Raw genomic sequence first — 252,445 nt, forward strand, 5'->3', positions numbered from 1 at the left:
GTGTTGGATGTTTTTTATATTTTGATGATTAATTCAAATAGTTATTTTTCATGTAGATTTTGAAATTTAAAAAATTTTTTGGCTAGATTGAATGAATGACAAATGTTTTTCCTATTTGAAATTTTTTTAAAATCCAAACTGTTTCAACAAATCTTTGGAAAATCAAAATGAACGTTATTGCAACAGTATTTTTAAATAAATTATATTAAAATCTCTAATTAGCAAAATTTGGGGACCAAAGTCAGACATTTTGTTTTTCAGGAGATTTTTAAACACTCTCTCCATATAATTGGAATGTAATATAGTAAAAAAAACACTGATACAGTAAATCACTAATCAGTTTTTGATGAACAAGTATGTATCAATAATAGCTTGTAGAATGTTTGTCCATAAATGTCCATGCCTGCCTTTTCGAAATACTTTGCAATTGTCGACGGCTGTATCCTTCCGTGCATTGCTTGGCAGACATTCCACTTTGGGGGTGTTAAGCCAAATGGACGAAGCGGTCGACGTAACGGAAACGGACGGGTCTCCCGTACCCGTGTTTTACGGATGAAATTACGCTTTGGTCCGTAGGCCGAAGTATATGGCCACTTGGCAAATTCTTTGATTGTGCCGTCGTCTATCGGAAACAATTTTCCCTCCAATGTCTCGCCCGTGCAATTGCAATTGCATAGCTGGTTTAAGGCTAAGGCTAACATTGCAAACTGGGCATAGATTAAGAATGATAGTAATATAAAATTGCCAATTCGCTATGCGATCTCCCCTTCTGGCTTTCGGAATTTCTAGCGGTAGCAATTGCCGGCCGTTTCCTTTTCCGATCGGGTTTCCCTACCTATGCGTATCCCGAATCGATTGCCCTTACTAATGCGTAAACGTGCATCCGGTACCGTACTAATATCCGACACGGATTCCCGTTTTCCGGCGAACTCGACGCGTTAGTCTTTCCCTCTTATCCATTCTCGTGCCGACCGATCGTACGACGACGTCGAATTCGATCGGGTGCCGCACGCACGCACGCCAACGCCGAACCTTCGTTAATTGGAGAGCTCGTCCGATAGAAGAGAAACGATGCCTTTCGTTATAGGGAGGCAAAAATGCGCCGACCGGAACTTTTCGACCGACAAAATCTCACTACTACGTATTACAGACTGTATCAAGTTATTCGATAATAATTGCAAATGATAATTTTCAGTTTAGTTACTAGCAATTACAACATTTAGATTCGTAATGTGTTATCCAGATTTCTTTAATGATGGGGGAAGATGGCCAATTTCTCTGTTATTATAAAGTATATCCAAAGTTAATTATGAAGGAAGTATTATCTGTAATTTGTGGATTGTTATACCAACGTAGGTTCAACCTAATCTAAACTCCCACGATTTATTACCTAACAGTAATACGGATTGTTGTTTCCCATCTCTTCTTGTGCCAACCAACCCAGTCATTGGTAATAGATACAATTGTGACAGATTGTATAGCCTTTAATTAATTCATGGCATCATTCTTATAAACAAAATTTCCATACTAAGATGAAAGTTATATAAAAATATCAAATAAAACATTAATTCACATTATAAGCTTTCTTTTGTCACAATCATATAAAACAAAACAGATAACAGCATTTAGCAACTATTTTTTATTTTTTCATTAAACTTTTAATTGTAGCTGCCGTTGTCAAAATTTACACTCTGGTAGCACCATATACATGTATAATATATACTGTATAACAATAATTTATAAAATAGTGTTCTCATTTAAGTAAAAGAAATTTATACAATATTGTAAATAGAGAGATCAAATAGATACGACCAACATTTACATTTTACGATATGAAAAAATAATTTTTTATTTGGTGCGTCGAGATTTAATAATACAATTATGCAATGATAAAACTTAAATTATAGAATTATTTTACACATTAGAGAAACGAAAATTGTTCCAGTTTTTTCCCCAAAAAAATTTTTTAAAATATTTAGGCTAATTGCTTTATACCCAAACACGTTAGGTTCGCTCGATCAAATTATGTACATTTTAACATTTTCCTCGGCGAAACGATTCGTTTCGAGAAATTAATCTGCGGTTAATCCTTAACATTTGTTCTAGAAATGCGCGATGGCGTGGAACGTTATTTTTAAGCCGCAAACTTTTAGTAACGATCTATCGGCATTAGTTTTGTTCTCGACGACTACTAAGATTTCTAATGCATCTTAAAATGGCACGATTTTAAATTGTAAAATTTTACACGTTTATAAAAAATTAAGTAATAACAATTTAGTGAAGTGTACAGACTGTTTGTGAATTTAACATGTTGGAAGATTCATTTTTGTTTTGAAATTAAATGTTTCTTTTATGTATAAACTAGTTATAAATAAATTTAATTTCTGTACACAAATTACAGTGTTTGTACTGTACGCCGGCTTGGATACCATTTCGTTATCCGGCAATTACGGTCATTTATCGTAAATTTTATAAAAATTTTTCAAACAAATTTCTTAAAACCAATTTTTTTTATGTTTCGAATCTTTCTTTGTTTGTTCGCCCTTGGAAGAACTTTGTTTTTTATTCTTTCCTTTTGATTTTGTTTTATCTTTGTTCTTGATCTTCTTCTTTAGAGTTCCTTTCCATTTTTCTTTCATTTCCGCTAAAATTAAGAAGAAAAAAATGAAGTTTGTTGTTAAAGTTAATAATTATTAGATTTTAACACGTCGATTGCTCGAGTCTGCAACTGACGTAGAATAACAGATTATAGAACTATTTTTTATAAAATAAGATTTTTCCTGTTTACATTCATTAACCCGACGACTTTCCAAACACTAATCAAATTACTAAATCCGAGTCTCTCGCTTATCCGTGTAAAATTTGAATTTATAATTTTTGTAAAGCCGAAATATAATTAAAGTGATGGCAATAAACATATGCACAAACAAACTGGCATAAATTCCACGTGTCGGACTCGTTCGAGTGACTATTCCTTACACTCTGTCGTCGTGACTAAAAGTAGTGCAGGATAGGACGACCGACGACAAAAACACTCTCTCGAGCATCGACCGTTCGACAATTCGATTCGTTTATTCTTATGCCGGTATTAAGTGTATTCCTCTCTTCTCGGGGATGACTCGCCCATTATAAACTGTTTAAACAATATAACACGGTTACCAAGTATTAACTGAAAAATCAATACAAAAATAACAACTAGAAATTGTTACGGTGGATATTCACTCGTACGAGTGTCAAAAACTTAAAACCGACCGAAAAAATTAGTAATTAACGAGTCTTCGAATACTATAGATAAATCAAACGAAAGGATTGCCGGGCTCCCGTGGCGTCTTTGGGTGTCACAAATGAAATTTGGCCACGATTTGTAGCAAATCTCCCACGAAAATCGTTTCGTGAATTGAATAAGCATTTCTTTAACGTACAGTACATTTGAATATTACTGTGGTCTGATTTCAATAAAGCTGTTTTCACTAACTTCAAGACTTTATCTAATATTGAGTATCTATTAGGCTGCTGCTTTTTAAAATATAAATCCTTTAATATTTTAAAGAAAGGGAATCCCATAATAAGTTGCAAACAGTGCTTGCGAAGCATAATTTTGGTATTGATCAGTTAAGATAATAAAACAGCTTTCTGTGGAATAAGTTGTTGTTAACACACATTATTCAGCCTAAAGATATCCTAGAAACAATTACTGTATAATATTACAGATTTAACTGGCAAATTATAAAGTTTTTTTTACAAAGAGAGTTTAAAATTTTTCACTCTACTAGCTAAACCTATAATGCTGTTAATAAGATAGGAGATGGGATTTCACCTTTCTTACTTAACTTTTTCATCTTTGTTAAGGAAGCTACTTAATTAGCAATTTGTAATTGATCGGTCTTTATAAAAAAGATTTTTCCTTTTCTCGAGTAAGTGCCATTGCCAAAGATAATACGGTGGCACCGGCCAACAATTTTAACTATATTTCTGGCACCGACCGAGACTTAAGAGCGACAAGGAAATTGGCATCGATAAAAATTTCAACCTCCAGTTCATTTATTTTTAAACCGTAGTTCTTGGTGTGTGTCGATAACAAATTTAGTTCAGATTTGGAGAGTGGGAAACTTGTGAGGAAGAAACTCCTGCTAGAGGGCTAACAGGAATTTAGCCATGCAAGTCTGAGCTGTAATCTAGCAATTGTCTAATAAGGAAAATTTCTTTAGATATCTCTAAGTACTTTCTCTAGAAACAGAAACATTAATATTGGAAAATCATTTGATTCTAAGTAATGATTTTCCATAGAAAATCCACTTAGCAACAAATTAACTTAATGCTGAAAGATTAAAATCGTTTTGCAAATAGTTATTCAATAGTATAACTGAAAAGTAGTGCAAATTAATTTACATTTTTTTTTTCTATTTTTTTGCAAAGAAAACATTTTGTTTGGTTATTTCCTTCGATACGTACGTTGCCGTGAAAGACCGAAATCCCGCGAATGTCGGCATTCGCCCGTCGCACGTACGAAATATTTTCTAAATATCGTTATTTCTCACTTACGCGGACATTCGGCATGCACCGACGTGAACGTCGAATAAAAATATTGTTCCTAGCATTTAGTCGTAGAACAATTTTTTTTGCAATTACAGCATGTATAGCCCTCTCTTCTATTTCTCAAATTAGTTGCAGCTGCTTGTCTGAAGTACATTTTTTACCTAACCTAAACCTATACTAACATAACATAACATAAATAATATCACCAAATATTTGGTCTTTCGCCAATGGGCTGTCGTATCTGTTGACATTCTCTAATTTTGATCTTTCGCAGTAACTTATATATTTATAGAACATAAGAAATCAAACCAAATATTTAAAAATCATGATTATAGATAGAAGAATGTAGCAAAAATTCAATTAGTAAATTAAGAAAAGCCTTACTTTGTTTCTGGTCCATATGTTCTTTTATACTTTTGTCTTCTTGCAATTCCCTACTGGGCATTGGAAATAGTTTTTTGTTAATAAGAAATTATAATCTAATAATTGATGTAATTTAAAACTATAATAATTTATAATTATTATTATTTTACAAAATACAGTGGGTGATTGGTTAACGAACATAATCCGTTCCAAGACTTTGTTTGCTATCCGAATTGTTCGTTAACCGATTATCGATTTACCATAGGTTTTTATGAGAATTTGATTAATTTGTTCTGGAGATCTCAAAAATTAAAAAATATACACTTTCTTACTACATTTATTTATATGCAATAATAAAAATACATAAATACCCAGTCTGCATTTTTATTAGTTGTGTTTTTTCTGTTTGTGGGGATTAAAGAATCTGTCTAATGTCGATTGCTTTTCTCTCTTGTTCGGGATTTTTCAGAAGTAATTAATAGCATTGTCGTTAGAGAGATCCCTAAGCCTATTAACCTCACCTGGTTTGGATGCCATTCTACGACCGTCGTTCTGACATCCTCCCGCTTCTTCAAAACATCTTTAATAGCAGATATCGGCATTAATTCCTCTTTTTCGAGAAGAAAACATATCTCTCGCCAAGTTTCTTGGTGTTCTTCAGTTTTGGGTTCTATTATGAGCTCTCGGATGTGATTTTTGTTACTCCTTAAGCTCCTCGAGTCTTCTTGATTATATTGTATCTTTCTTAGATAAGATTGAACTGCAGCCTACTGTAGACCTGTTCGAGCCATACTGCCCGGCAACGTCGGACGACATCTGCCCCCTCTCTACCTTTGCCTGTTATACTCTCGCCTTTCGAAAATAAAAACCCATGCAATACTTAACGAGTGCGTGCCCGACAGTCTTGCAAATAATATAAAAGAATTGTTTCTGTCAGAAAAATTAAGGCCGGAATTAGAAGGGAGAGTTTCAAAGTTTGGAGGAATACTATCCGATCGGTATATATCGGGTCGAGCATCGACGTTGCCGTCTCCTGCATTTCGAATTGTTGCCCGAAGACGAGGGAAGACCAATCGCTATTCGTTATTTTACATTGCTTCTTCTTGTGTTTGTTCTGTGAGGCGTTTGTTGTCTAAAGATAAAAATCTTTCGCAAAAGTGTTTGTTGACTGATCACCCACTGTATATTTAATTTTTATTAAATTATTTATTTAATATTGACATTTTTCTATCACAAACAAAATACAATTCCAAGTAATTATACTGGTTTGATAAAAAGTATAGATGCATATGTACTGTATAGTAAGATCAGTGCAATAGTCTAGGCTAGGTGTGGCATGACTGCACAATTCCGGAAGTAGCTCACTTGCAGCATCAGGGCAACTGAGCTGCTCCTTCTTAGAATTGCATTCAAGCAAGTACTATTACCTCTTTCAAAACCTTCCAAGTACTGGAATTTTTATTTACTGCTGACATTGTAAGGAACTGAGTCCGAGCGTTATTTTTATTTTATTATTATTTTTCCGTTTTATTATCTTTTGTTTGGGGTTTATGTTTATTTAGGACGAAGGTTCCCCACCACTCTCTTGTTAGTAATGAAAAATGAAGATAAAACAACTCACGAAAAAATAAGTGCCGTAGGAAACATCTTGCGCACTTGCGCTGCCTGGCGGAAGTAACAGTCCGCAGAAAAAAAATGGGGGGGAGTCCCCACAATCACTAGTAGAGAAATACTTGATAAACCGTCTTAAACATCCCAGAAAATTATGATAAATATTTTGTAAACGGTTTATAAGCTTTGTCGGAAACTTAAAGCTGCAAGAAAAGAAAGTTAATGTTAGCAACTAAGTATGTAAATAAGGGGAGTAACCCAGCTCAAGTGTGACATCACCTCACAGTATAAAACCCGTACGTTAACCGAAGAAGGAGAGGTGAATTCCAAATCGAGGCGACTTTGAGAGCGAGGTAAATTCGAAAGCGAAGTATTTTCTGATAGAAGTCCAGATTGATAATTGGACGATCCAAGGTGTTAAAGAGAAGTTCGATTGACGATTTGACGATATCAAAAGGGTTGAGGAAATAGTTTCTTCGTATAGTGAGGTGACGGATAGACGTTTAATTAGTAAGAGATTTTGTTCCTAGTTTCTAAGTATTTGATTGTCGAATATTCAAAGGGGAATTACTATTAAGTTAAGCTAAGTAGCCGAGTTTATTGTCGGGTTGACTTGTTGATTTTCGTTAATAAATTTTGTTTGGATTATTGACATTTGTACGTAGTACATTCTAGTTACTAATTAAATATATTTGAACTTTTGATTTGACTTGGTATTTATCGTTATTATTACTAATTTTTTCGGTGCACGCTTAAAAGCCCAGGCCTGGCAAACTAATCTCGAATCCGCGTAAAGTACCCGTTAGGTTAACGGAAGTTTTACCGACCGCAATTATAGTCGGTTTCCTAAGATACTAAAAATAGTACTTTACAACATATTGTGGCACATTTAGTTTGTCCAGCTATTGACGTGCTTGAACCGTAGAGGAAAACATACAATCAATAACAATAGCTCCCGAAAGCCTTATTGGTAAGAGTAAAAACATGAAATGGAATAAAGCAAACCTCACTATCTATCAAGGTAATAAAATGAGTGTTTTTGGATGCAGACTGCTCAAAACTAACATTAAACCAGACAAAGGAGGAAGGAAAAATTCCTGAAAACATAGAAATGTATTATACAACACTACAAATGTTGATCAGAGAATGAATAAATATTCTATGAGAGTTGCATTGCAAAGATGGCCAATAGATGTATTTTATAACATACTTGATAATGTCTGGCAGCAAGCATTTCCTGGGTCATTCATAAAAAGTTACCAACAGAATATCCTTTGAGAATTAATGTCAAACTAATGGAAGAGCAACAGTTGATTATGTGTAAGTAAAATCTCAGCTCTAAATTACAAGCAAGAGCAGACGATGAAGGTCAAATTCTGAATACAGTGAAGTATCAAAAATCTAGATTAGGCCACCAAAAAGCACTTTCGGTGGGTAACTTCATGGTTGACATTCTAACATTCATTCCAAACTTGCAATTTTTAAATTTTGATCAGTGTATACTTTGTTTAGATAGAGCAAATATAAATTAAACTTTGAATCTTTGTAAACATATTCTTATACTCCTTGTGAAATACTGGCTTGAATTTAGAACACCTAAACTTGAATTAGTGTATTCGGAGCTTATAATAATTAATTCAGTGTTTATTTTTACTTTTCAAAATCACATTATAGCAAAATTCTGTAAGTGAGAATATATGTAATATAGGATGCCTGTACAGAGTATCTTTAAGTGACACTCATTCTGTAAAACTGACCTTTTCCTATCCATTTCAATAGTGTCTACTATTTCATTTCGTTGTTCAACCACATCCAAAAGTCTCTGGAGCAACTCTTCCTCCTTCAAAGCATCCTCTTCTCTTCTTTCATTGGCTAAATGGAGAAAATAAAGAAAATAAGTATATATATATGTATAAAGTAATCAATAAATATATTAGCATTATTTTATGTGAAGATTATTTTTATTCGTAACATGTCTGTTAGTAATTTAATCTTTGAAGACAAGTTATTCAATCAACAGAAAAATCTACAAAATGAAATTTTGCATATGTTTTCAGATGTTTAATGTCTGCTAACATTAAACATCTGATAACATAACATAAATAATCTTACAATAAAATGTCAATGTTTTAGTACTGTAATTATTGTATGTACTGTAACATACAATAATTCTGGATAGGCTTATATATGCTTAATTCATAGTTTCATATAATTACTCGAGCCACATAATTTTACCGGTCTGTGATGAGAAAAAAGTTTAAAAAGAATGGTGTAGTGTACATGACTACATAGCTTTTATTTTTACATTCATAAATCAAAAAAATATTCTGAATCAAATAATGTCTATCTGGAAGTTTAATATTAATTTAACCTTCCAATGACCAGGTGGGGTCATTTTATGACTCCAATGTCAGTTTTTGTTGATATTTAACTCAAAAATGTTTTGCACTTTCATAATTTTTTAGCCAAGTTTCATATTATTATATAATATATTCTAAGATTTTGTCCAAAAAAACATAAAATATTCCCCTAAATAAAATTATTCTTGGGTCGAGATCAGTAATTGATTCTGTATGGTCATTAATGATAAAATATGAATAGATGCATTAAACAAGTTTATAAGCTTATTACTTGAGCACATTGACTCAAGTACTGTACATATGCTAAAACATGTTGTTGTGAAGCCCGAGCGATACTCGAGCTCGTGTGTTAAAAACATCATAAAAATGTCAAATCGAGGGATCGAGCTTTGATTCCGACGCTCGTAGAAATTGGAAGAAAACCTTAAATAAAATCGGGAAATATTAAAATTATTAATCGAGAGAAAAATGTTTTTAACCTTAAAAGGAGATGCAGCGCTGATATTATGTATCGGACTTATAAGAATTCGAAACAATTGAATACGAGCAGGAGTTTCGAGTTGCGATTGATATCCCTTGATCGGATTAAAACACGGTGTCGAATTTAAACCTTTAGTGGCTCGAAATGGTCGGTCATCTGCCTAGATACAGGAAACCGACCAATCGGGAGCTGGAGATCAAGGGAAGAGAAATCTTATAAAAACCTGGATCTCAAGAGCAAAGTAGACTTTTTCCCTGCTTCCCCTAGTAAGTTAAGTGGAGAAACTTTTCTCTGCCTCCCCTTTGTGAAGACTTCTCCCAGCTTCTGTCCGCGTCGACCACTGCTCGGACTTTCCCCGGCTAAAAACGATAATCAACTGTCCAGACTTCTCCCTGCCTCTACGAGTGGACACCATCTGACTGAACTTTGGGCTTTCGCCATTCGTCACAACCTCCCACCGTCGAGCATCGACTGTCTGCCCCGGGGCCAACAACCGAACCGTCGAGAGCCACCAAAAGACAAGACACGCTAGATTGTAAGACTTAGTGTAAATAAATGGGTTTGTTTGTCACTGCAGCTATTTGCCTCATTTTCCTTCATCCCACATACGATAAGTCCTGACATTTGGATATCACGAATTTGGCAACCTCACATTGTTATGTGAACACCTGCTTCTAAACATATTAGAAATTGTCAGTGCATGTCTGTTTTGTTGCCTGTATAGCCTATTTCTTGCTTGATATGTACTTTCACTTTACAATCTGTGGTGGTTCAGTAATGTTGCATAAATATCTAACTCGGGACAAGCTTATCCTGAGTCAGATATTAGTCAATGAAGATTTTGATGACATTCCTGGTGAAGCATTATTCAAAAATGACAGTGGAATTGAAGATCATGAATTATCCAAATCATCTACTTCTAATAACAGTGAATTACACAACAATATGCTATCATGTAGTACAGTAATCAAAATAATTACGTTTAACTGAACATTTGTTAACTTAAAATGTAATCTTATTGCATTATACTGTACAGTGGAATCTTGGTTAAAGAGCTTGATCTGTTCCACGACTCTGTTCATTAAACAAAACAATTTTTCCATAGAAATTAATGCAAATACAATTTATCCATTCTAGCCTCCAGAATTTTTGTAATTTTGTTTGTAAAATGGGTTTTCTTTGATGAAAATATAGGAAAACATAGTATCTATCATTACAGCAACAAATATGTAAACTTTATTTAATAAAATAGCACTGTAAATACCTTCGTTTGTTGTAGTTGGTGGCAGAGGAGTGGATCTTAATGCTTGGAAGGGAAATCCCCCTTGTATAAAAATGTTGGGTAGCAATGCATTGGGAGATTCTTCGAGTCAAGGTCTCTTTTGACGGGAAACAAGAAAGTGGTCTAAAGTTGATTGTCGTACTCTTTTAATCAAAATTTTTCCAAGATGTGATATCGCATTGCCGTTCGTTACATTAACGGCCCTATTAGTCAACTTTCTTAGGGTGGCACTTCTCAATAAATTCCTGCACATCATTCCATTTTCTGCAAATTTCCTTGATCTCAGCACTGGTGATTTCTTTCTTAACTTTCTCATCCTCTGATGAACGCTCTTCTTGTAGGACTTTCACCTATTTTTCCTGCAAGGCAACCAGTTCTTCTGTGGTTAGTTCATTTTGATGGTCTTTCATCAACTCCTCCACGTCTACATCATCAACCTCTAATCCCAAACTCTTGCCAATGGACTCAATTTCATGCACTACATCAGGAGAGCTCTCTGCTTCAAATCCCTCAAAGTTTCACTCTGGGACACAAATTGCCCAAAGTTTCCTACAAGCCGATTGCAAAGTGTGGCGAGAGACCTCACTCCAGTCTTTGTCAATAAGGTCGATACAATGCAGGACGTTAAAATGCATTTTCCAAAAAGCTCTAAGGGTTAAACACTAGATTTGAGATGTATTCTTCACTTTTTACAAACTCTGCAAATTCATCCACAAATGCTTTTGCTGCTTTTTCATCTGAATTTGGAAGCCCCCCATGCCTTACGACAATGTGAACGCCATTTTGTCGACGAAACCTATCAAACCGTCCTCGGCTCGCTTTCAAAGTCTGCCCATCTGCACTTGTACTGGGTGTTTGAGTCAACAAGTCACTGTGTGAATTTTTAGCCTTTTCACAAATTATAGCTTTACTAACACTGTCTCCAGCAAGTTGCTTTTCATTGATCCATATTAGCAACAGTTTTTTTTCAACTTCATCTAAAACTTTAGATCTTTGTTTCAATATCACATTTACTCCTTTAGCCACTTCAGCAGCCTTAAATGCTTCTTTGTTTTTAATAATTGTACAGATAGTCAATTTTGCCACATTATATTCTTTAGTGATGTCAGAAATACAAAAGCCATTCTTGTGTTTTGCAATAATTTCTTTCCTTAATCCTGCACTAAAATGTTGTCTATTGCCACTATCACTTTTCTCTTTCTTATGTGCCATGTTGATTAAATATATAAATTACAAAACTGAAAAAAGAAGTTTAGCACAAACACTCAGAAAAGCAATGTTTACCTTGCACATGCCTAACAGCAACTAAAATTTGACACGAAAAACCATTATGTTCATTATCCAAGACAAAAACTCGTTAACTAAGGTGTTCTTTAACTCTTTAAACACGAAGTTGGCCTAAATTGGCTTAATCCGTTCGAGACAAATCAACCGAATGAAAAGTAGTTTTACTGGTTTTGTTTTACAAATTGCGTACGTTTTGTCTACTCCCTTCCCGCTCGGTCGAGTTCATTTTCGTTTAAGAGTAATATTGAATGTCAGTTAGTTATGTTTATAAAATCTTTGTTGTTTTGTATATACTGTATATTTTTTACATAAATTAATTATTATTGTATTGTTGAATGAAATGTTATTTAAACTTTTTTCTTACTTCTTTTTGTTTATCATTTTTATATTAATGTTATTTTATAACATATTATTTATGGTTATAATGCAGATTACTTTATATTGTTAATTACGTTATATTCGTTTTAGCGTATATTTTAATATTTTTTATGATATTTTTAAATGATTTACAAAACATTTTATTGAAACTTATTGTATTTAATGAAAAAATTATTTATCTATTTCTAGAAGACGAGTTACTAATATATAATTTATTTCATATATAAAGCAAAGAATGAGCATTTCTCATTATATGGAAAAGATAACATTTAAAATCATGTTAATTTTAAAAATATTGACAAAAATAGCAACAAAATATCACAAAACTTCACTAATAGAAACCCCCAATAATATATTTGAACTGTTCCACAACTGAGGAGAAACTAAACCATGTGTCCCCACTAAAGTATATCCTTAGGATAAAACTATTCGGTCTACAAATACATAGTAAAAACAAAAATTTTAGTGCTTAAAGAGTTAACCGAGGTTCCACTGTACTTTAAAAATAAAAAGTAAAACAATGTATTATGTTACAACTATATTTGATTTTGTAATGTAAGAAAATACTTTATACGTAGTTAAATGCAATTGAAGTTAATTCTTGGTTTTATTTCATATAATAAGTACGTCGGTGCTTTTACAAGTGGGATCGTTCACCGACCTTCACGTGGCCATCCATATTTCTAAATTTCACGTGGTTATAAGGTTAAAATGAATATTCTAAAGAAAATCTTACCGGGTTTATTCATCAGACACCGAATTTGGAATTCAATCTCTACCTGTTCTTCTTCCAATCTCTGAGATCTTTTTCTGAAAACAATATATTTTTAATAAGTGCTTTATTTTTACATTCTAAAAATGAGACTTTTTTCGTGTTCTGCTTTGTATTTCATAATTATATTTTATAGATGCAAGAAAATACAGTATTAATTTTTTAAATATTTTAGTTACTTCTTTTGACTTGCAAGTCAGACACAGAAAATGTTTTAAATTTTAAAACAATTTTCAGTATCTGACTTTTTCAAATCATTCTATGAGAATAAATTCACATTTTATTCATTAAAAAAAATATATTTCAAAGTTTAGTATTAAAGAGTTCAATACCGGATGTTATTCCTACAATACTTTAATATAAGATTTCTTTGAAATAATTTTATATAATGTTTATCTTATGGAACATTAAGTGATCTATTTTATCTACTATTAATTATTTCATTTTTCTTTGAAACTTCTTGAAAGTCTATCAGAAAAGAGAGAAAATTAGCAACTCTTTATAGATGTAATCTTCATCAAATGATCAAAATTTTGTACAGATGTACTGTACACTATCTTCAACTATATTAGTACAAAGAATGACAAATGGGGTACAACTTTATTACTTACTGTTTGACAATATGGTCTATTAATTAATCAATTGTAAGAACTGATAAAATAATAATGTATTTTCAGAAATATTTGAGAGGGAAGAAAATATTTATTTAGTGCATAACTATTAAAGCAATTATTTAGGACTGAATTTAATAGATACACAGAAATATTTTTTCTGTCATTAACAAATTGGAACACAAGATTTGCAACCTAAAAAAATAAAAACAAAATTCTGGAAGATATTTAAATCAATAAAATTCCTATTTTATTTTAGTCTCTCTCTCTCTCATTACATCTTTTTACTTATTATACTTGTTAAAATCTGTATAAACAAACTATTTACTTACATGTACATTAATTCAGCTTGTCTTCTAAATAAGGCATTTTTCAGATTTACTAACTCGAATAAATCTAATATGGCCTTTTCTTCTTCCATGGATATTTCGGAATCTATTAAACATATTAAAATTACTTTATTACTATTTCACAATATAACCAATTAATCATTATTTGGGTAAGCACAGTATATAACTTGGCATGCAGCATCATTCTTAACAGTTGTTGTATAGACTGTTTAGTTTGTATAAATATTTACAAATAGTATTGAGATATTTTTCTGTTTTGTATGCATTTATGTTAAAGTGAAAAACTGTTTTATAATAATGACATTTCTTATATTAGATGATAATATTTTGTCAGTTGATGATTCTACAAAATATTTGAAAGCTCAGCTGATATCACCTTGTAATAGTAGTTGTGCCATCAGTGGCACAACTAACCGAATGATCTTCTATACTTATATTTTAACTTGTCATAACAATTGTTTAACAGTGTCAAATATACATACTACATTATGGAAAAGATTAACTGTGCATCATTTCCAGTTCTCAATAATTGGGAGGGAATAGACTACAGTACACACTAAGCTAAACTAATTATTGCACAAGATTGTTCAGATTAATTGAATTTTATATTGAAGAAAAAAATGGAGGTGAAAAAGGACTAGATAAATACATCAAATACATACTTTATATATATATGAGTAGTACATATTAATTTTACAAATTTGCTGTTTTTAAAAATTAATATTCGATTCCATTTTTCTTTTTACTAAGATCTTTTATCGAGTCCATTGTGGGTTTGGCCAGGCCCACTACGGGGCAGACAAATGGCACGAGACGTGGCCCAACACGTCCAGGACAGACCACCCACCAAAAAATTCCAGAGATTTTCGGCCCGTCTGGGTTTGTTCTAGGTTCCTCAGAGCAGTAGGCCGACACCTTAATTGCTTGGCCATCTGGCCATCAATTTGTTTTTAATTGGAACACAGCTGCAAAACAAGCAAAACTGATTTTGATTAAGTGGCATTTAATTTACCACAGGTTCAGATTAACAAGTAGGGAAGTCCCAATACTGCCAATACAGAGTAATTTTTGTACTTGATACTTTTGGTCCAATATCGCTCTCTCTTCTTAATATCGAATCGGTATCGTTACATTTTTCAGACGGGTAAGATCCGACCAAAGTTGGATTTTTGCAGCCAAATCCAAAACCGGAATTGGGTTTTGAAATCAGTTTCAGTCAAAACTGAAACCAAATCTTACACTATTTTTGGTTAAATTAAACTTATATATATTAAATATTAATAACCAAAATCAATAAATTTATTACATCAAATTTCATTTTCAGAATCCACATACACTATGGTAAGAGTTCATATTACTACAAATAATTTGCCAATTAGTTGAAAAATTCAAAAATACATTAAAATGTTAAATCAACTGATATAATATTGGTAACATTTAGTTTATATTAGAAATCAGTTTTAATAATTTGATGATAATAACTGACAAACAATAAAGCACGTTATTTATGTTAAAATTAAAAGTTTCAATAAACGAGCCCCCGGACTGAACGGCGAGGGCCGGCTTGATTTCCAGTTTTGACACCCAATGCCGATACGTAGGATAGTATCAATATGTTAAGATCAATACGGATACTTTAAAATTACTCGCGATACTGGTATCGATACTTTCGTGGTATCGGGACGTCTCTATTAACAAGAATATACTGTATTTTTAAAGACAAGTTTGTCACAATTTCCTTAAAAGGAGACTATAAATTTAAGAAAAATGAGGTGGTCGAGAAACATTGCCTTTTTTTATTTTAAATTAAAGTTAAAATGGTGATCGTAAATTCTGTATTAAATTGCATACCTTCACGTTCTCTGATCAACATTTCTAATTCTCGGCCTCGCTTTTCCAACTGTTGCTGCTTCTTTTCGATGTCCAACATTTCGGCTTTAATATTTTCAATGGGGATCATCTTGATCTATTTAATAAATATTGTACTTGTATTATAAAAAGAAATTTTTTGAGTCAAATTCTTTAGTTAATTATAATTCACTTATTAAATAAACATACTGATTTTGTTAAAAATTTTTCATTTTTACACTTGCATAGTTGAATAATTATGTAACTAATTTATAGGTATATCCAAATGTTTCAAAGCACCTCGTAGACACAAAGGAAAGGCCCGGTAATGCATGGTGATGCACTTGGGTGTTATGTTATGCCTTCTGCACTTTAACAGAAAGATCAGCTGGGCATGTAATTTATGTCACAGCTTTTCTAGGTTCAACATAGAAAAGATCCTTTCTTACATGAAAAACCTTGACAATCCAGTGTTTTTATATACAACTGCTAACGTTTTCAACCCCTTCGGGGTCTTCATCAGGCACAGCACAAAGGTAGTTTCAAATGCCCGTGAATGGAACCAAGAAACCAAAGCGAGTTCTATTCCAATTTTTGAAATCAAAGAAATTGGAAGATAAAAATGGAACATTATGCACGAGCTATTATCTATTATCTACGCCTGCGTACTATTTACGTTCACCGCTCTTTAAATTTAAAACAATTAATGCAATATTAAGTTATTTGTGGGTGTGGGATTCCCTCATAGCAAAATTTCCATGCTTGCGAGATGTTGATTGCATCCTTGTAGTTGATGCACGTGTTGTGCAAACCCGCTTTATATATCTCTAGGGTCTCCAGCGTTCTGAGTTGGTCCGTGTGTTGTGACATTCTGATTATACGGGCGTTTTTGAGGTCGGCAGTGATTCCCTGCTGTGTGGCATACGTTGCCAGTGTGGTAGATAGTTTATTATTGGCAATGTCGTACCTGTGCTCTCGGAGTCGCTGATGGAGGGAGCGTTTGGTCGAACCCACGTAGACCAGACTTCTATTAAATCTGTCATCCCACAGGGGAACCTCATATACGCCCGGTGCGTGTTTCATGTCCAAATTGTCCTTCCCATTTCGAAGTAAGCTGTAAACTGATCGCGGTCTCCTGTAAGTTATTTTATTTCGGGTGCTGGATGCGATTTCTCTGTATATCGCATCTAAATGGTGGTTGTACTCAACTATTTTTCTTGCACTAATATCTGCGGATCTTACCCCGGCTTGTAGGTTGTTACGAGTATTTCCCCGTGCGTACTTGCGTGCCATGTTGTACACTATTTTTCTATCATAACCGTGTTGAGATGCCACTTCCTGGATACGGCCTAGCTCGGCCACTGTGTCTTCATACTTCGAGTTGTGCGTGAATGCGCGCTTAATTAGTGCCCTAAAAGCCGCTATCTTATACGAATATGGATCCTCCGAGGAAGCTGGGATGAACAGAGGTACATGGCATTGTTTGTAAAATACTTTATGAGTGATTTTATTATCTCTTATTTGAATGTCCAAGTCGAGGAAATGTGCGGAGGTGTTGCTTTTTTGTTCCAATTTAACGCTTAGCCCATACCCGTTGGTGTTCATTGCATTGATAAACTCATTTATGTCTGGTTCTGCCTTCCATATGATAAGGATGTCATCTACATACCTCCTGTAGAGGAGGATGTTGGTAAGGAATGACGGGATTATTTGTTGTTCAAGTCTCCTGATCACTAGCTCGCATAAGTCACCCGATAGTGGGCTACCCATGGGGACACCTCGTTTTTGTACGTATGTTTTGTTATTAAACCGGAAAAAGGATGAGTAACAGAGGATATGCGCCAATTCTAGTATCTGTTTGCGGTGTGTATAGGCGTGTGGTCGGGCGAGTAATATATCCCTGAGCTCGCAAAAGCACGGCTGTATTTTAATGGATGGGAACAGTGATACAAAATCAAGAACGGTGATACACGTTGATTCTGTAGTGGTAAGAACCCTCAATGACTCCACCAGTTCGATCGGATTCCTGATAGCCCAAGGGTACGCCCTCATTTGGTCACACACAAGTTTGTGTATGGCCGATTCTAAAGCCCTGGTGGGGGATCTGGCCTTGTCTAGGACTGGTCTGAGAGAGGGTAGGTCCTTATGAGTTTTGGCAAAGGCGAACAGCCTTGGAACGTCAGGGGACGCCACAACCGCCCTACGCAAGCCCCACTCTCCAGCTAACTTGGTTTGTGTGAAACGTTTCACCCTTGCCTGTAACCTTTGGAGGTATCCATCTTCCGCGTTTTCACAGTCAGTGTCATTGATGTATCTTTGCATCATAGCCTCGTATGTGCATCTCTTCATTAGTACCAGGGACTTGCTTTTGTCAGCTCTGAGGATAACATTGTTTTGTTGCCTTAACCATTTCCTGGATGCATGTATAAGGCTCCAGAACCCGTCATCTTGCCTCCTCTTGTTGTTTTCGCTTATCTTGCTCACCACTTTCCACCTGTAATATTCCTTTTGGACCTCCGGAGAGCCCGGTAATCAGGTGTTCCACGTCAGGCATAACTTTTTCTGGTTGTATGATATGATCCCCAGGTGCATACAGCGGTTCCGTGTTTTAGTGCACGAGTAAGGTACGTTTGGTTTCTTGGTTCCATTCACGGGCATTTGAAACTACCTTTGTGCTGTGCCTGATGAAGACCCCGAAGGGGTTGAAAACGTTAGCAGTTGTATATAAAAACACGCAGGCGTAGATAATAGATAGAAAAGATCATCTGTTTTTCATTGCTCATCTTATAAGGTAATTTAAATGTTTAAATTTAAAATCCGTTTGTTTTTATTACTGCCTGAGGATGACGTTCATAACTATGTCGGAAGCGCTTGCCAGAAAATAAAAGGTATATCCAAACTTCTATGTTACTAACAAAACTCTTACTAGAAGAAGGATATCGTGCAACTTTGTTGTATCGTGATAGAATCGAGGCAGAGCGAGAAAGAGGCAACCCTTGCCCTTGCAAAGTCTTCTGGATTTCTATCTAAATCTTTGCTTCTTTGACAAATTATATTACATTAGATTATACAACTGATATAATCTGATGCATCGATCTTGTGATAATACATGTTATATCAATAAATGTTTAATTACTTATACATGGGTATATTAAAAATTAATGTTACATAATTCCTTGCATCAATATCATGAAAAAATTAGGAGAATGTTTTTACAGTTACAAGGTTCCATGCATGTTCCAGCCACAGCATCTGATGGCAAGCTTGCACATCAGATTTCATTCACATTTTAAAAAGTACGTGCGAATGATTACCGAGTATTACTAGGCATAATTTGATTTTTTGGGCAAGGGGGACTACACCATGTGAGATTCTTTGGAAGCTGGCAATTGTGTACAAAAGTGCTGTAATAGCTGTGCAACAAGTGTAATTTTGATACTAAGAATTTGATTCAGGAAGGACACAATCGTCCATTAACTTCAGATGAGCTTATTCCATGTCAACAAAGTAGTTTGAACAAACAGGCAAATCACTTTAAACAAACTGAAGGACACATTTGGCTATTCATGTGGGACACTGTCCATGAGCATTTGGGTTTCCACAAAGTCTCCAGTTGGTGGGTCTCCAGGCAGCTTTCTACAAATCAAAAGTACCTGTGTCTTTGGAATGCTTGTACCATTGTATGAAAGAGAGGAAAGAATTTTTGAGTTTCATTGTCACTGGAAACAAAACCTGGATTCATCACATAATCTAAAACCAAGAAGGAATCCATTACATGGAAACATCCAGCACCACTTGTCGATAAAAAGTTTGGCATCAGCAAATTCTGGAAAAGCTTTGGTGACTCTCATTTGGAACATTCATGGATATCTGTACATGGATTTCTCACCAAAAGGGATGACAGTAAATGCCAATGCTTATCAGGAAATGCTTGTTTGAAGGAGGCCATTTGTCACAAGTGGCCAGGTCTTTTGTCCCATGGTGTTGTGTTTCTTCACAACAATGTGCACCCACTGCCAAAAACAATTTCATTGCTGTAAAAGTAAAAGAGAGATTTTGGCCCAGACTTCCACCTTTTCCACAATTCAAAAAGCATCTCTGAGGGAAATGTTACTGGCCAGACAAAGAAGTACAAACTAAAATCCACAAACCACTATATCAGTTATGAGGACCAGGTGTTTCCTGCACAGATATGGAACAACTGGTAGTGCACTACTATAAATGTCTCTGCAAGAATGGAACTATGTTAAAAAATAGATGACACTTTCAAAATACTTAATTGCCTATCATTTAATTGTACTATGTTTAATCAATAGCAAGGTTGAGGTGAAAGTTTTCAACGCAAAACCGTGTACGTCAGACATTCAGTGCCACTTTCCTGTAAGCCTAGAAGTTTGGCAATGGCCTTCGGAATGTCGAACATGATTCCACCGACTTTCCAAAGGCCATTGTCAAACTTCTAGGCTTAGTGCCGAACGTCCAAAGTACACATTTTCGCATTGAAAACTTCGGCCTCAACCTCACTAATGAATAAAAAAATTGGGAAAATTGACTTATGATACACTTACAATTTTAGACTATTTGTTTCCTCAGAAATTTTCCCTTTATAGTAGGAAAAATATTTTTAAAGGCCATAAATAAAAGAACAATTTAATGCTTGAATGTTTTTAATTAATTTATGTTTTCAACATTAAACAAATGTTCCCAATCAACACACTTTAAGCTTTTGTAAATGTTTTCAATATTCTCTCAAAGTTTCACAAAGTGTCAAAGCTTGGACAGAATACTGAAAAAATACTAAAAAAAATCTTTAATAATAAACAAGTAAGTACTAAATAAGTAAAAAGTGTGTAATAGTTATAAACTAACAAGGAGCAGAAAAAGCAGATGGCAGATGGCAACTGGTTTTAGAAGGATTTGTTACCAAAAGTAGACCAAGAGGAAGATGGAGGGGTAGCTGGATAGATGTCATCTAAAGATGAACAGGCAACACTTTGAGAGAGACAACCACCAAGTGCCAAGGCAGAGATGAATGGCAGCTTTATTCAAAACAAGCTGTTTGTGTCCTTCAAACCCCATGGAGTCTAATGAAAATGGACAGAGAATTCTCAATTCATCAATATAAAAAAGTGCCAGTATTTCTACTGAAGTTTTTACATTCTTAGAATTCTAGGCAAGAATCACGAGCTTAGACAAAACTAATATGCATTACCTAATAGAATAAATAATAAGAAATGAATACAATGTGAATCTACACCAAACCAACAAATAGTAAATCCACTATAACAAATTAATAGATTGTCATTTATAAATCAGAAAAATCTTTTCCTGTGTATTAACAATTGCAGAAAAAAGCTGCAGGATAGTCACAAATTCAATGAAGAAGTAAACTTAAATTTACAAAGAATTAAATATTAAATACTGTGCAGAGATCTTTGAAAAGTTTACCTCTCTTTTCCGTGGAACGGGTACCGAAGGAGCTGGTCTTTTCTTTCTCCTCCATTGTTTAGGTTTACTTGTAACAGGTTGAATGGACAATTCTACATTTTTACCTTCTTTCTCTAATTTATTTTGCACATTTTCACTTACTTCAGAATCTGTTGTGTTCTGTTTATCATCTATACTAACGGGTGGTTTGGGCGCAATCTTCTTTTGAGACAAACGAGGCGATGGTTTTATTTGCTTCATCTGAATCTTTTTATCTGTCTTAAACTCATTTCTTAAATTTTCTTTATTAAGAAGCGATTGTGGCAATGTTGGTGGTAATGGAGCTTTTCTCTTCTTTTTTATTTCATTTCTCAATTCTGAAATATTAGAGCTGCTATAATGAGAATCAAATGAGGAATGGCTATGAATATCTGAACCATTGGATTTACAATCATCATCGGACGAATAAAATGGATTGAAATTTCTATCGTACTCATCGTTATCAATGGAAACATTACACGAGTCTGTCGAAAGAATACTTGATTTATTCAAAGATAAAGTTTCGTCGTCGTCGTCTTCGTCTTCAGAAGTATCAAAAGGATTTAAATCATCTGGATAATTTTCCTTTGCCGTCATCTCAGATTCGTCGTCGTCATCTCCGAAAGGATTTAAATCTATAGGATAATCAATTTTTACACTATCTGAAAGCTCTGATGTTACTTCAGAAGTATTTGATTGCAAAACTTCGATTACTTGAGATTTTGAAATGTTAATTTTTTGTTCGTCGGTTTCATTATGTAATTTTATTGAATCGAGTTTCTCGTTATTTTCAATTGAAGTATCATTTTTTGTATCAATTTCTTCATTCTTTTCATTGCAAACTAATTTATCTTCCTCTTTAACACAAACAGAATCGACTTCTTTCTTCTCGTCTTCACAAATGATATTACTTTCGATGTCCTTTTCTGAACCACTATCTCCAATTTTGATTTTTTCGCATGGAAATTCCAAATTGCCATATTCATCGTTTGAGGAGTCGGTTTTCTTTGAAAAAGAATTTTTTAAATCGGTCAAATTTGTAAAACTTTTATTACTGTACATTTTGTGATATGTTCCTTGTTTACTCCATTTACTATGTAACACATTTTCTAATTCTTCATTTTCTTTGCCTTTTGTTGGAAATAATAAAGCTTCTGATAACCTGGAAAGCTTTGCAGTTTGTTGGATATTGTTCTCACTTGTCGTTCTCAAAAGACTTCTGCTTAAGAACGGCACATTTTCTTTGGAAGACTTGATGACGGGTAACTCCGAGATGCTTTTAATTTGATCGTTTGTTTCACATTTTTGCTCGGAGATACTTCGCTGCAGAGATTTTAAATGAATTGATTTTGTTTCTTCATTCTGGCTATAAATGAAAGGTTTATACGTATTAAAAACACTTTGATATTTCAAAGGAGAAGAAATGTCAGTTTTTGCTGTATCTTTAGACAGAAGATTATCTTCAATATTTTCTGAATTATCATTTTCTCTAGAAGAATTTGAACATTTTGAAATATGAGAAAAATCAGGTTTCTTTGCAATGGGAGGCTTTTTTAACAATGGCATTTGATTAGATATTTTCTCAGATTTATTCATTTCTAATGAAGTTTGATCTTCTGTTTCTTCTTTCTTCAAATCAAATGATCTATCTGTTTCTTTTTTCTTCAAATCAAATGATCTATCTGTTTCTTCTATTTCTCCATTATTTTTTAAATAGTTTGATTCTGGAATGTTTTCTCTCTTATGAAAACTCTCTTTATGCAACTTAATTTCAGTTTCTTTGTTTAAATTATTTTGGAGGAAGACCTTTCTTGCTTTGGTAAATGTATCGGAAACGCGTTTTGTTTGAAAACTTTCTTTTCTAGTTATATTTTCACTAGAATCTAAAGGTATGTTCGATTTTTCTTCAGATTCATTAACCGATAAATCCGCTTGTAAAGATTCGGCTTCTTCGTCCCGAGGACATATCGTGCATTCGTAAGTCCCGGGCACTTCTCCTTCATTATAAGCTCCGGGTTTCAGTAATGCTTGACAACGACAGCATTTAAAACATGTTCGATGATATAATTTACCATCAACCATGAGTCTTTCGAGAATAAATACTCTGTGTTTACACGATTGGCATGTCTCATACTTTTTTCTTGATGGGAATTCAGTTACAGTGCCACCCAACTGTAAAGAGAAATAAAAACAAATAATCAATAATTTTATATTTCTGTAATATTTTACTATTACAAGAATTAATTCTTAATAGTCTCTAAATTGCATTATGTACCACTTTCAATCTTTTTCCTTTACAGAGAAAGCAAAATATCATCAATATAAACAAAAAATAATAATGAAATTTAGTACAGTAGAGAGTCATTAATCCGAATCGCCAGTTATCCAAACAATTTTCAGTCGGACTGTGTCGTGCCGAATCGAACGTTTTTGATACTAGATTTACTTCTAAAGTATAATTTTCATGTTTTTATATTCTTCAATATATTTATTTTGTTTGTACAAAATAAAGAAATAATTTTTAACGATACAATAGCCTCGATTATTATTATAAAAATTTTTGTTTGGCTTAAAATCGACGAAAATTCAACACGAAGTGACATGCAACGGAGAAAAATTCAATACAAAGCGACACGCAACAGAGAAAAATTTCAACATCAGACAGGTTAATATATTTTTTCGTACATAATCAGTTATCCGAACAACCCCAGTCCCCAATTGATTCGAATTAACGACTCTCTTCTGTACTTACTTCAATAAATTCGTAGATAAACACTCAATTTGAAATTATTTTTACAGAGAGCAGCTGATACAAAAGGAACTATGAGCATAACAGGATCAACAGGAATGGAATGTAAATACATATTTATTTATTTTTAATTTTTATCTCTTTCTGCTTTGTAGATATTAAGTGATATTGCTATGAACATAATCAGTGTCCAAATAACAAGAACGGAGTCTGACATATTCTGGGTCGATTCACTTGGAAGTTTCTGAGCCAATATTGACCTGGATATGCTAGGCTCTGTTTTTCCTTTCCAGACTGTACTATAGCTAAATTTTTTACTTCCAAAATTTTGCCTAAATATAAAGAGAAATATACTGTATTTACTCAAATGTAAGACACGAGTTTTTTTCAGATTTTAGTACTTCTGACAATAGGATTTGTTGTTGTATGTTATCATGGATAACAACCTTATGTATCTTATTTTTCTGTCACTAATTCCATTGCACCATTTTAATGATTTTATTAGGTCAATATTAGTAATAGAAAATATACAAAGGGGTCAACTTTGCTCAATCTCATTAGTCTCTTACAGTAACATCATAAGTACTCGAATGAAAATCTCAGAGAAAGTTGTACAACACTCTTTCAAGACGTTTCGCGTTTCTGATTCTTTAAAAAGGTGCCGAGTATGATTGCATGGAAGACAGTGATTTATAACTTACTTTAATTGCAACAAATACTGAACAAACAGATGTCAGTAGAATCATTTATGTTGTCATAAATTTGTCTCAAGTTGTCTATTTGAAAATAATCCAGGGATGAGCATGTAGAGACTAAGGTTCTTTTTACATTTGAGTAAATACTGTATACCAGGCATGGGCAAATGTGGCTCTTTTGAGTTACGTGCGGCTCTTGCCGAAAGTGTTAATTTCTGTTTTTTATTATTATTTTTACAATTTTATTTTTATAATTTTGTGAAAATATGTTTATTAAAAAAATTCAATATTTGTTTTATATTATATAATAAAATCGCATGCCTTACTATACTATCCGCCACAACAGTACAGAACTGCGGCTTCCATGCATTTTGAAAAACCTACATTTCGGTTCCCACTGAACTCTTGCTTGCCCACCCCTGCTTATACAATCAAACTCTGTTATAATTAGCATGAATATAGCAGTAATGCACATTTTTTTTTTTTGGTCTGAAAATCCCTTATCCAGTTAAATACAACAAGAAAACTTTCCAACTACTTATTTATTACAAATATTTTGAAAACTTCAAAACATATTCCTTCCTTTTTTTTAAAAAAATGTCACTTGGCTTTTTAATACAATTTTTAAGTTCTGTTGCTGATAAAATTTGCCCATAATCTTCTTGTAAATGACACTATTGTAAGTTTTGACAACTGGACAAGCAGTTCACTCATATTCTCCCACTCATTTCTACTATACAAGACAAAGATTTGTTCATTATATCTGTGAAGTGAACTTGTTATATTTTCATGTAAATAATTTATGGTTATGTCTTAAATGAAAACAAAATGAAAATTTGTATGTAATAACCATGTACTCATTACAATAAAGTTTGACTGTATATAATTATATACTTTAAGTAAAAAGAAATACAGTGGTACCTCGTATAACGTACGCCTCGAATAACGGACGCTGCAAACAACGGACTTTCTGTTTGGTCGTTACGTGACTCGAGCAACGGACTGGCTGTGAACAACGGACTTTCCGGCATAATTGGTGACTGCTCCATGGGTACGTTCTTTAATAATAGTGGTCACTCTGCGTCTCCACTACTATGGGAGTGCGCTGCTGTTTGTAGGCATTTAGGAACGACGGTGAAAGAAAGAAAGATGGAGGCGCACTATCGATAGTATCGTGATGGAGGAATCTATAATTCTAAACTATGAGCTTTAAAAGGCAAAAGAAGGGTCCCAATTGTAAAATTTAACCATAAAACGGATTATTTGTTGAAAGAGCATTCAAAATAGCCTCGAAAAAAAATTTGTAAAGACACTTACATCACTGCGTGCGCTAACTCACGCTTTCAGTTTCTAAATTCTCATTCATAAAACCACATAATGGACCTGGAAACGAAACTATCTGAGCCATGGAGGACGCCATGTTGTTTTCCACCGTAAACTGCTACAAGCGGCCGTTTTTGCCGTTCGACGGTGCGCACTCCCACCGGAATTTAGGAATGCGTTCTGCAGGAATTTTTAAACGGATGTCGCTCGCGCAGAGTTACGTGGAGGAATAAAAGAACGCACCCCATGTTCATTTTTTTATGCTACAGTACGGTTATTGTATGCTGCGGAACGAATTAGATGTTTTAACATGTATTTCTATGGGAAAATGCGTTTCATATAACGGACGTTTCACTTAACGGACATGCACCTGGAACGGATTAAGTACGTTATACGAGGTACCACTGTATTAAAAAATAAGTAATGGGGCTACTATTTTGTAAAAATATTAATAATTACAAATGCCTTTAAGGAAAATTTTATCTAAACTGATAACCTTCAATATCCACACAACATGATAATACCTCCATCTGTTTTAAGATCGTAAGGAATTAAAAAATTTAGCCATATTGTAATTGATTTATTTAGCAGCACTTATGATTACCTATTTACAAATTTAATATTACTAAACATAAAGAGTACAAGCCAAAGCCCAAATCTAGTATGATTTGGGCTTTGGCTTATACTATTTGTATACCTCTATCTTCTTGTTGCTGTACGAATATAACAGCTAATTTAACACCTGTAACCATCTGATCTCAATGTGTTTGATGTATCAAAATCATATATTTAGAATGGACTGTACAAATAGTTTGTAATTTCCTGAAAATATAAGAGATCTAAAATTTCAACTTTATAACTTCTATTTATTTATATAACATATTGTTTTTATAGTAGCCAGAGGCAATACAAAAACTTAAACAAAAACTAGTTAATCAATGACTGAAAACCTTTTTATCAGTTTAATTTATTTACAATAAACTTCTATGACTTATTTTTAGAACCTTATGATGACTGATAAACACAATCAAAAACATTTATTGTCAATAAATTAAGTTACTAGAAAGGTTTCTCACTTCTTAATCACAGACAATTTCATTAAATGTCAACATGATTTTTGTAAAACATTATTTAATTAATATGTTCATTGTTTATAAAATTTATTATATATTTATACATGTTTAAAAATTGTTATGAAGAGAGTTAGTTTATTTAATTTTATTTTTTAAAGTTTCTTTTTAAAGATATAAAAGTGTTTAAAAAAAGAATAAGTAATTACACAAGAAGAAAAAGATAAAATGAATTTTGTAGTTAGTTAAACAATATGAAATTATGTTAATGTTGAAATTCTTATGAAATGTATAAATATTTAAAGCAGAGATCAACTTTTTAAAATTCTCTTTTATGTTTTTAATATTCCAGTGCCTACAAAAATTACAACTAAAACAAAAGAATAATTACATTAAAAAATTTTAGCAGATAACAAATACAAAATTGTTTCATTCTATACTCATTGCATTCGAAGCTTTTGAATACAGTGGTGCTTCGTACTTTGAATTTAATTCATTCCAGGAGGCCGTTGAAATTTTGAATCATTCAAAGTCCAAAACAATTTCTGCTATTAGAAATAATAGAAAGTGAATTAACCCATTCTCAGACTAAACAATACCCATTTCAATAAACTTAAAACTGCAAATACACATAATTTAAGGTAAAAATAACACAATTAAATTTCCTAACAATAAATCAAATATGTAAATAATATATAATAAAATGAAAATTGCATTAACTGGGACACCATTGACTTTGGCATCTTAAACATGGCTGCCAGATCCGTCACATGTATACCACTTTCATAACTTTCTGTTCAACCCAATGTCACTTTTACTTATTAGTCATGGCATCTGAGAAGTGGGTGGAAGCAACAAAGTCTAACAACAAAGAAGGCTGTAATAATGACAATTCAGATGATAAAGGAACTTACTGCAAAGCACGAAAATGGTATACATTTGGTAGATCCAGCAGCCATTTTTAAGAGCACAGTGTGTGACCAGTTAATACAATTTTTATACGCTGTTAAAAATATGCAAAAATTTGCTGTTGTTACTTAACATAGATGTGTGAATTTAATTATAACAGCTATGAAATTTAACACATTGCTAATTTGTGATGTTATTCTTTGTTCAGAAGCTTATTTTATGCTTGGAATGAATTTTTCACTGCACACCTAGTTTGAACTCTGAAGCAAATTTTTGTTGAATTTGGAGTTCAAACTCTGAAGCATTCGAAGTACGAAGTACTACTGTATTGTTAAAATTACATTCAGCATAAGAGTTTGTGTAAATTATCCTTCTGGAAATTAAAAAAAAAAATCTAAATTATTATTTTCTGTATTGAGTAAGGCTGTATTAACATAAATTAAGTAAATTTAATATACTGAATGATATTTAATCATATAACAAAAAATACAAGAAAGGATTGCACTAACCTTTTTTATTGAATCATTTTGAAAATTTTGAGTATGAAATTCTTGCTTTAAAAATTTACTTGAATCGGAAACTATAAATATTTTAGTAGTACAATTATTATTCGTCATTCATATATTTTAATTATATAATTATTTAACAATGAAAATTTAAATCTAATTTAATGAATTATAATAGCAGGGTCATTTTAAAAATCAAGAATTTGATATATTTATCATTATTCAAAGTAATTTTAACTTGTTCATTAAACTGATCAATAAAAAACCACTAAAAAGTAATGAGTTCAAACTGCAGTCAAACTTCTATATAACAAAGTCACTAAATCCTGAAAAAAAATTAGCTACAGGGAAATTTTGGTAAATAAAATATTATTTTATGTAATTTAATTTAATGTAATTTTAACTTTAAGTAAGTTTACATTTTTTGTAAAAAAAAATTTAGAATTTTTTGTTGCACTGTCCAAAAAATTTATACCTTTCAGTAATTTTCTTTCAATAAAAAGATTTAACTATAAGTTACAGTATTGTTAAGAAATAGTGCTTAATACAGTATTAAATTTATTTTACTGTACAGTACTGTAATACTGTAACTCTCAAACATTTATTAATTGTAAATCATTTAGGTCCAAATGCTCTCATTGACAGATAATAGCGAGGTCGAGGCCAAAGTTTTCGATGCAAAAACGTGTACGTCGGACGTTCGGCACCGCTTTCCCCTAAGCCCATAAGTTTGACAATGGTGTTTGGAATGTCGAATATGATTCCACCAACTTTCCAAACACCATAGTCAAACTTCTAGGCTTACGGGAAAGTGGCGCCGAACGTCCGACGTACACGTTTTTGCATCGAAAACTTTGGCCTCAACTTTGCTAATTTCTCTCTTCCTTTTTTACAATTGGTAGCCATATGGGGACAGATTACATGATGGTTTTAAAAGTTAATGACCAATATTTCTCACGCCTGGGCTGCAGTTTTACAAAGCATTTACAGATTGATACCTGAAATCAATTCTAAATTTGAACTTGACCAGATGGAGTAATTTTTACTTTTCACGATCATCGGTCCTTATAAGTTTGACTATATTATTGTGACACTGTCACAATGCCAGGCTGCAATTTTTAATCATCTTTTAATTTAAAAAAAATCATATGACTTGCAGTCCAGACTGGAAGTTTTTATATAGTTAATTGGGACTGCTGGCCACTAAGCTTTCCATATCTGGTCCTGGTTTTTATCTATTTAACTCCATTCTTGAGACAGACAGATGGACAAGTGGAAATGTATAGGTCCACAATCTGAAAATTGCAGCCTAGTTAAACATAAGTGACATTAAATTTCATTTAAAAGATTTAATATTAGAGAAAATTAGATATAATATACAGTCAAACCTGTTTTTATGCGGGAGATAGGGACCGCATTAAAAAAAACGCATAAAAAAAATCGCACGAAACTTCATGAATGGCTGTAAAAAATAGTTTTCGCAACACAATTAAAAATATATTTTTTTATGCGGTCAACAGGGACCGCATAAAAAAAGTCTCACATAGAAAATAACTCAAAACCGTACGAAATAGAATTTATTGACAACAGATGTCAGCACTTGACTGCATCGTCTGGTCTATCGTCTGTTTTACATATTTTTGTCCAGGTGGTGTTTTGTTGACTTAAAAAGTAAATTATTTCATTTTTCGCATATTCATGCAATAATATTACTATAATAAGTGCATTTATGCTATAATAAGTTTATTTAGCTATAATAAGTCAAAGTGAGACATGACGAATCGCATGAGACTAGTTGCCAACTATACCGCACAAATAAAAAATCGCACAAAAAAAACCGCACAAATTAAAAATTCGCACATAAAAAGAGCGCATAAAAACAGGTTTGACTGTATATAAAATAAATTATCTCTAAGCAGAACCATATCATTAACTTAAAAATATATTATTTCTATTTTACATTTTGATTTGAAAAAACTGAACTGTAATAATTAGCAATTAAATTTTCTACATACTGAAAGTATTTATAATGTACTTTATTTATTTATTTAAATAATGAGATACTTAAAAAATAAAAACTGAAATGGTTCTAGTATTATAAACTAGATGATAAAAATCCATATGATACTTTAATAACTTTTGAAGTAAAGTAAAAATTTTTAATGTAAAAAGTGTTTGACAAACTGAAAATTTTCAATCTTGACCAAGGTCTGCCTCAGGTCTTTACATTAATGAAATTCTAAATTGGAATGTGCAGACATTGGTCAACATCTAAAATGTTCATCAAAAGCTTATTGTTAAAAACCTTTGTTACTGGATTTTAAAAAGTGTGTTTGTGATTCGTTCCAGTATTGAGAAGAAGGTAATTTTATATGGCAGTTAAAATAATTTGCCAACATATTTCGCTATTACAGTCAAACCTCAGGTTTCGAACATAATTTGTTCCTAAACCGAAATAAATTTTCCCATAACGGATTAACGTAAGAAGTGTAGGGAGTCGACCGTCCGTCTCTCCGATCTGTGGCAGGCTCTTGCCAAGTAGCTTCGGCAACTGGTGCAATTACGAGTTTGAGATTCTGTTTTTGAACCAATTTGTTTGAAAACCAAGGTTTGAGTATATTGGAATCACAATAACAAATACATAGAAAAAATAATTTATTGGAGAATTCTGAGAGACTTCCTACAACAGTATCTAACTTAATTCTTTTACACAAAGTTTTGCCATTATATTTATCTATTTCTGAGATGTTTCAATTAAAATATTCAATTAGCTATTAATTAAAATTATTTGTTTGGTCACAGCTATAATTTTTTCATAGAATTAAGTTATATAAACAATGATATTTGAAATATAAGATGAAACAATAAGTTTTTAGGGGAGAAAATAATACTAATTTAGGAATAGAGTCCATGCCAAATTTTCATTTGAAATAACAATTTGAAATTCCTCACTCAAGCATGGAGATAAAAACCTATATTGTATGCACAGAACAATTATTGTAATAAAAATTAAATTACTAATTAAGATAATCTACTTACATCTTTTATTGCCACCACCTTCAAAATATTGATATAACTGCGAAAGATACGTAGCTATGCTCAGTCTGTCGGGTTCGATACAATTAACCATGTCTTCGGCATCTAGTAACGCAGGTATACCCAGCTGTTTTTCTGCAATGCCGAATGCCTGTATAATACGAAAAATTTTCCGAAATCAATCTTATTTTACAAAAATAAATGTAAAATTTCAAGAAAAAGATAAAAAATATTTTTTTTTTTCTGAATTTATTCCTATCTTTCATAGTTAAGGAAACAATATTCATAAAATCGTTCTATTTATATTAGAAGTCAATAACAAGTTTCACAGATTTATTGATGATATTTTCCTTAAAATTATTTTTTAAAAAATCAAGAAAATTAATGAGTATTTTAATTCTTATCACTTAAAGCGTTTTCAGATCAAATTAGAAAACAGTTCAAATGTAAAAAAAAAGAAACAGTCAAGTGTTTTATTCTGCATTCGGATGTTTCAGATTTTTTCTTTAAACTCCAAAACAACATTTTATTTATACAAATTTCGATATGTTAAATTATAAACATCATATTTTGTTATAAATTATTAAAAAATCAAAATCTTTAGGAGAAAGCCTATATTTTTTCCATCTTGGTTTTGTAATTGTTGTAGAATTATGATCAATAAAGATAGAACTATACAAAATAAAAAGATTTTAAATAGTATAGAATACTGTTACTTTTTTTTGTTTAAAGTACTATTACATTTAACAAATTATTATAAAATTTAAATTTCTTATGTTGAAGTAATCAAAATAGTACATACCAGTGAATTGTTGTGAAGAATATTTTCTTTAGAGAGCGAATTAAAATCTCTGAAAATATTTAAAAATAACTTTTTACAATTATAAAAATGATAAATTATATATTATAACAAATTGAAAATATACATAAAATGTTCCTTTTTATTTCTATTTAAGATTTTTAAGTCAAAATTATAGTAAAAAACACGTAATTAATACTGTATTTTGAAGTTTCGACTTAAATATATTTAACGATTTCAACTATTTTAAATGATTATTAGTGTTTACTTAAAAAAATTGAAGTCAATACTAAAACAAAGATAAATAACTAGTTATTTTATATTGATGTGAAAAAATATCACACTAAATTAATTAATAAAATAAATTATAAATCACTTAAAAGAAAACCGTATGAAAATTTAACTGCTGGTTATTATAATTATTAATCACTTACGTTACACAAACCGATATTAACAAGACAATCTGCCGTATTTTCGGGCTATAGTTAGGCTCGATTAACTTAGCCTAACTATAGCCCAATAATTTGGCAGGTTGTCTGGCTTTAATCGAAAGATTGGGTCGGTTGGCTGTTGTTTACATATTAATGTGACCGTTTGATCTGTTAATTTGTAGTTAAACACGTTCCGTATAAAAGAGATTCTATGATTGGTTTATAGCTACGAGAATAAACTTTTTTATAGCTGTTTATTATCTAAAGCTATTTAATGTAAAAACAGAATAATTTACAGTAAAAAAAATGTTATAATTAATTAAGCTGTTTATTAAAAGTTTAATTTATCGTTTAAACTTCGAGGAAATCGGACATAATAAATTCACGATTAAGACGGCAGAACACAAATCTAATCTAATTTGATATTATTTAACTAATACTTATACGACAGTATATGGCAAAACATTTCTGCTCCAAAACATTGCAGATTTCTTTTGTTTTTAGGGCAGAAATGCCAAATAGAAAACAAAATTCAAGTTATTGCTTACATTAAATCAGGTACAAAATGGTGAATAATAGCACAGAATGCTAAGCCGTCTCTCCACGAATGCGACATATCTTTAATACGGACGTCGTCGTATCCTTCCGTGATTCTCCGACACCATTCTTCCAACCCTTTTAGGCCTCGTTTTTCGGCCATTTGTTAAATGTACACAAATGCAGGTATCTATCAAAATTATTAAATTATTAAAAAACTATCTCATTTTATTAACAATCAATAAAATGCAGAACTATACAAAATACCTGATTTCTCTTAACAAAAAATAGATAAAATTTTTGTTTGCCTAATATAGAGAAGCAAAACTAATAATTTGAACGCCATTTTTCCAAAGACATCATTAACAAAAGCATACGAGCAATCTAGAAAAATTCAAAATTTATGTATTATTTTTAAATTAATCAAACATTTATCTTAAAGATTTTATGTAATACTTTTACATACAAATTTTAATACTTTCTCTCATCTATATTTGTTATAGTTCAGATTAAATCACGATATTTAAACAAGTAAGCAGATCCTTGACATCTTCAATTGTCGAGAATTGTTACATTTCAAAATTTTAATAGATTCTGGAATTATGGAAACATCAACAAAGATGATCTTTATAGATGTTTACATTAGAGAGTATTTATAAAATTATTTACATTAGAATATTTCTATATTCCAATTAAACTAAATTTGTCCGAAAGGAATTCGGTTAAGTTTGTTTCCATGGAAGGAAGAAAGGATAATAAACAGAATATAAGGAAGATAAAATATATGCACAGTCAAATCTTGTTATTATATTATTAGTTTATGCAAAGTATATTTTTGGTTCCATGGAACATAAAAGAAAATCAGGGGAAAGGAAAAAGGGAAATGGCTGGTGTGTGTCTTGAGAAGAGAGTGCCTGCTGAGGACAGTGCTGGATGGTAAGGTGGACACAGTAAAGAAAAGAGAAAAAAGAAAAATAAAACTGATAGATAACCTGAAAGATGGACAAAGTTATACAACTCTCAACACCAGAGCTAGTGATAGAGAGTTGGAGAAAGGCACTTCAGTGTTCCGATGCTCCCGCTCTCGAACAGAAAACTTAAGATGGCAGCCAAGGATAAGCATTTCAATGTCGATAAGCTCAGTTAATACATAATACAAAGCACGCCAGTCCCTCGAATTCAATAATAATTATGATCGTCATTTAATATAAAGTACAGTGCTTCCAGCTTTCTCAAAGTCATGTGCCGAGGTGTCGGCTCACTTCTCTAAAGACTCGGATTCAAATCCGTGTTAACAACCTCGAGAATTTTTCACGAGCGGTCCAATCCGGATACATCAAGCCCCAACCCTCACCATCCAACTGCCCCTATTGCATCAATCAACAATGGACCTGGAATAAAAACTTAATGCCCATAGGATGAAAAGAGTAAGAGAAAAAAAATGAGATTTTAATTTGTTCAATAATCTATTCTGTACAATAATATAAAATGTGCATCCTCAAATTATTAATTAATTTTGAAGTCATCTTCAAATTTAAAGCAATGATATTTTTATATTGTTACAGTTGATCAAGTAATCTATTTAATATTGATTTTTGTAAGATTCTATTAATATGGCATTAATTGAAGAAAAAAAAATTAAATTATTTGCCTTCTCTAGTTAGCAGCATTTATACTTTATACATTACTCATTCACAAAAATGTGACCTCCTTCAATAGTTAAACTTTACATTACATTAATAAAAGCTTAAAATTAGCTTAAATCAGTCTAAATGTTGTTGACCTCCACGACAGACTACACCGCAATTTCTTAAGAACAAAATAAAAAATTTACAAGAATAGTTATGAATCTTATAAATGCATTAGCTTTAGCATTTTAATTTGATTCATTTATCAGCATCAAAAATAATCGTATGTTATAAGTACAACAGAACCTCTTATTTCACAGTTCTTACTTTCATGATTAGTATAAATTTTCTACTGTAAAAAAAACTCCAAGTGAAAAATATGTTTTTGTCGGCCAACTCTGCACGTACTCTAGTTCGAGCAGTGTTTTTAAAAATCTATAATCTCGATTTATGATGCAGAGTTTTACGGGAATATGACAACACGCTTAACAATTGTAAAAATGAGAAGTTACTGTACAGAAATAATGGAAATATTGTACATTATTTATTATAGTACCAGTATTCTAAATTTATCGTCGTCATATATACAGGTACACATATTTTTCATTATATCATTAGAAATGAGTAGACAAAAGGAAAATTTACTTACAAAGCTAAATTTAGCAAATAAAATGTTCAAATTAATAAATATCAAGTAACTTAGTGTATCAAAGGTTATTTATATATTTCCTTTACATATATTTTCTATATTCTTGTTTCAGATAATAGTTTTTAGTAGTAAATATTGCATAGATCTCGATTTACAAGCTTTACTCCTGTTTATTTATATTTTATCAGTTTCATTAATTTACATGTTTAATTATTAATAATAATAGACTGAAAATGTATATATATTTTTTTGTTGATATACAGATTCATTTAAGTAAGTGTACTTTTACTCTAAGTATATCTAATTCAATTTAGAAGATCCTTTCACTTTAAACTATTATAATAGAAATTTAGATTAAAGCTTACATTATACTGGATCGATTTATGAAAAAAAAATTATATATATATATATATATATATATTATATATAAACCTTTTTTTCATGCTGGATTTAATAATTTTTTAAAAGCAAACACTTTAATAACCAATTCTAACATAACTCAATGTTTAAGTATTCAGCTTATTTGAACAATAAACAACTCCTTATTTAATTTAGATATATTTCAATTATTTATCATGCAATTATAGTGAAGAATGTAAATATTTAGTTTATAAATCACTGACTTGAAAAAAAATAATGTTTTCACCTTAATCTCTTAAATATTTTTTTATTTTATAATATACCGTATTTTACAGACTATAAGACACTAGGGACTATAAGATGCACCTTAGTTTTTAAGCAATTTTTTAAAAAAATACCTATAAGACGCATGGACTATAAGACGCACCTGAATTTTGGAGGCAATTTTTCAAAGAAAAAAGTGCGTCTTATAGTCCGTAAAATACGGTATTTATCTTCTAATTTAAATCATTTTATCTTAATATAAAATTAATTGTATTCATCAGATATCGTATAAAGCTATCATTTTAACAAAATAAATCAAATATAATCTGAAAAAAATGATAATAGCAAGATAAAAATTAGGTATTGATTATTTTCGTTAATATAAATGGCAACGTATAATTCTTTTTAGTATTAATTTAAAGAGTAAAAGTTCCTTGGAAACAAATTTTTAAATACAATATCGTAAAATGTTCGGTTCAAAAAATTATAATTTTTGCTAATCAAACTGCGAAAGAAATATTTACAATACAGTTTTTGCATTATAAAAAAATATTTAATGTCAATGTTCAAACAGTAAATTATTTGTGGATAGAGAATAAATTGTAAATAATAAATATTCAAAAAGCAAAATAACAAATTTTAATTGAATACATACACTATTTTAATGGGAATGAACAGATATAATAGTGAAAATTTTGTATTATTTCCAAATATTTCATAAATAAAACCATACTTATGCATTGAAGTAGATTAAAAGCTTAATATGAAATGGATCCCTCCATATATAATTATCATCATTTTTATCTTAACAAACCAAATCAATATTTTCATCAATGCTAAATCTTTTTGATGTGTTTGTATGGATTTAAAAATTTGCTCCAGGAACTTATTATAATAAGGAAATTCCTCGTGAAGTTTTCATCAAATTTCAGAATACAGTTTAAATTCGAAAGCTATATCTATCTGATAAGTTTCCAATGCTCGGATGACAAAACTTTTCACGAGAACATACACGGTTTGATCTGTAAGTCTTAGGACTTAATATTTTATGAGAACAGTGGTGTAGCAATATATGTGCTAATTAAATAATAGCAACTATTGTCTATGGCAAAGAAATTTAAATTCCAAAAGTCGTGCATCAAAATGATATTGATCATTTTTTTTTATTCGCAAGGCATGGTTCACAAATAATTTGTACTGGAAGAAGAGTGAATGCAGAGTTTTATAAAGTACTACTAAATCATCTCCCAAAACATATTTGGCATGTTTATCGCACCAGAATGTGGTGCGATAAACCCAAGACTTTTTCCTCTTGCATGATAGCACAGCAACTCACAAAGCTGCAAGTGCACACATCAACTTTATACCCTGGATTTGTCTCTTCCATACTATTTTCTACTTCCCAAGCGGAATTTGAAGCTTAATTTAGACACCACTTTGCAGATGTTTTCATCGTCCAAAAGGCTGCAGATGAGAAAGACAGTTGAAAGAGGAATTTTCTGCAGCACTCCAAAAATTGAAAAACTGTGCTAAAGTCTGTTTGCGATATATGCCAATGGATTGTGCTTTGAATAAAAAAATGTATGTATTATCTTTGTATCAAGTATTTCGTATTTTTGTAATTCCAGTCCTAAAATTTATGGACTACATTGTTTATAAAGAAACATTAAGAATAAGCTTAAGCCAACTCAATGATATAAAATTAGAGTATTGCATCCATGTTGCTATCCCTCAAATAAACCCCAATATTTAATCTGTAATGGCTAAACAGCAGCATCGATTTTTTCATTAAGTATTGTTTGTTGAATAAAGCAAGTAATTTAAGTTTTATATACATATATATATATATATATATATTGTCTATATAAATATATATACATATACAGGGTGGGCGGAAAGGATGGACGTTTTTGAAATGGCTACAACTTACCACTAGGTGAAGTAATGGATGTGTGGCAGGTAGCATGAAAGTAGTGAGGTCTTAGCATTGTCTTTTCGGTTGAAGTCATGGAGCATGGACGATAGAACACCGGATGTTTACGTACGACTGAGGAAACAGTCGTACGCAAAGGGGGTCGCTCGATCATATACATCCGACGAGAATACGTTTCTGCATCCTTGCACATGATGGAAATGTATTCCCATCGGACGTGTCTGGTTTCAACAGAATGGGGCGACAGCCTACATAGCTAGAGCATCAATTGACACTATTCGTCATCTTTTCCCCGACTGCCTCATTTCCAGGTTCGGTGACGTTCACCGGCCTCCTCGTTTGCCCGACCTATCCGTGTGCAATTATTTCTTGTGGGGACACCTCAAGGCATGTGTATATGAGCATAAGCCTGTTCTTTGCAAGAACCGAAGGAAGCTATTCGTGTGAAAGTTGCCGAAATCACCTCCAGAAATGCATCACCGATAATGGACACCACACGGGAGATGATGTTTTCCACACTTAATTCTGTAAAATGCTATTTCATTACGAATTCACATCTTCCAACAAATATCTTTTGTAGTAACAATTACAGATGATGTGATTTTTTTAAAAAGTCTGTCCTTTCTGCCCCACCCTGTATATTATATTAAATTTTCCAAATTCTCTCTTGTATAAAAAGGATGTGCACTATTGATTTCCATCATTTGTATACTTGGAATTTATATAAAATTATTTTAAATTTCAGCATATATACATATGTACCTGTACATGTTATATATTTATATCTAAATTAATAAATTATATACAAGTAATAAAAACATTTACTCTATTTCACAAGCAACATTTTATTATGCAAACATTGCATATGTCAAATTTCAGATGATTCATTGTTTCCTAAATTATTATTAGTCATAATATTAACAGAATTTATTTATTTTTTCACAGATCTCAAATACTATGAAATGAAAAGTAACAAATTCATTTTCATAGATTTCAAACTTAACTTACATCTATTCAGACTATTCATAATCTTCAGCAAATAAAACACAAAACTAACTACAATATTTATTATTAACTGATGCTGTTGTTTTTTGGAATTTACATCACTTACTAGTTACTACTACAAGTTTTTAAGCATTTTCTGGTTCCCATAATCTATCTTCAGAGATCATCTAACAGTAAATATTAAATACTACATAACATTCAAGAATTACACTCCCGATTTAACATGAGGATATCAGTTCATGTTACATTCTTCAGTATGCACAGTCAAGTACCTTTTCTTAAAACTCTCCATTCTTCCTGCACACTCAAAAATACACTGCTTTATTGGAGTCAAAATGGTTAAAATGTAAAAAACAAAAACTTTCCTAGTATTTTCAGACTTTGGTCAATCTTCAGGAAATATAAGCAGATTCCTGAATATAAGAACATACAGGAAATTCAAATTCATTCACACGTGACATTCAAATTTGGAATATTGTGTTCAAATGGAAGTGCTGCATACAACACACAAACAAAAAAAATTTCTAAGTTTATCTGTCCATTATAGAATAAGACAAGATAAATGCTATGTAAATAACCTAGAAATTCCATCAATAATCTAAGTGATAGAAATCCACTTCCCAACACTTCTGTGTGATGATAGTAAAAAAAAAAAATCTGTTATATGAAGAATTTTATATGAAGGCACAGAAAAAAATTTGTTTGTAGCTGTATCAGATCTCAAATGTAGCTTTATTTTTCCATTCATTTAATTATCTCAAAGCTGTACAGATGATCTGAATATCCTTGGCAACAAAGGAAATGAGAATTTATTTTTATTGAAATTCCAAAAAGGAAATAAAAGGAGCAGTTATAAAATTTATAGAAGATAGGTTACTTCATCCAAATGGATCTTTTTGAAATGAGTAAATTAAAATCAATATATTAAATTAAAAAGACTACATGAAACAAAATTGTTTATGCTTGAATAAAAATCACTAATATAAGATAAAATGATGTTACTTAACAGTACATTCTTGAAAGAATTCTTGCACGCTTTCTTTTCGTCGGAGAAATCACTTTTCCATCGTACTGTTGATACAATCACGTATGTAAACTATCCGATTACTAAGAATATTCACTTAGCACTGTGATAGGAGTGTGTATGAAGAAACGAAAGCAAATTACATAGAATTATTTTGAAAGTCGTCATAAGATGGAAAATGCCGTACGAGAAATGTCAAAGGTGCTAAAAACTACAGATCATCCATATCCAGACTGCACGTCTGCCAGCTTTATAAATGCTTTGACACCCAAATGCAATCATTTCTGGTAAAATATCACACAGTGCAGAACTTAGACTTTGAGAAAGGTGAAATTGTAGGGTCTCGTGGTACAAAAACGACACATCATATCGCAAGGATACTACAGCATCCTGACTCGTCTGTGATGTTATAAAATATCACCTGGTGGAAAAGGTGGCACATTTGCAGATCGGGACGATCAAGCAAACTGTCAGAGACCATAGTGATGCAGTTTATATATGGAAAGAGGGGGGGAAAAAATCACACACTCAATGGAAAATATCTGACATGAATTTGAAATGGCCATAGAACAACTGGCCATTTCAAATTTCACTCATGGTGATCCATTTGGCCAAAATGGGCAAAAGGATCACCATGATTGAACTGTAGATCAATTGTAATGGGTCCTGTTGAGCAATGAATCTAGGTTCATCCTTCTCCAGTTGGATGGACACGTAGATGTGGCATTTGCCCAGAGAAAAGCAGTTACTAAAGTATACAGTGTTAAATTCAATAGTACTAGTGGTACAGTATATGAGGATATTTTAACTGGTTTGCCATCAGTCCTTTAGTTGTGGTAGATGGAAAGTTAAGCAGTACTGTACCATTACATGCTTTCCAACTATGGCAGTTTTGTAGTAATAAGGATGCATACTTCCAGGACAACAATACATGCCGACATGTTTCGGCTACCATTTGCCTAGTACAATCACAGTAACATGCAGTGCATGGTCCGGCCTGCCAGACCCTTGATTTCAAACCAATAGAACACCTTGGAATGAACTGGAGAAGCAGATCCAGAGAGGACAAGCTGAAAGCCATAGCTGAACTAGTGTGGAATCTACAGTAGGAATAGAGGAATATTCCAATGTCTGTGCTGCACGGATTGCTGAAAAGTGTTTCCAGGAGAGTCCAGGTGTTGATAGCATCAAAAGGAGGGACAACAAAATGGTACTGTTAGTCACTGAAGTTTGAAGCAAGGTGTCCAAATACTTTATGGTAGTCAGTGTATTAAAAAAACAACAAAATTGTTTAATGATTTTTCATTCATTACAAGAAACTTATTTCAGATCACAGAGCAGCTGCGCTTAAATGTACAGAACACTTTTGAGATTTATTTACTTTTTAATCTAACAAGAAAATTATGCTTTTTATCATCAAATGTTTTCAAAACATCCAAGCCCATTATCACTAGTAACATTTTTATGCAAGCTGTTGCCAAGTTTGCCACATTTAGTTTTAGATCTAATATTAGACAATGTTGTTAAAGTTCTAAAACTAAAAAAATGGCTAAATTAAGAATTAAAGTTCTTACAAGGACTTACAAGGAATGTGAGCTTCATCCAACCACAAATTGTCTCAAGATCATTTGTTCACTTTTTGTCTTCATTTGACTTGTTCTATTGTTTTGTTTACAAACAAAACATACAAGTATCTTCAAGGAAAAAATCATGGAAATGAACTTAAATTGGAGATCACTTTAGAACAGGAATTTCTAAAGTGGTCAATAAGGAATTCCCCAAGAAAGGATATATACATATATATTTTAAGAAGATTTGTATTCATTATACAGTGACCTTTTTATGTCTCTTTTAATCTATTTCTCTTAATCAACTAATCCAAAGCCACAGTTCTAGGAAAATAAATTCCCCTTACCAATAAAAATAATTGTAACAATTAACAAATAGGTTATGATAAAGTGTATCAGCTATCACCTATCCATGAAAGTCAGTCATTTTATATTTAAGATTATGATTATTTGCAACAGGTATGACATTGACCTAACTTGTTAATAAGAGACACCACTAAACTACGGGCTATATTCGATCGTCCAATTTTGTCCATTACAAAAACTAGACCTTCGACGAGATCGGCCGGCACGAACACGAGGAACACCAATCTAACAATATATTACCTAAAAATTTAATTGTGCCAACAATATAAATTTGTATCGTCGAAATTATAGGGATCACAGTTTGAAACGTCTACATTTGTATCCAAGCAAAAATTACAATTCGGATCAGATTCGAGTCAAAATCCCTTGCCACGGTACACACTACGTCCATCGTCGTAGCACTATTTAGTACACGTTCTTATATTTACCATTAACTAATAACAAATATAAACAATTTAGCTAAACGGTTGCAGGCATTCACGGTAAATAAACGACACACTTTCGATACGGCGGCATGTCGTAGCATTGCGGGGCCCGGGGAAATTCGAGTCGGGGGCCCCGCGTACGGCGTCTTCGGGAACGTTTTCGGGTATTATTTTTTTTATAAAATGTCGGTTTGGAGCCCCGGGCAATCGCCCTTTTTTCCCACGGGATAACTCACCGCCGCTTCGACATCCGCAATTGTTTTAATTTGGGTTGCTTCGCCATTACAAGAGGTTGATTGGGCTGCTTTTTTCTATCAATGTAACTGCATAAATATAAAATATGTGGAAAAAACATGCTTTAATACATAAATTCCTTCAGAAGTTTAATAAAAATTAGAAATCTTAAAGAAACTTCGACAACAAGCGCCAGATGAAGTGTCAAACTGGCAATTTAACGTTAAATATATAATCAAACATACTTCAACAACTTTTCACACATAACAGGATGTTAGTTCATTAGACCATTAACATCAAAAATCTTGCAACGTTTTCAATTTTTACTAATATAAAAAAAAACATTTTTATTTTTAAAAAATACTTACCTCTGGGCGATAATTTTACATTATATCGACGTGCCTAATTTCTCTTTCTGCATAAAAACATTTCCCGTAATTTCTCCTAAAGTGAAAAAGAACGCCTCCTCCCGGAAGAATTTGCCATAACTGACAGGATGTGACGAAACTGGAGCGAATACCGGAGAACGATCATAATAAAAACTTTATTCGACGTTATTATTATTATTATTTAGAAAATATTTTTCCTAGAAAATTTTAATGTAATAATATAATTAGGATAAGACATTCTTAATTGACCTTCTGTAAATCAAATGCAATTTTAAATAGGCACCGTCCATTAATTACGTGTACTGTAGTTTTCGAAACACGTAGTTTTGGCAAACCCTTCGCCTTTAACTACACGTACTGTAAAATACCCCTGGTATTAAAAAACGGGCTATAGACTACGGCTGTCGGGGCGCTGACTCTGACCTCCAAATACAAAATATTCCTTTTTTGTTGATTTATTTTACTTAAAGTGAACTTGAACCAACGAGCTAGAATATACTACATAGTGGCTGTGACCGTAGTTACAGTACTCTTGGTATGCTATCACTTTTACACAACGAGTCGGAATATTCTAGCTCGTTGCCTTTACACAATACAATGCCACGCCCCTTCGACTAAAAGGAAAATGGTGGACGTGTATTCAATTTTCCTCAAACATGGCGTCGCTTCAACCACTCATTTAGTATATGCTAGCTCGTTAACTTTTTAACGCAATGTTTTCTGCGGAACCATAGTAAATTTGCGAAAAACTCTATTCGTGGATCGGAGGTCGTTCATTTTCCGGACACCGGCAGCAAGCTAAAATCATCAGAAAGATTTTAAACAAATTTTTCACCTAAAACTCGTTTCGAAATCTTGCAATCTCATTATCGCACATCCGGATTTTTATACACTAACGGTTCCGATTATTTTGAGACTAATAGGACCCGGAAATTGGCGCGGAATGCTGCGATTTAAAAAATGCACTGATCATTGCATTGATATAACTGAGCTTTCGTCACCCGAAGCTTCCTCGCCTGCGAGCAAACACGGCAGAAGAGCGCTCGACAGAAATAGCAATTATTTCTATACAGAAAACAGTGACGCAAAACTATCGAAATCTTTGCAACTATAAAAGCTAAATTTGTATAATTTAGTTAATGCTTGAAAATAAGTCATCGTTCATCACGAGTATATCCGAGGAGTGCTTATGGTACTGCGGTATCCCTTTTGTAATCAGAACTGTTACTTTAAAAATAAATATGATAACGCATAACATTAGTTAGGTAACTGAAGCAATTGAATAACCGAGAAATGGCAGGTGGTACGTGCTTTGGTTTCCCCCAAATCTGCCTTGAGCAGACCAAATTCTCAAAATCCGTATATGTTGTTGAGAGAATAAAATGTTTAACGTTTTAAGAGGTTAGGATTGTTTTTCAGATTAACTTTGGCCAAAGCCGCTGTTCGGTGAAAAAATGAGCACGTTCCGAAAATGTTTTCTAATAGTCACACCACTATTAAGTAGGCTTCGTGTCACTAATACCACTAAAAAAAGGCCCATGTAGACAATACCTCGGTCCCTCCCACGTAATTAATGGACGATCCCACAGAGCGTCATTGATAGATGGCGTTTATGTAAATTATTAATTTTGAAAAATCTTCAAATTCGAATACTCTCGTCGCATAGATGGGAATTCTTTTGAACACGATGACTGCTTAGTTGCTAGTTTGCTTTTTATTAGCATATTTTAGTGCCTAATATACTGGCTGTTATGGAGACTGACGATTCTCGGTAGACTTAAAGCCTACAAAGTAGAAAAAATGAGTGGCATGACAGTAGCCTATGAAATTCACTCGCTGCCCACATCTAGAAAAAGTTGATCATCAATCACCACTGATATACACAGTTAAATGCTTGAATGCCAACTTTACTGGGTTATTCTTTACAAAACTTTAGTTTTGTAATTTCCACCACCACCACCATTTTACAATTGCTTGGACGGGGATCGAAATATAAGTTGTGATTCTTATTAGAGTTGACAACACAATGCAAAGAACCGATCGCAAGGTTTATGCATTATGCACTGGATTACTTCGAACCTAATTTATTATGTCCAAATAAATTAATCCGGTGACGAAACCACCATTTCTACGTGTAGGCCTTAGGCAAATTTCGTTGGCTTCTGGTGGATCGCCTGCATTTAGTTTTGCAGGCTTTAAGCCCGTCCGGTACCGACATACTCTGTAACGGTCTGTACGCCGGGTACTGAAATATGCTAGCGATACGCAAGCTGGCAACGCGTAGTTTATTCTAGTCTTTTTCGTGACGACACGAGGCGGAAAACAGAAAATAAAATTATGTTACCAAAGCCCCGAGAGCGTACGATGAGGAACGTGACGGGCCACGGGCCGTTTGTCGCCGGATAAATCTGTTAATTCCGTGGCAATTTAAACGGAAAAGACCGTCGATTGCCGTTAACGCGTACGTCGAGGCATCTCTCTTCTTAAAATCACTTTGTTATTTCGGCAATTGTTTTAAGTATCGGTTAATGTCTTTCGACTTTTTCTTTCGCTTTAAACCCGGAACGCTATCTCCGTTACTAAAAGTTAATATTAAACTTATTCACAAATATTGTAAAGTATTAAGTGTTCAAAAGATACGTCTATTAACAAATTAGTTTTTGTTTTTCACATTAACAATTATATTTTAGCATCCTTCCAAGCATACTTTGGCATAAATTTACATCTTGAATTGTTTACTTCTTTACAAGTTTTATCATTTTTGCATATGTAAGAGTTATGTTTCATTTTCTGGATTAATTCTGTCAGTTCAAAAAATTAAAAATGTGAAGGGAATTTTCCCTCTACTTTTGAACTAATTTTCAAGAATGGTATCATTTCCTCCATAAAAATGACTTCATTTACAAATACTTTATGACAAATTATATGTACTGTACTCTAAGCAGAATTTTAAAAGCAATGGCCATTTCCTGGGGATCTTATACTTTGTTCACATTATTTTCAAACATTTCCATGACTTTAACTAAAAATAGAAAATAAAAATTTCCATAATCAAAAAATAATTACAAATATTTAAACAGTTAATATCTTCTAAAAACTTCTGGTAAAATATTCTATGAGCAATAAACTGTCCTTAGCTTAGAACAACTTGTTTAGATCACACTACATTACAGGTGAGGAACCTTTCGTAATAACGTGACGTCTTGTTTCGGAATGATCTCGTAAGGCCAGCTTATGGTATCGATATACACTTAGTAAGTATACATTCGGTATATGTGCACCAAGTCTAAAGTACCTGTATGGTATTGGCCAAATAGTCAACTGCCAAATGAGGAAAGGTGACATTGCAAGTTACAGAATGACACTGTAAACGACTTTAATGGAATCTGTATGACAGTCAGATTGAGACCAGTGAGAGTATGGAGTGTTCTACACAATATTCGTCAATGCTCGTGTTCAAAGTGTTGTCTGCACATGTGAAAAGTGGCTCGACAACTCAAAAGTGTTGTACAATACGTGATGTGAGACTTCGTGTGTTGCAGCTGCAAGAGTGACGCGTAAAATGTCGTGAAGGCGGTATCGATTCTGTCCTTCGACTCGTCGAGGGAGGAAGGCGGTGTCTGGAAGACGCGTTTCTTCAAACGGCCCCATAGGAAGAAATCCATATGAATTAGACGAGCGGGAGGGCCGTGATGATAAGCCACTGCAATCAATCCGACATCCTGAAAACATTGCATTAATTTCCCCCCAAACAGATAAGATGTGCTGTTGCACCACAGGTTTGGTTCCAGCAAGATGGTGCAACAGCACACATCCTGCTGGAACCAAAGTTCCTGTCATTGACTCGGAGGTAAGTCTTCCGGGAAATTCAGCATATTTCCACAGCGTGTTGGTTCACATTACTTTCAAAGAAGTACAGACTAACAACAGTGTTCCCCAGAATACATTACCCATATTTGGCAAGTGACTTTTTAGCCACTGTGTAAGTAAAAGTACACTTTATTAACTCACAATTTTAATTTTGCTGTTGTGAATTTTATCATTTTACTGCAGAGTACCAAATGATCAGCTGGGTTTTTTACTGGGCTATATTAAGACTAATTATGATGAAAATTGGATACAAAGTAATTCGGCAAGAGGTCGTAACTTAACCACTTACCTCTAAGCCAAATTGCTTTTGTATCTGATTATTGATTGGCCTTAATATAGCCTGATAAAGGATCAGACAGATCGTTTGGTACTACTAGTGTATTGGATTGTTGTATGTTATTACATATCATTTTATATTATCGGGCTACTACTTCCCCACCTATTCCTTGTATAATTTTAGAATTCATATTTTAAAACTTGTATATGTTACTGACTACTAATTATCAACGTAAGACACCGGTACAATAAGACTCTTACCGAACACAATTATGCCCGTTACGGCCGTATCCAACCTGCAATAGCTCGGGTACATCTGTAACGAGTGTTTAGTGATCAATTATTACAGGATAAAGCCACAAACAATACTGCCTATGGTAAATTATAATGAGTCTGGACCAAGCTCAAACTACTTATTTTTTATAAAATTAAATTATCTTTAACGGGAGAAAAAAACTAAAAAATAATTTACTTATTGAAATGATACTTATATCAAATAATATACTATTTCAATTTAATAACAATTTGATACAATTTTGTGTGTATTTGTATATAAGCTTATATATATATTGTGTAAGTGAATGGTGCTTTAAAGGTTATAAAATAAATTTTTTACAATTGTGTAAATAAATAAATTTTATCAATATTACAAGATAAAAGATATTTTTTATAACATTAGCTTTAATATTTATGAACATTTTTTCAAATTTTAATTCACTTTTATTATTTTTTTTAATTATGATGATGATCAAATATATTTTAGGATGAAATCATTTTTTTAAAACATCCATATTGAATTATGTGCAAAATTTTGCATTTGAATGATTGCAGTTCTTTAACAGTATTGTAACTTTTATCTATATTTATACAAATCTGCTTTGCTTTGCCAAAATAATAATAATGTTTTACAATTCAAGATAAAACTAATGTTCACAAAACAACAGCAGAATTCTTTAAACAAACTTTAAAAAAAAAAAAACTGTTTTAGTTCATGATTAAAAACTGTGGTAACATAGATATTAAAAGCCGTACACATTTTTTACATGTTTTCTCAATTATTTTAAAAATTACTTTTAAAGCATTATGTAAATTATTTATACTTTGGCACAACTTTGACAGAAATAGTAAAAATAATTGCAGCCGTTACGTAAGAGAGAGAGAGAGAAAAGAAGGAATTTTTTCCGTAGTTCTAAAAAACCGGGAAACGCATTCGAAAGAAAAATAATTACTTGGATATGTGTTATCTTATTTTTTTCATAATAAAATATTACATAAAGCTATATCTCTTTATTCACCCAAACTTCTTCCAATCCTACCATCGAATATAGAAGGGCCGACAGAGTTGAAAATTTTCGGAATTTCTTTCGAGCAACGTAGTAATGCCATTCTTGGTTTCTGTTGGGTGATTTTAAGATGATAATGACCTCAAATATGTTTTTTTAAAATTTTTCAATTTAATTATATTAGATAATAGTTTCGTTTAGGTCCATATATGTTGATAAATGGTATCTCACTAGTGAACCAGTTACTACACGTCTCGTGTGTGACTGAATCAGTTCGATTTTACACATCACTATAAAACATTGGTGTAAGTGCAATTGCTCGGGTTGCAAGTGATTTGATTACACCGTAATTCATTTCTTCTGATAATTTCTGTTAAAATTTTACTATATTTAGCTGCTCCTGCCCATTTTATCTAGCACACTATTTATATAACCAGAAACGTCAACAGTCTCCCTTTCCGAACGGATTATGAAAGGATGTTCCTGAAAATAAAAAAAAAAGTATATATTTAATTAAATTCAAATTATAGTTTTAAAGATTTTTTTTCTCTTTATATTTGTCATTTAATAAAGTCTAAATCAGGGATGTCCAACCCACAGTCCACTTAATATTTTTATGCACCCACTGCACCCTACATTCTTTAGGTACATTTTCATTTATCTTGGTAAAGTATGTCGTAAACTGGATACACTTTGACTGGATATACTCACAATGATGTAATTGTTACTAGAAACCTGTATTACTCGACATGCATAACATATGGTTCTGAACAATTCTTTTCGTGCATGAAAAAACATCAAAACTGCCGAAAGAAATAGCTTGAGTGATTCCCATTTAACTAACATTCTTAAAATTAAGACTAGGACCATAAATGCAGATATTGACAATATTATAAAAGAAAGGTGATGTCAAAACTCGCATTGAATTTATATCTATTTTATGTGAGTATAATTTGTTTTTACTGTCAATAATACAGTATTTTTTGTACTTATATATATTTGTTATCAAAATTAGATAGTCACATTTTGAACTTTTTAAAAGCATATATTTATATAAATTACCTTTGTGGCCCGCCGAATACCGTATTTACTCGCATATAGGATGAGGTGTGACTTTAAACATCAAAATAAAAAAAATTAGTTTTATTAATACAATTTAATTTTGTTTTGTTTAATCACAAGTAAAATATCAAATGCATGTAAATGCACACATTGTCTTGCAAAAATTACTGGCATTTTAAACTTTAAGGAAAAATCTTGTAAAATCGACAACATAATTTGTTCATGTAAAGCTGGACAATCGGGAACCTTTTATTGTCGAATCCACTCTCTGTCGATTACACTTACGAGTTTTTCCGAACAATCATCCGTTTTCACCTGGGAATGGGTTAAAACTTATACTGTGCTCCTGTGTGATTTTGGAATTTCAATCTGAAATTCAATTCCAAAGCTTTGCTTTTCCTATTGCTATTCATCTTTACTCCTGACAATACACAAGAACGATTCAAATGACCCAGATAAAATACTTCTGTTTTTAAACATAAGAGGGTAAACATCTGGTAAAAAATGTGAATACATGGTTCATAAAAATTATTTGCAAAAACGCAAACAATCCTTCACTCGCGCGTATAGGACAACCTAGGAATTTGAACATGTGATAAGTGAATAAAAACCTTGTCTTATATGCGAGTAAATACGGTATATGTAAATTTTTACTTGGTCCATTAGGAAAAAAGGTTGGACAACCCTGGTCTAAATTATATGATAAATCAGGCCAACTAACCAGACTTCCACAGGATTCTAAGGTCAGATTTTAATTTGATTATTGAAAAATTTTAAATTGAAGATAGATAATAGGAATTTTTTTAATGATTACATTAAGTGGTAACAACTGATTTAATTTAAAAATTTAAATCTCCATCTTCCTTAAAAACAATTTAGTTCAACTTTTTTTTACTTCACTAATCAGATTTAACATGGAGAATCTGGTAAATCTCTTATATTTAATATAAATAATTTTCAAAATAATACTATAAAAATCATATGAGTTCTATGTACTATAATCTGAATACTATCAACAAACAATGTTAAATTAGTATCAATTTTTGATGATTAATAATAATAATAAATGATGAATAAAAAGGCACCCAGTGCAGGAAGAATTCTTTAAGTTTGACTAATTAGTTGTGGAAAATGTTAGTCAAATTCAGACAACTTTAACCATATTTTTTTTCAAAATATGCCAAATATAAAGAAGATAATCTCAACAATTCATTGGCATAAAAATTCCATTAAACATACATTTCTATGGAAAACAACACAACTACAAAATTTATCATCTTTAATTTTATAGTTATAATGTTTAATAATGATTATTTTTATTATAAATTAACTGCAAATTTTTTCTTTTCTTATAATTATAAAATTCTTGAAAGTATTGTAGTTTTGTTTTGAGATGACATCAATTGTCAATGATTTATACTAATCTATATAAAATCGAAAAACCGGATGGTTTCTGTCACGGTATGCCAAAAATGGACACTACGGGTGCCCCTAGCTATTATTTAAATTAACAATATAAATTATTTCATATTTATTTTATATTTTTACAGTATAATTCAGTATATTTTTATTTTTATTTGTAATATAAACTTATTATTGATACAAATTTATTATTTATACCACAGAGTGACACTGCTGCTGCTACTGAAAAAATGGACAGTCTGTGTCAGCGTATCGAGCACCGGCAAAGCTAGGAATTGCCAGAGTCTGTGCGCACAGACTCTGGCAATTCTTAGCTTTCAACTGACTATAATATAACAATAGAAGATTAGAAGTACAAAATAATCTAATAATCTTAACCTTTATTGTTATTTTTTGCCTGGACAATGCCGGGCTCATCTGCTAGTTTTTTGTATTTTAAATTTGGTTCATTAAACTGGGCTTAATTTAATAATCTTGTTGAATGTATTAATTGAAACATTCATGTGAGATGGAATAAGGATGCCATTAAAGAAAATTATGGATTCTTGGTGGGATCATGTGCACAAGTTGCTGTTTCCATGAAACAACAAACTTTTTCATAATACAGTGGGTGATGGAATAATCAATTACTTCTGTAAAATCCTGAAGAGAGAAAAGCAATCAACATTTGACAGATTCTTTAATCCCCACAAATGGAAAAAACCTGACTAATAAAAATGCAAGACTGTGTATATATGCATTTTTATTATTACATATAAATAAATGTAGTAAGAAAGTATATATTTTTTATTTTTTGGAGTCTCCAGAATGAATTAATCAAATTCCCATAAAAACCTATGATAAATCGATGATCAGTCAACGAACAATTCGGACAGCAAACAAAGTCTTGGAACGGATTATGTTTGTTAACCGATCAACCGCCGTATTAAGTTAAAATATTTTTCTACTTTAAAGATGCATCTGTTACAATAGAGATTTCAAAATGAAGGAAAATCTTTATTATTAAAAAAAATAAACAATGACTTAACTATCAGGTCAGTCCATAAGTCCATGCACATTTTTATGACCTTGAGAAAAATCTTGTTTTGCTCTTAAAAATGTCAGTATAATGTGATAATTTTTACACTTAAGTGTTAAATTGGATCTCATTCATATAATACTGTTAAGAATTGTGAACATTTCAGTTTATTTTCGTTAAAATGGAAGAAACCGACAAATATAAAAGACATGTTTATACTTTTTATTTTTAAGTGGTGAGAATGCTACAAATGCAGCCAAAAAAATAAATACTGTACATAACCAAATTGTAATTAGTGCAAGGACTGCACAGAAGTGGTTTGAAAGATTTAGAAACAATGATTTTAGTGTGGAGGATAAGGCTCGTACTGGAAGACCCGTTGACTTTGATGATGATGCTCTCTCTGCATTAGTTGATGCAGAACCATCTTTAACAGTTTATAAAATTGTGGAACGTTTAAATTCATCCCACGGAACTGTTCATAAACACCTACAACAAATCAGAATAGTTTCAAAGCTAGGAAAATGGATACCACATGAGCTGTCAATAGCTAACCGACACCAACGTGTAAACATCTGCACGTCTCTTTTATCCCGTATTGCTTTAGAACCTTTTCTTGGTAGGCTGGTTACTGGAGACGAAAAATGGATCCTCTATAATAATGTGACGAGAAAAAGACAATGGATGGATCGGATGGATTGCGACAAGCAGCCAAAACCGACTGCAAAAGGTGGGTTGCATCCAAAAAAAATTCTTTTGTCTGTTTGGTGGGATATGTCAGGTGTAATTCACTTTGAGCTGTTAGAACCTAATCAAACAATTACAGCTCAAATGTATTGTGAGCAATTAGAGCGTTTAAATGAGAAATTGAGAAAAAAATCGAACTGTCGTTAGTGAACAGAAAGCAGGTTCTCTTGCAGCATAACAATGCCAGACCACACGCTGCAAAAATAACTGTACAGAAACTTGAAAGCTACAACTGGGAAATTTGATCTCATCCACCATATTTGCCAGTTATTGCTCCCAGTGATACGACGACGGGATTAAAAATGATGTATTCACCATAAAAATGATGTATTCACCATAAAAATGATGTATTCACCATCAAGATGGCAAGAAATTGTACAAAATAATGGTGAATACATTATAGATTGAAATAAAATTTAATTAAAATTTTTTGCTGCTTTTTTTATAGATAAAAATACGCATGAACTTATGGACTGACCTGATATTTATAGATTTATATAATTTATTAAAACTTTTATGAATAATGTTGTGGTTGAAATTAATGTAATAAAACGGAAAAAATAATAACTGACCAAAACTTCTTTAATTCTGCTTGGTAATAAACCAATCCAAAGCTTAACAAAAAGGACAGTGAATAATTGAGGGAGGTCAGAAATATTTTTAGAAACAATGATGTGAATTTAACATTTTGGTTTTCAGATCATAAAATTATAATTTAATAAATAATAATGCTCTTTTGAGTGCAGATTACTTTGACTAGATTCTGAGAATGTTCAAATAGGCAAACTTTTATTTATTTATTTGGTAAGTTATAATCATATAGAAGGCTTTTCTTTTTTGAAGTTTTGCTAAAATGGGAAACATTTTAAGATCAGAAAATTTCTGTCTTATATTCTTTAATTCAATGTATCTATCATTTAAGCCTGGACTCCACATTACCGGAATCCGCGACGTAATCGTAAAATGGAAAGCCAAACTGACGAAACTTTCAGTTTTGGAATGTTCAGTTGGACAGAAACAAGACTGAAAGCAGAGTTAAGCCTGGACTCCACATTACCGGAATCCGCGACGTAATCGTAAAATGGAAAGCCAAACTGACGAAACTTTCAGTTTTGGAACGTTCAGTTGGACAGAAACAAGACTGAAAGCAGAGTTAAAAATTATTTAACTTTTCCGTTTTCGTTCTGCGCTTCTGTCGTGCTGCAACCAATAAAAACGCAAGGATTTGTGACGCGTAGTCACGTGTAGTTTGTTGTCGTAATGGCGGAAAGTGTAGCGAAAAGGACGAAGAAACAAATAGATTTGGAATTATTCATCGAAGAATTTAGAAAATACAGATGTCTGCACGACAAAAAATGTAAATAATTCAAAGATTATTAACAATTTCGTTGTTGATAAATGCAGAGAAAGCATAACGAAATCCGTAGCGTCATCCATGTTCGACTCTACGACAATTACAGAACTGATCAACAGATGGCGCATTTCCACGTAAAGTTCATTTCGATGCTAGTAGCGTCAAGGTAAAACGAAAACAGAACTGAAATGAAAACGCTGTATGTTTCAGTTCCGTTTCTGAGTTTCTGTTTTCAGGTAATGTGGAGTCCAGGCTTTAGGTCTACTCAGAGGCATTAAGCTGAATTTAACTTCTGTATAGCACTCGTTACCTGTAGCAGCCTCATATGTTAAGAGTTATGAGAATAGAAGCTACTAAATATATTAGTCTTTACAATACAATATTAAGTTTATTGTCACATTCTTTTTATTTACATCAGCAGACACGAATGCTAGACTTTTCTGTTCAAATGATTACTGATTTGAACTGCACCACAATGTTGGCAGGCTAAAACCTAACAAAAACTGTAGGTAACTATCGACATCTCTAGTAGTTACTAACAAACTACTGATCATGTGAAATGACATAATTTGCACCTTAATGATGAGAGAATAATGCTCAACATACTGAAAATGAGAGGGGTGGGTGGTCATTAACACAGCTTACTGGTAAATGGGCATTTAAATTGCCACCAGCAAATGTTGCTTGGAGCTGTGGGAACTCCTTTTGCAATTTGACGAATGTATGCATGCAAACAAATAGTTTTATTTGCAAAAACAATTTGACTAGCAGTGAGAGGGAGCATCATAAATTAAAACAAAAAGATTTTAAATGTTCATATATATCAGTGTAATAATAAATATTATATTTTAGAAGAATTTAAAACAACTAAATTTTAATAATAATTTAAAACAATTGAAGCGTGCAATGCCATAAGGTTGTAAATGCCATTTTTCTCAAAATTCGTTTTATTGAAGAAATGAATTTTAAATGCAATGTTTTTTCCTACAAAAAAATATTGTGGCGATTGTGGCGCTCTAAGTGGCTATATTTTGAAGATGACGTTATGTGCAAGCCATAACGTTTTAAGCGCCAAAGCGCAAGCCACGTGACTTTTGGCGCGTAAAATGTTACGGTTTACTTTTACATCATTTTGTTATTCCAATTTGTAACGCAGTGAGTTTTTTACGAGTGAAATGAATTCCTTAAAGTATGAAATACCTAAAAGAAGAAAGAAATGTGCAGAAAAATGGAAGAAGAACATTCGAAAGAAACAAAAAAATAGTGGCTTAGAGTACATTTCTCCCATATCACAGAAAGTTAATCCGAGAAAGGATCCACCAACAGGGGTAAGTAAAAGACTTAATACTTCAAAAATATAGACGTAGATTTGAGATTTGCAAGATATGGATAGTTATTGTGTCTATGCATGGGTGAACAACTTGTATATGACTGTTTCCAACAAGTTTGTCAAACTTTTTGTTTACGTTACAGGTGACATGCAAGTGTTCCTTCGCTTGCAAAAACGTAACGTTGGCTTACCGTCAGGAACTCTTCCAACAATTTTATGAACTGGCTGACTACAATAAGCAACAGAGTTATCTTCAAAGACTTGTTCATCCCCAGATGATAAAAAGGAGACGATATGGGAAGTACCACCATCCTTCTGGAAGTAGAAGGCAACACTCTTTCAGTTATCATTTGCTTCTTCCCGGTGGAAGTGAAATAAGAGTTTGTCTTAAGACTTTGTGTAATACATTCGGGGTTACTGCAAGAAGAATTCAGTTGATTAGAGAAAAGATTTTGGAAGGAAAAATGGATGCTACTGATCAAAGAGGAGGCCAGCGAAAATGTACTGAAAAGCAGTTGTGGACGGAAAAAATAATTGAGCACATTAAGAGTTTTCCAAGTGAAGAAAGTCATTATGCTCGAGCCAAAAGTACAGATAAAATGTACTTATCACCTGATCTCAATGTTAGCAGAATGTATAGAGCCTTCCTTGAGAAATATTGTCAACAGTATGCTGGGAGCAAAGCCCCAGTTACTCGACAATGGTACAATGAAATTTTCCTGACCAAATTCAATCTGTCTTTTCAAAGACCTCGCATGGACACTTGCTCAACTTGTGACCGCCTTGATGTACGAATAAAAGCTGGTGATGCATCAGCAAAAACAGAACTGGAATTACATCATTACAGAGCTGAAGTAACCACAAAAGACATGTCTGATGACACAAAAAATGCTAAAACCTCAGATTCGTATGTTATATCTTTTGACTTGCAGCAGCAAATGTATATACCACAATTAACACACACTGAAATGTATTATGCTCAACAATTGGCATGCTACAACCTTGGAATTCACGATTCAATTAAAGAGAAAGGATGCATGTGTTTGTGGAGTGAGAATTTTGGAGGAAGAGGGTCTTTGGAAATATCATCCTGTATATACCATTATATTACTACTGAGGCTGCTATTGGTGACCGAAAGAAGCTGACTTTGTGGACAGACAATGGTGTTGGTCAAAACAAAAATCAATACGTGATAGCCATGTATCTGGTGTTATTGGCCAATAATGTATTTTCAGAAATAACACATAAATACCCTGTAAAGGGTCACACATTTCTCAGCTGCGATCGAGACTTTGCTCTAATTGAAAAACGGAGGAAAAAATGCAAAGCCTACACACTAAAGGATCTTGTGGACATCATTAAAAGTGCAGGGACCAAAAACCCTTTTACCTGCATCGTATTTGAGAAATTTCATGACTTTAAATCAATTGCCCACGCATTTTTGAATACAAAAGACCTGGGAATCTCAACAGCATCCCAAATTAGACTCTCATCAAATAACTTTGGTAAAGTTATGATTGCTAAAGATGGAGGTAAAGCAGCAAGATGGTGCACTGGGCTTAATGTGCTGAAAGATGGAGTTAGCATTGATGATTTCAAAAATCTTCCACTTCCTCTTGCTCGCTCCCATTTTGGGATTACTCAAAAGAAGAAACCTGACATTGGTAAAATGATACCATTTTTAAATCCAATAGCACAAACCTATTTCAAGGAGATGCTAGCAGAACCGGATAACTAAATGCCAGTTTATTAATAGTTAACCTGTCACTTTATTATTTGATATTTCAAAATGATATTTGGACTTCCATTAATCTTTCAAATTTGAAGTTTTTAAATACGTTTTAACTTTTATTACACTAAATTAATACCTTATTGATAAAGATTACAGCCCAGTTCAAGTCATTAATAGATTATTGTCAGTTTTTAATGTTAAAATTGATATTGAATTTGTAAATTGTGTTTAATAATTTAAATGTAAGTTTTTGGTATTCAAAACTGTTTTTCAGCTGTAGAAACATTAATTTTATGACTGCAATCGTTTTTGGCATTTACAACTTTATGCACTTGCACAATTTTGGCATTTACAACGTTATGGCTCTAACCCTGTTTTTAAACTTTTTTTGTTTCCTTACTATCATACTTAGGTGTTTGAAATTAAACCCAATGTTTTATTCCAAAGTGTAAATTGTTAAAATAATTTTTCTAGCATTTGATTAAACTTTGTTCATTAGAAAAAGTGTTTTTTCTCTCTCCTGAAAAATTTGTTTTTTGGCATTTACAACCTTATGGCATTGCACGCTTCAATTGTACTGTACTGTACATATAACAAAGAACAGTTATTCCTAGATATGTCCATTCAATAAGACAATATATCATGTATCTGTTTTAAAGAAAACAGATTTAAACATACAGAGAACATACTCAGAAAATTTAAATGGATAAGAAATATCCATTAATTCTTATATCAGATAATTTCTACTCAGAAATCTTCATTAAACAAATTTATTAAAATTTTTTCTATTTCTTTCAAAATTCAATTTCTAATGTACAGTAGCTGCTGATGTGATCAAACATATAATAAATATACTTTAATAAATCTCAAAGAATAAATGAATTCAAAATATTAAAACAATATTTATAAAGTATGTGTTTTTATTAATTTTAGCAAAAGCTCTACACCACTACACAAATAAATATGTCATTACGAAAGAAAATTCTATATATTATATTATATAATAAAAAAAATATCAATGAAAACACTGAATGAGAATATATGGTAATTATAAAACAAATGTATTGTTTTTTTCATTTCTGTAAGAAGCTAAAAATGATACAAACAAAGATTACAATAGATAAAAAGATAAAACAGGAGAAACTCTTTTCATATTACTATGATAATTGTTATATTAATATTGCAAAAAGCAACCAAATAGACAGAACAGTTAAAACAATAGCCTGTCACTCTGGGGATTTAAGGTTTTTTGACTTGCCCAGATTAAATCAAGGAATTTTTCAGATGATCAGTCCAGGATATATGATTAAAATAAAAATTAAAAGAAAGCTGAATTGTTTAATTGTAAAATTTAATGTTTCCAATAAAATGTTCTTGCAAGTGTTTTTATAGAATGCATGCATTGTATAAAAACATATCAAGATTTATGTTCATTCTTCATATGTTGATATTTTAAATCTGTCATTTCCAAACTTGTCCTGCCTATTTCTTTTTTGTACCATAAACTCATTCCCAGAACTCACTACATTAATTAACCTATAAAAATCTTTCAGAATGTTGGCTTGCACTTCACCATGAAAAAGAATTAAATTCAAAACAGCAACAATTAATTGCATACTTAATCATAATTAAATAATTAAAACTTTCATCCAAATGAAAGTTTTCATTATTTAGTCAATAAAACTTACAAATCATCAAAGATCAATCTGAAATAAGTGAAAAATGCCCTGATCCATTGCCAGTGTTCCCTGTTGCAATTTAGATAATCCCCCAGAGGCAGTGTCATCCATTATGGTAAGCATTATTTTAAATGATAAATTTTAACAATTAATATAATTACATATATTGCAAAAGCATAATGGCAATTATGAAACAGTTAAAAGATGCCAATTTTCTTTTTAATTAATATAAAATGATATAATTCTATAAATATTGTATAATGCTATATTTAAGAAACAGATTCAGAATAGGATAATTGAAATCTAAAATATACTTATAAATAAATAATAGCATAGTGTCCTTAAAATCTAAGACATTGCCTTATTCTACACAAAAAATTGAATATTTTAATTCTAAATAAAAATATTCAATGTTTGAGGATTTTTTAGCATTTAGTTTAAGCATTAACTATAAATATTTTCTGTATAAAATATTAAAAAAATAAATAAAGTAAGCATTTATCTTACCAATAGTTTTTTGTACTTAGGCCTATTCTGTTCTTCTTTGATCAAGCTATTTATAAAAATTTCATATTTATTATATACATGAGAATAACAATAAATTAACCAAATTAAATATTAATTAGCATTTACTTTAATCTAAACTAACATTAGAATTAAAAATATCAATTTACAACACATTTATTTATTCATTATTTTAAATGTTACTTGATATATTAGAATTTATTTTCAAACTGCAAAAAATTTTAAGAATTCCTAAGCTTGTTATTTCAATGAATTTAAGCTATAATATATGACAGAAAAGTTGATATATTTTTTTGGCCTTGATGGAGCAAGACAAAGTTGTAGAAGTATGAAAATTGTATTTATTCTGGCATTACTGTTAAATCTTTTTTCTCCAAAAGATTCTGTGAGACATGAACAAAAAGCTATATGCATTATACCTCTGTTATTAATTCTCATTAGTTAAAACTGTCAAAGATGAAAACTTAAATAAGCATTGAATTGAATGACTTAACAAAAACATAAGGAATGAAATCAACTATCAATGTTTATACAATAACCAAACATCTTTATTGTTGCCAAGAAACTTTATTTAAAACAAATGTTTTAAATAAACTTTCTCAGCAAATATAAGAGCAAAATAGAAGAGGCATGTAATATAGTAGAGTCCCGAAAACTTGGCACTCGATAACCCGGCAGTCCAGATAACTTGGCCACACCTCCACCACGTGTCTGGTGCATTATGTCCGATGCAGAAATTATTGCTGCTGTCACAGTTAATGAAAAAATGCCGGAAAATGATGAATATGTTGACATTGAGGACTCCACCGTACAAGCTCCTAAAGCGTCACATAGTGAGGAACTAAAGGCTGTCGAAACTGCCCTTCGGTATTTTCAACAACAAGGTGCGTCGGTAATGGACTTACTGTTCCTTCGTTGTCTTCGTGATGAAGCAGAAAAACAAAGAGTGTAGTGTGGAAGACAACAGGACATTACACATTTCTTTTTAAAAAAGTAGCCAGTTTTTGCAAAGTCGGCTGGTTAATTTTCATTATAGACAGCTTTATGCCTCATAAGTATTTTTCTGAGGTCTGTCTTATCAGATAAATTACTGTACACTGTGTATTCATTAATTTTCATTTTCATGTAGTAAAGGCTCTATGCCTTCATAAAGTATGTACTTTTCCTTTGTTTAAGGGTATTTGGGCAGTTTATTCTGTTTTATTCTCAAGCAAACAATACATACAAGTATAGTACAGTATTTTTTGAGAAAACACTTGTACTTATTCTTTTTTAACCCCATTCCCGATAACCTGGCATTTTCACAAACTCGGCCACCATTCGGTCCACATTAGGCAGAGTTTTCGGGACTCTACTGTAATAAGAGCAAAATAGAAGAGGCATGTATAAATGCGAGGGACACGGAAGGCCTTCCATCAGCCTGGAAGTATATTGTTAAGAAGTCTGCCAGGAACTCATAATTTACACGTTTATTTAACGTTCTAAGCAGTATTAGTTGATAGTTATATTTAGTATTTTTTCTGAGTTTACTTTTATTATTTGTTTTTTATTATATATATTTTTTATACATTACTTGTATGTTATTTTTTAATCTGTTGTCAGTTTTTTTGAAATTTAAATATTTGTATTCAATCTTGTGGAATGAAAATGTTCCAATTGTCCGTTTTCAACACGACAATGGTCTATGGAATAGGTCAAAAATGTTCATTTTAAATAAACTTTCTCAGCAACGATAAAGGTGTTTGGTTATCGTATAATCTTTTGCTGAGCACATTCTATTTAATATCAATGTTTATTTTGCTTATATGATAGATTTTATGCAAGGATAGTTTAGTGGAAAAAAATACCATAATTGATACTAATGAGTTCATAAATTGTTTCAAAAACATAGCATACATGATTAAAGCCTAACAATACATTAATACATAAACTATAGTTAATATGATCAACAAGAGCTAATATGAAACAACAAACTGAAATTTTAAAAACTAATAAACTTTAATAAGTAATCTCTAATATATGAAATAAATCTTACAATAAATTTAGATTTAAACATCTTTTGATTTCTGCATTTGCCAGAGAAAAAGTCTTCACCATTTTTTGAATCAAGATACTCATAACTAGAATGACTCCTATTGGTTAAACTTCAATAAAAAAATTTTTCAGTTTATAAAAAGAAACTTGCTCTATTTGATTTTGACAAACTTCAGTAAATATTGTTTTTATTTCCATCTGCATTTATGCTCTGTATTTGCATTTTGGGCCTGTCCACATCAATTTTAAAGCAGTGAGAAAAGGTTGCTCTGCTTTCCTAATGCATTGATATTTTTAACAAAACTAATATTACCAAAAATGTTGAATACTTCAATGTTAATTACCGTATTTTACGGACTATAAGACGCTACAGACTATAAGACGCACCTTAATTTTTAAGCAATTTTTTTTTTTTTTTCAAAAATACCTATAAGACGCTACGGACTATAAGACGCACCTGAATTTTGGAGGCAATTTTTCGAAGAAAAAAGTGCGTCTTATAGTCCGTAAAATATGGTATGACTAAGACAAACCCAGAGGGAGCTTGAGTGTGTCAAATTCAAGCAAGTAAACATCCAAGATGGCATCTAAAAGTCTATTCTTGGTGGGACAGAACAAAGAAATTTCACTTGGAGAATATGTATACTTTCTTTTTTCATTTGAGTATACATACATAAATGTATATTTATTTTCTGCACCCTTTTCCTTTTATTTTAAGGTCATTCAATGAATGCAGTAAATATCATGTCTAGATTGAAAATTGGTAAATAAGTACATTTACATTTTGAAGCAATAACCAGTTTCTTGTTCCAAAAGAGTACCACGTATTTCTGGCTTGGTTTTATTGTATTTATATTTAATTGCAGTCTTAAACAGTTATTTTTATTTTATCAAAGTTACAGGTTTAGCAAGTTATATTGAAAAGATTAACCTTAAAATATACATACCATGTATTAACAAAATTTACAAATTCTAAAGTGAATGAATTTCCATTGTCTTGAAGACTTAACTGTGGTGGATCACCTTGGACAACTTGTGTTAATTGTTCAAATACACTATTCCATTTAGGATAAGGAAATTTTCCTGTAGCTACTTCTATCTATAAAATAAATGAGGAAATTTTAAACACATATTAGAGTTTGTAATATGTTTAGATACTAACTATTATTGATGGTTAGATTAACTGTTGGTACAATTTATAACTGTACCAACAATTTATCTGACATTACTCATCACCTCAATCACACAACTCCAACCCAGCATCAGTGAAGTTTCATGTTTGGATCTCTGAAGGAATTTTTAATAAAAAAGAAGTTCCATAATAATAATACAATTAAGGCCATGCATGGTTAGATAGATACTCAAACAAATAATTTCTTTTAATACATTGTAATAAAAATGAAATTAACTTTTTGGAATGTTAACAGAAAGAATGCTGCAATTAAAAATTATGTTTAAAAAATAATGTAATACCAAAACAAAATAATAAAGAAAAATTTTTCTGTTTATTCCTAAATTTTCATATTGAAAATTTTACTATAACAAATATAATTTATAAGAAATAAATTTGAAGACAAAGTCTGTTTAAAATTGAATAAATGGTGGTTCCTTTTTTAAACAGACTTTGTCTTCAAATTTACTTTTTAAAAATAATTGCCATCCGACAGAATTCTACAAAATATAATTTAAATAAAAAATGCTAACTATAATTAGAAAAATAAAAAAACATCTTTAAATATTGCCATCAATTTTAAATTATAATTATGATGCCTAAACTACCATTCATCTAGAATATATTAACAAATAAATTAAAGACATTTTTCAAATATATATATACTATATATTATGATATAGCCATTATACATACCAAAGTAATTCCTAAACTCCATACATCAGATCGTACATCATATCCTCTCGCTCTACCAGGATCAATTCGTTCTGGCTAAAAAAAAATATAAATATATTTTTATTTTTTTATTTATATTTTTATATTTTTATATATATATATATATATAAATTGAAATATTACTTTATTGCTAAATGTATTCTTTTCTAAGAATTAGTAACATATAATGCCAAAACTAATTTTAATTAGTGAGAAATAATTCAGCAATTTTTTTTCTAAGTAGAAATAAAACAAATTGTAATAATAAATAAAACTCAAATCACACCTTATTACTAATAATAAAACTATTGAAGCAACCAAACGTTCTCTAATGTACAGACAAATTTAGACAAAAGAAAACAATAATACAACCATCTTTGTCTTACACTTTACAGTAATAAATGAAGTCTCTTATAAGATTAGAGAAAAAAGACCTAAAACATAAGACTCCATATTTCAAAAAAATGACAAAATATTTAACTAAAAACAATATGGCAACTTGTTAACAAAAAGACAAGATGGTTTCATTTGCAATTCCTTAAATTTTATTTACAAAATAGAACCAATTGGTAACACATGACTAATGAAGCATGAAATAAAACTTTTCTGTACATATTTTCTAAATTACTATTGAATACTTTTATAAAATTTGCAAATAATGTTCATTAAAATATTTAAAAGTTGTTTTCCTTATAGAAATACTCCTAAATATTTAATGATTATAAAAAATTTAACTGAACAAAAACATTTATTACATTTTTGATTTACATTTATAAAATTCCCAGTAATTTCTAATTATAGATTTTACTTACTGCCATATATGGACGACAACCAGCATCCCTTGTTTTCGCAATAGAATCAACTAATTGCCCACTTATTCCAAAATCACAAAGTTTAATATTCCCACGACGATCTAAAAGAATATTGCTTGGTTTAACATCTGAAAAGAAAAGAAAAAAAAATCATCTATTTACCTTTCCCATTTCATCTAAATTCACAAAATATTCTAAATAATTCATTTTGTAATTTACTGTATTATGAATACAATACCCATTTATACAACTATTATATTAAAAATATAAAGAATAATTTATCATTATGAATGAGAGCATCAGCAATAACAGCCATTTTACATTAAAGTTGCAGTTTGATATTATTGAAATGATATGTTATAATGTGTAAGATTACATAAATGTCTTTTCTTAAATGAATAAATGGAGTGTTTGTTTTCTCAAATGAATGCAAATCAATGTGGTCAACATGCACATTATGTGATATAATGTCAAATATAATTTATGGAAGTTTTTTAAATGCAAGTACAGGTATCCCTTGTATAACACGGTTTCAATCTAAAATGGTTTGAAAATTGGGGATATCCCCCATACAGCACGACTTCAAGTTTTGCTCTAACGCAGTTTTAAAAATCCTCTATACAAAATTTCACATTTTTAACTGTAATCTTCGTTTTTTTTCAAGTAAGCATGCATGTCATCTCAAATTTGCCTACGGATTTTAGAATAATGACATTTTCAAATTATTTTGTGCTTTTTTGTCAGATTTACTTCAACAAAAACTGATAGGACAAGGAAGAAAAAATTGCACTAACTTTCCTATCAACCAGGTGTCGTCATTACTTTCAGACTTTAGCCCTTAAAACTGTCACTGTATTTTATTTTTATAGATTAATCTTTGTATTTAGTAGTTTATTTAAACATTTTTAGGTAAGAGTTATTAAACTTTTTAACTGTAAGTAAGCAATCATGTGTAAAATGAATGAAATATGGCAGTATCACAGTACTCAAACAATTTGGTATTTGAACACAAATTCTAGAAAAAAGTCGCTCGGTACTCAACTGAACAAACGTGACCCGTTATAACAAATTTTCGAGTAATAACATTTTTATTTCGTCATCCATAAAAAATTTTTTATAATAAAAATGAAAAATATGAAAATGTTGCTGATACTTCTTAGATCAAGATCAAGATCAACAAAAAAAGCTCAGAAGATGACAATATTTTGTAAATGACCAGCAGCAATCTGATACCAGAGTGATGCAGATTGCTGGTAATTTTTATACTTTCACAAAATTTAATAAGTTATATGTAATCTGAATATTGCAGACATTATTATACATTTTATACCAATGCCTGCTGTATACTTCTGATTTGTTTAGGCACACTCCATAATCAACATACAGCACATTACTATACTATATTAAAATTCATTTAAAAACTTGAAAAAGTACTAATTAATGTGTTATTGTCCAGATCTTTAGCATGCCACACATTCAAATTCTAATTTGCAAAATATTAGCATGCCAGATTATCATTGGACAATTTTGAATTATTGACTACTTTCAGAGGATGCCAGATCATCAACTGCTGGATTAATGAGCAACTACTATCATGATGATAACCATCTTGGAAGAAAGTTTTTCCTAGATGGTTTATTTATAAATTTGGAGTCTTTAAATAATCAATTAGCCACAATATAGTTACTAATATTATTAAAATGTTTTATCCTGTTTTAAATAAATAAGCAAGCACAACAAGTGCGATAAGATGCCAGAGTGGTGTCAAAAAAGAAAAAAAAAAGAAAAAAATTGAAATTTAGAGTTTATTTTTTAATGTATTTATTAGTGATGGGACAATACCTAAATTTCTCCTGATTCCAATTCATTAGAATATTTTGTAAAGTTTATCTTAGTTTAGAAAAATTAACGATTTACATTAAGAGTAGGGTACATTCATTAATTAATAAAACATCAAGCTTAAGAATGGAAAATGATCGGAAAATCCAGAATCAATCTTTCAAAAGAAACATGAAAATTCTTCGTTTATATGTGGATATGCATGTTTTATTGTGTAAAATAAATTTGTAATCTTATTTTGGATAAAGTTAATATTACAATACTACCCCAAAGAAATTACAGCTAATTCAGCTTTGGAAAATACATTTTAACTGTATTTAACTAAACAAAAAATAAAGTTCTTAAGAGCCTTGACTCTTGGTTTTGGGAAGAAAAAAAAAAACCTGTTAATTTAATTATATATAAAAAAGCATTTTAAAATTAACACAGTGTTAATTTTCACATGTGACATTCAAATCAGAAATTTTGTCTATTAGATTGAGGTTTTACTGTACAGGTATACCTCGTCTTACGTCGATAATTGGTTCCAGGAGAGGCGACGTAAGTCGAATTTACTTGTGTAGTTACAACGTAAGTCGTAGTTTCGACTTACGTCATAACTAAACACCAATAATGAGCACTTAAAGACCGCTAAATAAGATGACAACACAGAAAAACAGATGTTTTCATGTTTTGTTCTCTAGGATTTATGATGATTATATTAACATTTACTGTAAATGTACATATTTTAATATGATTTTATGTGCTTTCAACGCTTTTCTAGTGATATTACAACTTCAATGTTTGTGGCGGACGGATTTAAAGTCGAATAAACTGAATTAAACTTGATTTTTACTTTTCCATATACTTTTTTGACAAACGACGTATAATCGGGAACGACATAACTCAAGGTATACCTGTACTGATTAATTCATAAAGTTACTGTAAAATTACAAAAAATATCAAACTGAAATGAAGAAAATCAGGATGATACTGTCCTCTATATTCTAACAATAGCATGACATTAGATCTATAACAGCATAGTCCCATTAAAATAATTAAAACGATAGAACAGCATCTTTCTTCTGCTTATATAGTTTCACATTTTAATACTTTTATACTTATTACTAAATTTTCATCTTAAATTATTTTTCTTATTAAATGCATTAATTACTAATAAATATTCCAAATGTTTTCATGCCTACATTATCTTTAAACATTATCAGATATTAATACATTACTAAAAAAATATCAAAATGATTTTTTTTATTTACTATATGTAATAACTATTTCTCAAAAATTCAATATAAGATTATAACAAAACTTATACATATATAACTTTTCAATAATGAATTTCTCACCTCTATGTATAATATTTAATTTTTCCTTCAAGTAATTTAAAGCTTTCACAGTCTGAAAAATACATTAATTTTATAAAATAAAATTCTTTCACACAATAAAAAGTTAAAATAATAATTAAAATATCCAAAAAATGAAAATTACCAAAATCAAGTATTATGCAATTTATACCAAGAAAACAATTTTCAATTTTTTTTTTACCATAAATAAATGATGTTTTAAAGTGAAGATAATTATTTGTTAATTTAAAAAATAACGCCACAATAATTTTCCATAATTAAAAAATTTTAATATGTGAGAATCAAGATTTATTTAATTAATTAGCATGGAAAACATATGTTTTCAAGTTGTTTACAAAAAAGGAAGACAGTGTCACTTTTAGCTAGAGAAGGAAATTAACTTCCCTTCCCACCAGACATTCTCTCCTGTTTTAACATCCATCTGTTTATTTACCCCCTCTACATGTCCCCACACATCCCGTTAGCAGTCCAAAATCAAGATTTGCTATTGATCAGAATTTGGGATAAAAAGGGCAATTTTCCCACCATTTGGGGCAGTTCATCAGAAGTTGAACTTGCCATACGCATGTCATCATATTCCGAACGAGCCATGACCTCTTGGAAGAGCCTACAGCTTTAACTTTGTGTGCTGCCAAATAAGAAGATAGTTCCTGCTAATTCATCATCCTCCTCTACGAGATCAATGCTACAGAAGAAGACTATCAACCGATCAACATTCGAGGTAATACGTTTTAATACTTGTAAACTCTTTCTCTCAAAAGTTTAACAGTGTATTCTCTATTTATCAATATATATCTCTTGGAGTAGTAATCTACTCTTGATTTAGTAATAATATACTCAAGTATAGAGGTGAAGTCAATTAAGCTCAATCATGTGAACTTGTATTTGTAACATTATATTGTATCTCATTATTGCTATATTTTATATTAGTAAACCTTTTATTGTTAAGTTGTTGAATCTTATTTGATTGATTAAGTATGGACTATTCACTCCACTACGACTTGGACACTTCGACACAACTCCTCTACTCATCATTGTAAAACCCCTCTTATTTAAACCGATATCGTAAACATGTGATAGGGCGCAAACCTCATCCCTATCTGGTGTTGGGAATCCTGACGGAAGACAACGATTTTATGATTGCCTTGTCTCTACATCTTTTGTTACATTTTAAAGCCATCCTTACAAGACCATGAGCAAATCTCACGATTCGATGACAAGAAGGTATTACCCCTTCAAACGTGATCTCACAAATAAAATGAAAACTAAAAGTAACTAATTCAAGGCAGAAGGATAAAAGTATCTTTTTTTTTACAAGTGTCTAAAATGTTTGTAAAAACTAACAATTTCATCTTATTTTGAAGATAAAAGTTGTAAACTTTGAAGTGTTTTCACTTAAATTATCTATTCTCTATTCCAACTATCAGTTATATGTTTTAACTGACTTACTCATTTAAAAAAACAAAAAAATTTTAAACTGGTTCTACATTAAACAAAGCATTTGAGTATTTTTAGAGAATACTATACCAAGTTACTTCATAATGATTCTAAAATTACACAAATATTGTGGGAGGAACAACAATCAAACAATTTTTAAGTCAGTTCTTAATAGTTAGACCTTACATCAGTAAATGAAATATGTAATCAATTGTTACAACATACTTTACTGATGTGAAATTAAAAATTATACAGAACTGCTGTTTTTCTTACATTTTTAAAAATATACATATATACAATTTTTAAAATCTATATAATTATTTTTGCATGCATATCTCAAAAATTACTAAACAATTTCTGTACTATGATTCAATGTTCAAACTACAAAACTAATCAAGTATTTAATAAAACTAATTTTGTTAATTTTAAATTACATTTTAGTATACAAATTTAGCAGAATGTGTATTGGAATAAAAAATTATTCATATGAAACAGCCAAAATTATCAAAAACTCAAAGACAAGCTTCAACATCTATTATAAATTACTATAATGAAGTAAAGGTCTAAAAATTCAGACAACTTGAGAATCTGGACTTTTTAAAATAGCAAACTTGTGTTAATTCTATGCATTGAGGTATCATACATGTGCATATAGTGAAAAAATAATTTAATTACAAAAAAATAGTTTACCAAATGCACACGAAGTTATGAAATCACAAAAATATAAAAATAATTTTTTTTCAGTTTATTCAAAAAACGTAAAAAATGTAAAAATGCATCTTTTGTGAATGGTTTCCAAAATAAATTAGTACAGGCAGTCTTCTACTTACGAACATTAAACTTACGAACTTTCGAAGTTACGAACAAAGCCGACAGATGGCAGGTTAACATGAGCGTGAGAAGCTCTTAGTTGAGTTTGGACTGTAGTCGTGTGTCGTGTCATTTGTTTACTATTAAAGTGCAGTTGGTTATTTTTTATGTACAGTCAAGTTTATTTTTGAAGTTTTACGTTAAAAACATTTACAGTACATACAGTACATATGTATATGTACTGTACACAGTATTTCTGAACCCTTGGTTGTTTAGTTTGTTAGTTTTTTGTATTTTACCTCCTAGTTTCTGTATTACCTGTAAATAGTATCGTTTATTGAACATGAGTGGAAAACGTAAAGATAGTGAGAGTGTGAAGTGCAGAGGAAAGAAGAGAAGAACAATCACTATGGAAAACAAAACACTTCCCTTTAACAATCTTAATTCAACATTATTCGAGTAGTCTAAACATTACATAATTGTAAAAACAACGTTGTATTTGAGTTTTTGCGCCAAACAGTCTTTTCAAGTTACGAACGACTGCTACGAACGGATTAAGTTCGTAAGTAGAGGACTTACTGTACTATATTATTTTACACTAAAAATAATATGCTATACATGTTTTCTTTTTCTTTATTGGGCTGCAATTTGAAAAAATTGTAGTCCTATAAATTCCCACTGTCCATTTGTCTGTCTGTCCTTCCATAATCTTGAGAACGGTGTTAGACAGATGAAAGTCAAGACCACATATGAAAAGCTTATGGTCAAAAGACCCCAAGTAACTGTAAATTGAACTTCCAGTCTAGATCAGAAGTCACATGATTTCAATTCAAAATTTTTCTCCAGAAGAGAGTTACATAAATGACCAGCGTGACACTGTTATCAGGAAAAGTATGGTGTACAGGGCAAGCCACTACTAGTTTGAGATCGAAAGCATATACAAGGTGTGTTCATAAAGTAATGCAAGTTATTTTATTGTGAAGCCGGTTCAGACCACTTGGGCTAGATGAGGATATGCTTGGCTTCACAATGCACCCAAGGTCAGTCTGCTCCAAGCAGTCATTGCATCAGTATCATTGACTTTGTGAAACTCGTCTCAAAGACCATGTCACAATGCACAATGGAACAAACGATCAAATAACGATATGCAATCATGTTCTGCACCAAACTCTGCAAAAGTTATACCAATATCAATCAATTGATCCAGAAAGCCTACAGGGACTCTGCTCTATCATCTTTGCAAATTTCAAGATGGTTGAAGATGTTTAAGGAGGGCCAGGAAAAGGTGGCCAACAACCCCCGCTCTGGACGGCCATCAACCAATCACACCGACAAAAATGTGACTCGTGTACATGATTTGTTGAACTCTGACCATTGAATAAGTGTTAGAATGATTGCACAGACACTGAACCTTCAAATAGCCACTGTGCACACCTTCATGACAAACAATCTCGACATGCAAAAGGTGTGTGCCAAGCTGGTCCCCAAACACTTTGGGGACCAGCTTGGCACAAAAGACGAGCAAAAAGCTAATTGAGTGACGATTGCGAATGAACTTTTGGAACATGTTCAAATTGAGCCTGATTTTCAATGTTATTACTGGGAATGAAACATGGGTATTTGAGTACGACCTGAAGACAAAGCACCAGAGTGCTGAATGACACACCCTAGCATCCCCAAACAAAAGAAGGCACGAATGAGCAAGTCAAAAGTGAAAACAATGCTGGTTGTCTTTTTCGACACTAAGGGTATGGTCCACAAGGAGTTTGTACCTCAAGGACAGACTGTCAACACTGCCTACTACATGGATGTTCTCAAAAGATTGAGAAAAAGGGTCCTTCGCATGCAAAAGATTACTGCTACCTGGGTGCTCCATCACGACAATGCTTTATGGCACACCACTCTGCACATCTATGAGTTCCTGGTGAAGCACAACTTGGTAACACTGCCCCGGCCTCCTTACAGTCCTGACTTGGCTCCGGCAGACTTCTTTTTGTTTCTGAAGATTAAGACTGCCCTCAAAGAACACAGTTTTGACAGCATTGAAGTGATCCAAGCCACCATGACAACAACTCTGAATGAGGTTCCCTCCGAAGATTTCCAGGGCACGTACTGTGTCTGGGAAAGTCACTGAAAAAATATGTAGATGCACGAGGCATTTGGAAGATTTTTAAACATTTGTAACTATATCTTAAATAATTTTTTTTTATGATGACACTTGCATTACTTAATGAACATACCTTGTATTTTAAATTAAACTAGTTAAGTAACGCTACATCCGCGTGTAGTCGGAACGAAGCTGCTCGCACCTTTATTTTCTAGATTATGAGGAAAAAAGAAACAAAGAATCATTCGTTCTCAACAATATATATGATTTCTATTGGATCATTTAAAGGTACAAATATAAGGTCAGAATAAGCCATTAATTAATTGCTATGCCAATGTCTCATGAAATTCTGTCTATCACTATAGGCCTTGGACTTACAGATTGACTCGTTGCGATCTTTATTGTAACTCTTTAAAAATACTATGTCAGTTATTTTTTCACTGTACTCAATGTAACATAGATAAGACCGATAGCTGTTTCTTTTTTCCCTATATCTATTTTGATTTTTGGAAGAGTTAATCCCTGTGATTTATGTATAGTCGTCAAGTATGCTAAGGTAAGGGGAAACTGTCTACGAGATGGCAATATACTGCCATCGTTCGAAGTGCATGTTATGGGGATTATTGGAAACAGATTATCATAGATGAAAGGTCCCTGATAGTTATCGAATTCCACTAAAATAAACAGAGGAAGAGCTGGAGGGCGAGCATTAAGAACATATATAATGTAGCGTATAGTTCCTAGTGAACCATTGACGAGACCTCCTTGCACCCATAAGTAGACTCTCAGAATGATTCTGGCATTAACTGAGAGATTCAAAAACTTGGAGGGACCGAGAGACCAAGAGCTTGAGTCATCTTTGGACGAAGGCAGGGCAATATCTGGAGTGTTTTCAGATGATATATAACAGGCATGGGCAAGTGCGGCTCTTTTTGAGTTACATGCGGCTCTTGCTGAAAGTGCTATCCTTTCCGGCCTTACCATACTATCCACCACGATAGTACAGAACTGCAGCTCCCATGCATTTTGCAAAACCTACATTTCGGCTCCCACTGAACTCTTGCTTGCCCACCCCTGCTGTATAAGCAAAAGGGCATCCAGTTGACTGCAAGTAGTCTTCATTGCTTTGTTTAACTTGCTCATTTGTTGGATATAGCTCTACTGCCGTTTGGAACTGATCAAGTTCATCTCTGGATTAATAGGCTCGATTTCTTGTTGTCAGAATGTTCAGATCTGTATCAGAGAAATCACCTGAAGCTAGATGTTGTAAGACATCCGTGAAGGAACTATCTGCGCTATTTTGTCTATGAGAATTACTAAGTTCAATGAACTTCTCAAAAGAATCAAATGCGAATCTACCTTGTTGGGACATTACATCGTAAAAAAACTCGAGTAGAGAGGAGTGTCTTTAACAGGAGGAAGCTGACGAAAATCACCAAACAAATAGATAAAGAATCCACCAAAAGGCTCATCTTTCTCGGGGTTTATCTCTCTCAATCTTCTCTCGATCATGTAAAGCATTCTTGCACCAATCATTGACATTTCATCGATGATGATGAATTTGAGCGACTTCATCTCAATTTGGAATCTCTGCGCAGCTTCTCCATTTAGAGATCGAAATTTCGTACTAATGATAGGAAGACGGAGAGAATGGATCGTAAAGCCATCAATATTGATCACTGCTGCTCCACGTTTTAAAAAGAAGACTTGTTTAAACTTATTATTCTATAAAGATTCTGTATATTTGTTGTGTGTCCAGTTAGCGACAACATTTACCTTTCAAAATTACGTTTTAATGCTTGTCATATTTTCCAACCACCAGATGGCGCTTCTACACCTGCGTGCAGGAAGCGACTAACACTTGACTTCATGCATTCCTTGTCAACAAAATAACTCTAGAATGAGTTGTCTGATCTTGATGAAATTTTCCACAACGACTCATCACTCAAGGATGAACTGATTAAAATTTCAACTCTCAAAAATGATCCATACTGAAGAAAAACACCTATATCCAGTTCTACAAAAACGGATCATTTTTGAAAGTTGAAATTTTAATCAGTCCATCCTTGAGTGATAATGAGTCGTCGTAGAAAATTTCATCAAGATCGGACAACTCATTCCAGAGTTATTCTGCGGACAAGGAATGCACAAAGTCAAGTATTAGTCGTCACTACGTTCCGACAATTAATTAAAAATATGATTAAAAATTGCAGCCCAGCACTGTGATGATGTCACAATAATCCCTCTTTAAATTTGAATCTTAAAGTTACCCTTATACTCTGGAAAATTCAGAAATCCAAACCATCCCATTCCCTGAGCCAGTCTACATTTTCAGACCTTTATTGTGGTTAGTTTGATTATCTATTTTACACACAAAATAAAATGTAGTTTAACTTTATATATACAGTAATACCCAGAGTTTCACGTAAGTAATATAGACCGTAGACCTTTACATAACTCAAATTTTATGCAAGTCAAATTTGTAAATTGCTTAAGTGTTTTATTGTAAATTATAAATAAATACAGTATTGAGTAATAAGTGAATACTGTATTTATTATTATATGTGTATTGTATATACATTATTTATTATTAGCGAGGTTAAGGCCAAGGTTTTAAATGCAAAAACGTGTACGTTGGATGTTCAGTGCTGCTTTCCTCTAAGCCTAGAAGTTTGACAATGGCATTTGGAATGTCAAGCATGATTCCACTGACTTTCCAAACACCATTGTCAAACTTCTAGGCTTACAGGAAAGTGGCACTGAACGTCCGATGTACACGTTTTCGCATTTAAAACTTTGGCCTCAACCTCGCTATTGTTTTGTATGAAACAATTGTTTATGAGAAAGAGTGCCTAGTACACTTGCATAGGTGCTTACAATTAGAACAAAAAGTAAAGGATTAGCAGAGCAATAAAGCAATAAATTGGTACAGTGCAAAAGAAAGAGAGAGAGAGAATGAATTACATGTTACTCTACTTAGATTTTTCTTCCAATCTTTTAGATTTATATTTTATGTAACTGTGAATTTACATAAGTCGCATGTTACATAACTCAGGGTATTACTGTAATATATAAAATTAATAAAACCAATAAAATTTATTAATACTCTAATGGTTTGCTATTTACATATATACATACAAAAATTATTATTAAATTTAAAATATTTATATACTTAGCATGCATCAATGAAAAAACATTTTTTTAAAAATTTTACAATCACATTACTTACTGCAACAGTTACTTTTCCCAAAATGCTTTCTGGTATCCTAAGCTTTTGCCTCTCATGAATAAATTTGTAAAATTTATCCAAAGAAGTATCCATCAATTCCATACAAATCCAACAATCACCCTAAAAAAAAAAAAAAAATACATACAGTATAAATATAAATGAAATTATCACTACATTTTACTACATTTTAACTACTAAGAATATTCTAAAACGTAAACAACAACTCAGTTTGATTTTAAAATAATTGCAAGAACATTGGAGACATGAAATCATTCTGTACTTTATGGTATATATTGTACTGATACAGAGGAATCTCATTTTAATGGATCGCTTGGGCTGCCAAAACTCATCCACTGTTCCAAGAATCTGTTATACAGGTACTACTCACTTTATGACCAAGTTCTGTTTCGACGACTACGTCGTTAAGCGAATTGGTCGATAAGCAAGGAGCTTGCACCGGGAATATAGGATCATTGTAAAATTATACAAATTATGTAACAAACTTCAAATTTATTCACAAAAAGACTACTATAGTATGCTACTTGCCAAAATACGATTTCATTTTCTGTCAGGAGCCTTACTGTATAAATAACAAACAGGCCTGCCTTCCATCCACCTGCACTCCGCTCAGTGGCACTACCAACTACCCCTGGCTGTGTCCATTGTCGTCAATAACAGACTATCTCTTCTCCACCACAAGGCACTAAGTACACAGTTTTCTTTGTCAGTGTCAGACAGTTACAGCAAATGGACAGAGAAGTGATCAAAAGAACTGACAAACTTTTAAGTTCCTTGCATTGGAGTTGTAGTGTGTGTTATTTATTTCTTCAAAGTTTTTTTTCTTTATTCCTGCACAGGAAATACTCTAAAGATCGAGAACTTCCCCACAATATAAATAATTACAAGAGCTTTTTGTAAAAACAAGAAAAAGAAAACAGAATTTATATATCACGTTATTACAAGATTAATTATCAAAAATACAGTTCAGCTGACCAAACAAAAGATTTACATAATTTTAAAACTGAAACTAAAGATAACTCAGTGTGATATTGTAATACAGTAAAATGATTATTTTCTGTAATATTCAACCACCTTTTCCTTTCATTTTCTTATTTTTTGCATCCAAAAAGTAAAAACAAACAACAGCATTATCATTAAACTACAAAAAATACAACAATGATTAACAAGAAACCAAATTTACTTTTTATACCGTAGCTAAAATTTCATTCAATCTCAACTGTAACAGAAATTATATTATATATATATATATTTATAACCTAACTTATTATAAGTCAGCACCAACTTCAGCCATTTGAGCTGAGGTTGGTGCTGAATCAGAGTTTGTAAGGACATTCCATTCTGGACATAGAATTTTGGGTTAATGTTACCTTAGGTTCCGAGATGGCGGCGGTGGGAATTTTTCCCATCTTGGCGACTGCGGCGGGGAAAATTTTTTTCCCTAAAGTCATGACGTCGACGCCGTTGAGAATTTCCCCCGTTTGGTTTCAACACTGAGATCGACGTTGCCGAGTATCCTGTAACCTCGAAACGGCGACGGTCGTGTGTAAATTTGCGACGGTAGAGGGAGCCTTTTCGTGACGTCGTGCGAGAGTAATATCGGCGGGAAATTCGTAGTTGTGTTACGAACGAATATGCAAATGCTCGATCTGTGACGTGATTTCTGTTCATTTCAATGCAATTTTATGCAAATCGACTAGTTTCCAGTTGGAATCGTTTACTGCAGTGTTGCGACGAATTGCGTATTGGAATATTTGCTGTTTTTTTTTCTGGTTACGATATTTCATTTTTTTTCCTCACCACCTCCCCGCGTTTAGTTTATTGCCAATTATTCGATAATGAGTAGTTTTGCCGATTTGAGTTTCAACGACGAATTTCGGTCGAGTTGCACCACACGTGATTTCTACAAGTTAATGGAAGACGACTTTTTGGAGCTAGGTTTGCCTCCCCATATCGATAACGCATTAAGATTTCCGAAATTTGCAGTAAAATTAGGCATACAGCCGACCGAGTCCGTTTGCATTCCGTGCGATTCTAAATGCAAATTATGTCATCGGAGTAATAGAGAAAGCTGTTTCTTGCGAAGTAGTAAGTGTGGAACGAAGACTTCTGCCTTTGAAGGAACATTTAAAAGTAAATTTGGTCACATTTCTTGGGGTTGCATTCTGTCGTTTATATGGCCAAGTAGTAATAAATCGAACAGAGGGAAACGCCAATCGACCAATAAAAGAGCAGCCGAATCGAAAAGAACAGGGAAGAAAAGAGCCGCACCAAGAGAAAAGGAAAGTATCCAAGCTGGCAAAACCGAAAAAAGAATGGAACGGAAAGGAAAAGAAAAGTAGGAAGAAGTAGGCAACCACCATCGAAAAGTGAGTAAATTTATTTATTTATTTATATTTTTGGTTATTTCGGTTAACGTCCGCGGAGTCTGCAGAGAAATTCAAGATGGCGGCCGGAAACGCGGCCATCTTGAATCGAGGAAAAAATTTTTTCCCCGTCGCAGTCTCCAACGTAGGGAAAAATTTCCCCCGTTGCCATCTCGGAACCTAGGGTAACATTAACCGAATTTTGTATTCTAATATCTTATAATTATATCAGAACAGAAATCAAATAATTGGGGCAATTGCAAAGCTGGGTTAATGGATAAAACCCTTGATTTATAAATGGTTAATATACTTCTATACCAATTAATTTTTTCTATTACAAAAAATACACAGATATTAAACTAATATAGTAGATTTTAATATAAGAATAAATCAGAAAAAACGGAAAATTTTGTTATTTAATAATTATTACAAGATTTCATATATTCCACATAAATAAATTAAAAAACAGAGTTTAATAATTTCTATAAACAAAACTCACAAACCTAATTGTGCTTTGCATTTAGTTGTGAAAACTGTTATGTCACTAACGTTTTCAGTCCACACAAAGGACCTTCCTCAGGTAAGTTTGCAAGATTTATTTATAGTGATTAACACTGTTGTTAGAAGATTCATATCGTCAAAATGATTAAAGTAAAGGAACGTCTAGTTGTTAAGATTGCTGAATATAAATAATAATTAAGAATACCTCTTTAAAAATTGCTCCATAAAACTGTACAATGAATGGGCAATCATTACTTTTCATCACTACTTCTAAGTCCATCAATAATTGTTTTTGTTCTTTTTCATCAACTGTTGACCGAATTCTCTATATTAAAAAAAAAAAGACGACAATACCATTAAAAATTGTTATAATATATATAATTAAATCACTAAAATTCAAAAATGTTAGTTATTATATCTTCACTTAAAAAAGTTAATGATATTTAAAATAAAATTTTTTGTTCTTTCTGAATATTTTACATAATTACTTTAAAATGAAGAACTGTTCTCATGTAAAATTATTCTTATATGTAATTAATAAAATAATTGGATTGAACTGATTAATAAGTACACTGAAATTCGCTAGTTTATAGTTATTAAAACAGTATTGCTTCAATTTCTGACAATAAAATAATTCCTTTAAATCATTTTCCAATATCAAGGGATCTCACTGTATACACATTTATTATTAGTAATACTTACTTATTATATAATTATGTTTATACCAGTATACTTTCAGTTTAAGACTATTTTATCCAATCAATAACAAATAGAAAGTATTGTGTGTACTAAACAAAAAATATAATATAATGTACATTTAATATTTAACACTAAGCATTAATTAACCAATTTTTCTATCTATAATTATTAGTGATGAATTTGTTAATAAGTGCAATAAGCATCTACTACTGAGCACATCATTCTAAAAAGTTATAACTATTTCTTAATATTCTTTTAAAAAAATTACATTTTTATCAAATATTAAACAAAACAGCCAGAGTCCTTTATTGGGCTATTAAGGCTAAATAATGAAATAATAAACAGGGCATTATTTAGCCTTGATAGTCCAATAAAGGAATTTGGCTGTTCACTTGATATTTGATGTAATTATTAATTAGTTGTATTTATTAAATTAAATTTCTGTTTTGAACAAGTTAATTAAGATGCCAAATTCATTGGTGAAAGATAATTGAAGTTCATTATCTAAATATTGTAATTGTGCAAAACATAAATGAAGATATTTACTATTTTTACTGCTTAATGGTTTACTATTGTTTTACTATTTTACTGCTTATTGTATTTTTATTTTTAAACAAACAAAATCAACACCCTATTGGTAAATTTGTCTTAATCTGCTTAATGGATCAAGTATTGAAATGTGTTACAACAATTCAAATAAAGTGTTTCAACCACAAAATATTAAAAATATTTTAAATATGAATTTATAATAAATAAGTAGCTGTAATAAATAAACACATTCCCATAACTTCATTATGGCAAACTTCCATGATAATAAGAGAGATGTGCAATCCATGGCATTCAAACAATTTCTTCCAAGCTTTCATTTATATACAGTTGAACCTATCTATCGTGAATCTCGTGGAAAAGATTAAACAATTCAAGACAATTCAAACAGATTTCGCGATATAGAGGTTCCTACACAGTAAAGAGTAATAGGTTTGATTGAAGGTATGGTATTTTATTAATACAATAGCAAGATAATAAAGGTGTGTACAATATACAATGATACATACCTGTATTAGGCATAAATAAAGCATTTTTTGACATATCTTAACAGAAATAGTTTGTCAATAGTTTCCAACGCCCGACTTTCTTCAACCAATAAGATGCAAACCCAAAGTTGTAGCCAATTAGAGAAAAGCATTAACTGCAAATATGTACTGTATTGCAAGAGATGTTTCCCAACTGCAGTTTATGCTATCAAAATGCAGATGCTGAGCTTTGAATTTGTAATTGACACTTCAGTCCATAATTTGAAATATAAAGGTTTTAGGAGAAAATTATTTGAGATAAACATGGAAAATATATATTAAACTTAGGCTGAAAATGCATAAAAAAAATAAATTTTGAGATAAACATGTCTGAGATAGACAGATTCAACTGCTTTTCATTCCTCTCCGCCATGTTTTCACGACTTTAGAATTTAACCTCTCTAATGATATTGTTAACTTCATTCCAGCATACTTCTCATCTACCTATTCTTGCAAAGGATGCTAGCACAGCATTCTTGTATCCCATGATAACATTATATGTGTAATCATGCTGGCTTTTAACCAAAGACCTACTTATATATGCAATGTAGGCCGATAATGTCTGTATCTGTATTTTGAGTCATTACAATGTATATCCGGAATTTAAGGTTATCAGGTATGGGATCATTATAATTTTTTAAGATTCAATATACATTGGAGATTGCATTAATATGCCATATCATATTCCTAGATTTGGATAATTCTTTAAAAGCTAATGTCAAACTCCTAGATATGTGAAAGTAGTGCATGTCTTATGTAAAATTTTAACAATTGGTATTGATAAGATTCAATTAATCAATAAGATAATGCATGGGATATTGTGAAGCTCAAAGAAGATATTTGATTTTGATACAGTGCATATATTATTGAATGAAATGCTGATATTTCATGCCATTCTGGATCAAAAGAGATGACGTATATAAAGGACAGAAGGCAAGCTTAATATACACTAGCATAGATTTCACCATCTGGTAGAATGAGAAGTATCCAAGTAATTGATACAATCTTTGTTCTTTTCTTCGAAACTTAACTATATGCTTGTAACAAATGACGATAATTGAAATTTGTTTCTTTTACTGTTTTATCAGCAAACAGTACCTTTAACAGTTCCATTTTTTTTTATTGGACTACAAAAACTTTATCAAAATAAGCAATAAAAAAGCAATTCATACATGTAATCCATATTAACAATATAGAAAACCAAGTTTGAATTATATTAATATCAAACAAGAAAGCTGGATTCATTATCAGACTATAACTTGACTAATTAAATATACAATATTACAAGATGGCAATGCAATCTCTTATCTTTAATCCAAATTATATAATCTAAATATTCAGTTAAATAAGTTATAGCCTGATATGAATCTGGTCTGAAAAAAATCAATTCTGGATAAATCTTTTCTTCCAGAATGTTCTAAATTATTTAATATTCTAATGACTAAATTTAACACAAGATAGGTGGATTAAGTTGCTATCTTTACTCTGAATTACATAACATTTATACATTTAATTATGTAAATTGTAATCCAATAATAAATCTGGCTTGAATACTTGATTAGAAATAAATAATGCAAATAGCAACAAATATTTAATATCAAAATACAAAATCATTAACAGTTAACTAATTATTATTATTATTATTTAAATTTGGTTAGAAAATCCTTCTTCAGAATTCTCTTAATGATTATAAAATTAGTAAAATACTAAAATGTTATCAATTAGTAAAATATATCATTTTTCTGAAACAGGTAGTAATTTACAGAAAATGTGAGATAAATGTATGAAGAAAAAACAAATACTATCACTTTAATAAATTAACAGAGTTTAATTATTTTACTTGATCATAATTGCCTTTTAAAGAAATTTATATTATATAAATTTAATATTTATATATTGTTTCAAATATTTACAACAAAGAAAAATGTAGACATAACAAAGTTTTGAATTAATGCTTTGAAAAATTGGAATTGAAAAGTCATTTATCATTTTTGTACACAGGTACTCTACATGAAATATGCCAATATTTGAATAACTTTTAATTTGAAGTACAGTATTATATTAAAAAGATATTAAATCAAAGTTTTAGTATTTATTTTTATATAGATTGAGTAAATATTTTATATGTACGACACACTACTTATAGGTATTTTTTATTAATTCTCTTCATCTGAATATTAATCTTCGTTCTTTATTCCCTGAATTATTTCAACTAGTTTTAAATATTTCTTAAATTATATTGCTGCCTACATCAGGGAAAAAAGATCCAATTCAATAAAAACAGTCTAATTTAAAATGCTGTAACTTGTTTCTATTAAACAATCTGAAAAATGCAAATAATAATCAACTTATACATAAGATTCTAAGTCATATTTTTGTAACAACATTAAATGTGCAAACCAATTTCTGCTTAAAGATCAAAATTCTAATTTAAATACATTATAGCATATATGTTATATCAGAAAAAAAACCACCTAACATCAAGAAATTTTGAAACATTCATTATAAAATTTCATCATTGACATTAGCTTGACATTATAAAGCAATTCCTGAAACTTTTCCATATATATTCAAAATTATAGTGTAAAAATATTTTTAATATCCACATTCCACATTTATGCTAGCAGCTAAAAGGTGTTACAAACTCCAAACAGTAATTACCTTTTCGTATCTTCGTGCATCGTAGTTGTGGCAGTAATCACCGGGTAAAATCTTCTGGGAAATATCAAATCTTTGTGCAGAGAACATAATGGAGAAAATATGTGGGGCAAAATAGAGTAGAGTAAATTGGAAATACTGTTTTCTTGCTCATATGTGCCATTCTTTGTTGTGTTGTCATCTGTGCTTGTGAGAGTACAGCAGCAACTTTGATCATCCTGTGGAATGAACATAATAGTTTCATGATATCAACATCTGTCATTACCATCATCATCATGATATTCTGATTTTTCTTACATGTTTTGACATTTTGTTGCAAATAGTGCTTAGAATAGTGTGTGTATGGGTATGTGTAGGTATTTGAAGCTTTAATATTAGATTGAATAAAAATACTCTTTTTTTAAATAAAAAAAATTAAAAATAAACATTCTTTCCAATTCCATTTTTTTTTCATGAACATTTGGTTTCAAACTTTGTTGCATCTATAGTTTTCTATAATTTCTAAATTATATTTATTCAAACTCTGGAAAATAATCACCATCACTTTTGTTATGAATTTTAAAACAAACAATATTAGATAAAAATGGCTAATTAATTAATTTATTAAATGAAACCTACTCTATAAATTCAATATATAAAATAGTTTTAATATTTTAAATAAAATGACAAACTTACTATTTAAAACAAGTTATAGCAAATTCCAAAAATTAAATTTATAAAGTCAATTTCTCGCATTTTGCTTTCAGTACATGGTCAAATTTTAGTTTAGTTGAAACTAATAATATAATAATCATCCTTCAAAAATATATACAATATAGCTTCTGATACAATATTTCTACTAAACACTATTTTTAAGAAAAATCACTAAATACACAGATTTATGAATAAAAATCATAATTCAATAGTGAATAGACAAGATACTTATACTCAATTTGTCAAATTCTGCCTTGCTTCAAGTTATCTTTTTAATTTATCAAATTAATATAAACATAGACTTTGATTTCAAGTGTTGTAGTCTACAGTAAACTATATTCACAAAAACTACAGTAGAACCTCGACTATCTGGATTGCTCCAAAGAAACAAAAATTTTACAAATTTGCTGATTTGCTACACTTTTAATGACGTGACGATCGGTTATTATGTACTCATTTTTAAATTACTTTATGCTAAATTGCTAAATATTCTATTATTTTTAATATAACATATTACATTAAATAGTTTATAAAGAAATAATTGAATTATTTTTAATTGGTATACGTTAGTTTAACCTGTTGTTGCATTTTGATTCGACATTATTCTCAAAACCGGAAGTTCCGCCATTATTGAAACTTATGACAAATAGAAATTTCTTATAAAAGGTAATTTTTGAAATTTTTAATTACATCGATGTAAACTTAGACATAATAATGTAAATAAAGTTGATTTAAACATGTAGTTTGCATTTTTATACATATGATAATAAATTTATTATGATAATAATAATAGACTTCGCAGATAACAACACGCGGTTATAACGTCAAAAAATTGCTGGTCCCACGGATGTCGTTATAAACGAGTTGAACTGTATTTTTCAATTATCCGGATTTTTCCTTATCCAGACTATCTTCATCCCCAATTAGTCCGGATAATTGAGGTTCTACTGTATTTAATAATTCAGGGAAATTATACAGGGTGATCAAAACATCACACGCCCAATATAATCTCTTAAGTTTAAAATACATCATTGATAGATAACAGGAACAAAAATACTATTACTAGAATAAAATATATTCTTTGCAAAAAATGACTTTTGGATATAATTATTCATAAAACAGAAAGTGCCTGTATTTGTAAAAATCGTAATATTTTAAAATCTCCATCATTTTCACAAATACAAGTACAAACACTTTCTCAGATTTGTAGGTGTAGTTTTTCTCACAGCTTTCTGCAAACTATAATAAAATAATCCAGTCTGATCAGAAAGATTCATAATCTTTTGGTTGGAGAAAGCATCATTTATTTTGTTAAGCATTTTCACACATCTGTTATTTTATAGTCACTTAAAACATAACTCTGCTTAATATGCACTCCATTTTCTGTTCCCCTAAAATGCTTTACAAGACAAGCAGTAGTTTTCTTATCAAGTAATGAAACATTCAAATATTGTTCACAAAACGATTCCAATATCTATGCATATGATCAACAAATAAAACATTGTTCAATTACATATACATGCTAGTTTTGGGAAATCAGCATGATACTCTCATAAGAAACAAAATGAATGAAGAAAGAAAAAAAAATGATAATGGTGTCAATTGAAACAATGAACACTTTCAAAAATCAAATATATTGTTGATAAATGTACATGTCAAGACAATTTGGTGTTTCAAATCTCTCAGATAAAATTAGAAATTAAATAATTTCAGTAAAAATTGCAACGGGTATGACTTTTCAGTTACCCTGTACATGGAGTTCAAGTAATAATATGTAAATACCAGGTGCTCTGTCCTTGTCCATCTTTAGCAGTCCAACCCTAGCTTTTTAGTGTTGATTCATGATGCTCTCCTATTTCTGGATGGCATTTTATAATGATTCTTTATATAAACAATATTAATTTCATATATATCAGTTAAACAATAAATAGTTAGAACAGTTATTTTCATTTGACATTTCCTGATGAAGACCAATAAAAGAGTGGCCGAAAATGTTCAAATGTTGAATTTGGGTGTTTTGCTGGAAATTTTGCATTTAGGTGAGAGTCTATATATATTGTTCCAGTTTACTGTTGTGGTTTTAATCAATTAAATAGTTGTAACTTATAAAAAAATTTAATAAAAAAAATAACCGATGGTAAAAGAAAATGTAATTTAAAATAATATAAATAAGTTTAGTAGTTATAAATGTTTCTATAAGAATTAGGTAGGTGGCACTTAAACAACTGCATGGATGTCAGGTGCTCTGATGTATTGAGGGTCAAACTTCAATACATTATAGCACTTAAAATATTTGCTCAAGATTTTGGATTTTTCTGATAATTGACTTGTCCTCTATTGATATTTTCCTGTAAGAAGTCTGCTTATATTCAAACATTTCATATCAATGGGTCTTTTTTTTTTCCTTTCAGTTTTGATCCTTTCCACTCTGTAGGCAGATTTTTTCTCATACCCATCATAGGTTTAGCTAAGCCCTAATGGGCTGCTGAATAGTGAGGAACAAGGCTCAACATATCCACCCTCGAAAAAATTCTAGGGTTCTCCACTCGGATCTGATCCAGAATCTACCATAGCAGTAGGCTGACATCTTTACTGTCCTGGCCATCCAACTGGCTCATGTCAATGGGTCAGCAATCTTCATAATATTTGATAATTATCAATTTAATGAACTATTTTCAAGATCAAAATAGATTTACAATAAAATCCATACAAAACTGGTTATTATAAACATGGTAGATAAAATAAGTCAAAAGTATCATATATGCAAATCACACCAAAATAGTAAATATTATTATTAAAGTAATAATATTTTCCTTGTTTTATGAAAAATGATTTATATAGGCAATTTTTCATAAAATAAATATAATGTAATAAATCATTACATTTCATATCATTTTGTATTAATCTATGAGCACTAAGTTTTTGGCTCTGTAGAGGGCTTATCAGACACTATTGATGTTGTCAAAGTAATCACACAGAAGTGGGTAAACACTAGGGATTGCAATCCAGCAGTGTTTTCAATCCAGCTGGATTTTTGCTGGACCAACATCATTCCAGCTGGATCCAGCGCGGATCCAGCGCAGATGTATTTTTGGTGCATATAAAGTGTTATCTATCTATTTATCCAGCAATTTATAGTTTTTTTAAAGAAATAAAACATTTTTTTTTAAATACTTAAGAAACTTTTATTATTTAGACTGATCACTATGAATCAGTAAAACGTCTTACACATTTAGGTAGTAAACTTAACTTTGGTTCGGTTTAACACTTGAGATATAGATAATTAACTTTAAATGTTTAGTTAGATTGCTATTATTTAACTTAAAGATAACATTATAACAATAAAGCTAATTCTAATAATTAATTTATATTAATATATTATAATAATGTAAGGACAGATAATCAATGGCTAAGTGGCTATCAGTCTTACAAGTTTTCTTATATAGGCTCTACATGTAAGTCTGTAGTTATTTATAACTAATTTAATTATTCGTGTTAGTAAAGTACTGAGTAAATAATTAGTAGTTAGTTATTATTATCACAATCAAGAATCACATACATTCATATCATCATATATCTAAGATACTGATACTCATTAATTTAATTAACTATTTAACTAACTAGGTAGTCTCAGTTTCTCACTAATTTTCACAATAAAATTGCATAGCCTAGTCCACTAGCCACTTATAGTATAAAAGTTAAAAACTCTTACTTAATAGAATTAGAGTAAAAGTTTTAAAATATTAGTCTTGTCTTGAATAAAGTATTTTAAAGGATTAAATAAAATTAAATCAGTCACTTCTGTTAGTTTTTCTGACTTTTCTGGACGTAGGATCTCAAGAAACAAATGGTATTGATGGTGTTGTCTCCCAACCTACTTCTTAATGAGCTGCATATATATCCCGCTGCGGAGAAGGCCCTTTCTGCCTCTATGTTAGTTGGTTTCAGGTTCATCAAATAATCATAAATCGTTCCGTCACGTGATTCATTGAAGTCGCAACCGACCGTAAATTAGAATTATTCACCAGGACTAGTAGAGTACTTATTTTATTTAGCGTGAAGACACTTTATTTAGCGAAAGCGCAAAGTCAACTGGCAATTATATAAGCAGAGGCAAAAGGGCGAGAGGTGCGGTGTAGAGAGGGGGTGTAGCCGCGTAGCATGTGTTGCACTAAACAGCAACGTCACTTTCGCCGCCGAGCGATAGCGCACGTAGAAAAGCGGCAACAGGACAACGTAGACTTTTGCGGCATTTAGAAAGTTAATTGAGTATTTGCAAATCCGCAGCGCTGGATCCAACACCTGGTGCTGGATCCAGCAGGCCAAAGAATGCGCTGGATCCAGCTGGATTGCTGGATGAGGGATCCAGCAATTGCAATCCCTAGTAAACACACAGGTCTGTAGACACACATGCAAACTGTTGTCATGATAAACAAGTGTCTACCCATTTCTGTGTGATTACTCTGACAACATCAATAATGTATGACAAGTCCTCTACAGAGCCAAAAACTTAGTGCTCATAAATTCATATTGTAACATAAGGACAAAAAGCAAATTACCAAACAAGATGATGACTTAATCACCTGTCATTGGTTCAAATTACATAATGTCTATACATATTTAATTAGCCAGGTTACAGCCCAATAACAAATGCAGTAATGTTTGATTTTTAAGCCATAAAAACTATTTCTTTGAACATATAAAAGTTACTCAGGTCAACAAATTTAATAAACCACAGTACCATATTATAACAAAAATTTTACAAGTAACCACTCATAATTCAGAAACTGTTTGCTTGTATTTATATATGGAACATTTTCGATCTTACACTTGATCAAACTCAGTATTACTTAACAACAACCCTTTAGAATAGTTAAGGTTGTTAAGTGATACTGAGAATGACCAAATGTAAAGTCGAAAATGTTTTATAAAAAACCAAGCAAGCAGTTCCTGTGTTAAGAGTTGTTACTTGTAAATGTTTTTACTTGGGACAAATTTTACAATTTCAACATTGTTTTTAATTATTTAATAGTATGACTATAACTACAATTTTTCCCATTTAATACTATTGTCATTAAAACACTTTTCAAGATATCCTCAATTTCTAACATAGTATGATTAATACTTTGTACACAAAGTAATGATTTCAGAACTTCAATCCGTATATTTTCTATACATAAAAACCACAGAATTGTGAATATCATAATTTCACTAAAAAGCTTGAATAAAAACAGTTGTTTCTGTTTCACATATACCAAACAGTGAAAGTCATCTACTCTGCACTATTTTAAAAAAAATTTTAACAATGAAATGTCTTCCCTCCATTAAATATTTCAACAACAAATATTCAATATTATTAACTCAAATTATTCTGTAGACATAAATTAATTTTCATTAAATAATGTTTCTACAAAATATGCAAATTAATTTATTATAAATTTATTTTATAAAAAAAAATATTAAATTTTTAATAATAAATTAATTGAAATCAATTTTTTAGAAATTAAATAATATCAAATTTTTTATATCATCACCAAGCATAAGTAAACAATCCTGATTTTAATTGTTAAATATCATCATTTATATATATAACAACTTACCTTATCCTTTTAACACTATAATAATGTGTTATTTTGTTACATTCTAAACACAAATAATCACTTCACTAACAACACAATATCAATCATAAATTTTATCATTTAAAAATTTATGCACCCAGTTGTGAAGTAAAGACTAAAAATTTACTTATAAAATCACAATTTATGAGATACATTTCATTAAAAAATTTTTATATAAAATTTATTAAATAACTTGCTAATTTTTAAAAGAAATGAACAATTAGTTCTTATCATAAGTATTTATTTTCAAAAAATCAAATGTATATTATTGTGACATTGTCACAATGCTACGCAGCAATTTTTAACCACCTTTTAATCTAAAAAAATCATGTGACTTCTGGTCCATTGTTAGTTTGTATATGTTATCGGCAAAACCCGATTTTACGCCAAACTAGTTTTGCCTAGGCCAAACTATCAGGTTAGTCCATAAGTCCATGCGCATTTTTATGACCTTGAGAAAAATCTTGTTTTGCTGTTAAAAATGTCAGTATAATGTGATAATTTTTACACTGAAGTGTTAAATTGGATCTCATTCATATAATACTGTCCAGAATTGGGAACATTTCAGTTTATTTTCGTTAAAATGGAAGTAACCGACGAATATAAAAGACATGTTTTATACTTTTTATTTTTAAGTGGTGAGAATGCTACAAATGCAGCCAAAAAAATAAATACTGTACATAATCAAATTGTAATTAGTGCAAGGACTGCACAGAAGTGGTTTGAAAGATTTAGAAACAATGATTTTAGTGTGGAGGATAAGGCTCGTACTGGAAGACCCGTTGACTTTGATGATGATGCTCTCTCTGCATTAGTTGATGCAGAACCATCTTTAACAGTTTATAAAATTGTGGAACGTTTAAATTCATCCCACGGAACTGTTCATAAACACCTACAACAAATCGGAAAAGTTTCAAAGCTAGGAAAATGGATACCACGTGAACTGTCAATAGCTAACCGACAACAACGTGTAAACATTTCCACGTCTCTTTTATCCCGTATTGCTTTAGAACCTTTTCTTGGTAGGCTGGTTACTGGAGATGAAAAATGGATCCTCTATAATAATGTGATGAGAAAAAGACAATAAACACATCATGACAAGCAGCCAAAAGGTGGGTTGCATTCAAAAAAAAATTTCTTTTGTCTGTTTGGTGGAATATGTCAGGTGTAATTCACTTTGAGCTGTTAGAACCTAATCAAACAATTACAGCTCAAATGTATTGTGAGCAATTAGATCATTTAAATGAAAAATTGAAAAAAAAATCCACCGTCGTTAGTGAACAGAAAGCAGGTTCTCTTGCAGCATAACAATGCCAGATCACACGCTGCAAAAATAACTGTACAGAAACTTGAAAGCTACAACTGGGAAATTTTACCTCATCCACCATATTCACCAGATATTGCTCCCAGTGACTATCATCTTTTTCGCAGTTTGCAGATTTTTTTAAAAGGGAAAACTTTTGAGGATGAGAACAATGTAAAAAAGGTTATTTCTGAATATTTTGATTCAAAATCGAAATCATTTTATGAAGACAGGATTAAAAAGCTACCATCAAGATGGCAAGAAATTGTACAAAATAATGGTGAATACATTATAGATTGAAATAAAATTTAATTAAAATTTTTTGCTGCTTTTTTGTAGATAAAAATACGCATGAACTTATGGACTGACCTGATAGTTTGGCAAAAGTGTGTCAGGCCAAACTAGTTTAGAATTATTATTCAAGTATATTAATGGTTAAATATATTAATGGTTAAAATAAAATTAAAAAGCAATCAATTACATGAACAATATTTATTCAAACATAGTCTACTTAATTATAAAAAACAGGGTTAATGTTACCCTACGTATCGAAGGTGGTGGCTCGTCTCCGATTCCAGCAATCAGAAGACAGGGAACAGTGGGGACGCACGTTCTAACCTAACCTAACCTATTCTAATAAATTACCATAATTATTAGCAACCAAATTATTAGAATAGGTTAGGTTAGGTTAGAACATGCGTCCCCACTGTTTCCTGTCTTCTGATCGCTGGAATCGGAGACAAGCCGCCATCTTCGATACTTAGGGTAACATTAACCAAAAACGGTATTGATTAGAAGTACACTTGTACAAAACTACAACACTTGTACAAAACTATAAAATAAAAATAAGCTAGTCAGTACTTATCAGTTCGTATTTTTTTTTTTTTATTAAGCCATGCACTTTTAAAGGTAATTAACTTTCAAAAATATTTTCAAAAATTCTAACGAAATAATAAAAATAACTTTTAGAGTGAAACTAAAATTAAAAATAAACTTATTTGTGTTTTATGATAAACTCAAATTAACCATTAATATACCTGAATAATAATTCTAAACTAGTTTGGCCAAAATCGGGTTTTGCCGGTAACATATATAGTTAATAAGAGCCTCCAGACCCTAAGCTTTTCATATCTAGTCTTGATTTTCATGTATCTAACTCTTGAAATTAATGAAGGACAAATGACAGCAAGAATATATATATATATATGTCTGTAATCTGAAAACTGCAGCCCAATAACTTATTAACAATAATATTTCTTCAAAATATTTTTCATTAATTCTTCCTTAGACATATTCTTCATTTTTTCAGTCATTCCTTCTTTATGAACCAACATTTGTCATGAAGCAATTTCATAATATACAACTGCAATTTTATTACATGCATCATAAAATAACACATTAAATACTCATTCATAAGACAAAATATACATTGTGTATTTCCATGTATACTGAAATAATGATATTTAACAGTGCATACTTTGTCTTTATATCATGATAATAAGTGAATTATAAAATACTCATATACAATATATTATTATGAATTAATTTTTAATAATAATAAATTTTTTTTGAAGTTTTATTATTTCTTCTCTTATAAATAATTGTTGTCAACATGAAAATAATGTTGACAACAATTATCAGATCGTGTTTATATCATATAACAGAATAAATTTATCTCTACATTTCATTTTGTAACTCCATATATTTAATAGAAACAATAATGAAGTTGCGGCCGAAGTTTTCATCTCTAAAATGTGAATGTCGAACATTGAGTGCCACTATCTTGTTCACGTTTCAGAGATGAAAACTTCAGGGGAAACCTCACTAATGATAAACATGTTATGAATTAATATACTATATATTTTATAAGTTTATTTCAAAATTACAGAACATAAGATATGATAAATACATAATATCTTGAACACTTGCATATCTTGAAGACTGTGTTCCCTATAATAGCAAGGTTTAGGCCAAAGTTTTAAATGCGAAAACATGTATGTCAAACGTTCAGTGCTGCTTTCCTGTAAGCTTAGAAGTTTGACAATGGTGTTTGGAAAGTCAGTGGAATCATGCTCGATGTTTCAAACTTCTAGGCTTACAGGAAAGCGGCGCTGAACGTCCGACATACACGTTTTTGCATTTAAAACTTAGGCCTCACCCTCACTAATAAATTCAAAACAAATGGTAATCTAAAATTAAATATATTAAAAAGATGTTTTTATAAGTTTTATGTTTAATTATCAAATACTACATTCATTTGCTTCTCTAAAATAAACATCATTTTCCTGCATGAAAAGTAGGCCTGTGTTTTTCCCTTATTGCTGATATTAATGACTGATAAAGTTATACAAAGTAACAATTTGTGTGTTTGTTTACATTAAAATAGATGAAATCTGCTATTTTTTCATTTTTTATGACAGTTTGATAGCATGTTATACCATAAATATATTATATTAAGGAATTTTATTAGCTGAACTCCTCCTACACTTCACAGTGAATTTGAACAAATTAGGTATTGATAGATAGGGATCTGAAGAAGTGCAATAAACCTTTTGTTTTTGGATCTAATTCTGGAGATTAATGGGTTTCAGGTTCTAAAATTTCTCTCTCATTTTTGTTCATGACATCAATAAGAAACTTTCTGCAACAATTCACTTTCAGATTCACCAACTACCAATCTGTATATATAGTTGAAGATATGTGTGGCCCTGATAGTTCTGACAAATTTTCTGTACTATTATACTTACAAAATAATCAGTGGACACTTGAACATCTGTCATTGTATTATGACTCCAAAGTTGTACCTTATTTATTGCTTTCTTAATCAGAAGGATTTGTGTTCTATTAGATTTATCATCTTAAACATAAAAAACAAAAAATTTTTAATTCATTTTTGTAGTTTGTGTTGAGCCCATGAATATATTGCATATAGTCAGATTAAAACTACCTTTTGATAGACATTAAATTTCAAACTTTAATTCTAAATTAACTTTTTCATACAAAAAAGTTGCCTTATGTAATGCCTTATCATACAGACTGTCTGCTAGTAATGTATAACAGTTTCTTATTATTATCAGTAATAAAGACTTAAATATACGATGGTGATTCAAAAAGTAAGGTAACAAGAGCTCTCACTGGTGTCATATTCCTCCTCTTGTTCGAATTTCCAGACCATTGAAGAAGCATCTGGGTGATAGGCAATTCCAAAGTGATATGGAAGTTCAGCAAGCCGTCATGAAGTGGCTGAAGGGACTTGACGCAGATTTTTTCTCTGCCAGCAACAATGCCTTGGTATATCGTTGGAATAAATGATTAGACAAGCATGGTGACTATGTTGAAAAATAATATGTACCAGTGCCATAATAATCTGTATCACTATATCTGCCTGTGAAATAAAATTTGTACAGGAGAGCTCTTGTTACCTTACTTTTTGAATCACCTTTGTATCTAAACAATGATCTTTTGTAAAACAAAACTGACCCTCCATTTCTACTTCATATTACCAGATTCTAAAGTTAATCTCACATTGTAATATATAATTAATTAATTTAATTAATTACAAAATTAATTTATGCATGAAAATAAATAATCAAGCTGAGAAAAAATTTTATATATAGTAAATAAATCTAATGTATCATCATCTATATCTCAAAATTTATAAAATAAAAATTGTATGATGAACAATTAAATAATAATATACTAATCTATAAAAAAAATTCTTAAACAAATTCAAAATAAAAATGAAAAAATTTTCATTATTCATGTCAATAATTTAAAGTTATTGGTTGTATTTGAATAGCAGCCATGGCTATCATTTGGATGCAATTTGAAAAAATTGTTGACCTATAAATTCCCAATGTGGTCCATCAAGGGTTCCTACTCAAATTTTTGTTTTAAATTCCATGACTTTTCCTGACCAACTTTGTACAAATTCCCTGACCCTCACATCCCTTAACCCTTTCCATGCGGTTAGGTACCGATCGGTCTGTATCACGTGACTTCTTCGTTTATCGGTGATGCAAAACGGACCGATCGATCCAAATTAAAAAATTAATCAAAAACTTTGATTGATTAATTTGCTTTATATTCGAGTTTTTCAGAGATCTTAGCTTTGATTCGCTTTTCTGTATGTCGATTGACTTTGTTTAAGCCAATAAACGTTTTGTTACCACCCCTGGGCCATAAATATTTTGGTAAATACATCCCCTACTATTCTACAGTAAATCTTCGCAGTTAACTACACAGTTGGCTAAAAACAATCAAAGGGAAACTCCTTCTACAGTTTTATTGAGTCTCTTCTGTCTTTGTTGACGTTACTTTAACTAATCACAGACTTATGAAACGAAAAAATTGCCGCGAAAAGCCCCGCCTTCAACCTTTGAAGTAAAATGTAAACAATCACTGTAAATTTGCTTTTTAAACCGATTTTTAATTCTAATTAACTAATTTAATGCACTTTGACATTAAATCAGCTAATTCGACAATATTTAAACGAGTAAATATGTTTTTAAAACTATCTAGCGATAAATATTCCCGGGAAATTCCCCTTCCTGTAGTAAGTCTATGGAAGGTGTTCGCGCTGTTAATTTGGCTTTAAAATTTTTGTCAAATGAATTCATATATATTTTGAATACATTTAATTATTTTACAAAAGTAAGAGCAAAGCTCTACGACTGACACAGTCGTACAGCTGACTAATCGGTGTCGCTTCACGATAACAATCAACTACTCTCCCAGCTAAGTAATTAGAGACATAGTGTGAATAATGGCAATAACTTCTCCCCCGCTCTAGGTAGAAAGCTGCAGTTTGTTTTGTTTAATAGAGGACAGATGTTTCTATCTAACAGATGTACAAAGTTCAGCGATTCTCTGTAAATTAATTTTTTTTTTGTTCGTAACCTTCAAATTTGTTTGTAAACTTCATATTATTTTAAATATGTATAAAACTAAAAATTATACAATCGTAAACTGTAATATGTTTTTAATCAAACACAAAAAACAGATTGAATATAGCGCGATATTGAAGCGAAATATCGCGATTTAAAAAATTACCCAAACAACGCAAAAATGCGCCGCATAACGAATTCCACCTATTTACTTAATGCTAAAGGTTTTCCGCACGGAAAGGGTTAAAGTACAGTACATTGACCAAATAAAACATCACTTGATTTACTATGCACATACACTATTGCTTCTCCAATGTTTTAACTGGTTATTTTTTTCTTATTAACAGTTATATATTTTTTATAATCAATGAATTAGTAAAATTAAAAATAAAATAAGAAAGACAGAATTAAGGCATGTCTTCTCTACATAAAACTAAAATATTTTATTAAATAAAAATAATTTATCCTGTTATTAACTCATAACTGCAAAACTTCATGGCTTTGAAAACAAGAAAAAAGCCATTAATTATTATTAAAAAATTCTGTATAATCCATGTACAAAAGTATAAATTTATTAAATTTGTCTCTCAATAAATTTTTCAAACTTTATAAAATATTAATAAACTGGGAGAAAAGTTTTGGAAATCAGAAATTGTTTTGTTATGAGATCAAAATTATTAAAATGAAAAATAATAAATAACTTAAATATTAATTCAAATGGTATTATTTATCATTTTTGGTTCTTTGTTATAACTTTTTTCATCAGTTTATTCACATCTGCCTTCAAATTGAAAGTGTAAATTGTGAAAGATAGAGAGTTAAAGTATTTCAAAAATTTTTTTATCAACGTTAGATTATTAAGAGTATTAGATTTTTCTCTCAAACTTATAATACTGCATAACTAATACAGCAGTTTTAAAATTTAAAAATCACAATTGATACTGTTGTATGCTTGTATATTTTGTGCACTATAATTTTGTGTATGTTTAGGTGAAATCATGGATCCTAAAAATATTCTGCACCCCTTTTCATAAGTTGCATTGTACCACAATAGTTCCTGCTGCCTGCAGACAGCTACACTTGGTCAGCCATACTGTCAGCAAACAAAATCAACAAGACAACCACAGAAACAAATTCCCTGACTTTTTGACAATTTTTAACAAATTCCCTAATTTTCCAGGTGAATAGGAACCCTGACCATATGACTGTCTGTCCTTCTTTAATCTCGAGAACAAAGTTAAGCTTAGTTCACACCAAGTGCAATTCACCGGCGAAAGCGAAAAACAGAGCAAATAACACAGAGCAAATTCGTTTCCAGTGAATTTCACCATTTTGCTTTGAAATTAGAACTGTCTATCTTTTTTGCTAGCAAAAAAATTTCACCACCAATCGTATTCACATGGTTGTCACATGGTTCTTGTTGTTTTCAAAATGGCTACAGAAACTTTCTTAAGCAATAGAGTAAATGTTGTAATTCAGATTTTTAATATTCCTCTCACCCAGCTTCATTTTCTTTTTGATGTATCTTTTTTCTCAATAAATAAACAAGCATGGTTATCAACAGAATATCGGAAGCAGCCATTTTGTTTTTCAAGATGATGTTTTCTCTTGCTTGCAAATGATTGGCTGCTTAAAATTCACAATCGCTTTTCGCTTTTGATTGTATGAGTCAATTTCGCTAAGCGAATAAAAATCACTTTTCGCCTTTCTCATTCACTTTCACTACTTGCTCAGTGTAAACTAAGCTTTAGACATATGAAAGCTAAGACTAGATATGGAAGATTAGGGACAGGATACCCTGATTAACTATACACAAACTTCTGATGCAAACCAGAAATCACACTATTTCAATTCCAAAATTTTCCCCTGAAAGGAGTTAGATAGATAACCCATGTGACTCTATTGCTAACAAGAAAAGTATGATGTACAGGGACAAGACATTACTAATTTGATGTGGAGAGCATATATTTTTAATTAAATAAATTTTAAAAATATGATTAAAAAATTGCAGCCAAATCACAATAAAATAATTGCCTGTTTTAAATTGCATGTTCTCTGTGCAGTTATTGTTTGAGGACAATTATAATTTCCTGCTTGATTTCTGTTATTAATAAAGTATTAAATATTTATTTATGAAAAGTTTGATTTTTAAAGCAAATTAAACTGACAATTGGTATCTTTCTTTATAATGATTACTATTTTTCATATACCATTAATAACAATTAAAAATACACCTTCTGTAGATTGTACATTTTACATATTTTCCATTAAAATTTATTTGATTTTGATATTACACAAAATGATACAATAGTATATATTTTATTTTATGTATGCCATAATACATATCATATATTAAAAAAGTCAAGGCATCTTATATATACAGTGTATAATGAAACATTCATTTTATCATATATTGAAATTGTCTGAAGGAGGTTAGTTAATAACAACTAAATGAGAATTTTTTAAACTAGCAAGTATTCTTTTCAGTAATATAATTTTAATTTATTATTCATCAATTTACTAAGTGCAGAGATTATATTATTATTCCAATTAATACAAATTTATTATTAGCTTACTGTAAGTGTAATAACTAATTAACGACTAATGTTATTTAATTTCTTTTACATTACATTATAAAAGTAAGAATAACAATGATGCCATTCTTGTTTAACTTATTCAACTTTATGAATATACTTTATTTGTAGGAGACAAATGAATGTTAATGATAGAAGGAAATGCAAAGTTGTTTAACATGGCTTTGCCTATTATTTTAATATAACTAGATAATATAAATATATTTTTTTTGAAAATTTCTAAATTTCTTTTCTTATGTATAAATATTCAGTAAAATACATTTCTGTTTAAAACATACTTTTTGAATGATTCTTTTAATAATAATAATAAATGTATACTATTTTAAAAGATTAAGCAATTTTTTAATGAATCATCTGATTTGATGACCTTGACTTATGGCAAAGGCTAATAAATGAATATTTCTATATTATTTGGAAAAAAATTTTTAACTTACTTTTACAGCCATTACTGTTGTACTTTTCTTATGAACCATCTTATTTACTGTACCAAATGCTCCTCTACCAATTTCTCCCAAATCAGTTAAATCATCAGCAGTAAAATCATAAGTCTGAAATATTAATAAAATTATACATAAACATTTAATTTTTTTTTAATAATCAAAAATACTTTTCTATTTTATTCGTGTTTCAAATATATATTATTAAACTAGTAAAAAATAATTCTGATAATTTATACAAAATATAATATTATTAAAATGTTAAGTTCATCATTACTGTCTTTACTTTTTTGGTTTATCTTAAATTTTTATAATTAAATGTCAATAAAAAATTATCATCAAACATTTTTGCAATTGGATTTCATAAAATATAAACTTTTAAAGTTTTCTGAAATTGTTTCATCTAAAAATTGTTAGAAATTAACTTGCTTATGTTGAAAAAATGATAAGAATTTAAATATCCAGAATGCTTCAAATAATTATAATCATCATCTTGTCATAAAATTTAAAATATTAAAATTAAAAAACTGTCTATAACGTTTGAAGTTCGTATAAGATTTTAAATAGCGAGGTTGAGGCCAAAATTTTAAGTGCAAAAACGTGTACGTCGGACGTTCGGCGCCGCTTTCCTGTAAGCCTAAAAGTTTGACAATGGTGTTTGGAAAGTCAGTGGAATCGTGCTCGACATTCCAAATGCCATTGCCAAACTTCTAGGCTTACAGGAAAGCAGCACTGAACGTCCGACGTACACATTTTCGCATTTAAAACTTTGGTCTCAATCTTGCTAATTTCATAGCGAAGACCTCATTATGACTAATATTCATCTTCAGTTTACAGATGTAAATTACTTAATCTGATTTTATTATTATTTTTTTTAAATTAGCCTAAAAAAGTATAAATGTGACTTCTTATTTTTCTTCTTAAATTATTATATTTTGTTGCATTTAAATAGTTTGACTCTATTTTGTTTTGTTTTTTTTAATCATCCTTAGTATGAAAAGAAAAAAGATAAGAAAGACTATAATTAGTGGAAATCTTGGTTTATTTAATTATATCACTGAATGTTATCAGTTATTAATATAGATATAAGTGAATACAGGCAAGTCTCAACTTGATTACAATGAACAGATTCTACTGTAATAGGAATATTATTACAATTCTAGATTGTGCTGGATTCTAGATTACATAAATTATCATCTTATAAAAAGTAAATATGGTGACTTTTTAAACTTATACAAGAATTATATTTCAAAATGTCTTGCACAATTTAAATTCACATAATGTAAATAATCACCAAGAATATAATAATAGGCTTATGAAAGTAACTCTCATATTTTAGCTAAGTTATCCTTAATTGAAAATAAATAAAAATAAACACCAAAATAAAAAATTATATATACTTTTTTCAATTGAATATCAATTGACAATCTTCAGCAAACCAGAATGAGAAAATGGCAATCAATTATACTGACTTATTGTGATGCTCTTCATAAACATAATTGCCACACGTTATTTTAAATTTGTGTAATATTAAAAATTCAAAAATTAAAGAAGTCATTGTATCCCAAACTGCATTTCTAATAAATAAAACAAATATTAATTTGTTATTTATTAGAATTATTAAAACATAGCAAATATGTCAAAAAACTGGTTTTGATAAAAACTACTCGTAATAAACTCTTAATATCATGCTTAATAAAAATACCAACTTATTTTGATGACTATTTTAATAAATCTAAAGAATTCTAAATAATATATTATTTATATAATAAGTTACTTACAACTTCAGGAGATATTTTTAATTTTCCAGATGACTGAATGCTTCTTGGAACTAAACCTTTCTCACTTTAAATAAATTATTTGGAATTTATTAAAACACAATTACATAATATTATAATACTCTATATATATATATTATATATATATATATAATTTTTTTTAATTAAATATTTTGTAAATGTAATTTTGATTTGTAAAACTGAGTTTATGCAGATGGGAAAAACCAAGCAAACTAAGATTGTGTGTCTACAGGAGTACTCTCTTTATTTTTGGACTGCAATTTGAAAAAATTGTAGACATATAAATTCCCACTGCCGTCTTTCCTTAATCTCAAGAATAGAGTTAGACAGATGAAAGTCGAGACCAGATATGGAAAGCTTAGGAGCAGAAGACCCCAATTAACTGTATATGCATTTCCAATGCAAACCGGAAGTCACATTATTTCAATTAAAAAATTTTTCCTTGTAAGGAGTTAGATAGATGACAGCATGACTCTGCTGCTAACAAAAAAATATGATGTACAGAGGCAAGACTCTACTAATTTGAGGTAGAGAGAATATATTTTAAATTAAATAAATTTAAAAAATATGATAAAAAATTGCAGCTTAGCATTGTGATGATGTCACAATAAATAATTGCTTGTTCCTCTAGTTACATTCTTGCAAAAGAGGGAAGAAAAAGTCTGACAAATTTTACATGTCAACTTGTAGTGCTACATCTATTGCATGGAAGCAAGGCTTTCAAACTACTCCATGTGCACCAACTCAAGAGAGAAGAGAAAAATACAAAAGAAATTTCAACAGATTGAACTTTCAAGCATGAGTGTGCATTTCTTGCAAGAACTCATTTCTCTCTTCTCCATAAACTGCATCATAAGTGCATATTCTGATTCCAAAAGTTCTCTTTTGCCTGTTTTTCCCTCTTTTCACTTCTGAATAATTGTAGCCTAATATTGAAAATGTTACTTATAATGACGACAAACACATCTTAAACAAAATAAATTCTAGTTTTTAAACTTTCAAATTTTTCTAATTAAAATATCATTTCGAACAGTTCTGCTAAGTTCTATTTCTACTAAATTAACCTGTTCAAATATTTTAGTGTAATTGTTTAAATTTAAAAATCTTTGCATTCATATAATTACCTACAGTTTTTCTAAAAATAACTGTACATTGAAATCAAATAATGGTTCACAAATTTTAGAACTTACATGGGAACAGCATAACCACAGCCTGGAAATGTTGTCTGACTTTTTCTACTGCTTGTACTATTAAATGTCAGTTTCAAATGGCCTCTTTTTTCTGCTATATTAAAACATACAAATGTATACGAATATAATGACATAAAAGAATCAAATACACTTTATTAATATTAAATTTTTTAAATAAATAAATTAATTTTTATTTAAAACATTTTTCAAATCAAATATTTTTGAAGAAAACTTTCCATAAATTACAAATTTCATATGTCAAAGTTTGATAAATAAATTTAATAAAACTTTGGCACTTTTCGGTTAGTAGGATGCCAGTCAAAAATTGCGATCAAAATTGTGAAATTTTCTAGGTTACAACTGATTAGTAGTTTTAAGTTAAAAAAGAAGAAAACTTACTGTATTTGTTATTAGAATGTAAAAATTTAAGAAAGATGATTGTTGATTTCACTCACGTTCTATCTTCACCATATAGTCAACAAAACGATTAGCATATTCATGTGCTTTTTTCACCAAACGTGTGAAAATTTGTTATATTATAATACATCATGTGTTATATTTATTTATAAGCCTTTATTACATGAATTCATCTAATTTTATAATATAATTTACACTTTTTTAATCACTTATTACAAAATTGACTATGCAAGTTCATCAATATTACATCATGAAGCGCACGTGAATATGAAAATTGATTTTGTGCATTGGTGATAATAGTGGAAATTTAACCAACTTTCATTTTGATAACCTATGTGGTGCTTGTTTGTGTGTTTTCTAGTTATGTTCATTAAAAATTCTGAAAATGGAATATATATTTTGGGACATTCCTCACGACAAAAAAGGTGCTATTGCTCTATTTCAGAAAAGTGGAATTTTGCATTCTGAAAGACTGCAGTAATAAACATCAAATGTTTTTGTATTTTTGTGCAATGGAAAGTCCAAAATGGAGATGTCACATTAGGACATGCAGAGAAAAGAAGGGAATTCAAACAGATAACTGGTTTGCAAGATCGTGCATATTGTTTTTAAATGCTATGCATTTTATATATTTATGGTTGTTGGAACTTTCTTCATGTGAACTTTGTAAAATGCAACTAGGCCTAAATAGTTATACAACCATTGATTGGAATAGTTATATGAAAGAAGTTTGTGCCCATTCCTTAGTAAGTCAATGTAATGTGAAGATAGGCGGTGTTAATAAGATTGTCGAAATTGATGAAACAATGTACGCATGCAGGGAGCATAACATTGGTCGCATCCTACCGCAACAGTGGGTGTTTAGTGGTTTATGTAGAGAGCCAGGAAAATGTTTTCTTGTTCCTGTTCCAAACTGCTCAGAAAACATTACTGAAAGAAGTAAAAAATCACATGCTTGAAGGAACAACTATATTTTCAGACTGTTGGAAAGCATACAGTACTAAAGAGTTAGAAGAAGCTGGATATTATCATCATCAGGTCAATCACAAATTTAATTTTGTCGATCCCAAAACTGGATGTCATACACAAGATATTGAGAGATTGTGGGGAATTTCTAAATGGAGAAATAAAGTACGAGGTACTTCTCATCATCGTCTACAGGCCTATCTTATCGAATTTATGTGGAGAAGACAACACTGTAAACAGAAAGCATTTTCAGCAATATTATGCGACATCTCGAATTTCATGCCACCGAAATGATGTCAGAGTCATAAAAAGTAAGACATTTTTGTTATTTTCTTAAAAGTACAAAAAAATTCTTTGTAATTATTTAATTTATGTTTAAAATTATATTTATTTACAATCTGCAAAATAAAAATTCATATTGCTAAAAATAGTAATAATTTTGACTGACATCCTGCTAAGATCAAATTTTTGATCAAAAGAAATCCGGCAATTCTCAAAATCAAATTATTACTTTATATTATCTGCATATACCTGTTTTTAATAACATATTGGCTGATCTGGAAGATTTGATTCTAGCTATTCTTTTGATTGTGATCGTCTATTATTAGGTGACTCAAAAGCCAGGATTGGCACAAAAATGGACAATAATTTTCATGGAAATATTATTTCAAATTCACAATTATCAAAAAATTTGGTTTACAATAAGCAGGGTGACCAGTTTATTGAATTGGTTATTAAACACTATAATTTATATATAATAAATGGTCATCACTCTCATGATTCCCCAGCTAATTTTACATACATATTCAAATTGGGAGCATCAATCATAAGACTTATTAGTATTGAGTGAGGGACTGATCGAGCATTTTTATGTTTCTGGGGACTACATGTCAGACCATCATTTGGTAGTACTGTACTAGAATTATTGTTTGATAACACAAGAAAGCATAATACTATTCAAAGAGGACAACAGGAAAGGTTGACATGGAAAGAAGAAAAAGTAAACTTGTTTACTCAAGTAGTTAATAACTTGTATACAACTGTAGAGCCTATTGACAATATATCAGGTCAGTCCATAAGTTCATGGGCATTTTTATAACATTGAGAAAAATCTTGTTTTGCTGTTAAAAATGCCAGTCTAATGCGATACTCTTTACACTGAAGTGTTAAATTGGATCTCATTCATATAATACTGTCCAGAATTGGGAACATTTCAGTTGTTTATTTTCATTAAAATGGAAGTAAGGGATGAATATAAAAGACATGTTTAATACTTTTTTATTTTTAAGTGGTGAGAATGCTATAAATGCAGCCAAAAAAATAAATACTGTACATAATCAAACTGTAATTAGTGTAAGGACTGCGCAGAAGTGGTTTGAAAGATTCAAAAACAATGATTTTAGTGTGGAGGATAAGGCTCATACTGGACGACCCATTGACCTTGATGATGATGCTCTCTCCGCACTAGTTGAAGTAGAACCATCTTTAACAGTTGACGAAATTGTGGAATGTTTAAAATCATCCAATAAAACTACAGTAGAGCATTGATTAATTGACCCCCAATTAACCGACTTATCGGTTAACCGACCGCGTTCTAGTCGGCAAATTCAAATGTCCACTAGTGATGTGGCACTACAGTATTTGGTTATGTCTTGGCTACTTTATTATTATTTTTGTTAAATTTTTGCATGTTTTAGCTGGCAGCACTGGCTCGACCGTGAAAGGGAGGCTAGTATTTAAACTAAGCCTAATACACTATACCAATAATGTATTTTTTCATACTTTTCGGTTATCCGACTTTTCAGTTATCCGACCAACCCCAGTCCCCAATTAAGTCAGATAATCGATGCTCTACTGTATTCATAGACACCTACAACAAATCAGAAAAGTTTCAAAGCTAGGAAAATGGATACCACAGGAACTGTTAATAGCTGATTGCAAACGTGTAAATATTTGCACGTCTCTTTTATCCCTTATTGCTTAACCCTTTCCATGCGGTTAGCTACCGATCGGTGTGTATCACGTGACTTCTTCGTTTATCAGTGATGCGAAACTTACCGATCGGTAACAATTAAAAAATTCAATTAATTTGCGCTATATTCGAGTTTTCGAGAGATCTTAGCTTTGATTCGCTCTTCTGTATGTCGATTGACTTTGTTTAATCCAATAAACGTTTTGTTACCACCCCTGGGCCATAAATATTTTGGTAAATACATCCCCTACTATTCTACAGTAAATCTTCGCAGTTAACTACACAGATGGCTGAAAACAATCAAAGGGAAACTTCTTCTACAGTTTTATTGAGTCTCTTCTGTCTTTGTTGACGTTACTTTAACTAATCACAGACTTATGAAACGAAAAAATTGCAGCGAAAAGCCCTGCCTCCAACTTTCGAAGTAAAATGTAAACAATCACTGTAAATTCGCTTTTTAAATCGATTTTTTATTCTAATTAACTAATTTAATGCACTTAGACATTAAATTAGCTAATTCGACAATATTTAAACGAGTAAATATGTTTTTAAAACTATCTAGCGATAAATATTCCCGGGAAATTCCCCTTCCTGTAGTAAGTCTATGGAAGGTGTTCGCGCTGTTAATTTGGCTTTAAAATTTTTGTCAAATGAATTCATATATATTTTGAATACATTTAATTATTTTACAAAAGTAAGAGCAAAGCTCTACGACTGACACAGTAGTACAGCTGACTAATCGGTGTCGCTTCACGATAACAATCGACTACTCTCCCAGCTAAGTAATTAGAGACATAGTGTGAATAATGGCAATAACTTCTCCCCCGCTCTAGGTAGAAAGCTGCGGTTTGTTTTGTTTAATAGAGGACAGATGTTTCTATCTAATAGATGTACAAAGTTCAGCGATTCTCTGTAAATTAATTTTTATTTTTTTTGCTCGTAAAGTTCAAATTTGTTCGTAAACTGTAATATGTTTTTAATCAAACACAAAAAACAGATTGAATATAGCGCAATATTGAAACCAAATATCGTGATTTAAAAAATTACCCAAAAATGCGCCGCATAACGAATTCCACCTATTTACTTAATGGTAAAAGTTTTCTGCATGGAAAGGGTTAAGAACCTTTTTTTTATCTGTTGATTACTGGAGACAAAAAATAGATCCTCTATAATAATGTGATGAGAAAAAGACAATAAACACATCATGACAAGCAGCCAAAAGGTGGGTTGCATTCAAAAAAAAATTTCTTTTGTCTGTTTGGTGGAATATGTCAGGTGTAATTCACTTTGAGCTGTTAGAACCTAATCAAACAATTACAGCTCAAATGTATTGTGAGCAATTAGAGCATTTAAATGAAAAATTGAAAAAAAATTGACCGTCATTAGTGAACAGAAAACAGGTTCTCTTGCAGCATAACAATGCCAAACCACACGCTGCAAAAATAGTTGTACAGAAACTCGAAAGCTACAACTGGGAAATTTTACCTCGTCCACCATATTTGCTAGATATTGCTATCATCTTTTTCACAGTTTGCAGAACTTTTTAAAAGGGAAAACTTTTGAGGATGAGAACAATGTAAAAAAGGCTATTTCTAAATATTTTGATTTGAAACAGAAATCATTTTATGAAGACGGGATTAAAAAGCTACCATCAAGATGGCAAGAAATTGTATAAAATAATGGTGAATACATTATAGATTGAAATAAAATTTAATTAAAACTATTTGTTACTTTTTTGGTAGATAAAATACGCACAAACTTATGGACTGACCTATAGAATTAAATTATTCATTAATCATTACTTTAATTTGAAATCTGCTAGGCAATATAAAATACACCTATCCCTCGATTTACACGGACGATAGGTTCCTGAGAAAAACATGTAAATCGAATTTGTATCTTTTTGAATGTAAAACCGTGTAAATCGAAAAGTATGCAAAAACCGCATAATTTCGTTGTTTATTAATTATGAATTTTTTTCAATTTTTTAAAGGTACATAAATTAAACAGAAATATTGAAAGGCGAAAAAAATATATTCTTTTATTAATTAAATACAAAGTACAAAGGAACAAAAAATAAAATCTGAAAGATTCATAAAAATGTAATGTAATTGTGTAATGTAATGTAATGTAAAAAATGTAATTAAAAATAATGTAATTGTTTGTTACTTATGAATATGAAAAATTAAAATTTTCTGGTTTAAAACTATGTGCAATGAATGCAACTTCGTGCGTATGGGGGAGTACCCTATATCGGTTTATCAGTTACTATTTGACGGATTGAAATAAAACTGTCACCTAGTATCCTAAATATCAACTATAACATATAATTAAGGTGGATTGGAATATAGATGTAGATTAGAGTTAAAAATTGTTCCTTTTGATCATAGCCAGTTTATTTTCTACATTTATTTTTTAAACCGTGTAAAAGCGAAAACGTGTAAAAGAAGTACCGTGTAAAACGAGGGATAGGTGTAGTGATAAAATTTGAGATAAGAGCCAGAGTTGGTTTTGGATGGTTTGATAAAGATTGTAAAACTGCAAAAAAAGAGAAAAATAGGGTGTTGCAGAAGTTTCACAGATTTCACTCGAATGAGAATTTAGTTAAATATATTAGTCATAAAATTAGTTTTCATTCACTATGTACAGCCAAAAAGAAAAAATATTGGACTAATATAAGTAAATGGTTGCAAACTACAAAATCATCAAGAGACTTGGAAAATTATAAATAAAGTGTATGTCAAGTGAACTGCAGAGTATCAGATTTCTACTGACAAATGGATAAGCTTTTTGAAATTGAATTTTAATAACAGCGGTCTTGATGTCTTGCCAACTATAAATTATGATAATTCTTCCTCCTCTTTTGGATGATCCTTTCTCATTTGACAAACTAAAAATGGCAATTCAAAGATTGAAAAAGGGTTCGTCTCCTGGTACAGATGGAGTGAAAAATGAATTTATTCAATCATTGCCAAGGATGGTCTGTTTAGAAATTCTTAGTTTGTTTAATAAAATTAAAGAGGAACCAACTTTAAATTATACTGAAAATTAGTTTAAATAGCATTTTAACTGAGGATGACTGTTAAAAACGATTGAAAATGTTCTTATTTTGTTAAATATTTGTGCTGGATGATTAAAGGTGCTGTTTTTTCATATTAAAGAGGAAGTGGCTTTTCCAGAGGTTTAGGTTTCTATGGAAGGTTCTAGGAAGAAAGTTTTATTAAAAATAATTTACAAGAAAGATGAAAGATCTAATCCATGTAATTATCATCCAATAGCATTGTTGAACATGTTTAGAAAACTGTTTACTAGTTTATTATCAAATTGATTAATAAAATGGTTAAATGAGCATAACGCTATCTCAATATTTCAAGGTGCCTTTTTTCAGGGCAGGGGGAAAATTTATAATACTTTCATTCTTAATGGTTTAATTTAATATGTGTTATCGAGAAAAAGAAGAAAATTTCATTTAGTTTTTATTGACTTAAAAAAGGCATTTGATAATGTTAATCTCAATTTATTGTGAAGAAAACTTTATAATGTGGGACTCTCCAGATCCTTCATTATTTTGCTTAGGAATTTGTTTTCTACTACTAATTATCAATTAAAAGGAAATATGGTTGATTACATAATATCTACTAGAGGTCCCCAGGGAGAACCACTAAGTCCTTTATTGTTTAATTTGTTTATAAATGATCTTCAAAGATATTTCATCATTCTGATCTTTCAGGTTTTTACCTAAATGTCACAGATGAGTTACATTGTCTTCTATATACAGATGATGTACAGTAGAGCATTGATTATCCAAATACTGATCAAAATCATCATTACAGAAGAAACTGATATTATTATCTGACTATATGTTGAGAAATGATCTTTCTATTAATTTTCAGAAAACAAAGAGGTTGGTGTTTTGACAAACAAACAATGAAAATATATTCGTCAAAAGCACTAGAAAAAAGAAAAACTAGTAATAATTGCCGTACACAGTAAACTCTACTTCCTACTGAATCCTATTAGATTCTTGACATATACGATGAATTTATCCAACCAGTCTACAAAAGCAGAATGTCCTGCATACAGTTTCATTATTTCTTTACCAATTACCACAGCACTCACTGCATTGCTAATGATCCTGGTGAAATTTGTCAAAAGCAGCATATCTGAAACTATTTGCAGATTATAATCTGAAACGTATCTTATCTGAATCTGAAATACGTATCTTATTAAAATATTTAAGTTTATACAGTTTATATAAATATTAATTATTTAAATAGTTTAGAAAAAGTTTCATATTTCAGATACACAATGTATCAAGTACATTTGAACACATTAGTCATAGAAACCTAAATGTGGCTCCATTTAGAGACTAATGATAAGCAACTGCTTTGGCTCTTTAAAAAATTCCTGTTTCCAAAAGACTGACATTACACTTCAAAACCAGAGAATTTCTTCAGTAATAAGACCTATGAAGTCATAATCCTGGCAACAAACTCTACTGTGAATTTACACAGTGCATACATGAGTATTTCTTTGCCAAAGACATAAAAGCTGTATATCATTTTTGAAATATTTATACATTATACACTACACTCTTGCTAATCTAACATGCCATCAGTGTGCTCACCTGTATGCTTCCATTACCACAGATATGTTAGTCTTGTCACATATCTTGTTTTCCTGTTTACTTGAGCTTAATTTCAAAAACAATCAGTATTGAAAAACAGGTCACATCCTATACTGCCTTTAAGTTTTAGGCCTAAACACTCATTAATCTGGCACCCATGTGCAAGAAATAGCCAGATTAACAAGAGTCAAGTGTATATGTTATGTGTATCTTCTCAGCACTAACTTCCACTTTGGTCTTATTCAAAAAATGTCAAGTGACCAAGAGAATCACTGTCTGGATGCTTTTATCAAATGATACACAAAGTGATGCAATAGACACATTAATTTCTGGCCTGGATTATCATTATTACATTTTAACATTTATTTCTGTTTTCATTTAGAAAAACTGGATCTCTTCAATTTAATTTCAGGAACCAGACATAATTTTGACAAAGTCCTGAAAGTAGTGATCTGCAATTCACTTGCAGTTAGTTATCTTCATATTGGAACCACCACTAAAGTCAAGCTACAATGCTGACTTTAGTGGTTGTTCCAATATGAAGATCCAGAACTGAAGACAAACTCACGACATCATCAAAATATGATACTTTTGGAATTTATTTCAAACACTGAAGTATATAACACTAAATTGTTAATAACCAAAATTCTGTTTTTCAGTTCTAACTTAATATGTTTACTTTATTAAATTGAACAACTGAAGTGCCTTTGACCGGTGTGCTTCTTCTCTCTCTCTCTGTAAATCGCAAACGTTTTCGAACATCGTTGGGTTCTTCCTCAGACGTAACGGAATTCTGTTCTACAAATTTAAATATCTCGTCGAAGTTGACCGTTGATTTAGAAAAAACTGCATTCTGGAACGCTGTCGCGTGTAGCCGATGTCGTCATATTAGACTTGCGCGATGAGAGTATAGTGCTACTTCAGGGATCGTCGAAGTTGACCGTTGATTTAGAAAAAACTGCATTCTGGAACACTGTCGCGTGTAGCCGATGTCGTCATATTAGACTTGCGCGATGACAGTATAGTGCTACTTCAGGGATCTGTTAAGAAAGACTTCCCAAGCTGATGACAAGTTGACTTCCTTTTTAAAATTGATACAGTGTGTATTGCTGCGGGTGTTGAGTAAGATGTATACAGTTTCAAGCCATTTGAGGGGATCTTGTCAAAACGTGGAGTTAATTATTCCGGCACGGGTGAAAAGAGGCTCTATCTCTGGATTGGATGAATAGACTACTAGGGAGGTACTTTGTCTATGGTGTAATATGTCCGCTTTGTACTCATTAATCCTCGTTTGTATGTTGCGTTTGGTGGATCCGATGTAGATGGCTTCGCTGTTATCTCTGTGGTTGGCGATGGGTATAGAGCAGGGGTGGCCAACTTTTGTGCACATAAGATCTACTTTTTATCGTAAAAATGTGTCGCGATCGACTTGTTGTCATAGGCACAGCCCGGCTTGCCCGGGCAGTCGCCCGGGCAAGCCGGGCGACTACCCGGGGCGCCAAATTTTGAGGGGCGCCAATATAAAAATAAAATATTTTTTACATTCATTATTTTTTTAGATTTTATAAATTAAAATTGATCATTTTTCATGAGACATCGATTTTTTTAGCAAGCAATAAATTGTTTTTTCTTTAATAATACCAATACCATATAAAGGTCACAACGCTAATTATTTTATTATTGTCAACAGATATAAATAATATTACAATTATTCAAAGAAAACTATTTGTATAGTCAGAATTCATAATAACTCAAAAAAAAAAGATTAATAGACAAAAACAAGAATTTACTAATTAAAATAATGAAACCTAAGAATTTTTATGGCTTTTATCACACAACATTGATGCAGACAAATGCTTTTTAATCTCTAAAACGTTTATTTTTATTTATTTTGTAAAGATAATTTGTAATCAGTATCACGTATCACAACAATCTACTCAAAAAATAGACGAGAACAAATTTATAAATTACAAATATCAACAAAATTATGAATAGTCAAAGTGATACTGGCGCCTGTCATACGCCTTATTAAAACATATGTAAGATCAACGATGACAAATGAAAGATTAAATAGCTTGGCAATTTTGTCAATAGAAAATGAAGTTGCAAAAAATATAAATATGACCGAAAACATACAAAAGTTTGCAGATTTAAAAGCTAGAAAAAAATATTTTTAAATTATTTTTATGAAACATATTTACTTTATTTGTCATACATTTCATTTCTTTTTTAAGATTATAATCATTGTTTTTGTACTGCTTTGTATATAATGGTGCTATAGCATCACTTCCGGTACGTATTGCAAAAAGTCATATCATAACTAGAGCTGCAAAAACTAAACAGAGAACCAACACTTTTATAAAATATTATAACCAACTAAAATTGTTAATTATGGTTTAAAATTACGGTAAAATGCGATATAAATCCAGAAATAATATTAAATATTTTAATAAATTCATAAATAAAAATTGTTTTTGGAACTATATACATTTAATGTTGGTATAGTACGAAAATTCAGAAATGGTTTTTATTGCAGGGATCATTGCGTGGAAGTTAAATATGCCGACAATGGTTTGAAGTAGCCAATATTGTCCCTCATAAATTGCAAGATATTCCATATACCTGAATCCTGTCAGGGTTGAATTAAGCATTTATTGTCATTCTTCGACTATGTACATATTGTTATTTACAACCATGTCATTTGTAGTCATTTTATTGATCTTCAATTGGTAAAGCTAAAAGTAATAAAAAGCAATAAACACCATTTCTGAGTTTTCGAAGTATAACAGTGGTAATCAGCATCTGCTGTCGCTGTCAATATTATGTCATTTAAAAATCATAATTCGTTGAAATAATTTATGTATGATGAAAATAATACAAAAATATCAAAAATTGGAAGTATTATATTTTAATAATATCTAATATAATAGCAAAATAGATGTGGGTAAGTTTTATGCATTTTTTTATAGTTTCAAATAATGCAATATTTTAAATAATAACAATTGCAAATGGCATTTACGCATGTATACCTGTATTCTAATATTGTAGAATATGTCGTAATAATTATTGTTAATATAACGAAATTATTACGATATCTAGTAAAGTTTATTTTATTGTGGATGTTGTTTCGATTCGCGGCGTATCCAATTGTACCAACTTAATTAGTATGATAAAATTTCCGTAGTGTGATTTTCAAAAAAATTAATTTAATTAACTATGTTATTGAATTTTTGACAAATAGCATTACAAAAAATTTTGTATGTCACACGTTTGCAACAGGAATAGCATAACTTACTTTTCAAAGTTCTCGCTCCTTCGTCGCTCGAACTTCAAATGCGCTCGTTATGCTATTCCATATGTCGCATCACTTGTAAGTAAATAACTATTGTATTATTTTTTAAATAAATAAATTTTTTACACAGTTCTTTATTGTGTAATTTTGATTTTTTGCCTTTTTTACTATTTTTTTTTTTTAATTTGCAGTAAATTTGTATATTCTTGTATGAAAGGGCGCCAAATTTTGTTTTGCCCAGGGCGCTCAAAACCCTAGAACCGGCCCTGCATAGGCATAGTCTAAGTGGGGAGAGGGAAGTGTGAAATACATACTATGTTTATACACTGTTTCAGTACGAAGTGCACTCACTGCTTATGAGTCGAGTCATAACTGCATGCATACAGTTGCGTTCGGTTACAAATATAATACATTAAGTCAAGACATCGTTAGCGATCAACCAAAATTGGCTTGGCGATCGACCCGGTCGATCGCGATCGACTTGTTGGCCACTCGTGGTATAGAGTATATCCCCAGAAGTCTGTTTCTATCCAGAGCGTCTTTTCTGTTCCTAAGCCACTCGAAAATCTGCTTCTGATGTCGATATTCAGGATCACGCTACCACCTAGGAACAAACCCTTACTTCGAAAAGTCCAGAGTATGTGCTTAAACAGAGCCATTAGAACAACCAGAAAACTCATCTTCTCTACATTGGCACAACTGATACATATAGAAAACGCTCTATACGACCGCAGCAGAGATGACTTAAAAAAAGAAAACGCCAGACTCGTTGACATTCAGGCAAAGCTCTCCACTTCCTACAAGAAGAAATACCTTAAGAAATTACGGTGGATCAGAAAAATTCAATCACCACACAAGGCAACCATGTCATCATTCCACTTCATCATGTGGGACAACATCAAAAACCTCCTTCATACGTCACCGAAGTACTGCAATTGGGTCCCAAATATGCTCCTCATCCTATCATCGACAAAATCGACAACATCCCGGAAATCGAAGCTCTCCTAGCAGGTTCCCCTGCCGTTGAGAAAGAATTCTACCGGTGGAAAATTACCCATACTCTCAAAAACCATAAGAAATCGAGGAACCATGCACATCACTCAAGACAGCATGTTGCAACCTAACATCCTAGAAATGGCAACCTGATCTGCTTTAACTTGTTCTTTAAATTCAATGGAACTACTTACCAACAGCAATTGGGTGTACCTATGGGAAGCCCAGTCGCAGGGGATCTCTGCGAGCTTGTGGTCAGAAAACTAGAATCAAAAGTCATTTCTTCTCAACACTCACATATCCTCCTTTACCAAAGGTATATTGACGATATCCTTATATTATGGAATGACATCCCAAATATCCGAGCCTTGGTTGACACCTTCAACGACAACCCATATGGATTGACAGTCGAAATGGACCAAGCCCACCATACCCAAGCAAACTTCTTGGACATTTACATCACTATAGAGGGATCTTCCGTCAATACGCAAGTCTATCACAAACCATCTACCGAACCTCTATATATACCTGCATTCTCCTGTGATCCTCCGCAGTACAAGATGGCAGCCTTTAAGACACTACTCAAAAGGGCACTCACCCATGCCTTCTCACAGGCTGCCTTCAACTCTGGAATGCGTCGCATCAAGAATATAGCTAAACAGCATGGATATCACAACATTGCATGCAAAAACAACTTCAAGGCTCTATGACTTCTATCCACCCACACCTCTCCTTCCAATGGTCCCCACCTAAATATGTACCAATCACCTACAATCCAGCACTGGAGTCCATATACTACCAAATAGCAAAGAAAAAGGATATCCGCTTAACTTTCAGGAGATGCCCAACTATTTTCGAGTGGCTTAGGAACGGAAAAGACACTCTGGATAGAAATAGACTTCTAGGGATATACTCTATACCCATCGCCAACCACAGAGATAACAGCGAAGCCATCTACATCGGATCCACCAAACGCAACATACAAACGAGGATTAATGAGTACAAAGCGGACATATTACACCATAGACAAAGTACCGCCCTAGCAGTCTATTCATCCAACCCAGAGATAGAGCCTCTTTTAACCCGTGCCGGAATTATTAACTCCACGTTTCGACAAGATCACCTCAAATGGCTCGAAGCTGTATACATCTTACTCAACACCTGCAGCAATACACACTATATCAATTTTAAAAAGGAAGTCAACTTGTCATCAGCTTGGGAAGTCTTTCTTAACAGATCCCTGAAGTAGCACTATACTCTCATCGCGCAAGTCTAATATGACGACATCGGCTACACGCGACAGCGTTCCAGAATGCAGTTTTTTCTAAATCAACGGTCAACTTCGACGGGATATTTAAATTTGTAGAACAGAATTCCGTTACGTCTGAGGAAGAACCCAACGAGGTTCAAAAACGTTTGCGATTTACAGAGAGAGAGAGAAGCAGCACACCGGTCAAAGGCACTTCAGTTGTTCAATTTAATTTAATTTCACTCCGATGTTTTTTCCCTTTATACTTTATGTTTACTTTATTTTATTATTGTTTTAGAATGTCAGTAACTTATGATTTTATTTATTTATTTTTATATTGATGTTTAGAGTAAAGATGTTACTGCTTGTGTGTAAAATTATAGCAACAAGCAGTAACATCTTTACTAGGAATCTAGCATACGACATTGAGTTCCTAGTAAGAATGCTAGATAAGATGAAAGACTGTTCAAAAATAAACAGATTCTATGTTCCAGCAAGCTCTGACCACTGCTATGCACTTAATCATGGTCAAGACAGGGCTGAACTGAGATATACAGTCTGTTTCAAAATTATAGATACACCCAACATTTTTCAATAACAAAAACATTAACTATAGTAATGTATTTATTATATTAGTATGTTGTTTACAACGTCAATTTAAACATTTTCTGAAATTTTTAGAGCAATCTGACAATTACAAAAAAAAAATTATCACAGATTTTCAATTTTTGAGTGTTTCAAAAGTATAAACACAGGTGCATAAAATTAGTATAATAATTTTTTTTTATTAATTATTGGTTCAATTAGTTGTCACTAGAGATGAGTATCACTAATTATTAAAAATGTGGAGCTAATTTTAAACAGTTTTTTGTGATTTAAAACAATGCCTCGTGGAAAAACACTAACAGAGTTGGAAATACATGAAATTTACCAAATAAAACAATCAGGACAATCTCTAAGACAAATTTTGGCAGCTATAAATTGATCTACACATGCTGTAAGAAATGTGTTAACTCAGGGTGAAAATTATGGCAGAAATAAGCAATGTGGAAGGCCTAAATTCCTTACACCTAGAAACGAATGAAAAGTTTTTCAGCTACTGACAGTCAACAAGTTATCTGTCAGAGAAGCTGACAGAATGTTGATGTTGAACATTGCCAATTGCAGTTTCACCAGCAACTGTATAGAGATGTATCATAATCATAAAAATGCCAATTTACAAAAATGGCTGCCAAATCAAAATTAACACAATTGCACAAAACAACTAAATTAAAGTGGGCCAAAGACAAGATGATATAGAAAGAGAAGTTAAAACAAATAGTCTTTTCAAATGAAAAAAAGTGTAATTTGGATGGACCTGATGGTTATAGTCACTACTGGCATGATCTGAGGAAAAACGAAAAAGTCAGAATGAGCAGACAGTAAGATGGAGGATCTGTGATGATGTGGACAGGATTTGGATGGGGAGGTAAAACAGATATTGTATTTATAAAAGATACTTGTAGAATGAATTCAGAAAAGTATCAGGAACTGTTGTATCAAAATTTAATAACTTTTGGATCACTTATTGGGGGAGAAAACTGGCAATTCCAACAAGACAATGCTGCCATTCATACATCAAAGTCAACTAAAAATTGGTTTGCTAAAAAACAATTAATGTAATTGATTGACCATCGCGGAGCCCTGATGGTAACCCGATAGAGATGTTTGGGGCATTATGAGTCATCTTGTTTATGGCCAAAACAGACAATACAATACAACACTATAAATGAATTGAAATTAGCTATCATGGATTGTTGGAAAAATATTAAACAAAAACAACTTCAAAAACTAGTAAAATGTATGCCTGACAGAGTATTTGAATTAATTAAATCAAATGGTGGACCTACAAAATATTGAAACATCCCAAATCATTTTTGTGCACGCGTGTTTATACTTTTGAAACAATCAAAAATTGAAAATCCGTGATAATTTTTTTTATAATTGTCAGATAGCTCTAAAAATTTCAGAAAATGTTTAAATTGATGTTGTAAATGTGAGATCAAGGGAGGTAGGACGAAGTCGTATCTCCCCTTTCTGGCAACAGGTCGTTGACCTTTCACTTGTCAAGATGGCTAAGTTTACGATTTTGGTCCCGAGAGTCAAGACTCTTCTTGTCGGGCGAGTGGATGGAAGGGGAGGAAGGGGTCGACGATAATAAGGCGAAAGCGATATTCGAGTCAAAGAGGACACCATTTAACCATTAAAACAAGATTTATTGGAATTAAACAAAGGACACAATTACAAAAGTTGACTAATTTCCCTAATTCACGTAGGGTTCGAGAGAGAGCTTACAGGTTCAGTTCATACCTCATAATACATTTGTTATCGCGTTAGCACTTTGACATCCAAGAAGTGTATATAGGTATCCGGGAATGGCACACTTTTATAAAGTCACGACTGAGCGCGGTGACGCTGGAACTGTAGGTCCAGAGTGGTGACGACCTGCGATGGCGTTGGTCCGGCAGATGATAAGAGACTCCCCGAAGGGGGGGAAAGAAGTGGCTTTTATAGCTTTAGGCTGGGAAAATTGGTCACGTGATCGATGGTTTGATGGCGATTTGGGTCATAGGTGTTCCTGGGACCAAAAATATATGATGAATTCGGACATTAACTATAAACTTAAGTTGCAAGATGATCTGTATACAACTTAAAAACAATGGATAGTTGACAGTTATACGGCCAGGGACGCATATTTTCTCAGCTAGGAATTTTTTTATCGAGGATGTTTACAATAGGAAAAATTATTACAATTTTGAGTCTGATGGAATTCCAGATCTCACACAAACAACATACTAATATAATAAATACATTACTATAGTTAATGTTTTTGTTATTGAAAAATGTTGGGTGTGTTTATAATTTTGAAACAGAGTGTAGTAGTCAAAAGTTTGTGTCCTTAGTATCTGTAGTTTATTAGTTTCCCAAAGACAGTTTATAATTCATGTTCAAAAAAAAAATTTTGAAGGAATACTTGCAGAGTTTTTCTTTCAAGTTTGAAAATGGACTAATGGTTTGTCTTCAACACTTGTCCTGATGTATTAAAATGAAAACCCACTGTAAAACTGCATCAGTATTTTGGAAACAATGATTCACAATATCATTGATAGTTATATTTTGTGTGATAATGATCTATGTGATATTGAGAAACATTTTGGAGCTAAGCCACTGTCTAGAAACATTCATAAATTATAGAGTTATGATGAATTTTGACTTGCTGTAACTATTAAAATATATCTTATTTTTTGAACTTTTGAAATCATAAATGCATTAAACATATAACTTCAACTGAACAGCCAAAGGATAACATCAAGGAGGCCAGAAATGCATATCTTTTGTTCAGAAGAAAAGGTATGCTTTCAATTGTGATAGTCAGCTGTGAGATCACAAAATTATTGCATTAAAACTATTGAAGTATTAGAGGTTTCTCATTTGCTGGATTCTTTTTCTGCTCTAATCAAGTTAAGACATATCAAAAATAAGTGAAAAATTCAAAAACAAATTTCAGATTTTTAAGGTAACCAAAAAATAATTGTAATTTTTATCATTACTATGTGAAGGAAGTCCAGTACTGACAGTTAGCTAGTTCTAACAGTATTTTTTTTTTTAAAGTTTAATGCAAGATTTGTTTGTTATTCAGAAATTAAGTGATAACTGAATAATGATTAATTCCACCTTATCGAATAGTTCCAGCTTTAATAATTATTTTAAAGGATTAATACATATTACTGAGTTTGATGCAAGATTTATCTTTCAGCACATTACTAACTGATAACTGAGTAATGATTATTTCACATTACTGTTATCAAAATGACATCAAGTCTAATCAATACCTTGGATTAAAGACAAAATACCTTATATCAGTTTTTTTTTTTAAGTTTAAAACTAGCTATCTGCCAGTACTGAACTTCTTTCACTTGTAAATTACTGAACTGGCTGAAAATTGACATGCTTCTGATTATAAACACGTCCTTAAAATTAAAAGCAATAGTCAATTTTATACAAGATTCTTATGACTGATATATAAAATTTTCTTTCAAATGGTCAAAGATAAAAATCCAAAAATCTATATTAAAAAAAAAAAAAAATCTATGAAGTTATTATTGGTAAAAAACGAACTACAATTGCTAATTTAATTGCTGTCAAAGTAAAATAGCTTCATTTCAAAAGAAAAAAGTAAAATGTTGCTTATAGTTATCATTATATAACTTCAAAAAGCATTTTAGTGATAATTTATATCTCAGATCTATATACACTAGATTCTTGATATAATGACTACTTATTATAGTGAACAATTTTATTGGTTCTTACTATTCTTTACAGATATACGTAAATTCTTGATATAACAAATGATTTACTTAGTCCCTTGAAAGTTCACTGTATCACAAGTCCATCATATATTTAAAATTTAATCAAATATTTATATAGACAATTTATAAAAGAAAAATGTATAGTCACCAACTTATTCATCATAACTATTTATTATAGTTACAAAGTTTTTCAGAAGCTTGAAAAAGTCAAGAGTATAACAAATATTGTGAAGCCTGATATCTATATATAGAAACACAACCAAATTGCCTTAAATAATCAGGCTATAACTCTGCTAATTTAATGATTAATACCAAGTAATTTGCTACTAGAGGTAGACATTAGGTGCCATCTCTTAACTAAATTAATAATTATAATTTAAATAATTTAGAATCATCCAGAAGAAAAGAACTGACCCGGGGCGGAGCTTGAACCCGAAACCACCACTTGCCATGAGTATATGTCATTGAGATTCACCAAGTGTCTTAATTTATAACACTTCGTTGTGTTCAAAACAACAAAGTTAGAAGCACAGTTTCAGATTATAAATAAAAGTCATTAAGAATTTCATCTTAATCTCCTGCACAAAAGTTTTGAAGAATTTCAGTCATATTATTCAAGTTTTGGTACAGTTATCTGAAGATGACAAAATAATCTAAAAAATATTTAGTGAAAAACTAAGAGAATTTGAAGCTTTTTGATACATTTAATAACTATCAAAATTTTTATAATAGTTAAAAAGTAACATAACAAAATACAGGGTGGGCCAGCAAAAACGAAACGGCAGAGTGTTCGTGTTCGTCCAAGCAAAGCGCTCGGACAGGTCGATTTTACTCTCGAGGGGACATCTTTTGCAATAAAGTTTTTGCGATTCTGAATATTAACTAAACAGACATTTTTTTCGAAATAAATGCTTGTTTAGTTAATACAAAATAAGTGACTTTTTAAAATTTTTTGTTGTCTGTTGTATTCAGAATCGCAAAAACTTTATTGCAAAAGATGTCCCCTCGAGAGTAAAATCGACCTGTCCGAGCGCTTTGCTTGGACAAACACGAACACTCTGCCGTTTCGTTTTCGCTGGCCCACCCTGTATACTAAAAAAGCAAACAAAAAATATTCTAATCTAAAAGTTTAATCATATGACATTATTCAAATTACATTATCTTTTTCATAATAGTTCTGAGAGTGAAAGTATTCAAAAAGTATTCATGAGTTCATGTTAAGTTTTTAAAATAAATAAAAAAATTTGTAATATACAGTATTTATTTGTATATAAGACAAAATTTTTATTCATTTTTTACTGCTTCAAAAACCTAGGTTGTCCTGTATGCACAAGTGAAGGATTCTTTGCATTTTTGCAATAATTTTTGTGAACCATGTATTCGTATTTTTTACTGGATGCTCACTCTCTGATGTTTAAAAACAAAAGTATTTTACGTGGGTCATTTGAATTGTTCTTGTGTATTGTCAGGAGTAAAGATGAATAGCAATAGAAAAAGAGCTTTTGAATTGAATTCCAAATTGAAATTCCAAAATCATGCAGGAGCCCCACATAAGTTTTAATCCATTCCTATGTGAAAACAGATGATTATTCAGAAATCAGAATTTGAAGAAACTCTTAAGTGTAATTGACGAAGAGTGGATTCGACTGTTAAGAATTGGCAAAAAAGGTTTCCCAATTGTCCAACTTTACATGAACAAATTATGTTGTTGATTTTAAAAGATTTTTCCTTAATTAAAGTTTAAAATTTTTGTGCCAGTAATTTTTGTGGGACAATGTGTGCATTTACAAGCATTTGATATTTTATTTGTGATTAAATGAAATAAAATTAGAATAGTATAAATCTAATTTTCTTTATTTTGATCTTAATATCACACCTCATCCTATATGTGAGATCATCTTATACGTGAGTAAATACGGTAGAAATTAGAAAATTAATGAAGATTATTCATTATTTGGCAAAGGTTACCATGTTTGTATTGTATCAAAGCTGAAAAGCATAAGAATCCAGCTCCGTAGAAGTTATAATCACTTGTATACACTCAAACCTGTTTTTGTGCGGTCTATTTTTGTGCGATTTTTTATTTGTGCGATTTGTTTTGTGTGATTTTTTGTGTGCAGTATATGAATTTCAATAAAATTGGTATACTACACAAAAATAATTGCACAAAACACATTGCACAAAACATTGCACGTATAAAAAAAAAATCGCACAAAAACAGGTTTGAGTGTATATAGACGTTACAGTCAAAACCCATTTTTAGTTAGAATGCGTTTCAACTAGTTGAAACTAGTTTATACTGGATGTCTTTGTTAAAACCCGTTTCAAATTCATTTTTGACTAGCAGTAAATTCTAGTTTTCACTAGACAAAACGGGTTTTAACAAAGACATCCAGTATAAACTAGTTAAAACGCATCCTAACTAAAAACTGGTTTTGACTGCAACATATAGAGTGATTCGGGGTAAGATGGCAAGTGGGGGAAAATGCCTACTTTTTGATATTTTCAAACGGTGACATCAGATATTGTCGTGTGTTTGTATGATGAATCGTTGGGCCAATATTGAGTGCGGAAAAAACCTGTAGTTGGCTACTGTTAGCTCATTTTCTACATCCGAGAAAAATAAAAGCAAGATAAAAACAAAGTTTTTGTTGTAAAATGTTTCTAGAATCATTTTAGAACTAAAAGTTAAAATAGAATTGATTAAAAATTGCGGAATTAATGTGTGATGTAGTTAAAGTTCTAAAGTTTCCATTGTGAGCTACCGCCGATTCCAATCAGACATGCTAGAACATGTACAACGTAGGCATCTTACCCTAACAAATGGAAAAGATGCCACATTTTTCATGGGGTAACATGCCTATTTTTTGTTAATTGAATTCCAATATGCCTATTTTTAATAAATTTTTGTTTTTTCATTTTATTGCAGGATATGCATAGAAATTATATAAGGACTTCTCAAAAAGGTTTTTGGACTGAAAAAAGCTTTCAGCTAGCTATAGAGCACGTTAGAACAGGCGGGAACTTAACAATACTTATACTGTGCTGTTATACTTACTATGAAGTATTTTCTACTACATATGCAATAAATTCAATTTGGTTAAGATATTCGAAAATTAATTTTATGCAATTATATTTGTGATCTTACCTTAATGGCATTTGGCATCTCATCCGGATACTTAGGGTAAGATGCCTAAAATGCCAGACAATGAAAAAGTTGTCATTGCAAACACAATATACAATTATTTTTCATATACTCCAAAGTTTTATTTGAAAAACATGCTCGAGAATATGATATTTTCATTAGAGGCCTCCAAAACCCAAATTATCGCCATAATTTCCTTTATAAGCATAATGTTAGGCATCATTCCCTGAATCACTATACATAACTTTATTTTCCCCAAACATATTTATGTAGCTAAAATTAATTTTAACTAATGTTAAAAGTTAAAACTAGTTTTATCTAAGATCAAAACATGTACCCATTTTGTCTAGTTAATTTACTGCTAAACCCGTTTTGTCTAGTTAAAACTAGCATTTACTGCTAGTCAAAAATGAATTTGAGTTAAAACTAGTTTTAACTAGACAAAATGGGTTTTAACAAAGACATCCAGTATAAACTAGTTTCAACTAGTTAAAACGCGTTCTAACTTAAAATGGGTTTTGACTGTAACATAGACAATGGAATTTTTGTTGTGGCTGTAATTAAAATGATTTCTAGAAATTATTACTATTAAACAGTATGAAAAATAATGTTAGAATCTGGAGCTGTTATTTTTTGCTTAAATTGATAAAATTTAAAAATTTTAACAAACAAAAAGGTTTTTGTTTGTACTTATGAGTCACAGGGGGACTTTCTTTCAATTTAGAAGAAAGTTCCTGAAGAGAGATGTTGACTTTGATGTCAACTCAACAAGAAAGTTCCTTGTTGCTTCTCTCCTCAAGTGACTCGAATCATCCCTAATTATTAGAGACAAAATCTTATAAATAGTGCCAAACACAAATGCCCAATGCTGGAACTGGGAACCAAACACTCAAGAAAGTTTGTATCTGAACCAAAAGAGTTTGGGGCCATCCATAAATTATGTAAGGTAGTTTGGGGTGGGTGGGGGTCAAGGATTTCTTACGATTTCTTACTCAAGGGTAGGGGGTAACAGATCTCGTCTTATGTAATATTCTTATTTTTATTTTTTGATTTCATTGAGTGGTGGTGTTTTGAATTTGGCTTTAATTGGGCACTTTCTGTGGAGAATGCTCGTTGTACTAACGCCATCTCGTGTGATGTGATAGAATAATAAACGTAAAAATGCAAAAAATAAACTTATATGATGTTTATCAAAGATTCTTCAAGTCATATAAAAAAGCACATGCCAACAAGAAAAGTGATAACGTTCAAAAAGATGCAAATCTTGTATGGACCGAAGCAAAAGCTCAATACGGCACTGATACGAAAGGGTTCACTACTTTTATTCAACAACGTATAAATCATTATGACACTCAAGATAAAAAGAGAAAAGTTGGCTTATTGTTGTATTTTAGTAAGGTACATTGTATATTAAGTTGCTTTTTAAACTTTTTTGCTTTCTTATCAATAAAGTGTTATGGACTTGATATATATATTATTATTTTTTTTTATGGAACAGAATCATTATAACATAGTCAATCAAAAGAAAGTGTCTGAAATCGTTGAAAAAACAATAATTAATTTGGTCCCTAACCAAGATGATAATACTTCTCTTCCTACTGCAAAAAGCATTGATGTTAAATCTACTGTTGGAAATAGTATATCTTCATCAAAAGCTTATTAAAAAAAAACATACAAAGCTCCAGCACAAGATGATGCTGCTGAAAAAGTTACAAGTTTAACAAATAAATTGAACATTCAGCTTTTAGCTCGAGATGCCAATCTAGGAGGAGACACGTCACTAAATGATATTAAAAAAACCAAAAATGAACTAGGTATAGCCAAATAGAATTTGACAAAAAAGCAAAAAAATGCCAATTACCAGCAAAAATTCAGAGCTGCTCCAAAAAACAAGCTGATGTGTGAATCTAACGTGGCTGCAACTTCAATTTTGAAATTAAAAAAAAATGCTGGGAGACCGTGCATCGAAGAGGAGCAGCCGGTTTCGTTACAAACTATTACGGAAATAGCTTCTTTTGGAGATGCAATGTACAATTGTTGCCGCGCAGATAAAATAAAAGCATGTAAACTCTCAATGAGTTGCATACAAAACTTTTGGAAGAAGGTTTCAATTTATCTAGAAGCGCTACATATTTGTGACTTCTTCCGCAAAATTCTAATACCATCGAAGGAAAAAGACATGTAACAACTGCTCCCGTGAAATTATGCCGAGCTCAAAATGATAGCCATAAAACTCATCCCGATAGTCGGTTTTGTACAGCCTCGATACGTGCTTTAGAATCGCTAGCTTCTGCTCTTGGACCAAAACAAGTTGCATTTATTTCACAAGATGATAAGGCATGGGTGCCTATCAGTCTAATAGCAGCGCAGAAACAATTGCCTATCCTAATGCACGTAGGTACAGAGTAAAGCTTCCCGATCACGATTTTATTGTATCGAAAAGACACAAACTGATCCCATCAGTTTATGCAGGTATAGTGATTAATAGACCGCAAGGACTGGGAGATCCTGAAGCAGTGAGTTACTCAAGGCCAATTTATATTGCCATAAGAAGTGGAAAACACAATAAATCGACTGCTGTTGGCCATGCCACGGATTTTGAGCGCCTATTGGAGCTGAAAGAATTTGACAGTAATGAAAATTAACGATCAAATAAAGCCAGTAGTCATAATTTCATCTGACGGAGGACCAGATGAAAATCCAAGGTATGATTGTATTTCTTCATAGTTTAATATAAATACTTAATCTTAGAATTTATTTCATAAAGTTTTACGTGCACATTCTGATAATTTTATTAAGTAAAAATAATTGTTATTATTATTTACTTTTACATTTTTTTAAGTAGTGTGTAATTTTGATGTTTATTAAATCTTTTGAACGCATATAGTTTACGTATTAAAGTAAAAAACTATTTAATAGTATAAACAATTATTTTTTTACTATGTAATTTATTTTCAGATATTTTAAAGTCATTTCTTTTGCGATTCAGCACTTCAAAAAATTCAAACTTGATGCACTCTTCATAGTCACTAATGCTCCAGGTCGTAGCGCTTTTAATCGTGTAGAGAGGAAGATAGCATCTCTTAGTAGACAGCTTTCAGGTGTAATTCTAAAACACGATTACTTTGGCAATCACTTAGATAGTTCTGGAAAGACTGTAGACAAAAACTTGGAGCTTAAAAATTTCGAAGCTGCTGGAAGCCCTCTTGCTAGTATTTGGAGTGAAATGGTTATCGATGGTCATACCGTGATAGCCGAATTCATTAAGCCTATAGATAGTACAGAGAGTTTTGATGAACTGAACCATGATTGGTATATTAAGCACGTACATGAATTTCAATAGCTTCTACAGGTAAATTGAATTTAGGCTCAAAATTTTAATAGATTTTAAAGAATTTTAAATAATGCCTTTTTTTGTTATAAAGATAACTAAGTGCCATGATGTTGAGTGTTGTGGCTTGATTAGAAGTAATATTCGTACGATTCTGCCTACTGGATTTCTTCCTGCTCCTTGCCAAATTACTCATGATGAAATAACAGGGCTACTTAAGGTGCCTCAGACAGTTAATCATACTGATGGAGATGCAAGATTCATGCATTTATTCCAAAGATTAAACCTTAAATCGTTTGTTTTATCGCAAACTGGAAATCAGAATAATTTGCCATGTGATTACTTTTGCCCTACCATACAGTCACAAATAAAAGAAAGAACTTGCTCTACATGTCATATGTATTTTGCTTCAAAGAAAAAAATTAACGAGCACAATAAACTGACTAATCATAAAGTATTTTTTTCCAAAATAAAACCTGTTCGTATTGAAGCACGTCAAAAAAAGTACTACTTTGTGTAATAACAGACGATGATACATTAGCGGAGGATGCTGAATGGATGTCTGAAGATGATGTTGAGAGTAAAGAATCTCTTGAATTAAAAATCGATGAAGTTTCTGAATCAGACTATTTGCCTGTGATTGAATCACTTGAAAATTGGCTAAAAAATCCATGGACAAGTGAAAATTAAAACTAATATAAAAATGACGTTGACATTGATTAACGATAATAAAAAGATTGTTAATAATTAAATAAAGTTCTTAAAATAAATTGTTCATTCGAATTTATTAAGTTTTTATATTTTTAAATTTGTTCACATAAAGTCTTTTATAAATAATAGTACATATTAATTAATTAATTAATAATTATACATTTTGGACCTAAGATTGTTAAGTTTTTTTTTGTTTTTGTTTTTTTTGTTAAAATCTTTCTATAAAATTATGCCTAAATATTATATAAGATAGAGAAGAGGAGGGGATCAAAGAAAATATTACAGTTTCTTACACAGAGAAGGGTGGGGGTCTAGAATGACTGAAATCGCCCTTACGTAATTTATGGACAGCCCCTTTCCTGCCAAATGCAGGAAACCATGGCCAGCCCTGCCAATGATTCACAAGAAAAGATGTCAGACAAGATTTGTCAAAATCTTCTCATCCTGACAACAGTTAGGATAAATTAGTCATGTCCTAACTCAATATGAAATTAATTTATCATATCTTTCAAGTGGCTGAAGATATAGTAATAACTTGACTGGAATTTTAAGACAGTTTATTAAATTATTATAGGGTTGATGGTGGAATTAGGCATTAAATCGACTAAGCGATGAATAAGCATATAACTATTTTTTATTATAGATTATAACTATTATATATACAAATAAATGATGACTATGATAAAACACAAAGGTTACATTCAACAATCAACTATGTGAGGATATTTAGTTCTAACATGTTATGTCTATCCCAAGAGAGAGTTTACATATTTGAGTTAAATATAATACTGTATTTTGGTTCCTTATTTTCTTCTGAATCATTGGCGGGGCTAGCCATGGTTTCCTGCATTTGGCAGGAAACTCTTTTGGTTCATATACAAACTTTTCTTGAGTGTTTGGTTCCCAGTTCCAGCATTGGGCATTTGTGTTTGGCACTATTTATAAAATTCCATCTCCAATAATTAGGGATGATTGAAGTCACCTGAAGAGAGAAGCAACAAGGAACTTTCTTGTTGAGTTGATATCAAAGTCAACATCTCTCTTCAGGAACTTCCTTCTATATTGAAAGAAAGTTCCTCTGTGACTCATAACTACAAAAAACAACTTTTTGTTTGTTAAAATTTTTAGATTTTATCAATTTAAGCAAAAATAACAAACCCAATTCTTAACTATTTTACCATCCTGTATGTGAAAAAAGGGGTTAACCCAAAATCCCCATTCTCACAATAGCATAGTCTCTGAGCTATAAAGAATTTTTTGAAGATACACTTATTAAAAATTTGAACATGATAAAATAATTGATATCCTAAACTTTTACACCTCATTTTAAAGGATTTTTACTGATGAGATTATAAAAAGACCCGTCTTTCATTCCATAGTACAGGGAGGCAAAACTTGTGGCCTTCAGGCTATAAGCAGCCAGATAAATATAAAGGATAAAATTAAACTTATTGGTTATGGAAATAATGTTTGATATTTTCTTTTTTCAATGAAAACATTTATCTAAATATGATTTATATGTATTATTGAAGCATGTGTACTGAATGTATATACTTATGTAACCCACAATACATTATGTATCCTCATGGATTTCCTCTGAAAAAGGATGTGGCCTTTCTAATTGAAAAAAGGTTCTCCCATCTCTGTCGTAGCCAGTGATTATAAATCAGAAATATGATCCATACTGTAATGAAAAACGAGTTCTTTCTAGACACTTAGAAAATAAATAAAATCACACAATTTTAACTAAATGGATTTGTTCTGTTTTCAAATTACTTTGTTCTTGTTTTCATAATCATTTCAAAAGTGTATTAAATTTATATTGAAGATAAATATTAATCAGTTACAATAACTATGTATTAAAATCAGTGAAAAACAAAAATTGGAACAGTACTTATATATCTTTTTGAAATTAAAATTAGGATATTTAAGCTAGCCCATGCCTTTGGTGATCGGCCTTAAAGTCTTTACTATATTCTGGTTTAAAAAAATAATAATAATAATAGTATGTTTAATCAAACAATAACATTTTTATTCAAGAGTTAAACTACAAAGACGTTAGCTGTAGCCTATAGAAGACAATTTGGAAAATTCATTAGTCTAAGAGAGATTGCAACTTCACATATAAGGCAGCAATTTTTTTTAGCCTTTTTTTTGGACAGAAGGAGTCTTATAGCCATAAATTATAATAATTTAATGATATCAACATCTTAAAATTATATCATTAAATTATCATATAACTTAATTACATATTATTATTCCAAATACAGTAAGACCCCGCTTAACGCAGGGGATGCATTCCTAGATGACAGAGCACTAAACGAAACAGCGTTAAACGGGGTCATCTTAACATGTAAATAAGGGGGATACGTGAAACAGAACAGAGAATAGGAAAATTTATCAGTTTTTTTTTGTTTTATTTTGTAACATTTACTGTTAAATACTTTTTTATTACATTAATTATAGACTTATTTATTGCTAATATTGATATTTATTCATAAAACATTCACGAAAATAAAAAAAAAGTTGGAATAAAAAATTTATGTTTGTGATGAGGAAGGTTCTTGCCTTCCTCATCACCTGCTTCCTCATCATAAACATCCCTCCTTCTGAAGACAAATTGTCAGGTTTTTTTTTTTTGAACAATTATATCAAGAGTCACAGCAGTGATTGATACCAAGTGTCAAGTCACTACTGTATTTTAAATATATTAGTGAGCTGGTACTTTTGAAGGTTCTTAGTGGAGTTATTTAACTATTTCTATCATAAATTATATAATTACACTTATACTTAGTGTTGCCACCTGTCCGGTTTTTAATTCATTGTCCGGGATTCTGTAGAAATTGTGAAATTATGATGAAACAAAGTATTAGTAAATATTTTATAAATTTACTTTATTTTAACAGCAAAAGACTGCATATTCTTGCCAAAATTTAATTCGCCATCTTATGCCGATGTACGTTGCAACCTGTTGACCTTTTTATCTTTTTTGCTTCTCAAACTTTTTAAATCTAAATTATTTCATTTCTTAATTTAAGTTGCTCCTACAAGCAACTTAAATTAAAAAATGAAAGTTCCTAACTAGTTTAGAACTGGCATGCATGTTATTCTTTACATGGTAAAATAACATTGCACACGTGTCGGGGACTTCTGTTCGAACAAACCTGACCTGCTGTCCGAGTCAGAAATTTTGAAAAGGTGGCAACACTACTTATACTTTTAAAAAGGTATAAATACATATATCTTCTTAAAAAGAATTATGAATAGCCTACAAAAAAATTAACAAAAATAAAATAATATAACACTAAAAAAATTCACAAAAGAATTTTTCTTCAGACATAACTATATAAGTGTTTTAACATTTTACATATTGAGGCGGGAACAGTAGCCTCAAAAGAAAGGTCATCTCTCTCCGCCAGTAAAATTGTTAATCCTAAGGGCATACGAAGGGACAACAGATGAAGAACATATACAGTTATGTCCAAAGAAGAATTCTTTTGTGAATTTTTCTAAAGTATGTTTATGTCCCAGCTAATATATTTTTATTAAATGAAAAATATAAACACATTATCATACTATTGTAACACAAAAATATTTGTTGTCTTCAAAATGTTTCATCACAGATGTAATTATTCATCCAATTATAGTAAAACATTGATCATCTGAAATAATTGAGGCAAGACAATTTCTGATAATCACACTTGATAGAGAAAAGTTAAATTTCTATGCCTTAACTTTTTTTTTACTATTGAACTAGAATTAAAATTAATACTTATAATTTATTTAAGTAAAACGATAAATACCTTAAATAAACTCTGTTTGTTTTAATTCTAGTTCAATAGTAAAAAAAGTTAGAGAATAGAAATTTAATACATACAAATGATAAGAAATAAAAAAATGTCTGAATTTTTTTAAAAACAAGCAATATTTTTCAATGAAATCTACAATGTACTGCTGAAACTTTAAATTCAAAGTAAAAAAACACATAATAGTAAAATTAATATTAAATAAAGTACAGTACTCAAATAAAAATTATTTAATATACTTCTTTTAGTTTTTTTTGAAAGAAATCGCTTATTTTGTTTTGTTTTATAAAGAATTTTTCTTTTTAATTCTGCTAAATTCCTGATTTGCTTGATCATAATGAGTTGAAAAAATCTGCTTTGGATCACATTTCTAACCATGACAATGCTATTTCTTGCATCAAATGTTTTGCTATGCTTGAGCACAGTAAAGAATTTGATAGATTATGTCTTTGAATTGTTAATATATTTGTACTACAAGTACAAATAGAAAAGCCTAACACTAGTATAGATAACAAGATAACTCAATAGCAGGCATACAGTTTGGCAATAATCATTAATGTGTAAAAACATTGTAATTTCTGGAATTAGTATATTCTCTGAAGTTTATTTCAGTTAATCAATTTTTTGAATAATCAATACTCTACTATACCAGTTAATTATTTTCTTTGATTTGTATATTTCTATCCACACATTCTGCTTTTTTTAAAATCTAAATTATTGAAAAGAAACAATCAGTGACAAACTTTTCAGTATTGTCAGTATAGTCTATCAGTGTTTCAAAATAGTGGAACAAACTATGGGGAAATAATTCATCACAAAAAAATTAAGAAAACATGGCATATAAACATAAGTCCAAAAATGAGCTGTTTTTGAGAAATTAAACCTCTTATCAGTGTTAGGTGCAAGACAGGTTTTTATTACATAACTATTATTAACTCTCTTACATAACTCTTGACTAAAATGAGCTGGAGCTCACTTTAACTAACATGTGCATTCTATACTACACCATAGGTTACAAATCCACAGAGATGGATAGGCAGACCAAGTCTGGTGGTGTGGCCTCCATGTTTTCTAGTCTGAATCCTTTAGATTTTTATCTATGGAGCCACCTAAAGATGCTAGCGAATGCTGTTCCTATTGGCAAAGTGAACACGCTGCTGCAATGCATTTTTGACACCTGCACCACCATTTGCAGGAGGCCTGGAACCTTTGGAAGAGTGCAGCAGTCCACATTCCTGTCTCTGCACAGACAGTATTTTGAACATATTTTTTTTATGAAGAGCTATGTAGTAGAGTTATGTCAGAGTTAATAAGAGAATATGTAATAAAATTTGTCTTACATTCGACCTGTCATAAGAGGTTTGATTCCCTAAAAACCACCCATTTCTAGACATATGTTTATATTTCTTTATTTTCCTTATTATCCCTCAAGTTTGTCCTACTATTTTGGAAATACCCCATACAATTCTTCATTTTATCCTAGTTTACTCACTTCTAAAACATAAAATTTTACAAAATGACTTCTGTTTATATCAGTATAAGAATCAAGTTAAAAGAAATATATAGAAGGAAGATTATTAGGATTATAATATTTTATCTCAAACTAATCTAAAATACTAAAATATAAATTATTACATTACTAATCAATATTTTTACAAAAATCTTTCTCAAACTTTAATTAACGAGATTAAAATAATTTTAATGAATTTTCATTTAATAATTAAATTTTCAGAACATTTAATATCATTAAGGTTATACAGTCAATGCTAATAAATATTTTTATATATTAGAGTTAGATAACCTAATAAATAGGATTTAACAATTTGGAGGGCTTATCACACCAAGGCCGACAGAAAGAAGGACAAGATCTTTTACAAAAAAGTTAGTCTTTAATAATCACATTTCAAATTTAAGTAAGGATGCATTTTGGGTACAAAGACCCCTCATCAGCTTACAAACATATGGCATCAACATAATAATTATAACATTAATAATTAACCAATACAAAGGAATATCTAATATATACAGTGCACTGTATTTACAATTTTTACTGTAGTATATGAGTTACATTAAAAATTGTAAATTTATTAGGTTATCTAACTCTATCTAATTTATAGTCGTGGGCTAAAAGTATCGTTTATTATTAAATATTTTTATAATAAAATGTGAAATTTCTTAAATTTACACAACTTAGTTTTCATGTTAGAAGGAGCAAAAGTTAATACATTGTATATAAAGCACACTTAATACAAATATATAAAAATAAGAAAAGACAAATTATAGGAAAATTTAATCAGAAATATTTTTATCAAAGTATATGATATACCGTATTTTACGGACTATAAGACGCACTTTTTTCTTCGAAAAATTGCCTCCAAAATTCAGGTGCGTCTTATAGGTATTTTTTTAAAAAATTGCTTAAAAATTAAGGTGCGTCTTATAGTCCGTAAACTGCGGTATTAAAAATTCTTATTCTGACCAAAGGAGGAATAACTTCCTTTGAGTCAATGTTGTAAAAATAAAACTTAACCGTATATTACTTTAATTGCATTACATTGAAAACTTCCTACATAATCTAAAAAAACCATGAATAAGTTTTATTATTTGAAAACTATTTTATAAATGTTTTAAATAAAAAAAATTATTGTTAACTAGCATTTCACTACAAAAATTAAATGTAATACATACCATCCAAGATTTTATAACCAGCTAATTTTAATTAATAATAGTAATTAATAATCTGTACCATATTATACATCATAAAAAAATTAAATTATCAAATATACAATCCAGTCATCGTTAATTAATTAAATAAAATTTTAAAACAATTCACACATTTTCATTTTTAATGATAAAATCATTTGCACAAACAGAACACAAAATTTCAATATATTCTACTTAACGTGATTTTATATATATAGTAAATTAATTTTTAAACAAATCCATATTCAAGTCTGTATAATTTAGAATTTTTTTTTAATATATGTATATTCAGCATTTTTGTATCCTGTCCAAATAAATTTCAATGTGTCAAATATAGTGCAAAATATGCAGGCATTCCAAGGTTAAAAATTCACACAAACAAACAAACTTGGTAAACACTGAAGATAAAATCTGACAGAAGAAAAAAAACTGACATTCATAAAATTTCCTTTCTAAATTTACCTTTATAATTTCTTTAAAACATTAAAAATTATACGATTATGATACTTAATATCTGTACAAATATATTTAATATTATATTAAATATATTTGTAGGGGTATACGTATACATTCACATATCTTGTCCTTTAAGGTAAGGTGACCAGATGTCCCCAATTTCTGAGACTGTTCCCGGTTTTGTCTATTTTTAATATTTGATTGTAGAATCAATCATTGAATGGAGCAGTTTTATTTAACACACCAATTCATATATCAATAAATAAATTTATAAAATTAACCAAAGTTCAATCAGTTTTAGACTATTTTCACCAATTCTGAAATGTTTCCCCAGTTGGATCGTAAATAGTACAGTCAGCCTATTTTAGGATACATTGCCTTTTTAAAAATTTTGTAAATAAAAAATTAATAAACAAATAAATATAATTTTTAATGTAACAAGAATCATATAATATAATGTATTAAAATACACATCAATTTATTAATAAATTGATTAAATATCTACTTTCATTTTTAATATATTGTAATTAGAGTATTTTAAAAGTATCTTGAGTTCTAAATTATTACAAATTGAGGACTAAGTTTGATGCTTTCACACATTCTTCAAAACCATGGAAACAAATTAGCACAACACCTTTACTTTGGAATTCTTCTCTGCTTATAAATATTTACATTGATCAAACATCCCTCTGGTGCCAGATTCTTATAACACAAGAGAATCAAGGGAAAGGGACCTTTCCTTTGATGCTCGTGTTAATTGTGTCCCTGTGATTGTGAAAGATGTGTGAAGGTATCAAATTTTTATCTATACTGTCTTCAATTTGTAAATTTTAAATATATTTGATCCTGAATTTTTAATTATTTTTTTTATCTAGGGCTGTTACAAAATATGAAAACAACGCTTAATGTAAGAAGTATTCATCAAAGAATTCATACAAACTCATGTTTACCTTGACTTCTGGATAAACTTTTCTGTTGTTCCGCCATCTTCCTGATTTACGTAGAGAATGTTAACCCTAACGTTCAAATAATCAGTTAACACCGGTATGGAAGACATACAGGTTATATAGTCGTTGGTTAGACAAAAAATACAAACGATATAATCGGTGTAATGGTTTTTATTGAATCTATTCTATAAAATTTTAAATACTTCATGTATTTACTTCCATCGTGAGAACAATAACAACATAACATATAACCATTGTAACTTCTTAACTGAATCTGAGTTCGAGACTTGTCGAATTGTACGCCGCCTAGTGTCTGAATTATTTTTTAAAAAAAGAGAACAAGGAAAAAAATAATTTTATTTTATTTTATTTATAAATTCTTAAAATTATTTGTACGATTAAAAATTATCGCTAAAAATTTCTTTAATTTTTTATTATTTTTTTACTCTTGATGAGCTGCTGGCGCTAACAAGATTCATTGTGGGTTCTGCTAGATCCACATTGGAAACGGCCCGGTTTTTGTTTCTTTTTAACTCTTTCCGCCTTGTGGGCTCTAAAAAGGCCTCTGTTAGCAAGCTCATTATGGGTTCGACCTGACCCATAATGGGGCGGCCAGTCTAACATATCTGGACGGACCACTATTTGAAAAATTTCTGGGGCTTTTTCGACCCGTTAAAATTCGATTAGCGGTCTCCCAGAGTGGTAGGCTGCCACCTTGACCGCTCGGCCTTTCGTCCGTCTGAAGGAGGGACTGGATTTGACATGTTCTGGATAGACCATTCTTGAAAATTCTTGGGCTTTTTCAACCCGTCCGGATTTGTTCCCGGGTCCCCCGGAGCAGTAGATTAGTGCTTTAATCGCTCAGTCATTGGTCCGTCAAATTATCTAGTGTTTGATGGTATGGTACTTACAACTACTTACACTCAAATACTATTTGTAGAGGTTGTCTTACCAATTTACTTGGTAGTAGGCCTATATTTGTGCAACGAGCGAACAGCCTACTTGCGCTATTTTATTCATTATTTTTACTAAGCATATATATAAAATTTTAAAACGAAAACTTTTGTTTCGTCCAACATCCGCTAATAAGAAACATCCCTGATAAAAATTTTATTAATTTCCATAGATAAGAAAAAAGTAAACATTCTACGAAGTAATCTATGTAATCATCTACAAATGAACTAAAATGATGAAACTGATAATGATTTCAAAATCTTAATTACTACCCAGCTAGATGCTTCTCAATATCCACATTTTTATTTCACTGAGAATTATTTATTAATTTTAACAAACATTTTCAACCTGTTTAGGCCATCTTCGGGTTTTAAAACTTCATGGAACATTAATTAATAACTGTTCTTCTTATATAGAACAGTTAAGAAAACATTTAAAGTTTTTAAGAATAAATTAATTTATTCTTTGACTAGCTGTTACCCGCGACTTCGCCCGCGTGGATTTTGCAAGCAAACATCATTTATATTCAGTATTTCAACAACCATAGTAATTGTTATATAACACCTACCGCCGAGAATGATGAGAATCGCTGAGAATCAAACGAACTGTTTTCAATTTGATCAATTTTATGGAACGTTTACAATCGTTCTAAAATCGAACCAATACGCAATAACAAATTCGAATTTAAAACGGTTCGAACATTTGGTTAAAAAATCAAAATATATAAAAATTTTTATAACAACATCTGAAATGTTATCAATTTAATACACCTAAGTACTCAATGAAGACTAACGTAGTTAACAACAAAAAATCGCATCTAAAATAGTACAGTAGAAACCACATCTAAAGTAGTATAGTTCTTCATGTTAAGCCTTAATGCTCTCCCTCTCTCCCGCGGGGGAATTTCCAAAAATCCCTTCTTAGTGTGCGTTTTCATTACGTACCCTAACTGTGTACGAAATTTTACCTCCTTAGGTTCAGCGGTTTGCTCTGGGCGATGATGAATCAATTAGTCACCCAGTCAGTCAGTCAGGACAAGTAATTTTATATATTTAGATTTTAGCTGATTATTCTGTGATTATAGGTAGAAAAGACGGTAGTTCGTAAATAAAGAAATTTTTAATGAATTTTCACTTGAATAAAATTCGCTATGATCTCAAACGGATTTGATACGCTATCTCAGTTATGATGATGATAATTTACTGTTGAAGTATTTCAGCTCTAGCAAAAACTTGATTATTAGCATCCTCTCTGGCTTAAATGCAAAAAGTTTCCTAGATCCGACAATCACCCCCATCGTTTCTCAATTATGGCAAAAGTCTTTATTAGCTATTCCTCTTACTCCAGTTTCTAGTTTAGTGGCGTAGCAAACATAACTGGCACCCGGAGCACGACACTTTATTGGTGCCCCCCCTCCCCCTCCAGAAACACATATAGTTTGTCTTGGAGACCATTTGGGCGGCCCTCTGCGACTGGCGCCCGATGCATGATACACCCCCTTGCCCCCTTGCTACGTCACTGTTCTAGTTCCCATCCATAGATTCAAATTTGAAGCGTTTGAAAGGGTGCTATCTCATCGCCGCATTTCAAGTTGCTTGAGATGTAACCAAGTATGACTTTCGTTTTTACTTTTTCTGCCCTGTGACCTACCAGTGGCCGAATGGATAAAACCACTAAACCCTAATAGTTGGTCCGCGCCTCACCAACGGATCTTACGTGTCTTAACACTTAAATTGGGACCGTTTCCCATAAAAGTTCCGAGGAGTTTTATGGGAAACTTGGTGCGGCGAGAACCCACGACCAAATTACCAGTGTTCAGTAGTTTTATCCAAGGCACTGTTAAATGTAATACTGTAGAAGTTCGTGAATCCATCACCTATGTGACCAAAGTAGTGACAGATTATCACTTTTGTATTTTCGCAAAATTCGATAAGTCATATGCGATCGCATTCTTGCAGACATTTTTGTACATTTTATACTAGTGAATCTTTGTATCAGCCTGAAGACAATACATTTAATAACTATACTATGTTATGATTGACAGAAAAACCTGCTGAAAACATTAACAAACATTTATATTGCAGGCCAAATGACGTATATTCCGCTAGGGGCGCACTCTCGATTTTTTCGAAAGATCATAATAAATAAATAAACAAAGCTAAAAGATTAAAAATACGTACACACATATAAACTATAAATATATATATAAACTAATAAAGAAAATATTTATTGTAGAATTTCGATTTAAATATTATCAATAAATTAAAAAAAAATGGATACAATGAAAGAATGCGTAATAATTAAAAAAATTATTATATTCATATTTGATTTATGTAGTACAATATTTTTATTTATGTACAATTTGCAATTATTTTTATAAACATTTAAAATATAAATTGATATCTATTCATACTCTTTGTAGGAAAGTAACTCTATCGATTGTTTCTTATAATGTGCGAAAGACTAGAAATTTTTGCGTTGGGCCTACGTTTACCTCGTTTATAAAATTAAACTTGTCTTTTAAATTAAAAAAAAACCTATTAAAAAGTGAGTTAATTCTTCGTTTTTTCTTCAGAATTTATAAACTTTATTGTTTTATATTTAGTAAATGATTTCAAATTATAAAAAAAATCTTTCAATCAAGAAAGGATTTAAATTATTAATCAGATTAAAACTGTTAGATATCTTACTATCAACTTATTGATTATATGTTATCATTCCAAGGTATATAAGGCTATTCCATTTTTACACGTGTTTATTCAAAAATATGTCAATTACATATTTACATATATTATAATTTAACAGTTAAATTGTATATAAAGTATACAAATTTACAACCACATCTATAATATACAATTTTAGATCGAGATATCCTCGTGGATATCTCGATCTAAAATTGTATATTATAGATTTTCTGCGAGACTTTAAAGTTTTAGCCCTTTGTCTTGGTCGGCGGGACGAATCATTTTTTAAGTTCCGGCCCACCCGGTTTCTTAGGAATTTGGGGATTCCCGTGTCCCGTGTTACGGGAGCCGCCGTTTCGTGCTGCCGTGTGGCGGGGCAATTCGATAGTTCCTTTTACTGCCGTGCTTATGTAAACTGCGAACGCGATGTCTACTTTGAAATTTAACAGAACTGCAGAGGGTTAGTATTTAGTGATGTGCATACCGAGAATTACATAAGTATAAATCCAAAATATATATTAGATCTAGTTCCGCTTTGTGTTACGTGTGTGGGGAGATACTATTTATGATTGGAGCATTATTTTCACAGATGTAATGGTCATTTACAATACATCCAATGATCAAAAATATAAAGACCAACTGCCGAATTATCGGGCTAGCAAATGGCTAATAATGCCTAATATGGTGTAAAGAAATTTAATTGCCCGACGATGCCCGTTCGACGTGGGCGAAAACATTAGCGCTTATTTATTTTACTCTGCTGGATATTAGGTTTTTTAGAGGTTTTAATTCAAATATACCCAGTTTTTGAGTTGTAGTATTCTAAGAAATTTAATTATAAAAAAATACTTTGATATATTGAGTAAAGATATATTTTGCTGTAGTTAATGTCTTAGTAAATTAATATCTTGGCTTCGGAGAGTCTTAATGTATCAAGTAACTTAGTATGTTACTTCAATTGTAGATAATTAAATAATCATTTTTATTTCAGTAGTTTTTCTTAACTTGGCCTTAATGTGGTTCCTTGAAAATATAACAAAGCATACAAAATCAGATGTGAATTTAATAAACTCTCCAGAACCATAGAGTTTTAGGTAGTGAAACATTTTATCAAAATTGCTTTGAGTTATAGACAGACAAAATATGGTAGTCATATTTGGATAAAAATAAAATTTGACTTAGTTGTTTGACTTAAGCTCGGTTTATCGAGCATCAACTGTAATAACAATTCATTACAAGTATAGAAAACCAAGCATGAATTATACTTGCAATCAAATGATAAAGCTTAATTAGCCTGATAGTTAATTTGGTCCTATTGTATGATTATCACAAGAAATATTAATGAAAATCAATGATGTAATATCTATTTAAATAATTTGCTATGCAACATACATAAAGCAAAGAAGCATTTTTTTTATTGGGTTTTGGTTTGTAAACTTTATAATTTCATTGAAAAATTAATATTAAAATATATTGAAAGAGAAAAGAATCTGTTATTTTGGATTTTATGGTATAGGAGTGTGAGGCTGAATAAATATGAAAGTAAAAAACAGCAAATACTAAAGCAAAAAGTGAAGTTGGTTCTGTTACTGAAAAAAAAATCACCTACTTCAATTGATTTATACTATTTTGGCATATCTGAAGTTGATGATTAAGAATTCTAGAATAATTTAACATTGACAACCTGAAACATTATTAAACTTTGAAAATTTATTTACCAGGTGTTTCTTATAAATATAGAATAAGAATTTATGAATCAAAATTAGGTATAGACTGAGCTTATTTGTAAACAAGTTTCATAGGCCAGTTTCCTGTCTTATAAACTAGTTCCATGAAATGGGAAATTGGTTTTATATACAGTATATATTATGGAAAAATATTCTGCATAAAGTTTATTAATAACAAGCATTACAGCAAAATTATTTTAAAATGTTTTCTGCTTTAAGGGAAATTCAAAAATAATAATATTTTAAACATTAGTGCATCAGAGAGTTAAATAAAATTTAGTTAAAATAAGATTTTTAATCATAAATACTTCATGTCTAAAATGTTTTCAAGTACAGTTCTGTCAGTTCTGTTTGCATGAAATATGCATTATTGCATTATTCTGTATGGTCATTTTGATTTTAATTGAAGTTTATAAATGAAAATAATTTTGTAAAAAATAATAATGATAAAACACTTTTAAAAATGATTATTCTTTTCAAATTTTCCTTAAAGTATTTGTTATTAGTCATGTGGCTGTATTTAGTCATAAATGGAACTTTATCACCTGCTTGGAGCTATACTCCAAATAACCCAAGTCTTGAGAGATCAAATCCTATTGTGACAATGTCATCTAAGCTTTACATCCGCTATGGATCAAAGCCTTGGATGAAAGACTTAAACTCTCTTTCTCTTTAAAGTGTATTTCAATTTTTCTTCACAATATTTGTTTTTTATCAGCCTCATAAGCATACAGGTATACCTCACCTTACGTCAGTAATTGGTTCCGGAAGAGGTGACTTAAGTCGAAAAACAACTTAAGTCGAATTTACTTGTCTCCGAATTTACTTGTCACTAGACTAAACCACAAATAACCATTCCCAGTTCTGTATTTTATTTATTAATGCATATTTAATAATATATGGTTAATAAGAATCTATTTTAAGATTACAAACAAATTACTTTTTTTTGTACTATATTAAAAACTAAAATTTATCTAAATTTACGAATACATGTACAGTATATACATACATGTAAATGTACAGTACTTGTTTACAATTTGGTGATGTTTACAGTACAGTACATCGCGGAATCTGTTAATGTGGTTTGCTCTAAGACATTATAAAATAAAATGATTTTGTAAGGTTTAAATAACAAATACAGTTATTAAAATTATTTTGCAATAGTAGAAAATAAACTAATTTACGTTAAATTTACCAATAAAGACCGCTAAATAAGACGGCAACACAGAGTCACAGATGTTTTCATATTTCATTCTCTAGGATTTATGATGTACAGTATTAACATTTACTGTAAATGTATATATTATATGATTTTATATACTTTTATTCTTATTTATTGTATAGTAACATGATTTTATGTGCTTTTAATGCTTTTCTAGTGATATTGCGACTTCAATATTTGCGGCGGACAGACATAAAGTCGAATAAAATGATTTAAACTTGATTTTTATTTTTTCATATATATGTATATATGTGAAAAAATAACTTTAACCTCAAGGCTAAATACAAGTATACTTCGGGTTACATCGTTTTGAGTTAACCTCAGGTATACCTGTATTTGGCCTTGAGGTTAACCACCTATTCTCACTACATTTAAACAATAATTAAATTAACCAAGATAAGATTTATTCTGATTACATTAACTGGAAATAACAACAGTAAGAGATCAAGACAATATTAATGTAGAATTCAACTTGATACAGGTTAACATAATAGTAGTTAGAATATTGATCAGGATTAGTTAATTCTTCTGTTGAAATGAGAAAAGTTTATTGGTTTCAAAGGATTTATTGGGGTTAACTTTCATCATGTAAATGTAGTGTTAGGGGGTTGTTTCCAAATGATCTAACTTTTTAGAGGTTGAATTCTGATGCAACAATAGCAGCTAAGCATCTGTTTAAAAACAATCACTTGTTTTATCATTGAATTAATTGATTTTCTTTGAATTTTGAAATACTTTTGTAAGAAATGACAAAGATAAAAACAAATAGATAAGAATTACTATTTAAAATAATCAAGACATTGTAAGAATTTAGTGAAATAACGAAAGCTCGACCAAAAATGTGTTTGATAATAGTTTGATGATAACCTTAGGAAACAGTTGATCTCTCTCATAAAATATCCAATTTAAAAAAGTCACTGTGAGTAAAATAGCAACATTTTAAAAATTGTAGAATGATTAAATTTTATAACATTTTTAGATTATAGTAATTACTTATATTCAGTTTTATCCAATTGTCATTTTATAAATAGTAATATCAGTTTTATTGGGCTGCAATTTGAAAAAATTGCAGCCCAATAAATTCCCACTGTCGTTTGTCTGGTTGTCTGTCCATATGTCTTTCCTTAATCTCGAGAATGGAGTTAGCTATATGAAATCCATTCGAGACCAGATATGGAAACCTTAGGGGCGGGAGAACCTGATTAACTATATAAGAACTTTTGATACAAACCAGAAGTCATGTTGTTTAAATTCAAAACTTTTCCCCTGAAAGCAATTAATAGATGACTGGTACGACTCCATTGCAAACAGAAAAGTATGATGTATTGGGTTGTTCGGAAAGTAATTTCGTTTTTTTATTACTAGAGGAATTAGATGTATTTTTACCAGCTAATTTTATTTTAAACCACATTTTCATTATATACTTCGACAGCTGACATTTTAAGGTTTATTTGTAAACAAATTTGTTTGATTCTGTACAATTGTTTTTTTTTGGTGACCCATCAAATATGGAAAATCGAAAGCATCATTTTCGGCGTATTTTGCTTTTTTATAACTAAAAAATCAAAACGCTGTTCAAACAAGAAAAAAATTGTGGTACATGTTTGGAGAAGATGCATTGAGAGAAAGACAGTGCCAAAACTGGTTTACAAAATTGCGTCTGGCAATTTTAATATCAAAGATACACCACATTCTGGATGGCCATTTGAAGCCAACGAAAACAAAATAAAGGTACCGATCGAAGCGATCTGCCGTATAACAACATGCGAAATCGCTAAGAGATTAAATCTGTTAAATTGAACCATTTATTATTACTTAAAACGAATTGGTTTCGTTTGAAAGCTCGATATATGGGTTTCACATGTTATTAAAGGGAGATGCTCTCTATGGTTGGATTTTAAAGAAATTTTTTTTTGAGCTTTTACCAGACAATTTTGCAATTGATTCGAAAATGTACTGCCGTCGAGTAAACAAATTGAGTAATATCATCAAACAGAAAAGGTCAGAATTGATCAACAAACAAAGTGTAGTGTTTTACCACGATAATGCCAAATTTCACACAAGTTTGGTAACTCGTCAGAAACTGTTATAGCTTAGATGGGATGTGTTATTGCACCAACCATATTCGCCAGATCGGGCACACTCGGATTATTACTTGTTCCGGTCTATACAAATTTTTTTTAACTGTAAGACATTTACTTGAAATGACAATGTCAAAAATCACTTGGATCAGTTTTTTGTAAACAACGACCAAAATTTTTATGAATGTGAAATTGTGCTACTACCAGAAACAATGACAACAGGTATTTGACCAAAATGGTCAATATATAATTCAATAAAATATTTATTTATTATAAGAATATTGCGTTTATTTTTCTATGGAAAAAACGAAATTACTTTCCGAACAACCCAATACAAGGGCAAGACACTATAGTACTAATTTGAGATAGAAGGGCATATATTTTAAATTAAATAAATAAAAAATATGATTAAAAATTGCAGCTTGGCATTATGATGTCAGAATAAATATTTGCTAATATTATATGATTACTTTCCTGTTTAATAAAATGAAAAACTTTATTTTGAATAGAAGGAAATCTTAAAAATACAAAAGCTTTTGAATTTTTTAGAAACTGAAATATATTAAAATTGTTTACAGACTTTCTTCTAAGAATAAATTTTTTGGAAGAAAAGTGAAATCTTGTGTTCCCATCTTGTGAAAAGGATTAATTGTGAGATTTTGCTTGTGTTCAGCTTCTAATTACAAATACTTTTTAGTAAATTTTTATCCTGGTTTTTATTGTACATTATATAGAATTTTAAGAGCTACATAAATGCCAGCATGACTTTTTAGAAATTTTAACCTCTTTAGACAAGATAGAGCCTAAAAAGAAGGTTGATTCTGTTGTATGATCTTGTGTTTCTATGATATGAAAAGAAGAAACTTGTAAAATCTCCAAAATTTATATTTGTTTCTTAAATGTGAATATTTTTAGTAAATTTATGTTTTAGTATTTATTGTTAAATGAACAATTATTTATTGTGATATGATCACAAAACTGGGCTGCAATTTTTTTGTCTCAATGCTCTCAATTTTAGTAGTGGCTTGCCCTTGTGCATTATACTTTTCCTCTTAACAATGGAGTCATGCCAGTCATCTAACTCCATTCAGTGGAAAACTTTTTAATTGGAAATAATGTGACTTCCAGTCCAAGCCAAAAGTTCATATATAATTAATTGGGGCCTCCTGCTCTTAAGCTTTCCATATCTGGTCTTAACTTTTATCTATCAAACTCCATTCTTGAGATTAAGGAACGAGAGACAGATAGATGAACTGACACCTGTGGGAATTTATAGGTCTACAATTTTTGAAAATTAGAACCCAACAGAAAAAATGAATATAGGCACAGGGTTATTATTAAAGAATATTATTATATCTTAATATTGCAAGGTACAGTAATTTGGGAGACAACAATTGAAAGAAAATTACTTCAAGTGGTTTTAGTATTACCTTTGTAAAGCTAGCTATGCTATTCACCACTATGGGCCTCATATCGTCAAGATGTGTGCCATGCAGATTGAGAAGACATTTTGTATTGAGTGCTTTATCTCAACAAACCAAATTAAATCATATGTTTAATCCCTATTGTATTTGATGATGTCTTAGGAATGTCCATAAAGGAATTTGTAATTTTAAATTTGAAAAGTTCAAACATAGAGATGTTTTCTCTTTCAAATGTATTTGTTTTAATGCATTTGATAATTTTCACAGTTGATGATCTTATAAAATATGAAAATGTTACTGAATAAAAATTCATTTGGTTTCCAGAATGAAGCATTTTTTTAAATCTTTTTGGATATGGTGCCAAGTTGAATTATTATTTTTGTTGATTTAAAATGCAATTATCTATTATAGATATTCTGTATATCCAAACAAGATGAAGTCCCAATTTGGATAATTGGAGTTTTACTATATACATTTTCTTTTCATATATTTAGTGAAATAAAACTGCATAATTTTGTTCATTTTGCATCTCAAAGATTTATGTTCATTTACAGTTTTTTCTGCCATATAGACATGTACAGTGTATCCTAAGCACAAAAACTGGGGGATTTACAATTACACACAGTATTTACATTTACTCCACCTCGATGGAGTAAATGTAAATGTGGAATTTTTTGAACATTTCTTTTTGTTATCTTTACTAATACAGCCTAATAGGGATAATTGCAGATATATATATATACAATACATGTAATTAGTATTAGTGTAGTAAAGCCACTAAGAAAGTAATAACCAGCTGTGCTTTCTTAATTTGCAGAAAATTGTAAATAATGGGAAATCAATGTAATTTACAATTACCCTATTCAACTCTAGACTGCTATTTGCAACAGAAAAGTTGGCAATGCTGGAAAGCATACTGCATTGGGCACAGGGAGAAAAATACCAAAAGCACATTGTTGATATATGACATGTGACATGGTTTTGTTTCTTTGCATGGTATGCTTTTTTGCATGGTATGCTTTTGGAGAAAAATGGTTAGTCTATGATAGCCGGCCACCCTGAAGATATATTTATTTTGCTGCTAGTAAAATTCAATAAATGCAAAATGGGTTACTTAGAAGCAATATTAATATTTGTTAATGGCTGAGGTGATAAAACATGTTAAACTGCTGCTCTGGAAACCTGAGTTGAAGCCTAGATTAGGGATCTCTGGAATGTTTTCATAAGTGACTTGCTTTGAATATATTGGGCTTTTATCACCTTGCTGTCCCCATTATGGGTCTGGTCAAACCCTTGATAGACCTGCAAAAATAATGTTATTAGTGTCTACAGAGTAGAAAGTTAAAAAGTAAATAAAAAATAAAAAAAAAATCTTGTTTTGTGGATCTTGGCCAGAAACTGTTAGAAAATGGTATTCTGAAGTATTTAAAGAGAATATACCAGGTGTATAAGCTTAAATCCGCTGTTTGCTAATAGATGGCGTTAATAAGCGTATTAAGCTACCGTGGAGATGCCATACTTTTTTTTCGATGATTTTGACATCTGTCAACATTAATCAGTGCACATCATCAGCAATTTCATACATCATACATTTTTCCTTTGGTAATCATGCCTAGTTTTGTGCCAGAAAAAGAGCATATGCGGGAAGCTCTGATTTTCTGCTTCAATTTGAAGAAATCGGCTGCAGAAGCACATCAAATGCTTGTGGAGGCCTATGGCGAGAGTGCTTTATCAGAAACCACATGCAGAGATTGGTTTCGTCAGTTCAAAGACTGCAATTTTGACCTGAGCGACAAGAAGCGTGAAAATCGGCCCAGGAAGGTTGAAGACCATCAATTGCAGGTTCTTTTGGACAAGGACGATACCTAATTGCAAAAAATGCTTGCCAAGCAACTGAGTGTTACTCAACCAGCCATTTCCATGCGTCTATGTGCCATGGGAAAGATTCAAAAGATCGGAAAATGGGTGCTGCACAAATTGAACAATAGGCAGATGGAGCGATGCCAAAACACATGCGAAATCTTACTCGCCAGACAAAAAAGAAAGTTGTTTCTTCGTCAGATTTTAACTGGCAACGAAAAATGGATATATTTTGAGAATACTAAATGCAAGAAATTGTGGGTTGATCCAGGCAAACCATCAACATCTTCCCCAAGACCAAATCTCTTCGGACGAAAGACAATGCTGTGCATTTGGTGGGATCAGCAGGGTTATCATCTACTATGAGCTGTTGAAACCTGGTGAAACTGTCAATGCCCATCACTACTACCAACAACTGATCAAATTGCACCATGCTCTGTGTGAAAAAGGCCAGATTATCAGCAAAGACACAACAAGCTGATTTTCCTCCACGACAATTCATCATCGCACTCGTCAACGTTGGTTCGAAACTACTTGGAGACACTCAACTGGAGGTGCTACCCCATCCTGCTTATTCACCAGACCTGGCCACTTCTGATTATCGCTTGTTTTCGTTGATGAGCCACGCGCTAGCTGAGTGGCACTTTGATTCTTACGAAAAGGTCCGGAAATGGCTTGACGAGTGGTTTGCCTCGAAAGAAAAGGAATTTTTTGGCATGGTATCCACACATTGCCCGAGAGATGGAAAAAATGTCGCTAGTGAGGGAAAATACTTTGAATAAATTTTTTGAATAAATTTGTTTTTGCTTGCTATGAAAAAAAAAACGTGTTTTTCTGACTAAAAAACAGCGGATTTAAGCTTATACACCTGGTATATCAATGATGTATGCTATGCTTTAGATGCTCTTGAATTCATATGATTTGGTCTTTCACATACTAACATAGACTCAATCTTGTTTCTGTGCATCAAAATATCCACATATTATAGCTTAAAAACACTTATTACAGTAAGGCTGCATTCACACTGCCAATAGCAATGACCATGGATCTTAAATAATAATGATGGCATGTCTTTTGTTGTATTTGTTGATTGCCAAGGCATTCACATCATTCAATAGTTTTCATGTTATAGTGTGTGCAGTATACATTAGGCTTAGCTTTACCTTATGGATTTCTGAACTTTTAGACTGAACTTGTCTCTGTTTTAAAAATGGATGTGCAGAGTAAAATGTTAATTCTTTAGTGTTTCAGGACACTTCATAGAGCCAAGATGTTTCTTTAACTCACAAGATTAGCCGCTCATCCATCTTGTTCAAAGAGGATTGTGGAAAATTCATGTTGATTGGCCAATACCATTATAACAACAAAAAATGTTGAATCTTGGCTAATTTTTGAACAATGAACAACTAAGATGAAAGTGCAACGTAATGACTAGTGTGAATGTTTTACAGACAAAGACAAACAATAAAAATATTGGTTTTTCTCATTGTCGTTGGCAGTGTAAATACAGCCTAAGTGAAATGTATTGAAAAAGATGTCTTTAAACTCTTAATAAAAATAATAATTTAAGTTATATTTTAGTTTACAGCTATATTTGTAATAGACAAATTATTAATGCCATTTTAGGCTAAATAAAAATTTATTAAAGTTTATAAAGCCAAACAACCACCGGATTACATCTGGCTACTTTTCCATGATTATATTTAATTAATTACTAAATAATTTGTCACTAGAGAGAATTTAATTAATAAGGTGCCATCTCTTAAATTTAATAAAAGATGGTGCATAACACCTCCTTCTAGTGACAACTTATTTAGTAATTAATTAAATATAATTGTGGAAAATTAGCCCGACGTAATCTGGTGGTTTAGCATTACAAATTTATCGGGTTTCATGATGTATGTATTTCTTAAAGCTTTTTGCTGTTTTTCAAACGAGAAAAAATTTTGTTTAATTTTCTTCTTATTTAGATTATTTATTTATTATACTTTTCTTTTAAAAAAATATGAATAATTTCATTTTTTTTTATTGCAGATAAAGAATGAGGCCAATAAACAAAAGGAATAAATATAAAAATATTGGCAACAGAAATATTTTAAATCAACCTAACAAAGAGAGAATGAAAGATGCAAGACAAATTTTGAAATTAAAAAGAAGTAAACAACAAATGAAAAATTTTTATTCTATTAATACTAAAACAAATTTTAATAGGAAACAATTCAAGCCAATTAATTTTGAAAGAATAGTAAGTTTTAATATATTTTATGATTATAAGTAAGTAAGTAAAGTTTATTTGTAATAGGGTATACCTGTTACAAAGGGACGTTTTAGTTGATTACCAACATAATTAATTTTATTATATGATAGCATATTACAATAAAGTGACCTCTTATCTATTTTGTTTAACATTATTGTACATTTACAATATTAGAAACTTAAATAAATAAAATCACAAATCATATAATGAAACTACAAAAAACTTTGTTGCAAATTATTTTGAATTATTAATAATTACAATTTTGTCATATAAATTTCTTAATATTTCCAATCGTTAGTCTTGTTCATTGCATGGAGGTTGTATCTGTTCAGTAACATTAGTGTCTCTCTCTAAAACGGTACCCTCTGAAAAGTTCATAATTAATACTATTGAATTTACTTCTATATAGTCTTAAAACCTGAATGATAACCTTTTAATAACAAAAAACAAAATCATAGGCATATATCTCTTACTATATAAGTATCCTGAGACTGGAATACATCACATAAGACTGTTAGGTTACAACCATCTTTAGATTCTTGAGATAGCTAGGATTCAAAAGTATTTGGATCAGTTATGAACTTGATACAATAACCTCAGTGGTTTAATTAGTAATTTTTCTTACAATTCCTAATATAAAGAGAACTTTTATAAGTATCAACAAGAGTAAGCATAGACTGACTCTGTTTTCAGTTTTTCCTATTTCTGTGAATTTGACTTTTAGAATAACTGTAGTTTCTTCAATCTACTTTTAATTCTCTATAATATCAGTCAGTTCTTTCTCAAAAAAACCACTCAATTGAACTACTTTGTCTAAATCAGTGATTCCCAAACTTTTTCGATTCACCACCCCCTTTGTTCCATAAAGTTATACCCAATGACCCCTAACCCATTTTCTCTTATGTGAGAAAGGATTGCAAATATTCTTAGGAAAACTTTTCTATGAATCTCACTTTGTGTCCTTACCATACATTGTCCTCTTATTTGTTTAACAGAGGAAAGGGAACGGCTGTCAGTGACCCCAACTTTTGCCTTTGGTCACCGTTCGGTACCCTGCCTCCAGTGCCCCCTAGATTTACTCACTGCCCACAAGAGGGCGTTATCACCCATTTTGAGGAATGCTGGTCTAAATTAACATCATATGTATATTTTATGTTATCTTTTATATAATAATTGTCTCTTATAATGATTCTATTTCCATTAAGTTTTTCTTGTTTTACTATTGCTAGTAGTTTTTTCCTCCTCATTCTAGATCTCATACATAAGTTTGAAGTAGGTATTATTTTTTTCCTTCTCTTTATTACTGAAATCACCTTTCTTTTTCCAGAATTCCTTAATAAGCAAATTTCTGTTGTATGAGGAATTTAATGATATTTTCACTATAGGTTTGGTTTCACTGTTGTATAGTCTGATCAAATGTTCTATATAACTATTAGTTATTTGCAAGTCCTTTTTTATGAAATAATTAATTTCCTTTTCGTAATCAGTTGAATTAAACGGAAACTTTATAATTATTATATTTTTATTATTTCTCATGTTAACTGGTTTATCTATTTTATATTCCAACATACCTTTTAATTGGGAGTTATTCTTAGATGTTTCCTCTAATTCTTCTACCTTTTGAGACAATTTTGTCAACTCTCCATGAAAATGTTTATTTTCCTCTTTCAGAGAATTTACCTTTGTTTTAATTTCTTGCAGTTCAATACAAAGCTGTAGGAATTTATCTTGTATTAGCTTGTATATCAATTTTAAAGTATATATTGTGGCACTTCCTGTACCTGTGGCTCGGTATCTCTTGATGCTTCGAAGTAATCAAATTTTCGTTGCTCTCGAGGTCACAGGACTACTTTTGTTAGAAACTTCCTATAATTGATGATAATCTTTACTAGTTGTATCACTCAATTGCTTTTCTTTTTTCTTTTCCTTGAGATTTTCCTTTGCATATCTTCTTGGCTCATCTGTTGTGGAGATCGAGGCAAGGGGCCTGGATTTGACTCAATCCTGGGGATTATTAATAGACACGTAATTAAAACCCGAGATAATCTATTAACAAGTATCCATTTCTTTAAATCCAACATATCTCCATTTTTTACGACCTTCCAATTCACTCAAAATCTCGATTATCAAGCTTCACCGAAAGTTCACCCGTACCTCTGGCAACTAGCACACACCCCCATTTTATGATTATAAAGTTAAAGTTTATTAAAAGTTTAACAAACATGAAGACTTTTTCATTTTTAAATAATATCAAATAAAATGTTTTCATGTCTGTGATAAATACATTTTTAACAAATTAATTTTATAAAATTAACTTTTTAAAAACATTTTAATGTCTGAAACATAAATTATTTTTGTTTTTCCTTGCTATTTTTTCAAATCTGAAAATTTCTAGCAAAATAATTTTCCTTCAGTTTAAAAGTTCAAGAAAAATTGAATGAATTTCTTGTTTTTAAACTGATCTTTAATTATCTACTAATTTAATGATTTCTGGAATTTGCATTTACAGATAACACTTTGTTATTTATTAATGAAATTTAATTGACCATGAATATTTATTTAATATATTTATTTCATTTTTTTTTAATTGAACAAATGTGACGTATACTGATTTCAACCTGCTCTACAGTTGGAAACTGTAGTTCTATCTGCACAAGGAACTGAGATAATTTTATTTTTTCTTCTTTTGGGGTAGGAGAAATTTACTTATGCACTGATGATATGCCCATACTTGATAATATATGAAAGGAAGTAATATTTACATAAATCTGATAATTCTTTCCAAGATATTAGCCTGGATCACTTTTTATGAGACTTACCTCGCTATATACTAATCATTCATATCCAATACAATACATGTTGTATTGTACAGGGTATCATATGAAAAGTTTACTTGTGAGAAGGAGACTTGGCAATGCCAGTGAGAAGTTTCAATGGTTATTCCTTGAGTCTGTAGTAAATAAATGTTCATGATTTAAGTGTTTCTCAAAACGTATAACAGGCAGTAACAAGCATAACTGGTTTATCTCATCACCAAGTCTATTATTCACAAGTAAACTTTGGTGTATACTTTTCCTCACAATTATCCGTGTATATATATATATATATATATATATATATAACTATTATGTATGCCATTTTTATTTTTAATTATGTAAAGAGAAGACAAATCCATTATGCTGATATTTGTTGAAAAATATATTACAATAAAACAATAATAATAATAACTTCTTGACTTTGGCAAAAAACCAGTAAAAGTGAAAAATACCAATAACAGTGGAAGCTCTAGGAGCTGTACCCACTGAACTTTATTAAAACATACAGGATTTAGAACTGGATGAAATTTCAACTGCTGATTTAAAAAAGATGGCACTTTTATATATGGCATACATTAACAGACACTACCTATATAGTACCCTAGGCTGGTGATGGTAAACCTGTGATTCATGGATCACATAGTGACCCGTGTGACAATTTCAAAGTACTAGCATTGAATGTTTAGAAAGTATTAAGATTACAAACAATCAAGAACCTTTGCAGTCCAGTAACAAAATTTTAATAAAAACATTGAATGAACATGTTTGATCTTGACCAAGGTTTTCTTCAGGCTTTTAAACCAATAAAATTCCAAATTGGAATACATAAACAAAAATATTTTTGAAATATTATTTTTTACATTATAAGTTAAATAATAAGTTATTATGCAACAGGAAGGACAAGACCAAATAATGTAGAGCCCCAGGGATATACAGTGTTTCAGTAAGGGATAACAGGTTCCAAAGGGATTTAGTTTACATTGGTTCCACTAAACACTCAGTACAAAAAAGGGTGCAAGAACATCAGTATGACATTGTAAACAAAAGGGATACCGCCGCCCTGTCCACTTAAGCCACTGACCCCGATGTGCATGCTGACCTCAAAATGCCAGGTTAATAAGGTAATCCTTCCAAACAGATTATGTTAGGACCCCAGAAGCCTTAGAAATATACAAGGCCAGCATGACCGACAAATGTATTAACTTTAAAGATGGTAACACTGTATCATATGCATGGCAGTACTTTTATGAAAAACCTGGCAATGCTGACATAAATTAATTTTTATTTGCTATTAAGTTATATCCTAAAATTTTTGTATATGGGTTAGCATTATATACGAGGCATGTTTTTAAAGTAAGTACCGTTTTGAAATATAAAAAAAACAAGCAAACATTTTTAACAAAATTTTTATTTATGTGAAAGCCCATATTTTACACTACTTTTCTACATAATTCCCATTAATATTGAGACACTTATCGTATCGTGGGACCAGCTTTTGTATTCCATCTCAAAGAATGTTGCCGCCTGATGAGACAACCACTGCAGAACGGTCGTTTTGACTTTGTCGTGATTTATGGCGCTGCCCTGCCAGATGCTTCTTCAAATGCAGAAACAAATGATAGTCACTCGGCGCTAGGTCGGGACTGTATGGAGGGTGGTCTAATTGTTCCCAGCCAAATGATGTGATTAGGTCTTGAGTTTGATTTGCCATATGTGGACGAGCATTATTGTGGAGCAAAACGACACCCTTGCTCAGTAAGCCTCGCCTTTTGTTTTGTACTGCACGGCGCAGTTTTTTAAAGTCTCACAGTATGCAGCTGAATTGATTGTTTCACCATGAGGCAAAAAATCAACAAGCAACACTCTGTATCTGTCCCAAAACACCATGCACATGATTTTCTGAGCAGAAATTGTTTGCTTGAACTTGACTTTCCTTGGAGATGATGAATGTCGCCATTCCATGGATTGTTGCTTCGATTCCGGTGTAACGTAGGCTACCCACGTTTCATCGCCTGTAACAATACGGCTTAAAAAATCATCTCCCTCGTCACTGTAGCGCTCAAGAAAAGTCAATGCACTGGCCAAACGTTTGGTTTTGTGCTCCTTCGTCAACATTTTCGGCACCCAACGGGAACACAACTTCCGATAATTTAATCATCCGGTCAGAATTTCATAGAGAACACTTCTTGAAACTGCAGGAAACTCTTTAGATAAAGATGAAATCGTGAATCGTCTGTTCTCTTTCACTCTACAGTCCACTTTTTCAATCAAAACGTCGATAATGACTGAAGGTCGCCCACTTCGTTCCTCATCGTGAATGTTTGTGCAGCCATTACTAAAGGCCCTAACCCATTTTCATACCATTCCATCACTCATAACGCTTTCACCATAAACTTCACTGATTTGGCGATGAATTTCAGCCGCTTTCGAGCCTTTAGCACTGAGAAAACGAATAACGGCACGCACTTCGCAGTCGGCGGGATTCTCAATGAGCGGCGGCATTTCAATAACACACAAACAACAGTAAACACAGTCGACTGGCTCCGTAATGGCGTTTGTGGCTTCCCAACGGATGTAGGTACACAGCGCGCATGCACTGAGTGCCGACTGCAGCGCTCCAGCGGCGTTATATTAAAACGGTACTTACTTTAAAAACACGCCTCGTATTTTAAGATTTTATATCTTTTACCATTTTATTTTTATATACATTGTTTTATTCTATGCATTCTAATTTGGAATTTTGTTGGTTTAAAAACCTGAAGCAGACCTTGGTCAAGGTCAAAAATGTTCATTAGATGCTTTTATTAAAATTTCGTTACTGTGTTGTAAAGGTTCTTGATTGTTTGTGATTCATTCCAGTAATTTGATAAGAAGCTAAATTTAATTAGTATTAGGATTTTATAAATTATAAAAAATATTTGATGGATTTCAAAACTTTGCATATGCAGTGTGGGGTTCTAAAGCTGTTGTGAAAAGTCTTAAAGGTTACTAATTACGAACCTCAGGTAGAAAAATCATCATCAAATAAACAACAAATTTCCCATTAAACAAAATATTTGTTTCTGTTATAATTACTTTAATTTAATAAATTTTAAGCATTTTTTGTTATTTTATAATTACTGAAATTAAATATTTTACCTTTGATTTGGAGTTAATAAATTTTGAATTCACTTTTGTCTCACCTTTAGAAAAAGGTTTGCCATCATTGGCCTATGCCAGGGGCACATGTGCCCAAAGTGACATGTCAAGAGATGTCATCTAGTACATAATGTATCATATACATCATATAGATTTTTCCAAAAGCAACTGTGCTGTGATATAGAGATAATATAAAATAATATTATGATATAGTTATTAATTCCTTGCTAGTATTATTGTAAAATAATAATTTTTCCATTTATTTTTTAGTCATCAGGAAAACAAGTGCTGATAAAAAAAGGAATGATAACAGTGACTTCTGAACAGAAACCAGTTAGTACTAGTACTAGTAATAGTGAGGTTTGTATTGGATAATAAATTCCTTGTTTAAATATATGAGGGCTATTTTTTAAATAAGGTCTGTTTGCGAATGAGAGTGAGAATGACGTGCGATTTCAGCAGTGTGCATGAGCATCTGCTTTCAGCATGCTTTGCGTGTGTTTAGATGCCGTTTGCAGCCGTATCGTCTGTCTGTGTGCTGTAAAAGTTTATAATGTTTAAGAAAATTGAGTCGCCCGCCAACTGTAAGGTACGATCTGTTATTCGATTTCAGCACGAAAGATCATGGTAACTATCTTTTGGGACAGGAAACAGACTTTGTTAGTGGATTTTATGCCAAGAGGCACGACAATCAGTTCTGATGCGTATTGTGTGACTCTGCCGTGCCATACAAGACAAGCGGCGTGACCTAATGTCTTTCGGTGGCAGGTGGCAGATTTCTTTAAAGTCGAAATTTAAAAAAATTTTGAGCAATATGACAAATGTTTGAACAAAAATGGAAATTATGTAGAAAAGTAGATAAAAGTATGTAGAATATGGAAAAAAATATATTTTAGCGATATTTACAGTATTTTTCTTCTTATCAAAAAACAAACCTTATTTAAAAAATACCCTTAGTACTAAAATGTCAAAATAATTCATTCTTTTTAGTTTCATTATCATATATAATAGTTATTAACTCAAAAATGTTCATATTAGAAAAATGATCATGCAAGTTTTAAAAAATTAGAATGCTCAGAGAGTAAAATCTAGTTGGAGTAGGATTTGACCCACAGTTTCTGTGAGTTTTACATGTTTTCTGAGTTATTCAAGTTAAATATGAGGGCTATTCAAAAATCAACCTCTGGTGAGCTGTTAGAAAAACTAGGAAAGGAAGAACACAATCAAGGAAGAACTACTTCTCAATGTAATCACTAGGGTTTCTCATTTCCCAGTCTTTTGCTTGTCCCGGGATTCTGGGATAAAAGTGAACCGTTTCCTGGGATCCCGGGAAATCCCGGGACAAAATTAATTATTTTTAAGATATACAAAATATCATGAAGTCGAATGATATAATTATTTTTTGTTTTTTAAACTAATTTAATATGTTCTGTAATCTCCAAAATCATATTAATAATGCTGTGTAAGATATATATTAAAAATTACCTTTGAATTATGTAGAAATTTTCACAAATAGAAAAAATTTGTTAGAGTTTGTTGGGAACTACTTACAACAAAAAATGCTTGTGAATTGAGTTAATAATTTAAAGAAAAAACTGAACTTTGATCAAACTTCTAACTTAGAAAATAATTTTCTTTATTTAAATAAAACATTATACAAATTTTACTGTAAATTTTTATAATGAGATTTTAAAAAACAAAGATGGTCGATACTCCGATCATTCACTCTGGTTCTTGATTTAGTAATAAGAAGTCCTGCTGCCGAGAATGCCCTTTCTGATTCAATCGATGTGGGTGGAATTGTTTTTAACGCATTTAAAAGAAGACAGATGATGTGTGTTTTTTCACCTGTAGCCTCAAAGATTTCTATTTCATTCTCGAGATGCATTCCAGTATTGCTTTTGCTGTGTACTTTTGTTGATCTGTCTACTTCGGCTGCTTTAATAGCAGCATCAAGCTTTTCGGCTGAAGTCATTGCAGATGAGCTTGCGACATCTGGCATTTCATGTGTATCACTGGAGGTAGAATCAGCAGATACTCCAAAAAGACGATCTAACATCTGTTTTGCTAATAGAATTAACAAAGTCTTGGTTAGTAAGGCTGGCAAACTTGTTTCACTTAGGAAAGTTGAAACTTTTCCATAATTCTTTCCACTATTGAGGTATTGTATGAGGCCAGTTAATTTCACATTTCTTCTCTCTGCTATGCATCGAATAAACGATTCCTTTAGTCTTCTTGAAAAAGGTGTGTTTAGTTGATTTAACTCATTTACAATAAAAGAAAAAATATCTTCCAATGAAAGTAAAGTCGATCCTCTGTTGCCAAGCTTTTCTGCTCCAGCTTTTAATGGCTGCAGTGCTGCCATGATGTCACAAATTACAGCAACTTCTTGTTTGTCAAGATCAAAATTGTCCGTATCTTTATTACAGTCAATGATTGCTTTCGATATAGATGATCTTATTTTAATAAATCGCTCTAACATGGCTAAAAGGCTATTCCATCGAGTTTTGGAATCCAGAAATAAGTCCAAATTTTTTCCATGTTCCTGTTCAACATATTTTTGTAAGATGTTATTCTTTACAGGTGATTTGCGAAAAAATTTTGCTATTTTTCTAACCTTATTGATGATTTGAGAACAGACGATTTCATTACCTAGTGCGTCGTTCAATTCAAATGAAATATCTATATCAAAAAGACCTTCAGCCAAACGCTCACACAAAACACTTTCAAGATCAATACTATAACTGAAGTCTTCTTCATCTTCCTCTGTATCGTCATTGCACTCTTCCTCGTCAGTTTGAATTTCTTCAGAAAGAGGAACTGCTACTGAAATGGTTGACCTTTGGTACAAAACATCACTTACCGCTAAATGAATTCCGTGTGCATAACATAACTGATGTTCACATTTAATTAACCTTCCAAATTTCACCATTACAGCTGCACCATCAGTAACACAAGCCACCATGTGTTTTTCTAAACATGTGTGAAATTCTTTTAACTTTTCTTTGATTACTTGGACAGCAGTTTCTGTAGGTAGAACACTGGAAATCTTCACCATTCCTAAGTTCCAAAATGTTCCGTCACTTTTGTGTATGTTTATATTTAAATATTGACGATTATTCAGTGAAGTATATTCATCCAAGGATAAACTAAACCTTGATCCTCCATTTATTTGGCTATCAGTTTCAGAACATAATCGTTGTTTGATTTGTTTGTAATGCGAATGGATGAGATCCATTACATGTGATGGATTTTTTGGTAAAGTGTATCCTCTGTCTGTCAATGATTTTCTGATGAACTCACTTTTTGTAATAGAGTTGATAGAGATGCCATCTAAAGTCACAAGTTTTGTTACTATTTCTTCATACATTTCTTTCTTAATAAAAAGCAATGGCAAGGTTTGTTGAGAGGCTAGTTGCTTACTACTAGTTTCTCCAGTTTCCTCGGCTGTGTGCTTAATACTAGTGACAGATAATTTGTCAATATTATGCTTGTTACGCAGGTGTCTGATAAGACCGCTTGTTGAAAAACCTTTACACTTTATCTGTGTTTTACATTCATTACAGGTTGCAAATTCTTGTTTCAAATCCTTAATGAAATATTTCCAAATAAATGATTTTGACATTCTTGATTAAAGGGATTGGTTATGAACAAAATAAATTATTAATTATAACGTAGTATATATGTGGATAATGGACGATTACAGGAAAAACCTTGTGTTACAACTCACAGCTCACAAATTCACAATATAAAGGAAGTGTGACATATGCACAATTTATAAATAATTTCAACTTTCACTTATTCACATCAGATTTGTTAAATTTCACAGGATTGTATTATCTTTCAACTTTAGGGTAGTAAAGCTTTGTTTATTTTCTCCCGCGAAAGTAATAGACTCTGCCAGTCCCCCACTGTGAACAACAACAAAATGCTAATCATTTTGTTACTTTGATTTCAAAAACTCCCTTATCTGTAAGTAGTGAGTTAAATGACTAACAAATTGTTTTTGCACTCAGGGAATGTTTTCTTTTAAATTGAACAACTAGTATTGACAGTAATGAAGTCTAATTTTATTTTTAATAACTAAAAAAATATTGATAAAATTATGAAATAAATGTTCGGGTCACATTACTAAATGGTATTGCTACGTAATGAACATAGATTTTAGATGTTGCAAAATTGAAACTATTAAATTTTTTATCATGCTATGATCACGAGACAGCACAGCGATAACATTGCGTGAGAAAATCGTGTTGTCAAAAATGCTGCAATAACTTATTTGAAAATAATTGGGATTGGGCCTGTCATTGAAACCAGGAGAAAAAGGTAGAATGTGTAGTATTGTGGTAAAGGTTAAATATTCTACATTGTTAATTATTCAATTTTAATTGTTGCTCATAACAATCGCAAGAGTACAGAGTTCTCACTCTGCGAGAGAATTCACTGCAGGTGGTAGTAAGGTATTGTTGCTTGCAAAATTTCTGTAAGAAAAAGAAATGTTATAAATTTGAAAACCTGTGTTGGAATCACTTCAGAACATATCAATTGAGGATTACTACAAAGCCCACAGTTCAACAATTATTTATTTTAGAGACATATAGGATACGTTCGTTAAGTCGAACGAGTTAAACACATTAGTAACTAATCGTTCAAAAAGTAGTAGTCTCGCTCAGTGCGTATGCTCTGCGGTGATGACATTTCAAATGAAACTCTAACGAAGCTCATGAAGGAAAGAGTTAGTTTACTTCATTAAGAATATGGCGCCCGATGATATCGATGTTTCTAAATCTACTCGAGTGTTTAAATTGTGAATTAAAAGGTGAAATGATTGAAATAACTGTCCATCCGAAGCAATCTAAGAAAAATATTTTGGATAAGGCTGCACTAGCAACATTCATATCTTCGATTTTAGAAACAGCCATTTAGTTATAAACGAATCGTTCGAAAAGTCTAACAAAACAAGAATAACGATGACGTCATTCTCGTTTAACTCGTTTGACTTAACAAACGTACCCATAAACAAAAGAAAACTAATAAGCAGGCTTAAAATTAATAAATACAAATGTATTCTGACAGTTCATGAGTTAATTATACTTTCTATTTGCAAAATTTCTTCAACCTTAACACAAAATAAGAAAAAAGTAAACTTTTAAAAAAATTGTGGGATTTCTCGGGATGAGCAGAATTTCCTGGGATATTTCCCGGGTTAAAAAAAACAGCCGGGATCCCATTTGAGAAACCCTAGTAATCACCTGTAAATTTAGTCACTTGTCATAGTATGAGATTAATTTCTGTATCTCTTCAACAAAGAAAGTTGCTGCTTAGAAGCTGAGCCATATTTACACCATACATTAGCTGCTCATTCCATGTGGAAATGTGATGTTTCCAGCCAACCTTCATCTATGGGAAAAGGTGAAAATTGCTGGGAACAAGGTCTGGATTATATGATAGGTGTGGAAAGCAGGTTTCAACAAAATGCTGCAGAAGTCTTTTGTGCAGGCAACTATATGTGGACATGCATTGTCATCAGAAACAGCACCTGACATCAACATTCTGCTTTATTTGTTTTGAATGGCTTCATGCAGCTTTTTAAAGTTTCACAGTGCTTATGTACAGTACATACATACAGGAAAGACATCGGCCATACACAGAAAAGAGGGTAAGGAAAAAGGGAGGGGAAGAAGGAGGGAGTGGAGATAGACAGCAGAGAAAGGTAAGATCCTTCTGAATGGCATACATAAGACTACAGTACCCTCTATGTTTGATGTTAGTGTGCAGTTTTTAGGCAGCAAGGCTGTAGTCCCCCGAAGGGTCTAAAAGAAAACCTGAGCATAGCGAACACCAATAATTGAGTGCTGCCACAAATAGCTAAGTGTAGAAGTTAGTGCCAAGTGGCTATTAATAGGAAGACTTTTATCTACTTAATACTAGTAAAACTGAACACAGGCACGAGTCTTAATACTACTTAAAAGCTAGAGAGAGTGCGAAAAACAAACAAACACACAACGACAAACTAGATGAGACGAACGGACCAACAAAGACAAATGTGCAAGACCCCAAATTTATTTATTTATTTATATTTTTTTTGTATTTAACTATTATTATTTTTTTTAAACATTAACTTACTCACTAACTAAACTAACCTACCGTAACCTAATCAGATGACTAAAGCTAACAAACCCTAATCTAATTTAACCTAACTGGAAACCAAGCTGAGATTCCCTAATCTAACTTACAACTAGGACTAATGTAGACTGAAAATTAAAATACAAAGTTGAAAGGCAGTTATATATCAACAGTTGAAACAAAGCAAGGGAAAGCTAATTGCCATCTGTGCCCCCAGAGTGAGTGCTCTCAAGATCCCCACTAAGGGATATGAATGCGAGTAGATGATGGAACATTGTACGTGTGCAAATGAGTTGATGTGGGGTGCAAGGCCAGTTGTATCCTTCAAGAATAGCAGCTCTCATTAAACTATCCCTAATGTGATTGTACCTTATTGCAGCGAAAAACTAAGTGAAGTGGTGTTTGGTCCTCCTGAATACCACAATTGCATTGTGGATTGTCTCCCAAGGTTAAATCTATACAAGTATTGCTTAAAGTTGCATGTCCTGTAAGTAGCTGAGTGAGAGTGTAACTAGGGTAAAAGTGGTGAAGAATCGCAATAGTGTCAACCTTGAGATGAAAGTGTAGGTGAGCCTATCAATGGTGTCATGATCCCAGCTGTCTTGCAAGAGAATGAAGATTTGCTTCTTGATGTGATTGTTGATGTATGAGGTAGGAATGTAACTGAAAGTACTAGTGACTGAATATTTTGCAGCTTGTTTGGCAAGACAGTCAGCGGTCTCATTGACAAGAACCCCAGCATGACTCGAGACCCATTGGAAATCTATTCTAATGTTGTTGTCTAAGTGTACTTCCTACGCCTAATGTGAATTAAGCTCATATAAATAGCTAAAGTTACTGCCTGTGCTATTGAGCAGTGTGAACCTAGACGGAAGCAAATGTGAAGCTCGCAGCCTAAGTCAGAGTAAACTACAAAAGCGGCATCCACATTGTCACTCATCTTGAAACCGTCAGTGTAAATCCTAAACTTGGGATGATCACCTGGATCTTCGAAGTAAATGCCAGGATCAAGCTGATGGGAGGAGTGGTAATTATAAGTTGGGAAGTATTTTTGTCAATGCTGAATTTTTTGATATCATCAAGCAAGGTCAAACTGGGGGGGAATCTTACCTACTCTAATCATTTTGTTGACATCCAAGTCACTATAATCTCACCAGGGTAAGGTAATGAGATTTTTTTGCCAAAACAATGCTTTTATTTTCTATGTCGATAGAGGTCAATTTTGACACTACCAAAAGGGCACTAGTGGGTGTGGTCCTATAAGCATTATAAATGTGGAGAGCTACAATCCTTTGAACAGATAACAGTTTTTTATGATTATGGACTTTGGCGGCCACATGGCCCCAGACCTGTATGGTGTAGAGGAGTGCTGGCTGAATTGCACCCATGTAAATAAGCTTAGTAACAATAGGGCCAAGGCTCCATGTGTTCCTAGCAATACTAATGAGGGCGTTGGCCGTCTTTTTAGCTTTGTCCATGATGTATTTGATGTGGGGTGTGAAGTTAAGTCTCTCATCAAGAATAACACCTAAATTGTCGCCTCAGGCCCATCCTAGTCTCGTGTAATGATTAATTATTTCGTAACTCTCACCTGACCGTCTTGTTCGTACGCCAGGTTCCCTGTCGTATGTCCAATCAAGCAAAAAGTCCACTAAATCTGTCTTTAGATTTTATTCACACAAAACAAAAATCAACTATTTACATTAATTCGGTTACAAGAGCATTCCACTATGTTCCCGCGCCTTTTGGAACTTAACAACTTTTTTCTTGGTGTTGCCAACTCTCGACAAAAAACCAAAATTCCCGCCATCTAGTGGGATGAATGGGTCATCCTCCCACCCTTGATTTTGTCAGTCAAAATCAAAATTAAATTAAATTTAAATATAACAAACACATATAGTACTAATTGAATGAGTTCGAATCAGTCTACAAATCCAGCCGATTGGGAGCCTTTAAGGGTCTGCCCCTTTTTGAGACTCGAGAATTCTCAGATGAGGTGGTCACATCACTCCCTGTAGCGGCAGAGATCATTCGGGACCGATGATAGGTCCTCTCGCAATCGTTTTCAGTAGAGTCTACAGTCTTGCCACGAAATTCGTTTCGCATAACATACTTTTCATCCACCGAAGAGATTTCCAAGGGATACAGTCTCCTAACAGGACGGATGAGAAATCCAACCTGTGTTTTTATTTTGGCTACTCTTACCAATCCATCTTTACCTGGATAGATCTCGACAACTTTCGCCAGAGGCCAATCAAGTCGCTTTTGGTTGTCATGCCCAACCAAGACGATATCTCCCACAGCAATTACTTTAGCGCCCTTGGCTACCCCCTTCGGGTTTTGCAATTGCCCCAGGTACTCAATTCGAAATCTATTTCGTAAATCTTTTCTCAACTTGCATAAATAACGGAATCTCTTCCCAAGATTTACCTTTTCCAAGTGGTTTAAATCGGGAAGTCCAGTTTCCTTTATCCCTTGCAGAAACATATTAGGAGTCAACGGGATTAAATCTTCAGTATCTTCTGAGAGTGTAGTAAGTGGTCGAGAGTTCATCAAACCCTCTACCTCACAGATAATTGTGTAGAGCTCTTCGTATGTTAACGAGGCTCGTCCCAAAATTCTCCTCATAATCTGCTTTACACACCCTACCAACCTTTCCCACCAGCCACCCCACCAAGGCGAAGCTGGGGGAATGAACTTCCAGATAATGCTCTGAACAAGAATTTCATCTTTAATCTTCGTAAGTTCAGCCTCAGAGAAAATTTTGGCAGCACCGACAAAATTTGTACCGTTATCACTATAAATGACAGAAGGGCGTCCTCTTCTTGCCACAAATCGTCTGAATGTTTGCAGGAACGCCTTCGTTGAAAGAGACGTCAACAACTCGAGATGTACAGCCCTGTACACTGCACAAGTATACAGGACAATCCAACACTTCTGCTTATCCCTCAAGTACAGTGGACCAGCTAGATCAACGCCAGTAACCTCGAATGGCGCAGCATCTCTTATGCGATCCACAGGCAATGGCGGAGATTCAGGGTGGGCTGGAGACACAACAAATCTTCGACACCTAGAACATCGCAGTGTGATAAGCCGAATGTATTTTCTGCACCTCAGTATCCAGTATTTCTCGCGCAGATGATTCATTAAAATTTGAACACCAGCGTGGTTTAATTCTCTGTGTTTCCATTCTATCAATTTCTGTACAATATAGTGATTCCCAGGCAAGATAATGGGTAATCGGAAATCTTCACTATCTTTACTTCTGAATACGAGAGTTTTCACTCTCAAAAGACCTTCCTTGTCTATCACTGGGTGCAATTTTCGTAAACGGTTATCTATCCCCTTTGGAAATTCTTCTCTTTGAATCAGTTTCAGCAATACTAATTCAGCGTGCTTTATTTCCTTTACTGTGAGCCCCCCAGACATTCGAAGGGGTCGTCCTTTGAGATTTGAGGTAAACCGGTATATCCAAGCCGTTACTCGTAATATTTTCCAGTAAGTAGAATAATTCTCATAAAACTTTTCTGCTTTCTCTACATCCAGCGCAGAAATCACAGATTTTTTTCTTTCAGAGCTCACTATCTCCATGTCAGGCATTTCCTTCTGCCGAGGCCATTCTTCTACCGGTAAGCTTGTAAATTGAAGTGTCTCCCACCAGCGAGATTCGGCTAAAGTTCTTGCATTACAACCCCGAGATGGGAGATCTGCAGGGTTTAAGTATCCTGGAACGTGATTCCAGTCATCTGGACTACTTAAAGATCTAATTTCGTTTACTCTATTCATAACAAATGTAGCCCAGCATTCCTGATTCTTGATCCAATACAACGCATTCATGGAGTCAGTCCAATAAAGTGTTGATAATCGTTCAAGTGGGAAGTCCCCTTTAATAGTGTTCATCATTCTGACACCCAATAAACAGGCTAGAAGTTCAAGCCTTGAGATCGATACAGACCCTAAAGGTGCAACACGCGCACGAGCCTGTATCAACAGCCACTTTATGTTGCAGGTATCTGGCTGTCTGAGATAAATACAAGCGGCATAGGAGTACTGTGATGCATCACAAAATATATAAAATGAGAGTGGGACAGCTGTATTGTAGCTATTTACTATCCTTCTAGGAATTTTCACCTCCTTTAAAAATTTTAATTCTTTTATCCACTTTAGCAATCTTCTTTCTAAATCGTGCGGTAATGGGGTGTCCCAAGCTAACTTTCTTTTCCAACACTCTTGCATCAGAAGTTTTGGTATTAACGTCACTGGAGAAAGGAATCCAATTGGATCAAAAAGTTGACTCGCCAATGACAGAACCACTCTTTTTGTTAAAATTTCATCGTTAGGTACCCTAAGGTTTGCATCACAGTATAAAACGTCCTCTGAAATATTCCAATTCAATCCTAGCACACTGACTATTTCATCGGGCTGGATTTCCAAAGTTCCCAATGTCCTTTCATCGCCGTCGCAAACCGGTGACGTTTCTGTTTGTATACCATTGTATACCCAACCTCTTAAATCAAAGCATGCTAAACGCATGATTTCTCTAGACTGTCTCATAAAATTCACCAGCTCCTCTTTGGACTGACAACTCGTAACGCAGTTATCAACGTACATCGATTTCTTGAGTTTTAAAGCTGTTTCTTGCAGATGATCTGGAACATGGTTTAAGTGATAATTTAGAGTGGCTCCCAGGAGAAATGGACTCGAGTTTACTCCAAACACTACCCTGCGATGTCTGAAAACCTTTAATTTTCCAGGGTCGCCACCCTCCCACCACAAGAATCTGAGAAAGTTGCGATCCGCTTCACTTATTTCTATCTGCAAAAAAGCCTTTCGAATGTCAGCTATTACTCCGTATTCAAATAATCGAAATTTATTTAGAATACTGGGTATCAATTCAATGTAGTTAGGACCCTTTGCTAAACAATCGTTTAAAGAGACGTTGCCTCTTTCCTTAGCGGAGGCGTCGAAGACTGGACGAATCTTCGTCGTGGAATGCTCTTTGATGACCGCTCTGTGTGGAAGGTAATGGCAGTTAATCTCATTCGTTTTGACGTCTTTTATTTCTTCGATTATTTGTTCTTCAAGCCATTGCTTGAAGACTCCCTCGTAGGCATCGACCAGGTTCTTATTCTGTAGAGTTTTCACTGTAGATTTTAATCTTCGCTCGGCCAGAACCCTATTATCAGGCAGAGCTTGACAACCTTCTATCCAAGGCAAGGACACCATGTACCGACCATCGCTATCTCTCTTCAGCGTCTTTTCAAAATGTTCGATAGACGCTTGTTCCAGTTCCTTCTTTGATTGTTTTTCGGCAGGGTCCTTTATTCCAAGAATATCTAATTCCCAAAGATCAGGAATTCGCAAATCTCCAATTAACATCGAAGTGACAATCAAGTTTTCGGTTGGCTCGGAATGCTCCTTCGTGCGTCCTAAGATCGTCCAACCGAGTTTCGTTTCAATAGCAGTTAAACCTGATTTGAGTGTCCGGAGTCCTCCTGTCATTAGTTTGCCAGCGACATCCGCTCCTATGAGCAATTCAATGGGACCTTGACAATCGCTCAAGGATATCCCCATATTTGACAATTCATCCTGACACAGTTCCTGTGTAACTGGGGGCGTGGTCAGACAAATGGTCGATTGGTCCAAGACATCAAAATTACAACGATATTTATCGTCTACGCACGAGAGGTGTACCTTGTACACATCGTGTTCACAAATATCCGTACATGAACCTCCAAACAACGAATGTTTCAAATTTTCCTTTCTCATTGGTTGGTAACCGACTCTTTCTGCAGTGCTCTTCAAGATATAGGATCTCTGGGAGGCAGTATCAATAATTGCACGGATTTTGAGACACCTTTCCTCTCCCCTCAGAATCACAACCAAAGTCTGTAGCAAGACACGTGGAGTTGATGACACATTAGCCAATGCCTGCTCACATACTGGGGGGGCGCCGTCACCTTCACCAACAGAAGCATTGTTGGGAGATACCTTTCGGCTATTCCTACAGAGAAGAACGTGATGCGGTTTGCCACAAACTGTACAACTACACTTTGCTCTACATGAAGAAGATATGTGATTCAGTTTTAAGCATTTAAAACAAGCTCCTCGCTTTATAAGGATTTGTTTCCTTTGATCTAAAGTCAAATTTTCCGCCTTCCTGCACTCAGCGCTAGCATGGGATTTCTCACAGAATACACACTGCTGATCCCTGAATGGTTTCTCTTGAGCAGAAGTCAAAAGTTCCATACCAGTTGGAACAGTCTTGTTATAGGGAGAAGCAGCCTTAATTTTACTTTGTACTACCTTCTTGGTTTTGTTCTGAAAGCCAAACCCACTTGTGGCTAAGGAAATTTTCTCCTCGCTTTCAATTTCGTTACGCAAAAACTGCATCAGAGTTTCTAACTTGTTGAAATTCTCTCTTCCAGACTTGAGTAGCATCGAATTTAGGTGTCTTTCCCAAATTCTCAAGAGGTCGGTCGGTAAGCTAGATTCAACTAAAGGGTAGAGCATTGAAGCACACTTATCCGTAGTAACACCAAGCATTTTAAGGGATCGTAGTTGTGTCTCGATACGATCATAAAGTTTCACAATTGGCAATTTGTGCTCTTGCCCCAATGCATTATTCAGTACTAGACTCAGGAGCTCTCTCACGTAAACCTCGATGAGCACATCTTCTCTTCCGAAATGCAAATTTAAACACTCAATTGCTTGCGAGTAATGCTCGGCTGTCACGGGGAACGATTCAATTACTTCCCTGGCCCTTGAGCCCTTCAGAGTCAACTGAATGAGGTATTGAAATTTATCCAAATCCGAAATATTGGGATCTTCATGTATTTTCTTAAATAGTCCCCGAAAGGAAAGATAATTTTTCAAATTGCCATCAAATTTTTGCAATTCAATCTTTGGTAACTTAAAATTTCCCTTGGAATAGCCAGTTTCGCCTTCGCTTCGTGTTTCATCCAGCTCCGACGTATTCAAACGACGCTCTAGTCTTGTTTTCAAGTCTACGAATGTACCATTGTAATTCTCAATACCCTCAATTTCTTCATCCAACATCTGTTGAGAACACTTCTCATCCTTTTGTAACTTATCTAATATTTCTTTATCGATGGTTTCTATTTTAGAATATTTTTCCTGTAACTGGGCCAAAAATCCAGCACATGAATCGAAATCTTCAACCTTCGACGTCAGAAATTCTTGCACCCTATCGGTGAACTTTGTGAAAGCACCTCGGTAGGATCCACGTAATCTGATTGAGGGCTCCATGAAGTGAATCTTATTAATTAACCCAAAGAACAAAAGCAGACAAGATAGACATAGAGAAAACCTCGATTCAAGCTCAAATAGAAATAATGCAGAGATGTATTTCCACTAAATCCTCCAATCAGTACTCATTTTCCGCAGTTAAATAAATACTTCCAAACGTAAACAATGTTCGTACAACAATTGTAGAACGTTTATAAATGAAATCAGTTAGAACCTGACGTCCCTGTTCGGGCGCCATTATGTCGCGTCAGGCCCATCCTAGTCTCGTGTAATGATTAATTAGCTTTCGTAAATCTCACCTGACCGTCTTGTTCGTACGCCAGGTTCCCTGTCGTATGTCCAATCACGCAAAAAGTCCACTAAATCTGTCTTTAGATTTTATTCACACAAAACAAAAATCAACTATTTACATTAATTCGGTTATAAGAGCATTCCACTATGTTTCCGCGCCTTTTTGGAACTTAACAACTTTTTTCTTGGTGTTGCCAACTCTCGACAAAAAACCAAAATTCCCGCCATCTAGTGGGATGAATGGGTCATAAATATTTAATTTCTGTTGTTTGCTTTATTCTGTGAGCACCTATTCGAAGGGTAAGCTTCCTGATGAGTGGTGCGTTCCTACCAACTATCATGCTTTTGCATTTGTCTCTGTTAATGGGTTGCCTATGCTCCACTGGTGAATGTTATTGAGAATGTCATTGCATATGTCCTGTAAGCGCTCACTGTTCCTGTGTGAAGCTAGGATAATTGTGTTATCTTCATAGCCCTGTATGCGGCAGCCAGGAGGCAGGGTGTCGTTTAAGTGCAGAATAGAGTTATAGGATATGTTCCAGAGACCAGGACCAGATCTGGATTCCTGAGGACAGCCTCGAGTGATAGATATGACTGTTATTTTGTGTTGTATAAACACATGCACTTCTGTTGCTAAGATAGGACTGAAGAAGTTTGTAAAGATTTTGAGGGCAGTGATGAACATGTAGTGTGTGCAAGATAAAAGGCCACCAAGCATGATTGAAGGTGCCTCTAAAGTCAATAGTGATAATTGCGTTATGCTGATTGTTTTGTTTAGCCTAGTGGATGTAGTTAATGACCTGATGAATAGCATCTACTGTACCTCTGTTTTTAGAGAAGTCAAACTGATTCTGATGCAGGGCTCTAAGCTTGCGTAGATGCCATGTGATCCTATTAATCATTAGACTGTTTAATGCTTTTCCCAGAGTTGGGAGAAGGCAGATTGTTCTATATTTTTTGTAAGTGTTAGTGCTGGTGGGTTTGGGAATCAATTTGACACTAGCCTTTTTCCACTGAGCAGGAAAAAGGCCAGTGTTCAAGCAGATATTAAAGAGAATAACAAATGTATAGGATTGGCCTGTTTGGCCTGTTTATGTAGCATTATTCTAGTTTTGGGTTCCACAAACTTTATCACTAGCACTTCTTTCCTGTCCCAAAACACTATTGTTATTATGTCATGTGGCAAACGATTACTTGAATGTTTTTGGTTTTTGTGGTGAATGTGCATGCATCTTACTGTTGAGACTGCTCTTTCATTTCCACATTGACAAACTTCACTTCATTGCATGTAAAAAAGCTTTTCAAGAAATGCATCACCACCATCATAACGCTGCTGCAAAAATGTCAAAGTAACAACATTCTTTTGATTTTATGAATGTTAGTGATAGTTTTTGTCGCCCATCTCACTCAAAATTTGTGGTAACAAGTATGACAATCTTGTACAGTACTATTTGAGACTCTTGAGACATTCCAATGGAAGTTCAGAAATTATAAAGTGACATTGTTTGTGAACTTATTTGTCAGTTCGTTGCACAAGAACATCAGTCACTATTGATGGATGTCTTTGATCTCCTTCATCATGCATCTCTGTTCATCCATCATGAAATTTTCTATATCACTCTCCAACCTAACTGTCACTCATAGATGTGGGTCTGTAAAGTGTATTTATTTTGCAATAGATTTCAGCTGTTCTGTGTCCTTCAGCTAGCAAAAAATGTATGACTCCGTGGATGTCACAGTTTATGACAGATTTAATAACAGCAGACATATTGAAACAAATACTGTTTGATGAAAACTAAATGAAATGACCAGGTTTATCAAGAGGAGTGCAACATCTGGTAACTGTTGTATAATGTGCGGGTACCATGTTTCCAGGTCTGCTCATTCACCGACTGGAGATTAATTTCCGAATATCCCTCATATCTCTTTTAGAAATTTTAGACATTTTTAAAATTAGACAAACAGTAGACACAAGAATTATAGAATTATAGTATACCAAATAAAACAATTTTGTTTCCTTGACTTTACCAATACTGGACCTATAGTTAGACTAATGGTAAATCTTACAATCACATGGCTAATATTACTGATAATACTGGATATATATTTTCAATAAATTTATCTGTAATTTTACATACTTACACAAATATTAGAATACACAAGTTTTCTTGTTGAATGCCAATGGAGGATCTCTGGACACAAGATCATTTCTTTTCAACTTAGCAATACTTCAAACTATACAGCTGCATTATAATTCTAAAATTTTTGTGTCAGGAGATAAATTTAGCTTTAAGTCATACAACATGGCATCAATTTGTAAGAAATTCAATTTAAGCTTTGTTATAATTCAAATTCAATTTTAGACAGGAACTTCAATCTCCATACCGGAAATAAATAGGTCATCTTAGATTCAATAAAGGCATCAAAGAGTTTAAAAATACTAGTCATGGAATTTAATCTCATTCTTTTTTGTAGAGTAAACAGATAATCTGTTTTGTTCTGTATATCTTTCAGTATCGAATCGAAATGATAACTATACGTACCTGATGAAGAAAAGTATATTTCTAGATACTTAAAATGTGACACACAACCAATTTCAACGTTATTCACAAATATCTTGTCAGATTTAAGTAGACTGCCTCCGTTACAGAAGACCGTTTCCTTCGTTTTTTGTAAATTGTTTGTAAGTTCATTTCTTTTAGCATAATTAACTAGCAGGGAACCAGCGTAGTCGTAACTGGCAGATTCTAAAATGGGCTTTGCATTGCAAGCCCGTTTTAGAATCTGCCAGTAAGACTACGTCATCAGCATACATTAAGCAGTGTAAATCAACAGATTCTCCAAGAGCAAATCCCAAAGGTTCATAGGTAGAAAACAACTGTGGCAAGTCATTAACAAACAATATAAACAACTGGGGACTTAAAGGTTCCCCCTGAGGGAGACTATCCCCAGAAATGATACCCTGAGTATTTGTCAGGTTGCCTCTCACATGATACCTTGTATCACAAAATAAATTTTTAACCAGCTTAATAAATGAAGTTGAAACTCCTAATAAATGTAACTTTTCCCATAAAATGGTTATTTTATGGGAAAAGTTACATTTATTAGGAGTTTCAACTTAAATTGATTCTATCAAAAACTTTCTTCAAGTTCACATATGCAGAGTAGATTTTATGCCTTTTTCTTGACAGTACAATACATACTGTATTAAACCATTAAGTATAAAGACATTGTACATAGTGCCTCTCCCTCTGACAAAAGCACTGTGAACCTGGGAAATAACAATGAATTCATTTATCCATTGGATCAGCTGATCTGCCAAAATTCTGGTGAACAATTTCATAAAGGTATTTAGTAGCACTATTGGACAACAGTTTTGGAGATTTTGTCCATCTCCCTTCTTATAAATCATTTGCAACAACACATTTTTCCAATGATCTGGAAATCTGGATGCCTCCTTGATCTTATTGAAGAAGTTAAGTAGTTCTAAGTGGATTTCTTTGGGCAAATATTTGATAAATTCGTTTTTTATGCCGTCCATACCAGGGGCTGATTTTTTTTTTTTTTTTTTAGTTTACAAATTGGAGTTTTTTTGGATCATCCAAAATTGGAGAAACATTATCATGGTCAAAATCAAGAATTGAATTAGACCTTGAATGGCAAAAGTTGTTTTCTAGAAAACATTGCCAATCATGAAGAGGAATTTGATTATTGGGTTTCTTTTGCCTGTTAAATCTATTAATAATAGCCCAAAACTGTTTAGAAGATCGAGTAGACTGCAATTGTTTGCTAATATTAGTCCAGTAATTCTTTGTTTTTGGTCTTGCATAATGAACTGTAAATTGTCCTTAGATCACAATATTTTATTAAATCCTGGTTATTGCAAGACATCCACAATTTTCTCGGTGTTCTATTCTTTACTTTCTTTGCTAATCTACAATCACTGTCAAACCAAGCTGAAGATGAGAAATTTGTCGTACACAGATATGTTATCATTCTGCATTGTTCCGCTGATGATCTAATCAAATCTAAAATCACAGAATATCTATCTTCTATTTCTTCACTTAAAATAGTATTTGCATATTTTGCCAAAACTGTCTCAGAATATAAACTGGATCTATCTTCTCTCCAGGCCAGTTTTTTTTTATCTTGTCAATCAGGTTAAATTTTCTTATTATGTCAATATCTATCAGGATTTCAGACATTTTACCATATGGTGATTGGACATATAATCCTCATAAATAAAAAATTTATGCAGTTTTTCTACCAAATTCTCACTCAATATTAGTCAATTATCGAAGCTCCCATTTTTGATACGTAAGTAAAATCTGCTAGAGAATTAAAAGGATATCAGCCATTTATTATATATAAATTATAAGATTTTGCTAATTCAATGAGAGTCTCTCCTCTTTTGTTACATGTTTTATCATTGGACAATTGGATATTAGAAATAACATCTTGATAAAAAGTGTCCATGGTCATGCCAATTCGTGCATTAAAGTCACCTATCGTGAGGAGATCAGATCATAATTTGAAGAATAATCAGTAATTAGATCTTCCAAATTTGTAATTAAACTTTCAAAGTCTGGAATGTGTAAGATATACTAATGACAATCATATCTCGTAGCCCTTTATTTTGCCTCCGATTAAATTTTAGTCTAGCAGCCATTATATATTGGCTTGACAGTAATAAATTCACTTCTCCCAAATCTTTGCTTATGCCCAGAGTTCTCTTCTAAATAGTTTTAATGACAGTGGTTTTGTTAATCATATTGCTAACACTGATATACTGGGACTAACTGAGACTAGGACTACAGTTTCAGTATGTTTGAAAGTTAAAAGCATTGAAAATAGTTTAAGTATCTTTGAAGTATTGGCACCCAAAGGTCTACCTGTTCCTAAACTTTTGGAAGCCCATACTTCAAAGATACTTAAACTATTTTCAATGCTTTTAACTTTCAAACATACTGAAACTGTAGTCCTAGTCTCAGTTAGTCCCAGTATATCAGTGTTAGCAATATGATTAACAAAACCACTGTCATTAAAACTATTTAAAGGAGAACTCTGGGAATTCCACATTAGAACTTTCATTCCGACTGTGCACTTCCTCGGAGTGGAGGCTGAAGGTCTTGAGAATTTACCATTCGGCTTTCCGGCAAAAAATCAAGCTTCATTAATTCTCCTGTATCTAAGTCATATGTATTTCTTTCAGCATCAACTTCCAAAACATCAGCCATCAATTGGACTCTCCTTCCTTTCAGCTTCAACCCTGTAAAAAAAGGCAGAAGTTTTCTCATCTTATTCTTGAATGCCAACACAGATCATCAAAAATTTGAATATTCTTGAAGGAAACCTTCATTAGTCCTTATCTTTTTAACATTGCCGGAAAGTTAGTTTCTTATCTGCAAACGACTGTAGCTCGACCAATACAATATCTGATCGGTTAAATTTCACTATCTTGACTGTTGGAATTGGTCTTGTTTTGCCAGTCAGTTTGGAAAATAAATTTTGCACTTTCCTGTTCAATTCTAAACTGTCATCAGTCAAACCTTTAATTAAAATATTTTTCTTTCTTGCCTCATTTGAGATCTTATCTATAGAATGCAAAATCAAACTATTTTTCAGCTGTGTCATCTTTAAATTTAGAAATTTCTTCCAATTTAGCTTCCAACTGAGTTAAACGTTGATCGTGTTTGTTATGTAAATTAGCCAACCAGTCAATCCTGACTACAACCTCATTTAATGTTGATAGAATTTTATCAAATCACTCATCCAAATATGAAATAATCTCCTTAGAAATAGACTTACTCGGATTCGATTTAGGAGAAAAATAGTCATCCATTCTCGCTGTTTTCGGGGACGGTTCGCTCAGAGAATGATGTCATTTTGTGAAGATGCCTGCCGGTAAATTAGACTTCAAATGTGGCAGAGTGCAATCAACAGACCAGGATTTAGTTTTAGCCTGCTTATTATTAACAATAATTCAAATATCATTATTTTAAATTCAATATTTTCCATAATTTCCAATCAAAGAGGAATTTAAAAAAAAACTCACAAAAATTTCTCCAACACTCTTCATAGTAAGCAGCATCTCCCCTTAAGCTTTGTTATAATATAAGAAAAGAATTTTTTTCTCAGAACACTTATGAATTACTAAGATGGAAACATTTAAAGAAATCATTAGCAAATTGCATTTCGTTGACATTTCTAATGAATTATTATGAACCATTAATTTCTGTTTAATCAATACATAACCATAAAATAAATCTAGTGATTGTTTAAACTTTAAACAGGATTTTTTTAGTATAAATATCTAATTTACAAGAAGAAAAAGTAAAGAATAATTTATCAGAACAATTGAATAAAAGAAGAGGCTTATTACAATAATATAAAGTTATAGTAATTTTTCCTTATTATGCGAAGTTGGGTGAATTCAGGTCGACATATTTCAAAACAGTGTATTTCTATGAAAGAAAAATTGTTTTCCATTCATTCAGGTATATGTAGGAAATTTTAAAAAGTGTTGTTGTTTTTCATTATAAAACATAAAAATTCATGACTATCCACCACACTGGAATGAATAAGTATCTACTTAGGTTAAGGCAAGTAGATATTTATAAAAATTCATATTTTTCTATTTAAAAAAGTGTACTGAATCATGTATAAGTAAATCAACCCGAAATATTGATGCAAATGATACTTATGTACTGTACATATGTATGTATACAATAAGTACTGAATAAATCTTTAAGTAAAGATTGATTCATATCATAAAAGAGCTTTTTGTATCGAAAAATTCTTGAAAATATCTCAAATACAATAGTAGAGATAACAGAGACTTATCACACTTCTACTGGTAACATTAAAATGACACTTCTACCATCAGAATGCAACTTTATTACCGCTATATGTTTTAGTACACAAGACCCTCATCAACCATACATAAAAATATATAGATATTTACAACAAACTATATTATATTTACAATTAAAATAATACAAAAAGTGTAAGATTTCATTACAAAATAAAATTTCTCAAAACTAACCTTTGTAGAAACAAATTCACAGAGAAACTGATAACAATTACAATCTACAATTTAAAACACCTAAAATAATTTTAAAGAACAGTTTTTAAAAATTTATAAATTTAAATTGTTTACATGTAATACAGGTTTACAAACTGACCCGTTCGATTTATTTCCACCCACGCTGCAGAGTACAATGAGGATTACATTATGAACAGGCCTAAATTAATATAATTTGTCTCATTACAAACATTTTAAGTTATATAATAACAATTTAAAAGAAAACACCCACGAAAAATATCTAAAAAGAAAACATTTGACAAAAGTGGTCGTGATTACAATTCAACTTACAGTATAGTACAATTATTATTACATATATTTTTACATCAAGTGAAGCCATTTACTAATTTGATAATATAATCAAATATTTAATATTATCCAGAATTTTATCCGCTTTTGTCAAATGTTTTCTTTTTAGATATTTTTCGTGGGTGTTTTCTTTTAAATTGTTATTATATAACTTAAAATGTTTGTAATGAGACTTAAATTATATTAATTTAGGCCTGTTCATAATGTAATCCTCATTGTACTCTGCAGCGTGGATGGAAATAAATCGAACGGGTCAGTTTGTAAACCTGTATTACATGTAAACAATTTAAATTTATAAATTTTTAAAAACTGTTCTTTAAAATTATTTTAGGTGTTTTAAATTGTAGATTGTAATTGTTAGCAGTTTCTTTGTGAATTTGTTTCTACAACAGGTTAGTTTTGAGAAATTTTATTTTGTAATGAAATCTTACACTTTTTGTATTATTTTAGTTGTAAATATAATATATTTTGTTGTAAATATCTATATATTTTTATGTATGGCTGATGAGAGTCTTATGTACCAAAACACATATCGGTAATAAAGTTGCATTCTGATGGTAGAAGTGTCCTTTTAATGTTACCAGTAGCAGTGTGATAAGTCTCTGTTATCTCTATTATTGTATTTGTGATATTATTTTCAACAATTGATTCAGATATTGAATGGCCTCATTCAAGGACATATATTACCAAAGTTATTTCCACTACAGGTCAATCTTTTCTTCTAGACATTTTTAAAATTGGCTAAAGATTCTAATTTATTAAACTTCTTGCTCTAACTGTGGGTTAATTTTAATTAATTTCTAGTCTATAAATAGCCTGGAAGAAATGTGATGTGTTTTTTGGTTACCTAATTTGGTATGCTAAGTTAAATAAACTAATTCTTCAAATAGATTAAGAAAATTTATCTATTTTATTTATTTCATAATTATTATTTATATAGGTAACGAGTGCAGAAAAATTTGTATTCCTCGACAGAAATGGAATTACTGTCACAAAACGCAACTCTATGCCGACATCGAAAGTCTCTTCAGTCAGTCATATATCTCAGGTTAAATATTTGTTATTGTTATATTTTGAAGTTATTTTATATTTTGTTGAATTTACTTTTAAAAAATGAAACTTTTTATGTACGGTAAGAAGTTTCACTTTTAAGAATAAGAAATTTGAATTTGAAATCTTAAAAATATTGCAGGTATTTCAGAACTAGAAATGGTTAATTTTATGGAAATTAATTAGAATTTTGAAGACAAATAGTAACATAGTAATTTACAATTCAGAATTTGTTTTTAGTTGGGTTTATATGGGCAGATGAAGTGCACCATTTTAATTGCTAATACTTTTGAAGAATATTAAGAATTGACAATGTGTTTCATTGAGAAGTCAATTTTTACAAAATTTTATAAATATATATAGTCAAGAAATAAAGCAGCATTTCCCAACCTGAGGTATGCACACCACCTGAGTTTTAAGAAGTACTTCCACGAACGTGCAAAAAAATGTGGTTATAGCTATCAAGCTTGATTTTAAATTAGAAATTTTCAATTTAAAAGAAGTTTATATGTAGGCATTTCAATATTTTCTAGACTCAAATCTGTAAAAGTTGCTAACTTTAATTTTTTTGCGTAATATTGGGAAGTTATCTTTGATGACAATTTCCCAATACTATGTTGTGATATAATAGGAAGGGACCTCTTAATCCAAAGTCAATATGTTGACAGATTTAGACTTGTTATTGAGATAAATACTGATAACATAAATATAATAAACTCCCGAAACCCGATGCATTGATACTAAACCGGACAATTGCCGTAATTAATCGGGTTATTATTTTGCCGTTATAAATAATTAGATATTAAGTAATTTTGTATTAGAGGTAGATGTTAGGCACCATCTCTTATCTAAATTAAGAAGTATTAGCGAGTACATCTTAATTTTTCTGATAAATTGTAATTGTAATACTGCAACACTGTTGTATTAATTATTTTCTATAACAAAGTTGTGAGATCTGGGTCGGTGAGACTCCGCCCCATCTAGGATGGCTTTAATGTTATTCCATAAGAAGAATGAAAGACATAAGGTCTTTTGTCTTATCAGAATTCCCGACACCAATTAAGATAAGATTCACGTCTTAACTCGCAAGCTATATAATGGATTAATCTTTAACCCAACTCCGAGCGGGCGAATCGGAAGTATTAAGTCCGGAGAGTCGTAATCGTATTGTCGAGTGGCAAAGAGGTCGCGTCGATTCGCTCGGCGGAGACTCGGACAAATACCTTTTATAAACTAAACTATTTATTTATATATATTTAAGCATAGAAGATATATACATAGCGGATATATATATTAACAGGGTATACTAAACTAAGATATAACTCGACTATATCGAGGGTAACTAACACTTGGTCGATTGCCAACCGAGAGAGCTTACGTAAGAAATATATTACCCGGTGATACCCTTTATCTTCTCTAGGAACCTTGGATCGGGAACTACGGCACGGCTTATTTCGGTCGACCAAAATAGCAGCCTCGAGCGAAGGGGTCGTCCTCTTTTATAGACAATCGGGACACCAATTGGGCTTACTCCCAATGTGGTCATATTCTTGGTAAATTTCCATTTACCAGAAACTAAGCATCTGCCGAGTCAAAGGAAGTCGACGCGAGATGCTTAAATTGATAAATTTTTATCTTTTTATTTTACTAAAGATTCCCAAATATTAATTAAAATATTACTTTAAATTTTTGTTCTAAATATTCATTTCTTTTAAAATTACCATTCCCTAACTCCAGGTTCTCACAAAGTTATTTTAAAAAACTTTCCATACTGACCACATGACATCCTACTTTCTGATAGAAAGTATGCTTGATAGGGGAATTTTTCTTGTTAAGAAATAATATAGTAAATGGCATTCTTCAATTATAGTAATTATGTAAACACTTTTCTTGAATATATAAAAATGAAACAGTATGTAGTTTGATATAGTTTTCCTTATAATTCTATCTAATTGAAATTAAAAAAATATTAGAGTATTCAGTTTTAATTAAAATACTTCTACAGATAAAATGAAATAAAAATAATGACTTTGATACAAAATTTTATCAAATGTTTTGCTTCTAAGATATTAATTTTAGTTTCTTTAATCTATGTTAACAAATAAGAAAAGTATTTTAAAATAGTTCTTAAAAATTTAAGCTGTAGTTTTGCTATATTATATTTAAAATTTTTTTAATAGACAGATAATGATATTTCCTATGCCGACGACGACGATTTAGAAAAAATGACTCTGGACGACTTACCCGAAGCAAATAAATTAAAGACAATCACCTCTAATTTTCAAGATAATTTTAATTCTTTGGTAATTTGATATAAATTATAATTGATTTTAAGATATTAATACTAAGTTGTTATTTTTAATTGAAATATTGTGTTTATGCACAAACACACATTCAAACAAAAAATGAACATAGCAAAAATTTTAAATTCTGTAACATTTTATTTCTGAGATAATTAAATTTGTAACCATTTGATATAATGCTGTTATTAATTTATAGAAAATGTAGCGTAATTCATTATTCTTACTTGTTTTCGTTTTCCAAATAAGCACTAAATAATTATCATTAGTAATTATAGCTAATTACTTTTCATAATTTCATGAATACAGTTGACACCAAATTACCATACTGGAGGAGTGTATTATGGTGGAAGACAAACTCGAAACATAGGCTCTATACAGTCCTACAATTTTCACGCAAAACTTTCTGTAAAAATTAAAATCACTTTTATATGATTTTGTTGCAACTTGCAAAATTCTTCAGATATTTTGGGGATGAAAGTAGATTTTCTCTGAACAAACTGTATTGGTCTGGCTTGTACGTGACAATATGAAACCTGCAACTAATACACTGTACTGGCCAACTACAGTTGGGCCTATTTTCAGCTTTCTTACCCATTCTCCAGAACTCCAAACAAAGACTGAATGCAAGTTCCAGTGTTTAGTGCAAAACAAAGAAATGAGTAAACAGTGATGCTTCCCCAGAATGAATGAATGTGACTGAGTGAAATGCTTCAAAATTTCATACACCTTTAAAAATGGCATAGATTTAGCATACAATTATTTATTTTACAGTTTATTTTTCTTTTCTATTTCCAGTGGTGCAAACTTGACACCGTGTATGGCAGGGTCTTACTGTATAAGTACAGTTGTACCTCTGATCATTCAAGGATTAGTTTTTCTATCATAGCACACTTTTTATATGTCACATAACATGCCAGATCCAGTATAAAATCAAAATGAATTAAATTAAAAGTATAAAAATAAAATTAGCATTTTAAAATATAACAATATTAAAAAGTGAATTCTTTCCTAATACAGCAATCGTGGAGTAATTCACCTGCAACTTCCAGAGTACTGCAAAATCACTCTGATTCGACAAATGGTTATAATATTTTAGTTACAAATCTTCACAGAGAAGTAAACAAAACGGATATAGTTGTAAGTAATTCTTAAATATTTATTAGTTTGATAATACTTGCAAATTGAACTTTTAATCATTAGGTGAAATCGGGATAATGCCAAACATATTCTTTTTTTTGGATACTAATAACAGATAACGACATTTCGGTCTTATCTCGTATATCTGTTTTACAATGGCTGTTTTACAACGGTACTTGTGTCGCCGAAGTAATTTAAATTTTGAAGAGGACGTATTAAGAAAAATTCCTATGAATTGAACTTCTTCTAAGAAAGTCATGACATAGAGTAAGTGATGATTAGATCATCTGTATTAGATCATCACTGTGTAATGATCTAATACAGGATGATTTTTAAGTCCCCAGACTCAACCTCAACAGTCAAAAATTTTTATTGTAAAAGTAAATAACTCGATAAGTTTACTAAGACTTATGCTTTATTTCTTGGACTGTAATGTACAAATCAGCATATTACAAAAGATGCTAGAAGTATCCTCCTCCCTTTTTTGGAGAGGCAGGTTTACATGGCAGTACATATTCTGTAACATGCAATGGAGTGTGTGTGGTAATATTTTTTCAGTACATTTGGTAATGTTCCTCTTCAGTGCCTCTAGATCAAGAGATTGTCTTTGTCTTTGTACACTTTATTCTTCTCTGAATGTCCTCAAAGAAAAACTCTGGCGGTGATAATTCAGATATATATATATATGAGTGAAACATAATAATAATGATAAAATTAATTAAAGAACTATTAGTATATATAAAATTTATTTCTAAAATATAATAATCACTATTTTGTTTTTTAGAAAAATATGAATAGTAAATAATACCAATAAAATTTTTTTAAATGAAAATATTATTTTTTTAATTTAGGAGTTATTCAGTGACTTGGGAACTGTTGCAGATGTGCAGATGATTCAACATGGAACTGCTCTTGTCACATATATTAATAAAGATGAAGCTATTCTTGCTTGTGAAACATATCATAATAGACTTCTTGATGGTAAGTTTATTGATTGGTTAATTTATTTTAATTATTAAAATATAATTATAAATTCTTAATAAACAGCATTGCTACTATTTATACTTATTAACAACTTTAATTAATAATATTGATGTATAAACAACTCCATAAACCTGATTTTTTTTTATTAAAGCATATTAAGTTTATTACAGCCAAATAATTCACTAGAATAAAACCAGATGATTGGCAGATTGTCTGGTTTTAATATTGATATAATACAAAAAGTTAATTCAAATTATAAATATTATTTACATCTAATACAACAATTGCAATTTCTTATTTCATAGTACAACAGCCAAATTTTTCCATTTTATTATATAAATTAGTTAATGCCAATTAGAATCTCAACCAAAAAATGAGGTTAATTCATTGAAATGAATAAAACTTAACACCATAGTAAATACTTAAATGAAATACTGTTTGTTCCTGAACAGATGATCAAAAGTAATAGTCATTTCTAATATCCTAAAATATATCCATATTTATTACTATTAATTTTAAATAAATACAGTGTTACTAATTGTAACTATTGTATGTGTTTCTGAAACAATAATTTCTATTGGATTCCTACATGCACAGACTCTGAAGACAGATCCAAATCTTTAGGATTGGCTTTCCATATAGATGAGAAAGTTGACATCTATAGCCTTGCAAATTTGGTAGTATATTTTGTATTTAAATCATTAAATGGACAGTTATTGAAAATGTAATTGGACTTGTATCTGTTACATCTGTAGAACAATCATTTTCAAAGTTAAAATTGATCAAGAACTACCTCTAATGAAGAATATGTCAAGAGAGATCTTCACTTTCAATGTTGTCTATTGAAAGAGATATACTGCAGAACTGGATTTTTTTTTTGTAATATTTAAAATGTTCATATTATTGTTGACCTAAATAAATCTACCCTCTAACTCCATTACTCTTTTAATGGGCCTCAAAAATAAATTGTATAGGGACTCCAAATCCTAGGACTGCCTCTGCAAATCTGTAATCAGTCCATTACAAAAGAAAATATGCTTGCTTTGTATCAATGTTAAAGTTATATTTAGGCATCGGCTAGTAATGCCTACAGGTCAGCAATAATAAGACATATTTCACATAAACATTTTATGGCATTATTACTGAAAATATATAGAAACTAAATATTAAAAACAAATATTTAGTGGAAAAATCTTACATCAAGTAAAATCTTGGTACACAATTATTAGATTTCTAATTCAGAATATTAATGTACTGTACTTTTTGTTTGTATATATATATATGTAATAAGATAATTTGTATGTTAATTTTATTATTATTCATTAACAATAGTTTTTTCTTTAAATATATTTAGGTCAACCAATGCAGTGCACTCTTTTACCATCTGTAACATCATCATTAATAAAACCAACTGGAAGGTATTGTGTGTTGTTTAATAACACTTTTAAGATGATTAATATTTGCTTCTGTTTATAAATTTTATTAAAGCTTAAAAAATTATGTTGAATTGCACTGGTTATCAATGCAACTTGCTAGAAGCAGTTATTAGTACTAAAAAAATAATTATCATTAATAAATCCATTTTTATGGGATAATATATATGGTCTTCCAAAAGAATGCTACCATTTTAAATTACTGTATTGTGTTACATATTACCTGAGAAGTATGCAGTGTATTGTACATCAATTGATAGAATAAATGTTTGAGTTTCATCTACCATCTGCATACAAACAGTTTTTTGTCTGCTGCCTCTAGGAAGCACCATAAAGAAAAATGGCTGCCCTGCAACAGAGAAAGCATTTTGTGTTCTGTAGATCACAATGTTGGAATCAGTCATCACTGTGCAAAAATGGCTGCCCTTGTCTTACATGATGGATTATTTTGAAATTGTCTGTGGAATCAGTCATCGTGTTGCACAATGATGACTGATTTGGACTTTATGAACTGCAGAACACAACAATTTCTGTGTTATAGGATCACCATGTTTGTTTATGGCACAAGTTTTTTTGATAGAATATTTTGCATTGCCTGTCAAAATCAGTTATGATTTATAGTTATTTTAAGAAATTTTCATTAAAGATGAAAAAGAAAATAATAATATGAATTATCATCAGAGATGACAAGAATTGTAGGCAGCCCAAAAGAGCTGCAAGACACACTATCCTATCGGTATGTATTTGGATCAATAAATTATTTTTATCCTTTCCATCCCTCCAGTAACAGGAGGGTTTTCTTTTATGCCATTGTGGGTCGGCCAGGTCCGCAACGGAGACGGCCGAGTAGTTAAGGGATGGAGCCCAACGTATCGGAAACACCACCAAGATGACTTTTGGATCATCTTGTATGCAGTGATTATTCAATAAATAAATAAAAAATTGAGAGATATAAATACGAAAAATGTACTATTAAACTTTTGAAACCGGAGAGAAAAATTTTTAGTAAAGAATTATTATAATAAACTGTGAATTGTGTTAAAACCAAATGGTTGCCGAATTAAATCGTCTGGCTTTAAAAAATTATTCGGTTTTTAATTATTAATGGTAGCGATAATGTAGCCCAATTTAATCCGGCAGTTGTTTGGCTATAATATAATTATCGGGATTTGAAATGTTTATATATCTACAGAGTGTGTTAAAAACATTCCAGGAATGGATCTAAAAATCAAAATATTAAATACATTTATATTCCTAACATATTTTGAGTTTTTTCTTTGTCCATTCTCGGGATGTTTTCAGCACGCTTTTGTATTCATTCCCATTAGAAAAATGTGTTTTGGTGTCTATCTTGTTATTTTCTGCAAGTATTTGTTATAACAGGGAATATAGTAAGACCCCGCTTAACGCAGGAGGTGCGTTCTTAGACGACAAAGCGCTAAACCAGGTCATTTTAACATAGACTAAATAGGGAAAGGAGAACACGCGACCAAAAATAAACAGATTTTACTTTAATTTTAAGTTATATTATTATGCAAATTAATATAAAAATGTTAAATAACACACAAACAATTATGCACACAGAAATGTAAAGTTCATTTTTTGTGACGAAGGTCCTGGCTTTTCTGAAATTCTTGTTTTTGCGATAAAGTCATGTTGTTTCATTTGTCGCTTTTTTCTTTTTTTTTTCCTTAAGCAAATGTCGGTAGCGGAAGATCGCATCCAGAACACGTCATTTGCTTTTGCACTCCTTTCAAAATCTGGATCATTTGCTACAATTCGATCAGCGACTTCGATTATCGTTACCAAATTTTTAGCAAGGAAATCTGTAAAGAAATTTTTTGGGGTTCTTTGTTTTCAGAATCTCTATTTTCCAGTTCTACACGAATTCCTTTTTCTGCCAATTCTTGAAGGTCGTTGTTGGTAAGGCTCTCATCAGAAACCTGCCGTAACTCAATATCCTGCTCGTCTACATCTCCTAGTCCTGCTGTAATTGATACGGCAGGACTAGAGATGTAGACGAGCAGGAATTCTCAACGATACAGCAATAGGCTCTTCTCGTTGTGAATTCTTGGATACCTTCATCCACGACTTCTTCCACTTGCCAAGCAAAGTCAATATTTCTTATGGCATCGACGACGTTATATTTTTTCCAAAATTGCACCAAACAGATTTAGGTTATGACAAATTGCCACCTTTTGCCGATTACTTCGTGTTTGCGAATAATCATATTTATAAACGAATCAACGAAATGCCGTGATAATTTGAATCGGCGTAAATTTTGAGCTTGTTTTTTTTTTTTTTAGGCTTCAAGCAGACCGCGTTATATTGAATCGGCGTTAAGTAGGGTCTTACTGTACTTTCTAATTTTATCTCTGTAAATAAAAAGTAATTTTAAAGATTTTCTTGATACCGTACTACGGGTGTGTCTGGAAAGTTACTCTGCAAAGAGAGATTCGCGACGACATTAAAAGTTGTGTGTCATTGCCTGCGAGACCCATAAGACGTGCCGTACGTCTCGTGTTTCTACTTTGCGCTAGATGACGTTACTGCTTGCTTGCAGACGTTCTGATTTTTGGACTAATTTTTAGAATTCTTTGCTGATCACACACACTCTTATGCTAGGTCTCTGGACCTCATCCCCTTCTGGATTTTGGGGCCTCTAGGGGATATTTCCAACATTGTATGTGAAACTTAAATCTTTTCCACTGCACAGTAACTTTTCAGACATCCTGTATATAACTGTGTGTGTATGTATGTATATATATATATATATAACACATTTAAACTAATGGTATTTATATGTATATAACAGATTTACAAACAGACTATCTCCGATGGTATACGGAGCCAGAAAAAACAGCGCTTCCACTTCTCAGCATCAGCATCAGATATCTCGTTCGTCTCCAATAACAAATAACACTCCCGGAAGACCCGTCAATTTTACCGTCAGAATGCCTTAAAAACCATATTACTGTATTTTGCTGTAAAATACAAGACTATATCCTGCTTCCAGTTTTAAATTAGTGTTATAAACGTGTAGATAAAAAATTATCTTCTGAAATCTGTGCCATTCTTTCAGTGTTAAAAAAAATAAATCTTATTACATTTATTATAAGAAATAAATTTTAAGTAAAAGAATATTCATTTGTATTTTTTTATTTTAGAGTTTACACACAGTCTGAGCTTCCAAAATCTTGGTGTAATCTTAAAATCACAGAAATTTAAAAAAATAGGAAAGTAGGCAAAAATGTTAACTTTAAGGAGGTCACAGATGGCGCTATAATCAATGAAAAAACTTAATGGATAATTTAATTATCTTAAATGGGAATCCCATTTTTTATTGCATATTACGATTCTACAATAAATAAAACTTTTATCTGGAACATTTTCCCGAAAGATGCACTTACTAGTCTTAATGGGATATCTAGGGAAAATTCCCCAAAATAGGAATTTCTAAAGAGTAAAGGGAAGAAACGGATTAAAACACCCAAACCTAGGGAATTTTATACTCTAAAAATATTTTTGACCAAAACGAAAAAGTGACTGTGTTATTAATAAGGTTGAATTTACAAAGCCTGTGCCCTCGACTATTGGTGTAGGAAATTTTAGAGCTGGCATCGGGAAAATTCGGGTTTGAAAATATCTCGCCCTGTTTATCAGAAGTTACAAGTGTTGAACTTTTTTACATGGCCACCATGTACGTCTGCGAATAGCTGTGAAAATCAATAGAAAAGTCAAAGAGCGGTGATTGCACAGGCCATTCTATGGATCACGTCATTTTTCTTTTTAAAAGTAATTTGGCAGATACCCACAAATGTGCACGTGGGATGTGAAAATTTAAATACTCATAACTTTGACAAGTGGGTTTTTAGAAAAAAATATTCCAGATAATAGTTTTTTTTATGTCGAATCACAATGCATAATAAAAATGGAGGTTCCCATTTAAGAAAATGAGGATCCAGTTTTCACCGACTGTAGCCACGTTGCCGACTTTGTTTCGTGAAAATCCCCTAAAAACTAAAACAAGTATTTTTTCCTAAATAGTTGCAATGCATATAAAAAAATATTAGTCTTGATAATCCAGAGAAACAAATTTTCACTTTAGGGCACGAGCAGCCTGGGCACAGTTGAGCAAAAGAATTGTGATGAAGTGACCCGTCCAGATCTCGCTGCAAGATTTTCACACGATAACAGGAAATTTAAAGTCTTCCTGTATTGGTTAGTGCCACTAGCCAATACAGACAAATCTCTGCTTTGCAGTCCGAGTTGTTAAAAGTCAAAGAGGATTTGTATCGGTGCAGAAAGCAAAAGATAATCTATAGGAAGAAACCGAAAACTCTTCAAACAGAAAATCTCAAGCTTCGTCAAGAAAATGCCGAACTTAAAATAAAACAGTTGTCGGCCGATAAACTCGATTCCTTACCACCGAGACAGAAACTTGTAATAGAGCACATGCTGAAAGATGCCATATAAAAAGCAAAAAGGGTATGAGATGTGACATTAATTGGTTACTTGACTGTTTGCTTTTAAAAATTAGGTCACCATCTGTCTATGAATTTTTGAGAAATAAAGCCTGTCCTATAGAGATCCTAGTGATAATGAATTATTAGATTATGATTATTGTGCACCAGAAACATTTAAGTTTATTCTACACTATTTAGGAGGTTACATTGTTCGTCATCTACTGCCATCGCTTGGTTGTGACGAATGCAAAAATACATTAACGGCAAAACCCGAAGATGCTGCATCAAATCTCGAGGTTTGTTATATCCAAGCTATAAGCTTTGCCAATTGATGTACTGGGCAGAAACAAAGTATGTGAACAATTAACAAACCCAAACATGGATGTTTATTTTTCAGTGATGGATATTATATTAAATCAGTGTTCTGTTACATTGATGATAAGGATGCCACAATGCTGGTCACAAGTCCTACTTGACCTCCAGATTTTTGCACTTTTTGGTTACTTGTCGATTGCATTTTTTCACGCGAACGATTAATCAATCATTTATTTCATCAGTTGAAAGTAAAAACATAGAAAAATTTCTCACTTAAAGTAAATTTTAATAATAATAATTTTATTATTATGTATAATATAATTTGTTTGTATGTATAATAATTTTTTAATGTATAATAAATTGACATAATAGCACAATTTAATAATTGTACTATTTTGTCAGTTTTGTTCCTTGTCATTTATTTAACTAAATATCAATCTTTATTAAATAAACATTTCTCAGCGATGGAAGGTGTTTAATGTTTTATTAAGTGTCATTTATTTATCCATAAAACTGGTTGTGGGTTTAAATAAAAGCTTTTTCATTCTTATAATAAAATTCATATAGAAAAATTATGAAATCGAACTCGAAGGTTATATATCTTTCAATAAAAAAAAAAAAAGACATTCGACACGCTGCGATCCGATCTAGTACTCTTGTAGTGCCCCTGGTGGTAATATTTGTCTCTAGTTGATTTTAGCAAGTAGCGAAGACAGGTAGTCGAAAGACCAGTTAATCTACCGACTCTGGTAGAGCCCCGTGGATGCCCTATACAGTGCTGTACATTCAATTCAAATTATATCAAGTAATTAAAAAAAGCGGCCTATTCAGTAAGGATAGACATTTACCATAATTAATATATAGTCCTACGGGCATATACCCATTTAAACTAATAATAATAATAATTATTATTATTCGATTATATAGGTAAACATCTTTAATTATAAAAAAAAAATACATTTTATTTAGTGCGAAATATTAATTATATAATAAAAGTTTATTTCGTTTTAATCGATCTTACAATTTATATATTGAAAATAAGTCATTTTTAATATGGCGCTTTATCGTTATTGGCGATGCGATACCGTGGAATGTTGCAGGATAATGTTTTCCTCCGTAACATGTTGTCTGTAATTGTTCTGTTTAGAAAGCAAACATGTTTAATAAACTGTTAAACTGTATAGCAAAGGTATAAGAAAATATTTTTTTAATGTAAATATTAAAAGTTATTTAAATATTTATTAATTAAGAAAGTTTGGGTATCGCTATCATCATTTTATACTCAGAGATATTTATCTTAAAATGTAATATCTTCAGATAATTTAATGTATCAATTAGTTCTTGTAGTTCCCCATGTGAATGAAATAGGGGAGACATGAATAATCCATTGGTCCAATTATATTATATTTAAATATAGATAGATATATAACAAAATGTATCACAAAATATACACATACACACATACATATGACTGCACATAGATGTAGAAATATTATTATGTTTATACATGTGCAGCACCACACAATACAATGACATTTATGTGCGAGTCGATCACTCTCGATCAAAATAACTGTTTTCGATCGGTGAACTAATCTTCCAAATTTTCAGTTTTATCGCCGAGTTTAAAGTTCTGATTAATATTTGCTGTTCGTATCTGACCCGATGCAAGTGGATTGCATATATAGTCCGACTTCTAATTCGTTGATTGCCGACGTCCACGACTGCCTATGTTTGTCCTCTCTTCTTTTTCTTCTTCCAGACAAACTCCACAGAAAAGAAGCGGTTTCTCTCCTCGTCGTGTCCTTTTTGTTCCCTAGAAACATTACCCGACCAATCTGGACCTTTCTGTGTCGTTGTTATAGTGACCAACTACATACCCAGAGTACACTGACCAGTCGTACAGAAGTAAAGAAGAAGTATATAGAACAAACCAAGAAATAAATGGAAAATTACATATACACACACATACACTTATATGTAGACAATTAAATAATTAAAATTGTGGGGTTTGCTGGGTGATGTCAAAGCACCAGTGTGTGATTCTACTACGGTCTTTCCTTCTGACACCAAGTAGGTTATGCCTACTACATGAGTTTTGAGCGTTTTTCTGGATGGCAATAACGTGGTTTCATATGCGAGACTAGGGATAAGAGGATGAAGTAGGAAAGGACAAGATTCGGTTGGAATTGATTTCGACTGAATTTTGTCCTTTTTACTAATTCCTAACTAAATTCACTTAACACAATTTACTACACTTAAGCATTTATTAGATGGCACAAAAGTGGGTACGACACGTTTCACAGGGTATTCACATTTCGTGGCATGGGAGAGAGAGAGAGAGATTTGATACCTCACAAATCAGAAGTATAATCCTTGTTACGGATCTTCGGAACATTGTAGGAACAGTCCTCCAGTTAACAGTGCGGGAGAGAAGCAGCAAGTAGAGGGATGACAAAGAATCGGAGGGCATAGAAGAGCACTAATCTAAGTACACGGTCACAGTAAATCGAACAATCGGAAGAACGGCCGACTACTGCTCGGAATCGGCCATTCCTAGTTATATTCAAAGCAGCAAATACCTTAGAGGTGACTAAAGTTGCGGGAAAGACGTCAATACCGACGCCAAGAAAGCATAAGTTCACACTCTCTCGGGTCAGAGAGTCGACATATACTAGCTTCTGACGAAATCGTCGTCGAGTTGTTTTCCTTTTACTTGTTTGATTCTCACAAAATGATAAAATTGTTAAACTATGAGATTTAAATAAATATTTTGTAAAGTTTAAGTAACTTAGTATATAATTTTTTTAAGAAAACATATTTAAGCTCATGCTTTACTTATATCATGTTGCATATACAATGTCTGTAAGTTAAACACATTTATGAATTATGAATTGCTCTCAAACTTTCAGACATTCAATCTAACTCGTGGAATTAAGTTTATAGTTTTCGCATACTTAATATCATTAATCCTAGGGTGCACTTAGATGACAAGCAACCTAAATAAACAAGCCAATAACACAGTTTGTTTCATATAAAATGAACTGTCATTGGCCTGCTTAATTAGCTGCTACGTTCTTGTTCTCTATTTTCATTTGTATTTAACTAACTATATTTCTCGGTACCAGTGATAACAATTAATACTGATTGTAGAATTAATTCAAAAACTCCTATTAGCATTTGGAAACTATTATTAAACAAAGACTATCATGACTTACGAAACATGAGATTAATAAAGATTGTTTGTTAGTGTAATTGTTTTATAAAAAATGTAAAAACAATTTAACTTATAAAATTTTAATAAATCAATTATGTATAAAAATAAATTGAAATGCATTTAATAAAAATTATAACCAGGACAATACTTATGAATGTAGAAAATATATAAAAAATTCCCAATGGATGAACTTTAAAAGTATCCTTTACTCTTAGTCCCTTTTGTACATCATCAGGAAATAACAGTTTCATTGCAGAGTTGAATCTTATTTGGAGTCGTCTTCTCTGTCTCAACGTACAAAACATTATAATCTTCTCTCTAGTAGTTGCACGATCAATTATAAAAATTATACATTTATTAAAATTTTTTGAGAACTTTTTGTATATTTTCCAAGTTCGTATCTATTGTTCCGGTATAATTTTTATAAGTGAGCTGCTGTTAGAGGGAAGGTTGTAACGTTTTTTAAGTCGAGGGAGATGAGAAGCCTCCAAATACAGGTCATCTGTGCTGTTAAACTATTATTTTCTGATGTTATTTGAAAAGGGACTAAGAATAAACGACACTTAAGTTTGTCCATTGAGAATTTTTTGTAAATTTTCCTAGTTTAAACTGAAATAGTTAGAATTTTTTTTAACTTAATGCTCATGTTATGCTAATATGTCAAGTCTTATGAATATTGAAATAAATATTTTCATCAAAATATGATTGGTTTCGGTTATTACGTACATGTAGCTTTCTAACCGGATATCGGACCCCGGCCGCCTTGTTGCGGGTCTGGCCGAACCCGTAGCGGGCTTGCTTAAAGAGGCCCTCTAGCAAAAGAGTTAAAAAAAAAAAAAAACTAATATGGTTAAGGAGCAGAGCAGAATTTTCTGTCTAGAGTCACTTTTGCCCATTAGGAGTGGATGGATTAAGAGTGGAGGCCAGGATTCGGATGAAAAGCGGGCCGAATATACCGACGAGCTAGAATATACTACGTATAAAGTGACCGTCACCATAGACCACTTTTGGTAGCAATGACAGATACTATCGATCGCCATTTTATTTTAAGTCAAAACATTGAAGTCTGTACTATGTGTTGGGCATTATTATCACTTTAGAATCTATTTTTTCCATCTAAACCTAGATTGTTTCATCTCGAATTAGCCATTTTCTAAATTTTATTTAATTATTATAAAGAATGTAAGATCAGAATTTAAAGTGGTAAGCATAGTACTTAACTCTCAATATACTAATATTTTTATATGTACGAATCAGGTCCCGAAGGGATTTACTCGGTCAAAACTTGTGATTGTTTATTTATAGTGTACTCGGGCAGTCTGATCTGCGCCATACTCGATACGTTGTCGATTTTTTTTCGGACCGTGTTTTTTCTTTTGCAGAATATAAGTAGTGTTTTTGTGTTTTTATTATAGTTACAGTTTGTTTGTGTTGAAGTTAAAATCCTTCTAAGAGGTTATAAGAAGCTAATAATTGTGGGAAATGGAAAAAGTGTTGCATTTGCCCATCAAAAATAGACAAAGAAAACGTGCCAGTAAGTGAAAGAGAAAGAGTTTTAAAAAAGATACGTACAAACTGCACCATTAGGATGTGAACAAATTGTCACTATATGCATCATTCTGGATAACGAAAGTATATTAACGTGAAATAACCTTCTGTACGTTATGTTGTAGACAACAATGTTGTATACAACAAAGTTGTACACTGTGAAGAGGAATTGGAAAATTACCAATCCAAAATGCATCGTTAAATAGGCGAAATAAAGTGAACTGTTTTAATCTCGGTCTCTGTTAACTGTGGATAAGTAAGACGTGATAAATATCATTAGTCTCACAATTGAAAGAAGAAACTTTTACTTATAACTTTTTATATTTTTAATTATTATCGAATGGCAAAAAGCTTAATTTTGAGGGTGGTGATGAGTTTTATATATATAAAAAAAATTGTAAATGTTAACTTTTTTTTGGGGGTTCGGGTCTCGAGAGATTTGCAAAAAACTCCGAGAGTCAAATTTGACACGATTCCAATGCTTTCCTTTTTATGTATACATAACGGCTGGAAAAGTAAAATTAAGAATGTTTAGAAATGCATTTAACTTATCGCTACAGAGTATTTTGTCTTGTTATTTACTTTCAAAATTAACAAACCTAAGTAAAGTCATTTTGACTCGCACCATCTGTCAAGGGTTAAAACTCTTCCTTTCCTTTGTACACGTTTACACGAGTTAGAATATTCTAGCTCGTTGCCTTTACAACAAAAATGGCACGTCCCCTCGACTAAAAGGAAAATGGTGGAAATGTATTCCATATTCTTTAAACGTGGTGTCAATACAGTCACTCTATGTAGTATATTCTAGCTCGTTGGTCTTAACGGCCAAGCCCAATCGTCACGAGATTGGATGGCACGGTTGATGGAATGAGAAAGGGTGCCTTGTCAAAAGGAAGCTGGGGATTTTTCTCTGGGTCTGAAGAAAACTTAGGAGCCTGTAGTGGTCCCTATCCATATAAATGAATGTTATTTTTACTAACAGAAAATAAAATCTTTAAAACTACTTTTTTAATAAAGAAAATTCTATGCATTGACGTCTTACACAATGCAAGTTAGTAGTTTCTTTAAATACTTTCTCGATATTGTTTCACCATTGTTTAGATGGTCAAACTTCATCGCTGTTCGAGTTTTAGTTCCCCGTTTCTCGTTCGTGTCGGCCGATTCTATTAAGAATCGAGCCGTGGACAACGGACATTCGAGGACTATAGTCCACGAATGGTCCAAAAACAAATTTTTTTGTTATAACTACTATAGAAATGCTAATTTATTAAAATAAAATTAAGAAAATACCCAAAAAGAAAAAAGATTCAAGTCAAACATCATAATTTAATGGAATACAACCATGAAAATTCCAAAATATGCTAGCACTTTTAGGATATTTCCTATACTCAAGTTAAATTCTATGATGGTGAATCTTTTTGTGTTGCTGTAACATCACTTATAACCAAGATCATGTTTTCAAAAGTAAAGGTTTACTGTTTATAAAATATAAAATGTATTGATTCAAATATGAAAATTTAATGCAAAATGCAGTAAATTTATTTTAAAGAGATACTTAATTTGAAATTTCTCAATACTTTAAACTCATTCCAGAACTAGAATCTCTTATTAATCAAATTTGCAATAGTAAAGATCTAAGGAAGATTTCTGAAGAGTGTAGAAAACATTAGTGCAGGACCAAAATTATCTGCTGGAAATAGTGAATATGGTTATAATTTTTATGTTATGAACTCAGGTTCAGCTGAACATTTGAAATGATCTATTCACAAAGGTCTTATGACAACTCTAATATGCCATTGTAATATACAGCAGTGTATCCAGATATCCTTTTCTGAATTTTCAATTGTATTATAATATGCATCATCATTAAAACTAGCAAAAAGTTGAAAAAGATTGGAAAGAATAATTACAGAATGAAACAGTAATATACAGGATAGTGCGAAGGCCACTTAACCGTGTCTTATTTTGTACGTTCCAAATTAAACTTGCAAATATGAACTGTAAATTGAGTTTAGAACATGCTTTTCTTTTACAAAAATTTAATGTTAACATAAAAAATACAATTGAATTAATTATATTATTTTTTAGTTAATTAATTGTAATTTATTTTTATCGACGATAAGCCGACTATTGGGCCACTCGCTATAACTAAAAGTTATTTTTCGTAATTTAAAAAACTTATGTTGATTAATTCATGTGACCAAAATGCATAAAATTATTTTTCTAATAGCAACAGATCTCTCTTAAACAGAATTAATGTGAATATGTTTCCTTCTTTTTTATGTTAGGAGACTCATTGATGATGTTTCTTGAACTAGTATAAGTCTCTTTAATCCGAAATAATCTTTAACGGTAGACTATCCCACAGCCATTACAGGTTATGAACTCCTTTATTGTTTTTCTACAGATGTATTTTGGGCCAGTGTTTTCTTCCTGGTCCCTAAGTGTTTCAGTGCTACAAAATAAATATATTTTCTTAACAAAACAACGCGAGTAGGTGACACTATAAGAAACACTTTAAAACTATCTCACTATATCCTAAGTTCTCGTTATATTTCTTCACACTTTTACGATACTTCTGTGTTCCATTCGTATTATCCTCCAAAAAACTGCCGTCGTTTCTTTTTTGTGTCTGCGTATTACATCGATACTGTATTAGTAACAATAAAACGTATAACGCTCGGCAATATTTTTCAAAAAGCCGACTAATTTTAACATAATACTTTTTAAAATATTTTAGGTAACTATATATACGTACAAGTTTCCTTTCTTTAAAAAAATCCAACCTTTAAAATACACACCATTCTTCAAAAGGAACACCACAATCTATATTGCACACACTTAAAACAATTTAACTGACAATACAATTTTTTTTCCCCCTGTATTTCATTTGCGACAATGTATAATATTATTTTTACTAACTTACTGTGCCCTCTGTCAGATTATACCATTGTTGATCTATTTGCATGCCATTTGATATGTTTATTAGTGGATTACTATTATTGCTATTATGTTTTATTATCTCAACATGTTCTTTAAATTTGCATTTGTATATATTTTTTTCGTGGTGTAAAAGTAATGATGTTTGTGTTTCTGTAGAACAAGAACCACAAGTAGAAAAAATAAAAAAGAGAAGAAAGTCTAAGCACAGAAAAGGAAGAAGAAAAGCAAACTTTCATAAATGAGACAATGGAAATGTTTATTTCTCTCCTTTCTAATTTTATTTGAAATGAATAGTAATGACTGTTATATTTAACCATTTATAAAATTAATAGATTCAACATACTAAAACAACAGAAATTTTAAGAGAAATATCTTTATTTTTAGTCAAAATTACTTTCATGTTTGTACAGAAGCAATTATGCCAAAACTTCTGAGAGAGATTTCGAATGAAATTTAAACAAATTGAGATTTTTGAACACTTCTCCAAAGACAATTGTTAGAATGTGAATAAGAATTCAAGTTTTATTAAAAGTATAATTCAATTATTAAAAATGATTATTTTAATATTTTTTCAATTACAATTGATAAAATTTAAATTAATTTAATAATACAGTAGTAATATTTAGAATTTATTGAAGATTTTACATTTTTCTAAGAACATAATTTTAATTTATGACATGATGGACAGAAAAAGTATAAATTTGTTCTGATTGGCTTAGTTTACAATTTTGATACATATATTGTTTATACCGTATTAATTTAAGATTAATCGCCAGTTATCAAATTTAACTATAGTCTGCCTTATTTATTGGAAAGTTCAAACAGTTATATTAAGTCCCAAATACTTTTGACCCTTTGGACCGTCGTCGGTGGTGTCTTGCCGTAGAAGAAATCTATACTACCACTTAGAATACTAAAAACCTTTTAAACAGTCTTTCTAAAATTATTAAATCATTACGGAAGAAATACTACTATTTATAGTTTAAGATTTCTTGTAAGGCTGTACATTCCTGATGAACCGAAAGGTTTGCAAGTACTTACAATTTAATGCAACTGTTTGAACTCTCCAATAAAGCAAAGTATGCTTATATCTAATATAAAAAATAATTATGAATTTTTGGCATATACATGATTTTATATATGCATTTTTTATTGAATTACATTATTATTGAAAATATCTAAATTTTTAGAAACAAATAATTAAGTTTAAGCAAAATGTATATACATTTATTTACTGTAATTTCTTGTGTATAACCTACAGCTGCTTTCAAATTTACTTATGAAGGCAGGTGACAATGGATTATTCATAAGAAATAATGGTACTTTATTGAGTAAAAAAATTTGAAGGATTTAAACTAATCCATTATTATTATTATGTTGTAATTAACCCAAGATTAAAAAATAATACAAAATGATCTAAAATAAATGGATAGAATCAAAAGTTTTTAGAAATGAATCAAGAATGTTGGCAGGTGCAGTAAATGTAATGCTAAAACTTTCAGGTCCTGGGTGTGTGTGTGTGTGTGTATACATACAGTATATATAAACATCTCAAAAACCCAATTTAAAGTCAAATGAATTGCCAAATTATCATGCTCTAACACACTATTTAGTATTTAATTAATTACATAGCCATATTTTAGCCTGAGCCTGATAATTCAGCAGATTGTTTGGCTTTAACTTTCAGTTTCTAACTTGTGCCAGTAATGATTTATGTAGAAAATGTGACAACTATAGTTTTTAAATCACATTAATCTAAAAATCAATTCATAACTAAATTTAGTTAATGAGACAATTATAAAATATATTAATATAACTTTCTGGCTTTAAAAAATAATCACGAATTTTGGTAAGTTCAAAGATATAATTGCATTTTTGATAGATCATTTCTAGTGGCTTTTTAAAAAAAATTTTAGATAAAAATTCTTTGGCTAAATAAAATTTTACTATTCATTTACAAAGTTATCTATTTTCTACTATATTGTATTTTGCTATTAATGATTATATAATCAAATATATGCTAGTAATATTTGTGTACATTTAAATTTGATACAATAAAAGATTTTCAAATATTACTTATAAATTTTTTATTAGTCATTATGATTTTGAGTATCTTTTATATTGCTTACATTTCTAAAAACAAACAAAATATAACAAAAAATAAACAAAAACAAAATATATATATATAAACATAGTAAATAATCTATATATTAAATAAACAATTCTGAACATGTATCAATAATATATATACTATCATTAAAACAATTGTGAAAAATGTTTTGGATTATTTGGTACCTTCTTCAGTTTATGTACAAATGTAAAGAAAGATTAGTAAGAAATGATATCATCTAGAAGCAAATTTTAATGTCGATAGATGAATGAATGGAAGTGTGGCATAAATAGAAACTGTGAAGTAATATGGATAATAAAATTAGTATGGTAAAACTGTGATATAAGTGACTAACGGAAATAGCATAACGAAGAAAAATTATTTTTTACCGATTTATTTTCCAAATTTGCTTATATATTTGTGGATTGCAGTTTAAATTAATTTCATTACTAATACTACATTTTGGATAAATTATTTTTAATATCCAAAATTTCTCTACTAGTACAACACCTGTTTATTTTATGTTTATTTTATATTTAATTAAAAAAATAATAATAATTCCAGATGATATCAGTTTTTCATAATCTATATTTTCATATGCATTTAAAAATAAAGATAACACCGAATTTACCAAAAAACAACTTTCACGTACGTATTTTAATAATGATAGTAAACTGGCTGTTGTTCTTGTTCTGTATTAAACTTTTAATTTAGATAAATAAACAAATTATATTTAAAAAAATTAAATACTTCAATAATAATTTTATGTACATATTTGTAACAATAAATATATATCAATTAATGTGCATTATAACAAATAAAATGAATACATTTTCTAAAAATGGTAAATATTTTCATACAATCAAATCTTAGGAAAAACCAAATTTCATTACGATCAAATATAACTCCCTGATTTAAAGCAATCGTAATTAGATTTTAAAATGATTTTCCCATAATTCTATAGTCTTCTGGGATCTGTTTGATTCCATTTTTTTCCCAGAAAACAATCTGTGCAATTTTCTGAAAACAAACCAGATAATTGCCATACATGTTGTAAATCCAGCAGTAACAACTCCAATGGTAAACAATACTCCACTGAGAATGATGATTCCAACTGTTAGCAAAGTTCCTGAAATATATTTTAATTAAAATTGATACAATTATAGTAATTTTTAATAGTTTTATTAATTATTAAAATACAAATATAATAAACTAAAACAAATGGAGAGAATATTAAAACTTTATACTCCCTTTGTCATGACTTCTTGAACTCTTACCTGAAATATCCCAAGAAAAATTCTGATCTAAACACCGATTTTTGGATTTTGTAATTGTTAGTTTCCGACTTAATTGATTTTATTTCGTCGTAGAAATTTATGTATACTAAATAAACTCATTGTAAGTTTTTATTAAATAGAAAGAGCAATGGAAATTTCATGAATTATATATATATAAAAATTTGACAAATCTGATATCTTAATAAAAGATCCAAGTAATTATGCAATATAATGATTATTATTGTATTAAGGAATCATTTATCAATTATAAAAATAATTACAATAGTTGTAAACATAACTGTAGCATCAGATAATTGCATGAAGTGTAAACATAATCACATATGTTTTTAAATATATTCCCCTAATTCATTCAAATAATTTGTTGAATAAAAACTGCTGTGATTATATTCAATACGATTTTTATCAAAAACTTACTGCATGTGTGCAGTAGTTACTCATTTTATAGTTAATAATCTGCTGTCTCAATATTGAAAAATACATTATTTTCCAAAGTATACTGAAATTTATGATTTTATAACATCTTGCTAAGAAAGATATAATTTGAGATGTCTACTGATTTTATAAAATATTGATGGATTACTACTATCTCTGATATAACTACTGAAAATCATATTCAAGGTTAGGTATACTGCAGAAGGTACTATACCTGTAAATATTTCCCATAATTTTATCTATCAAGACCAAATTATGTCTATCCAGACCATGGATTATGTATGTTTAAAAAGAAATTTAAAAGCTAATGTGGACTATCCATCAACTCAAAAACACATCAAACAGTTTTTCCTTTGTCTAAAAGTCAGTAAGAGTAGCTTATAAAATGTGAAAAATCTTTTATGCACTTCAAACATACAACTGTCGTTGCAGTTTTTTGGGAAAACACCAAATATATGTATACATATTGTAAGGAGTCAAGTCCAAACATTATCTTTTATTTAGTTATTGTTACTACTTATTTTGGAAACATTTTATTTTGTTTACAGGACAAAAACTCCACACCACCCCAACAAAATTCTAAAATACAAAAAATTCTTACTATTCACATGACTTACACTCATAATGCCAATTACAATTACACTCACTGGATCTCAACTGAATTCCCTCTTCTTCAACATTCAAATGGTCTACCTTCTCTTCTACATGCCAATCCTGGCTCTCCATTCTCAGCATACAGGTTCTCTGCTTTGTCTTACATGTAAGCCTCATAAGGTGCCACCAATCTCATCTGTTCATTCAATTTGTATATAACTTCCACTTGTTAAATGTATTTTATTTTAAGCTGTTCAATATTCAGTTCCCGTCAGGCGCCCACGGATCCCTTGTTTCAATTCTTTCTATCTCTTTTTCCCCTCCCATCTCCCTCTCCTTTCCCTCCCTCACCCTCTTCACACTTACCCCTTCTCTTTCCTCTCTTCCCTCACTCACCCCTTTCTCCCTATCCTATTACTTCTTTGGCTATACCTTCGAGTTCAACCAATTACTTTAAATCTTATGTCTTATGTTTTTTCATGAAAATTAATGCTTTATTTAAAAAAGTCATAAAAAACATGTCACTGAAAATATTGTCTATCGCTAGCCACTACTTTCTCCCATCGTTCAGGCAGCATTTGAATTCCACGTCAGAAAAAAGACATGTCTTTTGAGGCTATCCAAGAATCAACTGATTTTTTGGCATCTTCATAAGAATGAAAGTGCTGCACAGCCAGGCCATGTGCCATCAATTGGAACAAGTGATAATCAGAAGGGGCAATGTCTGGTGAATACGGTGGATGGGATAGGACTTCCAATTTAAGCATTTCCAAGTAGATTTTCACCAGTTGTGCAACATGCGGCCGAGTGTTGTCATGTTACAAAATCACTTTGTCATGTCTCTGCTCTTATAGTGGCCATTTTTCCTTCAATGTTTTGCCTAAATGCATCAATTGTAGTCGATAGCGATCTCCTGTGATGGTTTCGTTCGGTTTGAGCAGCTCATAATAAACTACACCTAGCTGATCCCGCCAAATGTGGAGCAGAAGCTTCAAACCATGGATATTCAGCTTTGCTGACAATGTTGATGCATGGCCGGGCTTACCCCATGATTTTCTACACTTAGGGTTATCATAGTGTATCCACTTTTCATCCCCAGTCATGATACGATGCAGAAAACCTTTCCTTTTCTGCCGTTGAAACAGCTGTTCACACGTGATGAGATGCTATTCGACGTCTCTCAGCTTCAACTCATAAGACACCCAATGTCCTTGCTTTTGAATCATTCCTAATCTTTATTAACTTGCAGAATCATTAGGAGTTAATCACGATTAACTCCTAATGATTCTGCAAGTTCAACTAGCATCTAACATGAGTCTTCATGAAGTAATGCCTCCAATTCCTCATCTTCAAACTTTTTCAGTGCATTCTTTATCTTCAACATTAAAATCATTATTTTTGAAGTGTCTAAACCAATCTCTGCATGTTGTTTCTGACAGAGCATGGTCATCGTAAGTCTCAACAAGAATTCTGTGTGCTTCAGCTGCAGATTTTTTTTGAATAAAATAATGCAATAAAATTCCCCGCAAATACTCTTTTTTTTGGCACGAAACTCAACATGTTTAACACTATGAAAAAAGGCTGTTTACACTTCAGCAAAATGACATACTGAATTTCAAGGTTGCTTATCGTACTTTCTTACAGATGCGTAAATGCGTCACCATCTAAAAATACACACACACAATTCTGGTAACGCCATCTGTTGGAAAACAGTGAGAACTTATTCAAGGTCCCAATAAGTATAATAAGTCCTGAATTTGTGAGTACACCTAAACTATCAAATATTATTCCCAAAGAATTTTTTTTTAAATTGAAATATATATAAATATATACAGGGTGTATCAGTACAGCGGTTACAAACTTTCAGGAGAGATAGAGTACACCTAGACAATGGGAAATCACATAATAATGCATGGTCGGAAACACTTTCTTGGCGTAGTAGTGATGACGACAAAACACAAGAAAGGAAGGACACGAACAGAGTGAGAAAACGTGCTTATTATTCTTAGTACAGCAAAAATGCTGGGACGTCTTTGGCTGGTGTATGCAATAGATATCGCTACACCAGCCAAAGATGTCCCAGCAAAGTAGAGGTATTTGATAGTCAAATTCCAATCTTCCTCTTACTCAAAGTTCCATTTCTTACATAAAACTTAAAATTGTCTAAATCAGGAATCGGAAATGTGGTGCCTGCAGGTGCCATGGCAAATTTCAGATGCACCCTCTGGAGCCATAGTCATGCAAGCACAAATATATAAACACTTGTAATTTTATTTAATTTGATTTTGTGTTATTTTAGGTATGTACTTTTAATTTTCATTTTTTAGTTATTACATGCATGTATAATCTTTATTTTGTATAAATATACATATTTCAAAACAATTATTTTGTTTATTTATTATAACATTGTGATTTCTTTTCCAAAAATTAAACTGTGTCCTCGATAGTTTTTAAAATTTTTATGCGCCCTTAGTAACAAAAAGGTTGCCAACACCTGGTCTATATTAAACTTTCAAACTTTCTTCAATATACGGTATTATATGTATGATCAAACAATTTACATTATTTGATGATGTAGTTTAGTAGATGGTGTAGTTCAATGCTAAAATTGTTCTACTTTTTGTTTTGCTGTAATTTCTAACAGTTGTTCTATTAAATCTCAAACACATTTATAAGGATTCTTTTAATCAGAAAATTTAATAATAATAATTTGTATGTTCTACAACATTTTAAAGAATGTGAAGTAATGATGAAAAATGTACAAGTTTCTGGTATAAACTATAGTTTCATATTTTTATATTCTAATAGCTAAATTTTAAAAAAATCTATATTATTTCAAGAAAGAGTTAATACTATCAGATTGAGTAAGAACATCTTGCAAATACAGAAACAATTTTATAATATATATAATTTTATAAAAATACAGTATTTACATTTTAAAAAAACATACCTTTTTTTAACTGAATTTTTTTTAAATAAATTGTTTACATACCTTCAAGAAATAAAAATCCCAATACAGTAAACATCATAGTTGCTGCAAGGAAACCAACAAAGGCTAAAACAGGAATAAGTGACATACTTCCTAGGACTGCGAAAGCAAGAAAAACAAATGGATGCTCTTTAACATAGTCTTGATAAGATTGTGCATTTTTGTAGTGTCTCACAATTTCTGTTAATCTATAATAAGTATCAAAGAGTCTCTGTCTCATTTCATCCATCATAGTTCTTTTGACAATCATTTTTATATCTATAAAAAATAAATAAATAAATAATCTTATTTCATGTAAATAAAATAGGCATAGCTAAATTGAAGTAAATTATTTTAAATTGTTTTTTAACTTTACATAAGATACATACATAAATTTATTTTTACTTTTCCGGCTATTAAATATAATAGAGGGAAAGTATGACGATCGGTCAAAGAATGACCCCACCAAAATTTTTACATTTTTGGACTTGGGACCTTGAAACGTCAAAAAATGCAAAGAAATTTGAGGATTTTTTCTGTATTTATGGAAGTTTGTGTGTGGGGAAGCATGTTTTTGTTCACCCACTTTGAAGCTTGACAACAGCTGTGCTTTCCTTCAAAAATTTCTGAAATTTTGCAGGGAAGTTTATGAATTAAGGGGATTGATACTATTAAATTTTGGTGGTTAAAGATTGATGGGGTGAAGAGATACAGAGTGTCGTATCTTGAGTAGGGTCAGACTTAATGATGATTTTAGACATTATTGTTGCTTCAGTGTATTTAGTACATTTTATTTTGTTATTTATTTGTTAATTTGTTTATTATTTTCGTTTTAAATTTGAATGTATAATGTTCAAATGTTCCATCGTTTCAATTTTAAAACATGTTCAAGCTCAATTACACCTGAGGATGGCTTATTCCATGAGGCTGAAAACAGTGTTTTATTAAATAAACATTTCTCAGCAATAGAAGGTGTTTAATGTTTCATTAAGATTTTAAAAATGCTGAGTTTGATATTTAGTTATGACATTGTTAACATTTACAAATTTTTATAAAATCTGTCCCTACCTTCAAAATTAACTTTTTGCCATTTTCTAATAATTAAAAATATAAAATGTTTTTAAAATAAAATATCATAACAGATGGTGCCACCAAATGTTGCTGGGAAAGTTAAGCAATTTGTTGTTGGATTTTTATATAAGTGCCTTAAGTGAATAATCACATATTATAACCATTCAGTTAGAAATTATATATGTACTAGCAGGTAGACCCGGCATTGCTCGGGCAAAAGTAACAATAGCGAAAATTAAGATTATTACATTACAGTCAACGTTACCCGTTTTCACAGAATGCAAGAATTGTCCCCCCCCCGTTTCCAGACTTATTACAGAATTTTTAGATGGGTCTAAAAATATGTTTGATTTTCCGCAAAAATGAAAAAAACTGCATCTGCGTCTTGCAATTCTATTGTTACATAACACTTCCATTGTTGACATTTCCATTGTTACTTAACATTTCCATTGTTGATGGAAGTGTTAAGCCTTAATCCTGTCCATCTCCCCCATGGGGAGGAATTTCGAAAAATCCCTTCTTAGCGTGCGTTCTCGTGACGTACCCTAACTGTGTACCAAATTTCAACTTTCAACTCCTAACCATTTGGGCTCTGCACTGATTATTATTATTATCAACTCGTCTCGATTATATATATATATATATAGATATAGACAGCTAATCTAACATTACACTTAGAATTATATTGGTGGGTAGAGGTTACTTTTCATTAGATACAAAGTCAAACAATTGTTCAATAGTTTGTATGGAAGTATATTTTGATTTGATATAAACATAAAAAATACTAGTAGGACTATTTAAAATTTATTATTTATTTTCTGTTACAATATTCAAAAAATTTCAAATATAAGTAAATATCAGTACATCTCAAAATGCATAAATAGGCTAAATAATTAAAGAATTTTTTAAAGTAACAACTAAACAGCAAATTTCAATTAAATAATGTTATTTTAAAATTTTATTATTAATATAAATATTTTAACTACCTGATAGATATATAGCAATTGGTGGTGTGTTATTGCAATGTATCATTGGGCTATAATTTGATGATAATAATTATAAATTACTAATGAATTTGACCCTAGGGGGAGGCATTAGGCACCATCTTGTATTATATTTAATTAAATAATTTTAGATTAACTTGGAAGAAAATAATTGGCCTGGAGTGAGACTCGAACCCGCAACTGCTGTTTACCATGCGGATGCATTGCCAGTTACGTTACCTGGACCTCCAGTCCAATCATCTCTTCCAATATATTTAACAATACACTATAACCATCGTCAAGGTGTGTGGTGGTGTGTTAATTTTATTGTTTATTGTAACTTAAATTTGATAATTTTCTAATAAATCATTATGTTAGATTTTGTAAAAATTATTCAATTATCCCCATAAATTTTATTTATTATTTAGAATTTTATGAAATTATCTTTATATGCTTTTAAAATTAATTAATCTTAATTCTATAAACTTAAAATTACTTTTAAAATAATAAATGAATAAAATTTATTTTATTGTGTTGATATAATTCAATAATATTTTCAATATTATTGAATTATATCAACACAATAATAAAACATTGAATATATATTCAATGTATTGATAGACTTCAAAAATACAGAAAACAAAATTTCAAATATAAAGCTATAGTATAAAGATTTAATTACATATTCCTTATGTGTATGTTGAACATTAGATTTTACTTTGTTATGCTTAAATAACACATTCATATGTATAAGTTTGATCTCTTTTTTATGTAAATTAATAATATAAAATCTATAACAGTCTTTATAAGTAATTTGATTGCCAAATTCTTGAAATATTACAAAATATTCTTTCTACACTCAGCTGAATATCTTATTTGAAAAAGAAACAAAAACTTTTATTCATTATAAGGAATGAAAATACAATCAAGTTGGAAAATTTTAAATTATTATAATTTTATTATAAAATTAGATGTCGTAGAAATTGTAAACACACACAAAAATTATATTACTACATTTTATAAACCTAAATTAAAGGACTGTCGGATGGCCGAACGATTAGGGCAGCAGCCTACTACTCTGGGAAAACTGGTACTAAATCCAGACAGGTCAAAAAAGAAATTTTTCAAGTGGTTGTCTGTCTGCACATGTTGGGCCTCTACCCTTACTACCCAGCCATCTCATTGTGAGCCTGGCCAAACCCATAATGGGCTTGCTAAAAAGGCAATCTTAGTGCCCACAGGGCAGAAAGTATTTAAAAAAACAAACTTAAACTAAGGAGGTCAGAATTAGATATTCATATATATATATATATGTGTTTGATTTACAGAATGAAAAAATGTTAATATGAAAGTGATACTAATTTTTTTATAAATTTATAACACTATTAATTTACATGGAAAATTTTTATATATATTCAATAACAATTTTTTGATGCTCTAAAAACTTTCCTTTCATTAATAAATTCACATTATTATTATTTTAAATCAAAACAGTTTTAAAACTTTACTTTACTTTAATTATGTTTAATTAAGGAAGCCTGTTTCAATTTTCCCTGCATTGTCACAAGTTGATTGTGTAACTTGTTATTAATGGCTTAAACATTACATTTTGTGTTTTTAATTTTAAATATGTAATGTATATATACATAATTATAAAATCTGCAAGAATTCAAAGATATAATTTTGAACATGAGGTTAGGCTATGTATGATATCATAAAACCACATTCAGGACAAGAAATTCAGAAGTAAGTTTTGTTTACAAACATACATCAAACGAAACCCGATATCATAAGCAAATACACCAACAACTGCCGTAAATGATCGGGCTAAATTTTGGATATATGATTATAGATTAGAAATTAATTTGGCACTAGATTTAGGCTACTCCAGACAAACCAGATATGGAAACCTTAGAGACAGGAGGCCCCGATTAACTATATACAAACTTCTAATGCAAATCAGAAGTCATGTTATTTCAATTCAAAAATTCTCCCCCCAAAAAGAGTTAGCAATTGAGCCGTGCAGATCGTCTGTCTAACAGAAAAGTGTGATATACAGGGGCAAGACACTACAGTACTAATTTGAGGTGGAGAGCATATATTTTAAATTAAATAAATTAAAAATGTGATTATAAATTGTGCAGCCCAGCATTGTGACCATGTCACTGTAAGTAATTGCTCGTTTTAACATACATTATTTCATTAAGAACATTTCAAAGAATCAGTTAATAGTATCAAATCCAATTTTATCCTCACGGTATAGTAGCGTTTCTCAACCTGGAGTTTGCGGTGATATTAAAGGGGGTCGCGAAACAATAATGAAATCATTTTATGAGAAAAACATCATTTATTATAAAGTTATAAACATTTTACTTTACAATAAGTACACATGTAAAAAAAAGAAATTAATGTGATGGTTCCATTTGTTTTTCATTTAAAATTTTCTCCATACGTGGATCTACATTAGAAACACACAAAAGCAAATTGTTTTTGAGTGATAAAAGACAATTCCTGTATTTAGTTTTTAGCGCAACCACAGACAATAAACCTTTTTCACAGAGATAAGATGTGGCAAAATGGATTAATATTTTCAATGCTTCTGTGACTAAATTTCCATATTCATGTTGACGAGCAAGCCAAAACGTATTTAAATCTTCAGATGTAAATTGCAGTTGTAGTGTTTTGTCGGCAGACATTTCGATGGTTGTGAATCTGAACTGGTAACTTAGCAGCGGCAACATTTTCACTAAACAGAGTCAGTACCCATCTCTTCAAGAAATCATTTTTATCTTCCGGAAAATACTCTGTCAACTGAGTTTTTAGCTCATGCAAATGCATCTTCATGCAATCCAAACTGTGGTAGATAATAGTGTCTTGTTCATTCAAATTTTTCTCAATATAAACCGAAGTGAGTGGGAACATATCCAAATTTTTACTTTGAAGGCGAATAATCCAGATATCAAGCTTCTTAATGAACGCATGAACTTTGTCTGTCATTAATAAAATGTTTTTATCGCGTCCTTGTAAATTCACATTCAAGTCGTTTAAAAGTGAAAATACATCAGTTAAGTAAGCCAACAACATACACTCATTATTCTGTAAAAACAATGAGAATGGTGTTTGTTTATCCTGGAAAAATATTATTAATTCATCTCACAGTTCCAATACCCGGGTTAACACTTTCCCTCGTGATAACCATCTAACTTCTATATGGAAAAGAAGAGATGTTTTATTTTCACCTATTTCATCGCATAGTTTAGCAAACAGCCTGTTCTGCAACGGTCGGCTTTTAATAAAATTAACCAACTTTACAGCTTTACAAAGAATTTGATTGAGATTTTCCGGCATATTTTTTGTGACAAGAGCGTGTCTGTGAAGGAAGCAATGCATCCATTCTACCCTTGGTATAAGACAATCTCTTAATATTTTCATTAATCCACTTTCTTTCCTGTTGTCGCCTTTGCACCATCACTATATACTGCAATACATTTTGTCCAATCTATGTTAATATAGTTTCTTGTAGCTTCATAAAAAACATCAAAAAGACATTGTCCTGTTGCATGATCCAGTACTGTTTTGCAAAACAACATATTTTCTTTGATTGATGTGTCCCTATCACATTCATACCTCACAAAAAAATAAGAACTGAGACATGTTCACTACATCTGTTAATTCATCAAATTGAATACTAAAAAATTCACTCAAACTCACTTGCTGAATTATCTGATTGCTAACATCGGCAGCCATGTCATCGATTTCCCTTGATATCATGTCGTTAGAAAGCAGAACGTTTTTCAATTTTTTTGCTTCTTCCACACCTATTAAAACACTGACCATATCAATTGCAGCAGGCAATATGAGGTTTTCGGCAATTGTATGGGGTTTGGCCATCTTAGCTACTCTTAATGCTACGAGATAAAGTGCTTCAAGTATGCTTTTATCAGTATGGCTTAACTTACAAATAGAAGTTTGTTGATTTCTCTAGGTATATAATTTTCTTTTGAAAAATTCCAAGGGTTTGTTTTTATGAGCCGGATGTTTAGTTTCCAAGTGCCGAACTAATTTTGGTGGCTTTGTACTTTCATCGGAGAGAACTTGAGAGCAAACAACGCACTGTGGCTTTCCATCTAATGAGGTGAAACCATAATTTAAATAACTGTCATTGTACAACCATGTCTTTTTACCAACCGATTCATTGAATGCAGATGGCTCACTTCGTTTTTCACAAATTTATCCATTTCGCATTAGAAATTTTAAAAAACAATTCAGTTTCACGGTTGACCGCACACTAAAATAAATGCACCAGACGCACGCTTTGCATTCAAAACTTAACTGAAGTGGTGCAATCGCCAGCGCCTCTTTTATACTAGTGACAGCATGACTTGTTCAAACGCATCCATATGCATGTTCAAACATGCTCTCACAGCAAGTATTATAGAAGGAGATCAAATTATAAAGAGCATGTACACATCAAGTTGGAACTTGTAAATTGCTCATGTATGTACACGTCATACACGCACGTTCATACCCGTCGCTATAAACGCAGCGACATAAAATAATAGGAATAGTTGTATTACATTTTTTACACTGTCGGTATTTTCTTAATGTATAAAATTAGTGCAATGTGATTATATAATATTTTTTAAAAATTTACATTTATAATTACAGTCAAAATTCAATTAGTAATAGTAAGGCTTACTGTTGTTATTCCTTTGGGTGGGGGTCGCAAAATATTAATTTTATTTATATTTAGTATTTGGGGTCACGGAGCTAAGAAGGTTGAGAATCGCTGCGGTAGAGTATTAATTAATAGGCAAAAATCGAAAAATTCCATACTATTATGTGATCTTATTCTTTTTGTGAATGTGTTGCAATTATGCATTTTAATTTTTTAAATATATTTAAAGTACCATATCCAATACTATGTTTATTAGGTCTATACTTTTTTTTATAAATAGAATAAAATCATAAAAAAATCCAGCAACGAGTTTCTTAACTTTACAGGCAACGTTTAAAACTGCATGTGTGACGCCATCTGTTATGATATTTTATTAAAAAATCCTTATATACAATATTTTTAATTATTATAATGTCAAAATGTCAAAAAACGTAATTTTGAGGGTAATCTCTACCCTCACAATTAAGTTTTTTGACATTTTGAGGGTTTTATTTAAAAAAAATGTAAATACAAATAACGAGTAAAATCGTCATTACTCCCTACTGTATCTCTCCACCCCGTCGACCTTTAACCACCAAACTTTAATATAATCAATCTCCCTAATACACAAACCTTCCGGCAAAATTTCAGAAATTTTTGACGAGAAGCACAACAGTTGTTAAGCTTCGAAGTGGATGAACAAAAACATGCTCCACATACACTACCATCCAGACACAGAAGTCGCTCTAGAAAATTTTAAAATATCGCCATTTCGCCAGTTTTAAATTTTTTTCGCTACCAATTTTACTTACTAATTAATGCAGATCTGGTAGTCTTAGTTTGATATCTGCAAAGCAAAAGTAACATGTTAAGCTGTCACAAGGAGAGGGCCAGACATTCAGGTCTCCGATTCGAACGTCTCCTGTTACCAAAAGAAATTATTTTTGAATAATCTTTTAATGAATAATTCCGAATAACACATTTGATTACATATGTAAACAGTATTTCACATTTAGTAAATTTAAATTGTAAAAATACAGAGCATTCACAAAAAAACCTTTGTCTTTGCTTTTTCTGTACATCGTTGCACACCGTCGGTAGTCCATTATATTTACTATTGTATTGGTTAAGTATTGGCAGAATTTGTTAGAGAATGCATGGACTGTGCTGCAACTTTGATTTTGCAAATTTATATTTACTAAATGTAAAATAACGTCGGCGATGTGTTTATTTTTAATATTTTCTACAAGTATTACACATGTTCTGTCATGTCAAAATTTTTGTTTTAGTTTATTGGAAAAAAAAACTCAAAACGAAAAAAGTCCCTAAATTTTCTGTCAGTCGATAAAAAAAATCCCCAATCTGGATACGTTAAGCGGCATTGCACGAAAACTGCCTTCGGTTTTCAACGTCACTTCCTATTTTATGTCCGAACTTGCACGTGTCTTCATGAAATCGTTAGGTATGAGGTTCAAGGGGAGCTAGACATTCTGCCGCTGTTTTTCCTGAAGTATGCTTCGTAATTCAATTTCAAGCTGAACGCGGAAACAAGCGGACTAGGGTTTTTATCGCCACTTGCTATCGCCAGTATTATATTTTTTCGCCACTTTAATAAAACTATCGCTAAGTAGTGATCAGTGGCGTAGCGTAGCGGGGGCGGTCCGCCCCGGGCGGCACTTATAGGGGGCGGCAAAATTTCACAATAAATAATAATATCTTGTAAAAATACCTAAATAAGGGGGCGGCGAAATTTTCCTCCGCCCCGGGCGGCTGACCCCCACGCTACGCCACTACTAGTGACTTGGCGCTATGCAGCTAGACCCCTGCATATATACAGAAAAAAAACTCGAATTTTTTGCATTTCTCGACGTTTCAAGGTTCCCAGAGTCCAAAAATGTAAAAATCTTGGGGGGAGGGGGTAAACTTTTGACCGACTGCCATACTTGGCTCTGTTATAAATAACAGAGTGGGAAAGACATTTATTTCATGTTTTGTTTTTTCTCAAAATTTCTTCTCAATAAATATATATTAATGTACTAAACGTTGGTTATTTCATCATTTCACACAATAATAATATATTAAGAATACAAAAAGAAAACTGTCATCTGTGTCTTTATTCTATACATAATTTGCAAACGATATAAAGGAAATAAAAAAAAAACTTCTCTTGCACAGTAATCCTTATCAATAAATTAACATTTCAAGTTGTCTATTGATTACAGTTAAGTTTTTATATTAGTAACACAAACTTACAATCCATAAGTTTATTTTACTAATTCCTTAATTACTGTATATTGCAACTTGAAAAAATTGTAGACCTATAAATTCCCACCGTCGTCTTTCCTTAATTAATCTCGAGAATGGTGTTACATAAATGAAATTACAGACGAGATATGGAAAGCTTAGAAACAGGAGGCCCCGATTAACTATATACAAATGTCCGACGCAAACCGGAAGTCATGTTATTTCAATTCAAAAATTTTCCCCCGAAAGGTGTTAGATATATGACCGGCACGATTATTGTTAAAGGAAAAGTATGATGTACAGGGTCAAGTCACTACTAATTTGAGGTGGAGAGCATTTCTTTTAAATTAAAATTAAAATATGATTAAAAATTGCAATAGTTGCTCGTTGCTTATTAACTTTCCGTTGGCCCACCAGAGGCCGAGTGGTCTCCGTTGCCGCTCATAGCGGTGGTGACCGGACCCTAAACACTGGGAAGTTCGGTCGTGGATTCGCGCCGCGATCGGACAGGCTGGCTGCATGGAGTTTTCCGGGTTTTCTCCTTGCCGATAATGACTGAATAGGAGGCCAGTTTCCCATAAAAGTCTTCCCGGAAGGCATTCTTTTCCCTCGCGCGCGTTTAGGTCGTTCGGATACGGCTGGCTCGTCGGTCGCATAGCGATCAATAATGTCTATCGGAGAAAGAGCATATTTGAGGTAATATCTCCATATTAAAACCATTAAGAGAAAAGAACTTTCCGTTTAGCAAGGATCTTTGCTATTGGCAAAGGCATAGAGGAATATGGCTAATGTGACCTCGATCATAAACGCCAACTGATCACCTACGAGATTTATTTATTTATTAAATCAAAAATAGTTACAAAAAGTTTGGATAAAATAATTTACAGCAGTGTTTCTCAAACTTTTTGGACCGCGACCCCCCCTTCTGCACTTAAAAATTTCAAAGGACCCCCGAAGAATGAGTATGTGTCGAAAAACATCCCGGAGAGAGGGGATTAGGCTCGTATTTAATTATTTATATTCTTTTTATTATTTATATGTGCAATTTATTTAAGTAGAAATTATTTTATATAGTTTTTATTTCTATTATTTCTAAACATGAATCCATAGTAAATTTATAAAATATTTGAAAAAAATTGATCTAGAATCAATTTTCAGCGACCCCCTAATATTTTTCACGACCCCCACTTTGAGAATCACTGATTTACAGTATACATATATATGAAATCTCATAGAGCAGTGCGCGCAAACTATTTTCATTTTCGACCCCCCTCCCATTTTGTGTAAAATTTTGTCGTGACCCCTGGATAAACAGTAGAGTTTTTTAATCGTCAACGTAAAATAAAATTCTTTCTGGGATTTACGCTTATGTTTCTGCCTTATTACAGGTCTGAATAAAACACATACTTTTATTTATGCATATGGGTATATTTATTTAATGAAAAATACTTAAGAAAACTTTACACCATAAAAATTCAATGTAAGGTATGCTATTCTATTTTTATAAGTAATATAATTTCATTTCAGTATTTTACTGGTACCTAATACTTGTTGAAGAAAAGCCTTATATTTTCTATTGTCAAATAAATTTCTTTGAATTTTTGCGGTTTGCGCACCACTGTCATCAAGAAAAGTTTTGCAATGTGAAGAAATGTTTTAGTTTATCCCAGGCACCATATTTTGTCGTTATGCCATTCACTATCGGCTAACTATTCGAAAACAAATCTTGAAGATTTAGCAATAACGACCAAAAAAAAAAAAAAATTATACAAGCATTTAATGTCATATTTGTCCCAGAGATATACCATGTTACTGTCGCACATTCGATACATTTCTCTTTAACGATACTTGATTGGTTTGTTGATTTAAATCGCCTCTTTATGACAGACGGATGGCTGAGCGGTTAACGTGTCTGCCTACCGCTAAGAATTTTTGAGATTGTCCGTGCCGGATATGTCATGCCCCGTCTCTCACCCACCATCCGGCCGAACCGGATAAAAGCCCCCCCTCTGACTGCCCACAGATAGAGAGTAAAAAATCCCCTTGATAGTTTTCGCGGGTAGTTTGAATTAAATATGTCGGGCTACAATCTTTATCCTTCATCAATTGACTCGAGCGCCCGCAAGATTTTGTCTCGGAGGAGGAAAAGCGTGAGATTTAGATTAATCAACCCAATCGATTGGCTAAAATCATATTCTTTAAACAGATTTGTTTCTACTTATACTATATTCTTCTATCAATGACAATGTAAACACGAGTAAGAAAAGTTAAAAAAGCGAAAATTCCAATTACTCCATTAAGTGTAGTATATTCCAAATAGTAGAGCACTAGCTTAGATCTAAAACAAGAGGATCATCTGGAAGCGCGCGGATTATAGAGGGGTGCACGTGACGTCACATGACTCCACTCACATATACAGGCGCCATATTGGTTGCTGATTTCAGGTTACCCTGCTTGATCACTTTATTTCGTCAACGTGGAAGAAAGGAATTTTATTGGCTTTGCAGCCGATTTAAAAGGTAATGATTTGATAAAATATAAAGAGAAAACTTCTTTTATTGAATTGGATTCATAAGAAATGAAACAAACGGAATTTTCATCCAACGATTTAACCACGTGGCCAACTATAGAACATGGAGGCAGTAAATTATTTGGTTTCAACAACTAACGCTGTCACACTGGATTAGATGAAGGCATACAAATCACTCGATGCTCATAATGATTTAATAAGCGGATTTATTCATCGTGATATTTTATTCGTAATGATTTAATTTTGCTTGTAGGAGAGGTACGTTATCTTCATGCGAGACTTTCCATTACTCGTAACATAACAGCGTTAATATTAAGATGAATGTAATTTTATATTTAGTCACATTTTAAGTTAAGTTGTATTTATAATTACCATTAAATTTTTTCTTTTGTCACTATGGTTTTGTGTTGCGCAAGTCTCTATTATTAAGATTAAGTTAATTAGCCTAATAAATATGGCTATAATAAATTGGAGGGCTTATCACATCAGGGACTACTGGAGCAAAATAGACTAAATTTTTACAAAAATTAGCCTTTAATTAATTAACCACAATCAAATTTTTAGTAGAATGCATTTCGGGCACAAAAACTCCTCATCAGCCTACATACACCTAAACAGTATAAACACAAATATCTATCAAGACAATCTTAACATAAGTAGCAATTCCCGACTAACACATCCTGGAATCGGCTGATCAGGAGTTTTTGTGTAAAGGAGTTTCCAAATAATTTACTGTCTCTCCATGTTCTATAGTTGGCCACGTGGTTAAATCGTTGGATGAAAAATCCATTTGTTTCATTTCCTATGGATCCAATTCTATAAAAGAAGTTTTCTCTTTATATTTTATCAAATCATTACCTTTTAAATCGGCTGCAAAGCCAGTAAAATTCCTTTCTTCCACGTTGACGTAATAAAGTGATCAAGCAGGGTAACGTGAAATCAGCAACCAATATGGCGGACAATTGTTTTGTTGGGCGGAGCAATTACGTTATATCACGTGACTGCACCCCCTCTATAGTTACTTCAGTTCGGACAGTAACGATTATTAAAATGAATTTATTCCTAAAAGTATCTTTGCTTATTAAAAGTTTTATTTAAAAAAGTAAACAGAAGAATAAAGCGAATCTCAGAGGGACAATTGCCACTTCTAATTACTTGCTTGCCGAGTCCTAGTGTCATGAACGGATGCAACAGAATCCTGTAGGATTTTGAAAGAAATATCGTCGCTGACCTATGAAAACCTTGTAAGTGCCAAAAATCAAATTTACAGGAGCAATAAAAGGCAATTAATATTGGATATAATTGTGTAAGATATTCCCGTATGAAGGTTTATTGTAAGTTGTAATCATGTAATTATTTAGACATACTACTGAGTGAACTCAAAAACAAACAAAACAAACAAAATCATTTATGAGGTTTCCTCAGCAATTCGGACTATTCAATTATATACGCATTTATTGCACAATTAATTAACAGTACAGCCAATTCTATTGGTCAAATGTTTCTGAAAATTTTGCAGAACATGCATACTCTAAGTTCCTGCTTAACTATGACGTGAAACACGACTCGTAGTGGCGCTTTCCAGGTTTCTGTGTCTCAACAACGGTATGTTCTTCACTTACCCAACACATTTCGATCTAACGCCAAGCTGTGCTGCTCCTAACTTTGCGATCGGCAGTCCATAGGACGAACACGAAGCGTATTCAATTCCTGACTTGACGAGAAACACTACAGATTTTTGATTTGCTCTGTTCTCTCCACATATATCAAATTTAATTGCTTTTCGATTTATTTGGGAGGCCTCTTTCAATAGAATGACATGAAAAAGCCCTCTTACTGCCTTGAAAGAGTAATTTAAAGTCTTCTTACTATATATATATATTATTAAAGTAATATAATATATATATTCCTTAAATTTAACAAAATAATTTTTGTATCTCATGTAGTATTCGTTATTTTATATTGTATTTTTAGCGATAAAAGAATCTTTTCTCGATTGCAATTCTCGTTCTTTTTTTTTCTTGTACAGTATTGTTTTAAATTTCAGTGTTAAAATAAAATCAAGTTTGTTACAATTACTGTATTATGTAAATAGGGAAATACTACTACCTATTGGCGTCTATAGAGGCAATGATCCCTCTTGGAATCGAGTGAAAAATTCCACAAATTATAATCGTAAAAGTGATCGAGATATATGACCTTACAGCAACGCTTTGTCTGCCTCTTTATATTGATGTAATACTGTATTCTATAATCTACTTGTGAAAAACCCCCACAAAATTAAATAAAAACTTATTGATGTAATTATTTGTCTCCAAGCTTCGTCCTCAAGCCATTACACGCCACTTCAATTGAAAAATTAAGTTATATCACAATTTCCCTAAAAATTACGTATTTTAAAAAACAAATTTTACTCACTTAATAACGATTACGCAATTAACCGAGATATATTCTTAATAAAATAAATTATAACAAACAATATTATAAATGACGAACACTGTTATCTACGTAAACAGATCTTTTACAGATAATAATTTATAAAAAATAAATTTTTTTTAAATTTTGTATTTTACTTTGATTTTTGAAACATGGCAGGAAAAAAATTTGTTTTAATGATGAACCAAATCCTTTCTCGGCTTTTTATATTGATGCAGAAGTGTGAAAATAATTACATATATCAAGTCAAATATTATCTTATACATTACTAAGATACAACCCGATATATAATTATGCTAAACAATTTCAAATTATATCAAACTTTTATAAAATAACAGGCAATGCGAATTCATTACATAAGCAAAACAGAAATCCAAAGTATCCGTCATGGGAGCGGAACAAGATATATTTGAATATTTTACACGCTTAAAACTTAATTCTTACCAAATCACATCGAAATAAATCATAAATAGTTAATAATTGTTACATTCTGTTATAAATATTTTAAATTTTATCGGATAAAAATACGAGAAGAGGTACAGTACGCACTGGGATACAAGATGGCGGCGGTAACCGATACTTCTAACTTAACGTTACAGCGACTTAATCTTTTAAAGCTTATAAAATGCCAAAGACAAAAATTTCTTAAAAATAAAATATTCCATTCGAATTAGAAGCATTAAAACTTTCTTATATGACCATATATCTTCATATAATGCTTGGAAACATTCTTTTTAAACATTATTTACAATGTATTATTCGAGGTAATATTACAATTATAAAGCGATCGGAGCCGTCTTATAACGTAAGCAATTTAAAGGGGAAAAAAAACTTAAGTTATTATAGTAAAATTGAGATGAAATAATTAAATACTTTTAAAAATTAATTTCAAATAAACTTACTTTATCTTCTTATAAACATAACTGATCACTGTAACGTCTGCTTCTTCTTCTATGTCGGAAACACCCTCTGGTGTCATATTTCGTAATGGCTAAAACCTTGAAATATTCTTTTTCTTTTTTTAAAAATAATTCTATTGTTTCCTTATAGCATGTTTCCTTATAGCATTATTTTATGATAATCGTTAGTTTTTATTTTTTACTTTTTGTTTTCGATGATTACTTTCCTTTCAGATTATTATATCATTATAAGAATGAATAATACATGTGATATTATATGATCATTACATATATATGGCGTTTCGAAAGAAAATTTTTAATTACTTTTTAAGTAATTAAAAATTTAAATTCTGTAATAAATGAATATAAAATTATTAAAATAATATAATAATAATATTAAATTATAATGCTGTATTTTATATTATACTGCAATTTACTATATATATTATAAAACAATATATAAACAATAATTTAATACTTTTTAATATTAAAAGCGTTAAATTATTGTTTAATATATGAAATACATACATATATTTTATATAAATAATAAGTAGGCTATGTGAACTTAGAATGTAGGCCAAATCCTTACAGAGTTAACATTTTGAAATGTGAATTGTTTTCTCTTATAATTTAATTAAGCAACAGTCCTGTATTTGTAATCAATCAAAACACGATTAAATTCGTATACAAATTAATTATTAACCAGTTTATTACGTCTTAACCTTTAAAAATATGTATACAATTTAACTTGTTATTAAAACAAAAAAGGTTTGTCAGATGATAGAGATATTTTAATTATTATATAAACCATTTCACTTTGGATTTTAACAATAGAATCATTTAAATTTTATTGGCAAATCTCTCCAGGAAAACAAGTTAACAAAGATTGTTTAAATCATAAATTCTCAGGTATTTAAAATAACAAATATGCTTAATTAAATTAGTATACTTGTCACTTTTAAACAATTGTACAAGTTATAAGTGAACATAAATTAATTATAAATCAAAAGTAAAATTTTACTTTATATCAGTTAGTATCATTTTTATCGCGTAAACACTATATATTTTTTCTTTTTTATTAAATTAGGAAAAATTTACAAGATAATAATCAATAATTCCTCATATATAAATTAATTTAGTATTGCTCGTATAAAAATATAGGATGGCCCAAAAATCAGTTAACCGTAATGTTTGCAAGAAATTCGGTAATTTGTGAAAGTGTGTCAAAGTATTATAATTTGAAGTTGCCTTACTTTAAACCAAACTCGGGGGTCTCAAACACAAACGCAGCAAAGGGCCAGTCAAATAGATGTAAATCAAACGCGGGCTGTATTCAATATTATAATTTAGTAAACCAAAACATACTGTAATTTTTAAAAAGGCTCTAACAAAGGCCTTTTCTTGCCAGGCTTTTTTACGACTTTTTAAACAGACGTTTGAATTTTTTTTCTGTTTTAATTCCCGCAAGTTGTTAGAAACATTGATTTTTAGAGAAGAAATCATCTAAGTCACGGGCCGGGTATGAAGCCTTAACGGGCTGTATCCGGCCCGTGGGCTGCCCCTGCTTTAAACAATTTTTGCAAATTATTCCAATAAAATAACAATTTCGTTTGTACAATGGTTAACTGACTTCGGGCCATCCTGTGTATATAGAGTACAGAGTATTAATTCTATTTTTAAAAAATCCAGCAATGAAATGCGTAACTTTCCCGGCCAAAAAAAGTTAAACTTATGTGTGGCGCCATCTGTTGTGAGATTTTATTTTTAAAACTTTTCATATTATTATATTTATTTATATTATTAATTATATTATTATATAATTATTATAAAACGAGAAAGCTTAATTTTGAGGCTTGAGTTTTTTTAAAAAATTATATAAATTAAAAATTTATACGTGTATGTTCAGATAATTTTTTAATAAAAATATTCATTTTATTTTCTGTTAGAAAAGGCATTAAAAATATTTGAAAACAATTATGAAAAAGAACCATCAGGAAAATCATATCATGCAAGCAGTTGCGGATCCGTGACCAGGAATTTTGTCGAATGCATTCATTTTCCTGTATTCTATTCAACTGTATGGATTTTGATTGCTAATTTTGTCTACTAGATGTGTTATAAATTAATTGATGTGACAGTATTATAACTTATTTTATTTTTTTATATTAAAGAACATTTATATCAAATATTATCAATTATATAGCCTAAAATTAAGTAGATATATAATATAATTACATATAAATATAGAACTCCGATTATCCGGGATTATGTAGAGAAATGTTACTTCGAATAACCGAAAACGAATAAAACGGAAGGCTACGACTATTACGAATTAAAAATAAACAAAAGATTTATATATCACTTAAGTTTTATTATACCTTAGTGAACAATTTTTACTTCATTTATTATATAACTAATATATGTAATACCTTGTAATCTTCAGAATAGAAAATTGGCAATGTTGTGCTGAACTTTTCCTCCATTCTTTATTTGTTTTCATTCGTAATACAGTAGAGCGTCGAAAAGTGGAACGTCGGTAATTGAAATGGCCGGAAACTGGAACGATTTTCAGTCGGACTGTGTCGTGCTGAATCGAACGTTTTTGATACTAAATTTACTTCTAAAGTATAATTTTCATGTTTTTTATATTCTTCAATATATTTATTTTGTTTGTACAAATTAAAGAAATAATTTTTAACGATACGATAGCCTCGATTATTATTATAAAATTTTCGTTAGGCTTAAAATCAACGAAAATTCAACACGAAGCGACACGCAACGGAGAAAAATTCAACCGGAAGCGACACGCAACGAAGAAAAATTTGAACATCGGACAGGTTAATATATTTTTTCGTACATAATCGGAAATTGGAAAAAATCACTACTTGGAACGACCCCAGTCCCCAATTGGTTCCACTTTTCGACGCTCTACTGTAATTGTTACCATTATCTTTTAAGTCTTCGAGAGATATGTAGGGGTTGGGGCCATAGTTCCTGAACCAATGGTCCGGAAAATTTCTAGAAACATTTCCCCAAACTCGCAAACCACCATACAAAATTTCAGAAATTTACAGGAGTTATTAAGCTTAAAGTTGGTTAACGATATTGTGTCCCCCACCATCCATACATAAAGAAGAAAAAACAACTTGATTCTATTTGTTGACGTGTCCAGGTCTTCTGAATCAAAAAATACAAAACTCTTAGGAAATCAATTTTTGATCGATCTCCGTATTTTTCCTCTGTTATATATCAACTGAAAAGGTAAGAATATGTATTATTAAGCTAAAATTTGAAAAAGATTGTAGATCTATAAATTCCCAGTGTCGCCCGTCTTTCCTTAATTTTGAGAATTGTGTCACATAAATGAAATTACAGACCAGATATGGAAAGCTTGGAAACAGGAGGCCCGATTAACTATATACAAATGTGCGATGCAAACTGGAAGTCACATTATTTCAATTCAAAAATCCCCCCCCCCGAAAGGTGTTAGATATATGACCGGCACGACTATTGTTAAAGGAAAAGTATGATGTACAGGGTCAAGTCTAATTTGGGGTGGAGAGCATTTATTTTAAATTAAAATTCAAATATGATTAAAAATTGTAACTCGGCATTTATTGTACTACGTCACAATAATAGTTGCTCGTTAGTTTTCCGTTTAGCAATAATCTTTGTTGTTGGCAAAGGCTTAGAAAGATATGGCCACAACGAGTGAAATTATATCATTAATTTAACATATAGTGTTTCCATTTAACAAATTAAAAATTCGTTTAAGTTCTAACACGCAAAATATTTATCGGTTAATTTTGGACTTTGATCGAATTGTAAATAAGTGTCTTTTTTTTATTATTAGTTTTGCTCTGTGAGCACTAAGAGGGCCTCTTTTAGCAAGCCCGTTATGGGTTCGGTCAAGCCCATAATGGGCCACAAATATCCAAATGAACTACTTCCAAAAATTCCTGAAGATTTTTCGACTCCTCTGGATTCGAACCCGGGTTCCCTAGAGTGGTAGACTGTCATCTCTACCGCTCGGACGTCAGGTCGTCTGCAAAGCCGCCTGTTAAGCCTGTTAAAATATCAATATTTGAAAGAAAAAAATATTGATTAAAACTTATAAACGTATTTAAAATTAAAAATTCAACCTGCCAATTTTTTTAAAAATAAAACTCAAGAAATAAAATACAGTATTCGATTAGAAATAAATAAGTTTTTTTATAGACGGGTTGGCAACACTTTGGTTTATTTGTTTACTGTCTTTTGAGTTTTATACTTTATGTATGCTGTTTAATATTATTTTCTATTTGTAATATATTAGGTATGTTATATAAAAAGTTAGTTTTGCTATAAATAATTATTCATCTTAAAGACATTTTTTAAAATTTATAGATGACTTTACAAGTTAACATGACAGAAGAATTTAGAGAAAATGAGGAAGATATTTATTCCAAAATACTTTCAATAATTATATGGATAAGAAGTTCTCATTTTTATCAGGATTACATTAAACAATATCCATTATTATCTCTTGCATTTATTATGATTTTTCTTTTATCCTTTATTCCAATTTTGACATTTACTTGTTTTGTTTTGGTAACTTCTGTTTTTACAATTGTAGGATTTTTATTTATCGAAGGTAAGTTTAAATTAAAAAATATATAAATTGAATATTTTAGTGATAATGAAACACATTTTTAGTTATCATTTTGAAGTTGAAGTTCTTGTGTGTATTTTATCTCATCAACAAATTTCAACAACATATCATTTCTAGTAAAAAATGATGATGGCATCTTGCTAAGATTGTAAACTACTCTATGAGCAAAAAAAGCCAAAAGGAACCGTGGGTCGAGAGATAACTCGACGTGATCTGCTTCAAAGCTTTTCTTTTATTAACTTGACTTAAGTGAGACAAACAGAAAGGGAAATCGTGTCTTACGAACGGTGGATATATTGAGTGCTTGCAATTATGTTTTTAAAGTATATGACTTTTCCAATTAATGAGATGCTGACCAATATGTACGGCAATGAGTAAGATTCGAGCTCCGAACGAGGGATTTCGCACCACCCTAGAGTCGTTGACCCTTTGTGAGATATTTGTCTCCAAAGGTCAGTTTTTAACGTGTATCTGTATACTGCTTATTTGATGTGCTTTGCATATAGATGTGCACTTTGTGTGAGCAATAATGAGCACCTCGGTGCCCAGGTGGGGGCCAGCCCCCACATTCACATAAAACAATGTAACGTCGAGTACTTCGCAAATGGGCAAGTGGGCTACTTGTAGCCGGCACGGTCGTGTGGGCTAAATAGTTAAATGTGGTATTCTTAGCGGACGGCAGTATTGTGTATCGGATTAAAGTTATGACTGGCATCCCGTTAACGGAAAAGAACCACTTTTTTTTGTTCATTTTATCAGTTATGCTAATATAGGGCAGTTTAATGCTTGTATTAATACATTTTGCAGTGTGTCGATATTATTACATTTGAAAGGATGTATCTGGACTATTAGTTTTTTTTTGTGTTTTCTTGCTCTTACAGACATGGTCTACAACTATGAGGAATTAATACTGTTTTCATACACTGCTATATTTGTATCATTTTCTGAATTTTGCTTTATGAAAATGTTTATCAATTTTTGTAAGTCTTTCAGTATAGCAGGAACAAGTTGTAGTCTTGCAAAAAAAACATTGCTTCGGAGCATACAGTACTTTTTTAAGGAATTGTATTCCTTAAGACTACTGATTAAGTTTGGTGAAGATAAAATCTCATTCAGAAACTTCTCTTATCATATAATATATTTTGATAAATGTCACTCATAACAAAGAGGGTCTATGTAGCCTGACATTTCCAGTCTTTCAAAATTTTGCAGATTGTGCTTATTTGAAAATGTTTATTAAATTACTAAACTCTGAAATATGACTTTTTATTTGTCAGATAATGTTTGCTTTTCTGATAAAAATTATTTAACAAATTAAAAATATTTGAGATAATTTATATTATGCTTTATTTGTCATATATTAAATTTAACATATTTAAATTTATGCTCAGTAATGTTGATATTTGTACAGTGTTTTTTTATTTTTTTAATGATTGCAGTTACATGTGACAAAAGAAATAAAAATAAAAACTTCTTTTTAACAAATAGTATTGTTCTGCATAGATTCTCATCAATTTATATTGAAAAATTGTTGCATTAGATAAAGTTAGATAAAGAATTACAAAAATATGTGATAATGATTAGGACTTTGAAAAGCAAATATATAACAACTTTTAGTGAATGTTATAAAGAGTCTAGGATGAATGGTACAGTTATTGGCCACTCAAGAAAGTTTTTATTTTGAAAATTCTGTGACATAACAAAGATTAAGTCTGGAAATATTATACATACATATGAATTCTATTACCAATATCTATAAATTAGAAAACAACCAATCATTTAATCTAAAATATTCATTGGTTTATAAAAATGCAAAATTATACTTATTGGCCACACTTGTTACAACAAGAAAACTTGCAGGTTTCTTCCTATATACTGGGAGCAGAAATTTGTATTAATATTGCATGGTAATATTTCTAGAATTAGCTTTTACGGAACTCTTACTACAGGATTTTAAATTTCAAATGACCAATTACTGCCATTTACCCTATGTTATAATATATATACAGTGGTGATATTCAGCGGGTTCGCACAGGTTTGGCCAAACCCATTGTTAAAATTTTCAGTTTTCCGAACTTTGTTAAACACACGGAACATTTCTCAGTGGTTTTGTTTTTTTTTTTTTTAAATATATTAAAATATACGTATTATACTCTGTAATACTACTAAATTAGAGCCTTATACCCCGTTCGCACCGAGCATTTCAATCTAGATTGTGAGCAAGGTCGGGGACTATGTCTTGGTGTGATCTCTCTCGACCGAAATGAGGTTTAATTGTGATTGATTCAAAAGAGTTCTCGAAACTAGATCCAGTCATAAGAGAGATCCCACAATCTCACGCACGTGAGATAATACAAGATGGCTGTGGAAGACGTGTCAGGCTATGGACAGCGAAATAAAAAGGATATTGTATTACGAGAGATGATGACATCTGTCTACTATGAGTAGTGCCATTTGGGATGAAAAATTTCTCTGCCTAAGAAGAAAAAAAAAAAAGAAAGAAAAGGTCAACAGCACTAATATACTATTGTTACCTGGTCTCTGCCCAGGGCTCGTTACATTCCAAATACGCCACTGATTATTAGATATATCGCAAGAAAAGGTATTGTATTTATTTCTAGCCAAAACTTCCATTTCGTTTGTCGGTGGTTGTCAGGGAAAAATTTTCTGCTAGCGAACCCTTTGTTAAATATTTCGAATATCACCACTGTATATATATATTATAACATAAGGTAAACATTATTATATATTAATATATATGATGGGAGACCCAAAAAAACCTAACTGAGAGTGTGCTGCCATTCGTAGACATATTAGAGAGTTCTCCTGCTAGATGGGGTTAGTAGAGACCTTCACGATACAGCTATGCAGATGGCGTCAGTTTGTAGGTTTATGTTTGAGCATAGTGTTGTGTTTCTCTTACTGTTATTTTGTTCCGCCTGCAAAGTCGTTATGGCAAATTTAAAAGAACAAAGAATGTGTTTGAAATTTTGTTTCCTGCTTGAAAAATCAGCAACGGATGCTTACCAAATGTTGCAACAGGCTTTTAAAGAGGATGCTATGAGCAGCACACAAGTTTTCGAGTGGTTTGGGCTCTTTAAACGCGCTTTAAAAAATAACACAAGTGAGGTCAAATGTGAAGACGATGATCATTGTCTTTTTTGATGTTCGTGGAATTGTGCATTGGAAATTTGTTCCCCCTGGCCAGACTGTTAACCAGCACTTTTATTTGGAAGTTTTAAGACGCCTGTGAGAAGATATGCGAAGGAAACGCCCAGAACTTTGGCGATCAGGTGACTGGTTCCTTCATCATGACAATGCCCCCACACACATGGCCTTATGAGTGACCCACTATTTGGCCTCTCGGGGATGGCCTGTTGTTTCCTACCCTCCATATTCACCACACCTAGCCTGTGCGAATTTTTTCTGTTTCCGAAAATGAAGAAAAATCTAAAAGGGAACGTTTTGATGATGTGGAGGCGGTAAAAACAGCTTCCCTAAGGGCACGGGACGATATCAAGAGTCCCAGAGATGCTTCAAACAGTGGGGAAAAAGACTTGACAAGTGCATCGTATCTAATGGAGAGTACTTTGAAGGTGACTGAAGGGATTTTGTAAAAATGTTAATAAATAAAGTTTTTACGTGGGGAGACTAAAAAATCTGGTTTTTTTAGTCTCCCCACATAATATATAATAGATACATGTATATAATACAAAATATAAAATTTATTTGTAAAGTATAATACACATGCACACGAATAATTTCACTGAAATTTTAAAATTCTATCTGTTAACATTTCAAGGATACATGGGTATATTATTAAATAATACACAATATTTAATATAGTTAAAAATTAATTTTTAATGAAAATTTAATCAACTTATTTATTAGAGAATCAAAACATTTTAAAAATTTAACTAGCAGAACAAAAAAATACACTAATGATTTATTGCTGTTTAGCAGGAAACTCTCCTACAGAATTGATATTTATGTTAGTGTAAGAAATTTTTGCTAAACTGTACTTAATTATCATAAAAGAAATTGATTAGCAGATAGATTAATGAGAGTTATTCTTGGTTTCTCCGTGCAGTCATCACAAAAATATATATCTTCAGTCATATTTGTATTCTGTAACTACCTATCACACATCTGATGTGTTTAAAAAAGCAGATCATTTATTAAAATTATAACAGTGATCTGACAATAAAGGTACAGTTGCTAATTTTATATGGCCTTGATGTTAGTCATATACAGGATGTCCCATCAAAATGTTGGGCTTTTAATTCTCAATATCTTCTGAGCAATCCATATTAAATATCTGAGCTCTCTTTTAAAACCTCAAACATTGTTTCTTTGGTTTCATCATTTGTTTAGAATTGACATTTGTGTTTTTATAAAATTCAGTGCCTATGAGAATTAGTATTAAACAACATATCCATATTCTTAAATGGTTTTTGCAAATGTAAAAGCCTAACGCCTAACTCTAGTTCCAAATTATCTTAAATTATTAATATTGCTATAGCCGTTTTCTAGCCCGATAATTCGGCATTGGTTGGTGTCTAAATGTAAAAGCAAAACAAACATTGAGGAAGCATGGTTTGTGCAGAATGAGGTTGCACTTCATGCAATATTTTTCATTTTCTTAACACTGTATTTGAAGAAAGAATGATTTATCATTATCCAGAAAATTTCAAAATTAGTTGTCTTACCACCATTTCCAGACATTAATTAATTCATGTAATTACTTTTTACACAACTTCTTAAAAGATGAAGTATCCGAATACCACATTACAAGCCTTGAAGACCCAAGAGACTGCATAATTCAACTTTTGCAAACTGTTACACTAGAAATATGCAATCATGTCATCAGGAATTTCTGTATGCAGTTATGTGAATTAGTGATTTGCAAATGCAGAAACATTAAACACTTCTAAAAACTTACTTAAAGCCTGTTACCGGTGCACTTCACTTAAAAAACCGTTACAAACGTTTTCGAACTATTAAGTTCTTCTTCAGGTAACTGACGACAGTTAATCGAATGCAATTCGAATAAAATCCTACTGGAATCTCCAGTAGGATTTTAAAATCCTACTGGAGATTCCAGTAGGATTTTATTCGAATAAATAGGAATCTCAGTAGGATTTTAAAATCCTACTGGAGATTCCAGTAGGATTTTATTCGAATTGCATTCGATTAACTGTCGTCAGTTACCTGAAGAAGAACTTAATAGTTCGAAAACGTTTGTAACGGTTTTTTAAGTGAAGCGCACCGGTAACAGGCTTTAAGTAAGTTTTTAGTTCAATCCGGTGTAGTAGCATCCGACCTGTATTAAACACTTCATGAGGAACAAAATAAATAAGTATATGGATTGAAGCCAAATTATGGATGATTGCCAGATTATATTGGGCTATATTACTACTACTATTAATAATAGAACCCGATATATTTTGGCAATTGTTGGCTTTAATATATATAACTATCAGATTTTAGATATTGATATTTGTGTGGATTGAATCCTAATAAACAGAGCTTCAGTTTATAAAAAACTGATATTGTTTAGCTTGATTTGTTCAGGAGATATTGAGAATTAAAATTCCAACTTTTATCTAGGATACCATCTATATATGGTAGAGAGTAATAATAAGCTTACATGAGTTGTTCTTCATCCACTAGTCTGCATTTGATAAGCAAACAAAATGGTGAATGTGATTGGAAATTTTTTCAACTTTGCACAGTTATCAGATTTTTGCAAGCAGGAAGAGTAAAGGTTTCAGTGCAGATTAGAAAGTGTTTATGGCCAAATATTTAAACAGAAAAGAAGTGTATGGGTGGTGCAAAAAATTCAAAGATGGCAAGACTGCACCAAAGCCTGAAGAACAGAGAGGCAGATCAAGGACTTTGCACAATGATGAAAATTGTATCAGAAACAGTGATTTCTCATCTCATTTCTTATTGCTGAGTTCCAAAAGTGTTCACCAAGGAGCACAACAGCAAAAGAATGATTTCTTCACTTAAAAATTGTGCTTTACAAAGATAAGGGAGAACCTTTTGTGAAAAGCATCATTACAGAAGACGAAACATTGGCTTATGAGTTCATCCAAGTCAAAACGAAACTCCATGATATTGAAACTTCCTGATTCACTAGCTACCAAAATTCAACTATATGCAAGAAAACAATGGCAGTTATCTGGAATTTTGAAGGTCTTCTGCTATGTGAATTTTCCCACTTTCCAATCATTAACAGTGACAGATACCACTAAACTCTCAACAAATTGTGTGAAGGCATTAAGCAAAAGAAACAGAATGATTATACACTGAAGTTATACTTTTAATGGTACACAACTTTACACATCAAACTAGATAAAAGCTTGTTTGGAAAAGCAGATTTAGGAGGTAGCATCCAACACCTGTCCTGATCTAGCCTATTAGATTTTCACCTATTTTGGCTCATTCAAGAACTTATCAGGGGAAAGATTCAAGGATCAAAATGCATTGCAAAAACTGCAGTTGTGCAATGTTTCAAGATGCTTAGATAGGAAAACTACTGGAAAGAGAAGCGACAGAACACAGAACAAAACTAGAACATAGATATTTAAACAGAAATCGAACCCATGTCTCGTTTAAAATCGTTGGATTGGACATGCATATTCGATGCGGGTAGACAGCAATTAAAAATCCATGTCGATGAGGGCCTGCCAGGTGATGGACAAATTGAGTTCTTCTTTATAATTTATGCATATGGTGCTGTGGCTAGATTTGCAAATGGAGATAGCCTCTAACTACCTCAAGTGCTCAGGGTGAGGCAAAGAGATGATGAGCCTCGCTTGGTTGAAGGTCGCCTTGATGTCAGGATCTGCCGCATAAACTGCAAGAGCCGCAGAGTTCCTCCCATGCAGAATGTCTGCATTGTGCTCACGTATTCTGATTCCCAGTGATTGTTTGGTTGAACCGATATAAACAAGGTTCCTGTCGCATCTGTGGTCCTTAAGAGGTATAAACGCCCGGGAGTCTGTTGGGATCAGGGAATCCTTCCCATTGCGGAGAATGTCCAAGATGGTAAGACATCGGTATGTGATCTTAATGCAGCATTTGTTGGCAATCTCCTTATATAACAAAGCAACGTACGGATTATACATGATGGGTATCTGTGTCTCATCTTCCGGAGGGTTGTTGTCACGTGAGCGGACACACGTGTGGAGTGGTGGTAACAATTAATTAATCTATTGATTAGCTTATGGTACCCATGGATGGTTGCTAGGTGTTTAATATGAGCTAATTCAGTGGCTAGTGCTGCTGGAGTGGACGAATGAGAAAATGCCCTCTTGATTAAACATGTTGAATGCGGCGATCTTGTATTGGAATGGGTCACATGACCCAACCAGAATGTAAAGGGAGGCCATACCTGGTTTACAGTAGACTGAGGTGTGGACAGATGACCCTTCAATCTTGATGTTTAGATCCAAGAAGTGGACCTCCGTATTGTTAGCCTGTTCAATTTCTATTGTTAAGCCATAAGGGTTGTCATTAACCAATTCCACAAATGCTGTCACATCCGGTACATTTTTCCATAGGATGATGACATTGGATGATTACGTGGCCGATCATCCAATGTCAAGGTGGCCATCAAGGTGGCCTTCAACCAAACGAGGCTCATCATCTCTTCACCTCACCCTGAACACCTGAGGTGGTTGGAGGCTATCTCCATTTAGAAATCTAGCCGCACCACCACGTGCATAAATTATAAAGAAGAACTCAATTTGTCCATCACCTGACAGGCCCTCATCGACATGGACCTTTAATCACTGTCTACCTGCATCAAATGCGCATGTCCAATCCAATGATTTTAAACGAGATGTGGGTTTGATTTCTGTTTAAATATCTATGTTCTATTTTTGTTCTGCGTTCCATCACTTCTCTTTTTTTATCGTCTGAAGAAGAACTATTAATGTTCGAAAACATTTTTATGATGTTTATTTGTCTTTTCTCCAACACCGGTAACTGCTTCAGGTATGTGTTGATTTCATCCCAGTGTTTTGTGAATGTAGAAGTCTACTGGAAAGGAATGTTTAACTTCTAAAATGCTGAGATATACAGTTGAATTCTTATGGGAACTATGTGGAAAATTAAACATCAGTATATTTGTATAAAAATATAATTTTTATGCCTTTCCAAAAATTATACCTTTTGCTTCAACAGTAGAATTTCATGAAGAACAAGTACTTACTGTCTAATCTGAACTATTATGTCAAATTACTACACAGTGTTGTTTTAAAAAAAACACGATAACATACCAAAGGCTAAAATTAAAATAGAAATACTGAATGTTCTTGCAAAATAACTTACAAATATGAAAAGTCATCTGTTTGACTTTTCAAATTTGTTTTGTTTGGTAGTTAAATTTGTTATAAATAATTTTTGGTTCCCCTTGTAAAAGCAATAAGCTGGATCAATAAAGATGATATAATTTAATTTTAATGTTTATTGATTTAAATTATTTCTTACAATGGGGGAACAATTTTGTTATATAATGTTATTTAATATACCTAGTATAATATACATACAATTCTAAAGATTTAAAAAAGGAGATCTTAAATAAAGTAATTTTTGATATATCCTCGTTTTTCAAATGATTATACTTGAAATCTTCTAATACAAAACATTTTAGTTGATATGTCACTTGACAAGAACCAAACAAGTGAATTAAGAGATTCTCTTCCTCTTTTCTACTGCAATAACTACAAAACTTTTCTCTTGATATATTCATCCAGTAACCCTTTAACAGAGTCTGAAATTTATTAAGTCTAAGTTGTATAATGAGGTTTCCTGTGGAAAAATTAGTCTCACAGTTTAAGTAGTTTGCTGTACATCAATCCAAGTGTATTTCAAACAAATTAACTTGTTTAGCTGAAGTAGACGATATATCCTGATTCCACAGCTGGTCTGACCTAGTTTGAATTATAGCATTTAAGTGAGTTCTCAACAATGAAGCTGATTGAGTTGAAAACAAAAATGAGTAACCCAAGCTATCAAAAATATTCTTAACTGAAGTAGGTCAACTTTTCTTATCAGGTTTGACTGCTGTTAACAAAACATTATAAGTAATTCAGCACAAATCGTATGAGGGTAACTCTATAACTTTTGACAAAAACAGAAGAATAGTCTTGACAAATTTCAGTTCCAATGGAGGTTTTCCCAATTCAAGATGAACTGTAGAGCTTGAAGCTGAATGTTCTATTTTAAAAAGTCTCTTAAAATATTTCATCTGTACTTTTTGTAGTTTAGACAAAAACTAGAAAAAGTACAGACTGGAAATAAATAAGTTATCTTAGAACCAATAAAAGCATTAAAAAATTTAAAGATACTGCTCGTGGAACTTAGCCTCATTCGTCTTTATAGAGTAAACATATAGCCTGTCTTATTCTGTATGTCTTTGGTTATTAAATCGAAATGATGATTATACACACTAGAAGAAGAAAAATGTATTCCTAGATACTTAAAATATTACACAAAACTAATTTCAGTATTATTCACAAATATATTATCAGATTTAAGTAGTCTGCCTCCACTGCAAAAAACCATTTCCTTTGTTTTCTGTAAGTTAACTGTAAGATTGTTTCTTTTAGCATAATTAACTAGCAGACAAAGTTATTGTTGCAGACCCATTTTTGAATCTGCCAGCAGTACTACTACATCAGCGTACATTAAGCAATGCGGGTCAACAGGTTCTCCAAGACCAAATTCCAAAGTTTCAGAGGTAGAAAACAATTGCAGTAAATTGTTAATAAATAATATAAATTATAAACAATAGGGGGCTTAAAGGTTCCCCCTGAGGCAAACCACCACCAGAAATGACACCCTTAGTATTTTCCAAATTGCCTCTCATGTGATACTTTGTGTTACAAAATAAATTTTTAAGTAACTTAATGAACGAAGTTGAAACTTTTAATAAATGTAACTTTTCCCATAAAATATTAAAATTGATTCTATCGAAAGCCTTCTCTAAATCCACAAATATCGAATATATTTTATGTCTTTCTTGACAGGACATACTGTATTAAATCATTAAGTATAAAGACATTGTACATAGTACCTCTTCTTCTAACAAATGCTCCTTGAAACTGGGAGATAACATTAAATTCTATTATCCATTGATTCAACCGATCTGCCAAAATTCCAGTGAACAGTTTTCTAAAAATTATTTATTTAATGTATTTAACAATGCTATTGGACAATAATTTTGAGGATTTAGTTTGTCTCCTTTCTTGTAAATCATTTGCAACAACACATTTTTCCAATGCTCAGGAAATTTTGATGTTTCCATAATCTTGTTAAAGAGTTTCAGTAACTCTAAACACATTTCATTGGGTAGGTATGTAATAAATTCATTTTTTATACTGTCCATACCAGGGGCTGATTTTCTTTTAAGTTTGCAAATTGAGGTTTTTAACTCAGATTGTGAAATTGGATTATCTAAAATGGAGAGACATTATCATGGTCAAAATCAAGAATTGAATCAGAACTTGGATAGCAAAAGTTATATTCTAAAAAACATTCCTAGTCATAAAAAGGAATTGATTATCAGGTATCTTTCCCCTGTTAAATCTATTAACAATAGACCAAAATTGTATAGAACATCATGCTGACTTCAACTGACTACTAATATTTGACCAGTAATTCTTGTTTTTAGTCTTGCATGATGAGTGAAAGATTGCTTTAAAATCACAATATTTAATTAAATCTTCATTATTACAGGATATTTGAAATTTTCTCAACTTCCTGTTCTTTAGTTTCTTTGCTGTTCTACAGTCTCTGTCAAACCAAACTGAGGATGGTAATTTTGTTGTTCCCAGGTATGTTGTCATTCTACATTGTTCAGCTGATGACTTATCAAATCCAGAATATCCGTCCTCTATTCCATCACTTAAGACAATATTTACATATTTAGCCAAAACTGTTTCAGAATATAAACTGGATTTGTCTTCTTTCCAGATTAGTCCTTTTTTTCTTGTCAATCAAGTTAGATTTTCTATCCTCGTCAGTGTCTATCAGGATTTCAGAAATTACCAAATGATGGTCAGACATATAATTTTCAGAAATAAAAAATTTATGCAATCTACCATACTCTCGCTCAAAATCACTAAATCGATTACTGAAGCACCCAGTTGAAGTCTGCTGATGATTTAAAAGGATATCGACCATTTATTATGTATAAATTTTAAGATTTCACTAGTTCAATAAGTAAATTTCCTCTTTTATTGCAAATTTTATCATTTGATAGTCAGATGTTTGAAATAGTATCTCCATGATAAATAGTGTTAGTAGTAAAGCCAATTTGTGCATTAAAATCACTCATTAGCAGAAGATCATAATCTGAAGTATAATCAGAAATAAAATCTTCCAATTTTGCAATTAAAGTTTCAAAGATAGGAATATGAAGACATGCCAATATAACTATCATTTCTCTTAGACCTCGTAGCCCATTAAATTTCACTCTAACAACCATTATACATTGCCATGACAGCAGCAAGTTCACTTCTCCCAGGTCTTTATTTATGCTAGAAGTAATCCACCCGAAGGTGTACCTCTTTCTAAGCTTTTAATTCTCTGATCCAACTATACACTTCTATCAGAGAATGAAGATTTTGAGAATTTGTCACTTGATTTTCCACTAAGAAATGAAGTTTTAATAATTCTCCTCTATCTAGGTCATAAGTATATCTCTCAGTGCCAATCTGCAAAACATCAGCCGTCAGTTGAACTCACCTGCCTTCCAGCTTATAATCATGTAAAAAAGAAGTTTTTTCCATTTCAGTCTTGAATGCCAACATAAATCATCAAAAAAATTTATATATTCTTCAATTGATCGTTAGCCTTTATCTTTCTAACGTTACCAAAAATTTATTTCTTGTCTGCAATTTACTGTAACTCCACCAATACAGTATCTGATCGGTTAAATTTCACTATCTTAAACATTGGAATTGATTTTGATTCACCTATCAGTTTAGAAAACGGGTTTTGCACTTTCCTATTCAAATCAGAACTGTCATCAGTCAAACCCTTAATTAAAATATTTTTCTTTCTCATTTTATTCGACACCTTGTCTACAGAATGCAAGATCAAACTATTTTTCCACTGCATGTCATCTTTAGTTTGGAAATTTCTTCCAATTTAACTCCAAGTAAGTCGTTGGTTGTGCTCATTGTGTAAATTAACCAACCTATCAATCCTTGTAACAACTTCATTTAAAATCAAAAAAAGCTTATCAAATCGACTGGCCAAATATGAGATAATCTCCTTAGGAATAGACTTATTTAGAGAAAAAATCCTCCAGTCTTGCCAACTTCAAGGAAAGTTCGTTTGGAAAACGACGTCATTTCACTGTAGATGCCAACGATTGAATCTGTGAATGCGGCGGAGTACAATCAACAGGACCAGAATTTTATTCTATCCCACTTAGTATTAGCAACAACTCAAATACCATTATCCAAAATTCAATATTTTCCATAATTTTAAAATTCAAAAGAAGTTCACAAAAAGTTTACGAACACTCTTTGCAGCAAGCAGTGCCCTCCCATTATTATTATTTATATGATTTTCATTGTAAATTATATTTTATATGTACTGTATTTATAAATTATATATGTATAAGTATTGTAAATTTACTTTAACACTTGAACAGAAAAGTCACTATAAATACTTATTTAATATATTTATAAGAGCAATCATAAATAGGAATTTTTCAAAGAAAAATAAATTACAAAAAACTGAAAATAAAATAAATATCCTGTTTTTTTAACTTCAGCAGCAGGTTGTTCATATATTATTTCGGTTTTATCATCATTCACAGTACAGTAGAATGTCATTTAATTGAAATTGACTTTAGAAAGTATTAATTCTCAAAATTTTCAAGCTTTTTGGCAATAACAATTGTCTGCAAATTTTTGTAGACCCATTATTGAGTTATCTTGTTCTATCGGCACTATTAGGTATTAATTATTATATTACAAATAGAAAATCAAGATTAAGTCACGGGCTTCTAATGCGTTAAATTTCTATGCCTTAATTTTTGTTTTATTTGTACTAGAATTTTAATTAATATTTATAATTTATTTTATGTATTTATTACTTTATTCTTTCCTATCAATTGTGATCAGTTATCTGAAAAATTGGTTAATCAAAATTGTCCCGACCCAATTATTTCATATAACTGATGCTCTACTGTATTACTTTAGAGATATTTATTTATTTATTCAACTTTTGAGGCAATAAGATAAATATTGGATTTGATATTAGTTATATGATATTGTATGATAAGATTTCAGATTATTTTTAATGGCTCCAAAATGAATCACTGAAATATCACATACTTTGTTTTAAAGGTTTCAGCAGTGTAATATTGCTCATTATCACCAAATATTTCTTTAATACATTTATAAAAAGTTTTAGGAAAAAAATAAAAATAAAAATTTTGACCTCACTACAGACTGCTCCATTTTGAGCCATACTCATGATCATGAAAAGAAGCTATCTTAGTTCCCATAAGGTAGAAAGAATTAGAGGCTTTTATCTATTTTTTTTTTCTTTATATCAAACTCTTCTATGAATCAGAACCCCAATTTAACTTAAATACGATTTCACGAAAATTAATACCGTATTTTCCGGCGTATAAGACGACCCCCGACTTTTACGGTTAAAATATAGAGTTTTGGATATACTCGCCCTATAAGTCGACACCCGGCGTATAAGACGATCCCCGACTTTCGAGAAGATTTTCCCGGGTTAAAAAGTCGTCTTATACGCCGGAAAATACGGTAATTCTTATTTTAGTGGAGAAATAGGAAACATTTTTAAAATTCTTTCTAACTGTGTATACTAAGAGGGCATGAATTTATAAATTTAATTTAAAACCAATTGATTTTGTCTGTTTTATTTATAATGATTTACATATTTTCCTTAGGTACATTACTTACAGTAGCCATTGTCTTACTAAGTGGAATATTATTTTCAATTGGAATACTGACTGCTGCATTTACAATGTGTATGGGTGCAACTTGGTTTTTCGTTTATAAAATTCGTACCTTTATTAATTATGGACAATTTGTTTTGTTTTCTAACCATTGTGAAAAAGTACCAAATAATAAAGAATTTTTAAAATCGGATTCAAATGAAATAAAAAAGGAATCTTCTTAATAAATAATAATAATAAAAATTCAGAAGTTTTGGGAATATTTTTTGCATTACAATCGAAGATTTTAAAAATATCATTCCATAATATATAAATTTGTAATTTTATAATTTTGTAACATATTTAAGGTAACATTTTTGTTTTATTAATGATTTTGTAACAATCATTGTTGTTCAGGTTGTGATTTAGAAAGTATGTTTTAAAATATAAACTGTTTTAATGTTTTGAAATAAATGCTGTAAAATAACAGTTTTGTCAAAATAATAAATATTATATTTTGAAAATTTGTTAATTGGAAATTTATGAAATTCAAATGATACTAGAATCACTTTTTATATTTCCTTGACCATCTACTGGTACAGCAGCTCTATTCTCATTACTGATGAGATTCAAGTTATTAGGATAGTGCACATTTTATCAAATTGATATCATTTGTCTAGACTGATGATTCTAAAACAAAAAGGATAATTTCAGAATTAAATATATAAAAATGATGACCAGATGACCAAGGCTATTAAGGAATTAAGTGGCTACAGCCTAGTTTCTCAGAGCAGCAGAGACCCTTTCTACTACTCTGAGCAATTGCATTTAACTTTGGGTTAAATCTTCAGAAATTTTTTCAGGTAGCTAGCCTCGTCTCACCTCTCGACCTCACGATTGCAAGTAAGAACGTCCCGATACTGCCGATACCGATACCGTATCGATACATTCCTTCGATACCGAGTACTTTTTGTACTCGATACTTTTGGTCCGGTACCGATACCAGTATTAATACTTTTCTTTGGGTATCAGATTTGGTATTGCTACATTTTTTACAGAGAGATAAGATCTGATGATTTTGCCGCCGAATCAGAAACCAAAATAGAATTTTACTGTTTTGGTTAAGATATACTTATTTAAAAAATATTAATGACCAAAATCATTAAATGTATTAGGTCAGATTTCATTTCCAGAATCTATATAACCTTAGAATTCTAATTACTATTTATAAATAAATATTTAGTTAAACGTTATGCGGTATTTTTGTTTGTTAATCGACTCCGACCGTCGGTGCCGTTTAAAACGAGCTACAATTTGTACGTACCGTACTTTTTATCGAGCGAAGTCATAATATTAGTCCAGTGTGACTAACATGTCATTGTATTGTTTTGCCACTTTCTAACTGATAGTCTTGGTTAGAAAGTGGCAGAACAATATAATGACATATTAGTCACATTAGACATTATGACTTCACTTGATAAAAATTTGCATAAGCTACCAGGAATATAAAACAATTTTTATGTTTTTATTGTATGTACTTGTTTGCACTGACATTTGTAAAACATGAACACAATAAAGAACTTTCAATGTAAACACACTGTTTTACCTCTTCACTAAGGATTTCTTATCCATCCCTATCCCATGTGTAGTAATATCCACAGAGCCCATTAGCAGGACTGTACTACAGGACTGGGCTTTTGTGTACATTAGACATTTTACGAGTGTAAACCGAAGAACTGACCGACACCGATTTCCGAACCGGATAGCAGGGATTCCCCGGCGTAAGCAACAAAATATTAATCGTAAAGAAAAAATTCTAAAAAAATCCACGACGAAATATACTTTTTAAGTTATATTGTAAAAAATACAAATAATAAAGACTCACATAAATAAAAATATTCTTGTAGTTTCCTGTGATTGTGAAAAAGATGACAAGGAAAACTGCAAAAATATTTTTATTTGTATGTCTTTATTATTTGTATTTTTTACAATATATCTTAAAAAAGTATTAATTGTTGTTCTGGGTAACCATCATTCTAACGAGTACAGTACTTTTTCGGCAGTAGACACTGGAAGGCAATGTGACAGCCGGCAAGATTTCTAGTTTCGAAAGTCAATGCCGATACCGGCCAATATCGAGACGTCCCTAGGCTCCGGTCATTCGTACCAATAATTTTTTAGTATTTTAATTTCCCAAACTATACGTAAACTTAATACAGTATATATTCAATAATGTATTTGCGTATCAAAGAACTTTTTATTTTATGCCGTAGGTACCAAATGTCGTCATTAGTTATTGCTAAATGGAAAGTAGATGAAATTTAAAATTTTAAAAATAAATTTCGCAATACTTTAATAAAGAAATTGATAATTTTTTCAAAATCTTTTTTTATTAGAAATAATAGAAATGTTTTCATATATTCGGCATTAAAGTGTAAATTTTTGTTCGTTTTATACACAAAGAACCCAAGAATGTTTCGTCTCGAGATATTAATCATATTTTAAAGATAATTGACTATTAGTACAGGATATACGAAGACTTACACAATTAAATATAGAAGTAGATAAGCAGTTATACAAGGTAGCTTCAAAAAGTTTCCGGAATCGGTTTATTACTCAAAAGTACGCGTACGATTGACAAATCAAACAACGCGTCTTTCGACGACCACACGCTTTTGCCGATGCCGGCAGCCGGTATAGCTGCCGAAAACATTCTCGGAAGCCGTCTCGCCACAACGCCCGCAATGCGGATGTGGCGCTCCGTATCATTCTCGAAGCGGTCTCTCGACGGTAGAAATTTCACCAGGTCGGCCCCACGTGTTGGCAAACACATTGTGTTCGGTCGATCGGGCGGGATAGAACGACAACTTCCGACAGAAATTCCCGCCGTTTTGGCGATCCGCTCGATCGACCGCCGTCCGTCCGACCTCAAAATCTCGCATACGATCGACGCTTTCTCCTCGGACTGGATACCGATCGACGATCGCCTTGCGAATCAACAGCGATACTTTCTCGTTTCTCGCCAAAGTTTCTTTTTCCAGTCTGTAAATTTGAGAATGCTTTGTGGAAGATTCGACATAGGTGTCACGAAGCGTCTTTAAGGTCTTAGAAGGATTTTTCCCAATAACACACACAATTTGATATTTGCGAGTTGTTCCTCCGGACTTTGTTTCGCGACGTCTCGCCGATACGACCTTCGGCGTATGGTAACCGTTCTCGTCTTTGCAGCAAGTACAGATTTGTTCGAACATATTTCTCTATTCGCTTGTGCCAAGGTCTGTATAAGAAGGTCAGGACATGCTCCCGTGATTCTATGCGGCAGCGGCCATGTTGGGGCATATCGATAGAGATCACTACACGTGGTCTCTGCGTATAGTGATCTCTATCGATATGCGTATTATTACGTATCCGCGTAATAATACGCATACGTGGATTACGTAATACGCATACGCAGAGACCACTATACGTGGTCCGTAATAATACGCTGTACGTAATAATACGCAGGGACCACTATACGTGGTCCCTGCGTATTATTACGTACAGTACATACGTACTCAGAACGTTAAACAATGGGTTATTCTGTGGCACCTAATTGTAAAAGTAAGTCTACCGACCTTCGAGTGTTTAGATTTCCTGCAGATAAGCGGAGGAAAGCGAAATGGGTGCAGAACTGCAGACGGGATAAGTGGCAGCCAACCGAACATTCTAAACTATGCGAGAGTAGTGTGTATAATGCATTTTTCTATAGGTACTGTCTTTGAGATGTACAGTACACTCAAACCTGTTTTTGTGCGGTGAATAGAGACCGCATAAAAGAAAACGCATAAAACTTTACGAGTAGCTATAAAAAATAGTTTTCACAACACAATTAAAAAGTATTTTTTTATGCGGTGGATAGGGACCGCATAAAAAAAGTCTCGCGTAGAAAATAACTCAAGACCGTACGAAATAACTAGGAATTGCTTTTTTAACTCCTTGGGCCTTTTTCTGCAATCCCTAATGGGGAAAAATCCTCTAAGAATTTTATTTTTTATATTACAGCATAGCATCGATTATCCGACCCCCGATTAACCGACCGCGTTCTAGTCGGCAAATTCAAACATCCGCTAGTGATGTGGCGCTACAATATTTGGTTATGTCTTGGCTACTTTAATATTATTTTTGTTAAATTTTTGCATGTTTTAGCTGGCAGCACTGGCTCGACCACGAAAGGGAGGCTAGTATTTAAACCGGGCCTAATACACTATACTAATAATGTATTTTTTCATACTTTTCGGTTATCCGACCAACCCCAGTCCCCAATTGAGTCGGATAATCGATGCTCTACTGTAATTATTTCCACTTAAATACCGATCTAACATTAAAAAGTTAAAAATAATCGTTAAAAATGATTTTATTTGATAAATATAGCTGCAGAAAGTGTTATTTCATTTAACAAGGCGTGAAATTTCGCACCCGCAGTCTAAAGCCGGAGGGGAGCTAACTTACCTCATCTGTTCAAATATAACATAATATTTTGATTTTTATGCTATTAAAATGAGAAGGGGCCGAAAAAAGTATGAGAAAAAAATTTTACTGAATAAAAAATGAAAAAAACCTGTCGATGTCATAGAAAACATCCAATAGAGTTTTAAAAAATTTTACAGGAGTCAATTATGTTCCAATTTGATTGAAATTTTCATATACCGCACAAAAACAGGTTTGAGTGTATACGTGAGCTGGCATTAAATTATTTGTTGTTCAGCTTCATTTCGAAGAATCTCAGTTAGAACTGTTAATCTCAACTTTTCTGTCAGTGAGATTACATATTTTTGCCAGAGATACGAACAATACTTTGAATGTAAAAAAACTGTATGGAAGCAAAAACTCATTTATGCGTACTTCTGCCGACTTCCGAAAATGGTATTTTATTATATTTGTATCTTGTGTGTTTACAGAGAAAGAAGTTATGTTTCAGATAAGCTCTGTTAAAAATATCATCAAATTGTGTTTAATATTATCCTTTTTAATTAAATTTTATATAATTCGGAAAATATGACGTTTAAGCCTTTGTAAAGCCAAAAATGTTCGTTAATTAAACGTTAGTCCAATATTTATTTTTTAATGCATTAATATCGTATTGGTAAATGCTTTAAAATAAAATTTTGGATAACTTACGTTATTGCATTACTTTACCAAGCGCTTATATACGTAATTGCATCAGTTTTAGTACCTATTTAATTAGTTTCATTCACGACAGCGAGCGATGCGGATGATTGTTTCTTTTAAACTATTTGATCGAAAAGTTACATAAAATTGGGGATGCGTAATCATCCGAAATTATTATTATAATTTTGACTGGAAATCGCTGGATTTATGCAATTTTAGTTTAATTAATGTCGTATAAAACTGACTGCTCGTACAAGTTTGCTTAAAACGAGCGACTCAAAATACCCCAAAATGGCGGCTCGAGAAGTAGGTCAGGCGTGTCCTGACCTTCTTATACAGACCTTGGCTTGTGCCAACGATAGATCTGACACCTAGCGGTATTAGCGCAAACTACATAATGGCGGCTGCTATGGGTATAAAGTAGTTTGTTAGAATAGAAAGTGTTCACTCTATCTAATATAGGCCATCGTCAGGTTTAATATTATAAATGTTCCAAAATGGAACGTACCGTTTTCGAATATTTTACATATTTAAAATTCAAAAAAGTAATTTAACTTTAAACAGTGGCGTAGCGTAGTGGGAGCGGCAGGGGCGGCCCGCCCCAGGCGGCACTTTTAGGGGGCGGCAAAATTTCACAATAAATAATAATATCTTGTAAAAATTTGAACCTGTACAATACACAATAATGATGATTGTTCTTGCCGAAAAGTTCTTTAGAATTACTGTATATTTTAGTCTTTTAAATTGAGATACCTAAATAAGGGGTCGGCGAAATTTTCTTCCGCCCCGGGCGGCTGATACCCACGCTACGCCACTGCATCTGGAAAACTTGTAAATTACCTCTATTCTATAGTCTATCTTGGAATAGTTCACACTGTGCAGGATAAATACTGAAGCAGACTTTTGAGGATCATTTTCTGCAACATTGATAACTATGTCTAGAAAAAGATCTCAATGTAAAACAAGCTGTTGACAAAATTGCTAGAGCATGAGCACATGTAAAACTATCAACAAGACAAAAATAGTGGCTAAAATATGGCATGATTTCACATACCTGTCATACACTGACTTGGATAAATAAGGAGATGAAGCAGAATCAGTAAAAAATAAAAATAACGAATAAAAGACGGCCGACTTCCCCGTAAAAATAAAGCCCGTACAGGGCGAAGAAAGAAGGAAAATAACGGGTCGAATATGGCCGACTTCCCCGTAAAAATAGTGCACGTGTAGAGCGAAGAAAGAACGAAAATAACAGGTCGAAGACGGCCGACTTAATCTTTGCTCATTTCTTCTACTATGGCAGATGCTGCTTTAATTTGAGTGCAAACGAAGAATTACATAGGCCTAATTTACAACATCATCATCCAATAATACGCTACTCAGCACAACTAACTCTTCGTAGATGTTATTTATATCGAAAAAACGTTACGTCAGATATTTTCACTATTTTTTGCTGTAAGTTCTAATCTAACCGCTATTGCAACATGCAAGCGAAATTTAAAGCGAAACGTTTTATACTACAAAAATTAAAGTCAAATAGACACGAGAAATAGGCACAAATGACAGTTTCGACAGCTGGGTATCTTGCTTTTCTGTGTTGAGACGGACCAGACCTTAACTTATAACGCAGAGGGATTATCTTCTCACCCGTCTAAATGCGCTTTTACCTAATTTCGGTTACAGAATGGGATGTTTGGGAAGTCAATAAGTGTCTGTATCATGATCGTCTTTAGACGAGGTAAACGGAGCAATTTGTCCTCCTTTAGGATCGAGTAAAAACTTCCACAAATTATAATCATAGAAGACTGTGATGCCATCTTGTATTCTATGATCTATTTGTGAAAACCCGCTCAAAAATTAGATAATGTAATAAAAATTTCTTGATGTATTTATTTGTCTGCAAGCTTTGTCCGTCCTTGCCTGGAAAATTTTGCCAACATGCATGATATGTACTGTACTATGCTTTAGATAGACATTATAATTTATATACATATATATATGTTAAAATGTTTCGTAAAAACAAAATTTATATATGTTACACCGTATATTTAGCCTAGAATTCAACCGTGCAGAAAAATTGTATTACTATTATTAAGTGATTATTTTTGTTTTATCATCAAATATAATTGATGTTATTTCGCAATATATTTAATTTTTTGTATAAGAGGATAAGAATAAAGCCCTTTTCTCCTTTACCCTTTTTACCCTCTTAATCTAAAATAAATAAGTGGAAAAGATTTTCCCTTTACTTGTGAAAATACATACGAACAGAACGTAAAAGCAGAGAACACTAGCATTATTTATAATCGCTTAGTTATTGATCAATTGTAAATTAATCTTAATTTAGCTTTTATGAAATTATTATGAGTCATCATTATCACGTTGCATGCCATTAAAATTGACAGAATGCCGAGTTTGGTATGAAGACGTCAAACGAAGATTACACAATGAACCACTTATAAAAGAATATCGAAGACAGAAACTTTTTTATATTCTATTTTAAAATTGTGTTTTTTTTAATACAAAAAGTTTGATCTACTAGCCCGTAACAAAAAAGTTAATTTGATATTGTTATTATGCAGTTATTAATTTGTTGCGATACACAACTGATACACATTCAACAGCAGGTAACAAAGCGAAATTCATTTATTTTTCTCCTTTAATATCGTCGATTCAATTTCATATAAAAAATATAATACTCGAATTTCGTCAACCTATTCCTTCATCACGTACGGCAACACAGGAACATCATATTACTTTACTCACAAATAGTTGATTGGATATAAAACCACTAAATATTGTAGCTGGTTTCGGGTTTTTGCCTGACCAACTGCAGGCACGTGACGTTTATCGAATTTACTGTCCGCGTCTGACATCTAAACACAAGAGTCACCTTACAATAGGAAATATCTTCCTGCAGATACACTCCTTCGCAAATTGCTCTCGTCTTACGTTACGCTACCTCACACAACAACACTTTATTCACTTAAAAATCGCCAAATATAAAACAGTAGTAAAAGTAGACCAAGTATAAAAGCCCCGGAACATAAAGTCAGAGAAAGTCAACCGCGGAGCAAATTAGTTCCTGTTTCAATTCTATATAGAGCTGTAATTCGACTGTAATTCGCAATACTAAATTGTTTCACCCAGAATCTCCCGCTGAAGAGGGAATGTTAGAAGAATTCTTTTACATTCTAGCAAGAGTAAAACATTGCTACATCCCTCAACTACAAGAAAGATATTCACAATTTTGTAATCTCCACTTTCTCTTAAAAAATATTTCGCCATGCTTATCGAGGGAAATTGTAATATACAGTCGACTCCGCATAAGTCGATACCCCAAGGGAAAGTGGAAATGTGTCGACTAAAGCGAAGTTGGAAAAAAACCACAAAACTACAATTGATATATTACAGTAGTGCTTTATACAGTAGCATAGACTTACAAAACATCGTGTTCTCCATTTACAATTATTCTGTAGATGAAAAACTGAAAAATTCGTTTAGTGTTGTTTGTTTTGACACTTAACTGTTTCGACTCTTTTTCAACGATCACGAACGCCTCGAAAACATCATCTCCGCAATTGTCAATTGTCGGCAAGTAACGTCTAAGGATTCTTCGTGCCTCTAGCGTGAGAAAATGAAAAATTGGATTCTGGTGTGACGTTGATGTAGATTGTATATTTTCTTTTTGTTTATCTGTTATTATTTTATACATAAAAATTCATAAAATGTTAAGGCATTTTATTTGATATGATATATTAATAATATTAATGTATTATTATATTATTAAATATATTAATTATATATCAATAAATAAATCGACTCCCCCTCCTGAAAAAAAGTGAGTTCGTACCCCACTGCGGAGTGAATTCATTTTTTCGGGAGGGGTGACGACTTATCGGAGTGTGGGACAGCAAAAGTATGTCGACTCATCCGGTGGTGTCGAGTAAACCGAAGTTTTTTTTTAACATTAATGCTTATGTAAGTCGGCCGGGACTACAGAAAAGTGACTACTTAACCGAGGGTGTCGACTGTATATATATATTCAGTACAGCAAGAAGAAAAAATACACCTTAAACATAAAATTACTGTATATATATGTTTAAAGCTTGTACTGTACGTTTAAATTGTATTTTAAGCTCTATAAATGAATTATAATTTATTATTTTTATAGTAATTTTTATTTACCATTGAAAACTATAATACTATTATAGAATGACTTTAGATAATTTTTGTGAAAAAGCCGATTTAATAATTCATTCACAAACTTTCATTCAAAACATTTAATTTATTAAATACATTTTTTAACATTAAAACATCACACATTTATTATTCAGTTAAAGATTCAGGAAGCAACTGTACAAAATACACCGAAAAAATGTCGATAAAATTCACGAGTTTCTAATTTGTTTCAATGTAATTACTTCGGTTTGTAAGGTCCAATAATCTTGCGAAGTTCATCCAATTCGGGAATTCGCTCCCATTTTTGATTGATCGTAATCAGCTGGAAAATATATGTATATGTGCTTAATTAAAATTTATATTTAAATTTCACTCAGAATTTATTTTTTTAGATAGTTTTAAAAAGTCATTTTGTGTCATAATAATAATACAATTAAGACATTTTTAATTTAAGCGCGTCTACACTTTTTTCATTTGTATTATTCCTTCAAGAGGAAAATTGTTGATCTTACACACTTCTAATTATCACGTTAATCTAATTTATAATTTGAAAAAAAAAACTAATGGAGAATTGACATTAAATATAAAGTAGTTATTATACAGGAAACGTCGAAGGAAAAATGCAGAACGGTTAACTTTTAGATTAATTTCAACATTTAAATAGTGAAGAATCCGGAAAGAGCCTATTGTTCTATTTTTAAAAAATAAGATTATTTCTATAACAGGACTTTTCTAAATAAACTGCTTTTGATATAGTTATTAAATCAAACTTTTTAATACGAATAAAAATCCATATTAAAATCCTACCTTCTGTGGTTTCTCGGGATCCACCAATTCCCATCTCGGACAGGCTCCTTTTACAAATCTGTAATTTTATATTAGAATAAACATGTTATTTAATTTATAATTTTATACATTTCTAATTAAAAATGTCAAAAGTAAAAATGAAACGAGACATAACAAGTAATATAAAAATTTTTTTTTTAAAGTCAATTCCTACTTAGGTCGACAAAGAAAAATTTTATTTCAGTTACATTTTATGAAACGTCACGTACTGTACCTTGCATCTAAATTGTAAAATAATTGATATATAACGTGAGAGACCATTCCTGTCGCAGCGGTTGCCGTAATAAAAACTAATGGAACAAGCTGTAAAAAATCAAAAAAGTCATTCACGTTTCCTTTTATTTAAGCAATTTATGATAAATCATATAAAAATAAATGAAAATATACGGCACTAACGAGTTACTACGATACGATTTAGAAGATAATTGTTTATTACCAGTTTGTATTATAAAAATAAAAAATATTAACGTCGGTTATTTATTTAAAAAATCCCAAATACAATTCATCGATAAAAGAAAACAGCGTCGATTACTTTTAAAATTACTAAAATTATTTCTATGACTGCATTGTGAAAACAACGGATTAATATACTCAATAAATACATATTTATGTGTTCATCATAATTTAACGATATTTTACATAAAACTTTCATACATTCTGACTAAAGTAAAAAAAAACTATTCATTTTAATTCACTGGTTTTCTTTTTACTTCGATCATTTAAAAAAGGTTTAGGAATAAGTCTAGAATATCGAGTTTAATAAATATATTCAGTTGTATCTAGTAACATTTTTCGGGATTTCAATTATCTTATAAATAAACTAAAATACATACCTCCGGATGTGTTCTCATTGCGCGCAAAGAAAATAACTTTCTGAAACTGTCCATTAAGGGTTCCCGTCCGGGACAGGTACCACGAAACTTTTCAAAACCCATTTCAACTTTATTCTATAATTTAAAAGTGTATTGAAAATTAACTTATCGTCAACAAAACATTTCTTATCTAAATTGCTTATATCTAATACGTTTCAATCACCTACATAAATTTTAAAATTAAACTTTTCTTATGTATAAATGAATAAAGAGTATTGTTCATTAAATTCAGCTTTTATTTGCGAATCTGAACTACGTAAACTGTCGCTATTCAAAGGAAAAGTACTGTGCAGGAAAGTCTGTTGTCAAAAACACATTAATTTCGAGTTTGCTAGGTACTGTTCAACAACAGTTATGAATCGCGATCCACGTTACAAACCGTACTGCAGCGAAAAATATAATTCAGAAACTCGCCACGCCTTAGCCTATCTTAAAACTAAGAAAACAGATATAAGAGATATATAGAAGAAAAGAAGTGAATTGATACCTCTTGTCTCAAAATGGTGAATGGTGGAGACGATGCAGTCTTCGCCGGTCAAACGTAGTCCTACACACGAAGAATACTTTTCGACAAGTGGCTCGTATTTACCGGTCCACCGGTATATATCCTTCTGTCCAGCTTCCCCGCTGGGTTTATTGTCCCCCTAGGCAACATATCGACAATACAAAAGCCATTAGGGAAGCGGCCAGATGGCCGAGCGGTCGAGGTGAGCAGCCTGCCGCCCTGGGGGAGCCGGCATCGAATACGGACGGGTCGAAGAATCCCCAGGAATTTTTCGGGGGGTGGTCCGTCCGGATATGTCAATCCCCGTCTCTCACCACCCGGCCGCCCCATTGTGGGCCTGGCCGAACCCATAATGAGCTTGCTATAAGAGGCCCTCTTAGTGCCCGCAGGGCGGAAAGAGTTACAAAAGAAGAAGCCATTAGGGAAGACACAAAAGAGTACCACTGAACATTCTAGAAATGTATATGAACAACGAACAATGGTGGCGTTAACTAGAAAAGCCTCTTTGTTAAAAGACAGTTTCGCTTTAAGTTAATTAAGCTAGCAGCTGTAGCCTAGCAGCGACGTCCACACGCGTTTAGATGGCTGCCGCCACAAAATATACGTATTTTACGTACTGTGTGTCAAATCAAGTTTGTCACATACGAAATTGTATTTTAATCTGCTTATAGGAAAAATTAGAAACGCAGTTCTACACATAATCTTCTGTTCGGACATAAATATTTTCCGATTTATTAGTAAAGGCACGTGTTCTACTCACGTTGTTGTTTACAGTTTTACGCAATATCGTATTTTCTCGATCGACTGTCTCCAATATTTTACAGTCTCGGGGACAATTATGCGTCGTTTCTGATTAAATATTTTTATTCGTTCAAAACAACGTATATAAAGAGCCCAACAACAAAAACGAGTAACACAGGTGTAAAAGTGTTGCCCACTAAAGCGGAAATTTCTTAAAGCTCTTTCCATCAGCTTAACTAAAGTAGCTTTACGCTCCATTAACTTTAAAATCGAAAACAAAAGATTTTATTAATCATTCAATATGCTTTGAACTTTGCACTTTGAAATCTGAATGAAGACTGAAATGTCGTTGTCGTAATGTTTTAAATAAATAAATATTTATAAAAATACTACAGAATAGTTTTGAAACATTTTAAATTATATTATAATTAAAAATATTTTAAAACTGTTATTATTATTAATGGTAATAGTCTCGAAGACATTGCTTTTAACGTATAAAACAGAACATTCCTCGTGTTTCTAAATTTATCCCATTTCGACGTTCCTGGTTGTAATTCTTATCTCAGCGGCACACTCAATATTTCATCTTGGGGAGCCGAGTTCAACGGATAAAACACTTTTTAATGCCAATTCAATAAAATTACTATCCTCTTTGATAGCCAATTAATACCTGACATAGAAACTGAACACTGAACACACGACACAATATAAATTTAGAAAAAATGAATTTTAGTAAGGAAAATACTTCTGGAAGATTCACTATTGTTTCTTTTCCTTTTACTTTGTAAAGGTGCCAGGGTCCCTTCGCCCATCCCCTGCTGCGCCACTGGATTACTCATGCTGAAGTTATTTCTACGAATCAATTCGTCTTATCGATTCCAATTCTTTTCGAATCTTTTTTCAGCTGAAATATTGTAATTGTAACATCCTGACTTAAACGGCTAATATCGTCAGCTGTACTTAATTAAACCGACACTAAATATCGCTTTAAGTGGGTTCCAAAGAAATCATGGCGGAGGACATCACAATACAGTTTTTATTTGAGAAAACAATCAGGTATACAATTACGCTCGTATGTGTGTAAGATTAGCATCTAAATACAATTACAAGTAAAACTAATTATTACTTTTCTACCAATGTCTACACCATACTCAAACGTCACTTTATAAGACGAAGCTGTTATCCACGGATATTCCTTGTTTTGTATTGAAAGTTAGTTTCCGGTGGCAATTTGCGTAGTCGGATAGGTGCATTTGAACACAGAGTAAGCAATGGGCGCGGGCAACAGTGTCTACGATTCTGTTATCAGTTACACTCGTAACTGATAAATGGGGGTCATCAGCTATTCTTCGTGTTTCGATTCTAACTGTCAGCAGCCCGGTGGCAACTTGCATTACATATCGAATTTTCAGTGTAGACTACTTTCTCTTTTCTTTTCTCTAACATACGGCTTTACACATCTGAAACGAGATTTATAATTCGTTCTAAACGTAAAAATAAATCAATCATGAAGAGGAATGTAGAGTCACTCAATAGATCTCATCATCTTTCTTTTATTTCAGAGCGTAAATATTCCTACGATGTACAAGCTTTTATCTATGAAATTCGGACACTTAATTTAACAAACCTTCACTTTTATTAATAGATTATAGCGTAAATTACAAATGTTGATAAAATTGGGTTTACTATAATAGAAGTTTATTCTTTTTTCGGTTGTAAGGGCATCATAAAATCCAAGTTTTTATTCAACTTTACACGAGATGATCATTACAAAACACGATAATATTAGTTTTTGCCTACATATTAATGTTAACACGAATGCACGAGTATATGCAAGGAAAGGTCCGCGGAAATCGCGAAATTCGCCCATACTTTTAATATTAAATTTCGTGGCAACGCAACAATAAAAGTCTGTATATACTCTGTAATAAGAAATTGTCAGAATTTTATTGTTGCGAACGGTTGTATTTTCAGTTCGTGCGATTAAAAATTATTTATTTCAAGTGTTTTTTCAGTTTTTATTTATTTGCTGCGAGTTTATTGTTAGACTACGGTGTTTCTATATTTATGCATTTTTGAACATTGTTAAGCCGAATATCATAATTAGTGTCAATGATTTTCCGACAAATTGCTATTTGCACGACAATTGATCGGTCGTTGAGCGGTTTATTCGCAGAGACGACGAATGAAATCCTTCCACTTATTTTGGGACGTAATTTTTACTCTTGTCATTGTTAATTTTCGTTAAGCGCAAGGCCAATCGAATTGTTAAAGCAAAATGGAAATTAACAAGTACCTGTACATTAATAATAGTTTATAATTTATATACACATCGTATCCCATATGAAATTTGCACCGTTATAGTCTAAACTTTAATTAAACAGAATAATTTCGGGTTATTCGTCATCATGTTTTCTCTATTTTCACACGTTTTGTGTTATGGCAATGTGTAAAGTTAGCCGATGGGAGAGAAAGAATGTTACGGCGGTCGAGCGGTCAGACTGTCATGTGGGGGTGGATGACTCACTGAGACCTGTGTTCATCAACTACCGTTTAATAAACATAAAAAAGGAGCTTACAAAAACTCTTTTAATTCGGCGTAACACCAATCTAAAGGGTGGATCAGTCCGTGTAACAGTTCAATAGTCCCGTCGATCGTTTAAACTTCCGATGAAGGTGAGGTGGATGGTGTCGGCCCCGGGGCGCACTGCACAACTTGATGTGACGCTTTTCGACGGCGGGATGTACCTGGGCGCAACTCGTCGGGAGCGGAGGTCGGGGACAAAATCGAAGCGACGAGCCAGATTTCGTTGTTAAACTTTATCCAGAATCCAGTAGCGGAGCACCCTGAACCAAAGACCAAGAACTCCGAATGTCCTTGAAACGACGATTTTATAATTTTTCTCCCCCAAATCGCCTCTCCATTGGTCTCTCATTGTCACCTGGTGCCAATTCAAAACCCGATGGAGGGCGCGGGAGAGGTCATCGTCGCGACAGAACTTGATTCCTCTCTCGGCGCGTGTTTCTCGAATTCGTTCTTTTCCATTGTTTTAAATACACAGAAAAAACTTCCATTAAACAATGGAAATCTCCAATTTCGTCCCCTCTAGTCGACCCCCGTTCGGGTCCTCACAAATGGACACGATTGTATAATTTGTAAAAAACCGGTTTCTCTATTTATATATCAAACATTAAAAATCTCTGAAAAGTTCAAATTACAATATTTATTAAAGATTTCATTATAATATTGATTTGTGACTTTTTGTTATAATTAAGACGATCATCTGTCATATTCTTTAAATTATTTTTTCATTAGAAATCTTACAGTTTACATTAAATACTCATATTTTCTTAACGAATACAAGTTGCATTTTCATAATAGTCGTGTCTTTCTTTTGCAGAATGGAGAATTTCAAAGAAGTGGCACACCTCGGCAGACGATAAGCGGGAGGAAAGCGCCTCGTCGTCTTCCGCTTCGGTTCGAGTGATTCGGGTGCTTCCAAAAGACGTCGAGGAGCGCGAAGAGCGCGAGTCGCCTGCACCCGACAACAAACGGGTGGTTGTCATCACTCCGAACGATAGCGCCACGCCTGTCGTCGACTATCTGGGATGACGCTACCCGGAAGTTACAGAATGGACGGTGGAGTGTCGATCACGCGAGATAAGACTCGATCGACAAGAGTCGAAAGTGATGGTGGAAACATCCGTCAAGCGGAAAGAGCCTTGGTGGAAAATGCTTTTCTTCTGCTGCATAAAATAAGCCTTTTCTCTGCCGAGGTTTGCTTTCATCCGTGTCCACTTTTCACCGAATGTTACTGCCACCCGAATGCGACTTTGTTACCCGGAAATGACGTTTCACTCGGCTACGACTTAATTCACTGGACTTGACTTTTCATCCCGAATTAGGTTTTTTCCTTTTCAATTGACTGCCAGACACTTCTGCAGTGTCAGATGACTCGTTGTTCCACTTCGATTAAATTAATAGTCATAGAACAACGACAGTTAGCTGGTCGGCAAAGTGACATAAGGCAGTGTTTGTCGAGTTTAAAGACTGTGTTACGATATTGTTTAATCGTCTATAAATGGAGAAGGCGACTTATATTATACAGACATTCACACTGTATTTAAATCGGTGTTTAACTGTAAACATATTTCACCATAAATAGCAAATATTGGTCGCTAGTATGCATTACAAGAGGAAATCCATTTCAACGTTGAACTTAAATAAAAAAGATTGTAGTCGGTATACGTCCAAACCAGAATTATAATTATTTCAACAATTAAATTTATAAATCGAATTGTTTTAAGCGTATATAAACTTTTATATTTAATAAAATTTAATATTTAAAGATTCGATATTTATCAAAATAAATATTAAAATTCCACATTTTTAGATTCGTTAAAACTTTTTCTTGCCTCCGGTGCGAAATTACCTTGTGCACCGAATTCGAGAATGACCATGAAAATGCTGTTAGCGAGGTTTAGTCGTTAGTAAATAGGCATATGTATATACCGGTAATTCAGTGGCGTAGCGTAGTGGGGGCGGCACGTATAGGGGGCGGCAAAATTTCACAATAAATAATAATATCTTGTAAAAATACCTAAATAAGGGGGCGGCGAAATTTTCCTCCGCCCCGGGCGGCTGACACCCACGCTACGCCACTGGCCTTTCCGTATAATCCACGACGCGTTACTTTCTATCGACAAAATAACCGTTCCCTTTATAAATTATGTAAGTGAATGCAAATAATTTTTATGTTAATAAGTGATAAATTGGAAAATATTCTGCCAGGCCCACAACGGGGCGGCCGGGTGGTGAGGGACGGGATCCGACATATCCGAAC

At 31.7% G+C, this 252,445-nt stretch overlaps 4 protein-coding genes and 1 long non-coding RNA gene across 11 annotated transcripts; 2 read left to right on the forward strand and 3 right to left on the reverse strand.

Annotated features, from left to right (window-relative positions):
- Window positions 1-1,624: 1,624 nt before the first annotated feature.
- On the reverse strand, window positions 1,625-43,364 carry LOC136976930 (MICAL-like protein 1). Of its 3 annotated transcripts, XM_067272312.1 has the most exons (14): window positions 43,225-43,364; window positions 42,859-42,945; window positions 33,668-33,784; window positions 33,412-33,590; window positions 32,436-32,484; window positions 31,637-31,784; window positions 28,601-28,671; window positions 21,328-23,517; window positions 15,883-15,997; window positions 14,014-14,116; window positions 13,035-13,108; window positions 8,268-8,382; window positions 4,921-4,973; window positions 1,625-2,644 (listed from the first exon to the last, which is right to left on the reverse strand). In XM_067272312.1, the coding sequence occupies exons 4-14, from the start codon at window positions 33,561-33,563 to the stop codon at window positions 2,496-2,498; spliced, it is 3,219 nt and encodes a 1,072-aa protein (XP_067128413.1). In that variant the 5' UTR covers window positions 33,564-33,590; window positions 33,668-33,784; window positions 42,859-42,945; window positions 43,225-43,364; the 3' UTR covers window positions 1,625-2,495. The 3 variants fall into 3 exon arrangements, with proteins under 3 accessions (XP_067128413.1, XP_067128414.1, XP_067128412.1); XM_067272313.1 differs by lacking the exon at window positions 42,859-42,945 and having other exon boundaries at window positions 4,921-4,970; window positions 43,225-43,358; XM_067272311.1 differs by lacking the exon at window positions 42,859-42,945 and having other exon boundaries at window positions 43,225-43,358.
- Window positions 43,365-48,616: 5,252 nt separating this feature from the next.
- On the reverse strand, window positions 48,617-134,159 carry LOC136976925 (dual specificity mitogen-activated protein kinase kinase 4-like). 3 transcript variants are annotated; one of them, XM_067272301.1, is made up of 12 exons: window positions 133,858-134,159; window positions 100,891-100,981; window positions 99,683-99,746; window positions 97,899-98,012; window positions 78,146-78,265; window positions 75,056-75,175; window positions 67,455-67,506; window positions 64,276-64,403; window positions 63,446-63,520; window positions 62,526-62,677; window positions 59,527-59,572; window positions 48,617-49,157 (listed from the first exon to the last, which is right to left on the reverse strand). In XM_067272301.1, the coding sequence occupies exons 1-12, from the start codon at window positions 133,892-133,894 to the stop codon at window positions 49,065-49,067; spliced, it is 1,092 nt and encodes a 363-aa protein (XP_067128402.1). In that variant the 5' UTR covers window positions 133,895-134,159; the 3' UTR covers window positions 48,617-49,064. The 3 variants fall into 3 exon arrangements, with proteins under 3 accessions (XP_067128402.1, XP_067128401.1, XP_067128400.1); XM_067272300.1 differs by having other exon boundaries at window positions 100,891-100,984; window positions 133,858-134,158; XM_067272299.1 differs by lacking the exon at window positions 133,858-134,159 and having other exon boundaries at window positions 100,891-101,024.
- A 3,053-nt stretch (window positions 134,160-137,212) lies between these two features.
- On the forward strand, window positions 137,213-185,144 carry LOC136976942 (polymerase delta-interacting protein 3-like). 2 transcript variants are annotated; one of them, XM_067272336.1, is made up of 9 exons: window positions 137,213-137,355; window positions 147,841-148,051; window positions 154,288-154,377; window positions 176,037-176,144; window positions 178,327-178,449; window positions 179,467-179,586; window positions 180,438-180,567; window positions 181,925-181,988; window positions 184,819-185,144. In XM_067272336.1, the coding sequence occupies exons 2-9, from the start codon at window positions 147,848-147,850 to the stop codon at window positions 184,964-184,966; spliced, it is 987 nt and encodes a 328-aa protein (XP_067128437.1). In that variant the 5' UTR covers window positions 137,213-137,355; window positions 147,841-147,847; the 3' UTR covers window positions 184,967-185,144. The 2 variants fall into 2 exon arrangements, with proteins under 2 accessions (XP_067128437.1, XP_067128438.1); XM_067272337.1 differs by having other exon boundaries at window positions 147,841-147,962.
- A 12,170-nt stretch (window positions 185,145-197,314) lies between these two features.
- Window positions 197,315-216,761, reverse strand: Ldaf1 (Lipid droplet assembly factor 1). Of its 2 annotated transcripts, XM_067272381.1 has the most exons (4): window positions 216,715-216,740; window positions 209,415-209,524; window positions 201,916-202,170; window positions 197,315-197,728 (listed from the first exon to the last, which is right to left on the reverse strand). In XM_067272381.1, the coding sequence occupies exons 2-4, from the start codon at window positions 209,467-209,469 to the stop codon at window positions 197,529-197,531; spliced, it is 510 nt and encodes a 169-aa protein (XP_067128482.1). In that variant the 5' UTR covers window positions 209,470-209,524; window positions 216,715-216,740; the 3' UTR covers window positions 197,315-197,528. The 2 variants fall into 2 exon arrangements, 1 of the variants encoding a protein (XP_067128482.1); XR_010881010.1 differs by lacking the exon at window positions 209,415-209,524 and having other exon boundaries at window positions 216,715-216,761.
- Window positions 216,762-220,980: 4,219 nt separating this feature from the next.
- On the forward strand, window positions 220,981-235,834 carry LOC136976946 (uncharacterized). The gene is made up of 3 exons (XR_010881004.1): window positions 220,981-221,026; window positions 221,098-221,344; window positions 235,320-235,834. It is a non-coding gene; the product is annotated as an uncharacterized lncRNA (long non-coding RNA).
- The last annotated feature ends 16,611 nt before the right edge of the window (window positions 235,835-252,445 follow it).

The sequence above is a fragment of the Centruroides vittatus genome, unplaced genomic scaffold (genome assembly GCF_030686945.1).
Source record: "Centruroides vittatus isolate TY-2023 unplaced genomic scaffold, ASM3068694v2 contig_436, whole genome shotgun sequence".
Classification (NCBI taxonomy): Eukaryota; Metazoa; Arthropoda; class Arachnida; order Scorpiones; family Buthidae; genus Centruroides; species Centruroides vittatus.

Coding starts and splice junctions, on each gene's coding strand:
- Ldaf1 (XM_067272381.1), bottom strand. CDS start 209,469: ATGTTACTTTTGCTTTGCAGATATCAAACTAAGACTACCAGATCTGCA. Junction 202,171..209,414: donor TACCAGATCTGCATTAATTA/GTAAGTAAAATT, acceptor TATTTTTTATAG/ATATAAAAATGATTGTCAAA. Junction 197,729..201,915: donor GGGATTTTTATTTCTTGAAG/GTATGTAAACAA, acceptor AATATATTTCAG/GAACTTTGCTAACAGTTGGA.
- LOC136976925 (XM_067272299.1), bottom strand. CDS start 101,024: ATGTCATTATATTCGTATACATTTGTATGTTTTAATATAGCAGAAAAA. Junction 75,176..78,145: donor ATGGAGCAATTTTTAAAGAG/GTATTCTTAATT, acceptor TTTTTTTTTTAG/GGTGATTGTTGGATTTGTAT. Junction 59,573..62,525: donor GTAAATTTTGTTAATACATG/GTATGTATATTT, acceptor TTTTATAAATAG/CTTGATCAAAGAAGAACAGA.
- LOC136976930 (XM_067272312.1), bottom strand. CDS start 33,563: ATGGCCGAAAAACGAGGCCTAAAAGGGTTGGAAGAATGGTGTCGGAGA. Junction 31,785..32,435: donor TTCTTCACAACAATTCACTG/GTATGTACTATT, acceptor CGTATTATACAG/GCATTCGGCATTGCAGAAAA. Junction 23,518..28,600: donor AAAATGATTCAATAAAAAAG/GTTAGTGCAATC, acceptor TTCTCTTTACAG/TTGGGTGGCACTGTAACTGA.
- LOC136976942 (XM_067272336.1), top strand. CDS start 147,848: ATGAGGCCAATAAACAAAAGGAATAAATATAAAAATATTGGCAACAGA. Junction 148,052..154,287: donor CAATTAATTTTGAAAGAATA/GTAAGTTTTAAT, acceptor TTTATTTTTTAG/TCATCAGGAAAACAAGTGCT. Junction 178,450..179,466: donor AAGATAATTTTAATTCTTTG/GTAATTTGATAT, acceptor TTCCTAATACAG/CAATCGTGGAGTAATTCACC.